The sequence below is a fragment of the Tetranychus urticae genome, chromosome 3 (assembly GCF_039701765.1).
Source record: "Tetranychus urticae isolate SD_2017Ah chromosome 3, NJAU_TeUrti_SD_1.0, whole genome shotgun sequence".
Lineage (NCBI taxonomy): Eukaryota > Metazoa > Arthropoda > Arachnida > Trombidiformes > Tetranychidae > Tetranychus > Tetranychus urticae.
In genome coordinates this window covers 15,023,999-15,236,085 of record NC_142960.1, presented here as the reverse complement: position 1 = coordinate 15,236,085, position 212,087 = coordinate 15,023,999, and the positions used below count along the sequence as shown (strand labels likewise).

Genomic DNA, 212,087 nt, shown 5'->3' with positions numbered 1-212,087 from the left:
CGTCATCATTTTGATCATCAGCCTTTTGACAACTTCATTGAAAATGAATATGATCACGTTTTAATGATGATTCAATTGTATTCATATGCGTTTGTCAATTACCATTTTGGACTAATTGGTAAAGCAATACAAGTAGGTTACTTTCGTAATTAAAGAGTTTAGTGACAATCAACTTAGCGATCATGATTTAAACAATTATCAGCTCACGATTGACCCAACCAATATAACTTATTATCGTTCAAAGCAAATGGCGGAAATAGCAGTTGATTTTAGGATTTATCATGCTTAGTTGATTGACTTTACTCATTAGCTGCCTTTAACCTCCTGTCTCTAATTAATGTAATTGATTTCATCGTTTTAAATATTTGATTGATGTGAATCTTGATTCCAAATATTATAATTGTGATGGATTGTAAAAAAATTAAGCGAAACCTTGAAAATAATCGCAAAAATGTCCATTTTGATTGGTAATTTGCTTTTAGCCAAGAAAAAATGGATATTTTTAAACATGGTTCATCCTTCACACAAACAAAGCCAGAAAGGGAAAAGCAATGTATCGATGATGTTACCTGGTAATTTAAGAGGAAGATTATCAAATTACTTTGTTGAATTGGTTGTAGTAATAATACAATTATGCACCAGCAAGGCCTTCATTAACATGTTTGCTGCAACTTTGAATAAAATCAAGAATGAATTTTGCTTGGCAAAAAAGTAAAATTGAATGTACGGATAAAAGGCAAACTTTGAAGGAAAAATAAATTGATTCTAAAACGTAGGAAAATCAAGGTGAATTCCAGCTTTTGAATTTGGTCCTTTACTCTTTCAATGAGCCATTGACAGCGAGTCTGGTGGAAGCTCTATCATTCAGTCCATCGTTATTATTGTCTTCAGTGAACCATGAAAATGATAACTTTTCTTGGTTTCATAGCATGAAAAGGAAGAAACAAAAAAGCGAAAGTTGAGAGCAAAAAAAAGAGTGAAAAAAAACAAATAGATGAATGAAAAAAATTAGATTGTAATAGGAATATCAATAATAGGCTATTGTATTCAAAACAGATATGTTAACAAAACTGAGTTCAATATTATCGGTAGCTGATGTTCAATGTTAACCAACAATACGAATTACCATCAATATCAACAATTGAATACTAATATTGTCAAGGTTATCGGTTACCTACAGCGTTTCTTGTTTATCGTTGCCTTTTTTTCAGCCATGATTTACTTGGTAAATGATTCTTGAGAAACAGAAACCAGCTTTAGACTTGAGAGCCAAATGAGCTACGGAGTAACAACAAGATACACCAAAGGTAGCAGAGAGATAACTCAAAAGGAGCACAAAGGGTCCAATCTTGTAGGCCTGGTTTGCCTTCAAGGGTCACAAGGTAACAGTTTTTGGCGGGATCAGCATAATTGCGCGATGAAGATGCTCCATATTGGCGGCTCTGGTTATTTGGTCTTTTTCACCTTTACACTTAAAAGCTGTTTTCACCTCTGTTTCAGCTCCAGTAAGACACTTTTTACCATCTAATTTGATTAATTTTGTTTCACTTGAACCACAACCAAAGGATAATATTGTTTAGTTTTTGTGTTATTGCTGTTGCTGGATATCAAAACCACCAAAGTGACAAGGGTAATTAAATTAAAAAACACTGTAATAGGAAGAAAGTAAAAGAAGGATAAATAAAAGGTAGAAAATTTAATTGCTTCACCGTTGAATCGTGGAAACATACTTACTATTTTACACAATTGAAGCTCATCATTATCAATCAGTATTAACCAGCATTACCATCATCAGCGATCATCTGCAGCTATATACATTGTTTCTCATTGTTTCCAGTTAATTCATGATTACTCTTTTCCTGTGTTTATCGGTCATAAGTTTCATCCTTTTTTAATCATCCTAATTATTAATTATTATCTTTTTTCTATTAGTTTCTTTCAACTTCAATCCTTTCTCCTTTCAAATCAGCTACAGCAACAACCTTGTTTAAAACAAAACATTCGTGATAAACGATTGAAACGATTAATCGATTGCAAACAATTATTCGTGTTCGATTGTCGAGAGTAGAAGTTGAATTTGGGTTTAGTTTTCTTTAAAGTAACCAAAACATGCTTAACTTTGTTAACTTTAACTTGCTTTTTTTAATTAATTGTGATCTTAATTATTCTCTTTTATTATTTACTTATATTAATCTAAACAATCAATTACTGATTTGTCAACATTTGTAGTGTTAAAACATCTTGGTTAATGTGATTCATGTGCTTTCTTTTTTCATCAGTTTACATGTTAAGTCAACTTGTGGTTACCATTTCAAGATTGGATTAACGGGTGTTGCTTGTTTATGAGCAACAAATATACATTTACGTTTTTACCTTTACATTTTCAAGCCTTTCTCTTGTACCACACCAACTTTTTTTAAGGATTAACCATGGTTAACCACTAACTCAATGTAAGTTGTACATTTTTTTACTTTTGGTGTGTGTGAGTGGGAAAAAAGCCATTGTGCTAAGTTGATTTTTTTTCTTGAAAAATACATTTTGAACTTTTCTATCTTGTCTATCTATCAAGGCTCGATATTTTTGATGCAAGTTTAGTGAACCAACGTGCCTCACAATTGCTCAAAATGATCACTTGCTTTCTCTCTTTAACTTTTCTCTTCACATTTCCAACTAATTAAAAGTAGACTTGAAATTGTGAGGTTGATAACCCATGATTGATGAGTTACGACAGTTTGATCTAAGCTGTTTCCACTTCATCCACATATTCCTAAAATCGTCATCAAACTGATTATAATATTCTAATTACCATTATTATATATACACTTTTATTATTTATATATTTTCAACAGTATAATATTATTGTTCAATACTACAGTATTGTAATACTTTTATTATTTATTCACAATCATTTAACGTTCATGCTTCTCAATTAACATGTACTTTAGAGCTGTGTTTCTTTTAATTGAGTTAATTAACTGATGGTCACAGTTAGATATTAAATTTTAATAAAAATCAGTTGTTAAGCTTTGAATGTGATGAAGTTTACCATTCAATTTCACTCGTGCGAAGCCTTAAAAAATCAAGCTTCAAAAAATGTATGGATGAGGAAAAGCATATTAACAGTGAAACAGACAAATGAGTAAAAAAAGATGCTAAAGAGGAAAGAGTGAAAAAGTTGAAAAAAGAGAAAGATGAGGAGAAGAAGATGAAAGATATGAAGAGAGGAAGATAAAAAATAGTGAAAGAAGAGGATAAATAGATTTGAATAAACAGCAGAGGGAAAATGAAAGATGAGCCAGAGAAAAGTCTGGCTACGAATCATTCAAGGTCGATGTTCCCAGGTTAGCTTCGATCCTGAGGTGGATTAAGCTTATTGAAAAGATGAGAGGATGGGAGGAGAGGGAGAGAATAGCGTGACACAGAGTAAGTGAGTAAAAGTGAGAGATATAAGCATATTATTGTGTAAGAAGTCGACCCACCCTGATGAGCTGAAAAAACCCTTCGCTTGATCACAGTTATTTATAATGGCATCACTCTGATTCATTTTTGGGTTTAATTTGTTTAACTTTGCTTTCAGCCAACAACCGTAAGTGATGTTGGTGAAAATTTTTCAATCTATTAAAACTGTATTATCTGGGTATTATTAAAATTAAATGATGTGTTCAGGAAGCCAACACGTTACAATCAGAGTTTAACATTTTTTGAATTTAGTTTAATTTCAACTTTTCAACTCTTCTCGCTCAATCAAGATGTAACTGTGCTAATGTAATTGTATGAAATCGATAACACAGAATCACTTTTGACAGTTGCTTTATTTCCTTCTTTCTGTTTCTCTCTCTTAACTTCAATATCTGACTAACCAAGGATCGGGTTTTTGACCTTATTTGTTGATTTTGCAAATGAGCCTTGAAATTGTGTGCTGGTAACCGGATATACTTTTCAAGGGAGCCAATGTTTTCCATCTAATAACCTCACTCAATATCCTAAAACACCAACAAAATAATCAACTTAACAAGTGTCTTGCTTTAACTCAAGTATGACCCTCATTTTCACACACAGGTTTATTTGTTTTTAGTGTAAACTAAAATAACGCCAAAAAAAAGCTCGAGCTTAAACTCAATTGAAATCATTGAAAATTTCCTTCAACTTATCACACTTTCATCTTGTATTTCCAGGATTTCAAGATTACTTACGACTTGAAGGAAACGACAATCGGCGCTTCAACCATCACACACCATGTTGACAGTATAAATATTCACACTAATTGGTAAACATTGTGATTAACATCATTTTGGATAATTATAATCAAACTAAGTAAACCTCATGTCGTCAACAAGAAAGAGTAATCCAAAACATGGTGAGTTACGAAAATTATTTCAAATTTCATCGTCAGACAATACAAAAATAATGTTTCAAGTTTTTCATTTCTTGATTCATGTCAGTTTTCTTGCGTGTAACTTTCAACAATTAATTCCATGTCAGTATAAGTGAAAAAAAATGTCTTCTCAACATTAGTCTCTTCTTTCACTGTTTTCATCTTTAATACTCTGACAAGGCTTCAAATGAATGTCAAGATTAGTTGGTATTAATCCTAAAACATTATCCTTCTTCTCAAGACCATTGCAATTTAAATACATTAGTGGAAACACAGTTTTGTCAGTAATCTAAATTTTCATTTACAAAATTAGGCCATTTTCTCACTGCTCCTTCTCATTATCTTTTAACTCATTCTGTTTTACATCTTCATCCCATTTATCATATTAATTACGTGAAATGAACACAAACTTATACAATTGAAGTAACAAATTAACAATCAACATTTAGTCCTTTCTTTTCTAATTTGTTTTCTCTTCTTTCCTGTAATTGCAGATGACGAACCAAGGAACGATTTTTCTCATCCAAGGGACGAGAAAAGTAAAGAAGAAAGGTTAGCTTCGAAGAAACGATCCCGTAAACGAGCTGAGAAAATTGAAGTTGATCTCTTGAAACGATTACATAAAGGTGATGACAATAATAATACTGCTGTTGGGGAAATGATGGTGGAAGAGGAAGACAATGATGATGAAAGTTATCAAGCTGAGAAGGAAAGTTCACCTTCAATATCCTTGGAAGTTGCCTCCGATTCTTGTAGTTCAGTTGAATTTCAATGGAATAACAAAGAAAATATTAAATTGGAAACTGATTGTCCTGGAGATTTAGTGATTCGCCAAGAAGTTACCGAAGAAACTGATTCTTCTCATGCTAATCCAAGTCGAATCTCGTTTGTCAGCTCAATAAGTTACACTATTAAATCGTACGATCCTTTAGAGGAGGAAAGGTCATTTATTCAGAGAATGTCAACTCGAGAAAAGGAATTAGGAATGATTAAAGACATAAAAGATGATGACGAAGAAGAAGACGACGACGAAGAAGAAGAAGAAATAGAAAAAAGAGAGAAGAAAGGAAATGAGGAAAACAAAGATGTAAGAAGTCCTGGTCTAAGCTTGTTATCAACTGGCTTCCTCAATGATGCCAAAAATAAGCCAATTACTGGAATAGGAGTGAAAAGTAAACGTAAAGCTCGAATAAGAGAATCTCGAAGAGAGTCAATTACTCACTGTAATGCAAATAACTGTTCATCATCATCTTCAGATGACAATGGCAGTGATTGCCTTGTTCGTACTCATAAACCTTTTATGGTTCGTCACCACAGTGATGAAACATTGAACCGAGGCTCATCTCGGATTGACCGGCGAACCAATCGCTATTATCGACGTCGATCTCAAGAATTTATTTTTAAACCATTATCTTCATATATTGTCACTGATCCAAATGTTCATAGCCCAAGTTCATGTAATGTTGATGGTAAAAAGGCAACTACAGCAGATGATGTTACTTCCTCTGATTCAGAGATAAGGGTAACAACGAAACCACCTTTAACCACTATTCAACTTCAATGGGTTAAATCAAATATCTATTCACCTAGACGAAGTTTACGGCGTAATTCGGAAGAATCAATTAGCTGCCATTTAACTCACCCATCCAATGCATCTGAAATACAATCAACTGTTAGCCTGGACAATTTGATTCCATACACTCACAATAAAAGTGATTCACGCCCTGATAACCAAACTAATATTGTTATCACATCGAATAATCAATCTCAATATGAAGTTAACTTTAACAGATCAACAAATGCTTCCGTTGACTCAGTAGATTTCCGTTGCTTAGATGATTTCCTGCCAAAAATATCTTCCAGTGACCCTGTTATTTACAGGAAATATGACCTTACTGGTGAGGATCAAGTAGACAAGGTTTCCCATTATGACTCTATGCTAACAGTGTCAATCAGTCAAAATACCGGCGAATCTCATTCATCGGTTAACCATTTATCGCCAACCAATGATTCTGGTGTTAGTTCACAATCAGTGGCCTCAAGTCCAATTTTAAGCCAAGCTCCTTCGCCACCACCACGAAATCGAATCGGTAAACTAACATCCATTTATGGAAGTATAATTAAACAAAGGTCATCTTCAGCAGCATCCTCGATAACCTCACCTATTCAAAGTCATCATCATCCATCGGTATCATCAAGCTGTAGTGATCTCTATCGTAGGCAATTGGGAGTTTCAAGTAGCCGAAACAATGATAGTCTTTCACAGTCTTATCACGGTGAATCGATTGAATATGATAACAATAATAAATATGATAATAGTAATAATAGTAACAATGCCATTAACGAAGCGTGTTCAAAACACAACGAAGCCTCTCTAATAAAGCCAAAGAATGATGATGATAATTATAATGATGAAGCAATAATAAATGGCTCTTCTGAAATGAAAAAGAGTGTTCGAGATATTATCGCCAACATTGAGTCAAATATAAAATCATCAACTTGTTCGGGCAAAATAATCCCTTCCACTGAAAAGTTCAATAGTGTTGAAAGTGATTTAAAATCAGTTATAAAAATTAATTCAACAAAAGGAGCCCCCAATGACAACAATAACTCTCATTCAAATGAGTTGATTTATCCTGACCAACAAAGAAGAGCAAACATTGTTAAACGTGAACAATTCCGAAAGCAGAGAGAACCATTCATTACTCAAGTGCATCTTCCCAATCGTTACACCCCTGAAAGTCAATTAGAAGAATCATCTTTTTTGAATAGACCAAAGCCTAAACCATCTTCAATAATTAATCTAAACTCCTGGTCGAGACCCAAACCAAATAAATTTATTAATGGGACAAAGTTTCGTAAAATAATATCGAAAAACAGTAAAATTCGTAAATTGGACGAAGCTATTTCCGAGCTTGAAGAAATTTATGCAAATTTAAATCTAGACGATGAGGATCTACTTGATCGCGCTGAAAGACGTGATATGCCTACCAAATTTCAATTAATGCGATTCCAACAGACCTCAAATGATATTAATGATAACTACAAGTCCAATAAATCAACAGAACCAAACAATTCATCACATCCTCCTCCATTGCCTACCAAAAAATCAATTTATCCTCCAGAAACAGGCTGGAAACATCCTCATTGTGAAAGCTTTTGCCAAAATCGTCATCGTCGTCGAAGCTTAGGTTGTGTTGAATCTCTTTTAGCTTCATCTGACCCTCCATACCGTGAAAAAGCTCCTCCAAGGCGTCGATCTGCTATTCCTGATCCCGTTTCTGACGATTTAGCTGCACGAAAAATGGTTAAAAATAAAAGTCAATCAAGGGACAACTTAGTCGAGGACAAAAAAATCCCAAGTTATTTGCTTCTTTCACCAATCTATAGTCCATCTTCTCGAGAAGATGGCGATGAAATGATTGATGATTTTACCTCATTGGAACCTGAGCCAGATATTGAAAAAGATGATCTCTCTTATCGTAAATTTACTCAATCAGAAGCAGCTTCGGTTACACCTCCTCATCCACCTTTCGGTATACCAATTGGGTTTACCGATTTGTCAACCATTAACAATTATGTTCAGGCAACTCTAAGTGAAAAAGACCGGAATTTTTTCTACTACAGAGTTAAACCCTATTATCCTCACCTTATTAAAGATGACATGGCTTTCAGAAATTTTCGTAAAGATCTTGATAAATCGCAAGATGAATTGAGAAAATCTTGGTCAGATGGAATAAAATTACTTCCAATAACAACAAAGCATCTAATTAGTCAACGCAATGAAACTCGAGAACGTCCAACCTCGCTAAATTTACCCTATAACAACAACTCTAATGGTTATTATCATCATCGTTATCACCCTCATCCAACTCGAGTTTCTTTAATTGCAAATGAATTTGAAAATCAAGGATCACTTGTTTAAATTTGTTTTTCTTATTTCTATCTACAGCTGTTTACACATTTTTTTGCAACTTGTGTGTCATATTGATACAGTAACAATGTAACAATTAAGTTCCAACTTCCGTCCATTTAGTCGTTTCAACTCTAGTCAAATTTTGCTTTTAATCTGGAGACATGCTTATTTCGTTGTCTCCGTTTTTAATAATTTTATTGAATAATTTTAACCAATTTATTATATATAAAAATTTGTTCACCACTAAACTTTAAACCAATCTCAAATGATTTTTTTACACGCGTTACATGTTTTTATTAAATCGTCAGATAACCTTGAATTATTCAGTAATCATATTACAAAAAATAAGAAATTTACAAAAATAGCAAAGACAGTGAAACTGACAATTAGTTTCAGTCTAATGGAATAGAAATGTTGAAAGGTAGAAATATCAAAAGTATTGACTACAGAGCAATATCAAGGGTAAGTTTAACTTTCCAAAATGACCGACCAATCCTTAATCACCATTGATAGTTGAAATGTTAAAATAACATTTATAACTGAGACGATTAATGAGAAATACACATTGGTAATCATTTCGCAAACAAACGTAAAAAATGCAATCAAAAGAAGAAAAATTGAGCTTGAGATGTTCAAAGAGGTTTACTGAGAACATGAATAACACCATTTGTAGCTGTTATGTCGGCATAAGCTAAAGGCTTTCCATTTGCGGTTACATAGTCTGAAAAAACAATAAAGACAAATTAATATTTATATTTACAATGTTTGATATCAAAATGGTCGTCTTTAGTACTTACTTGGTTTTCGTTGCAAGATTATCGGTTTGTTATCTATATTTTCAACGGTCATTCCTTTTTTATCATTCATTGGGATGGCACTGGTGAACAAAACACTTCTTAATGTGTGCTTAACTAAGAAATCTGTTGGAAGAGAAAATATGAAGAATTTTGTTAAATAAAATATTAATTATATCAAACAAGATTGATGTGAATATTATTCCTTTACCTCGACTACTTTTAATGTCTCTGGTTACTTTGAGTAATTCATCTTGATCTAAGGAAACAAAGGCTTCATCTGTTGGTGCAAAAAGAGTATATGGACCGGCAGAATCTGAAAACTCTGAAACAAGATTGGCAGTTTTTATGATTTGTGAAATATTTGTTAATATTGGTGAGCTTGAAATAATGTCAAAAATGGTTCCATGAGGTGGATAAAGGACTCTGTCAACGGCTAAATATTTCATCTCTCCTTGTTTATATTCATCAACAACTGGTGCACCAGATAATAATGATTGATTATTATTCAATTTTGTATATTGAATTGGCTTTTCATCCAGGGCCTTCAAAACTTGTCCATCTTTTAATGAATTTAGATTTATTTCCCCTGGAATGACATGATATTGAAGTAAAGATGCAAGATTTTTTGGTTCACTGTCCAATTGATTCAATATTTGAGAAGGTAATTTACCAACTGCTTCATCAGTTGGTATGATCACTGTATAAGGTGTATTATTTTGTTTGAGTTGATCCAAAACTCCTGATTTCTCCAACCATGAAACGAATTTTCGTGCCTTCATTTTGGGTCCTAATTCTTGATTATCTTCATTTGATTTCTCATTTGGATCAGAATAGAGACCTTTGTATTCAAAATTAAAAAGAGAAATTTATTATTATATTCAAATCAAATTTAATCTCGAAAATTACCTCTTCTTGGATGAAATTGATTTGATAAGTCAGTTAATCCTTCATAGGCCCGGCCTCGACCTCGACTCGATTGATTTGTTTTCAGTTCATCGGGTAAAAGTACTCGACTAATTGTGTGAACGACTCCGTTCTGCGCTTCCAAATCAGGTTGTTTAACTGATGCATGATTATTAACAATAACGGCTCCTGAAAATGATAATTTCATTAAAATATTTTTAAATTTTCTGGATGAAAAATGTTACATTATTTGAGACTTGCTTTAAATCAACCAAATAGCAAAACGAAAACAAATTAAATGTTAAATAGTACACGGTTTTTAATTTGATCGAGTCATTGAATAAAATTAGCGAACGTACCTGGAAAAGCTCGAATCTTGAGTGGCTTTTGTCCAACCAATGGTAAAATATTTCTTGCTCGAGATAGTTTTTCCGAGTTGAATGAACCATTAATGATGTGATTACCGACTAATGATTGGATTATTGCTGGATCACTCAGAATTCTACTCCGAGTTTCAGATGGCACCTCAACAAATGCTTCATTATCAGGAACAAGAACAGTCCAAGGTCCGGGTTCTGAGAAAAAATACGAAAAAAATATTCCATATTAAAATAGAAATTGGAAATCATTTCAAACACAAATTGGTAAATTATTAAATAACAAACCTTGAAGTTGAGGAATTAGATTACTTCGCCTTAAAAGACTTGCAAAGATCGAAGCATTTTCTAATTGTTCAATCTCACTAACAATATCCTTCTTGTCCTTATTTTCACGATCTCTAATTACTTTCCCTAAAACATAAACGTAACCGTTAGTTGCTTCAGTTGCAGCCAAAATTGGAGATCCGTTAGCATAAACCTTCTTTGAGATTAAAAGAAATCAAAAATTTATGATTAAAAAATAATTTGAACTGATTACGAGAAATTGATGAAGATTAATTTCACAAAATTATTCTTACCATTCCATCATCAAGAGCTTTGATTGCTATTGGACTGTTGGAAATTGATCTAACTACTAAACCGTCTCGCATTTCACTGGGTTTAAGTGGATAATTAACAAGATGGCGAAGTAAGAAAGTCTGTAAATCAGCTGGGTTTCGGTAAATTTTCTCAAATCCATTGTTTTCTAGCTCTTCAAAAGCGTCATCAGTGGGTAAGAAAACCGTTATTGGCTTTTTGGCTGAGGCCAAGTTGTGAAGTCCTGCTCTTCGAAGAAGATCTTTGAACATGGAGAAAGCGATTGGTCTTTTATCAAGGAATAAACCAGGATCTTCAAGGATTGCGGCAATTGTGTTAGTATCAGAGGTTGGATTATCGCTTAAAGGCTCACGAGGGAAAACGGGTTCATTTGATCGTGGTCGATATCGAGGTTCATTTTGGAAGCCTCGGCTATCAACTGGACGAACGGGAACGTTTCTGTAATTAGGTGATACTGTTGTTGTTGTAGTTGAACGGAAAATTGACCGATCTCTCTGATTGGCACCTCTTTCTGTTCCAGGTCTTTGGGAACCAAATCGACGAACATAATTGGCTGAATCATCTTCATAGTTTGGATTTGCTGTTGATGGTGTTGGTCGCCAAAAATCTTGTGGATTTCTTGATGTTGGTCGCCGAGTTGAATCGAAGAAGGTTGTTGATGGTGTTGTTTGATCATTCAAAAAGTACTCAGTTGTTGGCCTTCGGAATCTATTGTCATTTCTATCTATTGGAGTTCGAGGTGAGGTTGATACAGTGAAGGGATCAGGTTCACGAATAGGACCAAGTTCAGGTTTAAATCGAGGATCATAACGAGGTGGTGAGTTTGATGGGGAACCGTTTGAAGGAGAGATGATATAGTTTGCTGGACTGTTTGCAATAAGACAATTTACATCTTGAGGATGGCAATTTGAAGCGTTTCGATTTATTCCCTGGTCTGGTGATCGATTTGGAACAGGTCGTCGGAAATAGGGTCGGCGTGTTGTTGCATAGTCATTATTATTATTACCATTATTACCATTATTAGGTGAACCTGATTGATCATTTACTGGTGAGTCAGTGAGTAATCGACCACCTTGAGCTCTTCGACGATTATCCAAAGGTGGACTTGTTACTCTGAAGAAAGGACTTGGGGTCGTTGATGTAGCAGGTCTATAAACAAGGGGTGGACTGTAGGTCGGTGAATTATCTCTTGGCGTGGTAACACTTTCTGGTTCTTCAACATAGTAAACTGAAGGTACAAACTGATCATTATTGCCATTGTTGTTATTATTTTCAATAGGCCTTGGTGTTGGCCTGTTTGTATCATTAGGGATCACATCAGCACTATTGTTAGACTCATAAGGTCGTGGTGTAGGTTGAGGTCGAATAACTACTCGACGGCGAAGACCAAATCTTGGAGGTGGAGTGGGTGAACCAGGATTACTGTTGTTGTCATAATAAGTTGGTGATCCTTGGGTTCCTCCATTAACATTTGTCCCTGAAACTGCTTCAACCGGTGATGATGATGGGGACAATGAAGATGATGGATTTACTGATGATTCAGTAGTTACACGACCAGGTATTCGAGTTCGGAAGAACCGTGGTCGTTCTTCCTCAATTTCACGAGTTTTATTAGTATCACCTTGATTACCATTTGTTGTAAGATTATGATTAGCAACTAAATCATCCCAAACATTATAATAAGGAAATGGTGTTGTTGAAGAAGTATTGGCTGCAGGTGAATTGAATATTTCTGGATTAGCTGCTTGAGATCGTCTCAAAAATTTATCTGAACTTGGAAGGTTATAATTTTCTGGTACAACTGTTACAAAATTGGGTTGATCAGAATGTCCGGCGACAATTCGTTCTGGTAAATTACTTGGGTTGATTGGGTTAGTTGTTGTTGATGTTTGCAATTTTGGTTCAACATCGTTAGCCTTTAGTTGACCACATTTACATTCATCAATCAATTTTTGGGGTAAAATTAACCGAGTGATTCCATGGACAACACCATTTGTTGTAATCTGATCAGGTTCAAGAATTGGGATTGAATTAACCAAAACTAGATCACAATCCTTAACTGTTATCGATAAAATTGAAACATATTATTAGTTTGTATTTGTCAACATTACAATGGTTTAAATAAAATCAATCAAATACACAATTTGTCTTATAATTCGATTACTCATGAAAAAGTACTTTTTCGGTGAATAATTAGTGATTTCCTAATAAATAAGATGAAGCGTTACATGAATAAACATAGTCTCGATTAAAGTCAAATTAGTTTTATCAAATATCTTAATGAAGAAGAATATCAAAAGATGGAAATTAATTGAACCTTTTTACAACCAAATCAATCTTAACTGTGTCTTGCATTGTATCTTTCAAAAGAAGATGAGAAATTAAGATTTAATCAATGTAGAGTAGGTAGAATAATTTAATCTAACGCTTAACCATACATTAGTCTATCGAAATTTAACCATTACGATTAGCTTCTTTCATTCCAATTTTAATCTAAATGAACGACTACAATTTCGAGCCATTAAAGATGTAAATTATACGTTACTTGTGTTGAGAAAGCAAAAAATTGAGCCAATAATTCACTCGTAAATTCAATTGAAATGAAAAAGTGCAAGCATATTAGCATTGTAATAGAGAGACTTTAAATTGTCTATATCAAAAAAATGATACAAATTGTGATAAATTTGTGTTGATATTGATTGTAAAATAATTGCTGATAATTACCAGTTTTCTTGGTAAAATTGAGAGGTTCACCGCCAACTGAATAGATTGAATTTCCAGGTAGTATATTTGAAAGAAATGTTCCTGGAATTATATGACTTTCAATAACCACTAAATTATAATGGGAAATAGTAATAATGGTTGAATAATGAAGAAGAAGATAAAAAAGAAAACAAAAACGGAGAAAATTAAAATTAGTTAATGCAAGTTAATATGATAATTCACCAAGAAATTGAATGTAAATTTCAATTTTGAAAGATAAACAATGAGGGAAAATACCAAGCAGATGGTTAAGTTTAATCACAATTCACAAGGGCTAGTTAGATGATCAAGTGATAGATGATTAATGAACATGTCAGTATTAGAAGTTGAATTAACGTAAAATTTCAAGTGCGTTATATCAATAGGATACAATAGCAAGAGAGTAACAGCAAGAGCAACCGGTAAATCAAGGTGAAAATTGTTAGTTGAAAATTGTATTTCTTGGTGAATGTTTAGCTAGGAATGATTGTAGTTAAGATAATAAAGTAATAAACTAATAATGTTTAGACTTACATCTGAGAAATGTGGAATTAACCAACATTTCTTGGGCAATTGACCAAGGTATATCTCTAAAGGCTTCATCAGTTGGTACGAAAAAGGTTAACACATTACCTATTAAAAGAATTGTTTGATGAGGAAGAAAGGGAAAGGTAAAAAAATTAGCAAACAATCAAGATGATAACAATTGATGACCATTAAACAAAAATATAACAAGATGTAAATACGATAAAATATGTCAACACAATCAAAAAGAGTTAAGGATCAAGTCAACATTAAGACGCAATATTTTTAGCCGTTATGATGAGTTTAAAGTTGAGAGTTGCTAATGAAGGGTTTTTTTTCAACAATAGATAGCGTGTAAATCGTCTATAATAATTAAAGCTGTTAACTTAAATGGCGTGTTTAACTTGATTGTTGATCTACTATATTGAGACTTATGAGCTTTGGTAATTATTATTATTATTTCAATATAAAAATATGTATCACCATTATTAATGACGATCATGATAACTATCGTGGTAACATTATTTGCTATCAAAGTGCTATCCTAACAAAGATATAGAGAGATGTTTGAAAATGATTGAGATTCTGATTTAAAAAGTCATCTCAATTAAATGATGATGATAAATCTCATCATTTGTAAGTCTAATTGTTGAAAGGTAACAACAACAATACAAGGAAACAATGTCAACCTAATACAATCAAGCTAATTGTTGGTAAACTAAACCTTCCTCCTTTGCACCCTTTAACATGAGATTTGGTTTGTTATTGAAGCTGTTGATAAAATGCTTGGTTCATAGAGTAAATCATATTCATTGAGTAACCTTTAATTTACCATGTTTTTCCTAACAATTAGATGAAAAAGGTTTACATTAAAATTAAAACTGAAATGCATTTGTATTCATCTCACATGGTAACAAGGCATGTTTTTGTTTCCATTCAACAATCGAAGAGGGAAAACAAGATTAATATTGAAATCAAGGATTGATTATAATCAGTTACATTTGATTAGCCCAACTGATTCTTGAAATATGATCTTAATCCAAGTCAAGGTGAATAATGGCGACTCTTCATTATATCATCAGCATGAGAAACAAAACAAAACAAAAATGTTACATCCACATACAACAGTGAACCAACCACACAAACATAAGGTTATAACCAAATTGTTCAATGATCTAACCCAATTAACCGGAGATGACGATAAAGATGATGATCATAAGTTGACTTGATTGTGACTTAACAACTCCTACGGTAATTTGATTACTCACTAGAAACATCCTTTTCCAGGTCAGCCATTGAAAGTGATTTAGCCATTCGATCGTATTTATCGCCAATCAGTTCAATCATGCTCCGATCTAGATATTTGGGTGGAGAAGAAACAAATTCATTGATTAGTATTATTGTCATAAGAAGAACAAGAAAAAAGGAAAATATTAATCAACAATTTCCGCAATGAGAGTTAATTGTCATCATTGGTATATATCAAGATATCATTGGATGACAGGGAAACAAAATATCTCAAGTAACATATTAACTCTACAATTGTCTCCTTCTGATGACCATTTACATCAGATTATTATATTATATTATAATAATGGACAAATGTGATAAACATTGATACAGGTAAACAACAGGATTGTAAGACTGATAATTATAATGATGATGAGGTGTGTTTACAGCAACAATCAAATGTCGTCAAAACAAACAAGTGAAAGCCAAAAATGAGCAAACAAATTAAAAAGCCAACGTCTTATTTACAACCTTATTAATGTTGATTGTTTGAAAATGAAAGTGAGTGATTTATAAATCAACCAAACCCAAAGTAACAAGAGCTGTTTAACTGTATTGAGAAACTCAGAAACATAATTTACTGATTTGCCAATTAACACACCAACATTGAAACAATTCATTTTCACAATTAACTCTAGTTTTAAGCGTAAGTCATTGTTTCCCTTGTTAACCTTTAATCAAACCCAATTCAACAATAATTTCAATGTAAATTTAAAATCATTTAAGATCTCAATCTCAGCTGATTGTATAGCATTTTAACAATCTTAATTGCAATTACCCTTGAGATGAAATGATTCAAAATTTCATCAATTTTCAAATGAACACATCAAGACAAATTGCAGTCTCAGGCAATCTCAATTAATGATCTTTGATCATTTACAGTTTTTGAAACAAATTAATCAATCGTAATGATTACTATCAATAGATATATAAAATTGTAAGCAAATACAAACAATTAAATCCAAGGAAAGACTAAATTTTCCTTCTAATATTATCAATTCAATATTCATTAAAATGGTCAGCTATCAATTGAAAAGTCCATGTTGATGAAACATTAATAAATGATAATAAACAATCAATCAATGTTAAAAGCATAAGCAACAGGTTAATCATAATATAATAATTATACAAAAAGCAAATGTCCGTCAAAAAGTCAACTTTCAATGTACAGCAAATGATTAGAAAGTACAAGAAATAAGACAAAGAAACGAAACGGAATGAACCTTATTGAATGTGGCCTTCCATTGGCGTACAAATGTCCATGAGATGAAATCTTAATCGATAGTTCATGTTGAATAGGGTGAATTAACAGAATCCTCAGAAGCCATCTTAATGATGAGAAAGGAAGATGAAAAACAACAATAACAAACCCAAACCTGGTCCATTAGACCTTGGTTTGTGTATTATTTTGCTTTCAACTATTGATGGTTTCAATAGAAAAGGTATTTTCTTGTCCACAATTGATGGTTAAGCTACTGTTAATCATGATTAGTAGATAATCATGGGATATTTCCCTGAATAAAGTCAATAAAACCAGAAGATAATTAATTTTACCCAAAAAAGTGAAGCTCAATGAAAGATCATAAAGCATTGGATTTTCAATTTCAACTAAACTGGTTGTTGTTGATCAAGACATGGATAGACAATAAATTGATTGTTATTTGTTTATCAACTTGTAATATACATTAATGAGCACTAATATGCATATTAATATGCATTTAATTTCATTTAATGTTCAAGTTTTGTGTTTGTTTAGGGGAAACTGGCTACTGTCCTCGACTTATATTGGGTTGGCTGAGAATGACCGGTAAAGTTGATAACTTGATGTGAAACAAATGTTATTGTCTTATTTCATTAATTATTATCATTATCATTATCCAGTATCATTCATGGTTATTATTAATGACCATTTGGTCGAGGTGAGATGTTAAAGATGACCCAAGTTTGTTAAATTGTTGGAAAGTGACAAAACGAGTAGAAAGCTCATAGTAGCTAATGTTAAATCAAATGATAAACACAATCTTTTCAAATTATAATCATTTGACGGGAAAAAAATAACAATTAAAAAGCAACTACTTTAAGGTCAAATAATTAAGCTGATCATCATGGTAGTGTGATAATGGTTAACTGAGTAGTTCAGTCTTTTTTTAATATTTTTACCATTTCTTTTATTGTCATCAATTTGCTGTTTTTGTCTTTATTTTGGCGTAATTAAATTTGCTCATTAAATCATGACCATCATTTGATTTGCATATTTTGTCTCTTTACAATTAAATCGACTAATCAAGTTGTAAATAGATTGACATTGAATTTTCTGGTCAACAATCACTTTTGGGTTAGGGAATGAAAAGAGTAACAAAATGTCTGGTTCAACTTACCGGGAACTGATTGACTAGTTGTTGGTGTTTCAGATGAAACATTACTCCAAATGGTTAGAATCACAATTAATAGTTGAAGATTACAATTGAAGATCATTTTGAGGCAGTTTCTTTTGATTAAACTCACTGAGAAACAGAAAAAATATGATTAAAAAAAGATGATTAAACTAGTTGATCAACACTGAATGTCATGAGTATTTTGGGTTGTCAGGTTAATATGCAAGTATAAATGGCTATGTAATGTCTTAGCGGATTAAGCTTTGATGTTGCTATTTCAATTGCAAGTGTTCAACTGAATAAGATGAGTTTGAATCCATGATTCTTAAGATGAACCGTGAAGATGCTGAGTGAGAAAAGGGGAAAAAATTAAAACCATTGAAATGACCCTAAGACCTACTTTTGTGTGAGGCCGAGTGAGAAGAGTGAGATGATGATGAGAGGAAGATGTAAGAGGAAAGATTGAGTAAAAGTGGCTTGTCAACTTTTTTTGGTTAAAAAACAGTAAAAGTGAGAGTAGAGCCTTGAAAGTGAAAGTTGAATTAATATTTAAATCGCTATGAAGATGAAGAATGAGAGAATCTCATCCTTTCATGAAACACCCAATGATGATGATAATAGCAACTACCTTTACGTTAACTGGCCCCAGTTGATTACAATCAGTGTGGGTGGACAAACCATATACTCATCTGGTAATACAATACAACTTGAATCGCAAATTGAACGAGGTTAACCTAAGCCATGTAATGGCTATCCATAACGATTAAACTGTAAACTTTGTTGATCATTGATTTACCTCTCTTTATTGTTCATTTGATGGTGATTTGGTTAATTTAATAATTTCCTTGCTTACATTTATTGACCCTGTAAATCACGGAGATCAGTAAATAAAATCCTTTAACCAATTATAATTAGGAACAACGGGAGAAGAATAATAGTTTCAATCAAATTTTATCATTTAGAGTAATCCAAAACCATTAATAGATGTCCAAGGTTTCACTGGTTATTTGAATAAAAACTGGTATCAATTTGGTAATGTTCAAAACCATTTTGGGTTCCTACTGGTTTCTTTAAACCCATAATCAAAAACCATTTGCATAATAAAATGATTTATTCAGTGATTTTCATAATTATAAGCTTTACAATCTGGACTTTAGTGATCCTAATTTGTTATTGATAGCTGACCAAGAATAGCTTAATCTGTTTAGACGGTAAAGAAACAATCGAAATGGTCTTCGCTTCAATAACTGGTTCATTTGTTGGTTGATTGTTGTAAAGTAATCCATCTTTTTGCAGCACTTAGAGTTGGAAAATAATAAACCACAAAATTATCAGATAAATTGGTTTTTGCATCATAGTAATTACAACCAATCCATTGTTAAAGGTGAGGTTAGCATCAAGAGCATTGCTAAAAATATTGTCTGAATATTGTCCAATTTTCCGAAATTGATTGGTTTTATTTGCATGTCATTTCACCGGCTATTATATCATCGATCAGCGACAGATTATTGGAATGATTTTGCTATTTTAATCTCGATTTCTTGATACCAAAGCTCGCAATAGTTTTGCGTTTTCAAGGCAGTTACAGAGCAATGAAATCATCATGGTTTGGCTCATTTACGAGAAGGTAACACTCGTCATACCATTCACATCATCGTTCTGATTATCATTGATAATTTACCATGAATAACTCCTCCAAACTCAGGCCTTCTTGATAATGATCAAAATATTTAAAACGAGTTGAGAAATTTTCACTCCCAATTATGTTCAATAGACATTATCCATGAGTTTAGCTTTAAATCTTTTCCAAACGCCTCGGCAATCCAAGATATTATAATATTTTTGTCATCATCAGCGCAATTAAATCTGATGATTAAGAGAAGAGAATTATTGAAAAACAAAAAAACCAAAATCATGATCATTATTAAACTTGAACTAATCCAACTTGATTCTTCAAAAATTCCTGAGTTGCCAAACATATTGAAACACTATCTATTTGAAATTATTTTGTAAACAGATGATTGAAGTATTGAAACGATTGATAAAACTTAAATCGTTGATCTTTTCTTCTGGTAATAGTGCTTTTTGATTACATTAAAAACTTATTCAGTACTTAACATTAAATGGATACGTTAAAGAGTATCAAGTTAACCAAGGCTGTATTGATTAAAAAAAAGGATTATATCAGTTGTATTGATCAAAATGAAGTGAATCGATGATCATAAGATATAGAAAAACAATCAGAAATGAAATGATCTCCTAATCATGTAAAATGAGTGAAGAATCTTGAAATTGTCTTTTTTACGCTACGGGTTTATGCAAAGTATAGAGACCTTGAAATAGTACATTTACAAATTGATGGTCGAGGTGAGTATGTACTCAAGATGGACAATCGATCATCACATGGGTCTCAATAAAAGCCAAAAGACAGTAAAGCAAAAAGAAGTTGGAAACTAATAAGTGTTGATGATTAAGGTATATGGGTGAGGTGAACTGTAGATGAAACTGAAATTACGTGAAACCATGCTGACAGGACATGTGAAGACATCAAGTTGAAATCTTTTCTTGAGTTAATTATAAGGGTAACAATTAAAAGGTTGACCTGACAGTCAAACAAAAAAGTGAATGATCCATCCATTCCTGCGAAGCCATCACTTTCACTGAAAAAAAGCCAACATCAATCCTTTTAATCAGCAAACCAAACTCTTTAACCAGGCAAACCGTTCAAGGTTAACATCGTATTATCATGATGATGAGCTGAAAAAAGAAAGAAAAATTTGACTTAGAAAGGCTATTCTCAAGAAAAAGAAGAAACAATTTCAATATATTTCAATGGATGGACTTACAATGTATAAAATGCATGTATTTCAACAGCCATGTAATGTTGTTAATTGCAAAATATTGTTCAATAGCACATGTATCTTGTTAGCAGGATTGAAACAACTTGATTGTATGCTATTTAACATCACTAATTTGGTAATTCCAACAATAAATGTTTTCCAAAAGAAAGGTGAAGAAAAAAATTAATTCATAAATGGAGGTGAATTACTCTTGATGAAAAAAGCTGTTAGCCATGTTGTAAAGGGTTAGCTTGGTAAAACGTATGTTAGCTCTTATTAAGTGGCCATAATTCCTTGGTAATAGCTGTAATCAGCAAACAATTAAAGAGTAATATGTTAACTCATGAATACACTTAGGTAGGTACCACAATTTACCGGCCAGGCCCAGAAATTAGTAAAGATAATCCAAGGTAAATGGTCATAAAATCGGAAATGAAGATTAATTTACTTTGAAGAGCTTGAAGCATGGAAAGCTTGTAGAGAGAAACAAAAGAAGGCAAAGAAAGCAGATTGGCGGCAATGAGACTGGCTGACTCATTTCAGTTTGTTATTAATATTTTTTAGCCATATTTATAATTGTTACAAAAACATTATTAAAGATGATATCATTACAAATGTGTTATTATTTTTCGACTGATTTAATTGTGATGACCTTATCTATGATAATTTATTTCCATCAAAAAGTCAAAATGAAACAAAATTATTGAAAAACAATGAAAGTTTGTCTTCAAGTGACCATCAACAGTTTTAATATAGTGTTTAACATTGGTTTATTGTCCTGTACAAAAAGGTATTCTTGTCTTTCCAGCAAGGTTAATCAACTACTGTGATTTTATTACCAACGGAATTAGACTTTTTCAATCTCCATGGTCATCAAACATAATTATTGTCCTTTTATTTTTGTACGCCTGATCAAGCTTGGACAATTGAACCAACCAACATTTCCCGACCACTCTCTTGAGTTATCATCTCGATCCTTCAGATAAAATAGCAACTGAACTTTCATTATGTTGAGTTGAGTATATTCATAATCAATAGTTATTACAATAACCATTTGTTTACTTTTATAAAATCTCATATATTAAGCGTCCAGTTTAGACTAGAGTCGTTTATCCGCGTAATTTGAAAATGTTTACCTCACTTCCTGCTGTAGTACCTTTATAATTAGCTTTTAATGTTTACCATTTATTTTTCAACAATTAGCTGACTTAAAAACAAAATTAACTTTCAAAAGTAAGTATAATTGCATTATTTTCACTCAATTCTGTTGTTTAACTTATATCTTTACGTCTCATCTGATCATCTACCAAAGCTGATGGATACATTTAATGATATACAGTAAGCAAACAAACCCTTTGACAATTACGTTATTTACTAATTAAATTTATTTACTCAGACAGGCTACAATGGTGATCTCATAATCAGATCAATTGATGGAGGACAAAAATAATCGTAAAACGAAGATACTAATCACTACCAACCACCAACATAATTTTAAGTTTCAAGGCATCATCGTTACGCCGTGTTTACATGATAATATGCTTTAAGAATGCTGTTTATTTACTGGCAATTAGTTATTAACAACCAAAAACAAAACCACCATGGAGATAACGATGAACATGATGATGTTCACCACTGTGATAATAATCAATAGTAGAAGAGATGATCTCATAAAGAACGGCCCTGCCCCGTTAAGTTAATTATAATTTTGTGCGAAAAATTAGATTCCTTGTGAAATGTCACCTTCAATCCTACGCACCAGCTTATTTGTTTTATTATAATTATACATTTACCACTGAAATTGTAAATATTTTCAATGTATAAATCATTTTAGGTTTAGCTTTTCATTTCGTATGAGAAATGTGAAATCCCTGATTCCTAGCTCATGGAAAAAGTTCATGTTTCATTTGAACCTAACAATCCAATCTTACCGTGATAATAGACTTTTTTCCCAATTATTTGCGTGATTGTAGCCGTTGTGGGTAAAAGTAAACTCAATTTCGTTGTTCATCTTTTTTTCATTACAGGTAAAAACTAGTCTCACCTTTTTGATTATATTATAATGCATCAAATGATTATCTCTGGTATTTTTTTCAACTTTCAGACTTTTTAATCTGGTAAAATGAAAAGGTAACAAAATGACACAAAAGAAATTGAATGCAACCAAACAGGTAAAACTTGATTAACCGGCTTCCATTGGACTCACAGGCCAAATAATCATCTATTATCATTCGTAGTTGATTAGAGTATGAATTTGATATAACCTATGAATGGATTAATCAATATTACAAAGGATTACATTCATTTCTTGAATGTTTCATTACAGAGTCTCAGTTGCTGCTGGTTTCTCATGTTGAAAAAGCCTAATACTGATTTTTCAGTGCAAAATTAATTAACCAAAAGTAGCCAACTGTTAGTTAGACATTGATAAGTTGTTGAGAGTAAACAAGATTAATTAACTATAGATGGTCCTACATCTTGTTGGTCGGTTACTTTAAAAATTAAGCTCTTCAATTTACTCCGTATTCTCATGCTCATTAATTTCAAATGTTAATCAACAATTCTGACCACAATCTTTTCCCCATTCATTCAAATTGAATTAAATCCTTAACAGGAAACTTTAATCGTTTAAATAGAAATGCAAAGAGTTAATTAATGTCTCATGGCTAATCAACTCAATCTTTTAAACTGTCAACTTCAGATTTTGATTAACAAAAATAATGTCTTCTGTTTTTGTGAAAAAATTCAGTTTATTGACGAAATATAAATTCATATGTAATTTTTGAATAAGTAGAAACTTGATTTGCTTTGAACAATTTATGAAAAATTTGCAAGATTAAACTTGAGTATCTATTTATGTATCTTTAAAGATCTTTGGATGATTCAGCTTCTCCTGAGAATTGTTGTCTTTCAATTAATCGTAAATATGGTCCTTTATTTGCGACTAATTCGTCGTGAGTTCCGATCTCAGCAATCCTTCCATTTTCAACAACCGCAATTTGATCAGCATTGCGAATTGTTGACAGCCGATGAGCAACAACGATACAGGTTAGTCCTTTTTTAGCTTCATCCAAAGCTTCTTGAACAAGCTAGAAAAAAAGAAAACGAAATTTGAAATATTTAAAAATTTTAAAGATAATCTAATAATATGATTTAAATTTTATAAAAATTACCTTTTCATTAACCGAATCTAATGCAGAGGTTGCTTCATCTAGAAGTAAAATATTAGGCTTACGAACTAGAGCTCTTGCAATGGCAATTCGTTGTTTTTGGCCTCCACTTAGTAGCATTCCTCTTTCGCCAACCATTGTTTCATATTTCAAGGGAAGAGATTTAATGAAATCATGAATTTTGGCCTTCTTGGCAGCAGCTTCAATTTCGCTTTGCTCAATATGACTTTCTAGTCCATAAGTTATATTATACGCTATTGTCCCGCTAAAAAGTACCGGTTCTTGTCCAACAAAACCAATGTGACTTCGTAAATGAGTTATATTGATATCTCTTATATCAATACCATCAACCTCCTAAAGAATTGTATCAAAATATATTTTTATTAAACTTTGTTGCTCTAGAATATGATATACTCACAATTAAACCAGAATCAGGATCATAGAAACGCATTAAAATTTGTATTAATGTACTTTTACCGCAACCACTTTCCCCAACAAGAGCCAGAGTTTGTCCAGCTTTAACGTTAACGGTTAATCCAGCTAAAACAGAAATACTTTTTCGTGTAGGATAACTAAAGTATACATCAGTAACACTAATGTTGCCGAGAATTTTCTGTTTGGAGGCAAGAATGAATGGGTTAGTATGTGATCAATGTGATATTGATATTTAAACTTACAGGTCTTAATCCTTCTTCTGAGAGATTATCGATATTTGAACGAGATTCAATCAATTGGAAAACCAGTCCAGCTGATAATGAGGCTTGTGTATAATCTGGATAAACAGTTGTTAGCACACCAACATATGCTGCACACATTGTCATTGCAAAGAAGACTCTGAAAATAGTGGAAAAATATTAGTAATCTGTACGAGTTTCGCCATTTATCATAACAATTGACTTACTTATAAATATCAGCTGGAGCACTTAAATTCACACTGACCAAGTAAGCTCCAAGACAAAATCCTCCAGCATATACGAAAAATGATAAACTTTGAGTAAAGGCATAGACAAAACTGCTTACAATTGCCGTTTTCTTGTTTTTCCTAAATTGAAATTTGATCATAAGAAGAAGAAATCGATTATTATTGAAATTCTACTCCATTTTTCCAAGTTGTTGAGCAGATAATACTTACGCTACACAAGCATCAAGAATTGTGTTAAACTTTTGACAGAAATACTTTTCTTTGCCAAGTGATTGAACAGTACGAACATTGGCAATGGCTTCAGTTGCTATTCGACCAGCATCAGCCATTTCATCAGCTTGTTTAATATTACGACCTTTGTTAACACGGAACTCTAGTCGAGCGGCAAATAAAAGCAATGGAAGCATACAAGATAAGGCTAAGGCCAGAATCCATCCATAATAAAAGGATATGGCAAGACCAGCAAACACTGTGACAAGACAGCAAAGGAGAAGACCAGATCGCTGACCGGCAGCAGCTCTGATCATTGGAGCATCACGAGCAAGTTTGCTTGATATACGAGCAGGAGCGTGAGTTTCTTGATCATGCCAACTTTGGTCCTGTCGTAAAACATTTTCATATGCAGATACTCGCAATCGACGTACAACATGCTCAGCTAAATTGTCTGAGCAAACAATCTGTTGATAAAAAAGTAAAGGATGAATAATACAGAATTTTATAATGCATGTAAACAAAACTTACCCTGAAAAAGTGGGCAAGGAAATTGAGACCGGCAAGAACGAGAAACATGCCTGCCCAGAAATGAGCGGACGCTAAAACCTTTGCTGGCTCTTGATCGAAAGACTAGAAATTTAGAGAGAAAGAGAAATTGATATTCGTTAGTAAAAATTCATTCAGAACACAGTTAATGTGAATTAAAGTCTAATTACTTCAGCAACACTGGCAAAAATAACTGAAAATAATGGCATGACAAGTCCAAGAGCAGAAGCAGCGACGATATAACCTAAGAGTAACAGTTTATCCCATTTATACCAACACCATTTCAATATTTTGGAAGCTGGTGGCAGTTCAACAATCTCTCCGTCAACCTCTGTCACTTTGGCTTTACCATAAGAGAGGAAAGTTCCCGATGAAACTGAACCGAGTTCCAGTGACTTTCGAGATCCAGGTGGAATCATCGATGCAACAGGCAAATCAGCTAAATGTAATGGTTGAGGTTCTTGATCTTGTTTGAATGTTTGATTACTGATTAAAGAATGGTACAATCCTTTTTTCTCTAACAATTCATTGTGTTTTCCCGATTCTACTATTTTACCAGACTCCATGGCACAGATTAAATTTGCATCAACGATTGTTGATAATCTATGAGCAACAATCAATGTGATTCTTCCTTTACGAGCTTTATCAAGAGCTTTTTGTACAACTTGCTCATTTACTGTATCCAATGCTGATGTAGCTTCATCAAGTAAAAGTAGTTTTGGATTTGCGATGATTGCTCTTGCAATAGCAATTCGTTGTTTCTGTCCACCAGATAATTGAGCTCCTCTTTCACCAACTAATGTATCATAACCAGCTGGAAGTGATTTAATGAAAGCATGAGCATTTGCTTTTTTGGCAGATCTAACGATCTCATCGAAAGCACCAGTTGAAGGATTAGTATCTCCTAGAGCGATATTATCACGAATGCTTCCACTAAACAGGATTGCTTCTTGGCTGACTATTCCAATTTGAGATCTCCACCAATGTAAATTTAGATTGCGAATATCAACACCATTTACAGTAATCTGTTAATTGTGCAAAAATTTATATCAATTAGAAAAAGTTAATCCCAGTAATATCGAAGATAACTTACCCTTCCACTTGTTGGGTCATAAAATCTTTGAAGTAGAGCTACAATGGTTGATTTACCAGAACCACTGCCACCACATAAGGCCACACTTTCTCCAGCTTTCATCGTAAGGTTGAAGTTGAATAATACTTGAATATTGGGTCTCGTTGGATAGAAGAAATTCACTTGTTCGAATTTAATTTCGCTAATAGGTTCTTCTAGAACTATACCAGATTCGGAGTAGGCGTCGATTAATGGATTCTGTTAAAAGATATAAAATAAATCACCATGTCGATGGAAATATTGATAAAAAAGGAAAGCGTCAACCTACTCTTTCAATGACTCCATAAATTGTTCCAGCAGATCCTTTCGCGGTAGCTACATCATTCAGATTGGGCATTGCATTTCCGAGTAACATTGATCCCATGATAACTGACAAAAATATGATGAAAATTGAACCAGCGGTAATCGATCCATTTATAACAAGGTTTGCTCCATACCTTTGAAAAAACAAAAATTTATTCCCTTGTAATGTAAAGCTGAGTTTATTAGAAAAGTTAAGAACCAAAACTTACCAATATGCAATCGCATAGGAAACGTATAAAATCACATTATCCAATCCGAATGTAAGTCCAGAAATAAAATATTTGCGTGCCAACGATTTACTTGCATCGTCTAGCATTTGTTTGTATCTTTCAATTTCATATCTTTGACCACATAGTGACCATACTGTTTTCAAGCTGGATAATATCTCTTCTGCAATGGCTGCAATCGATGCGTATTCCTCTTGCTCTTGTGATGTTGATTTATGAAAATACTGTTGTAATGATAAAAAATATTAGCAATCGAGTGATCAATCAGTAATTTAAAATGGTCAATATGCTTACAGTCCACTTATAATAAGTTGAAAATAGGAGGACAGGAGCAATAACCACAAGAACAAGCGTTAATTGCCAGCTTTCAATGAACCCAATAATGTATCCACCAATAAAACCAGATATTGACACTAAATAGAGACTCAATTTGTTTCCAATTCCATCTCGAATGCGCTCAATATCACTGCAAAAGTTAAAAAGTGAAAATGTTAGAAACGCTTACAAATATTAAAAAGGTCAATAAAGATATTACTCATTCAATTTTGATGTGAATTCACCAGATTTATGGGCGTCAAACCAACCAATATCTTGACGAAGAACTTGCTTCAAGAAAAGCTTCTTGATTTTATGAATCTGTCTTTCACATGTGTATTGCCAACATAAATACTGTAAACATATGAAAATAAATGTGTTACAAGATTTGATTGTACAACGGTATTGAGAATTGAAGTTTACCTGAAGCATGGATGAAACTATGACCAATAATCCAAAATAAATATAATAAACGGAATATTCATACATAATTTGTCCATAAAATCCATTGAAAGTTGAATCAGCTGAAACTTTTGATGATTTTTTGAAATCCTGTTCAGCTGCATCATATTCAAGAAATGAATCGGTCATACGACCAAAAACTATTGCCATCAATGGCCTTGCAAAACCACTAAGCATGGCACCAATGGTGCCGAGAACAATTAATAACCAATCGAGTTGGGTTCCATATTTAAACTGTCGTAAGATATTAAAAGATTAGTATTAATATTGACTGACCGGCAAACAAGACGAAATTAACTTCCAATAACTCTCAATCAGTTTGAGCTTCTGATTGGAAAAAAATAGATTAAGTAAATCATATTACTCACCAATCCTAATATAGATACACTTGGAAATTCCGACTTTGCAGATCGTTCAATAGGAATGGAAGAACCACTTGGTTCACGACTGAAAATTCATAATAAAATAAGAAAGGTATCATTTAAAAATGTATCAATATGATTACAAACAACAGGCAAAGGTAAACAAGTGCAAATAAACTTACCCGCTTAAAATAGCAGATTGGCTGAATGAACCATATTCTGATCCACATTCTGACTTTAAAAGTTTTCTTTCTTCAGCCATTTCATTCAAAAAATATAAACAAAATCACAATATTGGCACAGTTGCATAAAATAATAAAAACACAAAAAATCGAATGGTTTAAGACAACAATCTTAAACCAATTTCACAAGGTTAACTGGCACAGTAATCAATTAATCCTTCAGAAGACTTTGTCTAGTAAAGATGGTCACAATTACAGCTGATCAATAATTGCATAACGGTGATATGATCAAACTACAATCTAATACGATTGATTAAATCAACATATTATCAACAAAATGCATGGACAGAAAAGTGAATTGACTTTTTGGTTAGGAGCTCACTCTCTTTTTCCCACTAGTTGCTCTTGAACAGTACAGGAAAACTGGAAAGACAACCAATCTCTGTAAAATCTTCGTTGGAATCCGGTTTTAAACATAAGTTCATGTGTACGTGAATTTGTCTCAGGTTTAAGGAGCCAGTTTTCTTCTTAGAGTTTACAAGGTAAGTCCAAGTTGAGGTCATTTTTACCTACTTCAAGTCAATAAATTTTTAACTGCTCGACTTAACTAAACCAAAAATCTAAATGAGTTGTAAATTTTGACCTTTGTCTTTGACTACAACAATCAATTTCTTTAAAAATAATGATCTACAAATTTCAGTTTATTCATCAAATGATAGCTAATCTATGAAAAAATTATATTTAAATTTTTGGCGCTATTTTCCTCAATCAGGTAAGCATCAAGTTATGATCTTTACATTGGAATGATTATTTGTTTTTTGATTTGCATCTAAAGGGTGTATTGTTTAAGAGTGAAATTATGGGAGCAAAAAGAGTAACATTTATTTACCTGATTGTGGTGATTATGATGATAAAGATGTTGATAAATATGATGCATTTTTTATCATTGTCCATTTTCACCTTTATCTTCATCTTATCAACATATTTATCGTCATAATCACCACAGTCAGATAAGTAAATGTTACTCTTTTGCTCACATAATTTCACTCTTAAACAATACACCCTTTAATTTAATTTTGACTTTAAATTTGACTATTTTGTCACAGTTATTGACTTCTAAGATTTACTAGTCTCAAAAACTTGTAAAGCCAGAATCAAATCAAATTAAAACTATCAAATTACCTGTAAGAATCATGATGAATAGGTTTGCCTCATTCTAGGCATTTCTTAAAAAATTAATCATTTAATTGGCAGTCATCATGAGTGATTGAAATTACATGATTTTCGGTTTAAGGTTATTAATTGACAAAATTTGTAAAATTGCACAAAACTGAAAAAATTTTTGAATTATTTTATCTAAAAAGCGATGCATTGCACCATTGAGATTCCCTTTAATTGTATGTATAATTTATTGTAAATTTTAAAAAATAGATCAACATTTTCAACTGGCAATTATATCTGATGAGCCTTTAATCCTTTGTCTTTCAGTTAAGGCGAAATAGGATCCTTTATTTTCCATCAACTCATCATGAGTTCCAATTTCCACAACTCGGCCTTTTTCAATAACTGCTATTTTATCTGCATTCCTGATAGTTGACAATCGATGAGCAATGATAATACAAGTTCTTCCTCCTTTGGCACGATCAAGGGCTTCTTGTACCAACTGAATAAAAAAAGATTAAAATGATTGGTCACAAATTGAATGCGATAAAAGATTAGTGAAAAACTTACACTCTCATTGACAGTGTCTAAAGCTGAAGTTGCTTCGTCCAACAATAGAATTGCCGGTCGCCTAATTAATGCTCGAGCAATGGCGATTCGTTGTTTTTGACCTCCACTCAATTGCATACCTCTTTCACCAACTAGTGTATCATATTGATTAGGCAAGTTAACGATGAAACTGTGGATATTGGCTTGTTGTGCAGCTTCAAAAATTTCATCTTGACTAGGAGTTCGGTTAAGTCCATAAGTAATGTTGTACTCGATTGTGCCACTGAAAAGAACTGGTTCTTGACCAACATAACCAATTCTACTTCGCAGATGAATTAAATTAAGATCTCGAATATCGTAGTCGTCAACTTTCTGTGAAAGAAAAAGTATGAATAAACTTGAAATGATATACAAAAGCTATAATTTCAAACTTACAATTGCACCTGACTCTGGATTGTAATATCTCATAATCAATGAAATCACAGTACTTTTACCGCATCCACTTTCACCAACCAAGGCCAATGTTTTACCGGCTTCAACGTCAATCTTTAATCCATTTAAAATTGATGAAGTCTTTCGTGTTGGATAACTGAAGTAAACATCATCAATAGAAAGCTTTCCTTTTATTTCCTGAAATTCAAATAGATAGGTATTAGTGGATTCTCTGTCAAGGAAAATGTCGCTAACTTACCGGTCGGAGACCTTCTTGAGACAAATTATCAATGGGTGATCGACTTTCAATGATTTTGAAAACCAATGCAGCAGAGAGTTTAGCTTGGACATAATCGGGAAGAATTGAGGTTAACTGACCAACCATAATAGCAGACATAGTAATTGAAAAAAATACTCTAAATTTGATAGAAAAATTAATGATTAGTATTGTTGATATGAATAAAAAGTAATCCAAACCAACCTGTAAACATCAGTTGGTGTCATTGTATTGGTGCTAACCAAATAAGCACCAAAACAAAAACCAGCTCCATAAACAAAGAAAGTAAGACTTTGAGTGAACGCATAAGAAAAGCTATAATAAATTGCTTGTCTTCGGCTTTTGCTGTAAATAAAAGTGAAAGGTATGATCAGTATTTTTAATTGAAAGGTAAAGTACAGAATTACTTACCTTGTAGGAAGTTCTAATCGTTCGGAATATCTTTCATAAAATGTATGCTCTCGAGTTAAAGACTGAACTGTTCTGACATTTTCGACTGCTTCAGTGGCTATTCTTCCAGCAAGCTCAATCTCTTCAGCTTCTTGAGCTTGGTCACCTTTACTGATACTCATTTCCAATTTTCCAGCCAACAGAAGAAGAGGAACCATCGCAGTTAACGCTAAAGCTAAAATCCATCCATAATAATAAGCGATTGCCATACCAGTAACCATTGTTACAATAGCAGAAATGACTATTCCTATTCTTGTCCCTGCAGCGGCTCGAATCATTGGAGCATCTCGTGCCAATTTTGTTGATAATCGAGCAGGAGCATGAACTTCTTCATCGTGCCATGACATATCTTGACTAAGGATTGATGTGTAAGCTGCAACTCTGAGTCGACGGGTCATATTTTCACCAGCGATTCCTGATGTTACAGCCTGGTGAAATCAAATATAAATGATTAGATTACTGAAATTGCTTTCAAGATTTATTTATAAATATAATAACTTACCCTGACGAAGTGACATATAAATGTAAGACCAGCAAGGACAAAAAACATCATACTCCAGAAGAAGGCAGAAGAAAGCATTTCTTTCGGTGGCAATGAAAAAGACTGTAAGTAAAAAATCATTAGTAACTTTTATTTTGATACGATTGTACTAGAATTACGTACTTCATAGACACTAGCAAAAAAGACAGCAAATAGAGGCATGACAACACCTAATAGAGACGCAGCTACCACTAAACATGATACCATGCAAATATCCTGTTGGCACCATTTAAGTATTTTCCAAGTGGAAGGAAGTATAACGTCTTCACCATTAACTTGGCACTCTTTGGTTTGCCCAGCGTTTGTCATTGTTGAGTTGGAAACATCTGAGAGAGACAGGGCTTTCGATAGACTCGAACTTGCTTCAGTTTCTTGGCCTTTTTCATTTTCACTTCCAAAGGTTTGCTTATTGATTAGTGTATGGTACAATCCTTTCTTCTCTAACAATTCGTTGTGTTTTCCCGATTCTACTATTTTACCAGACTCCATGGCACAGATTAAATTTGCATCAACGATTGTTGATAATCTATGAGCAACAATCAATGTGATTCTTCCTTTACGAGCTTTATCAAGAGCTTTTTGTACAACTTGCTCATTTACTGTATCCAATGCTGATGTAGCTTCATCTAGTAAAAGTAATTTAGGATCGCCAATAACTGCTCTTGCAATGGCGATTCTTTGTTTCTGTCCACCAGATAGTTGAGCTCCTCTTTCACCAACCAATGTATCATAACCAGCTGGAAGTGATTTAATAAAAGTATGAGCATTTGCTTTTTTGGCAGCTCTGACGATTTCATCGAAAGAAGCATTAGGAGCGCCTAAGGAAATATTATCACGAATAGTTCCACTAAACAGGACTGCTTCTTGACTGACAATTCCAATTTGTGATCGCCACCAATTCAAATTCAGGTCACGAATGTCAACACCGTTCACGGTAATCTAATAATCATACAAAAGTTAAATCAATAAGAAAACTCATTCAAATACTTTTTACAAGATGCAGCTGCAAGTTTCCAAGTTCAAGCTATAAAAAAACTTGCTGCCTATTTTCAATTAAAGCTTATTTACCCTTCCACTTGTTGGGTCATAAAATCTTTGAAGTAAAGCTACAATAGTTGATTTACCAGAGCCGCTTTCACCACATAACGCGATACTTTCACTTTTTTTAATGTCGAGTGTAAAATTGTATAAAACTTGAACTGTTTCTCGGCTTGGATAGAAGAAATTGACATTCTCAAAACGTATCTCTTCGATTGGTCCTTTCAGCACTTGACCTTTTTCGGAGTAACAATCAATTTCAGGAACTCGTTCTATTATTGAATAGATATTGGCTGCCGATCCCTTAGCTGCAGCAATGTCAGTTAATGAAGGCATTGCATTTCCCAGTGATAATGAACCAAGGATCACAGCTAAAAATATAATGAAAATTGATCCTGGAGTAATCGTACCTTGTAAAACTAAATTGGCTCCAAACCTATAATCAAAAGTAAACATTAATCAGTGCCTATTAAATGTGTAATCAAGCAAAATAAACGTACCAATAAGCAATACCATAAGCCGAGTAAAGAATCAGAAAATCCAAACCAATAACAGCACCAAACACAAAATACTTTTTTCTGATTAACTTTTTAGCCTCTTCAAGTAAACTCTGGTACCTTTGAATCTCGTAAAATTGACCACAAAGAGCAAGAACTGTCCTAACACTAGCGAACACTTCCTCAGCGACAGCGGATACTTTTGCATAGTTTTCTTGTTCTCGTATAGTTGCTCTGGTCATATACTGAAAGTAAAAGCTCATCAGTTAATTAGTCTGTACAATGTATATTTATCGTTAATAATTAATATAAATATTTACCACTCCTTTATATGAAGTTGTAATGATCAAAAAAGGGGCAAGAAATACAATAATCAATGTTAATTGCCAAGCTTCAACAAAACCAATCACGAAACCACCAAAAAAGGTTGCCAACGATTGAATGAATAAACCACATTTATAGCCAATACCATCACGTATGCGTTCAATATCACTATTGATTAAAAAAGATTTGATTCAATAATCTTTTCAGTGAAAATTCATATAAATTGATGAACTTACTCATTGAGCTTTGAAGTGAATTCCCCTGACTTGTGAGCATCGAACCAACTTATATCTTGCCTTAGAACTTGATTGAAGAATCGACGACGAATTGTATGAACCTGCCTTTCACATGTCCATTGGAAGCATATAACCTAATTTAATGATGAATACAAGCAAAACTGGTCAATGTTTGAAATAAAATACAAAAGTAGATTATAATTTACCTGAAGCACAGAGGCTACTATGACAAGAAAACCAAAATAAATATAGTAAAGGGAATATGAATACATTGCGGTATAAATTCCAGTGTTTGCTGTATCAACGGTCATAAAATTAGGTTTCAAATTAATATGGTGCTCATCAACTGAATGATTAGCATGATTCACAAGGCTTTGATCTTTATCCATTGTATCAATATCTAGAAATGAGTCGGTCATGCGACCAAAAACTATTGCCATCATCGGACGCGCAAAGCCATTAGCTATAGCTCCAATCGTACCAATAACGATTAAAAACCAATCCAGTTGGGTTCCATATTTAAACTGTCATGAGATATGAAAAGATTAGTATCAATATTGATTGACCGGCAAACAAGACGAAAGTTACTTCCAATAGCTCTAAATTAGTTTGAGCTGCTGATTGGAAAAAATAGATTAATTAAATCATAATACTCACCAATCCTAAAATAGATACACTTGGAGATTTCGACTTGACAGAATGGGACTTTTTAGGAATGGAAGGACCACATGGTTCAGGGCTGAACATTCATAATAAAATAGGAAAGATATCATTTAAAAATGACTCAATATGATTGCAAACAACAGGCAAAGGTAGACAAGTGAAAATAAACTTACCCGCTCAAATTAGCAGATTGGCTGAATGAACCATATTCTGATCCACATTCTGACTTTAAAAGTTTTCTTTCTTCAGCCATTTCATTCAAAAAATATAAAATAAATCACAATTTTGGAACAGTTACACAAAATAATAAAAGCACAAAAACCAAAGGGTTTAAGACAACAACCTTAAACCAATTTCACAAGGTTAACAAGTGCACAGTGACCAGTTAATCCCTTAGAAGACTTTGTCTAGTCTAGTCTAGTAAAGATGTTTCCATTACAGCTGATCAATAATTGCATAACGGTGATATGATAAAACTACAATCTATTAAGATTGATTAAATCAACATATTATCAGCAACAAATTAACAATGCATGGACATAAAAAAAGAGTTTATTTTTCGGCTAAAAGCTCACTCTCTTTTTCCCACTAGTTGCTCTTGAACAGTACAGGAAAACTGGAAAGACAACCAATCTCTGTAAAATCTTCGTTGGAATCCGGTTTTAAACATAAGTTCATGTGTACGTGAATTTGTCTCAAGTTCAAGGAGCCAGTTTTGAGTTTAAGAAAATAAAAATTCTTTGGTCAATCACAGTGGCTCTCCGTTTGAAATGATAAGGGGGGAAGATAATCAGGGAAATGCTGATTTAACCCAAAAAATTAATAATTTAATTGAATATTTATTGATGTCTCTTTTGTGATATGATAGATGGAGTAAGCACGAAAATACAAAAGTATCATTTACTGTAATCAGTGTAATCATATTTTAAGATTTTCTATCAAATTTTAAGATAATTTTGTGAGTTAGTTTTGATGAATATTTTAGATGTAAATAAAATTGAATAAAGTCAGCTGATGACTGAAGAAATCAAAAAATGATGATGAAATTCAGATTAAATTAACTCCTTAATCAGAAATCGTTGATAAATTTATCTCATTATCTGAGGTCAGTTGACCAAAAGGCATTTAAACGAAAGTCAGTGGCGTAAATGATTTTCGTAACCATAGATGGCGATGAGTGCAAAGCTCAATACAGGAAAACTTTTGAATGATTTCAAATTGCTAATTGCTAATGTCTCTTTATTTATGTCTCCTTCTTAATCAAAAAATAAAATTACCAAAGAATAATCATTGTCACAGTTTTATTCGCAGCATATCCAATGCTCAACATTATCATATACTTTCTTTTTTCGAAAGATATAATTATCCTTAACTAATGAGTTTGCATTTCGAGTTTATAAGATGAGTCGAAAATACATAATTTGATATCTAACACAAGCTTAACAAATATATGAAAACAAAATCATTAAAATCACAATTTAAGGCAAGCAAAAAGCAAATCTAGAAGAAAATTTAGCCTTATCTTGCGCTCAAGAGACCTGGCTCCGTTGACAAAAAAATTAGCTTTGAAACTTTCCTTTAGTTCATAGTGAATTTTAATTTTCTGTTAATAAATCCGATCCATGTACATCAGTAAAAAGGTCTTGGTACTCAATCATTGGGCTAACATAATGACATGGTGCTTCGGAACGAGTGGACTCGTTGTGAGTGAGACTTTTAATACCTGACCGTAAGTACTTCATCAATAGCTTTTGGTTTGGAACATCCGCCGGTTGCCGAAAAACAATTTGTTTCGATCACTGCTGTTGATGAATCCCACACATTATTCATACCTTTTCTTAATTGAAACAAGATCATGTGCTTCCCCTAAATCTAACCAACTAATTTGATTGAAATCTTGTCGGTTTCTCGCGAAATTCATTGAAAAATTAGCCTCCTCTTTGCATACTCTGAATAGAGCAAATCTTCAACTCGAGAGTTTTTGTCTTATGAACGCTAGTTTTGTTGTTATGAAAACTCTGTTTCTTTCCAGTCATCCTGTGTTACTGTTGTTGTGTGATAAAGCGATTGAGTCAACAATTAATTGATTTAATAGTAGTGTTGTATTGTTCTTGTTCTCCAGCGCCAGGAACAATTGTTCTTTGTTCTGTTCCGTTGTTTTGTTCCGAAAAATCGGAACTAGGAACAACCTAGGAACAGAACAACCCAAAATCTAGAACAGAACAAAGAACAAAGGTGACGCAATAAAATGCTAAATGAGTGCCTAAAGTAACCCATTAACACCAGAGGGATTCAAGTCAAACCCTATTTTTCCCAAAATCTGTTGATAAATTAAAATTTTCACCAAAATTGTTCTCAGTTTTAGTGTTTTGTTCCGCTAGGTTTTTTTTTTGTTCCGATTTGTACTTTTCTTGTTCTCGATTTTAAGAACTAGGAACAACATTTTTTGTTGTTGTTCCGAAGAAATTGTTCTTCTCGTTGTTCTTGTTCCTTGAAAATATTGGAACAATACAACACTATTTAATAGAAAAAATTGCATTATTATTTAATAAAGTCAAAAAATAATTGTTTTGCAAAATTTCATGTCAACAAGATAATTAGTCGACAATAGTAAATACTAATCCAATTTATAGTAATAGTAATTGGATGTTAACTAGCGTAAATTAGTTGTTGAATAATATGCTGTCAAGAAATTAAAGTACTGTTGAATGTTGCTCGAGCCCAGTCTGGTGTTGTTGATAATCCGAAAATTGGATAACCAAGAAGGTTAAGATTAGCAACGATAACAGCTAAACTGGTGACTTTCATCAATAAACCTGGAATAACCTGGGAAAAGACAAAATTATTCAATAAAAGGATAGCATTAGAATCAATTTTAAATCGCAAAAGTTTATGGGGAAACAAAAAATGAATATGGTTAATCGGATTGGAGTGAAAAAGCATTGATGCATCTCAACAGTAATTCAATGTTTCAGGGATAACTGAATAACTGAATTTATCAAATTATTACTCGACTGGTAACTAAGTTGTTTCAGCTCTTTTAGCATTAATACACAAAAATGATTACTTGATTTAACTGGAAAGGTTCACTTTACCAGCAACTAGTACTTAAATTGTGTATAAATCAAGATTAACATGAACGATTAACCATTGAATATGAATATTCAAGTTTTATTGAAAACGATGATATCAATATTACCATATCAGAAGGTTTTAGACCAGCATGTTCATAGACTAACGCATTGGCTGGAGTTCCTGCTGGTAAAATGAAACACATTGAGCAAGCCATGGTAACAGGAATCAGGAAGACTAATGGATTGATTCCAATTGATGCAGCCTTTAATAAAGAGAAAGACAAATAATTAAGTAATATGTTTAACCAGAATGCAACTTTGGCTGTTAAATTATTTACAAGGAAAGGTATTCAATGTGAACAATCCCATGAATTATCAGTTTATAATTGATCGTTAAATTGAACAAACCAATGGTCAGTAAAGGACAACAACTAGTCTAACCCAATGTTTAAGCAAAAGCAGAAATATTTGTCCTCAATTAACTAGTAAATCCAAGGGATTGAGTAAATGCTTTAATAAAAAGACAAATTACTCAAGATCCAGACGGAAAAAGGTATCAACAATCATTGATTGAAACAGCTATCTTGAAATATTGAATTTCCTCAATAAGATAAATTATATTCCTCTGAATTATGCGAATCTTTCATTTGGCTGTTGCTTCAAAATTTCAAATCAGATTAACAGTTTTTTCAGTGAAAAACAATTCTGGTTGATAAAGTTGAAAATGACAGGCATAATTCATGTCTATCAAGTAAACTGAAACTATGATAATTGGAATGAACAGGAATCTGGGAAATATGATGAATCAAGAGGATAAAATAATGGATGGTGAAACTAAAAGGATGCCTACAACTTGAGCAACAACAGGTAAAACGATTGTAGCGGTTGTTGAATTGCTGGCAAATTCAGTTAAAAATCCAGCAATGATGGCAAAAATGATGATAAGCATGACAACTGGAAGACCGTTAATCTTTGTGAACATGTTTCCAAGGTATGCAGAAAGTCCTGAAGTCTGTAAAAAGAGAAGAATAAAAAAATGTTAATAATCATGAAAAAAAACAACAGAAGCAAAAGAAAATGCAATGAAATGAGAAAATTAAAAAAAATGAAAAAAAGGTGATGAAGTAAAAGATGAAGAATGACGATGATGAAGATGATGGTGATTAGGATGAAATAAAAGACGGCAATGGTGAAAGATGAAAGATGATGAACATAAAAAATCAATATAGAGAGATGAGGAATAACAATGGATGAAGGAAGAGAAGCATGAAAATATAGGTTTGACCATTTCCTTCAGAATTATCAGATTGTTGAAACATCATGTTTAACCTGTTAATAGGTATCTTCTTCTTCTTCTTCCTCTTCATGGTATTTTTCATCTTCTTCTTGTTGTTCCCTTCCGTTGACTAACAGGATCTTTTCATCATCTTAATATTGAACAGCATTTCAAGAGTAGGCAGATGATGAACAAAAAAAAGGACAGAAAGAATGAGTGATAAATAGGATAAACTGGAGTCTTAAAAAAGTCACTGGGAGTTGAAAAACTATTCATTTCATGAATTTCCTGTAATCGATTCACTATTTTTTTGTTCGGCTACAGAAAACACTTTTTTCTTCCTCTCACTGGATAAACATTATAATATCACATTATGTAAGGCTAATAACCCAAGACTCCAATTGAATGCCAAGTGACTGGAAAGCAAAGGCAAAATATGATATTTACTCACAATCTAATTATATTTAGTCTGTTGGTAAACTTAAATTTAATTTTTTATAAGATTTTTCCACTTCTCTTTCACTCTTGATTCACTGAAAATTCAACTTGAATAAAAATAGAGAACCAAAATTGTTCAGATTCATTTCAATCCGTTTCTTACAAGACTTGACTTATGAGAGTTGTGACTAGTTGACTTGCAGTCAAACCCAATTTGACTTCTAGAAAAAATCAAATGGCAAATTAAAATGCAACCATTAATTGCTTCAATTAGTATGATAAGCAGTTGGAGGTGATTGGAGTAATTAAGATTGGATTGAATATCAAATATCAAAGTCCCTTGTTACCATTGAAATGCTTCAAGTACTCTGTTATAACCAATCGAGAGTAACAATAAGTTGAATTGTGAATGAATTGGAATTTTTTGTTTGATAAAATTACTGAAAAACTCATCAATATTCATCAACAATTTACTTTTCCGCTAATTTAATGGCAAACTAAGTTACATTATTTAAGTTTATTCAAAGTTATTCAGTTCTATTAAAATGAAGGACAAAATTCAAGTTAATATTTACTTTTTTTTACTCCTCATTGAGTTGGAAGTTCATTTTTTTCTCAGCCAATTCCCGGAGGCAATTGAAGATAATTTATTTTAAACAATAAATTTTTATACAAGAGATGATAATAATAAATGATATTTCGTTGGTTGATTGAGAAATGAAAAATGCTCATGATTTTTCAATACAAATGATGAGCTAAAAATGGTAAGGTAAGAATCAGTGAATAAACTGAACAACATTTTGTACTCAAGCAATAAAATTGATGAGAAAATCTGATGAGCAAAAAATATTCCAAAATTTCAAATATTCATATTCACAATTCAAACATTATTTCATATTAATAATACAAAACCAAGGTGTGCTTAAGTCTTGAACATTAAAAGGATGAAAAAAAGGTTAAAAATGGAAGCAAAACAATCGATTTGGTGAAGGATAAAAGGCCTTAAATGTTATCATCTTATAACAATGACAGTGAAAATGGATGATGAGAAGTGATTAAACTGATTATTGAAAGTCGGGATGATTTACAGTGTTGGTGATTAAGCTTCTGAGTCCATTAATCTGTTGATTGTTGTTGAAATGGATGCAAAAAATTGGTCCATTTTTCAGAGTAAATATTAAATCAAGTAAAGCAATTTACTTTGATTAGAGATAATGTTGAGCAAATAATATTAACTCCATTAGGAATAAGTAATTCAATGGTGTATTGTAATGGATAATTTTGTAAATAAAATTAAGAGCAAATTAAGAAAACTAATAACAACAAGTTTACTTAAAATAATCAAATTTACCATTTTTTAAGGTAAAAGTGAGTTTATTTCAATGTAATTCATTTCAATTAAAATGCAAAGCATTTTTTGAGAAAAAAACCTTTTTTGCTTTTACTTTACACTTTTACATTAAACTCAAAACTCATGAGCATTCATTTCAATGAGATAATCATGAATTTTATTTTTATGTCATTGTTATCATCAGCTTTTTTCAACAGCGAAAGTGTCTCTACATTCAACCAGTTTTAAATGAACCTGGATAAGCTATTAATTTTCATGATAATGATTAGAGAAATGGTTTTATACTCGACTGAATCATTTGCAATATTCAATGAGTGCAGCAAAAAATAGATAAGTTTTCAGGAGACATTTTTGATCAACAACTCAATATTAATGAACTGATATCAACTGATATTAATTTTTCAAACCAATCCAGGTTCATCAACTTTTCCGTCTTATTTTAGATTAAGATTTCTTGATATCTGAAAATTTTCTGTCCAACCAATTCTCAAAGGTTAATTTACTTTCACTCTATTTTTAGTCAATAATGTATTTCGGTGTAATGGCATTATGAAGGGAAAGGTTCAAAGCTGAGTTCATTTTCACCAAACCAGATTTTTGTTTCTTCTTGATCGATTCTTAGTTCAAATTGCTCTCGATGATTTTCATTGCAAGTTGTGTCAAAATTAAAGGCAATGGTTGGCTCTTTGCCTACCTGAGTGGCTTTAGCAACTGCGTAACCTCCACCACGAAGGAGGATAACACTCCAAACGAGTTTATTTTGTACTTTGGGCCATTCGATTAAACCAGGCGAAGGATAGGGTCCAAAGGGTCTTGAGGGTATAAAAAACAAAACTGCCACCATGAAAATAACGACGGCAGCATCTCTGGGTCGATATCTGAGTTGATTAGAAAAGGGTGTTAATTGTTGACTAGAGTTAACATTACAACTGCATACTTTTCGGGAAAAATTGTGGACCATCCACGAAGGTATTGGGGATCACGGAACATCCATAGAAGCACTAAGGTAACAAATAAAATAACGACTGCAATCTCATGGAATCTGTGAAAGGGAGAAGAAAAGTTTCGCTTTAATTCAATTACTTTTCAATTTAGCTTGTTCATATAAATCACATTATGATAAATTGAATGTAAAAATGAGTGAAAATACCTTAAAGTTCCAAGTTGTTTATACTTTTCTTGTAAGACATTATTTGCTTTTGAATTGGTCTTTGATACTTTATGTTTTCTGTAACAAGAGAGGAAGAAAAAAAAATGTGTCAAAAGCAAAAATTTTCTTGTATAATAAAAGATGGGAAACAATTGAAGAAGATGATAATAAAGGAAAAAGGAGTAAAAGATTGAGATGAAAAGTATCACTTCGTAGAGAAGATGAAAAGTGAAAAGTGAAAAGTAAATGAAAGTTGTACATTGATTTTCATGTTTCCAACCATGTTAAATCAATATACCTTTTGCCTTTTGATGCTGACAGCAGTAAATGGGATAATAACAGCAAAAAAAATAATGATAATGATAGTAATACTATTAAACTTGTAAAGAAGGGAAAAAGAGATCAATCTTGATACAAGGTTGATATTTCATGCTGATAGATTGTTGGAGTTAAAATATTCGTCAAGTCAAAGATTTTAACCATCAATCTCCCTCTTAGGAATCCATCTTTTCTGGTAAATTATTTCTTGCTCCAGAAAAAAATCATTCCCATGAACAAACGTCAACCATATCACGGGATAAACACATGTGTGTTGGATAGTAAAAGGGTAAACTCTGGGTATTAATGATCCTTTGTTTTCAATCTAAACCTTTGTCAACCAAAAGTGTTTCAAAGTCAGGCAATCCTCAGTTTTCCCTCCTCACCTCAGATAGAGATATTTGAATATAATCCAGTTCAACAGGATGGTCAACAATGAACCAGGAGCAGCAAACATTAGCCAGTTCAGATAGTCAACTGAAGTCCTTTCATGATACCACCTAAAGTTAAAAAAAGATACAAAATAATACAATTAGTAAGGTTGAGTAAAAAAGTCTTTCTCTTGTTTCTTTTTCATGAAAAGTCATCTCATGTTGGTCATTAAAATCGAAATAGAGTTTCAATGATAATTCAGTAATGATAATGATGGTGATGATGGTGATGATGATGATAGAGTAAATAATGTGACAAATAAGCTGCTTGGATCAATTAACATTGAAATAGTTTTGCCATTGAATTACATTTTCTTGATCACCTTCTGTCTTTTTGGTTGAAGTTACTTTCTGTTGCCTTTCCTTGGATGAACTTTGTTGACAGATAATATCAAATTTCATGACAGTCTTCAGGTCATTGTAAGGGTGATCCAAGGTTAACATAAGAAATTGATTCCCATTCAATTTCATGGTAACAAAATCACCAACTCTTCTCTCTGAGCATTCTGGATAATCAAAACAAATATCATTTTCCTGCTTCTTATTTCTCTATGAATTCAGAAATAATATGACGAAAATGATCATCTCCAAGAAAGAGAAGAAGATGGAAATAAAGAGAAAACTGATCATCATCATGATGATGATGGAATCGTATAAATATATTTATGCATTTGTACAAGTACATCATACTTGATTATAACATTGGGTGATTATTGAAACCCAAATGATGATCAATAGATGATGAAGGAAATGGACAAAAGATATACGAGAATAGCTTTTTGCTTATGTTTACTCCTATTTCAATCAATTGATTAAGTTTCTTCCTCTAATAGTGTTTGAGGAAAAAAAATGATGACGATGCTAATGACGATCATCATCAAGATGTTGATCATCAACAAAGAAAAAGATGATATCAATGGCAATGAGGATCAACTTGAAAGTTTAATCAATCCAAGAAAATCTTTTGTCTTCCCTGTTTCTTCCTTATAACTCTTTTATCATTCTAATAAAGGTTTTCCCTTCATTATTAACAATAGGCTAACATCTACCTGAATTAAAGATAAAATAGGATTGAAACAAATGATGAGCCAACGGAAAGACAAGACTTCAAGTTATCCTCAAGGAATCTGGAATAACAAGTAATTGTTCAAATGTTAGGAAATGTTGAAAGAGTCAAGTGGATAAGATCCTCCAGGTGAAGATTATATTCATTTAATGATCGTCATAATAATAATAACCATCATGGACTCTGGTTATGAGATAAAAAAGAAACAAGTCCAGTTAAATAATGGAAATGCTAGAACATTTGTTGACTTTTTACTGTGATTATACCCATCATCATGGCTCATAATCATGACAAGTTATAATGAGCATATAAAGCTTGAAATGAAGAAGAAGAAAGCAAATATGAATTTTTCGAGCATCTGATCACCATTGACTATTCAAGTTGATAATGAGCTTTGGATAATTAATAGCAGAAATAAATGAAATGCTCAATTCCTATTCACATTCACACACTTTGAATAGCTTTCACTAATTAGAAAACTCAACATAACAATGGTTAAACTAATCTCATTGTTTATGGGAATCAATGTAATTAAAGAGTTAAACTAATAGAGATTCAGAGCAATAAATGTTTTCAGTTGATATTGAAAAAGAGCGCAAAACAATGGATATTGTTTTATTATGGACTCGACTAAGAGTGTAAAGTTATATCAAATGTGTAAAGGGATGTGTTGATGTAATCAAATATACGCAACAAAAAGTGATTGACAATCAAATATAAGTTTAGGTTAAAGAAACAAGTCGCAAACTTACTCGTCTAGTACATAAGCTAAGACCAAATTGGGTCCGCCACTTGTTAAGGTTGTAGTTGTACCCACATTGGCTGAGGATGATATTGAAATGTACATGATTTTACGCAACTGAGCAATTTTGGATTCACTTGTTGGATTTGAAGAGCTTTGTAATACACTGGAATCGCCATCTTGATTGTCATTTGTTTGCTGATTATTCCATGTTTTGGGTAAACCAGATTTCAAAGTTCGATCTGTGAGAAATGGAAAACAGAAAAGACTAAATAAGTTGAAACTTTTTGGGTTATCGGTTTCTTCACAACTACACTTTTGATATAAAGGCATTAATAGGGACGCGAAGCTTGACCATGGTCAAGCAAAAAAATAATTGCAATTGAAAATTTGGGTTGTTTAGTGCTGAAAAAACTTTGACGAACCCATTGTTACCCAATTTTATAAGACTTTGGTAGCACTTTGATGCTTCAAAAACACAATGATTATTACTGAACAGTTAGCAACAATTCAAGCCTTGTCTTAATGTTAAATCTTGATTCGACAGCTTCGATACTTATAATGGAGTATTTATTCATTCATTGTTCATTTTGGTGTATTTTTCTAAAAAAGGTTCCCGTAAAAGCAGTCTAACCATGATAGAAATATTAAAAAGAGCTTTGGATGTAAACGCAGCCTTTTGAGTTAAGAGTTGAGACGTTTTGGGTTTGAAGAAGCATAAAATTTTCAGTCCATTTGTACTAAAAATACCTTAACGAACCCATTGTTACCCAAATTTGTGAAAGTTTGGTATTGCTACTGTAAATACACAAAATATGGTTGTTATTAGCTAAAACTAGGTTATTAGGTAACTTTGTTTTAATGCTTAAAAGACACATTTGCAACAATTGTAACATTTATGCACAAATTGCAACAAGTACTGAAAGACAAATGGGCATAAACGGATAAAAATAAGTTATTTTCAAATTATGACTAAGTTAGTTTATAGCGATGTGAAAACTGAGTCCTTTAGTACTATTGAATAATTTCTCCGGTCAATATTTCACGAGAAAATCGAGTTCAAAGTTTAAATTTCGATCGCGTTTTGTTCAGCTATGCGACCGGATTTTTTCATGAAACTCTATTTTACTGGTGTAAATTTTGACGGTGCACCAGAAAATGTACTTATTTCTTGAAATAAAATTTTCGATTTTCTGTAAAACGTATGAGTTCGATTTTTATTCAAACCGAATTTTTTCTGTGACCGTAAGAGTTAGAGGACGGAAACTTATTATTTGTTGTTGGAATTTGTTTCTTTGCACCATGTATTGAATACTCTTTTCAAATCATCAACAGTTCTCTTGATTTTGGCCATTGTTTTTGAAACTTTTCGCCTCGATATGTCGAGAATGGCCAAACCTACAGTCATCATTCTTTTACTAGTGCAATCCTTTACTAATTAATAATACAATAATAATTAAAAACATTCCATTAGCGCTTCGGGTTATGATATTTGGGCTTTAAATGGTCGTACAACAACTTATTAAACAAAACAAACTCATATTAACCCATTTCTTGGTAAATAAAGCATTTTTCTGGTTTAGGTTTCAAATGAAATGCAAAAGATACTGCGAAAAGCTCGAACGTTTGAGCTGAGAGTTGAGACTAAGCACGTTTGTAGGGAAATCAAAACTGAGTCCACAGGTACTAATAAATGATTCCTCCGATGGACAGTTTTCGAGAAAATCGACGTTAAAGTTGAAACTTCGAACGCCTTTTGTACAATTATGGAAGCAGATTTTGGCATGAAACTCTATTTAACTTATGTAAATTTTGATGGTGAACAAGAAAATGCATTAATTTTGAGGAATAAAACTTTCGTTTTCCTTTAAAGTATATAAGTTCGATTTGCACTTAAACCGACTTTTTTCTGTAAGCGTATTAGTTAGAGGACTGAAACTCACAATTTGTGAGTAAAAATAGTTTGTCCAAACCATGAATTAAATACTTTTTTCAATTTATCAGTATTTCTCTTGATTTTGGCCATTGGGCTTAAAAACTTCAAGCCCCAATATTTCGAGAATGGCCTAACCCACAGTCATAATTCTTGGACCAAACATTAGATGTTATTAAGAGCTATAATATAATATGACTGAATACCTAATGAAATCTGAAATAATTCATTCAATGATGAATATCCTTCTAACACATAAGATCTGTGTTTGAGTAAAAGTTTAACTTTATAAACCAAGCCTCAATCCTGAAATCCTAAGTAATACAATGCTATATCTTTTTGCACAGACCCTTGAATGATTTAAAATTTGAATACATTACAGCTCTTGATAACATCTAATGTTTCGCCCAAGAATTATGACTATGGGTTAAGCCCTTCCCGAAATATTGGGGCTTGAAGTGTTTAAGCCCAATGGCCAAAATCAAGAGAATTACTGATAAATTCAAAAAAGTATTTAATTCATGGTTTGGACAAACTATTTTTACTCACAAATTGTGAGTTTCAGTCCTCTAACTATTGCGCTTACAGAAAAAAGTCGGTTTAAGTGCAAATCGAACTTATTTGTTTTACAGCAAATCGAAAATTTTATTTCTTGAAATAAGTACATTTTCTGGTTCATCTTCAAAAGCCACTACAGTAAAATAAGTTTCATTGAAAAATCTGCTTCCATAACTGAACAAAACGCGATCGAAATTTAAACTTTGAACTCGATTTTCTCGCGAAATATTGACCGGAGAAATTATTTAATAGTACAAAAGGACTCAGTTTTCAAATCTCAATAAAATAACAGAGTCATAATTGGAAAGAAATCGATTTTTACACGTTTATGCCCATTTGTCTTTCAGTACTTGTTGCAAATTGTGCATAAATGTAACAATTGTTGCAAATGTGTCTTTTAAGCATTAAAACCAAGTTAATAACAGCCATATTTTGTGTTTTTAAAGCATCAATACCAAAGTTTCACAAAATTGGGTAACAATAGGTTCGTTAAGGTATTTTCAGCACTAATGGACTCAAATCTTTTGCATCACAAACCTACAAAGTCTCAATTCTTAACTCAAAGTTTTATCCAAAGTCCTTTCTAATATTTCTATCATGGTCAAGCTGCTTATACGTGAATCTTTTTTACAAAAATACGAACAGAATTACTCTGAGTATCGAAGTAAGATAAATCATTAAGACAAGGCTTAAACATTCAACTGTTAAATACAACTGTACATTAATAGAGTAATTGTTTGAACTTTCAAGTTAGACTCGATCACTTTTCCGCACAAAATAACACTAACTGAGTCTTAAACTTGGTTGAGTGTCATTAAATTGCGGTTGATTGGACAGCCTATCATTCGACAAATTGAATCATGAAACAATTTTACACTACCGTGTCAAAGGTGAAGACAAACACTAACTTCGAGAAAAAACTTCGAGACTTTTTTCATTCGCTTTCAATCCTTCAACTTTTTATAGCAACTAACAGATGAAGTCTGTGAACAATTGAATAATTGAACCAAGTCAAATGACGATTAATTATTCCAAGCGTGTAAACTTTCATTTGATCATTGACTTTCATTATGAGTCAATCCATGAATGGCCAACTTATTGTTGAAAGCAATCTAATTATTCTGTGCTAAACATTTCTCCAAATGAATGGCAACATTTTCATGATAATTGAATCAATTGATTCCAGTTTTTTCCGACTTTTCACTTCTCTTACAAACAAGTAAATATTTACATTTCAACAGAGTAATAACGATGACATTATCAATCCAATTGTGATACCTTTACTTCACTAATCTGCCATTTGAAGGTAAGATCAATCATTTCCTACGTTTCATGATATTTAATTTTACTCACAAGGTAAGACACAAACACCAATCAATTTAACGTAATAACCTATCAACAGATCACAATCTGATAAAGCTGGCAATACATTTAATCGACTCCAAGTGTAAATAATGGACTTTTTACATAAAATAATGTTTTTTTTGCTTCACTCAATATGAACCTCTCAAAGTGACAAACTCAAAGGTTGATTATCAAGGAGTAAATTAACATTCACAATAATCCATTTCTAGGTCAACATCATAATCTATGGATTTTGTTTTTTCTCGTTTGCTTGTATCTTTGACCTTAGACTTTCAACATTGATCATATTTCATCAATGAATTCATCTGATCAAGAGGATTCATCTTTCCATTCTTATACTCTTTAAGGTCTTCTTTCAGGCTTCCCTCCCTTTTTTTCATCAACTTGAAAAGCAATATAAAATGAGATTCTGATTCCAACCGAGTTGAATAAAGATTCTATGGCTTTTTGTTCCCTTTTCAAATGGCCAAAAAGACAAACCATGGTCAAGCTTGATCAGAAAAAAAGATGATGACTGAGGATAAGGTGAAAAATATCAACCAACTTAATGATCAACCTTCCAAAAATATGTAAGAATGCAACTTGTTTTTTGGGTGTTGTGTCAATCTTACTCTTTTTTATCCTTCAATTCCTTAACTTCACAATTTAACACACAATATCAACAATATACAGTGAAAGAAACATAAACAGTCACATAACTATTGAAATGAAACATTTCATCACGTCAAAATCAGCTTCTCTTTTAACACTTATTGTATTTCATCTCTGATAACCTCTAATGGAATGGAGATGTTATGAGAACTGAAAAGTTCTTATACTTTTTCCCCTTTCCTTTTCCTATTCAATGTCTAAGAATTTCTTTCTTCTTCTTCCTTCGTTTCTCCATCGATTCCATCTTTACTCTCAATTTTGTTTACCTTCTAATCGATGATACCTGTAAGATATCGAACGTGATGTTCAATTTCAACAACGATATTGGCCTTTAAATCTAACAGCTTTCTGGCTTTTATTTAGCATCCATTTTAATGGCTACTTTATCCTACAAGGTAACTCCTTATGCTTGTACCTTGACTAAATGGCTTTAGGGAAGAGTCCATTGAGATTCAAGGTAAAATTTGATTGTGAATTAGCTTAATCAGACTTTTCTTTGGGATAAAAAGATGAGTGCTTTATTCATCTTTCATCTTTGGTTTCATCCCCTGAATCTTATCGCATCTTATAAAACAATTTTTCTTGTTCAATCTTTTTCTTTGTTCCTTCCAGATAAAAACCTTTAATGGTAACACTATTGAAAAATAAGGGAAACAACAAGTATTAGAAAAATGGACTTTGATTACCTTAGTTAGACATTGAAAAGATCACTAGTAAACTAGCCATTAGAGAGGATACAATTGATGGACTCGATGGGAAACAATATAAAGCGATTTATGGTGACAATTTAGACCAAACAAAACATTATCTTGCCGCTTATATCTTCATCTATTGTCTTCCATTCACTCCACAACCCTTTCCATAACCATCTAACTAGCTAACTGTTCACCTCTTTTTCATGTGTATGAGTCTTCCAAGATTTATTAGTCTTCTATTGATTTTCCTTTTTCATATTCAGTGTTGGGATGAAAAAAAATTACCTCAAATGTGTTTGATGCAATAGACACCAAATGATCTGTCTTTCATCATTTTTTCGAAGACTGATTAAACATAATCATGATGATGGTTCCTATCCAATTACAACAATTTAACGTTCAAAAATTGATAAATTGTAGCCTTTTTTGTGCCACTTTAATCTGGATGAGAGGATAAAATAGTGAAAAAAAGGTACAAAAAAGTTTCATTCTAATGACATGGAATTGTTGATCAATGAACACTTTTATTTCAAGATTAGTTGGAAAAATCTATTTCTTTCTGGGATCTCGTAATTGGTCAATTTATTTGTCAAATCGATAAATTTTTTCCTCATCAAACTGTTGCTTTTCCAGTGTACTTTGAAACTCATGCAACTTTGAAATTCATGAAGTTCAACTTTTTCCTCGCCTCAAACTGATTCATCTTTCTAATGTTACACTGAACGATATTTTGATAACTCAATGATATTAATCAAAGTAGCAAGTTGGATTGATAATGGAAAATCTTTTTCCAATCAATCAACAGCAAAATTGGATCAATCAACATTACAAAATATCAAAGAACTTTAAAAACTCCATTTTTTCACCTCTCAAACAACTTGCACATTTGAAGAAATTAAAAAATGAATTAAATGAATGTTATTCACCTTTTAAGCCCATCTCATCAGACAATTCAATGCTCTCCTTGTTACCATTAACTGTCACCATGAAATGTCCATTTTGATGGTGGTCAGTGTCATTATTATTGCCATCATTGTTTGTAATGTTATTAGTTTTACCCTTAATACTATTATTTTTATCATTATTATTAGTGTCATTATTATTAATGTTGTCCACTTTCTTTGAGTCTGATTTTTTTAAACAATCATTCCAACTGTCAGTTTCTTTGGGCTGAATCTCATGTAAGACTGCATCCATTATTGGTAACATAAGAGCAGTTGTAGCTGTATTGGTAATCCACCAAGCAATAAACATGGTGATTCCCATAAATCCGAGCATAATCATGTCCAATTGTGAGCCAATATTTTTCAATACAAACAATGCGATTCGTCGATGAAGATTTGAACTCTCAATGGCCGCAGCAAATATAAGGCTTCCCACGAAAACCATGTTGGCCTCTTGAAGATATGGACGACAGGCTTCCTCCGAAGTGGCCAGTTCAAGGATTGGAAGCATAAACACGGGAAACAGTGCAGTAACTCCCATTGGGATTGGTTGTATGGCCCAGTAAATGGTCATTAAAAGTACCACAAAGGCACATCGGCATTTCTAGAAATGAGACAAATAATAATAAATTGTATTAATATATTAATTTTAAGCAATTTAATGATAAAAGGTCAAAGAAATTGATTAAACTGTAAAAGTCAACAGGAGTGAATGACTTCTCTCGATTAATCAAGTGGGAAGAACCGGGTTCATTTCAAATTTATTAATATCAAAGGATTTCAGGTAAAAGTTGCATGGGAATTTGTTTCAAAATAAACTTGATTTACACAATTTTAAGATGAATTTTTTACCATGCTGTTCACCCTGGATTTTTCATGTTTATTCAACACACATTTATCTAACCTTAAGATAGTCTTGGGATTTTTGTGTCGATAAACTCAATATTGGTTGAAATACAAAATCTAATTAAAGATGATTAGTAAAATAGTGAAAAACTGTTGAGTGTAAAGTATCATAAATCTCATATTAACGATACTTTACCATGAAATTGAGCCTATCATTGACACTCGATATTTACTGAATTTGGATAAAATAAGAATCCAAAAATATTATTTGAGAAGGAAAATGTTCATAGCTTCATGTAGGCAAGAAATTAACCTTTGCATTTACATGATAATATTGTTTTGATATTTTTCAACATTTCAACCTTTAATTCAAACATAAATATTGAGTTTAAATTGATAAATGTAAAGAAATTTGAAATACTGTTTTATAATTATGAATTTGATTCATGAATAATGTAAATAAATTCATCTACCATTGTTATCGTGAAGCTTGAGCTTGATGCATTTTCACAGATTTTTTGGGTAAACAATTTTTTCACATGAAAAGCCAAGTAAAAGTTGTCGATTTATGAAACTGGTGAAACATCAATTGAACCATTTCATTGCATTTAATCTTCACCTTTTCCTTCACTTTTTAAATGACTTTTTGAAAGGCAAATATGAAAAGAAGCTGATCAACAGCAAAAATGTAATTCCAGTGAAATGAATAGAGAAAAATATTATCCGAGAAAGTCAACTATGTAAGATATCGAATGTTCTGAATGCAGATGGAAAAATAGTTGAGACTAATGCATGAAATTCTTTCCCATGAAAGTTCTTAGGTATTCAGAGGAGATAACAGAAAATTATGATCAACAAACTCATTCACAGAGTTTATCGTCAACATTAAGTCAGACTTAATCTATTATCTGAATTTGATAATCAACATTAAACGTGGATCCCATTATCATCATCATAAAGTTTCTCAATAATGACATTAACGGAATAAATTCAGAATGGAAAACATGAGAAAAGAAATGATTCAGAGGAAATATCAACATTGAAAGGAACATTTTCATCTCAAATTATTACCGGATTCAGTCAACTGGTCAGTCCAATCAATATCAAATTACTTTCCATTGATATTCAATTCAATTTGAACTTTTTTCAGTCCAATCATTAATAGACTGAAATAGACTTTAATTATATTTATTTTAGAGTTGCCATGAAATACAATCAACAAAGCACAAGTAGACTTGATAGCAAGTAGTAATTAGGATTGTTGATTCACACAAATCAACAGACACGCAAGAAACTCATTTAACAATATTAGTAATTAAATGATGAAAGTCTGTTTACACTTTCGATTTGTCAAATGAATGATTTAAATGGGAAAAAGTATTCAAAGTTGACAGTTAATTGATTCTCTAGTTGATTCAGTTTGCGTTTCGTTTCAATTTTTCATCAACGTAAAAAACTGACAATCAGTTGAACATTACAATTAGACCAACGATGTGAAAAAAAGCAATTTAAGGATTCAATTATAGACACATGAAGTTATTTGGAGTAAAAATGAGGTGAGTGAAGAGAAGAAGAAGAAGAAAAAACTCAATTTTCATGATGAAGATTTATATATTGATAATGATTATATAATTTATAAAGTGTTCCTCTCTTGAGGCTATTCTGAAAGTGAAAGATTGTTCAGTCAAACTGAGGAAACAATAATTATCATGTGATGTTGTTAATTACTAATTACACGGAAACTCATCAGGGTAAACAATGTAACTCACAAAAGAGTCATTTCATTTAAAATATACAATAAAAGAGGGTTTGGTGTTGATTAAAAGTAACCCACTTGTTATAGCAATCAGTTTTCATCAAAAGTGAAAAGGGTTAAAACACAAGCAAATACAGTTAATAGCTTCCAATCAATTCACCTATCAATAGTCAAACGGTAGATTAACTTATAAACCCTAAAGGGTTGACTATATTTAATGAATGACTGATGTTTCTCATTTCAAATGATGAACCATTGCTATTGATAGGAAATTTTCATTAAGAAGCAAATGATTGCTAATTATTAATCATTCAAATTATTCATTTGCTTCAACAAGATTGGCTTTGGAGGGAAACAGATTGATCATTGAATCTTCAGAGTTTAACCCTGAATTGCGACCAAATTTTGATAGAAATGAAGTTTGATAATTCATTTGGTTTCTCATCCATTTTATTTACATTTTATTTCATTAAGTTGAATTGAATTACATTGATTGCTTTTTGTCTGAGGCTAGCTTTGAATGGAAACTGTTAACTCTTGATTGGACTATTAGTGGTTGATCATCATTAGTGTGATAAAATAGACATTCTGTGTTAATCTATTGTTCAGGTTTTGCGAATCAACTTGGTGTGAAGATAATTGTTCAATTTTTAAAATTTTGTGAAAAAATCGAAAAATTAATTCAAATATTGATAACGACTTGTTCCTGAGTTTAACAATCAAGTTGATTGTTGCTAATAGTGTGTTTAAAATTGACTGAAACATTAAAACAAGTTTAACATGAAATACCATGAAGTACTTTGTAGATATAAAATGAAATCTCTGAGTTAACCATGAAACCATTAAGAAAAGGTGTAAAATTTGATGACAGATAATAACCTTAAATATGCATATTCACAGGGATTGGAATGGATCGATTGAAAAAAAATTTCAAGTTAATTCAATGGAAAATCACTTTACAAGAATCACCTTTCCATGACAACATGAAACATGATGTTTCACTTGTTCAGGATGATAATCAATAGGGAGAAAGATTCTAGATAAAAACATGGCAAGAAGATAAAAAATGTCTCCTAAAAAACAGTCGATTTATAAGTTATTCAAATCAAATCTGTACTGGAATCAATTCTTGGTGCTTTTGAAATGGAAGGATGATGAAGATAAAAATGAAGCGAAAAGGATGAAACAACTGAAAGGTCAAGCATAAGATGAAATTAAATAAACACCGAGAAAAGGATTAAGTTAATTGTTTAGAGAAAGGTTTAGATTCAATTTACTTAGCAATGAAAGCTCAGTAAATCACGATAAGTCTGAGAAAGATGGAAATGATGAAAACTATGATTAAAAGAAGCTGATAATTGATGAAAACTGAGGCTCAACTTCAGTTCTTAGTGAATGGATTGAAATCAACTCTAATCATCTGATGTATTTGAAAGGTTTAATCTGACGTTGATTGATGATTCTTACCTTATGATTGTCAAATATTCAAATTTTAAGGTCAAATATTAATAGTTTTTTTATATAATTTAAGCAATTAATGGCAAAGGATTGGATTAACATTGAAACTTGGAAAGTGTTGGAGATTATACAACATTAATCTGATTGCTCAAGGTGGTGTTCATTGAAATTCAGTAAATTAATGAGAAAATCAATTCCAACAGTAAGTTCACATTATCTACATTAGATAAACGTTTAAGAGCACAATTTAATGGTCAGCAACATTTTCTGATGGTGATTCAGTCTAGTAAATTGTGAATTAGCTCACCTGAGTACATCAAAGTAAAATTGCAAAATTTTACTTTCTCAAGAAGCTCAAGTAAATTTTAATGACAATTGTGGCCAGTTAATTGTTAATAGTTAACAAAAAAAGTCTAAAAAGGGTAAAAACGGTAACAATTAATCAGTCCAGTAAACTTCGTACTCTGACAATTCAACTGTGAATTTGATGTTTAAAAGTGTTATGAAAATGTTGATCATTTTGTATATTTTATTACTTGTGATTTCATGTAAATTTCAAGTTGTACACTTTACATTATTTTATGTGTTTTCATTTGATTTTACAAGTGTTAGGGTTAAGTAAACTCAAGTTGAATGAAAAAAAATGCAAAGAGATTTGAACTGAATTTCTTGAAATGAACATCGTTCTGTTGCAACATTCAAATGTCCATTAACAGTCAACTTGACATTAACTATTAAATCATGTTAACATGTAAAACCTTGTAATATGATTTGAGTTTAATCACATCTTCATCACATGTTTATTGGAAAATACATTTCCAATTTAAGAGGAATGAATGAGTACTAATTTTAACTGATGGATTCATGTATTGCTGCAATAGAGATGAATCTCCAGAGTTGAGTTGATTGCGAAAAAAAGGTAAATCAACTGACAGCTAAGAGCTGAATTAAACCGCAGGGTAAGTTGTTCATTTGATTTCAATCTGGTCTAAATTGCTGGTGAAACCCTTTGAGAATTGCTAAGGAACCAATAAAATGTCGCATCTACCTTGAAACATTTTTGGTAATGTTCAAGTGAAGAGGGAAACGTTTCTAACAATTAAAATAGTACTGATCACAAAGCAATCTCATGTTTGATTGTCAAGGTTAATGATTAAACTGTGTGTGTTTGCTAGCATTCATTGATCAAATATTTGATCAGTAAATTGAATAATGTAAAAGTTGGTAACTGAAAAGGGTACTAATTCACTTTAATTACCTTGAAAAGACAAGACTGTAAATCTTTGCCAATTACATTACAAAAAAATCCCATAAATGTCAGGAGAGAAGAAAATTGGGAAAAGTGATATTCGATTTTCGATCAATACAAATTAATGGAAAGTGAATGTGAAGCTTGGACATGATAGTCAAAAGCTATAGTGACCATTATCACTGACAACATGAACCAATAAAAAGGTGATCTCATGTAAAGTTGCTAATTTTAGAAAAGAGGAGAAGGATAAATTCAATTGCAATTTAAATGAAAGATGGAAGGACAATTAATCTTGGTAACTAATCAATGACCGAGCAGTGACATTCGATGGTTATCGTTAACAATTTAACGATGATCTAAATAGGTAAATTGCCAGATTACCAAAAAAAAGGATTAACTTACCGGATCGTTGTAGCCGAAAATGAGAAGAGGTGAAAGAAGTAAGATAACACTTATCGAGAAATAGCCTCTCCAGCAAACTGTGACATGATTAAACCAAGCTTTAATGTCAGTTACCATGATTAAATAAATCCTTGAGGTGGTCAAAAATCAAGGTGTAATGAAAAACGGCAAAAGGATAAATATAAAACAGTACCGGATCACAGTAACATTAACCAACTACAATTGTACATTTGGATGGAGTCTAGATTAAAGTAGTCGAGTTTGTGACGATGAATCAAGAGTTGATAGTCAAAAATGAAGTTGCGGCGAGTTTAAGAGGTTAGGGCAAATAGTTTTATCAAAGAACGAAGAATGAATAGGAACAAAGAATAAAAAAAAGAGAATTGAAATGAAACTATGATTGGTAAAAGTTGATTTAATGGCGTTTATTTTATTTACCTAAGGTTTGAGCAATGGGTTAACAAACAAAAGATAAAGCTAATGTTATTGTAAATGTACAATCAGTTAACTAACAGTGACTAACAATGTAAATGTTGAAAATTCACTTGGGACAATTTGAAATAAAAAAGAGATGAGCGTATGAAATGCATGGTGTAAGGAATGAAAAGGGGGAAAGGGAGAGAGAGCGAGAGAAAGTAAAAAAAGAAAGAAATTCAGAAAGTCAGAAGATATTGAAGGGATGAGAAGCGAAAAAAGTTAATAGTTGTTACAATCAAAATAAATAATAAAGATTGCAGCTTCAATGGTTATTATTTCAAGGAATATGGGAAAATTACTGTAAAAGGTAGAAAATCAAGGTTTACATAATGAAACAGACGGTGCAGAAAAGGGTTAGGAAGGCACTAAAGAAGGCGGTTAAAGTAACAATGGGACCTGAGATGAGGAAAAATTGTCAGGTAAAACGTAATTAGACTTACCCTTTTCACTTTTCAATACATATTAAGTTAAAGTTGACGACAACAGATGATCAGATGTTGAATCAGATTGGAAGCCATGTTTAGATAAGAATGTTGAAAAGCATGATTAAACGTAGACACAGGGAGCGAAGTAAAAAAGACTAGCCTAAGGCATAGTTCAAGTGTTGGGTGTCATGAAAGGTATAAATAAAACAATGAAACTAATGGGTTAACACTGTTATAAAAAAAGGACTAAAAATGTGTACACATATTGGATAAAAAATTGACATTGGTTAACTCGAAAAGAGAGAGAAGAGAAACCCAAAGAAGTCTTTTGTTTACATTATCGTCTTCTTTTCCTCCAAGTAGCTCATTCCAATCATGCAAGTTACTATGGAAACCTTAACCTTTTGTCTTGCATAAATGTTTCATTAAAATGTTATTGACCTTTCATATTGTTCATATCATCATCAGAATTGTCCTGTTCGTCTCCAGAGTTGTTATCATCTTCCATCGACTTCGTCTTAATTAATCATCCATTTTTTTCCCTCCAACTTTTCCCTCCATTTTATAAAGGGATTACAAACTCTGTGTAATGGGTTCATTGTAAAGTTAATGTAGCTGTCTGGTTGAACCAAAAAATTACCAGTAATGATGACAACTTTTACCAAATCTTTATCAAACCATCTTTTCCTTATCAATTTGGCTGATCGCTACACGCAACTGTTTACCAGCTTAACAATTGTTAAACAACAGTTAAACTGGTTAACTCTTTTTTCTGGTAATCTGGTTTAAAGACCTTTACTTAACATGGATCCATTAAATTTTTTGTCAAGTGTTTCTTTTTGGTGCCATTTTTGTTCAACTTATCTGTCATGGTTTCTTGGTGATTAACTCTGGTTAGATATTTTGTTTCATCTATTTGATTGTGATTACATCCCTAAGGCTAAATTGTTGACACTCGAATTGGGATGATTTACTTGGCAAGGAAAAAAGTAAACTCAGTTACAAGGGTAACCTTGGGTGTTGATGTACAGTTGCAACTATCATGATTCAATTTCGTTCAATTTGAAACCGAAAAACAGATTAGATCGACTGGAAAAATGTACAGCTAAATATTGAATTAAAAATGAACAAATCTGTTAATTCGATTAACTTGATTTGATTGATCAACCAATCAAGGTTTATTAAATAAATGGTGAAAAGACAGGCTACAGTCTGAAACGTGAAGTGAAATAAAATCCTATTCAACACACACACAGGATTGTCAACACATGGGATGATATTTTTTTTCAAGGATTTCTTTTATTAATTGTAACAATAAACATTGAAAATCTAATTGATTGTACAGTAAATGTCAGTTAATAGAATGAGAAAAAAATTATAAAAAATAGTTTTACATTTTTCCTGTTGAAACTCATTCACTTTCATTACCTGTGAGTAAAATTGCACTTGGAAACCAGAAAAGAAAAAGTTTCAACTCTTTTATTCAATCATAATAATCAAATTAAATTTAATTTGTTGGTTAATAAAAATGATTTGTATTCACCAGGAATCATCATTATTTATAATAAAATCAACTTACCCATCATGGAAGAGATTAATTGGACAACCTTATCATTAAATCATCTGATTAAAAGCACAATTTATGATGAAATTGGACATAAATAATACATAAAAGTATGAATAAATTTATCCAGAACCCAAAAAAAACTGGTAACATTGTTGATTGTTTCATGTAAACGGTTTCTTGTTGATTGAGTCGTTGATGATTTTGTTACAATCAGCTAATGATTTGATCTCAATTCAGCGATCAATGATCTCAACCTCATCTTTGTATCATCTGAGGAGTAAAAGGATTTATTGATTTAATTTGAAATGACCAAGTTTAACAATTAGATGGTTACAAGTCTATGATCCAATTAATCAAGATATAAAAGTAATTTGATAAAATAAAGGGAATTAAACCAATAAAGAAGAATCGATTGAATTATAACCCACAAAATGGTTAACTTTAACTCTCACCTGAACTCAGATTTGAAGACTTGATCAATAACCATCAGCAAATTGTCCAAAGATGATTATGTTAACAAGCAAAATTGATTAACCAAACTATTAATTAACTTGTTAACTGGTTAACCAGCATCGACCAGAACCATTTGTCTAACCAGAAATGAAACCTAAATTCTGGTTAACTCGCCTTACAACTCGTCTTTAATTATTACAATTAGAGTTGTTTAGTTAAACATTGATTGAAATGTCAATTGGTTTTGCATTTGTTTGACTTGATTCAGCTTTAATCAAAAAATGATTGAACAGATGTTAACCCAAACTGGTTAACTGGTTTACTGGTTCTTGTTTTAATCCTTTCAAGTATAAAATGGGTTTTTTGATTGTTCATGATTTGAAAATTCAATTAACTCTAATTTTTTGAAGTCAATTGTTGATCAACAATGATAACCGGGAATCACCAGATTAATACAGAAGAGTGAAATACCCAACAATGAACCATATTTACTCAGTTGATTCAATATTATTGACTTAACAACGTGATAATTTGTTTATTGTACAAGATTAGGTTTTCATAAATTGTGTTATTAAATGTATCGAATGATTCAACTGAAATTGCAATCTAACTGATCAACATGAACTAATTGAAGGGCAGTTTGTTGGATTTGGGTTTCATGTTAATCCTGGTTTTGGAGTGAGATTAGGTTTGAATCGATTTAAATATTTAGACAAATTATAATTAAGATGATTCTTTAACCAAGTTGAATAACCTTTAAAATTGTTTCAATTGTTGTTTGTTTTGTAATTAGCTAGATAGTCATTTGAATGGTATTTTAACCAGTTTCTTTCTGGTAAACTACAATTAATTGTGTTAATGAAACTCTCATCTATTGTTGATTAACCGAGCGAGTCAAAGTTTACAATAATTTAATAGTCAAATAGATGATGATCATGATTATGGTGATGATGATAGCAATACAGAACAATCAACTTTTCCTTTTATTGTTTTTACTTTTGGTTAACAATCGTAATTAGATTAACAGTAACTTGGATCTGATCATCATTAAGAAATTATTTTCATAATTTTAAATCATTTACAGTCATAATCGGTCAATTTGATGGTTCATTGTTTCATCGATAGGTTAATCATCTTGTTCAAGTTGAAATCAATCAAAGTTCATATTAGTCGCCATAAAAAACATCAACAAATGGTTCTGAAGCTGGTTCATGAAGCTACTGAAATTACAGATTAAATGTACGGATTGAATTAGGTAAAGATTACTTTATTTGTTCATCTTATCATCCCTTTGATTCAGTTCATAATTAGATGTTAACTTTTTCCCATCAATTAAAAATTAAGTCACAATCTTAATCTAACTTGGTCAAGCCATCTTTTGTCCATTTATCCAAGCGCTGAGTCTTGTGCGTAATTTTTTGGGTTATTTTGTTTGTTGAATTGTTAGGATTAACTGTGGATATAAATTGTAATGAACAAATGTATAAATTGTTAATTGATTGGTTAAAAGGTTGATCAAATTGTCTACAATTGTGATTTAAATTATGATTTTGTGAGATGGAAAAATGGTTTAATGTAAAGTTACCAGAAGAAAAGGTTGATGGCTACAGTTACACGAAGCGTAGCTTTTCAAAGTCGGTTATAAGAGAGATTATGCAAAATGATTATAATGTTAACCAAAGTATAACTATTATTATTGTTGTAATTGTAATTATTATGTTGATTTGATGGTGATGATGATCATGATAATGATGATAACTATTTATTTATTTAAAATATAAAAATGACTTTAATTTAGTTTCAATGTTTAGTTTACTTGTTGACAGTCAGACGAGAAACTTGAACTTTGTGTAACACCAAAACCACGTTGCTCTTTTGTTCCATTGTTATAACAATATTTGCGGTTAAATGTGCAACCATGTTTTCTGTGAACAAATTTTTTCTCGTTAACCAGATTTTTGGACTAATTTTAATCATGGGATTATTCAATTATTGTTACGGTGATAGTGTAATTGTCCGTGAACCTGATGGAAAGCGTAAAGGACACATAATAATTGACGATGGAGACAAAGTAATCTTGGAAGAGCCACCAGAAGATTGTGATTCTTCCTCGGAAAATAGTATAACCTCTTCAGGTCCACCGGGCAACTCTCCTTATCGATATTACTTCATACCAATGACAGCCAGTTATCACTCACAACCTCCACCACCTCCTCCACCGCCCATCTATCATAACCACCATGGATCAAGATTTACTAATCAAGCAGCTTCAGGATCATATCAGAATCCAGTTTATGCAAATGTATACCCAATGTCAAGAACTACATTTGATTACCAATCCAACCAATATCATCATTTTTACCCGCCTTCTTACTCATATGGATCTGGTTCATGGGATTACCCGAAAAAAGGCTGGTCTTCGTCTTATTTTACTCAAGATTCCTCATTGCCCACCTCTTCAACTTCATCACCTTCAACCTCAACACCACCACCTTTACCCTCTGATTCCAAAATAAGTGATCACAGGCAAGAACCAGATGATTTAACTACTTCAGCATCAGAATCTCAACCAACCTACTATCTTCCCTGGGATCCTTGGCTTTATGGATCCTCTTATCATCCTTATCATCATCAAACTCAACCCCATCTCCATCCTTTCAAACGTTAACAACTTTTTTATCCTTTTTTTATTCATCAACATTTTTTTGCTCGCCTTCCTTTTCCCTGAATTAACTTGTTTTCTCGTTTAAACATGGTTTTGTTTTTCAGGAATGCTTATTGTATCACAAAGCCTTTTCATCACGGTTAATTATTTCAATTGTTCAAATGAATTGTCCTAATCCTTTCTTCCGTTAGTTATTCCATCAACCCAGTAGATCCAAGATAATTTTTTTTCTAATATTGATAATTGATCAATAACCTTTCCAGCCAAACAATCCATTAACATGATAACAGTTAATAACTCTTAACATTTCAAATTACACCTTTCTCCATCATCCTCTAAATTATTAATATCAAGTTAGTCTTGAGTAATTAATCATCTTCTTTCGCAATGATCTAACCTTGCCGCTGGAATCGACAATTTATTTTAATCAACATCAACCTTCAAACAATTTACAACTTTACCATACAATCAATGTATTTTTTTAAAGGCAAACCAAATACACTCAACATAGACTAACCATAATTAATAATTATCTGTCACCAAGCAAAAAGAACCAAGCGAAATCAAAGAGACACAAAAATGCCATTAATAACCATATAAAAGGGTTCGGATCAAGCAATTTGAAACAATACGGAAAAGACTACTTCCAACACTAAAGTCAAGACTGGATACAAGCGATTGTCATTGGAAAAGATCAATTTAACTTAATAATAGCCGTTGTTTCGAAGAGATTAATCTATTCTCACAATCAGCATCAACATATTGATTAACAGTTCTATGGATCTAAACTGTTCTTCCTAAAATTTGGCAAAAATCAACTATCTTCACATTTCGTACCTTTTCTGGTTCCTTATTCATTTTTATTGTAACTGTTGCTTTAATCTTGAACGGATTAAATATCAACAATGAGAAGTTAATTGAAATTGAAAGGTTCATTTTACCTCTGAAAAGTCGAGTATTGTTAATAATCAAATCCACAGGGAAGCGTGAAGAAGGATCACAATGAACAAAGTCTCAGAGTTGACCTTAATGTTTTATCAAATTAAAACTGAAACCTTGAATTAGCAATTGTAAGAACTGTTCAGATAACTCAGAAGGCAGATGAAAAATGAAGCTTAATGTGAATTAATGTGAATACAATATTTACATTGTAATATTAATGCAAACAAAATGACGAATGTTGATAAATGAAAAATGAGTTTCAATAATGTTCTTACACTTTTCTAGTTAATCGTTTCATTGATTATTTCATTTACTTAACACAATTATTAACAATCTATTAATAGTTACCGTGATCAAATGTATTTAACCAGCTTGAAACGTTTCTTCAACCGTGATTAAAATGCCTAAGTTAATTGTTCAAGGCTTCATCTTTTCAACTGAAAAATACCTTTTTTAATATTGTTTGCATGTTACAATATTATGCCCATTAGTTGATATATTTAACGGTTAAACAATTAATAAATTATTCTCATTATTATCAACAAAATGAGAGCATAAATTGTCCCTATTAAGCCTATTGAGGAGGATTATTGAAAATTGATTAATCAATGGTAACTTTATAATCTCATTAACTGGTAACTTGATTAATCCGTAATACAGTTTATTATCAAGTCAAAAGATTCATAATTATCAATTTGATTGGCTTAAATTGTATTAAAAGATCGTACAGGTTAATTAGTGAAAGATGAATAATTGAATGATCTTAATCAAGATTAATTTGAAGCAGCTTTAGATACACTTTTATAAGTAAATTATGGTAAATACGGTTGAATCGTAATTGAAGAGCTTCTCAAGATTCATTAGCTGTTTAAGTAGTCTATCAAAATAGACTTGATTGTTGTCTTGGAAGATGGTTTTAACCAGGTTTAACCTTTAATTAAACATTTAAAGGTTATCACACAATTCTCATCAGAATTTCATGGATCCATTTTACCTCACAGCCAGAAGTTGAAAATAAATTGCTTTCCGAAAATAAATTGAAAATTTCTCAGAGGTTGGAGCCTTTTGTTCAAAATTAATAATATAATTCCGATTCAAGATGCATTTTCACCGAGCTTTAATTGTTTGGTTTTATTCCTTTTTTGATTGCTTTCTTCCTAACGGTTTTACCTTTTCCTGCCAAATCAAATCTTACAATCAATCTGTTGAACTAGCACTGTCAATTGTAATAACAGTCATCAGTTTAACAACTTGTGAGCTTCATGTTAACTTGTCAAATTGTTTGGATAATGCCAGCAATTTCAACATTGATCAGGCTAACTATAAGCTGGAGAAATTATAATTTAATCAATGTTCTGTTGGCTGTTTGATCGGATATCAAATGTAAAATAATGTTACCTGTTAAGTTATCGTGATCGTCAAGGGAAATCATCATAATCTCAATCAAAGTCATCATAATTTCATTTTTACTGCCACTTTTCATGTAACACTGGGGCTATGGAGGAAATCACATTCACATGGGCCCCAAATCATGGTTAATATTAACAAAAATAGTCAATTTGTCAAATGAAATCAAGGCTTGTATTATTTTTGTATTATGTATAAATGATCATTAGTTACAAAATACAATTCAGTTTGTAAAGAGCATAACAATTAATGTAAACTCTAAATCAGATTGTAATATTCATATGTCTGTTTATATCACGTTTAAATCATGTAATATTTTTCAGGTTACTTTGTTCATGCTCTTACTTCAATCCATCCTTTTTCACCGTTTAATCTTCATTTATGCACATGTTTTCAATCCACTGGTTTGTGTATTAAGATGATCAGAATGGAGATGCTGCATGGTGATGATGTATTCATATGCGAATGGCTTATGTCAAACTGGTGAACCTTTTCCCATCGTTGAATCAATTTGATTGAGGCTACTCAAAGTTACCAATGGAGTTGCATTATTATTTACATTTTCTGGTCCACTGTTTATTGAAACAATAATTGAAGGTGATTTTGTTTTCTGGTTGATAATATGTTGTCGGTTTAATCGCTGGCGACGTTTACGACATCGATGCATGTTGGTTCCAACAACGATTAAGATAATAGCCGCATAAAAAACAACAATTACCTAGGTTAAACAGATAAAAGGGTAACATTCATAAGGTTAGTATAAAGTAAAACAAGAAAAAGATAATGCTTTATAACATATTAGTAAAAAAAAGGTATGAGAAAGTGTTAAACAAAAACATAAAAATGGCGTCGATAAATTATCAACTGTTGACAAGATTGGCGGGAGTAAAGATTAAGAGTAAAGGTTCACAATGTAAAGCTTACCAAAGAGTATATAATGGCTTCAGATCTTTCCACTCTCAGTGATTCAGGATCAGAATGATGAATGTGGTTAAGTGAGAAACAGATGTGAGCCGGAATCCTGTCCAATATAATGATAAAATTAAAATATAAATCACAAAATATACCTAATTAACTGGAACAACAAAAAGTGTCAGACTTGAAGGAGGAAACATTTGAAGAGAGACAAAAAAAGAAAGATGAAAGTTACTCTTTCGGTCAACCTGGGGTTGTTACCTAATTACGATTTACGAACCCTTTTTTCATAAAATCATATTAAATATAAAAAAGTTGTTATTTTTAATAGGAAAATATTAATTTTTTTTATATTTAATCTAAACCCTTTCTGGTAACAAACATTACGCTTTTACCATCATTATGCATTACATATTTACCACTTTCACATCTCACTTTAATTTTGATTTTTTCATTCAAACTTTTGTTGTTCCCATTATACTGTGAGCCCATCAAAATAATAATAAAATAATAATGGTTGAACAAAATTCCCAAGTGAGTAACTGGGAGGGAAAAATGTCAAAAAAAACGAAACATTTGAAAGTATAAATGTTGCTTGAATGGACTGAAATCATACAATTTGAAAGTGATTTCTTTGTAGCTTGAAACTCAAAAACAGGGCTTGAAAAAGCAACCTAAAAAAGGGTTAAAAGCTGATTCAAATGATAAAATCTGTGGTTGAAATGCCTTAAAGCATGAAATCCCAGAAATTGATTTCATTATGTACAGAATGGGAAAAAAACTCAACAATTTAATGCATTTGATTTGCAAAGGAAAGATTCAAATGTTGCTTTAATCTCATCGACCGAATGATATTCATAACAATAAACTGATCTGAGGATAAATATATTTTAGGTTAATGGTTAAACGAAACAAAACCTATTTTATTGACAATTACAATTAGATCAATGGTTGATTGCTGGTTGAAATGATACATTTGGCAGCTTAGGCCTTAACTCACAGACTTGTTGATTGTGAAGATAATTTTCAGTTTGATGAATTGTTCTGCAGAATGTAATTTTGTTTCAAAACTGGATAACAATTGGATCGGAAGAATGATAAACATTGTAAATGATTAACTAATGATAATAAGGATGATCAACCTTTACTCCAAGCTTCTCATATTTACAGATGAAATGTTACTTTTTCAACTGTTATGTCATTGCTTATGAGCAAGTAATCGATTAGGATGAAAAGATGATGATGAAGGTAAGAAAATGAAGTTTCAAGTTATTGCCAGAGAAATCATGGAACCATGCAAATGATCCTGAATTTTGATTCGGTTATGAAACGTTAAACCAATTGGTAAACATTGGACTTTAATGTTTTCAAGCGATTCCTTTCAATTTGCTCAAATCAAACTGATTTTCATTGTTCCAATCTGTTTCTTATTGTTTATCTAACCAACAATTGTAATACAATATTGGATCATTTGATGGCAGAAATGAAATTATTGATATTATTGAATAAATATTGATTGTCCTAAAATGCTGGTAATCATCAAACTAATCAACCATCATAATGTAATCACATCTGGAATGACTTTGTTAAGGCAACTCAGGCCTAATTTGATGAACGTTTAACATTTTAATTTAGCTGTTAATTTCCGAGTATATTTTTGACTAATGTTTGTCTTTGTATCTAATTGTGTTCAGGAAATTAAACTTCCACCAAGCGATATTCATTTTTAATGAATGATAACACTTGAATTTGGTTATACAATGAATAAATTTTTCCTTTCAACTTTACAATTGGAAACCTTTTCATAGTCATTTCATTGATATTTCAATTTTTACAACAATCATAATGATCACTACAATCATCAGTATAATCACACTTTTAAAGCAATCAAAGTGTTCATTTCCTCGATCATTGTCGCTCAGAATAATTGAATATTAAAAATAAATTCAAACGTAATATTTCAATTAAGATGCAGAAAAAGATTGTAAATTCAATCATTTGTAACTTATAATCAAAACAAATCCTAACATTAAGCATTTACATTTAAATTTGATATCAACTCTAAAATGTTACTTGAAAAGGTTTGTTTAATTACAGTTAATATTGAAAGTTAATGGTTAAATAAACCAGTGAAAGTGAACTATCAATTGAAGAACCTAAAGGTTGACAAAACACAAAATTCAGATAAAAGCAAATGCTTTTTAATCAATCTTTTTGCCTAAATAATCGAATAATTAAGCAAAAATAAGAAGCAATATAAATGTTAATTCAATTCCAGGAAAACCTTAGCTATTCATAATCATAATATCATAATTATAACCAGAAATACGATCAAAATTGATGTCATTCACATTCGTTTGACTCTGTCCTTATAACTGTTGATTCTGGTTGAGTTTGACAGACATTATTTACTAATTGTGGTTGAGGCAATTAGGATTTACAATTGAAATGTATTCTTTATTTTGGGTTGAGTTGATTAAATGAAAAATTGATTTACCTTTTCTGTAGACAAAGTTGTTCCCTTGATGAGTGAAGGTAAAAGAATGGCATTTTGTTTCTTGATAATCAGCTAATTGTTGTTACCTGATTGTTGATTTCACTTATGAAGAAAAAGGAAACACTTTTTCAATTTCTGTTGCAGTTTGTTTACCTTATTGTAAGCCTTTTAGAACAGCTTTTAGCTTTTCTTTTGTATTTGATGACTATTTAAGTTACAATTGGCACAAAATTGAACAATTTCAATGTCAATACTAATTGTTTACCATTAAATTGTTGCTTATACATTATTGCCAGTTGATTGTTTCACCTTAATATAAAACATTTAATCTCATCTCAGTCAACTTATAAACTACTCTAAGCCATTGAAAGGCTAACAGTAATATTAACTTTAGATATTTTTACCTCCATAAAAACTCCCAAACTGAACGCATGTTCACTCCTTTTAAACTCCCAATCTTAATATTTATCATTCCCATTGAGAATTACATTCAATGTTGTTGATTTAACAGGTGCAAGTCTATAATTATTGGTAATACAAATTAAATTTCCAAAATTAGATTGTTTTGCTGAATTTAATACTTTAGTGGCGATGTAAGAAAAGGTTATAAACATTAAGTTAAGTCACTATTTTGCTTGAAATTGTTTTTGTCTGAGTTTCAGGGTTTGGATTTGAATTATGTTTGATTTATTTTTATCAATAATTTAGTCGCTTTTAGAGGGATATTTAGTTGAAGCAGAATCTATTGAATTGATTGATTTAACTGCATTTTCCTTAAATTGTACATTAAAAGTTGCAATCGGATTTGAATTTGTTTTGAGTGCATTCTAGTCTCAATCAAAAATGATTATTTTTTGGTCAATACATTTGGACAAAATTTGAGATTGAACTGAAATCCAAATGAGTTGAAAGTTAAGTCGAGTGAAACGTTTGATTGAATTTGGATGGATTTAAACGAGTTGATTTCGTTTGCTCAATTGAATTGAATATTACAATGAAAGATTGCCAGAAGAATTAGTTGTCCAATATCAAAGTAATACTAAACTGGAAGCTCAAATAGATTCTGCAAAAGTTAGGTAAATTTGATCTTTGGTTTAACTTTGATATTCTTTTGCTTTACAAATTGTTATTTCGTTCAATTGTGATTATCTGAATTAGATTTAACATTTTAAAATGAAAATTGAATCATTTTATTAAATTTATGCTTAATTTTAGCAACATTTTTATGTAAAACCATTGGTTAAACATATTGAATAAATAAGATAAATAGATTGATGTACATTTAGCAAAAGGATATTTGACTGGTTTTGATGAGAATTAGTTAACTTAATGATGATCACTTTAAATAAATAGATTGTTATGGTAAAGGTGGGTTTAAAGGCATCTATTTGGTCATTGTGAGATCAACCATTCGTCCGTAGGAAAAATTGTGAATATCATTGCGATAATATGGATGGAAACAGGCTCTTATTGAGTGTTGACTGGCAGTTGAAGGAAAATTTTCATAAATATAGATTTGTTTTTTCAATGCTTGAACTTTAAGGCCCATGAAAATGGCAAAACAAAGGCCAGCTAGGAAAGAACTTGTTAATAATATTAAGCTAATCATTATGGAGGGTGAAGCGAAACAGGAGACAGCTTCATCACCAAAAAATTCATCAAATATTCCAGATTCTTTATAAAAATCTTGTCCATTTTCAGTGACATCCACGGCAGTTGAAATACCAATTTGAGAAAGCAATTTATCTCGAGTTATATTTTTTTCTCGTCTCTCAGTTAATGTCCAATTACCGTTGTGAGGTTTACGTCGAACGATGTTTGGTAAATTAGTGTACTTCTTGCTGATAACTTTAGCAGATCTTTTGACAACATGTTTTATTGGAGTTACTGTAGTTGATTCCGCCGGTTTTTCCTGACATTCAAACTAAAAAATTAAAGAAATTAAATGTCGAATCTCAAGCTGAAAGCTTTCTTGGTAATTGTTTAGAGATTGTGATTTATGATTCTTTACCTTAGGACAAGTTGTATTGCAAACGACAACAGTACATTGAATATGAAGGTTGGAGCGATCTGGAAATTTGAAAGCTGGAAAAGTCGTGAACAAGACTTTTGAGTTTCCTGTTTCATGGACAAACTCCTTGAAATTGGGCATTATAACGGCATCCAGTGTGCATCTAAAAATGATAAAAATCACAATTAAAATGATACCCAAAATACAAGATAACAATAAAGGTAATAGTTAAACTTACCCATCTTCATCGGTTAAATCAAATTTAGTAGTCATGGTTCGGTCGTGAGCAAAACATCTAGATAGTCTTGTGTCTATTCCAACTGAAAATGAGAGTAAAAAGAGCAATAAAAAATATTTAATCAAATGAACAGCAATTATGGAATCATTGGGACGGATAAATAGTAATGAATATTAGTGTCTATGTAACATCATAACTTGACAATGGGGGCAATCATTGACTAGATGAGCCTAAAATGACTATTACTGGATGAAAGCAGCTTTGAAAGGGAGAAAGTAAAAAGAAGACAAAAAATTCAAAGTCAAAGCTCAAGTAACCTTAACAAATTTCAACTGTCAAGGTTCAAGTGATTCTGAATGTTTGCCATTGACAAGAGAAATAAGAATTTCATGAGATTCAGAATTTTGTAGTTTCTTGGAAGCTAGTCAGTTCAACTTGGATATTTTAAAAAGCAAGAAAAAAAGCTAAGGAAAGAAAGAGAATCAAAGTGAGAAATAGTAAATATCTCAACCTGTTTTGCCTGAATTCAGTCAATTGGAAACAAGTGATACAAACAAACAAAAATCATAACAATAACACACAAAAAAACTATAGTTAATAGCATAATTCACAGCATTTCAGAGGCAATGAGGCTAACTGGGAAAAAAGTATGAATCGATAATCTGAGCGAGAAATTTCCAAGCCCAAAAAAAGTTGAATCCAAAATGATAAATGTGATTCCTTGTGATAATCATCATTGGATGAGCAAGCTGGAATGTAAACAAAAACTGTCAGTTTGATGGTGAAATCTGAATTTGTGTGCTCTTCTAATGGTCTTGAGGCAGAACCTGGAGACAAAATTTAAACGACAATCAACGAATGATGACTTCTGTTTCTTTTCGGAAAAATGTCTTCAAATTTCATAAGGTTACTTGGCGATAGATAATGAACAATACAGAGTAAAAAAACAATATGATTAGTGAGCCATGATAAAAGATGAAAAATAGTTGACAGTCCAAAATTTTGTCTTCCTCATTATTCACTAGATGATGTTACACTAATGACAGGACAATCAAGTTGAGTAAACAACAGGATGGGTAAAGAAGGCTATTTAAATTAACAAATTAAGGTGACAATCAATCAACGTACGCATTTTCTTGATTTTAACCAAAACTGTGATGTCTTCACCAATATTAACATGACTGTCTATTGTTTTTAAATGAGGTATTCGACCTCTGAAAATGTCCATGTAACATTCAATTGAAGCAACAGTTGATTCAGCAAAATGATGATTATCCATGGGTTTAACTTGAATCCTGCTGTCTCCATGGAGTGACTTTAAGTTTGGCGATTTGGAAGCAGCTTCATCAGAGCGTCTTCCCATTCCACCGGACAAAAGTATCTCTTGAGGTGCACATCGAACTAAAATCCGGTCATCTTGGGATTGTTGGATGTTCTTGTCGTACTGGACGTAAAGGTGCAATTCAAATTGATACAAACCTTTGTCCTCACTAATCTTGATGCCACATTTGTGAACTGGACTTGAAAATTGAATTACTTTTGTTCCATTGCCGTCGATTTGACATTCCTGACTAAATCCTTTGGCATAAACGATTCCATGAAAAGGTTGTTGAAAGGTGATTGTAGTCATCAAATTGGTCCGACTACAGGCAACATTGCTAGCTATTACAGAGTAAAAAATTGAAAAAGGTCAACAATTAGAATGTATTGTAAATGATTGAATTTGTAAATACAAAACAATGGGAAGGGCGAGTTTCACAATTAAATCATCATTATGCTCATAGTGACTTAACATTGTTAGACTTAGATCTAACCATGACAGGTTGATTCAAAATTTTACAGTTGAATATATTTTCTTGTTGAGAGTGAAATTTGCATTTACTGATGAGTAGATATTTGTTTTGTCAAGTAAAAGTGATTAACAAATAAACAAAAACAATTACTGTAGTACATGTTTTAAGTTTATTGTGTATAACAATTATCAAGTGAAATCAATGGAAGCCTGAATGGTTATATTGGAGATGGAGCAAATCAGTAATCAAGTAAATTGCAAGTTAAGACAAAAAACAAGTCATTTTTGTATCAGATAAGTGGTTATTTTAAGAAATATTTTTCTTTCTTGTTAATAATCATTCAACATATTCATCATACGCATTGACTTGTTTTCATGGCATTTGATCATTTTTTCAAATAGCTTCAAGCTAAACATGTCTTGGTGGTTAATCCTGCATGGACCATGAAGATGACGATCAAGATACAGGATGATGATGATGAGAAAGAGAGTTTTCCCTTTCTTTTTCCTTTTCTTTTTCTTGTCTTCTCAACGTCAATGACCGATTTGAAAGTCAATTCAAGATCAGTGCACTTTTTTAACGTAGTTTTGTACTGATTAGTATTTGCTGCAATTTCAACTAAAAATCTTCCTGATACAGTAAATTAAGAGATGAAGGTAAAGATGATCAGGACATCATGATGAGCTATCAACAATCAAAATAGGCATAAATGCAAGTTAAAATTAACTTGGAAAATTTGATATTCAAAAAGATGAAACTTCCTTTTCCTGACTTTTTTCTGAATCATTTTTTAAATTAAAGATCAATAGTTGATCATCAAATTGATGGGTAACAAGGTAAGATATGATAAATGAAATGAAAAAATCAAAATTCATGATTAAACCGGGTAAAATACATGATGGTTGAATTAGGCAAACAAAAATACTCAAGTATTGAATGTAGCCTTTTTTCCGGGTTAGGAAAACATTTCTTTGAAAAACTCTGGTAAACCATTGTTATTACCCTTACTTAACGTGATTGTATGCGTTTAAATTTAATGTTAATATTAGCTTTTTGATCAACACCATAACCATAACCATCATCATCAGTAACCTTAATATTTGATTTCTTTTTGATAGACTGCGGAAGAAACCAAAGAGATTGGACAAAATAATGATGATAATAATTTTCATCATCCAAATGATTCTGTAACAATTGAAGTAAACGTGTAAACAAGTAAATACGCACACGCATCATCAGTCGGCTGATTGTTGATTGAATGGCGTGAGAGACCAAATCAACAACAATTGACTCTAATTTTGGGTTCACAACCACAGTATTTTTCTCACATTTTCATCTTTTTTCATTTCATTTCTTCTTCCTTGCTGTTCACGCCAATTCAGGAAATTAATGAAATATTTAGTGAAATCAAAGAATCAATGGAACCACAGAGAATCGTAAACTTGAACCCTTTTTGCTCTTTAATCAAACAAGAGCAATTTCGTAAGCATTAAATCATTAAATTGATCATTTGATCATACAATTTTGTTTTTAAATTAACCAGCAAAAACAAAATGCACAAAGTACGAGTTGAATCCAAAACTGGATCAATCCATCTCTAGTCATATTGAGTGCTTTTAAACAGTAAGTACACTTTGTTAAATGATTGAAAACCTTTATTCGGTACAACACAATTGGTTAATAGCTGGATAGGATACAAATTAAAAGTTAATCATGATTGGTATAAGTTGAAATCAGTAAATAGTGTTTCAGACAATGGTTAGAGCATCAAGATGAGACAAGGGCAATTTCAATTTTAGCAAAACAATGCTAATGCAATTGTTTATTGGCCAAAATTGACTTGACAATATAATCAAAGGTTAATCATAATAGTTTGTTGTTGATGTCAAGAGCATAAACGATTATTAATTTAACAATTAAATATTAAGGATTTAGAAGAGTTAAAACCTTATTATGATAAAAGTGAGAAGATAATGTAAGATAAGCAGTAATTGTATTACCTGGGCAGTCCCATGATGTATTTAAAATGCTTACCTGATCGACGAACTGCCAGAGACAGTCTTGCAAAGCATAGTAAAGTGTTTATCAACACAATTATAATTGATTTAACAATCATGATGAAAGTGTTAACAAACAATTGATTGCAATGTTGAGTGTTACAAAAGTTAATTTGTATTTTCTTTCGAGTCTTTGTAAAGTTTAAAAATCCGTATCAATATCAGGAAAACAAATCAGTTCACATGTAAATCAAAGATTGTATCCCAAAAGTTACATAAAGTTGATAGATCAGTTGATTTGAGTGTTTCAATAGAAAGGGTATGAAAATAATTAGGGAATACTCAAGGGGTTAAACTAAATATGGAAAGAAAGGTTAAGTTGAATTTAGTTGATTGGAATCATCATGACAAGGATGAGAATAAAGTCAATGATGATCTTGGATACAGTTTAACGGGTATAAAATATATTATGTAAAAAATAAAAATAGCAAATATTTCAAAATCCTTTGAACATGTAATTGAGAAGATGGTTAAGAGTTGAACTTGAACCAGATGAAGATTGAAACATGTAAAAAGGCAAAATTTTGAAAAGTAAAATGAAGATAAAATAATGACAAGATTTTCAAGTCTCTTCTAGAATCAGTTCACAGGTTTTATTTCAAAATGATTTGGTTTTTAGAAGCAAAATTGCAACTTTCATGCTGAGACACAACTGAATGATTGAGTAAAAATCCCAGGTAACCAGTAGAGTGAGAAAGGTTAAGTTTAGGTGAGAGAAGGAAAGGAGCAAAGAAAGATGGAGGGAGAGAGGAAGAAAGAGGGGCGAGAAAAGATGATCAGGAAAGATGACACTGGTTAAATCTAAAAACGTCTACGCTTATTTTGGCCTTGATTGGGTTTTCTATCAAAGCGTCCGGGAACTCCGTACGGGCCAGGATCCCCTCCCATCGGGCCCATAGGGCCATGGGGACCTAAAGGACCTCCTGGTCCAGTCATTTCTGGGTCAAACTATAATTTGATGTTGACATTCATTTTTTTGTTTTGTCATAAAGTTCAATTGCACAAAAGAGAAACACAAAAGAGAGTGATATTTGAATAAGTATACAGAAGCACAATACCGGCAAGTAATCAAGAAATGATAAAAAATGGATTCTTAAAAATGATACACCTATATACAGAAAACCTTTTCAACGAAAATCAAAGAAAAATCAAAGTTTAAATCTTAAAAAATGACACTTACCCCGAGATTATTCTGGAACGGTCCTGGTCCTGGATGTCCCATTTGATTGCCCATACCTGGACCATGGCCACGATCATTGATTCTACCTCCTGGGAATAAAGGTGGAGGTGGACCAGGTTCAGGACCATTGCCTAAGCCTGAGACAACTCGCAAAGATTGTTCCTGTCTGTCAAGTATATCTTGTAACTGGTTGGCCTTTGATCGAAGTTCATTCTCTTGGTGTCTTAGATGATTGAAATCTTGTTTCCTGCCATGCTGAAGAAGCTCGTCAGTTTGTTGTCGCATTAACATTTCCTGACGATGTCTTTCTTCCTCTCGTCTACGATCATCTTCTAATCTACTGGAGCGAGATTGAGAGAACTGATTAGCACGATCTTCCATGGCTCGTAACTGTTCCCGTAGCATATTGGTCTGATGTTCAACACGACAGTATTCCATCTGTTCTTGAAGTAATTGGCGATCTTCTCGGATTTCTGCTTCTAATCTTTCTCTTTTCTGTTTCTCTATATCAAATAAATGCTTCCATCGCATAGCAAATTCATACTCAAATGTACCTGGCTGAGCAAATCTTGGCCCTACCTCTCGTTCAGTCATAAAATCAGGAGCGTTTCGGTTAACGTGTTTTTCTTGAAAACCGTCGTCTTCATCTTTTTGGTCAAATGGTTCTACATCTACAGGAGTAGGTATAGCGGTCAAGAGGAAACATTCCTGAGAACATTTTTTCAAAGCATTTTGGGCTGATGACTTTCGAGCAAATTCAACTATTCCTTCTCCAGTGCTTCTACCACGGTCATCACTGATCACAACAGCCCTTTCAACTTCACCAAAATAAGCGAATGAGAACTCTAAAAGCTCATTAGTGACCATAGGAGAAAGATTTTTAACTCTTATAGCGGCAGCATGGGCAGCTAATCGAACCCTTAATTGTCTTCCTTCATAGTCATTGAGATCAAGAGCATCCCGGGCAGCTTCAGCATTAGCCCGGGTATCCATCTTGACAAAAGCAAAACTGTTACCTTTACCAAGAAATACTTCCGCCACTTGGCCATATTTTTCAAATAATTTTTTCAATGTTTCCTCAGTAATATTGTTAGGAAGATTGGCAACAAACACTCTACATCGGCCGGTGAATTTTTTGGAATCTTTGTTTTTCTTCTGGACAGGAAGCTCATAGGTCGGAGCACCATTCAATTGAACACCAGACACTTGAGCATGAACATTATTTTGGGATTTATTATGGCCACCACCACCATGCCCTCCACCATGTCCTCCGCCATGGCCTCTATTATGTCCACCACCATGGCCTTCACTATTTTTAGGGCGATTTGGTCTATCAGGTCTATCACCAGGAGTAGCCATTATACGTAATAATTTAGATTGATTAAATTAGCAAAAATTTAGAAACACACAATAAATATAACCTTTAAAAGGTAGTGTCAAAAAAACCAAAGATGAGAGGACAATTATATTTTATGAAACAAAATGTTTATTATAAAGGAAAAAGATGGCTGTTCGCCTCCTTGTTGGCATGCGTGCGACCTACAAGTACAAGAAGAAGAGACTGCGGTTAATGGATTTAATGCGCAAGGGAAATGATTTTTTTCCCCTCACACGAACTTTCTTAACCCGATCCGCAAATCCGATTAGGTGTCGGATAATTGCACAATTGGTGCTAATAATCAGAGACCCTTTCTTTCTCTCTCTTTTACATCAAAAATTTTGATTAAAAATTAACAAATTTAATCATTTAAACAAAATTGTTAATTATTGGAATTACAAAGAGAAAAAGAAAGTCTCTTACTACTAGCACCACTTGTGCAATTATCCGGCAACAAACCGGATTTTTATTAACCGCAGTCTCTTCTTTACTCTTTGAATTTGTATCTAGCTCGTTAGATTTACTAATATGTTATCAATTAACAGATTTTACAATTAACGTTGGAGAGAAGGGCAGTTGAAAGGGTTACAATTTGCAAAGTGTTTCTTGTCCTTATTGATATTAAAAATTAAGTGATGAAAAATTTCATTTGCACATTTCAAGCAGTATTTGACTTGGCAAGCTTCATCATCAAATTGTTTCAATGAATCTAATCTGGAAGCTTGAAAATTGATGAGATTTCATTTGAATATATGCAATATTTTGTGACCGTTCACAACTGTTAACAGTCAAAAGAGGAAGATTTAACTTACTTTTCTATGGAGATGAACCAAAAGTGAAAAGTAAGAGAGAAAGGGGAGGGATCTTACTATTCTAAAACCTCTCGGTTTCGAGTGAAGAGTAAGAAGGAGAGAGGGCAGCACAAGGGATTGAAGAGGCAAAGTTGAAAGTTGAAGTCAAACTTTATTGATAATGTTAGAGAAAAGTTCGGAGTATATATGTCTCCCATGGGACATAGAGATGTCAGGGTACAAATGGTTTAGTTAAATTCAGTATAAAAAATAATCATAATAAACATATAAATATCATGGGTAAAATAAGCGTAGTTAAAAGTACAATATTTCACGTTTACATTTACCGCTAGGGTTACCTGCTTTTGATTGGAAAGATACATTTGTAATGCATTAAGTTATATTGAAAAAGCCCTAGTGGCGAAGGTTGAAAGAGAGAGAGGAACATATGTTTTAAGTTTTTGTGCTTGGTTTGTTTTATTGAAGTTAATCATCATCACATTCGCCCACTGTAATTTGAGTTTGTTGTCTATCAACAAACTGCTTGAGCTGGGATGAATGAGCTTGAATTGGTGTTCCTGAAAGTGATTCCGAGATGATGTATGTTACGTCCGTGATCTTTTTGATGACATAGTATGGACCTGTATACTTAGCTGAAACTTTAGTCTTGGATGGATGGTTGAATGGTACTTCCTTGAGTACTTTGGATCCAATCTCAAAGTTTGCGACGGGATGCTTAGCGTCATGTCTTTGTTTCCTTCTTTCTTGTTCCGTACGTGTCCTGGTCCTGGCTAATTCTCGTGCTTCTTGGAGATTGTTGGTTTCACCGGAGAAAGTCGGAGTTGGATCGGTTCCAAAGAAGAGATATGCAGGGGCATAACCAGTGATATCATGCGGAGTATTGTTGTAGTCAGTGACAATCTTGGGTAAGAGTGTTGTCCATTTACGATGAGGATGATCTTGTAAAGCAGCTCTTACTTTGACCATCAAAGTTCCATTGATACGTTCGACAATACCGTTGGTCTGTGGATGATATGGAGTACTGAAGATGTGCTTTATGTTGTGTCGTTTAAAAGCTTGTTTCAAGACTGTACTTTGGAAGTTCTTGTGACAGTCAGTTAGAATAGCTTTGATGCGAATACCAGATTGAATAAGTTTGTCTAGGAGGGTTACTACTGATGCTGATGTGTTGGTGGTTGTGGGAAAGGCCCAAACATAACGTGAAAAGTGGTCTATGAAGACTTGAATGTACTTATGTCGAGTACTACCAGCTGCAGGTCCCATGACTATAGTATCGAGGCCGACGAGATCACCAGGTTCGAGATCAACTGAAGGGAGGATCATTTGACCAATACTTGGACGATGGGTTTGCTTGACAAGCTGGCATGAACGGCATGAATCGACATAAGCTTTGATGTCTGAGATCATATAGGGCCACCAATAGAAACGAGTAATAAGTTTCACAGTCTTGTTTTTCCCAGGGTGACTGTAATCGTCGTGAAAATGCTGCAAGACTTTATTACGGAGTGATGGTGGAATGATAGCTCGAGTGGAACCACGGGTTTTCACGGTGACAATGCCATCCACTTTGAAAGATTGTTGAATATGAGAGAAGTCAGTGGTAGCTTGATGTTGCTTGATTTCATCAGCATCGATGAGGAAAGTAACTGGGGCTCTTGATAAGGCATCAACGTGTTGTTGAGAGACGCCAGCTCGATGAAATAGCTCATAGGATCGAGTAGAGAGCTTGATACTCCAGCGATAGAGTCTTCCTTTGGGTTTCTTGAGCGTGAGGAGCCATTTCAATGCACTATGATCGGTGATGACTTTGAATGGTAGGCTGAGATAAGCTTCGAAGTGATCCACAGCTTCTACAACTGCGAGGCATTCAAGTTCAAATGCGGTATAGTTGCCTTGGTGTTCGTTGAGTGCTTTGGAAAAATAAGCAATGGGATGTTCAAGACCATGTTTGTCGGTTTGAACTAGCGTAGCTCCAATACCAATCTTTGAAGCGTCAGTGTAAAGGGTACACGGTTCATCTTTGTTATAAATAGCGAGAACTGGTTCATTGATTAACTTGTTTTTGAGAATTTGAAAAGCGGTTTGATGTTCATCTTTCCAGTGGAAAGGGATATTTTTGCAGAGGAGTCTGGTTAATGGTTTAGAGATTGTTGAGAACTTGTCTATGAAGCGACGGTAATAGTTTGCAAGTCCTAAGAATTGACGAACTTCCTTGACATTACTCGGAACAGGAAAATGTTCAACAGCTTTGACCTTTTGTTTGGATGGTCTAACTCCTTCTTCACTGATGATGTATCCAAGATAGTCAACTTCATTTTGCGCGAAGTTGCATTTAGATAGCTTTAGTTTGATGTTGTTGTCCTTGCAAAGGGTGAAGATCTTCTCTAAGAGTTGAAGATGTTCAGAGAAGGTTTTGCTGTAGATGATGATGTCGTCTAAGTAATTTATTGCGCCGTTGTAGAGTAAAGAACCAAGTACTCTTTGAAGAATTCTTTGAAAAGTTGCTGGGGCGTTTTTAAGACCAAATGGCATGACGAGCCATTCATGGTGTCCTTCATGAGTTACGAAAGCAGTTTTCTCGATGCTTTCTGGGTCCATCTCAATATGCCAATATCCCCATTTGACGTCAAGTGTCGAGAAGTACTTACTACCTTGAAGACGATCAATGACATCATTGATCCGTGGCAGCGGCATCTTGTCATCTATGGTGAGGGCATTGAGACGACGGAAATCTATGCACAGTCGTGTACCACCATCTTTCTTTGGTACACATGTGACTGGGAAGGCCCAAGGACTTTCACTATCACGAACCAATCCTTTTTCTTTGTATTCTTTAACTTGACGACTTATTTCATCAAGTTCGGCTTGAGGACGACGATAGGCCCTAAGTTGAATTGGAGGATGGTTAATAGTGGTAATCCGATGTTTGGCAACAGTGATACGGCCAATGTCTGTTTCATTTTGGGCGAAGGCAGATTTATGTTTTTCGATGAGGGCGGCAAGTTGATCTTTCTCATGTGTCTCTCCTAACAGGGTTACTAATTTTTGAGTCTCTGGTGATCGAATGCTGACAGTCTTATCTTCTAGGTTAAGGTGAAGACCGAATTCGATACTGGTGTTGAGACCGATTAAGATTGGATAGCGGAAGTTGGAGATTATGTGATACTTGATCGTCTTGGTTGTTTTGTGGATGGTAGTTGAGGCGAGAGTGTATCCAACACTCTTGGTTGAACCTTCTAGCTGGTTGATGGTTATTTGTTGTTTATTGTTGATGGGAAGGTTGAGTCGTTTACATGTCTTTAGACTCATAATGCTGATTGTACTACCGGTGTCAATGAAGGCTTCGACGGAACTACCTTCGATTGTTAGTGGGATATCGATGAATTTCAGTATTGGAGATATGTTTTTAGCGAAACATACGTCTCCGTGGTCATCTGGATGGAGTTCTTCCTCGGCAGTGTGGGTCGATGGTCGAGGTTGACTGGTTTGAGAACGATTAGGACATTCACGATGCCAATGGTTTTCCTTTTTACCAAGTCTTTCACAGTACCTACAGACTGGAGGACGGCGTTCAGCAGATTGACGAGGGCGGCTATTGTTATGTGAAGGTGCGGCGACCAATGTTTTAGCAGCGGGTTTCTTTGGTTGTTGCTTTGTTAGGAATTTTTCCTTTTGTTTGTAACGCATTTCGGTTTCAGTGGCTATTTCGAGCCAATCAGAGAGTGTACGAGGGCGTCCAGAGCTCATATGGAGAGTCCAAGCAAAGGGTAAACCAGAAGTTAGTTGCGAGATGACTTGATGTTCAGCCAATTTTGCTTCACGAAGGAGTTTTATCTTACGGCGATAATACTCCGTCACTGTCTCTGTACGCTCAAGACGGATACGTTGAGCTTCGAGAAGTGGGTCCTTGAATTCAGAACCGAAGCGAGTGATCATTAAAGATTTGACAGTGTTCCAATCAACATGCTCTTCAGTTGCGATTTCTTCGGCGTACCAACTTAGAGCTTCTTTGTCTAGGCTGTAGACTAAGTCTCTGATAAGGGTGTATGGATCGTTGGTGTTGACATGTCTTTCGTACAGGACTAACCAAGCTTGGATGCGGATACCAGATGGTTCGCCAGTATAACATTTGAGAACCTTCTTCTGTGGTAAGGTTATGTACTGCGTTGGTTGGTCGATAGTCGTGTCTAGTTGTGATGTAGTGGATAAACGGTTCCTATTTTGGTCTTGGAATCGAACTGCTGGTGTAGGCGGGAGGTATGGATTACGGATTAATGTTGGTAGACGAACATTTGTTGGGTTGACCAAGGGTGGATGGGTTGGTTGATTTGGATTTGTGATTGGGTTTGAGTCGAGGTTGTCTCTTTGGGCATCTGGATCTGAGGATATTTGATCAGAGAGGTTAGTATCATCGTGATCATTTGCCATTTTGTTCTCGGCTTTACCAGGTTAAATTGGACCACTAGATGGAGCAGAAGGACCAGCGGGAGTTTCAACAGCTTGAACTTCAGGAGTTACCAAAGGACGGAGGAAGCTGGGTCGGCAAACTGGTTTTAGGGGGTTCGGTTCCACCAAAGGACAATTAGGCTGGAAGAGTTGGCTGATAGATGGAGACAAGAGATACGTCTGTTCAAAACAGGAGAAGAGATCCTGTCGACTGCGCCAAATGTGACCGTTCACAACTGTTAACAGTCAAAAGAGGAAGATTTAACTTACTTTTCTATGGAGATGAACCAAAAGTGAAAAGTAAGAGAGAAAGGGGAGGGATCTTACTATTCTAAAACCTCTCGGTTTCGAGTGAAGAGTAAGAAGGAGAGAGGGCAGCACAAGGGATTGAAGAGGCAAAGTTGAAAGTTGAAGTCAAACTTTATTGATAATGTTAGAGAAAAGTTCGGAGTATATATGTCTCCCATGGGACATAGAGATGTCAGGGTACAAATGGTTTAGTTAAATTCAGTATAAAAAATAATCATAATAAACATATAAATATCATGGGTAAAATAAGCGTAGTTAAAAGTACAATATTTCACGTTTACATTTACCGCTAGGGTTACCTGCTTTTGATTGGAAAGATACATTTGTAATGCATTAAGTTATATTGAAAAAGCCCTAGTGGCGAAGGTTGAAAGAGAGAGAGGAACATATGTTTTAAGTTTTTGTGCTTGGTTTGTTTTATTGAAGTTAATCATCATCACAATTTAAACAGCTGAAAATGAGCCAAATTGTTCAAGTTGATTTAATTAACACCTATGAATACCGGTATTTAAAGGTAATCAATTAATCGAACCGGCATCAAGAGTTGAATCTGAATTTAGTTTATTTCATATGTAACTAATAGAAACAAAACTCCACCTAAACATCGATAGTATTTATCTTGATTGGTTCTCAGAATTAAAATCCTAATTAACGTATTTAAATAAATATTCTTGAAATCAAATTACAAATAAAATAGCAGCCTCTGAATGAAAGTGAAAAGATGAAATAAAAACAAATGACAATCTGGTGGATTAACTAATTGGTTTGTTGGATGTAGGACACAGGCTTATATAATGCAAGAATAAATGCAACGCTGAATTGTTTTAAATGTAGATTAGTTTTTGAGAGTAAACTGAGTTCTGGTTTCGTATTCTAATGATTAATTTAATTGTTGGCTGATGTTTACGGATTAATTTCAATACAAAATGGATTTTAAGCCTTAAAATAAAATTTAAGGCTCAGTTTTCGATTGTATCGATATATCATCGAATGAATCATCGGTTTTATCATATCGTCTATCAATACTATTGAGCCAACTGTATCATTAGTTGCTATTGATGAACATGTAGACATTTATAAATTTTGTTTGATTTTGTTTTCTTACTTCATCATCAAATATGGTTCAACAAATGGTACAACAATTTGGCTCCATGTCGGTCCAGAATAATTGGTCTTCATTATGGGGTCAAGAAGGAGTCAATTTATTAGCAGATCGTAATATTAAAACTAAAACGGTTGATATTGTACCTGGACAGGATACTCGTGATTGTAACAGAAATGTTATGAGATCAACATTACAAAAGGTGCCAGAAACCGCATCTTTATTGCAAAAATCACGATTACCATTTGGTCTTTTAATCCATCCTTTTTGTGATTATGAGGTATGTTTACAAATCAACCGTAAATTTATTAGTAAAATGTATACCGTTGAACCTCTTTCATACACTTCTACCGGCCGTTTTCTCGCGGATCTTTTTTTCTCATCTTCTTTCAGAATATCCCGATTATCCAGGATCGAACTATTGTTCGTTGTCGAAATTGCCGAACTTACTTGAATCCATTTGTTCGTCTGTTGGATCAAAGAAGATGGCAATGTAACATTTGTCACCGTGTTAATGATTGTAAGCCTTTTGTATTTCTTGTCTGTCAAATTGTCTTTTCTCAGTAAATTTATGCTAATTTTTTTTTAATTTTATTCCTTTCAGTGCCCGATGATTTTTTAGTAGATCCGGTTACTCATAAATTAATAAATTATCCTCTAGACCAGCCTGAATTGTCTCATGCTACCGTTGAATTTGTTGCATCTGTTGAATATATGGTTAGACCACCGCAACCTGCAGCCTATTTGTTTGTTTTTGATTGTTCTGCACACGCATTCCATCTTGGATATCTTCCAGTCATGGCAGATACCATATATTCTTGCTTAAATTCGATACCGGGAGACACTAGAACTATGATAGGTTTCATTGGGTTTGACTCTCGAATTCATTTCTTTAATTTAGGAGACAAGAAGCCCCAACATATGATTATGCCGGATATCAAAGGTAATTTAAAACTTATATGATTTTAGAAGATTTAAATTGGATTCTAATCTTGTTTCTTGTTTTAGATGTATTCATACCTTCTCCTGAGAGCCTTTTAGTCAATCTACACTCCAAACGTCCAGTCATTGAACATTTCCTTTATAAAACTTTGAAAGAACTATTTAACCATGATGGTGTCTCTCAACCTGTGGCAGTTGATTCCGGGTCAGCAATGGGTTCTGCTTTGACTGCAGCTTATGAAGTAATCTCTTCAATCGGTGGTCGTATAACGGTAATTCAAGCAACTTTACCTAGTTTAGGACCAGATGGATCCGTATTAGCTAATCGAGAAGATCCTAATAATCGTGCATCTAATAGTAGTAATACAGCTCAATTGACTCCATTATTAAACCCAGCAACCGATTTTTATAAAAAATTAGCTCTAGATTGCTCTGAACATCACGTAGCCGTTGATCTGTTTAACTTGAGTCCGACCTTTTCTGATCTTGCAACAGTCGGACAGGTAGCTAAAGTTAGTGGAGGATCAGTCTTCTATTATGGTGCAACTGGCGCTAATATGGCTACTAATCCTGGACGTGTTTTAGCCCGATTCTCTACTGATTTAGTACATTATTTATGTAGAAACATTGGTTTTGAAGCAGTCATGAGATTACGTTGCACTAAGGGATTGAGTATACATACGTTTCATGGCAACTTCTTTGTGCGATCAACAGATTTAATATCATTACCTAATTGTAACCCAGATAACGGTTATGCCATGCAAATATCAATAGATGAAGATTTTAAAGATTTTAATTCAGTTTGCTTTCAAGCGGCTGTTCTTTACACCAACCCAGCTGGTGAAAGACGAATACGAGTGCACACTCTTAACCTGCCAATAGTTTCTACTCTTAGTGATGTTATCAATTTTGCTGATCAAGAAGCTATCACTGCCATGTTGTGCAAAATGGGTAAGTTAATCAATTATTGTTCATTTCATATGAAAAATATCTTCTGTTATCATTCCAAATATTTTAGAAAATATTTATTTTGCACATTAATTAGTTTCATTGAAAATAACAGTAAATCAAAACAGTATCTCCATTAGGTAAATAATGTTCAGTTTCAAATCATGAACTTGTTCAACACGAGACGTGTCTTTTGTAACTGATTACAAAAGATTTAATGTGAATCTTGCTAATTTTTGGCGCCATCTATTGAAAAATCTATATGCAATGATAAATTGTTATATAAATTTTGGATAAATTAATTTAGGAATAAATTATCTTGATAAGCTTAAAACATGAATATAGAGTTTCCGCCAAGTATGCAAAATCAAATCACAAAAAAACACTTTCCGTATTGACATTTATTGAAACATTTTTTAAAGCAAGCTTTCGTAGAATCTGATTTTGCTTCATTTCCAAATTAATGAATTTTTTCATTTTGATTAGCACAGAATGTGAATAGATAGAGCATGATAAGTCACCATGCTCATAAATATAAATCATTTTACTTGTATTTTAGTATCAATTATTTACTTGTTTTTTATTAATACACTCTGAAGATATGCTCTGACATACGAATTGACAAGTTTCAAAGTTTATCAAACCTAAAATCTAATATCAACTATTTATCTTCTCTTTCAAAGCTGTTGATCGTAGCATGAGCTCAAATATTTCTGACGCTCGAGAAGCAATGATTAACGCGATTTTGGATCTTCTATCAACATATCGAAATGTTGCTCCTTACGAAGCATCTTATGGCCTTACAACATCATATTCAACTCGATTATTACCTCTTTACATTTCAGCTCTTCTAAAACATGTAAGTATCTTATTAATTTTTAATCAACTTGAATTTATGAATCAATATTTTCAAAAATTTAGCGCTAATTTAAAACATTTTATTTTCTAGACGGCCTTCAGAGTAGGTATTTCAACCAAGATTGATGAAAGAGTTTATGCCATGGAAAGGTTGAAATCTTTGCCAATCTGTCATATTACAACGTATATTTATCCAGATCTGTATCCAGTTCATACTGAATTCAATCCATTTGCTGGAGAATACCCTAAACCGGTTCAACTTTCATTTGCCAATGTAGACAGAAACGGAGTTTATTTATTGGATACTTATGAGTGTATTTACCTTTATATTTGTAAATCTGTTAATCATCAATGGTTATCTGATGTTTTTGGTGTTACTCAATGGGCCAAAATACCCGATGATGGAGACTATTACAGTGACGGAGGCGATCCGAAAGTTAGTAAAACATCAAGATATTCAACTCATCACAATCTACACAATGATTCGTCCAATAGACTCCCAGCAACACCAACATCTGTTACACCTTTACCTAGGCTTGATAATCCAACGTCTATGCGACTAAACGCTTTCATAGATTATCTTATGTCCAGCCGACCATTGATGCCTCATTTCTTCCTATTAAGGTACGATCCATCAATTTAGATTTCATTTTTTGTCTTTAAAATGTTCGAATTCTGCTAATCTCTCTTTCTTTTCTTTCTCAATTTTCAACAGGGAGGATAGTCGTTTAAGGTACTCATTCCTTCAGTATATGTACGATGATAGGAGTGAATCAGCGTTTAGTTATTATGAATTCTTACAACATCTACAATCACAATTAAAAGGATAAACGAATTAATAATTAAATCCAATTAATCCATAATTTGATCAAAACTAGAAGAAACAAATAAATAATTGATTTAGTTGAAAAGTTGGATAACAATTGAACCAAATTGGAATTGAAATTGATCACATTTTGGAAAGCTTCACTTTTTTTCCTACTTTGATTGCAATAATTTTTTCTAATTGATTTTTTTCAAAATTTTATTTTAAGTTATATTGATAATTGAAAATCTTGAATGCGAATTTTTAAGGCACAGCGATCTTGTAAAACAATTGAAATGGTATTCAGAGGATAAATATTTATTAATCAACTTGGCTAATCAACATAAACATGACCATTGAAAACAAGTTAATTTTAAAGTCATCAATTTTATCAAATACTGTTAATAACCTTTTTTTAAAGCTCTCTATTTTTGAGCTCTAATTGATAAAGCAAATTGTTCTTATGAAGAGTTATTTAGATTAAAATAATTGAAGAGCTTACAGATGATATGTGTTTAATTAAGTTATGCGTCTTTTACAAATAACATAATTATTGACCATTTGATCATCAATTTGCTGAAACCAATCATTATTTTATCAATCTAATAAACTTTTTCACTTTTGCTGCTCAAAATCTCAATCAATTGTCCAAAAAAATGTCACCTCGTAATTATAATGGTAACAATCAAACTGAAATGAATAGATGATGACCAAAAGAGGCTTAAATTGTGGTCATATAGGATCGCGCTGTTCATTTCCTATTTGAACACTTGGTTGGATTGTAGCCATTAATTTGCATGTTTCAAACTACATTTGAATAGATTTAATAATTACCATTAAAGTATAATGTACTTGAATTTTGAAAAGACCTTAAAAATGAATAGGAATTAATGTTATTGAAAAAAGCAAAAAAGTGAAAGGTTCAGACATACTCTGTATTGCTCGGTGTAAGTGTTTGTATTGGTTTTAACTTGACAGGGAAACTCACAAGAATCAGAAGCAGGAAGAAAACACAACAAAAAATAGACAGACAGAAATGTTGAATAGACAGTGAAAAAGGCAAAAAGATGGAAAAGGTATACACTGAGAGGTTGTTCTTGCGATGAAAGAATAGAGTAACTCACAAGTTACTAGACATCATCATTAGCATCATTCTGATCAGAACACACATTGGATTCCTGTTCTTGCATTTCCTCTTCTTTAACTCCTGCACCTATTCATCCGATGATCATTCTTTCAGTTTCTCTATTACTTTTCTTGAGCTGGTTAAAATAATAATAACAATCATGGTGATAATATCAACGCTGTGGTACAGAATTGCCTCTAGCAGGTAAAAGAAAGGCAAACAAGAACCATATCAAGAAACAGAAAACAAATCTTTCAAGTGAATCCAAATTCAACGTTAATCGACACAATGTTTCTAACCCTGCAACACTTAACTTTCCACATTATAGCATCACTATTATTGTTGATTAATCAGTTAACTTTGTACAATTGTTACATCCATCTTCCTGATCGTCAAATAAACCAACAACAACAAGAACAGCAACAATCAATGCTATCGCCATCTTCTGCATCATCAGCTAATTTCCAATCAACTTCCTATTTTAAAAACAATAACATTGACAACAATAGTACTCATAATACTCATCTTAATGGGACCAGTGCCAATCATGATTATACGAATAAAATTTTGAAACTAATCGGAATTGGTGACCATGTTCAACGACGAACTCGCCATTTAACAACTCCACAATTTATGATTGATTTATATAAAACATTAGCTGATCCAGTGACTGGATCAATAAGACGATCAAAACCTTATCAAGCAACTACTATTTGGGCCTTCCATCATTCAGGTAATTATATATCTTTCACTTTTAACCCGTTGTCTTTTTATTGACAACAGACAATTGAAGATTAATTTATACAATCAATAATGTCAACATGATATCTCTATGCATGTTTAACATTTAATTAACCATTGTACATCAGTTGCTAGCAAAAGCGCTCTATTGAACTTACCTTTTTTGATATTGTATTTTAACAAAACCAATGTCTACAAATTATAATCATGCCATGGTTAGAATAACATTTAGTTAATGAAACAACATTAGCTATGATTATTGATGAGGTAAAGTAGCTATTTAGTTAACCAAAAAGACAGAATCATTGATAACTAAATGAATATCTTAATGACAAAATAACATTACATTAGTTTATGAAAGTGTCATCGTCAGGGCAGACAAAAAGACAATATTAGGCCTCTTCCATTAATACCAACAGTTAACCAGTTTCCATATTTTGGTTAATGGTTATGTTTTACCTACAATTACAGTGTTGCATTTATTCATCGACTAATTATGTTTAGAAGATGCTTTGATTTGATTATCGGGTAAACACAATCAAACATACAATGAATTGAATAACAAGAAGCAGTACAAAGGTAACCAGATTGGTTTACAATACAATTGAATGGTCAACAGTGAAAAGACAGATTTAAGATTATGGAACCGAAAAATAGTTGATATTTGAGAGTTTTTTTAATACAAAATAATAAAACTAGGAAAAAAATGACTCAAAGTGGTTACAATTGTAAATCATTGAAATGGAAACCATCAGAGTTTTCATTTCTCAGTGAATATTGAAACTCATGAGATGTTGAAAATGTATTCAACCAAGCATGTTACATTACACTATACAGGAACCCAAATTCAACCAGAATCAGCTGAACATTACCATCATAATAATCATAATCATCAAGCCAACTGTATTACTTGAAAAAAAATATAGTTAGAGTTGATTTTCATTTGAAATATCAACATTAAAATCTTATGTTTTTATCTGAAACAAAATGCAGCAGAAATACTTGATGACAGGATGATGATGATGTTTCACCAGATTACATTGAATCTCATCTTTTCTTCATGTGTTGATGTTTTCATGATGCCAAATGATTTGATAAAAGTCAATTATCAATCAGCCACATTGATGTAAATGTTTCAGCCTTAGTTACACTCATTATTTTATTTGTCATTTTTTCACCAGATTTTCATCAAAACCATTTACATTTCCATTTTAATGTAACACCAGACAAATTTGTGGGTAAACAGATTCTTGAAGCTGAATTTCATATATTCAAGTTGAAACCCAAACATCGATTGATTAACCAAATACATTCAAAAAGCATCAAAACTCAACTCCTTGAGGTAAGTTTACCTTCAATCAACTTTCCCATCAATCCAATGAAATCAGTCATCAATAGTAACATGAAAATGTTTATATTGGCAAAAATGCTGACAGTCTTTTAGATTTCAATTTTAAAATCAAGTCGACACCAGAAAAATTCAATTTTCTGGTTCAATGTTGAACCCAAAAATGTACTCTTAGTTAATGTCATTATAAAAGGCAGTATTGATGCTCATCATGAAAGTCAACATTATTTTTACTTGCAAACCTTTTAACCATAACTATCATCAACATCAACATCATCAAAATTTAAGCTGATTCAAGCTGAAAACATTTTTTATCAAACAGCAACATTCATATCAATCTACCAATAATGATATAAAGTAAAGCAAAAAGTAATGATAAAGCATAATATAATAACATATAAAACAATATTCAAAAGCCTTAAGGATATGTTGTTGTTGTTTTTCATGTGTTTTTCATTTTCATTGTCTGAATAAAATACAAGAAAAAAAAGTAATGAATGTCATTATCGATTCAGTCCTTTTCAACAAATGAAATAAACATGGAGTTAAACATTTAACTCAATCATAATGATAACACTAATGATTCCATGATGATCAACTTAATTGTCTTTCACATTTTTCACATTAATCTGGTTAAAGGTTTCCCTAAAAAATGGTGTAAATTGGTAGCTTCACTTAACCCAATCGGTCAATTTTACCATAGTCACTATTATTCAACGTCTTAATGTATCTAAAACAATAAAATATCGAAGATACCTAAAAATTGAGATGAGTGAAACCCTTTTTGGGTTAAGAGCAGCCAGTGTATTACAAAATGTTAACCAGAAAAACTGCAAAAAATGGTTCTTTTGTTTTTTCTGGTTACACCTCAACTTTATTGATTACTGCCAGGATTAACGTTAATTAGCTCTTAATTTTAATATTTTAGTTAGACTCTTCAATTAATATTCATTATTCAAAGCAACTCCAAACCTGAATTTTTTTCATTTCAGGTTTTTTTTGGTCAATTTTTCAGTAAATTCATGATTCTAATGAGCTTTTCTTTATAACTTTAAACTCTTGAAATATTGATATCAGGTTGAAATTGATTTCATTCCAACGCTGTTTTGTTAGTCTTAATTTGCTTCTTATTGTTACACTGATTGTCAACATGTGAGTTAATTGATTACTTTAATTGTTCATCATTGAATGTTTTTCCAATTGAATTAACGAGCCAAAATAGATGATCTTCAATAAGTCAACTTGTGATATTAAATTTACGTGATTTATGAAGCACTTGATATTGTAACACTTGAATAGTTAATTTGCATTGTTACTGAGGCACCCAGTGATGTGATTAAAGCACCCAACAATGAATTGTCACTTTGCCAAGCAATTTGTTATAAACATTTGAGAAAAGTTGATTTATAAATGAATGTTTGCAATACATTTTGAACATCAATTTGACTCAAAAATTTGACCATTTAAAGCCTTTCCAAAGGCTTTTAGAGACATTTTGTCCAAATTGTATTGTCCATGATTGAAGGCATTCAATAATATATGATAACTTGTGAACTTGAACATGAAAAAGGTTCAATCATTTTGACAGCAATTCATTGATTGCTTTATTTAATATAGAAAATTTGTTTCCTCAAGAAAATCACTTGGAATCAAGGAATCATTTGTTATCAATTCACAATGAACAACAAAATATCACTGAACATGAACAAAAGTAACTTAACTGTTGAGATGAAAAAAGTGAATTGAAAGCCTAACGAGATAAACAATATGAAAACCCATTAAAGGTTCAATTTCACATTGAGTTGCTTATTTCACGATATTTCATTACATTGAACAATCAAATGATTGATTAAAGTAAATGTTGATCATTTAAGGCATCCAAATAATCAACAATATAAATCAACAATCAAAGCAACTGTGAACATTTGATAAAAAAATGTCATCAAGTTATCATAAAAAAGGATTTGATAACTTGATTTCACTTCAAAAATATGATAATACTGTGAATAATGTTATGCTGATTAAATGTAAACCATATTAGATTTGATTGTAATATAATCTCTCAAATAAAATCATGCAAATGGCAGACTTAGTCAATGTAATTATCGATTATTATTATCATCTTAAGTTATTTTTCCTCATTTTTCTTGCTCTTCATCATTGGATTCTGTCAAATCTGTGTTCCCTGTAAATCACATTTTTCATTCACGTCAAAGCAACTGTGCTGTCAACAGCACCAGTAAACAGATTGAAAGGTACAAAGGAAAAGTGTCTCCAGAAAATGGAGTAAAATTTGATCTCTTATTATTTGATTAAAGGTCTGATTTAGGAATAGTGTTTCCCTGTTTCCAGGTAAACAATATCAACCTTTTTCTTCAAATGTACATCTCAAAAGGTTAACCTCAAAGTGATTCTCAAAGTGAACTTGAAAGTATATTTTCAATGTAAATATTGCTTCAACTGGATATGAAAATAAACACAAAATGAGATTTTGTTTGCTTTTTCAAAAATCAAACATTCTAGTGATAAGGTTGAGATTTACAGATGAATGGATGATTGTTCATTCAATGTTAACAAATGGTTTGCTGGAAAAAGAAATGATGAACAATGTTGAACAAATTATTGTTATTATTGTACTTTTAAATTGTACAATTTACTTGATAAATGGTAAGCAATTCAAGTCTGTAAATCCAGAGAATGTTGAAAAATTGTTGGGATTTAAGTTGAAAAATACTGTCAGTTGGCTTTTACCTTATCTTGAGCATTCCCTGTCTTTCTGGTTGCTCATCATTTCCATCATTTTCATCATTATCATCATACACTAACAAATGCTCAAGACTTGGATCAATGAATAGGAAAGTGTCTAACAGCTTTTTGTTGTTCAATGTGAATTAATATTAAAAATAATGGTCTGACAGGGAAAAATGATGAACATGAAGGATTTGGAATGATGTTGATGACAAACAAACCTCTTTTTAAGTATTCATTTTGAACCTTTCTCTTTACTTGTTATCATATTGACCAGGCAATCTGAGAAATGGTCAACAATGTTTACCTAAAACTTGTTTTTATTTTTCTATTATTATTTGTCAAGTTTATCCATTCCCAGGAAAAGAGAAGAAAAAAACTCCCAATCCTGCAATTCTTATTTTCTTTATAACTTATCCTTTTTCATCTTGAAAAGCTTTTCTTTTTTTTGGTTAAACTTTCAATTGTTGACCACTTTCAAGATGACCAAATTGAGTTCAAATATCTTTCATGTGTAACCTTTTTCCTGGACAAAATAATATCTTTGAAATGTGAGATATTTAAGGTTAAATATCCATTACCAGTCATGAAGGTGAACCCAATTTGATATATTTATTAAGGTTGGACGAAATTCAATTTCTCCTCTTTTCTCGACAAGTTCAACTACAAAAATTTAGACAAATTTCACTAAATTAAATCATTTAATCTTAAGTGATTTACGAATGGTTCACTGAATCTGATGATAGTTTTGTCAGCAAATCCTGGTTTCAATATTTAATAGATTCATCTTCTGGTTTGTTGTTAGTCCAATGAATTGATTAAAATTGTAAACATTTAACCACAATGCTAATTGATGGTTAAAGTTTATTTTGATGAAAAGTTGGGTTTTGCAATTTAAATGAGTCTAAAGGTTCCAGACTGGGTTCACAACCCAAACATTCATCATTGGGTTACTTTGCATTGTTAATAGATGAACAAATTGATAAAGCTTAATAACCTGAACCAGTTGCAATGACAACTGATTTAATTTTATCCCTTATTAACATTTTCATTTTACTTGGAGCAAACTGAAAATGCTGATTTTCCCTGAAAATCAAAAGTTCAATTTGCAGCTTCAAGAAAAGTAATCATCATTTTAGGTTCAAATTTTGTAACACATTGTAAATGGATCGATGGAAAAATTGGAATCATTTCAATGTTTTTAATTCAAATAATCAACACTTTATACTCTTTTTTTACATTGAAATATGGGTTAAACCAGCTGTTGAGTGACAAAAGAGAAACAAATTGTTCAAAGTTAATTAAAATGCTTAAATTATATCAATTTGGCCAGAAAGAAGGTGAAAACCTTTCTGGTTTCATATGAAACAGAAAGGATTGAAGTAAATGTATTTACAAAATCGATAAAGTAAATTGTGTTGATAACTTCATACTTGTCAACTCTTAATAATGTAAACAGCTTCGATAAGGCATGAAACATTGACATTGAGATTGTTTGATGTTGACGTAAAAATATGTTGCCAGCATTTCTGTCTATAATATTAATACCATTTTGGTAATTTCATGTCAACATTTCTCGCTACTCAACTGGTCTATAAAGTGTTAAACGAAAGGTTCTGGCCTGAATGTAGCCGCAAAAATATGCAAATTTTTAGAACCCAACCCTGAAACTCAGGAAAAGCAGATAAAAAAGAGACTGAAATAGACAGTAAAAAAGAGAGATAAAATGATACTTTTGGTTATTCAGGTTAAGGGTCTATTATTGGATCTAGAGTTGTAATATACTAGAGTATGTAAAAATGCCTTTCGAGTAAAAAGTTTCAACTTTGAACCCAATTTTGTCAAAGATTGTCCATCAGAGAAACTTTTTAGTCCAGTAAATCGTATCAATTTTATGCGCCTCAATCAACAAAGGTTCAACTCGCAACTCGAATGAAAATATTTACCTGTGCTTGAAGAAAGACTTCTTATCAAAGTGACAATAGCTAAAGATTTATATTTCTGGTTTTTTATTCTTAAGATGCTTTTTTCATTAGTAATTTGTGTCGTTGCGATGTCGATTGTTTGTATCCTGCCCAGTAAAAAAACTTAATCCTTAATTTTGCATCAAAAAGATTCTAAATTTTCTTTGATCGAGGTTTTTGATCTTTTCTGGTTTTGTCAAACTTCTATTGCAATTTGCTCAGATTTTAATTTATTGTTTGTTTTTCTCATTGACGATGATTTTCATTAAGAATCTGAGTCTTTAAATGTTTTATTGTGCTCATTGGAAAGAAATGTTTGATCATTCATGGTCGCTTCAGCTTCTAGTAAACATTTATTTCTATTTGTTACTAAAATTTAATTTACAATCAGTTTATCACCCGTTCTTACTAATACAATAAATAGTAAAATGTTAATATCATTAGATGAGTACAATAATTTAGGGAAGAAAGGCTGCCTTCAATGTATAATATTGATGTAAATCAGGTACATTTACTCTATGTGTGTTTCAGTCTGCTATTCAACTGCTAAGTCTTTTTGATTTCTCGAACTTTGTCTAATTGTGAATTAAAATTGTATAACTTGTGTTGTCCTCGTAATTGGCTGTCCAACTGTTGTCGTTGTCCACCTAATTTTGTCGTCCAGTTTTAGCAGAAATATTGGTGATCAATAACAAATAAAGACTTGCATTTTCCAAGAAGAACTATAATTAGAGAGAAAAATGAATCAATAAAATGTCTTCACTTAAATCATTTCCATTGATTCAATTGTTAAGTTTAAACATCCAGTTGAAGACAATTTAAGATTACAAAATGCTCAAATTTTATATTAAAATCTCATAAAACTATTAAATCAAAATAATGAATGTAAAATCATTAAGATGATATGAATCACTCCAAATTATGATATATGAAATGAAACTCCTCTTATAATAAGTTATAGTAAGAATCAGTCAATTTTTGTTAAAAGTTTGCTCCAAATCAATACAAAATGTTTCATTTAGAACAAAATTTGTGCATTTTAATGATCGATTCAATCTTATTGTCTTTCAATAACTAATAATGTTTTAATATGTTTCCAAAAAAATCAGTAAATAAAGACTATTTTTACTGAATAACTCATACTTACTATTAAAAAATGAAAATCGTCCATGGGAAACAACTGTCCAACATAAAAAGCCATAGTATTGCAAGATAATCTTTCAAATGTTACGCTAGCCTAAAGTATCAATTGAAAAGTAAATTCAAATTCAATGGCAAGAACGCAAATAAATAAAAGTTTGGGTGAACGAGAACGCTTCAGGTCACTTCATTGTCTTTGCCAGATTCGATTCTCGAGCTGACAAAATCTGGTCCAATAGTCTAAGAAGATTAGTTCGGGTTGAATCAAATTTGATGTCAACTCTTGGAGTTGGAAAAGTGACTTGAAGGGTTCTCGTTTACCCTCATCGTAAGTATTGGAAATTTAAAGGGTTAATTTACCTTAAAATATATTGAATAATTAGAAGGCCAGATTGTCGACAAACGATAATTATTGAGTCCACATCTGACTATCTGGAAGTAGAAAAGGATTTGTTGAATTAACTTACATATCAAAGAATCCTTTTTGCATGAAATATCAGAAGTGTATAAAATGTTGAACCAATAAACTGATTACCTGGCTTTGGGTTCTTGCAGCAAACAAATTAAAAGCAATTAAAACTCCAAAGAAACCAAGGCCCAGGTACAAGAGTAGATTGTCCACAATATTGGATCCAGTTCCCAAGTAGGTTGAACAAAAGAAGATCAATTCGCTCATTAAAGATCCGAAAATGTATCCAGCGAATGTACCCCAAGTCAGTTGTCTATTAACCTCTTCAATCAGATTAAATTGACGCTGTTGACACTGAAAGAAAGCGATGATCTCTTTTGGGTTTGTCTTGACAATTTTGTTGTTTACTCGATGACCAAAGGTTGCTAGCGAATTGAAAACACCAGTTGCATAACTAATGCCAACAATGAGGTGGAAAAAGAACCACCAACTTGCTTGAAGTGATAAAAAGACGGAAATATGAATAGGAATTAACCAGACACATTGACAGATGAACAATGGATAGGTAAAGAAGGGATTTGTCACCATGCTAAACAAGTGAATCATGAGAATGGGTAACCAGACCAGATAAGTAGACATGATTATGAAGTATCCTAACACCAAGATTAGCTTTCGAAATTTAGTCTCATTTTGTGGATCTAGAAGTAACTTATTTCCCCTGAACTTGATGTTCCGTAGTTTATTGAAGAAACAAAGATAGGTTATCGGTGCTTTGAACTCCTGATAGGCCATACTTAGTTTGATGCTAGCAAATACAAAAAAAGCAATGCAAGTTGTCGCGTTTAATATTTCCTTACCAAAGAAGCCAATGAAACAATCACCGAGAATGCCTCTCATTTCATCGTCTTGTAACCAGGCCAGAACACCGAATCTTATAACAATAACAAAATTCAAGAAACAGAGAAAAAAATTTGCAGCCATTTTAAACTTGTTCAACGATCGGTTCTCCTTTTGATTGTAACCATTGATGACAATTAATCGAGATTTACTTTGCTGTTCCATGTAATTGAGTAGATAAATCAGTTGGGAATCAGTTGCATGGCTTTCCACCCATTTGGATAACTTTTCAGGCCAATTTTTCACTTTACTCTTCAACCAAGAAGGCTTTTTCACTTGATCAGAATGTGGATTGTACTTTGATTGGTAGGCTGATTGATACGCTGATTGAGCCGTTATTTGAGCAGCCAACTGTGCTCGGCCACTTCGTTCATTTGACGACAATTTTTTGTATAAGTTACTTGAATTTTGCTCAAAATTCGTAAGCACCATGTTGGTCCAATTCAACCAAAGGTTTAAGTTAGATTTACAATAATACAAAATACATCAGCTAGTGAGTCAAGAAAATTGTGACTTTCAGTATTTTTATGTAGAGACTCATAAATGTTGCTATTGATCAAAGATTGTTAAACTATTTAAATGTTTGAGTTGCAATGATTGACTTGGAGTTATGATTTGAATTTGTCCCTCCTTAATCGATATCTCCTTTAAATTGAACAATTTTCATTTATTGAGTAATGTGATGATTTATTTTGATAAACCATGATTAGACTTGGAAAGAAATGGTTTGCTTTTTGCTTTTTTTGATCAATACATTTTGATTTCTCTCGTGTAAAAATTGTGCTTCAATCATTCATCTTACTTAATTTGCTAATAAACTCATCTCAATCTAAATATTTGGGATTGACTCAATATTAATCATCACCCTAATAGGTATTATAGATTGATGGATAAACTTCATTTTAAACTTTTCAGTCTTTGTCATGATTTTATCAAATGAGAGGTTATTTAATGTCGCCATTCAGTTGCATTTTTAATGTAAAAATCAATGTTTCATTTAAAGACTCGATTTTAATGCACGCAAATTTAATTTCTTAATTTATTTCAAAGTAACTCTATTAATATTATCCATATTTTATGGAAACAAGCTCACAAATCCAAAGTTTCCTGATATATTGCATGATGAATACCAACCTTAATACGTCTCTCAAACAGCTATTAACTCGATAATCACAGAATTCAGTTTAATCAAAGATCATCTCATCTTAAATAATTAATCGTACAATCAGATGCTCTTAAAAAGTCAGTCAACGGTTTTGTAGCACTTAGGCGAAAATCATTTTTCCTAAATCTTTTGGGTGAAAGGTCTTTTGACGAAATTGGACAACTGATTATTGATATTAACTAGTTGGTCAGTCAATTTTATTTGTCAGACTAAATACTGGGATAAGTCAGAGGTGAACAATTTGGGAATAACTTTGCATATTTTTTCATCAAAGAGCAACAATTACTTGATATTAATGAAGCAACAAAAATAATCTTTTAAAAATAATAAGAACAAATTGGTCTCCAGATAAATGCAAGAATATCTGAAGGCATATTCTTGTTATTATCATCTCTTTTAGTTATAATTGTGTCAACAAATATTGAGCTTTCACCCAATCAACATGAACAATGAAAAGGATAACCTTTTGCCTAAGCCTTTTCAAAAGGCCAAACCAACATTGATCAAAACTTCAATCAACTGGAAGACTCTTTCAACCTTTTTTCTCGACTCACATTTTTACCTTTCATTTCCATCATTCCCTTTCCATGATAATATCATGCACATTCCTTCATGCAATTTTTTCCCTCTCATCTCTCTTTTTTTCTTCTTCTACCAATCATGAAATGCTATTCTGGAAAATCACTTTTTCAGTCTCTCAACACTGCTTCTTCCCATGTGTTTACATAAACAATTTCCCATTTTCAGGGTAAATTTCATTGTGAACAATCTTGATGAAACAAATGCGCTATTCCATGAAAATGTTGTCATGCAAATTATTCCCATTTAATCAGCTTTCTGCCAACAACAAATTATTAATAGAAATGCTTTGAATGTACAAAACAAGAAGAAAATATTACAATCAAAATAACAAGGATTCAACTGAAGTAATAATGTTAACAGAAGAAAAAGCATTTGTAATATTCATTCATGATTAATACCATGCAATCTATTAATCATAAGACATGAGATTATCTGATTTTTTACCATGAAAAACAAAAGTTATCAATAAATTAAAATGTAATTTCCAACCTTGTAAACACATTAATGGATTGCAATCTTTTGCTCATCTTTTTTTCTGGTATCTTTTGGGTTTTTCTGGTTAAGTGTTTACAGTTGATTGAAACATTGAAGGTTGAAACAATTGGAGATGAATTAAAATGTAAAAGAGTCTAAAGTTGAAATGATTTGTTGACTGGTGAGTAAATTAAGTTTGATTATAATAATAATGGTTAAAATGAGATTGTCTTTTGTGTTGGCTTGACTTTTATTTGCCCATTAATCTAATGGTAACAATCAAGTTAGATGAAGCGACAATGACAATGAAATATTGTCTATGTTAAGTAAATCAACCAACCAAACCAACAGTCGATTGTATCTTTCAACCCTTCATTATACATTAAAATCACTATAATGTGAAAGAAGATGAAAAATGTCTTCTTTCATCATGAGGATCATTTGTTCATTGTGATTTTTCCATCAGATTGCTGATATGTAAAATGTGTATAAAAATATACATTTGTATTTATGGTAAGCAAAAAAATAAGGTTCATCATGATGAGACAAGCTAAATTGTAATTAACTCGTTAACCAATTGTATATTTCATTGTTGAACGCCCTCCGGAATTTAATTTATTATCATTATCATCCTCACAACCCTGAATTAATAATCACAATAAAAGCCATTTGTTAATGTCTAAATGTACAATTACAACTTAACCAGTTTTTTTGCTTCTTTCCCCATTTCCAGTAATTATAATTGTTATTACAATTAACGTTTCTCCAGTTTTACCCTTTACGCTTAATTTAAATATTTCATTATTCAATCAACATTCCATATGATAATGGCTGTAATTGTAAACATATATTCATACAAATGTATTATCACAATTTATCTGGTTAACCCAACAATTCAATTTTACCCGAAAATACATTTCACGTTTAAGGAATTGTTGAAGCTAAATCAACTGTTTTCAATTGGAGTTGATCATTTGGTCAATCTAAATCAACTTCATATTAATTTCATTGAACAATTTTGAGAAATGTTTTTGTTTTTGTTTTGCTTTTCATCTTATTATTGATATTGATTTATATGATTGGGTTTAAGTATCCATTGACTGAAAAGGGTCAATTGAGGGTCAAGTAGCTGAGTGGCCATAAAATATGAACATTATCATGTTATTGTTATTATAAAATTTGCTTCTCAAGACTGTTGTCTTTATAAAAGAATTTAATACAATTTCTAACATTCCTTTTCCAATTGTTGATTAGGTTGGAATCTATCAATTGTTGAGTTCATCTATTGATGGAAATAAGAAGCTTCTTGATTCAAGGCGAATGAGCTTAAACTCAGTTGGATGGGAAATGTTTTACGTGAAACAAGCTTTAATCAACTGGATTAAGGATAACTCAACAAACCATGGTAAGTTCAATTATCCTTTAACAATTGACTCTGATCAAGTTTCATCTGATCCAATCAAATTGTAGTTGAAATGAAACAAAAATGGTTGCACCAGGAATCAACCTAAACCTGATCAAGCTTATGTTTAATACAACAATCGATACTTACAATACTTTTTATATTTACTTCATTCCCAGAGTTTGTGACTTTTATTTTTACTCCACAATTTCACTCCCAGCCTCGTTATCATTATTGTTATTATTTTTTTCCTCTCTTCTGTTATTCTCAGTGTTACTCTCATGTTTTCCCCTTTTTTCTGGTTGATTATTGGTTTTACAAGATTCAATTTTAAGTCACCAATCCCTTTTCCTAACCTTCAAGTTCAGATAATTTACAAATGAAATTCAGGGTTACTTCGCTTTCCTTTTGCGCCTTGATAACAACAATCTGATGAAACAATTATTTTTGACACTTTATTTGTAACCAAATTGAACTCAAGATAAACACAGTTCCACCCAAACTAATGACGATCATTTAAAGGAATCAAATTGTCACAAAAAACTGTCATAAATCTCAAGTCTTCATTTTACCAGGAAAACTCAATAACATGTAATAGCAAAATATGGTTCCTATTATCATTATAATTTACTTTTGATGCGGAAAAAATATCCTCAAATTGACTCAATTGTTGGTCTTGTTAGCATTTCATGTTGAGCTTCAGTTTAAGCCTAACATTTGTCGAGTCAATGACTTATCTCTTAATCTTGTCAACGGAAATAATTTTCACTCTGAAAACCATGTGAGAATATATTGAATCAATTTAAAGTTGAAACATTTTTTGCCAAAAATCATTCTCTGGTCTGATAATCAATGTATTCAATATTCAGTTTCTGGTTCACCTTCAAATTTACATTTTTAGGTTTTATTTCAAAATTGGTTATTTTACTTTAACCCAAAACCCAGTTGGAATCATTTTACTTTTAATTTTTTGGGTTAATCAATACCCAAAAGTATCTTGAGATTTGAGGATAAAAAATCTAGATTCAAGATGAAATATTGGACATTTTTGTAGCATTTATTTTCAAGATAAAATATCAAAATTCCCTGCAAGGAAAATTTAATATCAACACTTATTTCGGGTTATACCAGCTAATATTAGATATTATTAACTGAATTGTGGCAATTGCTTGTTACAGTCAATATCGACTCAACCCAAATTGGACACTTTTTGCAACCATTTTTCCCACTTTTATCTCAACCTTTATTTTACCTTCATCCTTCCTCCTCCTCTTGATCATTCATCTTCATTTATAATCTTTAATCTTCAATCTTACTGTCTTTTTCCTCCTTTCATTGAAAGTTAATCTCAATAATTAAGATTGATTGTTGCCTTGATAGTATTTTGGAGTTGTAAATCCTTGCAATCAAAAATAGCTTTACTCTAATGCCTTTGCTTTTGCCTTTACTTTTGGCTAATCATTTTAACATTTTCAACCTTTCAACTAATTATTGCCATCTTTTCCTCCCTATAAATGGATCAAATTGTTGACCGATAAATTGTTAATTGTTTGTAATGAGCAACAAACGATGAACAATGATCATTATTATGATTGATATTAATTATAGCATTAATTTTCTATTGGGATTTAAGGTTTACTTTTTCCTCTTCTTCTCCTTTCTCGATCAGATAAATTAGCAACATTACCGATGTAATCATTGTTAATTGTTGTTCACTGGTGCGAGTTAAACATTAATAGGTTTAACAATTAAATCTAACATGAGATTGTTAATCCGGTTAAAGACGATCAATAATTGTTGACTATTAAACATTGCTTTCAATGGAATCAGTATTTTACCAGAAACTGGTTTAAAAGCAAAATTATTTTTCAATATTTTCATATCAATTGTAAGGTTGGAGTTGATATTTGACTTGAAATTATTTCTGGTTTCAACCATTTTCATTTGTATCTAAGATTGTAGTTAATGTTTAACCATTTGTATTAATAGTTAATGTTGATGTTTTGTCCATAATAATGATGATTGTTGATCAAATTAACTAATGAACCTGATGTGATTACCTGAACCGTAAATGAATGATAACGAATGGTTTATTTATTTCATTAAAAGCCTAAAAGCTAAAGGTTTACAGGCTTTAATACACTTTCAGTGTAATGATAATTTTTTTTCACTGTTGCTGCAACCAAATGAGCCAAAGATAATTGTTGTTAATTACAGTCCTGAGAATCAGTTTAATCAACAAAAATGAGTTTAACCAACGAGACACAATTTTACATGAAAAAGGTTGTCAATGATCATAATTTTCATTATAACTCATTGATAATTGATGAACCAACATTCAGCTTACAATCAGCTAATTTATAATGTCAGTATTTGAAACAAAATCAAGTCCTTTTTTTAAATTAACCAATGAATCCTGATTAATTTGGACAATTGACTGTTTAGTTGATAAAATGAACATCTATTTTTATGCCAAGTTCAATACAATTACATGGCAATCCTCATTAATCCGTACCTAGTCTTTTGAATGTAGGGATTGATATTGGTCAAGCTGATAATAATGATGATGGTGATGGTCAAGACTATACTGAGGATGATGAAAATGATGAGAATAATGATGATCATCTATTTTTATTTATTTTTTACTCACTTCTTTTCATCTCCTAATCTTTGTACTTTTTTTGTTTCTTTCATCCCATTGTATTGAATTGAATAGCCTTTTATAAACGGATAATAGTATTATCTAGAATGGCTCTAATATTGATTAATTGTGGACTTTGATAATGATTAAATTGGGTTAATAAAATACTAATCAACATTTGAAACAATTACTCTTGAAATTAGTTATAAATGATTAATAGAGATGGCTGTCTATTCTCGGTATTAATGGATGACGAATAGTTGATCGAGGATAGTTTAATCAGCTGATGGATTGATTTTATGTGTGGTTATTGAATTGTTTTTTGCTTGTTTATTCCATTTCTTGCTGATTTTTCATGGTAATCAAGATTGTCTGGTCATTTGGTGTTGAATCTTTGGCTTTTGTTTTAATGGCTAGATTACAGGGGATCGGATGATTGATGAAGAGTCAGATGAAATTGATTTATAAAATGATGGTGAAAAGTGATTCTCCTTTTTATCCATTATTTTTATTTTTATTATTATTATATTATCATCCTTTTGTTTTATTTCCCATAGGTTTATTGATCACGGTTAAATCACTCTCTGGAGAAGATATGGATAACCATTTGATTCGTTGGTTCAACGGACATCATCATCAAATCAATAAGAGGCCAATCCTTGTTGTTTATACCGCTGAGAAGGGACACAAAAGTGTTATACCTAAAAACAATACAAACCAAGGTACACACAAATGTACATACATTGACAGAATCAATTTTGTGTACAATAGCTTTTAATTTAATTCCTGTGATTGTTTTTGATGGAAAAGGTTAAATTACTATTTACTATTAGGCTTTCAAGGAGTGACAAAATCTCATAGTGAGTTAAGTACAAAATGTAGTGAACGTCAGAACAAAAATAATAGATAAAAATGTCTTTAACAATCCAAAGAAACCAAATTATGCCTTAGAGTCTCATTTTCACATTCAATAATGTACAATTGCATCAATCGATTTCACATTTTGTGGTATAACATGTTAAATGATTTCCAATTTGCACAGTTTTACTTTACTTGTTCATCTTCTACCATTTTCCTATATCTTTCTTGATTCCTTCTTACTAGCATCTTCATCAGCATCATATGGTGAAAAATAATGAAGCCTAGAATCATAATCACCGTTGTAATACTCTTTACAACAGGAATTGAGCTCTATTGAGTTTCCTTTATGGATTTTTGATGCTTAAACATTAAATCGAATCATATTTTTCCCTGTTGATGTTTTCTGCCTTCTTCAATCTTACAAAGCCATTCTGATTTACTTTAAGATATAACTTTATTTTCATGATTTATGGGAATAAAATATGATTGTCAAATGATTATGATAATAGTTACTTAAGTGCCATTTGCTGTTGTTACAAAACTGGTACTTGTATAGCACTATTTGGTATTGTATGGTGAAAAATGTGAAAATTATATTGTTAGTCAAAAAAGATAAAATTGAGTTTAATTGCTTTTGTACATCAAAGACTCATAACACGAAAATGAGTAGCAACAATTCAAATAACTTATATTGAGATAATCTAATAATAATTTAATCAGTATTTGATAGGAAAACCGTTACTTCTTGCTGAACCATCTCAATGACACTCACATCACCTAAGCCATCACACTGATTAATAAAGAGTCCTAAATCATCTTTATCAATTTTAAATACCAAATGGTTTATTGCTTGTCAATAAAACATAATTGTTAGCATGTTAGCATAATTGAATTTTTTCGCAATGCATTTTTAATGGCTGCATAAACGTAAAGATAATGGATGAAGAATGAAAAAACCATTTCTCGAAGCTGAAGATTATTATTTACAATCAACTTGTAATTTTGTGTTGATAATAATCCACTAAGTAATTACTATTAATAGACCAAGTTGCACGTCATTTTGAATATTGAATTCAGAATCTTTCAGCAGAAATTTTTCACTCCTTTTTGAAGAGAGAAACACATCCTTAAAAGATCTCAGAAAATCCAATCCTTTGATAATTAAATTCGTTTGCATAATGAATTAAAAATTCAAATTGGTTTGAAATTATGATGTATTCGTCCGAAAATTGTATATAGTTCACTAATTATGTTAATTATTTTCTTTCTTCTTTTTAGACTTCTCAGCCAAAGTATTCTCGCAATTATTTTTGAAATATGGTCAGCCAAGTGAGTCAGAATCTTCCGAAAATTCCTATGAAGAAAATCAAAATCATCATCATTCCTTGTCTGGCAATACCAATGATCTCATAAATTTAGAGTTGCCAGTAATTAATCATTTATCCTGTACAAGAGTTGGCTACACAGTTGATTTAGATAAATTGGGCTGGACTCGATTCGTTATTTATCCTAAATCATTGGGTCTTTATCGATGCCAAGGTGGTTGTGATCATCTCATTGACTCTATTTCTTCCGGTCTAGATGGTTTTGGAGATTATGAGCTAACCAAAGCTAAATTAAGTAGACATGCCGCTATTCAAAGTTATATCAATCAACAGCAATCACTTGGAGTTAATCCGGTTTCGTGTGTACCAACAGAATTAGAATCACTTGATATGCTTTATTTTGCCACTGATGGTACAGTAATCCTTCAACAAGTCGATGATATTGTTGCTTCACAGTGCGGATGCCAGTAAAGTCGGACAATCAATGGACATTCTACAGATGAAGGATTTAACTATATGCAAGAACAAGAAAGTTTAAATTCAAACGAAAGTATATCAAGGAAGAAATTTTTAATATTGTTCATCATTCAATGTATAATAAAGTTGAACAACCAAAAATCATTTTGATAGTTTACATAAAATTTTTGTCTTTTACGGTATCATCTTTCGTTTCATCGTTACTAAATAAAATATCAATGTTTCTATTAGATCACAATCAAATTGAAATACAGTTGTTTCAGTATTCAAAATTATTCAAAATTATTCAAAAATTCGCTCTCATCTTCATCAAAGATGCATTAATCTATTTCTTAAATGACTTCTTCCTTTGACTTGATTAACGTTTTCTGCAGAAAAAAGAGTAGATAGAAAAACAATTAGAAAAACGAAAACAATTTAAAATAAATTAAAATTTACCTTTTTTGATTCGAAGTTTTCAATTTGGTTGTTGACGATGTTTCCGGAGTTGATTGGTTGGAACGTTTAGCTGAAAGTCGAAGAGCATTACGTTTGTTTTGTGGCCCTTTGGTAGAGCTTACTTCGCCTTTAGAACTTGTATCAGAATTTACTTTGTTTACATTGGGCGTAGAAGATAATTTAACTGATTTAATGGTCACAGTAGGCTTGAGTGTTGGTGATAAAGATGGTGGTGGTGGAGATGGACTCACACGCGATGAAGTACTTTTTACACAAATGTAGTTTGATTCCTCATCCTCAGAGTCTATTAGATTTATGTCTCCACTGAATTCATCCACAGGGATAGGTGAGTCACTATTTACATCTCTAATTTCAGGAACTGGCTCCATATCACGACAGTCTATCAATGCTTCCCCTTCATTGTCACTTAAATCATTTTGCGTAGAAAAGTCGTTGAATGAACCACTCATTTTCCCACTTGATCGATCCCTTATGGAGCTATTAGTTCGATCATTTATAGCACCTGAATGTGACTCATATTGAGAAGATTCGATAGAGCTTTCCTCTCGATTGTCTCTAGCCTCGTCATCGTCATCCTCTCCCATCTCGTGTGCAAATGTCTCAAGATGAAAATCAGCAATGAACGATTTCATTTTCATTTCTGCTTTGTCTAGTTGTTTAGTAAAAATATTTTGAAATCTTTCAATATTGAGCTCAAGCCTCAATAAATCTTGTCTTAAATCTGCACACCTGCTTTCAAAACTGTGAGATGCTGAAGGAAAAAATTTACTCCATTGTTCAGTTTTTCGTCCACTACTTTTAACATAGTGATGCGCTTGATCAAGACTCCTCAACATAGAACCAAGCCATTTAGACACTTGAGGATTGCTAGAATGCTTTTGACTCCAGTGCTCTGAGATATCCAGTGATCCTAGAACTTGATCATCTGATGAACTATTTTGAGGCTGAGAACCATCATCTTCGAGAAAAATAAGACCTTCATTGTTGCGTTCCCCACCAAAGTTAGATGATTGTTGAGGCTGAGGTTGAGCAAGTTTCCTTTTCTTATCTTTGGCTCGTAATTTGTCAAGATGCATGAGAAGCATTTGTTGGCGAATTTTGTGTTGCATTTGAATATGCATTCGGTCTTCCTCCTCTTGTTGTTGACTGTAGTTGGTCTCTTGTTCGTCATTTTGAATAATCATTCCCATTTCAATTAAAACCATAGGATTGACATCAACCACATTTTTGGTTATATCCACAAGGTTGTTATTCATTGAAAAATCCATCTTTCACCAGAGTCGATCTGAGTATTTTAATATGAAGAGAGGCCACCACACTACAATAGAGATAATAAACGTAGAGAGAGATAAAATTAGTTTTATATTAATCACAATTTAATCGTATAATTTTAACATGCTAATTCACAATTTAAAACCAAACAAGAAATCCAGCGATGGCTTAATTTTAAGACCAAATTTCATTTTCACTATCATTTCAGTACCGCCATCTTTTGGATTGCTAGAAAGCAATAGCAAATTAGTGGTTAGCTTCAAAGGCTCAAAGATTTGAATTTACTTCTGTGTATTTACCTGGTTAATATATCTATGGTTAAAACAATCAATTGATTAACAGAGAATCACATTCACCAATCGACAGCTAATAAACACATGGAATAAATTAAATTATTCACTGGGGTTGAGAAGTCAGAGATCCTCTTCTTTGAAAAGATGTTGCTGATGAAGTAGTTCATACCCAACGGAAAAGATATAAAAAGCAATGATTTATTTAATTTGATTTGTACTAAATTGTAAATTTGTTGAAAGTGTAACTTGATGAACATAATTAAATAGCTTACTTGTGCGTATAAAAGCACAAAATTAAATAAACTGAATGACTGGTAGATATTTATATTCCAGTAAACTTACAATTACCAAGAATATTTTCAATCTCAGGGACCAAGATTTAATTTACACTCCGCAAAACTTGCTGTTAGTCGAAAAAAAATACAAAAATAAACGCATTTTTGAGTAAAACTTTATTTTAAATATAATACATTACTTAAAAATTGTTAGAAATAATAAATGAAATTTCATGGGAATTAGGGTTAAATTTGGTATTGAAATATTTAAGGTTGCCTTTTTAGGTTGTCAATGCAAACCGTTTTGGGTAAAAAAATGTACCTTCGAGCAAAATCTACCTTTACATGATTTGAATTGGAATGCCCAGTAACCAATTAAATTAACCAAATATTACCTTTCAAATCTTTCAGTGTTGTAAATAATTTTTAATTAAACTGATTGAGTGGTTGGACATGGACGACAAAAGGTAAGTTATGCTTTTAAGCAGTATTTACATTGATTACTTGATCAGATGTTTGTTCAGTCAAAATAATTTTCTAACTCTTCTAGTTTGATAAATTTCAAGTCTGGTTTGGACAATTCGCTTTCAAATTTTTTCAACTCTTCAGCAAAAAATTCACGAAGCTCATCTACATCATCTTTAGTGTATCCTCTACTTTCCAGTGCTTCTTCAATCGGTGGAAATGAATCTGGATCCAAATGGTATGGCATTTTACACCTTCCACCCATATAGTCAGGTACGTTATCCAACCCAATAAAATCGTCTATTGTATCCTTGTCAATAAATATGATCTTTTCCCTTGTCTTTTTAGGTAACATGGGAGAAACAAGCTTGAAAAGCCATTTAAGAGAGACTGGAAATTCGTAAAAGGCAACATAAGCATACAAGTCTGGATAATTCAAATCTCTTAGCTTAATCACTTCTCTAAACAGCTCAAAATCCAGCATGGATTTGTGGAAAACAAGATTAGAGCAATCGCTTATGAAGCCAAATCGACGTCCATATTGTGATACTTTCCTGGACACTAATTCACCAAAATAAATAACAGAATCCGTGATTAAAGGTTTAAATTTTCTGGGTGGTATAGCACATGGTCTGGAATAGATTGTTGGTGTTCCATTTTTATCTCGGACATAACTGTGGAAGCCTCTGGCCTTAGCAACCTCCTTTGGGATAAACACTGAATACATATTCAACTGGTTAACCCGATTCTCTTTCCGCCATCGTAAGGATTTCCTTAAGGTTTTCAAGGCAGCCTCCAAATGGCCATCATGTTGACTTATAAATCGGAAAATGAAAATGTCATCATTTTCAATTCGCTCAACGTCCTCCAAGGTGATTGATTTTGGATCATTTTTGGCTTCAAATAATATAATCTCTCGAATGGCTGATATCTTGACACGATCATCGGGACCAATTTTATAAAAACACTGCTCTTCGGGAAGAGGTGATGGACTGTGGTTAAAAGATTGAAAAAGGTCTTTAAATTTCATGGTAAACAAACAAATGGATCAAAATACAGGACAGGAAAGGGTAGCAAACACAAGGATACAAGTGATTTCAGTTGACTGATCAATGGATTTCAACCAGAGAAGCTGAAGACTGACCAAACCAGATAAAATGCTAGAGCTTGAATAGATAAAAATTTACATTGTTCACATTTATATGAAAGTTGGTCTTATGCCTTGAAGCAATTTCACAACAACTCAAGTCCTTTTGTACGCTGAATCTTTAATTATAGCTTAATAACAATAGGATTGACGTCTAACCTATCCTGTTTCAATTGCTCTGGTACTAATGATAACGATAATTATGATTAGGAGGCAACAATGTATATAAATTGAACCGAGAAAAGGACGAAGTGGAAAAAAAAGAAACCAGTCTTAGATCTGCCTACCATTAAAAAGGTAATGTTCATCTTTTCCTTTCAATAGTTCATTAATGTGAATACCCATGATTGATGAAAATATGATAAAAAAGAGATTTCCTTCAGCCATCTTCACATTGAAAAATTACCATAAACATTGTGAATAGGAAGATTGAATGAACACGAGACTTAAATGATCACAAATCTAATCACCTTCAGTTGACAACAGCTAACAATGTCAGAGTCTTAATGATTTCAACTTACAAATTAACCAGAATTTCTGAGTCAACTGTTTCGGTAAAAGCATGATAAAAATTATAATCATTTATTTACTAGAAACATTTCAACTGATTCCAGGTTTGCAATTTGATCACTTTGGTCATTGATACCGTTGTCATTAGTAAATTTCAACTCTTCTGTACAGTATCGTTCATTAGTTATATAAGGATCAAATGTTTCAACTAAATTCAGGAGATTAGATTCCTTGGTGGTAAAATAAGGCCATTGGTCAAGTTAACTTCATTGGGATCCAGTTTTGTTTCACGAAAAGATTAATCATCTAAGACTGTCATTACATTGATAAATGGTTGAAATCAATTGTGATTAGATATCAAGTGTCAATTAAAAATTTACACTCTTCGAGAATCTGGTCTAAAGGATGGTCGATGTTGAGTTAAAACGCAATCAAAAGCTTAATGGCATTTCAAGCTAACCTTGATCGTTTTATAATTTATTTGATTTCGTTTTAAAATGTTATTTAATAATCAAAGTTAACCTTTCATTGTTACTCCAACTAACAACATTTCAACTTAAAATGTATTCAAGTGTTTCAAAGCTCAATGTTTGACTTTGAGGAAATACTTGATTTGGCCTCCAAAAATGCTCTTCAAATAGTTGATTGTTTGCCTATTTTATGGTTGGTCAAGTGTATATTGTCTTAAATCAACTTGATTCCTAACCTTCAAAATCAATTACAAAGCGGACAGTTTTGTCCTTCTAGTCCAATCAAGTTACATAGTAAATCACAGGAAAAAAAACAATATTAAACACTTTCCTCAAATTAATCTTCACCTTCATCAACTGTTTGAATACCTAAATTGTTTGCTCATTGAAAATGTACTTTTCTAGTAAAAACAAAATATTTAATCACGAACATCATAATCAGCTGGAATCAACCGAATACAATTTAATGTCTAATTTCATTGGAATGTCAAAGATGGATCATTAACAATCAACTTTCAGCTCATTAGCCGTTGTACATGGTCAATGGAAATGCAATCAATCAATTGTAAATAATAAGAAAGAGATGTCAAATGAATTAATTGCGTTGCCTGAAGAATTAATTATTTCAAGTTAAAATTGGGAATCAGTACTTTAAGCTGTTGGCAACAAATGACAGCTGATTCTGATGAATCTTTCATTGGTTAAAGTTGTATATTTATTCATGTAAAACTATTATTTCAAGGTTGGCTGAATCTTGTTCATTGGAAATATCTTCATCTTCATCTACATCTTCATCCTGATCACCATCTTCATCATCATATTTTGATATCAACTTGACATTTCCATACCAAGGTTAGATGTACTCTATTGGGAGTGAATATACAACAATTTGGTAAAGAAGCTTAAGATTAAGGCAATGGTTGATAATGATATTATCATGTTAGTTAATAATAATGAACTTCAACTGTCACCAGATAACTAGTTTTGGTCAAAACAAACAAAAACACATTATATAAATTGAGGCCAATCATGAACCAGATCGCAACAGAAACAATCTAATCTGGTGAACATCATAATGAATAAATCCCAAACTCTAGCTTTATCATTATTGACCAGACCAGTTTTGTTTATCATTTTGCTCAATCGATTCGCATTGGTAAAACCAGAAAACTTTGATTGACAGTCACAATTGAAATCATTGTCGGTCCAGTAAATCACATCAAGTCCAGTAAGATGCTGGACAAGGCAAACAGAATCAAACTTACCTCGATGAATGAAAGATTTTCTTGATTATTTCCATTGTCAATTAGCTTGTTATTAAGTCACTGCAACAGTTGAATTGTTAGTAAACTTGAGAAACAGTATTTTCTTGAAACCAAGAAATTGAGAGTAAATTTTTGCTAATTTACAAAACAAATTAGCTCGATGAGTGTAAATTAAACACTAATAATAAAGATTGTAATTAGAGTCTACAGATGATCGAGATTTGGAGTCAAAGATATACAATGAGGTTGGACGATTTTCAAATGTTAGACAAAACCGCGTCTCTCATTGTTTTGGTTTTATTCACAGTCACAGTGGTATTGTCATCAAAACTTGCATCGTTTAATAAAATGTTATCACTGTGTATTGAACAGTTAATTAACTGTTAATTATTGAATTAAGTTGGTCAACAATTGGTAAACACAAATGGTAAAAATAGAAACGGTTAAAATTGGATTTATTGAAGAGAGTCAAGTTGATAAGTGTAAAGACTGATGTAAACAAATGAATGGAGCTGATGTCAAATTGATTGTAAATTACAAGTGGAGCCAGTTAATGATACTATCACTGTTGAATGAAAATTGGTATGGATAGAGTTACCACAAACCATGATCATCATGATTATCAACTGAAAATATTGACTGACATGATCAATGAAGTTTCTCTTACTTCTTGGCTTGTCCTTTTACTATCGTCATCATCGTTATCTTCAGCTTTTTTTACAATCAGCTCTGTTTTTACCAAATTTATTTGTTTTTCAATAATTATCAAGCAATCTTCCAGGCTTCAGATCTTTTCCAGCTCCTCTGATAACAAAACTGAACCTTCTTGCTGTTATATAATATAATCAAAGCCGCGGGTGATTCAGATTCAAGCTTCCAACAATTTTGTTTTTAATTTGAGCCTTAATTATTTACAAAATGTTATTATTTATTCTGGGTTTCACTGTTTAAATCAATGATGCCGTGAATTTGTTTCATTAATATCATTTAACACATTCATATGTGCTTCTACCTCAGACTGGCCTTGATTCTGGTACGTGAGCACCTTAAAAGTGATTTTCTGGTTCTCAACACAATTTATTTTTATTAATAAAAGGTATATTAAAGGTTAATTAATCAATAGATTTCGTAATTCAATGCTTTTTACTCATGTAAGCTCCAAACCAGAAATTGAATATTGCGCGTAACCGTTTCTTGTGAAAATTATGTTGCCTTTTCGTTCATCTCAGCTTGTTTACCTTAATCGGTTAATTAAATTGAATCGCATTTTTTAATAACTTGAGGTTCAATAAGTATTTCCCCTGATTTTGATTTAATTAGAGATTTGTCGTTAATTTTAAAATTAGCCATTCTACGACTGACAGATGGCTCTTCATCAAGATTTCTTTTGATATTAATGATTGATCCCTTTATTTACTTCATATGGTACATTATTATTGTTTTTACCCGCTAAAATATTATTTTACAACTGATTTATTTTTAATTTTATAAATGGAGGTCACTTTATCTAATGAATCATTTAAATTTTCATTTTAATCGACCAAACTCTAAAGATTCTGGCGACTTATTAGATTGTGTTGGATTTGATTGGAAAATGGTTCACCGAAAAGTTATAAGCTTTTACTGTTCACAAGGAGTTCGTTACCAAAAATTGTAAGTACTTTTTTATAACTTAACTTTGAGTGATTTATTATTATATTTTAGATATTGATGGCTGAATATTACTTATTATCCAGTGAATTTGAATATTAATCACTAGTTGTAACAATAATGATCAATCTTCAATCAAATGTCTTGTGAAATTACCACAGGTATTGTTAATACAGCATGTAAATTAAGCTTTGTCTCATTTCTATTGAAAGCAACTTTATTTCAAAGACATACAGTCAGTCATAAAAGATTATGAAAGGTGCCATAAAGTAATAGAGAAGAAAAAAGCTCAGATTGTTAATAATCTTGCAATTGTTAGTCAATTTGATTGTAATGTCTTCATAATATTTCATGACTGAATGAATTTCTTGCTTTCAATGAGCAGAGATACCAAAAATTAGGCAAAACTAATTTTCTATACTGTATTGCTACTCAGATTATTAGATTAACACACAACAGTGTGAATTATTAATAGAAACAATCTGTTTAAACAGCTTCAGATTATCTCTTGCCTCATTAAAAATACTATCATGTTGAGGCACGTGCCTAATCAACGTCCTCATGGGTTTGATTGTTAGACTAAATTTACCGTTTGAAACCAGGATAGTTTGCGACATTTTACTAGACTGGAACAGTTGAATCATTAAATCTGACAACGATTCAAACTAGCTTGCTTGAATTGACAAGGCAAGGCACAATCGATTAAAAATCAGGAGAACCTTTGAATCTTTTTTCTTTAGACTGATAATTGTCTGATAATGATGAACTTATCTGTTCGAATTGCTGTCATTTCACAAAAATTATGCGATTTCGCCTAATTTTTAATCGCTTGTGCCTTGATCTGATCACAAATATTTCCTGACCATTGTGAGTACCTTTTGATTTAAAAGTTGACATTTTGTAGGTTTGTAGTGAAACTGAACCCATTCGTCCATACAAACAAATCAAATCTAAATTAACTCGAAGCTTAGTTTTTACTATTATCCAACAATGAAAAACAATTTACTCAAAGATTTCCTCCAAAGACGATGCTACAAAATACGAATGCTGCGTTTTCCCCTGTCGTGTTTAATGGGAATTTCTCAGTAACCTGAATTCTGATCAACCTCTAGCTTTTTTCGAACTTCTCTTCAGGCATGGCTTCCAGTTTGTGTAAAAATTTGACTTTTAGTCATAATTGTCACACAAAATTTGATTAATTTACTTCAGATATATTATTTATAGATTATATAATATAATTAAGCATAACTAATATTATTAACCGAGAAACTAATGATCGTTGAAATTATTATGGCCAGTGGGCTACCAATGATGAAAATCATTGCAATAATTATGACGTCTGGGATATTTATGACTCGAAAGTTCAGTACAGAATAACATATTAAAAATACATTACATTAGAATATAATACAATGCTCTTTTCAAGGTTTCGCGATTTTTCACTGAAAAATGATTGATTTCTAATGAATCTAATTCAGTTTTAATTGCTTGATTTGCTTTATTTTAATCAAATCTTTTTTCTTTTGTTAAAAATAGATTGGTTGGAGTTCCATCAGGTTGGAGTTATATCATTTCCAATTCAATAATAATGATTAATAAATTATGGAAAACATTCAATATGCTTGGCATTATTTTCTTGAAACAATGGGAAAAGTACATGAGAAATCAACAAAATGGTGGCTAATTCAACAATTACTCATTACTATATCATTCAAGTTGCCCCTCAATTTTGCTCCATTTGGTGTTAAATTGTGATCAGAGGCTGATTGCATTTATGCTTGTTTTTGTTCAAGCTTGGACTTGATAGCCTTCTTCGTTATAAACTTGGATTCAAACAAAATTCATCACAATGCTATCACTACTTCTGATTATCCTTCTCAGTCAATGTTATTTAAGCGTTTGTTATGAAAAATTAAATTGCAGTAAGTATAACCTTTTTGGTTCTGAAATGTATAAAATTTATAAATTACTGTGATTGATAATTCTTTTACTTTTGTGCTTAGATTGTGGGATCGAAGGTATTGATACAAAAGTTGTTAATGGCAGGGAAGCCATTCCTAACAATTATCGATGGATGGCTGCGATATCCGATCTCAATTTACAAAATGTCTTCTGTGGTGGAACCTTAATCAATAATCGTTACATTATAACAGCTGGTCATTGTTTTACAGAAATTCTTGATAGATCAACCATCAGGATCATCTTGGGTGCTCATGATTTAACAAAAATGGAAAATGTTACTGTTTACAAGGCGGATAAAGTGATTGTCCATGAGAAATATGAGCCCAATTCATCTCACCAAAGATTTGATATTGCCTTAATTAAATTGAACAAGAATGTCACCTTTACCGATAAGATTGGACCGATTTGCCTGCCTCCACGAAATATGAGACAAAGCTTTGATTCCCTAAAGATAAGTGGTTGGGGCTCGTTGGGAGAGGGACTGGAAACATCGACGCGATTGATGGAGGTTGTTGTCAAGGAACGACCTTTAGCCGTTTGCCAGAAACTTCTTGGATCAGAAAGGGTTACAGTTAATCATATTTGTGCCGGTGATTCTAAGTATGATTCATGTTCTGGTGACTCTGGTGGACCTTTAATGACTAAAATCAGAGGTCGAGTTTACTTAGTTGGAATTGTTTCTTGGGGAATTGAATGTGCCCATAAAAATTATCCTGGAGTTTACACCAGAGTCTCATCGTACGGATTGTGGATCTATCAGAACTCACAAGAAGCTCTCTATTGTAACAACAAAATGCCTTTAAATGAAACAGCTGGTTAATTGATTATCTTAAACTCTTTGATCGAGGAAAAAGAAAATTGATAATCTCTGGAAACAACTTTGCCATAAATCAAACTGAAGTGATTTTTCAAAAGCAACTGTACTAATGTAAAGTTAAATAAAAAGACGAGCACGGTCTAATTCATGGTCTCGATTATATAGTTTGCTGTGTATCAATGATTCAAATTCAATTGTGGAATCAGCTTTATTTGATATATCCGTGGTCTTTCAGCTTTAGTAGAATTACAATCGCGCTTCACGTTCTTTAACATCATTCTCTCCAATTATACAAATCACGGAAGTTATTTACTGTTTGATTTTATTTTTGAGTGTGATTTTTACGTGATTGAGGTTGTTTCATCTTTAAATGCAACAATCGTTAAAACTTCACAATTTCAAATTACGCGTCACTTTCCCTTGGTTACATGTGTTGTGGTTTTCAAGAACCTTGTGTTTCAAATTTAGATTGTTTTTAAGTCTCAAGTTTCTAATGTTTTTTTATTTTTGATACTGTTATGATTGGGGCCTGATTATCGTTGTCCTCCCGTTGCTTTACAAATGAAATTTGTTTAAATGTGATTTCCTTTGATGATTCAGCTTTTCAATCTGTTATTTTTATCAAGAAGTGTGTTATATTATTCACTGGTCATTTATCCATGAAAAGAAAATCAGTGTAAAGATTTACAACCTTATCATGTTCAGATCTATGTTAAACGGTGTTTATAAAATTGTCCATTTGTTATGAGTTCATACAATCCATGATATCGTTGACTTAATTTTTCAAAAATTGACAAACTTCTTGTCGTGTATCACATCAAGGAATCACAGTTAACGGCTTTCTATCTATAGATTGGCGAGAAAACATCTCAAGCTGTTTTATAATCGGTATTAGATGTTTATTGAAACAATTTAAGACTATTTAAACAAATAAACTAAATTAAAGTTATAAACAATGGAGCAAGGATTAATGGTTTCTCTATCTTTATCAAGATACGACTTGGATCACACTCCGTGATTTAGACCTAAAGATTGCTTATTTTAAATTTTCCCTCTCTATTGCATTGAATTAGTCATGTTTTGTTTAATTGTTTAACGGCCGATTTCCATTGATTAGCATGGCTAGGATCAAAGATAAGTCGAAAAATGAACTTGCTGAAAGATGAGAAACGATTACATAACATGGAAGTGTAATTGGCAACTAATTTGTTTTCTATTTATCAACAAACACCTACTTTTCCCATGTCATTTTACTCATGGAACATCAACAATTCAGACAATAAAACAACGTTTATCTTTTTCACATTTGAAAGAAAGAAAAAAACGGATTACTTCAATCATGACGGGTTAATAATATAATTGTTTTTACTTTTTTTTCCTTATTTCACTTCTTCCATCGCAACTTAATGTAAGTTAAATCACGGTTCTGACAACTGTACTAACACAATTAAACCATGAAGTTGGTCATTTCATTATTCACTTATCAACTATAATCTTTAAACTGCAACACACCAACCATCAAGATATATACAACATTTAGTAAGCTACACTATCAACAATTTTCACTATCTCTTTCTTTCTCCCTTTCGGTTTGCTCTGCCTTTCTCTCTCTTTTAAACCAGCCACCAGAAACTACTATTTTTTTTACTGAAGCAACTTTTAATTGCTGTCCCTTGCTCTTATTGAATGTATCTTTTAACCATTTAAGTTGAGGTTTACTTTCTCATCTTCATGTTCATCACCATCGATTTATTTATGTGCCAGTAATCCCATTCAGTACCAATCACAACGTTTTTATAAAACTAGTGTAAACCCCGCTTTTCAAGGCCTTAATTCTCAAGTACCAACATTTTGCCTTGTTTTTTTTCTATCTATTGTGATCTTTTTGCCTTTTTTCCTGTTTTTTAATCGCCTTTAAATCTACTGAATTCAGCTTTATATCATGAATTCGTTCTTAAGTAAATTAAATCCACGGAGTGGTAAAAAAAAAGCATCCACATCTCCGATATCCAGTACTGGACGAGCATCTGATATTGGTCAACCTTTTGAAGTTAAACATCACATTCACTGTAATGTAAATCAACAAACTGGTCAAATTGAAGGTTTACCTCCAGCTTGGGTTAAGTTGTTAGAAGCCAGCAATATTACCAATAGTGAACAGCATGAGAACCCCAAAGTTGTAATTGATGTCCTCAAATACTACACCCATTCAATTAAAAAGAAAGCCAACCAAGGAAAATACATAGCAACCCAAGAGACAATTGATGAAGATATAAGAGAAATTGAAAGAGAAGACAGGGAGTGGGGTCCAAGTGGACCTAAAGGTTACCATGGATCATCTGATGGATCTTTCAAGTCAAGCCAAGAAGACCTCATCCAAGACAGTGATAATCAAAAAATAGAAACATCTAATGATGTAAACAAACATGATGTCTCTTACCCTGATGTTGTGGTCACCGATGTAAACAGTGAGAATTCTAATCAAATCAAAAAGGACAATCAACAAATCATTAATGATATTACTAAAGACTTGGATAAAGTTATCGTGCAAGCGGAAGGACTTCTTTCTGATTTTGAAGCTAAACGAAAAGAAGCTGAAAGAGAAAAGGATGCCAAATCGGGTTCCAGTAAGACTGACAAACAGCAAACTCAAGATCAAACGCCACAAATTCAAACTCAACCACAAGGTCATCATTATCAGCAAATTAATCAAAACCATCAACTACAACACCAACAACTTCACCAGCATAAACAGGTTCAAAAACCTCCAATGCCTCAGTTGAGAAAAAAACGAGGACCCAAGATTGAAATGACCGATGAAGAAGTGATGCAAGCTCTTCGCGCTATTGTCAATCCTGGTGACCCTAAAGAAAGGTATCAACTTCTGAAAAAAATTGGATCCGGTGCATCAGGAACAGTTTACACCGCCAATGACAGAGTTACAAACACAAAAGTTGCAATAAAAACCATGGATTTGACAAAGCAGCAGAAGAAAGAACTTATCATAACAGAAATCAAAGTTATGAGTGAAAATACGTGAGTGAATGATAAAATGATATTTTCACCTTAACAAGCAATGAAAATACTGAAAAAAACTCGTGACTTAATATCTTTTACTTGTTCTGAATCTTCTTTCTCTATCTTTCTCTTTGTATCCATGACACAGGCATCCTAATTTAGTAAATTACTTGGACAGTTATCTAGTCGGTGATGATCTTTGGGTTATTATGGATTATCTCGAGGGTGGGGCACTCACTGATGTTGTCACTGAAACAGAGATGTCGGAAGGACAAATGGCCGCAATTTGTCGTGAAACCCTTCAAGCAGTCGCTTTTCTTCATTCTAAGGTACTCAACTAGTCACTAACAGTTTGTTACATCCGTAAATGTTGATGTCATAACAATGTGAGAATGTTTATTGAGGCGAGGAAATCGGGTGAACAAGAGGTTATCATAATGGTACACACTTTTTGTAGATAAATAGAGAAACATGAGGATAACTTGAATGCTCATTCTTTTTCTTTCTCATTGAGATAATTTATTATCTAACTTGATATAATTTCACCTTTATGTACAATTTACCAGCAATGACACACAACTGATCTACAATTTGTGTCTATGATTCAATGCATCAGGTAGATTCTGATATTCTGATGGATTACCTTTTATGGAGCAATGACAATAATTAACTTTAATGCAAATAACAGTAGTGATTACCTCTATTTTAGAGTGGTTTTTAATCAACGGTGATAATCTGTACAGTTGTATCCTTGTTGTATTCTAATTGATTTGATTTGATTCTCTGATCAAATTAGATAGATGGAAAGAGAGAGGAAAACAATTTAAAATCCTTTTTTAGCTAAATTTTCTACATCAATTTTCTGATTTTGAAATTACCAACTCTTTTTGAAATTGATTTTGCTCTCAGGGAATCATTCACAGGGACATTAAAAGTGATAATGTTTTACTTGGAATGGATGGATCTGTCAAAGTTACCGATTTTGGTTTTTGTGCTCAAGTCTCACCGGATGAAAAACGTCAAACCATGGTTGGTACGCCTTATTGGATGGCTCCTGAAGTAGTCAATCGTAAACAATATGGCAAAAAGATAGACATTTGGAGTTTAGGAATTATGGTCATTGAAATGGTTGAAGGGGAACCACCTTATATCAATGAGAATCCAATTCGTGCCCTTTATTTGATTGCTGTTCATGGTAAACCTGAGATTAGGCATAAAGAAAAATTATCTCCTCAGTTACAAGATTTTCTAGATCGGTTTGTAATTTTATTACTATTAATTCACTAACAGCAACAAAAAAAACTTGTATTAACCTTGAACTAGCTATCAGTTCAAAAATTATAATTTCCTCTGTTCAATTTTCTTTATCTAATTCCAATAGATGTCTAGAGGTGGATATGGATAAGCGAGCTTCCGCTTTGGAACTTTTGAAACATCCTTTTCTGGATAAAGCAGACAACTTGAAAACCCTAGTTCCACTGATTAAAGCAGCGAAAAAGGTTCTAAAAAAATGAAGAAGATACACAAAGACGAAGAAACACAAAAATGTCCAGGCCCAGTGATATTATTATCAACCTAATCGAACTCAAAATCAAAGTTATCACCTGAAAAGAAAAAGAAAACTATTTTTTATTCTTATTTTGACAAAAACTTTTATTGATCAGCATTTTATAACAAAACCTGATACTCTTCACTTCGTGAATATGATGATACCTTAAAAATTGCTGTTGATGAGGATGAAAAAGTTCAAATATGATACCAAAGATGGTTTATTATTACATTATCAAGAATAACTTAATGAAATTATCAATAAGCAGCAAAATTTACGATGAGAAAGTATGGATTTAAAATTAAGATCATTTCCTATGATTTCGTGGTCTTTTAATTAAAATTGCAACGTCTTGGAATTGCAAAAAAATAGAGATTCGCGATTTAGAAAAAGAAGATTAATTAATCAGCATGAAAATCTTTCAATAAAGTCGCTCTCCTCTTCTCTGTAATATCCATTTGATTTTCTAGATCTCCTCGATCTGTTGCTTCAGCTCTTTCCAATTTCCAGGAAAGATTTTCTATTTCAGCTTCCAATTGGGCTTGTTGATACTCGAAAAGTGCTTTTCTTGGTCCTGAGTCCATATAATAGGCATATGGATAAGTGTATTGTAAAGTGTAGCGTGACTTGGCCAGTAGTGCAGCTGCATCCAAGAGGTATTGCCAATCGATCCACGTGCCTTTACCAGACATGACTTCTCGATGGATTCTGTCTTTAATTCGAGTTAGAGCTTCTTTTTCAAGTCTCAAGCTTCTGGCATGATTATCCCATCGTTCAAAATAGAATAGATATTTTTTTAAAGCTTCTCTAGCTGCACTGTGTACTGATTGACCATCTTCATTGGTAGCTTCTTTGTACCTAGAGCATTCATAATATTCACTGCCATGTGCTTTCCAATCACCCAAACATATCCAACAGAAATTAGCTTTGCATGTGGTACACTGCATATGGTTGCATCCACCATTTTTTTCGATGCAAATATGACAATTGGGACAGTCTTTGGTATGGGCTGATATATAATTGGCGGTCTCAGAATCGTCTTCACATTTAGTTAACCATTTTTTGATTATATTGCAATCAGTAGGAGCATGATAATCACCACTACATTTAAAACAGAAGCTCGTTTTACATATTTTACAAATAACTCTTTTGGACTTGTTTTCGCGTGCTCTTACTACTATATTACAGTTGAGGCCAGGACAGAAACGCAATTCCGGATGAGATGTTACGCATTCAGCAAATGCGAATTTCTTATATTTTTCTTTTAAATCGTCTTGTTGAATATGTTCTAAAGCAAACTCTTCTGGTACCAATTCACTGCATTTTTGGGCCATGCATTCAATACCTATTGTTGCACCAGCAGACACTTGAGTTTCTATATGGCATGTCCAACATTCACTACAGAATAGATGACCACACGCGAGTCCTATACAATCCGAACTTTCTGAACAAAGGCAAATTGGACAAGTTTTGGGGTCTTGTGTTCCTTCAAGTTCTTCGTTAGTACCATTAGAATAAAAGTTGGAATCAGTTTCATTGGTTGTTTCATCATCAGATGCACTATTTGATTTTTTCTCCTTGATTTTTTCCAAGTTCCATCTAAAACGATACAATAACACCTGTAATGAAAGAAATGTAAACAAATTAAAAGAAGCAGCATATTATTTCGAGTCTTACAACTATCGAAAATAACATTTAATCAAGATAAAAGATCATCTTACCTTTGCTTTAGACGGGCTAACTTGGAGAGTTTTACAGATATATTCAACAGTTTCATTCCACAATTGATCCACTTCTTGAATGGGCAAACATTCATATTCAAAAAACTCTGGATCTTTGCATTGAGCACCTCCTTGGAGAAAATCTAGTTCATTTTCTAATTCACTCATACGATAATAGTCATCGTAGTCACAGTTTTCATCATTCTCCTCATTTTCATCATTTTCGTCGTTTTCATCTGTATCTGATGCATATGTTTCCATTTCATCAGACCTTGAAGCGTAGATTAGAGGCGATGAAACAGTATCCATAATGTAGGAAACAATTAATTTGGTCAAACAATCAAGGAAGCAAATAGTAGAGTCAACAACCAGATGACTTGAAATGACTTATCTTTACAAACAGGCCTTTATTAGATTTATTTTGGTTTACTTTACAATTCCCCCTTATCTAGTCCGCAGTTGTGCAGACTAGATAAGGCGTGTCTTTAGCCATACAAACAAGTTTTACTTGTAAATAGGAAGTTGAGATATTTAAGATGGAGTTATCTATGAGCGTCATGATTCGACAATTCAAATGACCCAGAAGCGTTAGAAAGCTGAACGGAAGAGTTCGAAAATCTCTCATAGAAAGCTATTGTTTCTTTTGTTGTTCTGGGTAAAACAATTTTAAAGGCTTGGTCAAAGTGAATCATTTCAACTTCTTTGGCATTAATATCTTCAGTCAAAGCTAGAAGAGCGGCTTCTTGGCATAATGCAACTATTTCCGCACCAGAATAACCAGCAGTTTTATCCGCAAGAATCTCAATATTTTCAGTAACCTCAAAAGAAACTGCCATTTTACCAGTCCTTATTAAGAAAATTTCTTTACGAGTTGCTTTATCTGGTAATGGAACGTAAATAATTACATCAAGACGACCAGGGCGACGTAATGCTACATCAATTTTATCTGGTCTATTCGTTGCGGCTACGATAGTAACACCATCCAATTCTTCAATTCCATCGATTTCTGTTAACAATTGAGCTAAAACACGATCACCAACTGAACATGAAGCTGATGCATTACTACCACCTCCTCTCTCTGATGCTAAGGCATCTAACTCGTCAAAGAATAAAATTGAAGGAGAAGCTTGTTTGGCTTTTCTGAAAATTTCTCGCACAGCCTTTTCAGATTCACCGACATATTTATCAAAAAGTTCAGGTCCTTTAATTGCGATAAAATTGAGTTGACTTTCAGTGGCTAGAGCTTTTCCAATCATAGTCTTTGAACATCCTGGTGGACCATACATTAGAATGCCTTTCGACTGTTTATAACCAACCCTTGCAAATGCTTCAGCGTGTTTGAGTGGCCATACAACTGCTTGCAGTAACCTGTTTTTGACTTCTTTCATACCACCAATATCAGACCAATAAACTTTAGGTATTTCTAAAGTAATCTCTTTCATTGCACTGGGACGGACTCGGCGAACAGCTTTCTTAAGATCATTCTCATCGATTGTATCAGATTCTCTTGTTAAACAGCTATACAATGATTCACGGTAAACACGAGCAAGATCAGCTCCAGTATAACTAAAAGTGTTTTCGCCAGTACTTTTTAAGACCTCTGAAGGTATTGAATGTTTAACTTTGCTGAATATCTTATTTAAAATATCGATACGATGGAGAGATGAAGGAACTGGAAATTCAATCTCTTCTTCCAAGCGACCGGGTCTCCTTAATCCTGGATGCACTGAATCAATTTGGTTGGTAGCAGCAATTAGCACGATGCGTTTAGATCTACGATTGTCATCGAAAAAGCCAGACAAAGTTTTGAAAAAATTAACTTCTTTCTCGGTTTGAGTTTTCTTGCTTGAACAATACAAATGAATATCATCGATAAATATAACACTGGGATAACATTCGATAGCACGTTTAAACAGTCGATCTAATTTTGATTTATATGAAACTTCAACAACTCCTTTAGCTCCTTTATCTGGAGTTTCTTTGGCTTCTTTAGTTGGATTGTCTGATAACATATCACCATAAACATTGAGAAAGTTGATTCTCGGAGTCAATGCTTCTGTTAATGCTTTAATAACCATTGTTTTACCAGTTCCTGGAGGTCCATATAGAAGAATACCATTTGTTAGATCGTCAGCGTGAGGATGAGCTCTATCAAGTAGTGGAAATTCGATTAAATTTTTGAGCTTTTCAATCTGAACCTTCAATCCGCCAATATCGTTTAATCCAATTGTGGAAGACTTTTTTGCATTACGTCTAGTCACTAAGAAAGATGGTTATAAGAAAATAAGTCAATGAGTTGTGTACCTGAGATTCAACCATGAAAAACTTACTTTTGATTTTGAAGAAATAAGATTAATTCTCGGATAATTAATCAAAATAATAAATTAATAAAAATTGAACGATGTCACTGTGTCATGATTTTTTAAATGTAAATATTGTTTACTAAAAATTTGCAGCAACAATTTAAAGACGCCATCTGTGGGGATAAATTTTTGATTAACTAATTAAATGATTGTATTTTAATTAACAACTGCTTGCTTATTTTAAAATGTGATTTGATTGAAAGGTTTGTGCCAAAATGAGACAAAAATTAACGTATTAATTTGATAAATCAATTTTAAATGAATGATGTTTTGAAATATCGCGCTCTCAAAAAAACCCAGGTGATGCTAGAAACGAAAAGCATGCTTTTTGGAAACTCTGGGAAACCCAAATCTTGTGTATTTTGATTACAATATTTACAGTTTAAATACTCTATTATTTGCTTTAAAGTTTTACTAAATTAACTGCCATGAGTAAGTATGATTTTGCTATTACGATTACAATAAATCTCTATTTTGTGCTTGTTTATTAACATTTCAATTGTTTGATTTTCTCAGTTAAAAAACGACAGTTGGAAAAAAAGAAGCAGATCAAAACTGATGATTTGGATGATTACAGTGCTTCTGATGAATCGGATGATCATGGAGAGGAGGAAGAAGAAGAAGAAGAGTTAGAGGAAACTCCAGCTCAGAAAAGACTGAGGCTAGCCAAGCAATACCTGCAAGAATTTTCTACTCAAGAGAATGAGAAGACCTTTAAAGTTATCAAAAAAGTAGCCGATACTTTGACCGGACCGGACCTTGATAACGTAAAGTTTCTTAAAAATGGTCATAAACTGACAGTCACTTGTTTAGCTGTTTCCTCTGATGGAAAATTCATCTATTCAGCCAGTAAAGATTGTTCAATAGTTAAATGGGATGCTCAAACATTCAAACGAGTGAAAACTATTCCTGGTGAAAGAAAAGGAACGGAAAATCACGTTGGTCATACAAATATTATTAATGCCATTGCAATTACTAGTGATTCTAAATTTTTAGCTACTGGATGCAAAAATTCAATCATTAATATATGGAACACGAATGACATGACATTTTTACACAAATTTACTGGCCATCGTGGGGAAGTAACTGGCCTCGTTTTCCGTAGATCGGCTCATACTCTTTATAGCTGTGCCGCAGATAAGCAAGTTAAAGTTTGGAATGTTGACGATTTGTGTTATGTAGAAACTTTATTTGGTCATCAAGATAAAGTGACATCAATTGATTGTGGATTAAGAGAAAAGCCGATCACTTCTGGTGGTATTGATCTCACAGTTCGCATTTGGAAAATCGTAGAAGAGTCTCAATTAGTTTTTCATGGGCATGAAGGGTCAATCGATAATGTGAAATATATCAATGAAGATCATTTCATTTCAATAGGCGATGATGGGTAGGTTCAAATCTATTAAATTTGGTTTCTCTTCTCATTTTCAGTTTAATTTTAACATTTTTCCAGAATGATTTGTCTTTGGGGGAACCACAAGAAAAAACCATTATTCTCCAAAAAACTAGCGCATGGTGAAGAAAATTCCACTCCGAATTGGATTGTATCCTTAGCCACAGCTCATAGCACAGATTTATTTGCTACAGGTAAATTAATTTCGTTTAAATTGCGTTACATTTAACTAACCATTTTCCACATTTTCAACAGGATCAAAAGATGGGTTTATTCGTGTCTGGAAATGTTTACCAGGTTTCAAAAAATTCGAAGAAATTTTCACCATTCCTGTGGTAAGTTTCAACATCCAATAAAAATTTATCATCAAATGGCACTAATTTTAAATTTACTTCCCATTTTTTCATGTATTCTTATATTCTATTTCATTATTTTTCACATATGCTCTTACAGAATGGTGTTGTTAATAGTTTACAATTTGTTCAAGATGGAGACTTTTTAGTTGCCGCCATAGGAAGAGAGCATCGACTTGGTCGCTGGTGGAATTTCAAAGAAGTTAAAAACTCGATCATGGTTATACCTATGTTAAAATTAGATAACAATCCTCCTTAATATACAAATAAATTCTTTTGATTGATTCTGTTAATTGTATTCATTATAAATCTCCAGTCAAAATCAATAAAATTTGGCTTTTGATATTAATGCTTCCCGAATTTAAAATTTGAGCTATCTTGATATAAAAATAATCTGAGTTGGCTATGTCCTCGAAATTTTGTCTTATGAATTGAATCTTCTAAATTCCTTACAAATTTTATTGCTCTTATCAACCAAGTTCCCGAATATAGCCACTGAATATAGTTAAAAATTTCGGATAACTTTGAACTAGTTAATATTTCAGTAATGTTCAATAAAAGAGACAATTAACAAAATTGTCACATTTATGCACAAATTTAAACAAACGGGCAAAAACGGGTAAAAATTGATTTCATTCAAATTTAGACTCTGTTGGTTTGTAGGGGAATGAAAACTCTATCCATTTAATCGATTTAAATGTTTCTCTGATCCACAGTTTTCGATAAAATCGAGTTATAACATTGTATTTCTCGAAAACTGTCCATCGGGTCAATTATTTATTAGTATCGCGACTTATGTCCCCACAAACCAGCCTAGTCTCAACTTTTTACTTCAAATGTTCCAGCCTTTGGCAGTACTCTTTGCATTTATTTGGCTATAATGACAGTCAATTGAATATTTAATTGTAAACCAATATGTTAACCATTTTAGAAAACAATTTTAGTGCAACTACAAATGATATTTACTTTCTGAGATCAGTTAATAAACAAAATCTGTTCCTATCAAACAATTAAGTTTCATTTATTCGGGTTCACTATCTTCAATAACAAACAATTCAAATTATTCATAATGTGAAACTAGAAAAAATAAAACTAGTATTGCTCTGAAGCTAAAGGGCCCCTAACTAATACTGAATGAATAATACTAATACATTAAAATGTACCAATAACGATTTTAATAAGGATCTTAAAGAAAATTAAGTTAGAAAATAAAAGCTTGCACTTTTCTGATTGATTTAATTCCATTAGTAGACTGAATTTCGTGCATCAGATATGCTAAATAAGGTTACTTGCTACTAGATTTATTTTATTTTATGGCAAACATAATGCATTAATCCAAGCTGGTCGCAAACGACATCTCGAATTCGTCAGGAAACACGAAAACTGTTCTCCCCAAGCTCGTTCTATGAGAAATTCAGGTCATTATAATATAAAAATGTATACGTCAAGGAAAGAACTCTAGCTTCTAATTTCTCTGGGTTCAAAAAGTTTGGACAAAAATATACTTTAGGACAAAAGGATAAGGATAAAAGTATTTAATAACTTGCGTGGATAAATTATGGGACTTAAAACCATACAGATATATTGCAAAAAGTCCCATAATTTATTCACTCAGGTTAGTCATTCTGGACTTAGTCTGATGAAAGGTGTACCCTCAAATTTGTTGAAAATTGCAAGAAAATGGAGTATTAAGTGTTAAATGCAGATTGAAAATTATATTTATCGATTAAGCGATCGATTTGGACGTGAAACTTGACATGGTATTCGTTCCCAGTATTTCTTAGGGACTTTAATAAGTTTGTAGGCTTCTAATTCTGGCTCTGTATCTATAAGTTTGGCATAGAATACGATTTCCTCTTGAAAAACTTGGTATTTTGTGTTTTTTATAACACTAAAAAGACACAGTTAACACAATTGTCACATTAATGCACAATTTTACACAAATTGAACAAATGCACCAAGAAAAATGTGCATAAACGGATGAAAAATAAGCCTATTAAAATTTAGACTATGTTAGTCTGTAGGCAAATAAAAACTGAGTCCATCGGTACTAATAAATAATTGATCAGATATACAGTTTTCGGGATAATCGAGTTCAAAGTTGAAACTTCGATCGCTTTTATTACGATTATGGAAGCAGATTTTTTGCATGAAACTCTATTTAACTTAAGTAAATTTTGATGGTGAACCAGAAAATGCATTTATTCTGAGCAATAAAACTTTCGTTTTCCTTTAAAGCATATAAGTTCGATTTGCACTTAAACCGACTTTTTTCTGTAAGCGCAATAGTTAGAGGACTGAAACTCACAATTTGTGAGTAGAAATAGTTTGTCCAAACCATGAATTAAATACTTTTTTTAATTTATCAGTAATTCTCTTGATTTTGGCCATTGGACTGAAAGACTTCAAGCCCCAATATTTCGAGAATGGCTTAACCCACAGTCATAATTCTTGGACCAAACATAAGGTGTTATTAAGAGCTATAATATGATATGACTGAATACCTAATGAAATCTGAAATAATTCATTTAATGATGAATATCCTTCTAACACATAAGATCTGTGTTTGAGTAACAGTTTAAGTTTATAAACCAAACCTCAATCCTGAAATCTTAAATAATACAATGCTATATCTTTTATTACAGAACCTTGAATAATTTAAAATTTGCATATACCATAGCTCTTAATAAAATCTAATGGTTGGTTAAAGAATAATGACTGTAGGGTAGAACATTCTCGAAATATTGGGGCTTGAAGTTTTTTAGCCCAATCGCCAAAATCAAGAGAATTACTGGTAAATTGGAAAAATTATTGAATCCATGGTTTGCACAAACTATTTTTACTGACAAATTATGAGTTTCAGTCCTCTAACTAATACGGTCACAGAAAAAAGTCGGTTTAAGTGCAAATCGAACTTATATGCTTTAAAGGAAAAGGAAAATTTTATTGCTCAAAATGAATGCATTTTCTGGTTCACCATCAAAATTTACATCAGTTAAATAGAGTTTCATGCAAAAATCTGCTTCCATAATTGTACAAAAGGCGTTCGAAGTTTCAACTTTAACGTCGATTTTCTCGAGAACTGTCCATCGGAGGAATCATTTATTAGTACCTGTGGACTCAGGTTTTATGTCCCTACAAACGTGCTTAGTCTCAACTCTCAGCTCAAACTTTCGAGCTTTTCGCAGTAACTTTTGCATTTCACTTGCAACCTAAACCAGGAAATTGCTCTATTTACCAAGAAATGGGTTAATATGAGTTTGTTTTGTTTAATAAGTTGTTGTACGCACATTTAAAGCCCAAATATCATAACCCGAAAGCGCTAAGGGAATGTTTTTAATTATTATTGTATTATTAATTAGTAAAGGATTAAACTAGTTAAAGAATGATGACTGTAGGTTTGGCCATTCTCGACATATCGAGGCAAAAAGTTTCAAAAACAATGGCCAAAATCAAGAGAACTGTTGATGATTTGAAAAGAGTATTCAATACATGGAACAAAGAAACAATTTTCAACAACAAATAATAAGTTTCAGTCCTCTAACTCATACGGTCACAGAAAAAAGTCGGTTTAAATGAAAATCGAACTTATATGTTTTGCAATAAACCCAAAATTTTATTTTTCAGAATAAGTGCATTTTCAGGTTAATCATAAATGGTCGAATCAGTAAAATAAGTTTGATAAAAAAATCTGCTTTCATATCTGTACGAAAAGCGATCGAAGTTTCAACTTCGAATTCGATTTTCTCCAAAACTATGGATCAGAGAAAATTTTACATCACACAAATGGATAGAGTTTCATGTCCCTAAAAACCAAAAGAGTTTAAATTTGAATGAAATTAATTTCTATGCGTTTTTGCCCATTTTTGCATAAATGTGATTATTTTGTTTATTGCGTCTTTTTAGTAACACTCTTGTTGAAGGGATGAAGTTTTTCAAGACCAATAAATCATTTGCATCTATTGTATTTAAAAAATTCTCATCATTGAAATTTTGGTTATTAATAAAACTCTATTCGAAGTTAGAACTTCAATTTGTGCTTCTATTAATTTCTTCATTTTGTTCAGTTGCACTTGAATATTTGTTCATTAAACTAATGTTTATAATGTAACTCTTATGGTCACTCAGCTTACATATTGATTTTCAAAGTAAATTTTCAATAGACAATAAATTTTGTGACAATCGATTCTTTTGATTTATTTTATTTTCACAATTGCAATTTGATAAGACAAAAACTGTAATTCACATTAGAATAAAATTGGCTTCCAAAGGGACAATCAAAACTGTACAGGTTATAAATTATGATTCAACTTTTTTGTTTGCCTAATTGTATCCAGTATTAAGGGTGACTTAAATTAAAAAAGTTTGATTCTTTTAAATCCTACTAATTATGACTAGAATAGGATCACAGAAAAAGAAATGCAAAAACAGGTCAAAATAGGATGAAGATGTGGAATCATTTATATCATAGGAATATGACCAGGAAAATGTTGCATAAATTTACAAAATTATTGATGACTAGTCATGTGTCGAGTTAAGTGATGTCGTTCTCTGAAAGATTCACCACAAATATTGCATCTCAGTTTCTCTTCTCGTTTCTTTTTCAATGGATCAGCTGAAACTTCCTTCTTATGATGACTCCTCATGTGGTAAACGAGGTCAGAAGTCATGCGAAAGGTAGCATTACATTTAGCACACCAATTTGTTTGAGGAAAGGATAAAGCTGCTAACGATGGAGGTAAAAAGGGCAACAACGATGCTGGAATCATTGACTTGGAATTGTTATTTGCTGTTGAGTTTGAAGAGGTTGAGGAAGAAGAAGATGTCGGAATTGATGATATTGGTCCGGTTGATACTTCACCTCGCCCTGCTGATGATGGAGAGGGTGATGAAGATGAAGGCGATGATGAGATGGGACCTGGGATTGATGATGAAGCCAGAAAGTGGGCTCCTGATGAGGTTGAAAGAAATGCTGTTGATGATGAAGAGCCTGACGAAGAGGATGAAGATGAAGATGGAGTTGGTGGTTGAGTGGGAGATAAAAGTGGATTTGGTAATCCGGTTGGCACAAAATTAGAATGACCAGAAAAAAGAGTTGATGATAATTCACAGTTTAATCCTCGGCTATAAAGTGATGTTAAAGAAGCAAAATCAAACAAATGATGTGGCGAAGGTTGATGATTGGAAGAAGGTGTTTGCTGATGTTGCGGAAGAAGATTGTGATTAATGGCAAGGTTAATTCCAGTTAGGTGACGATTTGATTTATCAACTTTACGAAAAGCACTCGGTTGACTATTTGGTGATGGAGGTGATATTAATCGATTGGAAGCTGATGTCAGGCTTAAAGGTGATAGGGAATTCATTAGAGGAATCGATTCAGCTGGATGAAAATTGTGAGCATTATTAAATTCAGAGATCATTTCATTGTACAGTCGACTCTTTTTACCAGCATCTTCAATGAATTTATCATCATTTACCAATGAATCAATATCGAAACTCCTTTTTTTGGTAACTACAGTTGATGTAGTTTTGCTTTGATTGTTGTTGGCGATTGAAGGTTGATTGAAAGATGCAGATGGTCCTGATGATGATGAAGAGACAACTTCTCCTTTGATTTCACGATGGTCATTTGCTTTGATATTTGATATTTTCATGTAAGGAACTAGAATTTCATGCCTTTTGGGACATTCAAATAATATATGAATTACAACTGGATTAGGATAGAGCGAAACTTGATTACATAAACTACAATAATATCTTTTGGATCCATTTAGGGTTGCCATTGATGCCATAGGTAATCTTGAATTAAGATCTTCATCAAACCAAGCTAATAGTTTACTGGAATTATTGGATGACGATGAGGAAGATGATGAAAGGGCGTCAATTGAAACAGTTGATCGAAAGTAAAATTGTCCATTGACCAAAATGATTTCCATATTTTGTTCCTTACTGTCTCTGGCAATGTCAATCTTGTTGAAGAGATCGACTGATTTTCGATCAATCGTATTGATATTGGCTGTCGAAGGTTCAGTACATTTAATGGCCAACCATTGCAAGGGATCGGTAAAGGGTCCAAATAATTGTCCACATTTTATTTTCAAATCTTTAGGTAAACGTGATTTAACACAGCAACCAGTTAAATCATTTTTGACATTTTCTGGGTTATCTGATGATCCGTTTTTCCCTTCAGTCATATTGACCAGATTTGTCTTTGATTTTAACTTTAATCCAATTGAGTTGAGTTCCAACAAAATATCTAAAAGGAAAAAGAAAATCTTAATATTAATTACGTTAAGACAAAGCACAGATAAAAAATACGATTTAATAAATTAAGAAGCATTGTAAGACGATCTGATGATCCCACTAGGCAACACTAATTGTCACACGAAACGCAAACGCAACAGCCAATGGGCTAAGAAGAAAGCTGTTTTCGTATAGAAAAGTAAGAACTCTTGGGTTTCAATTCCAAGCTTTTAGCAAGTTGACTTGATTAATCTCGTTGTTTCACCAAGTTGACAATTTCCTTTTACAAATTAAATTGTCTTTCAATCTTACAAATTGTTTAGTTAATCAAATGTCTCTCATTTGTTCAATTGACGGATTAAACTGTGATCACACTCAACTCTAATGCTCTATTAATAGTTAAGCTTTTGTTGTCTCTCACTTTAATTTAAATATGAAGCTTGAAATTAATTTGTTGCCCTCAAAGAATGTGGTTTAACCATTCATTAAACCAAAAATGCCATGAATTCGAGTTGGAATTTTCTGTTCAAATATAAGCTCATGTGTGCTGTCATTCAATCTTGCCCTTTATTTACTATGGATATCAACATTTTTCATCGTAAGTCAACCTTTTGATTTTAATCAGAAGAAAAAGCCATTCAGTATAATCTGAGCTTCTTTCCTTTCTGTGCTCTTTGGAGTAACTTTTATTGATTATTGCTTTAAATTGCAGGGAAGGAAACAAAAAGTTGATCAATGTTGAAAAGTAATTTGATTGGAACTGAATTAACACTAGTCAAAGTGAGGATGAAAAGGATCTAAGATGTTACATTCAATGCTGTTTTTCATCGATCCCATTGGGATTGGACTTTCATGGGATCCAGATAAAGGAGAGACAGACAAACAAGGAATTAATAGTCAAGTAAATTAATTTGAAAGCAACCAACACACAAAAGAATCCATTTGTCTGATCACTTAATTCTGATTAAAGGTTGATAAAGATAGAGAGAAAGTGGCTCTTGTATAACTCCAAGCTCATCGTCTCCATTGTCTTCATCAACTCCATCGTCTTCTTGTTCACCTAATAATACAGTTCCCATAAAAAAAGTATTACAAGGAGTAAACTCAAGGGAACCATTGATAAAGATATTTTATTGGATTTGCTTGGGTTAATCTTGCATGTAGGCTCAGGTTGACTATTTTTATTTATCCAAGGGAGAGTCAAAAGTGTGTATGTTGATTTAAAAAAAGGTTAATAAACCAGGGAAATGACTTGAGATTTGGCTCATTTACTTTATTTAATTCACATCATTTTTGTCATGATAAAAACAATGACCTGTACATGGAGGAAAGAGATGCAAAATCATGATTAAACGCACTAAATTGTAGGCCAAAGGAGTGGAAAGCATTAGAAAGGGCAATAACTATTAACTCGGTACAAACAACTCTAAATGTCACATCTTTTCACATCATTTTCATCCTCATCTCTCAACATCCTTTCACTAAATTGTTTCAAACATCAATTACTTTTCATTATTGTTAAACTAAACTATTGGTTAGCAAAATTTTCAAATTACATGAAACAAAAACAGTTAGATTGTATCATCACCAGAACCCATTTAACCAGATAAAACGTGGAATAATGGATTCGACAATATTTAACTCAAATCAGTAGTTCAAAGGATAAAATATATTTTACGCTTTAAATGTTTCTTACACTGATTGAAGGCAGTTAATTAATCAAGAGTCAATGATTGAAATGAAATTCAGTAAAACCTCGCAAAGGTTGTGAGCGGTTTCGCCGCCTAGTGACACTGTTTATGCAACTCTTTCTTATTAACATTCATTAATGTCAGACAAATGTTCAATAAATATTAAACTAGGAAATTAGCAAATTTTCAATTCTAACATTTCCTTCCTTTTACGTTTGGAATTATAATTATAGCTGAAAAAGGTTGAATTAATGAAAATAATTAGATTAAAAATATGATTGACAAACGATAATTCAATATTTAAAAAAAGAAATGATTGGCGCTCTTTTTTTGTCAGAAGACTTGCATCACATGGCGTCAATTATTGGCTTCAATTACAATGTTATTTTATTTTGTTGCATGTTTCAAAAATTATGTTTATTATTGTAATAATGTTTAATTTAATTATTCAAGAAACGTTTTTTAAAGAGTATCTATTTCATTTTATCTTTTTCCGAAGATAAGAAAGTATGAATTCATAAGGATGAAGACATTTCTTTGGACCAGGAATTGGCTACTATTGTGTACGTTGTGTATCTTGGCAAATGGTATTCCTGGGAATGAATCTTGAACACTTTTGGTACCATTTCCAATTAATTTATGATGAATTCTCCATTAATCAAGCCAATCATCATCCATGGAGTTTATCCATGTTCTGGTTTATCCCTAAACAATCCAATCTCAAGCCATGTTTAACCAAACTTACTCATCTTCCTATGTGATTTTGTTGAGAGAAAACCCTTTTGTATGTTCCATGATGCTTCACTGAACATCCTCTCAACATCTTCATCCTCACTTTCATTCTCAGCATCATCCTTTTTATTCTTTTTTTATACTAGCTGTTGTTATTATTACTCTTCAACCTATTTTCTATTGTCTCATTGATCCTTCCTAAATCACTCGAATAGTGAAAGTTTTCATTTATGTTGCAGATGACGATAATGATGATGATAGTGATGGTGATGGTATTCCATTGAGACCTATTTGACCAAAACCATTTGATGACGATAAAAACTTCTTGGTCAATCAAACATCTTCTTACAAGTAACCTTTTTCATCTTCAATGGAAAGAGCAAAGCAAAAAAAAATGAAAGCCTCACCAAGGGAAAAAAGAAAGGAACCAAATCCAAGAAGGAAAATGATGAAAAAATTTGAAAAATGATGCAAAGAAGACAATTGCTTCTATGGCAAATAAGATGAGGATGCAACTACTGGATGTTGCTTCTGGTGGTGATGATGATGATGCTATTCCTTCTTCAACATGATAATAAAGAAAGGGAAAGAGCAAAAAAAGAGATGTTGGCATAAAAGGAACATTATGGTTAGCAGAAATGGAAATAAGTTCAGGGAAGCGTGAAGAGATGAGTGGATATATCTTATAAACTAGCAACGTAAAGCATCTCTAATAAATCACTCAACTAGTCACCCTAAACAAGAACAGTATCAACCTCATCTTCATCTTCGGACGCCATCTTCTCCATCTAATAACCATATTTCTTTTAACCATTTCTCTTTTGTAACATTCATAATCGACTCAGCATTCCCATTCACAAGAGACTGACAAACCTCCGCCAATGACCAATTCAATCGATATTATGTTATGTTTTTTTGTGTATTTATACTCCTAATATCTCTCTCTCTCTCTCATCCTCATCTTTTTGTCATCATCCTTTAACTTCCTTTTCCTCTTATCCTTACTCTCTCTCTCCCTCCTCCTCCTCCTCTCGTTTCATCTCTTGGTTGAATTTGAATATCAATAGGAATCTTTTTCTTCTTCTTTTTTGCCTTTTCATCTTGAGGTTTGCTTTTTTTCATCTCAACATTTTGATACACTTGAGATGCTCTTGGATGCTGTTGTTGTTTTATCTTGTTCATTCTCATCTTCATATAATAAGGGACGCATGGCCAATGAGATGTAAAACCTTTTCTTCATCATCATCTTTTATTCCTTTCCTTTTTCATTGTAAGTTAACTAGATTATGTTAACAAGCGAACAACATCCTTTTTCATTCCTCTTTATCATCATTATCATCATCATCATCAATGTCTTGCATCTTTTTTCTTTCTTCCCACGGATTTATATATTTATACCATGAAAAGATTGACTTTTGGGTTATTTTGATTGAAACTGACAGTAACTGAAAGTTCTGACCAACAAACAAAATGCAGAACGATTCAAAATGAAAGAGATAATTTTGCGTTATTATCATCATTATCATCATCAATTTGATCATTATCCATATGAAGATAAATATGCTTACATCAACACACGCCCATCAATTGTCACAATCATAATTTAGTTAGCGAAAAAAGTAAAACAAAAAGTGTTAACAATTTATTTGAGCCATGAATTTTGGATATCAATGATAATTCAACAACTAAAATGACACATTTAACCATGGACAATTAATTAACATCATGAGTTCATTGTAAGCTAAATCAATTTACACAAACGTAAATCAACGAAAATGGTGTGAAAACAAGTAGCAATTGTTAAATTGTTGTTAACATGTTGTTGAACAATATTTTGATAGCTGCAATATCAATGTTAAAACAAACTTTGAAATGGGTATTTTCAAATTGAAGCCTGAACATCATGGAAGGCTTACAAATCGATCAAGTCAGTTGAGATGAAATGAAGATGGCGAAGAGGAGAGAAAAAGTAAAATCAATTTTCTTTCAAAGAGAATGTCTTTTCTCTTTCCAAAGATTTTGTTAACTGAATCATCTGAAGCAGAACTTTTTTATTCACTTATTCATTCTGCTTCTTCAGCTTAAGTATTATTACATGTTTTCACCCTGAAAAGAAGTAAAAAAAATAAAAATAAATAAAAACGGATTTTACAGTCAACTTGTCTTCAGATTTACAGCAAGCAACCTTAAGGGTCACTTTGATTTGAAGCAAGAAAATGTGATCATAGGATGATGATGATGAGAAAGAGGATGAAGATAAATAAAGTGTAAAGTTCTTGAACATGATGATAAAAGGTAAACTGAGGATCATAAGGAGTTAAGTGTTAACCTAATGCAGTTGCATGAACACAGCAACTGAACTCACTTGAGAAAGGGAATGAACATTGAAAAGATTGCATTGGATAAATATTGAAGAGCAATTGAAATATCAATTGATAATTGAGTAAAATTGACCAGTGAAGTTGATCAGTAGAGTTAACTACTAATCAAATGTTGAGGAATCAAATTACTGTGAAAGAAATTGATTTTTCACAGTTACTCAGTTTTCACCATTCAACATGTTTAGATGATCAGTTAAGACCAGAGTTGAGTTAAAATTAATGTTAAAACAATCGAGTTAACCGGTTAAAATTAATGGTTAAAGCTAAAGACTATTCAAGACAATTTGTTAACTCTCGTTTAATCCTAAATTTAGTTGCATTAAAATGGTAAATAAGATAAACATTAACAATTAGAAATAAAAATGTCCAACAATTAGAATGGTAATGAGGAAAGATGGAATTACAATGATCATTAAATGATTTATTGTTGTATTATTATGTTCATTATTTGGCCTAAAGCAAGTCTAAATTGGATCGCAATTGGCTTTAATAACAATGAGATGTAACAATGAAATGGAAATTAAATATTTAATAATTTCCAGCAATCAATATAAATATGAAAAAAGGTGAAGATGAGAAAATGAAATGAAGTGATGAAAATGGGAAAAACATTAACAATTGTTAATCTGTAATCCGTTTTATTTTGTTGTTTTGCTTTTACCATCAAATATGTATCTCAATAAGCATCCCTAATCTTTAAAGTAAACATATAAAACCAATAATAATCTTAGCAATTGAGTTGACATAGGGAGAGTTGATGATTAGGATGAAGATGAGGATGAAGATGGAAATGAAAATGATATTAAGAGTTTCCAGAGACATTCCTTGTTTAAGTGTAACCATTGAATTGATTGACGAGAGGAGATTATCAAGATTCTAGTTGGTTTATTTTTTTCTGTGTAAAAACGGATTATCATACAGTTACGATGATGATAGTGAGAAGGATGAAGATGAGCAAGATGAGAGAAGTGGTAAGCTTTAGTTATATTTGGAGGAAACAATCTTGATAAACTGTAATCCAAGTCATTTCATTGATACTTTAAGTTTACAGTGAATATCATTTTAAGTCATTTTATCCTTTTATTGTCATGATTCATCAGAACTTTTTGTTAACCAACTGCCATATTCTCACATTCAATTGAAAAGCGTAATTTTATACAAAAATGTCAATCCAAACAATGAAAATGTTCAAACATTGAATTCACCTGAAATTGTTGAATGAATAGCTTTGAGAGACAAAATTAACTGTGAAAAGCTTACAAAGTGTTGAAGCTCGGAAAGTTGCTTCAATGAATCGAAACTAAATTGCAAGTGAATCTACTGAATTAATGGTTTATATCAGATAAGGTGAATCAGTGAGGAGAAGATGATGAGGATGAAACACGAATGATGAAAATGGTCGACATTAACGATACTTGCGAAGAGCATGTTTGAAAATTGAACGATTAAGATGATTGTGTTGAAATGATTATCAGTTGAGTTTACATTTTTTAAACATTATCATGCTGATGGTGAGGCTGATGATCTTGTTGATGATGATAATGATGATGTAAACCTTTTCTGGGTAACAGTAATCATCCTTAACTAGTGACAAATGAAAAGTGTAACAATTTTTGCCTCTTGAATCAATCAATGGCAACAATTTTGTTTCACTTTTCCTCCTCCTTTGGCAATGATGATCACTTGACCATCAACTGGCAACAAAAGGACTATCATTACAAGATGATAATGACGATCAAGACAATGGTGAAAATGATGAAAAAGAGGCTGAAAGATGATTAAATGTTATCCAAGACAGTGAGGAAAGAGGAAGAGGATAAAAAGGATAAAAGTGAGAAGATGATAGAGAAAGGAATCAAGAAGAGGATGAGAGATGATAGTTTTAATTTAGATTGCTTTTGATCAACATGATGATCCAATGAACAACTAATGGCTTTCATGAAACAACGATGTTGACCATTTACCAAAATCTAAATTGACTCCAGATTTGTTTCCTCCATCAACCTGATCATCTTCATCCCCATCATCTGATCCTCTTCTCACTTTTACTTGCATTTGTGAATCTGTATCAATGATGAAAATGATAACAAAGCGTAACAATCTCACTTTATCTCTCCAGGGAGAATCGGTGACTCTTATCCTGACTCTCTCTTCATAACAACATTGGTCACACAATCTATCAATGTCATCAGTTTTCATCTTCTTGATCCTCATCCTTTTTTCATCATTATTTTTCTCACCTCTTTCCATCTCTCTCTCTTTCTCTCCTCTCAGACACACTCACAATATAATTAGGTTTTCCCATACATTGATATTACTTGGTAAAAGTAAATCTTTTGCTTCTCAAAATGTTTCCCTCTTATCTTGATCATCATGTAACATTGAATCTTAATGCTCATCTTTCACCAGAAAACTCACAGTTATTTATTTATCTTCTTATATTTTCATCAATCACCGTAAACACTAGACAAAAAAGCCATCAAATCATGCAAATCGTACAAATACTGCAATTATTAACAGCATTTATCAAACTAAATTCAAGTTAACAGCCAATTGTTTTTTCTCGGTGTGAATCAACTTGATAATGGTTTATTTATGTTTCCCATTGAATCCAATTCAAATCAGTCACTAATTTAATCAACATATATTCAGCGTCAATCGTTAAAACTAAGAGATTAAGAAATGATATTAACATCAACCATGAAAATGAATATAATGAAATGCGTTTATGAACATTGAAATATGGCTTGGAAAAGGTTGAAAATGTGTGAAATGAAACTGGATAATTTGATTAGATGAAAGTTACAATGTAAGCCTGTAATCCAGTAAAATGTTGGTTAATTGAGGTAAATGAAAAAATATGTAATATTGAACAATTAGGAGAAACAAGAATGGATAAAGTGAATCTCTCAATGGATATAAACTTGCATATGTGTGTTTATCAATTGTTGGTAACATGCAAAGTCCCTGAGGAGAGAGCAACATTTAATTGTAAATAATCAAAAGCAAAGATGAGGAGGAGAAGGGAAAGATGAAGATGATGAGAGAGGAAAAGTGGCGAGATATAAGAGCCTTTCAAAATAATAACATCAATTGAATTAATGGTTAGTGAGCAAGAAATTTAAGCTCATGCTGAGAAGATGAGGTGAAAATTTGGAACCAACATCTGTCAATATCGACAAATATAAATACAGTTGAATTGACATATGAATAAATTAAACAATTTAACTGTTAATACAAGTGATGATTTGTATCATTGAATTGCATTGGGTAAATCAATCACCAGATCGCCAACAAATGATAGATTTTAAAGTTAACCAGAAAAAAAAGATTGATCAAAATTACAATTTACCTGATTTGTTGATGTTTCAATGGACCAGATTTAAATGTTGTTTATTCCTGATGAGATTCACAGCACAAATTGAGAGACAATTCAGGATATAAAAGGTTGGAAACTGAAAAGTGATGAAGGTGAAAAATTTAAATGAAAAAATAGACTGAAATGTTTGGCAAAAAAGTAGATGATGATGATGATGGTTAGGCAAAAAAAAACAACAATAACAAGGAATGATGAGGACAAAAAAGCCTATAGAAAATGCATGTTAACAATGTAACCACAACTTGTTCAGCATCACTGTTATCATCATCAACTGGGATGTAATAATAGTAAATATGACTCCCAGTTAATGTTTATCAACCACGCATGTTTTAGCAGCAAGATAAACACTCATGGACTTGTTCATCTTCTTCCTCTTCCTCATCCTTATTGTAACCTTTTTTTGTGTATCCGCCATTCAGACTACACTTATCTTTTTTCTCACTCTTCATCCTCGGCAATCATCATCATCATCAACTTTCTATCATTGACAATCTTCATTTTGTTTCCTTCTTTTCCTGTCTATTTACCTTTCGATTTTCCCTATTATTACGCCTTTCTTTTTTCCTTGTTTCGCATCTTTCCATCTTTTTTTACTCTTCCCTTCTGTATCTTCTTTGGTAACATCATTGTCATCTTGGCTTTTCTTTGGTAAAATTATGATTGTGAAAATATTTGTATGTTGAAATGGTTTCAATCCTTTAGGGTAAAATCACCAGCAAAATTTGATTTTCAATGCAACATTGTATTTGAAAACGATTGTGCTTTTGGTTGTGGCGATAGAGGTTGACATTGAAAGTGATTTCCACTGAAATTGATTGAATCAAGACTAATTGACAGTTAAAATGTTTGATTATCCAAAGTATTCCATGATTCTGCTAGTTAAATTCATAATTGGCTTCAATTTTGGCTTGCTTCTCGGCCTGACATTTCAATTCTTCCTTCCACTTTGGTTGTCACTTTAACCTGAACACATATTAAAATGAAATGATAAAAAATGAAACAAGACAAAAATAGTTGATTATAACATTTCAAAGTTATGGTACAAATATATTGAGATTCAACTTACATTAACATAATCCTTGGATTTGGGAATTACAGGTAATATTGGATATTTTTTTCTTGTTCCTCTATTGATACAAGGTTGAGACCAATAATATTAACATTTAAAAAAATCTAAACGGTATGAACATAGATAAATGTTAATATCATTTTTTTCACTGAAAAAAGGAAAAGTGAAATAAACTTTCACTTTCAAGTTGGATTGAAATACAAAAGAATGGATGAAATAAAAATTGAACTCAGAAAGGAAAGCCTTTTGAAATATGATTATCATTTTGTTTGCATGGGAAAGGGAGGATAAAAAAGGTAAGATGAAAAAAAGAAGTAAAATTGTTTGTTAAATAGTAAAGGAATTATTGTGACAAAATTATATATTGAATTATCTATTGAGATCTAAAGGAAGGAGTAGAAAAATAGAGTTTTATACACATTTCTATTACAATCCTTATTCAGTTCAACTTTTTTTTCATGCTAAATTTCAATGTTTCATGAAACATTGAATATCTATGTTACTGTGAATATGAATTGAATCAAAGGAAGGATGAAAGAAGAGAAAAAAAGGATGGTGAAGAAGAAGAAGAAATAATGATGTTGATGATGAAGAATGTGTGTTAAGTGAATTGTTGTACATTGGCATGATGAAGAGCAAGATGAAAAGGTAACTTATATTGTTATTAAAATCAGTTGATGGATTCTTTTTCTTCTTTTACTTCATCATTTTCTCTTCTTTTTCATTTCCACTTCTGAAAGTGAGACAGAAAAGGAGAAAGAGAGAAATCTTTCATGGAAAAAAATCTTTCAAGATTGGAAATGCAAGGGATGAAAGAAAGAGGAAAAGGAACTGAGGAGGGTGAAAGGGAATGATGAAGGAACATTTGAAAAGATTTGTAACAAGAAAAGAAAAGAAAAGATTTTGAATGAAAAATGAATTCTAAGAAAAAAAAATGATGCTGATGATGATGATGATGGTGGTTGTGGTGGTGGCGGCAATGATGAAGTTGTGATGAAAAGAAGTTCCGAGATGATGATGATGACAAAACCATTGATCAACTGAATGTTAGTGTAAATTGTATTACAAATGTGTTCAATCGTCTGAGATTTGTTCCCTTGATTTATCCTTATCTAGAGTAAAAATGAAGAAAAATATATTAGTATGGAGTTTTTTTTCTTGAAAAAAGTGTAAAATGTTCATTGTGATTAAATGAGCCGGGAAGATGAGAATGATGAGAAGGCAAAGGAGGAGGAAAAGGAGGTGAGGAAGAGAGATAAAATGGGGAAAAGGATGATAAGAAGGTTATGTTTATTTGTTCTTCTCCTTAATCGAGATGATCCTATTTACGATCCTTTCTTTAACAGCTTAGACTGTCATAATATCAACCCATTATTTAGTATTAATTTAACAAAATGGGTTATCATCATTTTCTTAGTCGCTTTATCGTTCTGGTTGTCATCATCTTTTTTTTCCTGTCGCTCCTCATCGCCATCATCACCATCTAATAAAATGAATAAGCCACAAAAAATGTATACAAATAATAATATTAGTAATAGCAATAATAGAAATGATAATGATAATAAGGTTACTCACTTTGTGTGAATGGATGAATGTAATGAATAATATAAAATTGGAAGCATATATTTCAGTAATATTAATATATGTATTATGTAAAGAAATGATAACTGGGAATATATTTATTCCGTCGACAGATTGATCGATTTTTATAGAGAAGAGAGAACCAAAATGTAACATATATTGGATGATGATGATGATGGAGACGATGAAGACGATCATGATTAGGGGAATATTTTTATTAATATTGTCTCTTCTTTTTTGTTGCCTTGCATGTTGCTTTTGCTACTGCTCCTGTTGTTAACTTGAGTTGATAAACTGATGTTGAAATGAATAATAACATGAAAGTGATGAGGATGAAACTGAAAGTGAAAAAAAGAGAAACAAAAAATTAGACAAAAAAAGCTATCAAAAGTAACATTTTCACGATGATAATAATGATGCTGGTGCTGATGATGATGATATTAACCTTGATGAATTCAGATGAGGTGGTGAAGCAGATTCCTAATGAGATTAGTGAGCAAAGGATGGATCCTTTGGTTAACAAGCCATTTGTTTAATATACATTTGAAGATGATGATGGAAGATACAAGATTTGTGCCTCTTTAAATGTGTTGTTGACAAGCTTAATGATCGCCAACATTATCACAATAATTGTAGTCAACGGTGTTATTATATTATTATGATTATCTGAAAAGAAGAAGAAGAAAGAAAAAGAAGAAATTGTTAGAAAAAGAAGAGAGAAAAAAAGGTTATCATCTTCACTATTATCAACAATAACAACAACAACAAAAGGATGAGATTATGAGAAATGAACACTTGAAAAGATATTATTTTCATGAAAAGTTGAAAATTTTCCTTCTATTTTTTCCTTCATGTTAACTTTTAATGTATAACAAAATGCACTGGTTTGAAAGTTGTTACTGTGTTGGTGCATCATTAATATACAGTTGATTAATTTGAGTTGATCAGGTTTCTTTGTTGAACAATCTTTCAAATGCTTTAAACTCGCATCGATAATTTAAAGGATTTACAATTGTACGCTATTTTCATGATAACCTCTGAATAACAGTGATTATTTTTTGCATGTTACTCGATTGTTCAACTTGAATACTTGAAGCCAAGTAATATGATCAACTCAATTGAATCGGTTTTCATGTTGTTGCCATTGTTGCTGAATGTTACACGTTATCATCTTACTTCAGGGAACGCTTTCTGGATAAGCCAAATTGGATTAACTTGTCTTGTAAATTGTCTTCATGGTAAAACTGGAAAAACAAAAGAAATGGCTAAGATTACTATCAGTGTTAATTGATATTTATTTAGGCAAAAACAATTAGTCTAATAAACATTTAAAGCTGTGTATACAATAGACGAGAGAAAAGGGTAAAACTCATGTGACTCTCTAGGCTCTTGAAAAGTGATTATGTGGTAATAGGGAAAAATTTGAAGGTTCATTTGGTTCGCAATTGGATATTGAGCTTTAGGGCTTTATAAATACATATTAGACTATTATTGTTGTGTTGTTATCATGATTATCATTATTATTATGTTATTGATGAGAAAGAAAAAAGATGCTTCAGGTGATGAAGATGGTAAAACACTCACAAAAAAAAGGATATGTATTTATGATGAAGTGAATTTTAAAAGTGTTTGTATTCCCATGTATCTTATTTCACATTACTTTCTTGTTCGCTTGTTACACACACATTTCTGAATCAACTCATATAATCTTGTTGAAAGAAGATGTTACTTTCAATGTAATAACAAATGGTGAGAAAAATAAATTTACTTTAACAATTTACTAAATCAGTAAATACTTATTAACATAGTATTAGTTTTTGCTTTCCATCTTTTTTCTCGTCTTTCCCTCCTTTTGCGTTTCATTTTCCATGCTTTCACTTCACCACTTTTTCCCCTGTCAAATAATTTGATTGTAAATCTTATTTCATACTCTTCTTTATAATAATGATAATGATAATAATTTATTGTCTGCTGACCTGAAAAATTTTACTTACTTTCAAGTTGAAACCAAACAGGGAAGATGTACTTTCAGGCATAATTTGTAATTTATTCAATATTTATGCCAACAAGACGGAGGAAACCAATTCAACTGTAAATGTATCATCATTGATTTTTAATAAGACTTAAACTCTGTTAATTTGTATAATCGCTTTGTCTATTACTGTCACAATAATCACTAACAAATTTAAAAGGATAAAAGTATAAAAAATGATCCAATTTAACGCTAATATCGATCATAACAACTCTTAGATAATCAAAAAGCTATTATTATTAATAGAGTTAACGTTCGCTAAAAAAACGCTTCCTAAGTGTAAATGGGCAACACTAGAGGGCATAATCATCCCCGATTGCGATTATTTTTGTTAAATTTATTGAAAGTTAATCCAATTGATGAACCAATCTTTAATAGCGATTATCTTATAAATGCAAATGCTGATCTAATTTCAATTGTAAAATGATTTACATGTTAAATTGTTGAATCAATCAGAAGCTGAATGAATATTGAATAATTATTATGTAATAGTGCGCCATCTATTCGAATGTAAGGAAACAAAGAAAAGTTGTTTTTCTAGTTTGACCGCAAACTTGATTTATTTTGTTTTAGTAAGTTTGTGAGATCAGTTCATTTCATTTCACTGTGAATGGTTAATTTACTATGTTGTGTTGTGTTTAAATACATGTAAGTTGCTCATTATTTCCCTATGCCATCACTATTTTGGCCCTCCAACTGAGCTTTGTTTTGAAGTGTTCAAAGTGTGCTTACAAATCGGATTACATTTGAATGTTACTTTTCCTGCCATATGTGTCTGGATTACCGTTTTTAATTTTGAACATGAAATATGGCTTCTCTAAGTGAAAACCGTCCTCGTGAACATGATTTTGACATAAGATGGACTCAACTTTCTGGTAACACTGCTCTTCACGAAGCAGCCTGGAATGGATATAGCCAAGCAATTGAAATGTTAGCTAAAAGCAAAGTCAATCTCAACATCAAAAACAAGGTAAGTTTTAGCCTCATCTTCTCTCTATGGTTATATCTATGTACATCTTAAAGTAATCAGCGACAACAGAAACATCCATTTCCTGAGTCCATCAGTTAAGTAGCCCAATTAATTGAGGGTTAAGAGAAAGGCCACTTTTGGCCATCATCATCTTTTCCAAGCTCTTTTACCTCTTATTTTTCCATTTCGCTTTTTTCTCTTTTGCTTTTTTTCCTTCCTTCTTTTTACCTTTTCAAAAGAAACAAGTTGCGTTTTTAATGTTGCTCTAAAAAAAAGAATATGATGGGAAAATTCTGACAACAATCTGACCGTGATTTTGCCGTAGAATTATTACCAGCTTTAGTAGATGAATTATCATCAAATCATACTGATTTCAATGGCACTTTCATGGATCATGCATGATTCACAAATAAAAATGTTCCCTTTCATTCAGATACATTGTGTTCAATATTTTACACCATATTCTTATTTCTTCCCTTTCCCTCATCCATTGTCTTGCTTATCATCACCATTATCATTTCCTCACATGTAAAATGTATATTATTGTGAATTAAGGAACATCTAATGATGAACGGTTTCTCTCTTCCTTTCTTTTCAACCCAAACTACACCTAAAATATTTACTGTAAACTCTATATTTGTAGATAATATCTGTTAACAAATAGCCGTTAATGATTGGGTTGATTGATTTAAAAACGATTGAAGAAAAAAAAGTCAATTTTTTATTGGTTTTATATTATATTATTATGTTATTGTATTTTCACCTCACCAGTAAAGGAAGGTAAAAAAACACCAAGAAAAACCTGATTTCTTGGGTTATTGTTGTTACTTATTGTTGCTGTTATCTTCTATATACATTACATGTATTTAGATTCTGAGTGTGATGACCGGAAATTGAACTATTACCAATCACGCCCGATTCAGTAAATGATGAGAAACTTTCATGGGCAAAACAAAATTGTTAACAACTCTCATTGTTGCCACAATTTGCCTAGAAACTATAATTTACTAACCGTTAATGAATCCAGACTAACCTTTAATCTGTTAACCTAACCTTTCCTCAACAGTAAACCCAATTAATTAATCATAATGCTACCATTTAACAATGTTTAAACGTTTCAATCAAATTATCAACTTTAATTACTAGTGAATCATTAGCAATTTGCAAAATAATCTCAAATCCATTTGCGTGTTACAGTTAATGGACAACAAAAAGTTAACTCTTTCCAGTTGAAGTTGAATGTGAATGAAAAAAGGACAAAACCCAAATCTTTTTACTCTATCATATTAATCAAGATGACAATTAACCTAAAAATGCTAATTACAATCTCTCCTTCACAATCATTTCTGCATCCAATAAGTTTACAAATTTTTAAATCTTTCGCAAAATACAATTTAGTTTCAATCAATCACTCATTCAGGTGCAATTCAAGTCTAGTCAACATGAACAGGAACATGATGAACAAAATAATTCTGATTAGTGAATAACCTTTAAGGGTAAAACTTATCCCATGTTAGACCCTATTATTATGATGGATTTCATGCTGATAACAAAATGAAAGAGATTCAGTTAGAATCATTTTTTTCTCAGTAAATTTAATGAACAGCAAAAGGTCAAATTGCCTGTGATGATGCCGAAAAAGATTCATTTTTTCAAGAAAATTTTCAATCAACATGATTATTTCTCCCTGCAATTGATAATGGACATCACTCTTTCCATTTAATTGTAATTATCAAGAAAAAGCTTAAACTAAAAACTGTTTAATCTTATAACTGTTACAACGATTCATCTCAATTTTCAATCTTGTTTATACAAATAACTAGGAATCACCTTTAATCAATCATTTCATTAACAGCTATTTTTACCTTAAAAGTAAAGATTAGTTGCATTATGATTGCTCTGGATGACCTTTTTGATATTGTAATTATTCTTATCCATGAAGAGAAATATGAAATTATATTATTAATGTTCCTATGAATCAAAATGATGGAATGTAATGTCATTATTAATACTCTTATTGATATGAAAACTTCAATTAAAAACAAATCATTCTTGATTATATCACAGCTGTTATACTCTCAATATGAATCATTTTACGACTTATTACAATTCAAATCTGATCTAAATTATATTTACCATTTAGACTATTTTTGCCTGTTAAAATTTTCAGTTCCCAAGCTCATCCACATGCTTCCTCTTCATTATCATTGCAACTTGGGATAATATTTCAGAATCAAACTTTTTTCTGGTTTCCATGTAAACAAATGAATACTAATTCTCACACGAACTCAACTTGACTTCTTCATTGTTCCGAAGTGAACAAGGTCACTTATCGTATGAGATGAACATGATTTTATCTTACTTGCTCATTACCCTCAACTGACCAAAAGGGGAACCAACCTGAACTTACAATCCGGTTTAACAGAAAGATTTAACCAGAAAAGCAGAAATGGTAAAAATGGCAAAAAGATTTGCTATTTTTGTATGTTTACATCAACATTTTTTTTGTTTCTTGCTTAACACCTTAAAAAGCATTAATTTTTTACTTTAATCCGTAAATATTCCTGTTAATTTAATCATGTTTTGCTCATTCAATTGTAATTAATGCTTTAGTGAATCAAAGTGTTAATCAAAATACATTTACATGCACCAAAATCAACTTGTACACTTGATCATCATCAAGCAAGTTTTACTTTTATCATGAACATTTGTACTTTCACATAATTTCATATTCGTTCAGAGATTTTACGAATAATTTAAATCATTGAAAAGTTAATTGTCGAGATTAATGAATTAAACAACAATCTGTAATGGTTAAATCAGATCAAGATTAGCCGTGAGAATTAACTTACCATTTAAATTAAATTTCACGAAATTCATTTTCTTTTTTCTTGGTTATCAATTAAATTTCTAGGATTAATTGAGCAATTAATTGTTGAGCTACTAATTACGATTCCTTAAAATTATGATTTGAATTGCAATCCCGTGACTTAAATAGTTAACCTTAACCTTATTTTAAAGTCACCTGATCATCAACTGATTAACAGTTGACTTTTCATATTATAATTGGATATCAAGTTCATTAATCATATTAGATTTTACAATGAATTGAAACAGCGATGAAACAATTTAACCTTTTGTTGATGGTTAGATTGATAATGATTGAAAATTGATTAACAAATTGTTGATGTGAAGTAGCCTGAAAGGTTTTATTAGATTTGTTTAACAATTAAAACTAGAAGACTTTTGACCAAACAGTGAGATCAATTATCGTTAAATTGACTTTGATTAAACATTGATTATAAATTGATGATCAATTTAATTATGAAAATATAATCAACTCATTAATTTATTCATGTTGACCCTTTGCTAACCTTTATTCACCAACCTTAAGGCCAGTATTAATAATAAACATTGAATTTACTGTAAACTCATCGTGAGCTTTAATTCGGTCATTCAGTTTGATTTCTTGTAATTCAGTCAACAATTAAAGTTGATCATTGTTATTCACGACTCCACTTGAGGGTCTTATGACCTGACCTTAATTGCAATCATTTTTAACATTTGACATCAAAAAAATGTATCGATTGGCTCAAATATCATACGATATCAAAAAAAGTATCAAAAATAAATAAGCAAACATTGTAACAATTAATCAGATAGCAATTAAACTCGTCTGACTGTTTCTGATCTTCAAATCGTTGATTCATTGTTTCATCCTTAAAACGCTTGAAATAAGCTTAACCCAAATTGTTACCCAAAACAGTAAAGATCAACTGAACATTCCAACATTCAAAGAGATTCTGTCAACGTTTCACCAGAAATCCTTTCAGACTCTTCAACCACAATTGATCAAAATAATAAGTTGATCAATGGTCATTATCTTGTCTTTCCTCAATCAACTGTCAAATATTCAACTTTCTACTTTCAATAACCATTGCTCTTTGTAAATATGAAACCTTGTTTTTTGGCTCTGACCACTTTGATTAACCTTCATCTGCTGACAAATTTCAATGACCACTGATTGTTGATTTGAACACAAAAAAAACTGAACTTTTATTCCTAGTTTTTTGTCTGTTCATTCATTTCAGCCAAACAAAACATTTCAACAGAATGAAACTTCATTCAATGAATCCTCTTCTTTTTTGTCTCATCACAACAATCAATATATTACAAATATTTTCATCATTATTTGATATTTCATCAACTTGATGAGTTGAAATCGTCAATTGAAATGTTGCATTTTTCATTATTTACAAAATTTTCTATTGATCATGTTGATGCACATTAATAATTGATCACGGTTTACCAATAAAATTCAACTTTTGTCATGTTAACATGGTAAAAGAAATTACTTGAAAGCAATTTTCCATTGACATTAAATCCATTCACCAGTCAATTTACATCCAATCCCAACAATTGTTAACATTAACAATTACCAAAAAAAGCATCATTACCAAACCTCGTCAAATGTCAGTTAAAAGGCAGCAATTTTTTTGTTTACATCAATATTTTTCATTACCTTGTCAAGGTGCTTAAATGCATCTGCACGAGTCAAACACGTATTAAAACACAACATTTGAACCTTAAACATTAACCTTCCAACTGACCATCGACAACTAGGAAGTAATATTAAAAAAATCAATCAGATTATTAATAACTAAAAAGGGCCAACTTAACGATGCAACTCATCCAAAAATAATGATGTATAATGAGTGATTGATAATGATATGCATTGATAATGCAAATCACTTGCAATTTAAATTAAGTGTGAGATGGTAAAAGTGATTGAAATTGTTTACTTACGCCAATAAAAATGAACAATTGTATCGATCATGTCAACAATCAAAATGGACAATTAGGATGATGATGTTAAGAGATACAAATAGTATTGAAAGGGACAAATTGTTGGCCCACCAGGTCGGTATAACCTGAAGGAATGTTGTTTCAAAGATGAACATAAAATTGATACCTTGTGAACTTACAATTTTAAGATTATTTTTAAGCTTTCCTGTTGGTTAAGTATTCAAGACTGGTGATGATGGAAGATGAGTACTTTTTAGAAGTAAAAAGATGATGTTTTTTCATCATTTTAGCATCAAATTTCACTTTTTTAACCTTCTTAATCTTAACTAGATTTTTGGTTTTACCTTTACTTACCTTTTGAATGTTTTAACAACCGCGCCTGTTGATGCTTCAAATGCAACTTTAAGGGTTGTTAGCATTTTTGTTTAGCAACTTTACTTGGCTTATTGTACAATTGAATGGCAAATGAGTGTAAAGATTGTTCAATTACCATAAAGTGAAACAATTTAATAACTTTCACAATTAATATCATGATTATTGGTGCATGTTAAAGGAGTTATTCATATCATCTCTTCTTCCCATGAAATTGTTGGACTTGGGTTGTTGTCTGTTGATCATTCTGATTACTTTTCAATTGCAAGTGATTAACTATTTTGTCTTCAATTTCCATTTGATTGGCTTTTGATTACAATATCATTACAATCATTGAAACCATCAAAAATGAAAAATGAAAATAAAATCAGAACAAGCTGACATTTTGAAATTTACACTTTTTCACCACAAATTGTGAATGCAATGATTGTGAATTATTGGAAATTAAAAGCTGACAAATGTCAAGCTTTTCAGGTAAATTAATTGAAGACATCAATTGCAACCTGTTGGTGATGCAAATGCTGATTTACTTGACTCTAAATCAATTTTAAATTGCCTTTCACTTGCAATCAACTTTGATCCAATTGCAAGCCCATTCTTTTTCCTGTCAATTATAATTGTTGAATATCAATTATCTTTTCAGAGTGGTAATACAGCTCTTCATCTCGCCTGCCAACAAGGTCATAATCAGAGTTGCCGAAATTTACTCATCTATGGAGCCAAAGCTGACATTAAAAATAACGTAAGTCACTTTTTATCATCATTTTCATCTCTTCTCTCTTACCTTCTTCATCTTCATCTTCATCTTATCTTTTCAACTTTCCTAGCGATTTGGGCGTAAAAAACGTCTCACCTTTTGTATTAAACACTAAAAGCTTTCCTATTTCAGGGAGTCTTAAAAGTATCTTTGTTATCGTTATTTCCTATCATCATCTCAAGCAGCTTCCTCATTAATTTGGTTAATTTAAAAGCAATTAGAAAGCTCTTTCATCTGCAATCTTATAAGCAAGCGAAAAGTGCCTTTTTACCTTTACTTTTAAGGGTAGCTAAAGGGTCAAAAGTAAGGGTCACTTATGAGCGTAACCTGAGGGTGACAACTTAAATGAGAGTAAAATGAGTAAAAAAATAATTATCAATCTCATCGTATTTATCACCGAAAACTGGTTTCAATAAGAAACGCGTGTTGGCACAACAACAGTTGTTCACTAGCAATCAAACGAACCCAAAATTATTTTTACTCTCAGAGACATTAGTCATTTATCTTTTTACCTTTCCAATTGATTCGTCAATTTTACTTTTTTTATCATTTTCATCATTTCCATCCTGAACTTTCTCCAGCAATAATCCATTATCAAGTGATGAAAACCTTTCCCGCCAAAAAGGAACCTCAAAAGTTATCTATCCATAATAAGATAATAACATCTCATCATTACCATTACCATTAACAATTTATCCTCTTAATCTTCTTAATTTACCATTTTGAATCATTTTTCAGTGTAATAAACATCATTAGAAAGTAAAAGCAATATCCAGTTTGACCATTTTTTAAATTGAAAAATTTGATATGTCAATAACCTAGCATCGTTTGGATGGTAAAAAATATTATATTTAAACATATTAACAATGATTCTTAAATAACCTTTTAATTAAACCAATTGGTTGGCCATTTAATCATCAATTGCAACCTCTTGAGAGGGTCAAATTTTTACCCAAAAAATACAAACCCAAGGATAATCAAGACGATTATGTTGATCAGTAAAACATTTTAAACAGTTGAAACTTGAATGTAAGGTAAATAAGGGAACTAAAAAGATGAAACTTAAATCAGTTGAAAGATGATTTTCAAGTAATCATGAAAAAAAGATGATAAATGGGATGAAAATTCATTTTTAAGGTTAATTTTTGTTTTCAAATAAATCTTAACCTTTAAAAATGATTCCTCACTCAATAGGCTTAATCGCTTAATGACAACAAAAATTGCATCAATTGTTGAGCTTGAAACAAATCTTAATCATCGACCTTTTAAAGGTTGATTGATTAAATGTTAAACTAATTACGTTTCTATGTAATTGTGTTCATTGCTGTATTACAATTTAATAAATGCAATTTAGCTAATAAAGATATAATAATTATCTTTAAATCTGTAGTTCATTAACTGTCAACTATTCACGATTTTTGATCAATGATTAAAGGTTTTGCCTCTGTCATTACTATTCATCTGGTATTGAGTAAATGACATATTTGAAAAGGTAAAAGCTTTCAAGTTAATGATTGTTACTTGCAGGTTAAACCTGTGAATATTGAGTGTTTTAAGGTGAGTTGATTTGTACAACTAACCATATCAATTAACATTGAAATGCGCAAAAAAACACTTCAGGTAACAGTCATTAGGGAATGTCTTTTCTTGTCTTTGCTCTGTTATTTCATTGAAAGTCTGTTTGTTTGACTGTTTTTTTTGTTTGCTGCTCACTTCAAATTTCATGGAATCCTGATCACAATTTAAAGCACAGTCTTAACTAGAGTGATTAGTAATCAGATTCACTTTCACAGGTAACAATCAAAGTTAAGTCACCTTTTTTGGCTTGAAACCATCATTTTTAAGCTCAACTTGATTCTGTCAAAACAATAAGTTTATACTTGATAATGATGTTGGTAATGATGATGAATCCAGCGAATTACATGTCGTATTGCTTTGTTGATTGTGGGAATAATTTTAATGAATCTCTTCTCAATTCATTCCAACTCAACCGTTACTCTGTTAATTTGTCCAAGTAAATGACCATGTAAACAATGGGATATTAACGGCATAAGAATATTTCTTTCTTCTTATCCAATCTTAATTATTCATGTTAATTGTTGCTATTAAAATCATGTAAATCTCACCGTTGATAATTATAAAGCGATAACATTTTATTGCAACTCATAATTCAAAATCTCATTCATATTGCATTCAAGTAAAAGTTTTGACCTTTTTCAAGTTCAATATTATTCAGAAAATTTCATGTTTCCAGTTTTCCAGTGAAAACCATCAATTTTCAAACCTTTTCATTTGCACCTTTCTTACCTTTTCCAATATGATTTTTTGCAGAAGGTTCAACATTTACATTAATGTTGAAAGTTAATGAGTTTTCAGGTGAAAATTGAGTTGCAATATCATAATGAGAAGTTAAAAAATATTCAAATTTTGAACCAGTAATTTCAATAATAAAATTAAAACTGAGTGTGAGTTGAAAATTAGTGAAAATTGAAAAAGTCATGTTTCTCAATTGTTACAATTACCAGCATTTGATTGTGTTCAGCTTATAAAACTGATAAACCTGATTTTTATGTTAATATTTCACCTTTACCACTCCATCAATTTAGGTGTAATTTGATTAGATGACAGAGTAAATTGCAATCTAAAATGAACATTTCCTTAAATGAAGCTGATGTATCAAATTAATTTACTGAAGACAGAAAATTGTATTACATAGTTAATTGTGAACACTATTAATACTCGGGTGGAGTTATTGAGAGCAATTGCATTCAACCGCCTGGTGTTTTTTGTTCAAATAGTTTACTAATTCATTGGGCGTTCATTTGATTGTGTTCATGACGAGCATTGAATGACACACCAGGGAATAGTAAAGGATATTAATTGTAAACCACCTGAAAGAGTCAGATTAACAGCTATTATTTGATTTCAAACATAGCAATTTCAAGACAATAACAATCCAAATATATTTAAATAGTTGATCTCAATTTTGGTTTTTTTCTGGTTCACAACAATTGCCCATTTCAAGCAAAAAATTCAATTGTTTAATCCTGCCATTTCAATCTTTAATAGTTTACAAACTGGAGCATTGTTAAACCTGAAAAATGTTAAAATGTAAACCTATGTAATTATATTGTCTTTGGTAAATTATTTGCTATTTTTTATAAGGTTAAATTGTTGGAATCTTTTTTGACTTGTTTTACCAGTTTAAGGTTTAAATTGTAAAAGTCTGCGTAAATTGTTGAGCGAATTGCGTTAAAACCAATTTCTTGGGAGGTTAAGTGAAACATGATGATGATGATAATGAATACTTTATAGCCTCGTGAGTTGATCCGTCAAATGAAAATAATAATAATTGACATTTTAATAAAGTTGAAAGTGCTACTGAACATTTTTTACTACCTTTCGGGTCAATCAGGTCAATTCAATTCTTGATCTATTAATGTTTACTTGAAATGTAACTTGATTGAGGCCACCCAATAGATATCAAAGTTGTATACATTTGCCGTTCGTATTTCATCTTTTACCATCTTCTCATCATTATTATCATCATCAGGTTGAACATCAAAATAATAATAGTGATGCTTTGATTTTACTTGATTTCGTGTTATTTTTCATGTTGATTTCCAATCGTGCAAATGTTTAATCAACCTTGAGGCCTTTGAATTAGTAATAATGAAAAGACCAATAATTGAAGATTATTCATCAACTTGTTGCTCTAATTAACTCATTATTCCTGTTCGTCCTGGTTGCTCCTCTGGTTTGATTAATTTGTTATCACATAAATTATTGAAAGGCAACCATCAAAAGGTCAACTGAAAAAAAAGACAAAGATTTCTTATTAATAATTATGATAATTTTCCAGTCAATTTTAACCCTCATCAATGTATCATTTACTTACCTAACTTTCACTAATTATGATTTATGATTTTCAATGATGAGTCTAATTGTAAACTAATTATCATCTTAATTGCTTTATCTTTTTTCTCTTTCAATTAGTATGGTGATACTCCACTTCATACTGCTGCCAGATATGGACATGCTGGTGTAGTCCGCATTTTGATTAGCGCTTTTTGTAATGTCAATGAAGTTAACAAGGTAAGCAATTTCATTTCATTCCGGTATTCAGTATTCCTTTCATTTTGCTGTTCAATTTCAAAATTTTTTTCTGGATAAACTTGACCCGAGTTTCCATGATGAAATGAGCGGTTGAATTTAATTTGAAGCTTGTTTTCTCGTTCAATAGACTTTTTCCTTGAAGCTGTAAATATTTATTCCCATTATTAGATGAAATCTTTTTCCAACTTTCTAATGAAAATGCTTTAGATGATCAATCAAATCAATCATTTAACCCCTTGAAGCGCTTCTTTGTGAAAATTTTTGAGTATGTCCATCTGTATCTGTAAGATTTTAATTGTAAGCCTGCTCTTCCGATGAGTGGGTTTGCTACTTCAAAATCAGACAATCTGGAAGAAAAATTCACTCATTAGAAAAGTAACTAATAATGATGATGATGTTCACAAAAATTGAAGGTAACATAGTAACAAGTGCATAATGGTTTTCTTACCTTTCATTTTGTTGCTGTTTATCGATGATTTTACTTTATCCAAATCCGGCTTATCCTCATCATCTTACCCTTAAGGCTATAAATCATCATTTGGCAACAGAATCTCACCGAATTCGTGAGCAAATTTGCTTTGAAATAAGTATAGTGAAAATAAAGGGAAATGTGAGGAAAAACAAGAACAAGAGATCAGATATTTTAAAGCTCAATGGATAGATGATCAATTGATGATTAGATATTGTTTTTAGGCAATTTGCTACCTCTTTTTACGTGATGACAGGTTTGACCCAAACAACAAACACCATCAACCATTGAAAGGCTAAAATTCATAAATCAGAAGATATAGTTTCAATCAACATCACCACAATTACTATTATAACGTCAGTAACCAGACTTGAGGAATAAAAAACCAAACTTGTAACAAATGAAAAAAAATAGATGAAAACTTACCAGATCTGATGTAACAAACTGTTGCTTTTGTTTAGATTTAACATAAGATCTGTTAAAACTATAATCAACCCTTTCAAATGTATTATTATCACTATTATAATTTCAGAATGGAGACACTGCATTACATATATCATCAGCCATGGGACGGAGAAAATTAACCCGAATACTTTTGGAAACTGGTTGTAACCCAGCTATCAAAAATAAGGTATAAATGTCCAAATATAATTCACCTGTTAATAAAAAGCAAAATTACATAACTGCCATCTTCCGAACAAAAGAGTTAATTGACCCTTTCTTTGCTCTTTGCTTTCTTTATAAGAGAGATTAAAAATTGTCTGTTAAGATGGCGCTAACATTTTTTATTTGAATAACAAATGTTTTTTTGTTTACAACCGGTTAATAATGTTAATTAGTGCTGGGCGATTGTGTGAATTTCCGATTATCGATTATTACGCAATTTTTTCAATGAAAATCGATGATCATCGATAATCGATGTTTAGTGAAAAAGTTCCAGGAAACGTTAAAAGTATGAAAAAAATTCAAGTAACTCAGAAAAAATTCCTCAAAATGAGTTTGTATATCATGGTAAAAAGGGAATTAGAAAACATCGATATTTGCTCATGGTGATCGATGATCGCTGCAACCCGCGATCATCGATAATTATCGATTTTATCGATAAAATCGCCCAGCACTAATGTTAATTTTTATTTATTGTTTGCATTTGATAGCAAGGAGAAACAGCTATGGACATTGCTTTGAGAAAAAATTTCAAAGAAGTTCAAGAAATCATAGCAGCTATTCCTGTTAAGGATCCACCTCAAGTTAAGCGCTCAAAACACAAAAGTGAATCATTACCAAGCCAAGGAAGTCGTCAGAGTCGCGAGAAAAAGCATAAGGTTAGTTTTTGGTTTTGATATTTTCCCATTTTTTCCCTACTTCAGTATAATTTGAATTTCATTGTCGTTTCTTTTTTCTTTTATGCTTTCTTTCAGACTAAATCATCAAAAGAACACCAGAAGATACCTTATCACAGTCCATATGGCTGCCCTATGTTACCTGATGCTAAAGAATTCCCTCAACCTCGCATTAATTCATTACCTACTGAGCCTCTTCGTAAGGGTGAACAATATTATATTGATTTAGCTGGTAATATACGGAAAGGACCGGTTGGTAAAGTGTATAATTGTTATTGTGTTCCGTTGATTGAAAAAGTTGAGAAGAAATTACTTAAAGAAAAGAAGGAATTAAAGGAGGAAATTGAAAATTGCCGGAGCAATTTGAATAATAAAATATCTAGTCTTGAAAGGAAAACCAATTTTCAAATGGTTTCTCTCAATGAAACGGTTAAATCACGGTTATCAACCGAACGGCTTCAATGTATTGAACGCAATCAACGTAGTAACCTTAAGCAGCGATTAGATTATGAAAGAAACCAATTACAGCAAGGTAAGCAACTAAAGCAACATTTTTATGCTGACATTAATCATCATCAATTATATTCTGATTATCTTTTTGCGATATCAATTCAATTGTTACCCGTAATCATTAACCAAAATAGTGACCTCAGTTTACGTTAACTTTTTTCTTAATATTATTATCGTCAATGTTAATCTAGCATTATTATTATTATTGTAATTATAATTATAATCTAGAAAACAAGATATATGAGAATGATAATGTGAAATCATAATCATCATCAAATTTTCGGTGATCTTTGTTTTCTCTCAGATTTTACATTAAGATTGTATTAATAAATGAGTTACTGAAAGAGTTTACTCATTTTCAAGCCAGTTGAGTAAGTTTTTTTCAGGTAAAATGATTCAGGTAAATACGAAAGTGTCTTTGTTTTGCGTTTATACAAATTTTGTTGTGTAATTTGCAATTCAACTAGCATATAAACTTTAGATCGATTTGTTTAACTTACCTTTCAAGCATCATCTATTTAGGTTTGGTATGATAGAAAGCAAAAGCCAAAACCGGCCTCAACTATAAAAATGAAAATTCATCTTCTCTTGTTTTATTCTGGTCGTCTTCCTCTTCACCATCATCATCACTGTATTTCAATGCTTCTCTCTCTTTTCATCTCTTTATTTAATTATAATATGAACGATTCAATAGTTGATTCATTTTTATTCAAGCAACAGTTTATGATTATAAATTATCTGTTCAAATAGAGGCATTACAAATGTTGAATGGGATAATCATGCAAATGAATTACAAACTGTTAAGACTATCCCAATCATTTGTATTTATCTGTTATAACGAATCATTGTTTATTGCTCAGTAGATGGTGTTTTTTTTCTCTCTTAATTAATCTTTTCCTTTTGACATTTACCTTATATTTCATTTTTCCTGTAAATTGTTTTCTTTCAAATCTAATCAATTTTTACATTTATTTTGTTTTTTTTTCATTAGCTGAGCAATTGAAAAATCAAATGAAATGTTGGTTGGAAAGTCGTTTAAATCAGCCAACACCAAGTCCACGTAAATATCAACCAAATCCTGCTCGCCATAGAAACAACAATTACCATGACGGATTAACTTGCCAACGAGTTGAACAATCAAATAATAGGAATGTTGATTATCAGCCAACAACAGCAACAGAGAATGGAAATACTTTGAATGATGCTTATGATAGACCAAAAAGTTGTTTAAGCTACAACAAGGATTTCGTCTCTACTTTAACAACATGTTACAATAATGGGGTTCGCTCCAAATCAGAGACTCATTTAGCGATTGCTCCTGGTGAAACAATAGGAACCTTTGATACTCAACCAGGTTGTAGTGGTCATACAAGAATCAATGGTGTTTGCATTGGAACCACCCAAGCTGAAGTTTATTACGATGGAGTTCATTCATGCTCAGAGGATAGTGATGAAGAAGTTATTACAAGTCATAATAATAGTAGTAATATAAATGATATTAGCAATCAAACTGTTGCTAAAACTAATTGTGATACTCCTAATAATAATATTAAAGATATTTATGATCTACCAGCAAACGGGCGACGGAAGATAACAGCTGAAACAGTAATCAGTCAACCAGTTCAAGCTACTTCTGCTACATCAAATAATACTAATGTAAAAAGTAAACCACCTCAACCATTACCGGCCTCTCAGTCAACATCGTCTCACTGTCCACCTGAAGATGATCACTCCGGAGACTTGATGAAATCTCTCCGGTGCAATGTTGTTCCTAGAGGAGAAACAGATTACCGTAATTCACCTTTCAGTGATTCTGGTTTTAGATCAAAATATTCGCCATCTCCTCGAGAAGGACCATTAACTGATGTCACTCTCGTTTATCCTGAACCCAAACTAACCAGAGAGCTTTATCCGACTCAAAATGATTCCGCAATGGGTTTACAACCTCCATCAATTAAACAATTAAACGAACGACCTCCGTTTAGGAGGGAACCAATACCAACGAGATTAAATATGGCTACACCAGCTTCTAGCCTAGTTTAATGCAACTTTTTTAATTCCAGCACAATCTAAGTCAATTAATGGAAATAATTCCACTGTTTTTTATTGCAAAATATTTAATTCATTTTTGTAAATTTTTTAATATATCTAACAAATGATCAATTGAACTACTCAAATTTATTCCTGGTTTCAGGTTGTTAATGTGTTAAATAAATTTAATAAATATTTTCACCCAATGAATTTTAAAATGTTAACTCTTGATTCCAGATAGAAAGTGTGTTTTGTAACAAGATTTCCAGAGGTTGAATGCATAGATTTTAGCTTTATACCTAATTAGAATTATGTCCTAGTCTAAAATCTAATGAAAAGTCAATAATTAGACACAAAATCTAGAATATTAACTTGCTTCGTCGATACACTCTCTACTTATTGAGTTTTTAAGATCGTTTTATTATACTTTTGTCTAATTTCAATCTTAAATCACATGTTATATCCGAAAATTTGAATACTATTGAATACAACGCTGGGAAGCCTCTTGAATTAACATAAAAACTGGAATCGTTCGTTCGTGGCCTATTCAAATCATATTTTTAATATTGAATTACATTTTATGATTTATAATTTATAACTAATGTCAATCTAGTAGTTCTATGAATACGATTGCTAGCCGTTACTGTAAATAAATGCAACAGCGAATTAAGAAAGTAATTATGGTAAATTTAAAAAATAAATGAAAATGTAACATCAGCATGAAACTTTTAAGTACATTATTGTACAAATTTGTTTAATGAATGAAAAAAATGGTAATTAGAAAGGTTTTACAATGAAATTGTCAAAAATTGTCAGTATAAAAGCTGTTCGGTTTAGTAGTTTTGCGTTTACAGCGTTATACAAATATTGTCTTAGGTTATTGAGATTTGAATTATTGAAAATAGTTTCACAACTTTAAATTACATTCACAAAAATGAAATAAGCAAAAGCGATATTAAAGGTAACAGTCGATTCAATTTTTGGGCAATCAGTGAAGAGGTAAATTTCATTTGAAAAAAATGAACATTCAAAATGGTAAAGAAGATGGATAGAAATCTTAATTTAAATGTGCATGTGTATTCCGTGATCGGTCAACGGTGAAATTTGAATTATCGCATAAGATGTATGTTGACAAGACGGAGACATAACATTACATGAATAAAGTTTTCTTTCTCCGAGAAACCAACCAACCCGTGAATGTAAAGGTCAGTCAAGTATGAAGGGCACAAGTTAGTATAAGGAGCATTGGCACAGGTCAACCAAAGAATGGAAAATAAAGATACAGAACATATGCAGTTTGCAACATAGAGCTGTAAATACGTTGAGATATTTTTAAACTTGATCTACGTTATTTATCTCTTATTTGCGAGAAACTAAATACGAAAATGTATCAGTTACAAATTAATCCAACGTTCGTGGAGCATATTATTTAACAAAACGAGTTCTCAGATGTTGTTGACCAAACAAAAATGATGAGTTTTTTTCTTTTGATAATTGATACTTGGTCCTAGTTGAATTGAACTTTGGATAACATACAATTTGACTTGCTTCCATAACTCTGATTTTTTATTTGCCATTTCATCTTTGGTGGTCACTTGCAATAACGATAATCATTTCCAACAAGATTACATATCCATTTAAATTGACATTGACATTGACATTGCGGATGAGAATCAGGTCAATCATGTCCAAAAAATATAAACTCGAGCATTGTTACCATCAATGATAAATTTTGCTTTTTCATCGGTCTCAATTTAATAATTGATAAATCTAGTAATGGTCAAATTCGGCAGCTCATTACCATTAAACAATTCGTTTTGAATTTAATAACTGTTAAGAAAATGCTCCAACAGGCAAAACTTTAACATTCCTTGGCATTCTCTTGAAATGGTAATGATGAGTTTTTGTAGGCCATTGATGATAATCATTAATAATCAAGTTCCCATCAACTTTGCTGGAAAACCCAGTATCCAGATGCTTGCACTGTAACCAAATATTGCATGTTTCAATAAAACTCTGACATAGTCTATTGATATCAGTGTCATCTTCGTCGTAATCATAATAGCTCTGCATGATTAAAACAAGTTTATGATAATGAATAAGATTCCTTAAGTGACGGCAATATTGGTAAACTTGATTCAATGGTAGACCCAAAATTAGAAGGCAGGAAACGTCATCAACCAAGACAATGGCTTTACTGGAATCATCTTCAGAGGACAACGTTTGCTTGATTTTATCCAAAGTTTTTTGAATGAGAGCGGGCAATGAAATTGAACCATCGCTAGTAACAATACCATCTTTGTAATCAGTGAGGAAGTCCATAACAATCAATTGATTAACATCTTTAAATGACTTTAAATTGAGACCAAAATTCTTCATTTGATATCGACTTATTTCGTTATATGTTTGATTAAACAGGATCATAAATATTTTGAGTGGTTTATCGTCCTTAGTTTGGCTTGTCTTGAGCAATTTAATGGATTGACAAACAAGAGAGTTGAAAAGACATGCTGAGTTGGATAAATCATCACTAGTTATTGAAATTTGTTCAGATTCCACACCTATTTTATCTAGGTCAATTGGGCATAGGCTATCAATAGATAATGACATCTTAAATAACAAAATAAATATAATCAAACCAAAAAAAAGGAAAACAAAAATCACATTAACAACTTTGAATATCAGCTGAAGTAGTCTTTACCAAGTCACATGTTTACAACATTTTTGGTACCAAAAACGTGGACAAGTCAAGAGTTGAGATAATTCATAATCGACAAATCACAGAGATGAAATTTCTGAAATATCGTGGTTGAACCAGAAATAGAGATTATTAATGAAGAGTTTTAATGGATTAACAATTATGGAAACAAATTAGAAACCTAAAACTATAGAAATGCTCACTTTTTGATATTCATTGGTATCTACGGTAACAATCACCTGACTACTGGCAAACAAAATTTCAGGGACTATTCATACTACTATAGCTACTGTACTATACTTCTGGACTATTGTAACCTGCAATGTCATGTTCTCTAGTTTACCGAGTCGGACTAAGCCGCACTGTGATTAAAAGTTATCGTAATTTGTTAAGATTGTCCGATCATTCGTCTTTATTTTCTACCTCAACCAATTCTTCCAATGTTGATAAAAAGGATCAATCAAAACCAGAGTGAGTATATTGATTGAAAGAAGTAAGTTCAATACGTAACGATTATTAATTTCATTCATTTGTCAAATTTCTGTTCTCTTTGCTAGCATCAAGGTTACATTCATAAAAGCAAATGGTCAAAAAATAGTTGGTTATGGGAAAACGAATGAAAATTTGTTAGATGTCGTGATAAACAACCATCTAGACATTGATGGCTTTGGTAAATATATGCAATCCGTGGTTACAGAGAATGATTCTCATTAATTTATGATCTATTCTTAATCCAGGCGCTTGTGAAGGTACCTTAGCATGTTCAACTTGTCACCTGATTTTGAAGAAAGACGATTTTGATAAACTTAAAAACAAACCTACCGATGAAGAATTGGATATGCTGGATTTAGCTTTTGGTCTAACAGAAACGTAAGCTCGATTAAATTTCATTTCTAATATCTGCTTCACAGTGGAAATTATTTCAGAATCCAAGATAATCAGAAATAAACTTGAGCGGTTTATCATTGCCTTGTTTTACTTGCAGCGACTTGATTATAATCAAATTATTTGTTTCCCATTCCTCGTAGATCTCGCCTAGGATGTCAAGTTTACTTAACAAAAGAAATGGATGGATTAGAAGTAGTTGTTCCTGAAACTATCAATGACGCTAGAACCACTTGATATTGTTTTTGAGTAGATACTTGAAATCGGCATTTTTTTAAATTAGACTAAGAAGGAATTTAACATAAAAAATTCGTAAGAATACGAATGCAATCAAGTCAATTGACAAAATTTTGATAAGAGTTTTTGAACTGCTCATGAAATGAAATTAGATAAAAAAGAGTAAAAATAAAACAATTTTTTCAATAAATAATGCTTTAGTTATAAATTGAATATTAAAAACTTTTTTTACCGCATTATTATCTCAAACAGTAATAATATGAATAAATTAAGGTGAAAACTTTGTGATAAATTAAAGTAAAACTTGTCGTAAAAGTTCTTTGTCAGGTTTTACATCAACTTTAGGTGTTTTCGAAGCCGAGTCAAGAGCCCAGCTCAGATCCCATATTTGAACATTTCCATTCTCATGTCCAGTGAAAATGTATCTTTTTGATCGATTAACCATGGAAATAGTATCACATTCATGGACAAAATAAGTTGTAATCGGTGAATCATCCACCGAATGTAAACTGAATTTACGTTCACCATCAGATGCCATCAAAACGTGAATAGAATCAGCTTGAGATCGATACATTTCAATAAAAACAAGTTGCTCTCCGTCACCCTGATCACCGAAAGGTCCAATATCTAAATATCTTTTATTGTAAGATGCTAAGTCTGAAACACTTTTAGACAATCCTCTTGTTCCAGTTGATGTGGAAGATGATGACCCTAATGACTGGCAACAATCTTCTTCCATATGTAAATCATCTATTGATAAAACTCTGAAACTGGCATGAGGAGTTGAACCTGGCTGAGTGGAAATTCTTCCTCTGAATCGAGTCATTGTCCAAGTTCTGACATGTCTTTTTGAACACATACTTATAAGATGACTTTGACTTAACATAATACTAGAAATTCCATGAAGATGAACCTTAAATGTGAGAAACAAAACTGGCCCATGACCTCCAGTTTCTGGATGTTGAATGAGAACTCTTACAGTTCCATCAGCAGTTCCATAAGCAATCTCTACCCAATTTCCGTCATTTTTAGGATCTTGTGTTAGATAACATGATATTGCAGTTATTTCTTCATTTTCTGGGTCTTGGTATAATTCATTGATCAGCAAATCTCCATCTTTCATTCTTAACGGAAATTTCTGCATATCTATCAGATAAAGTGAACCAACTTTTGATCCCAAAAGAAGAAAATTTGTCGCTGCCTTATCATAAGCTGTTATTGATTGTCCTTTATATTCTTTTAATCCTTGAACTAACCAATATTGACTGGTGGCATGATAGACACCAACCAGGCCTTTTCGATGACTCAAGGCAACAAGCTGAGATCCAATAAAGAATAATGTATCAACTGGATGATCATTAAGTGCATATGGTCCTATCTCAGTTCTAATGGCTTCCTGATGCTCTTGGAAGGAGATATTCCAAAGTTTTATATACTTTGATCCATCTTGGCACAAACCAATAACCAGTTTACCAGAAGCAGGTGATGGATGGAAAACCAGGCAATTTTGATAAAGTGCAATATCATCGATATCATTTTCCATCTCTTCAGATTCGAATATTTTTTGAAACCCGATTGAATCCCGGAAATAATAGCAAACAACTAGATTTTTGAAACAAACAACAATAACATTATGCTGCGCCAGCACCTTTATCACTTTACTTGAATCATCACCCATGAGGCCAGCTGGCTTTTGCAAGATACCTTGAAAAAACACATTTCCTCCACAAACATTGGTCTCGGCTAAATCTTGATAAGCCTTGAGTCGTTTAACCAACGGGGTTAACCCATAAAATTCGGCTTCATGAAGAAGTACTTCAATTGGTATATTATCCAAGTGAATCAACTGTCGGGTTCGCAGATAATTCAAGATGACTGTGAATACTTTAGGATCCCGATCAATAAAGAAAGCACCCGTTGCATCTTTCAGAGAATTAATTAATTGTTGATGGTCCGATAATAAAGAGGTAAAAAATGTTTCCGGGATTGAAAGTAGGGTTCGCTTAGATGTAGAAAATCGAGTTCCTCCAACATTCAGATTAACAATTTCATCTGGTTCAGGGTTCATTGTATCTAGATTATCAAAACAAAACAATTATCTATAAAAAAGGAACAATTTACACATAAATACAATAAAAAAAAGACACTAGAATCATGCACAATAATACTTAATTATAGTAATTACAAGAAATGAAGTAAAAATACTGAAGCTTGAAAAGTCTGTTTTGTATTTCTTGTGTTTACATTTTACTGATGGCGCCATCTTTAAAATAGATAACCATTATCAAAGTCTGTTTATCAAATTAATTATTATTATTGATATTTCTAATCAACTTGATTAAAAAAATGTCAAATTTTATGGCAATAACTAAACAACAATAAATCCAAAGCTATAATTAATTCATAAAAATAGCTTGATCCAGGTATATTGATTGATATCCTTCAAAGAGGAAATCACTGTTTATGAAAAATAACGGATTTGAGGGAATGAATTTTTGATTCACAGATTGATTAACAAATTTTATTAACTGTTGTTGCAATTATCAAGCAATGACCATAAATACAGAGGAATTATTGAGCCACCTAAAAATAACAAAAATGATATTATTAAACATGGATAACAGCTTACAGAGTATAACATGTTAGATTTCCCTTTCCGAATAAATATTAATAAATAATGATTATATTTGAGTGTTTCTTTTTATACATACATTGATTACTATTATTATTATTTATAATTCAAATTATTTACTTTAATCGTAATTTGTAAACAAGTAGCTTTTTAAGCAATTGCTAAATAATTTTCAATCAAGTTTCAACGCAAACAAAGCTTATATATTACTGACCTTCAGCTGTGCAGCAAAAAAATGTGAATAAACTACCAACATTGGATGATCAAGTGAGATTGATTAAGCAAAATATAACCCAGGATTATCGGAGGAACTTGTTTTTTTATTCAATTAGCCTGAGGTTTGTTTTGATTACCAGTGTTAACCCATATGTACAGTTGCTCTCTAAATGTATTTTTAACTTGTGGTTATCTCACTAAACCGACTCCCGTCGTCGTCCTGTATTAAAATGACTTAAATATTCAACTTTAATGTTAAATTTTAGTTTCAACTTTCAGTTCATCAATACACCGGTGATTATATTCATTATTGGTAAAGGCACACCATGTTAATCCAGCGTGTTAGGCTTTCCTGTGATCCAACCAACCATCAGTAATGTCCCAGTAAGATATTGGTAACCTATTCACCTTCCTACAATCATATGTTTTTTCAACTGGACTTGATTTATTGACTGTCCATCTAATCTCATCTTTTTTGAATATATTTTGGTTAATGTTGACCGTTTAATCGCTTGACAATGAGCTTACGCTGGTTTAGTTTGTTCATCTTTTATTCCTACTTGGTTTTTGTACACTCAGACTCTAGTGTTATCAGCAATTCAGCTGAAAACAACAAACTCTATTTATGTCTACACAACTGTGCTCTCTGTGTTCGAGTCTGGGAACGTGGTTTGTATAATGGTGAAAAATGTGCTCGAAAGTGTCTCAAGTTCAAAGAGAATCCAAGAATCATCGATCCAGACTGTGAAAGTTTAAAGTTATTCAATCAGAAAGCGTTTCGCATCAAAAAATCATCAGATGATGCTGAATAAAAACACTTTGCTTGTCTCGTAACTTACAATTTGAGCCTTAATGCAATTCAACCAATGATGCCCATTACGTGAATGATGATTACATTTATCGAGTCAATTCGGTTTCATCTAAAATCTGGTTGCTATCATTTGCAGTTGACATTTGCTGGGGTTTTAGGATCATCTAACGGCTCAAAGAAATATTAATCTGTGCCTTAATATAATCTCATCATTGGTTGAAACTGACCACTTATTTATTTCACGATTTTAAGTCTTATTTAATTTATTGTCCGCATCATCAGTTCAACATATATTTATGTAAAAAATGTGAAAAATATTTACTCAATTTGTTTATAAAAGAGTGTAAAAACACTTGTAAATAAAGTTTTGTATCATTTTTGCTTGTAATAATAACTGTTGTATAACTCGTACTTTTTCAACAATAAAGTCGACTTAGCTATTGACAATTGAATTGAGTTAATTAGAATTGGAATCGGTGAATCAAATTTAGATGATAGTTCAGTAATAGCTTTAGTCGATAAATAACTTTGTCTTCGGAAGGAAACTTCAAAGTTCATTGAAAGCTTTAATAATTGTTCAGTTTAATTATAATAAAAGCTGCGAAACAAACAGCATAACCTAATTAATAGTTGATCAGGTAAATTAAATAAATATGCATTGGCATCACTTTCCATTGAAAATTTTAGAAAAACTCTCTTTTAGATCCATGATGGTCAAGATCAATCTTTTCAACCGACATTTGAGACGCATTGAGATCATCTTTGTTGAAATAAACAATTGAAGATGCATTTTGTTTTTTACCGTCAGCTGATGATCTTAATGATGTAACAGGGGGTTGCCTCTTTTTGATGGCTGGCGCTAACAGCAATGAGATGCCAATAATTACGGAAAGACCGCCAAAAGACATAAACATCGAACCAACCGAAGCATTGTAACGCCTCTCATCACTAAGGATCGAGTCAACTGTTTGATGAACAAGATAAGCTTCGTATGTATTTGTTATGCTGCCTGAGTGATTGAATTTTCCAGGATTAAAGCCAATTTCAATGTCTCGAACCGTATAAACCAGAATACCAACAATCATAATGGTAATACCAAAAGAAATTAATGAAGTTGAAATGACAATCCTAGTTGTTTGCGAGATTCGCCGGTTTTCATTAGGATACACGCTTTTAGCTCCAGTTAAACTAAAAACGGGTACAACATCAAAATCACAGCTTTGAGTTGAATAAAGGTGAGATCCTAAATTACTTTCCCTGTTAACACCAGCATTACCATTAACCAGGGTACCAACTGAATGGTGAGCACATTGATTGTCAGTTGTTGTGATCTGATGATGTGATCCAAGACCAGGTGTGACTGTAGTTGGTGTTGTTGATGATGAACCAGGATGACAAAGGTATTCGGTATCAGAAATGGCTTTTGTTTTGGAAAGTGGATGAAGGTGTTGCTGGTAATGATGAGAAGGTTGACTCCGGTTTTGATGAAAATGATGTTGGTGGGTTGATGAAGAGGGACGAGAATGGTCAACTTCAACAGTTAAATCTTCATTTGAATCAAAAGCTAAGTTGGATATTCCTGGTTCTTCCGATATTGGATAGGTTACCATTACAGTTGAAGGTTTAGTTGAGTTAACTGTGTTGGCTGAGTCAAGATTAGGCAAGGAATGTGAACATGTATTTGAACTGTTAACATGTTTATCCATGTCGGTAAATAAACGGGTTAATACTGTCAGGTTAAATTAGGGATTAACAAACAAAAAACCAGACAAGACTAAAGATAAGCTTGAAAACAAATCTTGCAAACAAAATTTTATAAACCATGAGTGTTTAGTTGCACTGTTTACTCATCAATTCAACTCAACTGTAAGTTGCTTCGCCTCTTCATCGGATTGGAGTTAACATACCATAATAATTTACTTATTTATCATTGTTAATCAATCTCTCTTTTAACTCTCTCTTTCTCTCTAATTGTTGGGTATGAATTAACAATTAAAACAGTGTAAGTATATTTTTTTACAGATTTACAGACAGAGAGACACAAATATGTATTAGGATGAAGATGAAATAGTTTTGATTATCATTAGTATTTCTATTTTACTCTCATTGAATGCCAAAAATTAACTAGGTGAAAGTAAATTATATGCGAATCAACGGAATCTATCAATTTATCAACCCAATCTGTTCTTGATTCAAAATGATTCAGCGTATTCCCTGATTATCATTATAATACTTATCCTATTCTGGATTCCTTGTTTTTTTTTGTTGTATGTTAAATGTTATTTTTCCCTTTCTCTCTTTACCCATCTTTACTTTGATTTAATTTACCTCAACAGTTTATTTACTAATAGCCCAACCGAGGTTATCAATGTAATCATTACGGTTATAAATACGTTAGTTAGCTATTTATGATTATGATTGTCTCAACCTTTCAGGCTTCAATCGTTTCAAGCCTAATTATATCAGTTTAAAATGTTTACCACAAATCTGGTAACATTGAGGGAAACTCGGGTTGTTATCACATTAACTTCAATCAAGGAATGTTGACAAGAAAAATCAGTCAATTAATCAAATATTTACCGACACTATTAAAGTAAATTGACATTTGTACATTGAATTGGATTGAACAGATCAATAGATTGACCACGTGAAAGGTTGTTTAATCCCTCAATCAATGTTATTAATACTCAAATCTATACAGATAAACATGCCTTACATTTTAAATTTTACAGTTTCAACTACAATTAACATTGGTTTGTTGGTAAAATTGTTACAGTAAATCGATACAAAATTTTGGGTAAAATTTACATTAAAAATGTTTCAAGTTGAAAAGTGTAAACACAAATCCAATTGAAAATGATCACAGTTTATTTGCTTTGCTGATCAATCAAAAAAAACAAAAGTGCTTATTGATGACTTGAAATTGATTATGATGATGATGTTAAAAGTGACTAAGTATTTTTAATGAGCTTTAATCTTAGCCTTGTCAGGTGAGTTGATCAAATCCAGTTTAGATTGGGATTTAATGAAGTCAGAAGGATCAGTTGCATTGTGATAAGTAACTGAAGCGGTAATTGTAACATCACCAAATCGAGCGCAAGTTGAAGCTCCATCAGGTCCAGATGAGGCCGAAACAGTCAACCCTTTGGAGGTTGAGGTTGAAATTGAAGCTGTGGTAGTTGTTGTTGTGGTCGCAGATGATTTGGATCGTTTATCATAAGATTGTTGGTAGAAAGACCAGAAAAGGTAAAAGAAGAGAACGGCATGGAAAATGTTCATAATAACAAATGAACGAGGAAACTGACAGTCTTGAACTAATGCCCTCAACCCGTGAGCCATGGCCAAAGTAAATTGGGTTAACTGTAATTTGGTTAAATATTTTTTCCACCAAAGGTACTTTTGAACGGAAGGACCAAAGGCAGAGAGTCCATAATAAAAGTACATGATAGTGTGAACTCCTGAGTTGAGGAATGGGAAGAAAGCGTTATTCCCTCCAGGAGCATATTTCATTCCAATCCATATTGTTATTGGTACAACTGAGTGGTGAAAAACATGTAATGCCGAGACTTGATTATGTTTCTTTCGCAAGACAAAAATAATCTGTAAACGAGATAAAAATAAATAATTAGTTGATATTCCGTAAATTCTGGTTTTTTTGTTATTCTCAAAACTTAAGGTTATTTTGATTCTTTCAGGTGTTTGTTTACTTGTTCTGGTTATGATCAACCTGCAGTTGGTGATGAGTGATTTTGTTAAACAATTGCAACTTAAAGTTGAAACTATTGATGAGTACTAGTGCCTTAATAATCAAGTAACTTAATTTTTGATTATCATAATGAACAATATAATTTTTCACTTGAAGGTTGCACTTTAAGGAATCGTTACAGTTTGATAAATGAAAGTGACAGTTGTGACAACGAATGAGGCTTGATTCTTGATAATTGTAAAACAATTGAATTGTTATATTGTATAATCAGCCTTGATTGAAGTAAGAAATGATCATTTATCAACTCAACATTTGTCTCATTTGTGGGCTACATAGATCAGTCGATTTGCCTAAAAAAGTTTAAGACAAGGTTTAGGAGTAGCTTTACCAAAACACAACAAGAATGCGAAGGTAGAAGGGAAATTGTTTGACAAACCCAATTGTTTAAAATCTAGTTAACTACTTTGTTAATCAGTTACTAATATATGAATATGAAATTTAAAATCAAAAAGAAAACCAGAAAAAACCAAAAACCAAAATACCAGAAACCAGAAACCAGAAAGTGAGAGGTTCCTATCAGAATTGAAATGGCTTTGGATAAACAGTGTTTCATAATTGATCTGCACTGTTTCTTGAGAATTACATTATTTAATTGTTTCCGAATAATCTTGAAAGAAAAGAAGGTTGGAATTTCCATGGTTAATCCTTCACTCTTCACCACCTGCAAAACCAATATACCAGAACTTAAGCTGTCTTCACGGAACAGAAAATTCGTTTTTTTGAGTTTTCTCAGCTCATATTGAAAAGGAAACTGATTTTGTTAGTTTACCGATGATCAACTAAATTATAACACAATTAACACAAAAGCCAAATAACCTTGTTGAGATTGAAAACAACAGTAAAACTGAATTGGCAACAATTGTAGTTAAAGGTTCAACGAGCCGAAGCTTGAGGATAGACCGAGGACAAGTTTAGTTGTTGGTCAAAATCCTTTACCTTGGAAGAGACATTTATTGTCTTTTTTCAAGCTAAAATTGTATTATAATTTATAAACGGGAAAACCTTTAATTTTATTAATTATTGTCAAAGTTTTGCTTGTTGTTACCAGGTTAGTTGTGAATCAACTTACCGTATCAATGAACTCAATATGCTTTGACACCAGAAAATACCAGCCAACAATACACATTCTCATTGGTATGGGATCATTTGAATAGTCAACCGATTGACAATGAAAACTGTATTTACCCCATTCAATTAAACGTCCCATCTGTGATTGAAAATGAAGAAAGCAAATGATTAGAATTAATTGATAATATTAATGATGATTGGTAAATCAATAATTTTCATAACAATAGTAATAATTGAATTGAATTCCGTAATAACTAATTTTAACACCATCTTTACATTTACATTGCTTTGTACTTGACTGGTAATGAGCCTAATTTTATTCAACCAATTCAAGGCATATTAACAGTTGTGAATCCTAATTAGCGAATACATTAAATAGCTCTTGACTTTGCTTTCAGTTAATCAACTTATTGTCAACTGTTGCTACACATTCAATGATTTAATTGATTGAAATGGACAATTATAACCAGCAATAGTGTGAATATGGTGCAAACAAGATATCATACTTGTAAATGTACCTCCATTAGCATAAACATTGAGTCAAACATACAATGGCCTTATACAGAGAATCAAGTTCAAGTAAATTGCACTTCTTTTCACACCAAAAAGCAACAAAAATTATCGTCAAATTGTTGAAAATTATGAAAAAATCACTAATATTGATATAAAAGACGAAACTGTTAGCCTTTTCAATAATTTTGTAAAATAATTTTCAAGCTTGCTGCAAATTATTAATACAATGTAAGTCTCTTTGTGCAACCGTAAAAATGTACCTCTTCTTAATTTTCACTGGTGTATTATCAACAATTAACAGCTGAACAATGGCGAGAACAACGATGATTATTCGATTATCATTTAGGATTAATTCATGGACGATCTATTCGGCTAATTAAGTCATCATCTTCAATTAAAAATTTCCACAATTGATGAAGAATAAGCCTGATAAGGAATGTGCAACTTCACATTGTGGACCAAACAAGTCATCTTTACCTTTCAATTTAACGGCTAATTTCCTCTATTTCACAGTAATTATGGGTAATATAGTTAACTGATTGGTGATACTTACCTCAATGAACATAATTCCAGAGGCAAGAACAAGAGCAAAATTGTAAATAATCATGAAGTTACGAAGATCAAAAGGTTGCCTGTCTTTCATCCATCGAGGTCCAGCAATCTTGACAAAATACAAATAACCGGCAGTCATGGTCAGAGTTGGAAATGGACTTGACATTAAAGGCCAATCACTGACTCGTTGGTCTATCACAATTAGAGAAATCAATTGAAATTATTGATGATCTACTCTTGAAATGAAATATGAAACTTACCTCCTTTTTCAATGGTCTCCTTGTACCAGGTGAGGGCATTTTGAAGCCATGTTTTGTAGTCAAAGATCAAGGAAGAGCACAAAACAATTGGAACTACTTTAGCCCACATTCCGTATTTAGAGTTGATCATATTAGAGATCATTTTTATTGATCTTTAGACAGATTTCGTCCAAGAGTTGATGTTACCACTGCTGCTGTTGCCTGGTTGAAGAGTGGTGACAAATTTTGTCAAGTCTAATGTTAACTGGTAACTGGTTAAATTAAACACAATGGAGAGAGACAACAGCTATACTTTTTTCTGGTACAACAAACAAAAATGGCTAATTCGTCGTCTCCATCAAGGTTTAACAAAATGAGCGCCATTTCCGTTACTTTATGTAAACTTATAAGGTTTGCCAGAAAGGAGACAAAATTCATTTCCACTTTTACTTGAACTTACTTTGAACCTCGTTTCTCTCGTCCTTCTCCTTCATTTTTATCTTCCTTCGCTTTCTTTCAACCTTTCTTATTCATCCTTAATTTCACTCTCTATCCAATGTAGCCAAAGGTGTTACCTTACTCTTTGAATATATTTGGAAATACCTTGTCGAACCCATTGTTACCCAATTTTTCAAGACTTTGGTATTGATGCTTTAAAAGCACAAACGAAGCAAAGCAAAAACGAGCAAAATCAATTTCTTTCAAGTTTGGACTCTGCTGGTTTGTAGGCACATAAAAACAGAGTCCATTTCTGTAATTTAAAAAGTTCTCTGATAAACAGTTTTCGAGAAAATCGAAGTCAAAGTTGAAACTTCGAACGGCATTTGTTCAGCTATGAAAGAAGATTTTTTCATAAAACTCTGTTTAACTGATGTAAATTTTGATGATGAACCAGAAAATGCACTTATTTGAATAAATAAAATTTTGGGCTTTCTGCAAAACACTTAAGTTCGATTTTCATTCAAACCGACCTTTTTCTGTGACCGTATGTGTTAGAGGACTGAAACTTATAATTTGTCAATATAAATTGTTTGTTCACACTATGAGTGGATTGCTTTTTTCGAATCACTAACAGTTCTCTTGATTTTGGCCATTGTTTTTGAAACTTTGTACCTCGATATTTCGAGAATGGCCTAGCCTACAGTCATTATTCTTTCACTAATTTAATCCTTTACTAATTGATAATACAATAATAATTAATAACTTTCCATTAGCGCTTTTGGATTATGATATTTGGGCTTTAAATGTGCGTACAACAACTTATTAAACAAAACAAACTCATATTAACACATTTCTTGGTAAATAAAGCAATTTTCTGGTTTAGCTTGCACATGAAATGCAAAAAGTACTGCGAAAGGCTAGAACATTTGAGTTCAGAGTTGAAACTAAGCACGTTTGTAGGTACTTAAAAACTGAGTCCATTGGTACTAATAAATAATTGCTCCAATGGACAGTTTTCGAGATAATCGAGCTCGAATTTGAAACTTCGAACGTCTTTTGCTCAGCCATAGAAGCAGATTTTTTCATGAAACTCTATTTAACTGATGTAAATTTTGATGGTGAACCAGAAAATGCATCAATTTTGAGCAATAAAACTTTCGATTTCCTGTAAAGTATATAAGTTCGATTTGGACTTAAACCGACTTTTTTCTGTGACCGAATTATTTAGAGGACTGAAACTCATAATTTGTAAGTAAAAATAGTTTGTTCATACCATGGATTGAATACTTTTTTCAATTTATCAGTAATTCTCTTGATTTTGGCCATTGGACTGAAAAACTTCAAGCCCCAATATTTCGAGAATGGTCTACTCTACATTCACCATTCCTTGGCCAAACATTAGATTTTATCAAGAGCTGTGGTATATTCAAATTTTAAATTATTTAAGGTTCTGTAATAAAAGATATAGCATTATATTACTCAAGATTTTAGGATTGATGTTTGATTTATGAAGTTAAACTGTTACTCAAACACAGATCTTATGTGGCAGAAGGATATTCATCATTAAATGAATTATTTCAGATTTCATCGGGTATTCAGTAATATCATTTTATAGTTCCTAATAACATGTAATGTTTGGCCAAGGAATGGTGAATGTAGAGTAGACCATTCTCGAAATATTGGGGCTAGAAGTTTTTTAGCCCAATGGCCAAAATCAAGAGAATTACTGATAAATTAAAAAAAGTATTTGATCCATGGTTTGAACAAACTATTTTTAGCAACAAATTATGAGTTTCAGTCCTCTAACTAAAACGGTCACTGAAAAAAGTCGGTTCAAAGCCAAATCGAACTTATATACTTTACAGGAAATCGAAAGTTTTATTGCTCAAAATTGATGCATTTTCTGGTTCACCATCAAAATTTACATAAGTTGCATAGAGTTTCATGAAAAAATCTGCTTCTATGGGTGAGCAAAAGACGTTCGAAGTTTCAAATTGGAGCGCGATTATCTCGAAAACTGTCCATCGGAGCAATTATTTATGAGTACCAATGGACTCAGTTTTTAAGTACCTTCAAACGTGCTTAGTTTCATCTCTCAACTCAAAGGTTCTAGCCTTTCGCAGTATCTTTTGCATTTTATGTGCAAGCTAAACCAGAAAATTGCTTTATTAACCAAGAAATGTGTTAATATGAGTTTGTTTTGTTTAATAAGTTGTTGTACGACCATTTAAAGCCCAAATATCATCATCCAAAAGCGCTAATTGAAAGTTATTGAAACATATTGAGTTAATAATTAGTAAAGGATTGAATTAGTGAAAGAAAGATGCATGTAGGTCAGGCCATTCTCGAAATATCGAGGCACAAAGTTTCAAAAACAATGGCCAAAATCTAGAGAACTGTTGATTATTTTAAAAAAGTATTTGCTACATGGTGTGAACGCACAATTTATATTCACAAATAATAAGTTTCAGTCCTCTAACTCATACGGTCACAGAAAAAGGTCGATTTAAGTGCAAATCGAACTTATATGATTTACAGGAAACCGAAAGTTTCATCGCGCAAAATAAATGCATTTTCTGGTTCAACATGAAAAGTTTGATCTGTAAAATGAGTTTCGTGTAAAAATCTGCTTCAATAATTGTAATAAGGGCAATCGAAGTTTCAACTTCGAATTCGATTATTTCGCAAACTATGCATCAGATCAATTATTTATTAGTACCGAAGGACTCAGTTTTATATGTCCTTGCAAACTAACAGAGTCTAAATTACAATATGCTTATTTTTTACCCTTTTAAGCACATTTTTCTTGGTGTATTTGTTCAATTTGTGCATAAATGTGACAATTGTGTTAACTGTGTCTTTTTAGTGTTGAAACAAACACAGAAAATCACGTTTTTACAGTGAAAATCGTATTTTATGCCAAACTTATTGATACGGAGCCAGAATTGGAAGCCTACGGACTTATTAAAGTCCCTAAGAAATACTGGGAACGAATATAAAGTCAAGTTTTACGTACAGATCGATCGCTTAATCGATAAATATAATTTTCAATCTTCACTTAACACTAAATACTCCATCTTCTTGCAATTTTCAACAACTTCGAGGGTACCCCTTTCATCGGACTAAGTCCAGAATGACTAGCCTGAGTGGATAAATTATGTGACTTTTTGCAATGTATCTGTATGGTTTAAGTCCCATAATTTATCCACGCAGGTTACTTGCTACTTTTGGTAATATTTTTGTCCAAACTTTTTTAACCCAGAGTAATCAGAAGTTAGAGTTCTTTCCTTGACGTGTACCGCTTTATATTATAATTTATAATGAGCCAAAATTTCTCATAGTACGAGTTTGGGGCAAACAATTTTCGTGTTTCCTGACGAATTCGCGATGTCATTTTTGACTAGCTTGGATTATTGCACTATTTTTGCCATAAAATAAAATAAATCTTTCAATATGCATCGCAAGTAACCTTATTTAGCATATTTGATGCACGAAATTTAGTCTACTTATGGAATTAAATCAATCAGAAAAGTGCATTCTTTTATTTTCTATAATAACTCCATTTTCTCTAGCATCCTTATTAAAACCGTTATTTCTACATTTTAATGCATTCCCAGCATTAGTTAGGGGCCCTTTAGCTTCAGATCAATACTAGTTTTATTTTTTCTGGTTTCACATTATAAACAATTTAAATTGTTTGTTATTGAGGATAGAGAATCCGAATAAATGGAACTTAATTTGTTTGATAGGAACAGATTTTGTTTATTAACTGATCTCAGAAAGTAAATATCATTTGTAGTTAAACTAAAATTGTTTTCTAAAATGGTTAACATATTGGTTTACAATTAAATATTCAATTGATTGTCAATATCTTTGCTGGCTCTTAAAATTGTAAAACCCATTTACGGGTTTGAGCCTACAAAATCTCATTGATTTTTTGAAATTTCACAAGGAAAATCAAATGAGTTACAATTATTACAATGATAAACGATTAATATTCAAGCTAATAATTGACAATTAGCTTCATTTGTTATACACATTGAAAAGATATACAGAAAAAGAAAAAAAACAGAGTATCAAAAAGTATAGCAAAAGAATCAATAATAATCGGATTGTTGCGACAAATAATATAAAAAAGTTGATAATAATAATGATGATGATAGAAATGAACAATTTGAATTGTGGATGAAGAATTATAAAAGCTAACAAAATTAAGGTGAGAAGAAAAGAAAAAGAAATTCTTCGTTTGATTTAATTACAAAGCATATTGATCGTGAAGATCAGGAAATTGTTCAAAATGAAATAACAAAATATCGATGGATGCCATCAATGAAAAGGTAAACAGTAAAAGATGTAACTGAAAGGGAAGTGGAAAGGATAACAAATGATTCCAAGGGAAATGAAACAAAACAAACATGATAATAAATAGAAAAATTGATTGAAAAAAGCAAATTGAGATGAATTTGATTAATCTCAATTCTTGTAAGCTAAGTTATCAAATATCGATTGTGAATGTTGGTTTTGTTTTACATAAAAATTGACATAAAAAAGGATGAAACAATTATGATACAATTAACTAAGCATTATAATTAGGATGGCCAATTGAGGATGAATGTGATTTCGTGGCTTTTTTGTTGATTGTTGGCTTAAAAATGATTTATGTAGAGATTGGTTAACGATAATCTTCATTTCTTCCTGAATGCTTTACGAGTGAAGCCAAAAAGATTTTGTTTAAACACTGGAAATGGCCTCAATGGGCTGTGAATAGGATTTAAGATTATTTTCCATGTCGTTTCCATTATCATTTGTTTGATCATCAATTATCAGCGATTTGTTTAATTGGCCGTTTGAGTTTAATGGACGCGAAGTATCAAATATCTTGTTTGCTGACATTGTAAATGCTCCTTTGCCATTGAGATCACGGTTTTCTCGGCCATTTCCAAAAATCGGTAATAATTGACAGTGAACCCTAAAAGATACAAATTAAAACAATTAGAAAACAGATTCAACTCGGAAATTTTCCAAAAATCATGAATGTTTGACTTATGAACAGGTAAATGAAACAAATGTTTGAATAAATCAGATTATGTGATTCCTCTTTCGCCTTCCATTTCAAATTTAACTGTTCTTGAATGATTACTCAATACGTACTTCACATGTAGTGCTGGTTCATTGATTATTTCACCATCACAGTTCCAGACTGAGGCATTGGAAACTTGATATTTGCTTGATGATCCTTCTGGTCTAACGATTGGATTAAATTCAAACTCCTTGACTCGATAGACATCAACAAAATCAAGATCGAACTGTGAATGAAAGAAAGACGATTAGCAAATGGACAATATTAAATTAATAAGGTGATAATGTGTACTTGTGATAATACTTACAGGACTTTTGGCAAGATAGCCTGTTCTCATCATGTAACGAATATAATCGAGTCGTGAACATTTAGATACAATAATGAGATCAGCACAGCCATTACCAAGGTGAGCAGCTGGACTAAGGCCACGTTTAGCTTTTTCACATCGACAGGACATTGTAACAGCATTGATTGCCATGAATCGTCCTCGTATGGCTATGCATGAGCCATCGTTAACTTCCCGGTGTGGATCAATAACCGAATCATAGCGAGATCGAAGTCCTGATTTGGCACATAATGCACAGCTAAAATGATAAAGAAACAGAAAATCAATTAGTTAATAACCATTAGCAAATTGTATCATTGTAACGGAAAGTATAATAAGATCATTAAAAAAAGCTAAACCTGATATAATGACTAAACGAAAGGTAGGCTTATCAATGTTTTTCAAAATCACATTTCGAGTCTCTTTTTCTGTATTTTACACAATTCCCAACCAATCTAATTTAATTTGGTAATTACTGTTCAATCTTTTGAATGGAAAAAGATCGATGGAAGAGAAAATTAAATTAACCATTTCTTCTTCCCTTTATTATTAGATTTCAGGAGTTTTAGAAACAATTGGCGATTCGTTTATTGGATTTTACATTGAGGATGTTTTCAAGGCAACAATGAATCAATATGTTGAAGTAAGTCTGATTATAATTTATTGAAAACAATTGATCTATTGATCTTTCTTAATTCAGTTTGTTTTAGGTGATTGCAGTATAGTACTATTAGTACTATGCATCAAATTAGATGAGATGAAAAGACCAAAACAAGATAAATCTAAGCATTTAATGGTGCTTTGGATCACTGAATCAAACTAAAAGTTAATCGTTTCAATCTTTTATCAGCAATAAGTGAACGGAAAATGGAAAGGCCAAGTAACAAGAGCGAATCAAATGATTAAATTTTTTAAAGACCAATACTCAAAAATCATTATCCTGGTGTCTATAATGAATTATCATCTTTGTTGTATCGCGTTGCACTGGAAAAGGAAAACGTTCATGAATTGAATTAAAAAAGGTTAACTGCTCTTAATGTGACCAAATGTGAGCAAAGAATGAGAAGGAAAAATGTAACAAAATAAATCGACATTGAGTAGTGTATCAGACAAGTAGTCAGGGTTAACAAAATCGGACACTTTTCAGTCAACTTGAAGCTTAATATGCTCGAGATGGCGACACTTAAAAATTAACTCTGACCCTTTCTGTTAACCCTAACCCCTAGTGAATAGCCATACAATGAAGTTATTAATACCAATTGTTTTCCTCTTTTGCTTCACTTTTCAAATATCTTGTCAAACAAGATCATGGCATTACGAGCCCATTTTAAAAATATCGCCGGGATTGATAAAAGGTACATCAGTTGACTTTAGAGGTGTTAAAGTTTACCAGTTTTTGGGTATCCCTTATGCTGAACCACCATTGGATGAGTTACGTTTTAAGAAACCAGTGCCAAAGAAACCATGGAATGGAGTATTGAGTGTAAATAAATGGAGCACCGCTTGTATGCAGCCGGTCATTCCTGGTGTAAACGGGGATGACCTTACCATTAGCGAGGATTGTCTCATTTTGAATGTTTTCACAACACAAGATGCTTTCCAAGATCAAAGAAATGGCAATCAAAATGAATTACGTCCAGTTATGGTTTGGATTCATGGCGGTTCTTTCGTTTTTGGTTCAGCTAGCAAACAAGATTCATATGATGGTACACCATTAGTGGCAATCAAAGATGTAATTGTTGTAGCTTTAAATTATCGTCTGGGTCCTTTGGGTTTCCTTCATTTGCCCGAAGCAGGTGTTCCTGGTAACATGGGTCTTTGGGATCAGCAGTTGGCTTTAAAATGGGTTAAAGATAACATTGAATATTTTGGTGGAGATCCTGATAAAGTAACGATTTTCGGTGAATCTGCCGGTGCAGTGTCAGTTTCAGCTCATCTTATTAGCCCACAATCAAGAGGATTGTTCAAAAACGTCATTTTGCAAAGTGGTTCCATCTATGGTATAAACCTATTTACAATTCCCAATGTAGGACGACAATTCTTGGACAAGATTAATTGTGAATCAAACGATTATAAATCATGTTTATCAAATTATGAATTCGGTCAGTACCCTGAAGCTGATAGATTGGTATTCTGGCCAATAGTTGGTGACAGATTCCTTCCAAATAACCCAGAAGAGCTGGTTGCTAATGGTGTTGATCCAAACATCAACGTCTTATTGGGAACTCTTAGTAATGAAGGAATATTTTTCTTGCTTGTAAAGGACAACATCACTTTTAATCCGTCCAATCCAGTTGACCTGACTATTCCTCATGCTAGGTACATTTTTGGTGAACTGTTTGGTAAAAAATTGATCGATGTCTATTCAGAACTATACTTGGATTCAATACCAGCTGATGACTCTGATGCCATAAGGTTAGCCGTTGCTCAAGCTCATGGAGACGTTGTTATCTCTGGTCCGACTTATGCATTTGGTCGAGATTTGGTGGCTAATGGTGTTTCAAATGTTTATGCTTACATTCAAACGCAAAAGCCTCAGTCTTATGGGTCAGTTAACCAAACTTGGTCTTCAAATATTCCTACTCATACTGACGATGTTCCCATGGTTTTTGGTCGTCCTTTTATTGAACCCGAACAATACAATATTGAAGATGGTTTTCTATCATTTCTCATGATAGACATTTGGACAAAATTTGCCAAAGGAGAGTAAGTTAATTTAAATTCAACATTAACATCATATTTTTTGTACTGTCAACTGTAAATGTAATTTACTTCAACTTTTCTCTTGAAACAGAAAACTTCCAAAAATTTCTTACCAGGAATGGTTAGCCTGGGGTCAAAATAACAACAATCCTTATAACTCTATCGTTCTTGACTCTAAGAAACTTGGCTGGATCGAAACAGAACATGTTGAATTTTGTATCGAAAATTGGCCTTTTCCAGTCGAGAAACCAATCGATTTATATCCTCAAAATTTAACCATGAAGTCTAACTTATTCATTACAATTCCATGACAGTCACACTGAAACTAAAACAAGATCTGGTTCTACAACTGAACAAAATACAAGCCAACTTTGAAAGCGATTTTATCAAAAAACATTCGACCTGAGCAATTTTCAATTTCATATTTTTTTATTTACCTAAAAGGCCACCAAGTCTTAGCTCTTGACTCTAAATACACTCACTAATTAGCCAACAATAAACCAAAACCTAATCAAAATGAACAAAATAATTTTCCACCTTTCACGTTTTCCCTAATAATGAACATGAATTCCTTAGTTACGAGAAAGTTATTTTTCGTAGATGAAATCCAATGTCAATTCAATCGAAAAATTTCCTTCAGAATCCAGTTTTCGATATTCTCTTTATATGAATTAGCAAATGAAATGTTAATAACCATTAGAGAAGGCAAAGGAAAAGGTCAATGAGTCAAGTTGAAGGCTTAAGCTAATGGCATCACATAATGATTATCATTGAGATGACCAATCTCAGTAATGAGAGTCCATTTTGAATACAATTAACTAATAGTCAGAGTAACAATGAATTGACAAAGAAACCTGAATCTCCATGATTAGGTTACTAGGAAGTTGATTACGTCAAGTGATTACATTAACTGTCAATAATCTATAAATACTTGGTTGAAATCCATCTGAATAATTAACTAATTCATTTGTTTAATCGTTTCAATAGACCAAGTGATTAGTAAAATGTTATCCTTAATGCATATACTTATACATTTAGATTGGATTGCTTTTAAACCACGAATAGATTGAATATAAATGACTGAATCAAGGTTAATAGATTTACTTTAATCAAGACAAATCTTTAATAAATCACAATCAATTTTATCGATTAAACTTTTCGTTTAAAGTTTCCTTCATTTTAATAACATGAGGATATTGATTTGATATTAATTTCAATAATTTGCCACTAATGTATTTGAAAAGCATCAAATGAGTGACAATCAAGGAAATTAATTTGTTAAATTGTTGAAAAATTTTAAGCTCAGTATTGGTTCAATTAATCAATTCTGAAAGTTGGTAACAAGAAGAATCTGAAAGGTCAAGAGATTACAATTAACAGTTTTCAGTTGATACCATTGCAATTAGCATTTAATTGTCAACCAAGCTATTAATAGTAAAGGGATGATTATGTAGGAATGACGATTATCGAGGTTCGCTCATCATAAAAGTGTTCAAAAATGGAAAGTAAAAAGAGTTGTTTATTTTCAGAATAAATCAACTCGATAATGACAATTTTTAAATGTATAAATAATTAATTAAACATTGTTTTTAATTGTAATGATAAGCTCAAAGCTGGGATAACTGGAGTGGAATGAGTTGACAAGTGAAAGGCTTCGGAAAATCACACAACCGTTAATTGTTAAACAGTCGAACCGAGAAGAAGATTGAAATTGTAGATAAATCATAATGAATGAATAGTAAAAGTAAAATGAATGAAATTGAATGGTTCCAAAAATTGGGTAAAAATGAAGTTTAATGATAATCACGAGAGTAACGGTGCAAATCAATGCAAAGCTAAACATCATTGATAGGTTCATCAAAACACTAATGAAACGAGTTAGTCAATTTGATAATAATCGTAACAATTGATCGACATCATGATGATATCATAACAACTTGAAATTGAAATACAAGTTTTTAAAAAGGTAAATATTGGTTGACAACAGTCTAGTTGATTTATGATCACAATGCTTTGATCGTACGACAATGTCATTTTCAGTTATGCTTCAACTTGAATATCAAAGCATTCATAATTTGTGAATCAATCAAGGCTATGATTATAATATTTGAATTTGACAATTAATTACTATTGATGTTGAAATAAAAATAACAAAAACTACTCAAGAATCATGAACAGATAACTGAGTCACTGTTTTAACTTTAGCTTGAGGTAAGAAACGGATGAAACTATCATCTAGATGAATGATAAATGTTGTGATAATCATTTTATGGTTAGACCAACACTGATTTTTGCGTCTTTCATGATTGGATAGGTTATCTCAAGGTTACCCTGAACTGAATCAAGGAAAAAGATGAAAAGGTAAGGTAAAATTGACAGAGCAAAAACATCATGAGATGAACAATCTAAATAAATTGCTAAATAAATGTTTTTATGGGGATAATGATGCTAAAGATTAACGCTCTTCATCTAGTACTTGATCTAATTTCCAACGTAAATCAAGCTCAGTGCAAAAGTATTGGAGAAATTCATTTGAATTGTGAATTGCGTAGATTTTACTGATTTATCAGAGTTCTGAGTACAAACAAACTTCACTTTGACACGTTTATTTGAATAGAAATTTTTACATTGAAATTTCTTGATTAGTCTTTACCAAGAAATCGAGTCTAATCTTCAGTAAACCATGAAACTAAATTATGATTGTCGAGTGATCTTTTTATTTCGAAGGTAAAATTGTTGAATGTTCAATTGCCAGTACTTTTGCACTGAGCTTTAATAGTGTCTGAAACGTGGGTTCAATAAGGCGGATAAACGGTTCAATCGAGAGCAAAGAACTCGATTCAATTTCAACTTTTAATCAGTTTCAATTTCAAAAGATATCATTATTGACATCATTGTGTTACTTATGATGATAATGTTATTAAATTGGCATTTCAAGTGCTCAAAGTTTGTTGAAGCAAAAATGATGCCAATTTATTGTTAAACTTTCATTTATTTCATTGAAATTTGAAACTCAATAGTTACTTTCATGGGTTCAATTGAAAATTCATGGGATGAATACCTTTAGGGTTTCATATTTACAGTGAATAAAATGAAGTTTGGTGAAGCAAACAAACAAAAAGGCATCAAGTTTGCTTTCAAATATTGAACATTTTTCTTCTTTTCACCCAAATTTCACTTGAAACCTTATTTTGAATTTTGTATAGACATTGGAACTTCATTTTCTGACCAAAAAATTCAAGGCAAAGAAGCTTTACTCCAATCTTTCAATTCAGTTGATTTGAGTTGGAAAAAAAGTCTTTAAAGGAAAAAAATATCCAAATTATTCAGTTGAACAAATTGAAAGATGAAAGCGAAGAAGATAATTCAGTGTAAAATTAAGATTAAACACATTTTAAAGTCAATCCTCAATGTGACCTTTATCTGTTTGGAATCATCACAATTATCAGTTAAACCGATAAACATGATGATTTCAATACAACCTTCAACTGTTACATTCAATGGATAGACTTAATTAACCAGGAAAGGCAAAAATTAAACCTCAATAATACGATAATTTAATGCATTAAAATTGATGATAAAGTAAATTGCCTTGAATTGATAAACTAAATTCCCTACTGATTGAAGCTGGTTCATTATGTAAAGGCAATAATCAACACAAAATTAAACATGAATGCTGTTAGATAAATAATTGAAGAGGACATCTGAATACAACTGGAAAAATTGACATTGAAAATATTGATTATTTTTCACATGAAATTGAATACAAATTTTGGGATATTGATTGCACAAGGAAATTGATAATCATTGTTGTTAACCATCAACATATCCTTAGTATTTAAGATAATGATAATTGTTAGTTAACAGTTGCGACAAGTTGAAACTAGTTTTGAGCAGTTGAAAATTTTTGGATAACTTGTTGAAAAATAAAATAAAACTCATTGTAAAGTTGATATAATCATTATGATTCCCACTCAAGAGGCATTATGGTGATGATTATATCACACTTTAAAATACTTAGCCAATAATCAATGATATATCAACGGTATGTTGAAATATTTGAACATAAATGAAAAAGAAAACAAAATTCATGGCAATTCAGTGTCTCTGTAACAATGAATAACCATGAATGTTGATAAGATTAGGCAAGTTTAATGACGAGTCTTAATTAATTCATTGAAAATTGCCTTTTGGGTTCAATTTTGATGCAAAAACTAGTTTCACTGATTTTATGAATTCACTTTGCAATTATATTTTACCATTAATCTGTGATAATTTTTAAATTGGGAAAAAGCATTGAACAAATGACTCTAATGATGGTAAATTGATCGACTAGGAAATATTTAAGTTAATTATCAAAGTGTCAACTGATTTGGATGGCGATTTGCCATTGACAGATAATTGACAGTCCAGAATCAAGTTTCAATTGTTTAATTTTGTGGATAACGTTGACCATGAGGATAAACTGATGATGTAATGAAGCTTTTCAAGGATGAATTCATTACAAGACTGGTTAAACAATTTGAAACACCAAAGTTATTTCAATGGTGATCTTAACAGAATGAAGCAACTTTCATTGGAAGCAATTAATATCAAAGCTATACTAGATAATCATTAAAAGGATATTTCAAGATTGAGATGATGAATAGCTGAGTTTCGAAATTTTTCATGATAATATTTCATAATTTAGATAATTTGTTGTCAACAAAGTTCTTATAAATAAAGCTTTTCTTCATTTCAAATGAAAGTTGAGATAATTATAAAAATGCATTCAAATTGAAGAGGAAGATATTAATTAATAGTTGAAATAATTGAATCATTCAAAATCAAAACAATCAACGAAAGGATGAGAGTCGATATCATGAAAATTCTGACCACTAAGCTTGAAATTTACAGATAGAGCTCATCCTAGACTGAAATATTGTCCAAAAAGATATTCATTTATACTGAAAAATGATTGAAATCCCATAGAAAACTAAAGAATTGCTTTTTTCAGATTTCATCCATTTTATCATGAATTTTTCGCAAAAGCACATGTCTTTTGAAAGCTTATATTGATTATAAAATGGTTAATAATTTTATCCAACGTGAACCAAACGGAACCCAATGAATCAATTCAATGTTTGTCATGAGAAAATTTACTCAACGTTTTTTATTGATTGTTGTCAATGTAAAAATTGAATCAAGAATGCAAAAAAAGTTCAATTATAATGGACAATGGTCAGAATTATGTGATTTTCATGAGATATTTGATGACCATCCTTGCAGATAATTATAAATGATACAAAATGGCGTTGTTTAGTATTGAAATAGTTGATTTGGAAAGACAAATTAAAGTCAAGTCTTTGTCTATTTGATAATCAGTTGATTGAAATGAACTGTTGGGTTCAATTGGCGAAACTGTAAACAAATATTGAACATGCTTTTCCGAATCTCGATCAGCAGATCACGAGAAAGGAATTTCATGATAAATTTATGAGAAAATTTCATTGATTTACAAGAGTTCCCTGGTAATACAATTATGATGATTACTGGTTTATCAAGATGAGATGAAGGTCAGTCTCAGGGTACATCCCATGAAATTGAATCAACGAAAAAGAAAGAGAATATTCTATTACGTTTTTATTGAATTTGCTGAGACACGTAAACATGAAGGTTATTCAACGTCACAAACATGATTGATTCTTCATCTTTTTGGGTCTAAATATCAGCTCAATTGGCTACTGAATTTTAAAATCCATTGAACAATTAGGAAACAATTGATATTCAATAAAAATTAATCTTCTAATTGATTTTCATTGATTTTAATCAGAAAGTGAAAAGCTAACAAACAGCTGATAAGTAGTCTTGTTGACCTCGTCATAATAATAATGAAGAGCGGACAAAATAATGTAAAAATAAATTCAAAATTATTCTTGAATATACTTGAATAGTCATGAAATTGCATTGAATTTTGTTTAGCAATTTTAGAGATTTAATATTATCTTTAATTTTGTGGTTTATTGGTTGAAAAATGGGTAAAAATGTAGATTATTTGATTCCTTGAAAGGTTTAACTTTTGAAAAATGAATAAAATTCAATTAAAAGCATAAAATGTAAAGAATAGTCTTGATTGTGTTTTGTTTTATCAAGAATATTCTTTGCCATTCTCTGATAATCATCCACATTATCATCATCTCTTATCTTGAAGCACCCATTTCGTCATGACGGGGCAGCCCTCTCCTTTGCACTCAAAACCCATCAGTTGAAAAAAGACTATATAAACAAGTGAAAGACTGAAACAAGTGTTTAAGATTTACTTGATTGTGATTAGCTACTAACAAGTTTTACCAGACTTTTCATATTAACTAAAGTTTTTTAATCCTTTTACACTAACCAACAAGATGCCTCCAAATAACACTGTATCGGAAAACGGTGGCGACAATCTGTCTCTAGTTTTGTACAAAGCTGGTGACATGAGACTCGAACAGACTCCATTACCTTCAAAACCCGCAAGAAACGGTAAGTAATACAATTTATTCAAAATTATTGTTGAACCTGTGATTTTAATTGTTGTTTTTTCATTATTGTGTGATTGGACAGAGGTGCTTCTTCAAACTCAACAAGTTGGCATTTGTGGATCAGATGTTAGTTACTGGGTTAAGGGGCACATTGGTGGCTTTTGGGTCAAGGATCCAATGATTTTGGGACACGAAACAAGTGCCAAAGTGGTTGAAGTAGGCGAAGGAGTAACTCATCTCAAGCCTGGTGATAGAGTGGCCATTGAGCCTGGTGTTCCTTGTCGTTACTGTGTTGACTGTAAAGAAGGTGCTTACAATTTATGTTCTGGAATATTTTTCTCAGCCACTCCACCGGACAATGGAACCCTCACCAGATACTTTAAACATGCTGCTGATTATTGTTTCAAGTAAGTATTTAAAAATTTTCAACTTAATGTTAAACAACAGCAAAATAAGAGACTAATTGTGAGCCTCAATCAACAAACCAAGTTTCAATCAAGTCATTCACAGGGAAACCTTCAACTTATCTTAAACTTGATTCTATGAATTTCTTTGTTCAAGCTAATCAAATCTGATTATTTCAAGGGTGTTTAACTAAAATTAACATTGGTTAAGTGGTTGCTTTGAAAATTTAAAGATGGCAACACTTTTTAAAGCCAAATCTTTATAAATCAAAATCTGGTTTAATCTGTTTTGCGTTTCTTTTTTGATTCAAGTTTTGTCTGATTTACTAACAATTGATAATCTATTATTTACAGATTACCTGATCATGTTTCATATGCAGAAGGAGCTCTTATGGAACCTTTATCGGTTGCTATTCATGCCTGTTCTCGAGCTAATGTTTCTGGAGGACAAAAGATTCTGATTCTTGGTGCAGGTCCTATTGGATTAATGTGCATTCTGGTTGCTAAAGCTTATGGTGCAACAGACATCTGTATTACTGGTAAGTCTAGCTTAACAATCAATAAACCGTTAAGATTATGATTAATGTTGCAAATAGGATTGAAAAATATCAATTAACTTTTGATAAATTGCCATAACTTGAGTTAATCTCATGAAATGATTTGCTGTAAATCCTTTTCATCACACCTTTAGACAACAATTTAGTCAATTGGATGATTCAAATTGTTTAATCTGCTTTTGTTTTTTAACCTTTAAACTAGATATCAATGCTGAACGTCTTGCATTGGCCAAAAAAATTGGAGCAACATCAACCTTTTTACTATCAAAAGACTTGGGGGAAAACGAAACTGCTGAGGCCATTGAAAAGCTCATGGGATGCCGACCTGAGGCAGTCCTTGAATGTTCAGGAGCATCTCCGTCCATTCGATTAGCCCTGATTGTCTGCAAGTCAGGTGGTTGTGTCGTACTTATCGGTATGGGAGCCGATGAAGTTCAAGTTCCTCTTTTATCAGCTGTATGTCGAGAGGTTGACATTCGAGGTGTATTCAGGTACAAGAATAGCTATCCCAAGGCGGTCAACCTCATTTCCAGCGGAAAAATTGATGTTAAACCGATAATAAGTCATTACTTTAAGCTCGAACAAGCTCATGATGCATTTGAACTTGCTCGAAGTGGTAAAGCCGTTAAGATCATAATTGACTGTAGTCTTGATTAAAATATAACTTTCAGTCAATGATTGTAACTACAACTCGCAACTAACAAATTTACCTGAAAACGAAAAGGTAAATAAGATGATTCATTCAACGTTAATCACCGACAGTTTAGATTATTTAGCAAACTCACATTTATTTTAGCACAAAATGCATGATTTTTAAGCGCAATTTATCCATGAAAATCATTGTATTAATCTCATTTCATGTAACATTTACCATTGGACAATATTTGAAACCATTTTATTAAACAAATACATTTTAAAACAAATCAGAAGCAAACAAACTGAACATGATTTTATTGTCAAACTATTCAATTATTTAAGCATGATCACGAGATGATAAAATTACCTAAAAGTAAACACGTTAACGATTCCATGAGTTCAAAAGTCAACAATCAGTCTCATAGAGAGCTTTATCATAATGATTAAAATTGCTGAATTGAATCTGATGTTGACGTTGAAAAATTTCCTGGTTTACAGCTTGACAACTAACATTGTATCATGTTAGTTGCGATTTAGCAATTTGACAAGACACAAGACAATTACACTGAATGAAAATGATTAGATTTTAATCTCAATTGATATTTTCTCAGCATTGGTATTTAATTGAGTTGTAACTAGCATCATGCTCTCAGACTCTGTTACCTAACTTAATTCAATGAATCATTGTATAATACTTTTATTGTCACCATAATAAAACTGATTAAACGAGAGTCGTGTCAAAGTTCAACTAACTTTTAATAATTACTGAGCATTCTTACAACAAAAACGGAGTAAAATCAAAAAAAACCACCAAAGGTCGACGTTTAGGTTTGAAAGCTTAAAATGAAATTAATGAAAACTGAAAAATGAACACCACTTAAGAGTCATTTACCGCAAGTTCATTTACATTGATTTCAATGGTGAAGAGATTTTAAAATGATCAACTGACTGAGCATTGTTGTTCATAAAATATGAAAATGAAAACGAAATTGATGAAGAGCAAGGCTGGATAACAATCAACAATTATCAACATGATGATACTTCGTTGCAAGCCTGTTAAGTTTAATTGTAAATTTTGTTCATCACATCATTAAGAGATTATAACCTTTTAAAGGAAAGTCAACATGCAAAATGAAAAGGTGTAAAGAAAACATGAAAATGATGAAGATGAATGAAATTGTTGTTGTTTTCTTATGATAATGATGATGAACAAGGGGTAAGTTCAAGTTGATAATTCTGAATAAGTCGACAAGTTGTTTTCAACTCATTATTTCAAGCTGAGATAACCAATGATCCAGAGTAAACCAGAAAAACATGGTGACCAGTCAAGGTAAACAACTACCTTTGGCATCATTTACCATCTTAAAAGGGCAACCATTTTTTTCTAGCTTGACAAACATTGTGGTGAAATGAATTGAACCGATGGATAAATTATGATAACGATGTAATATCATGATAATATTGAGTCAATAAATGAAACTACCGACATTTAATGAAAATGTTATTGACAAAATTGAATGAATCTTCAAATTTTGATAATTATCAATAATAAAGTTTTGTTCAAAAAAGCTTGTTTGTCACCTTTGATATTGAATGAAATGACAAAATCTGAACTTGTTAAATCAACAACTTAATCATTATGCTAATGAGTACAGACAGTTAACTTAATTATTTTCAATTACGATCTAAAATAATCCAATAATCAAGGTAATCTTATTTGACAGCAAAAATAACAGTAAGTGAATGAGGTAAAAATTTAGATATAAATCAAATTAAGGATTGTTTAGGTGAATTAGGAAATAATTTTTTATTCAAATTAATAAAACACTCAAAGTATAATATACTCAGCATCAGACGATTTAACTTGTGATAAACTGATTTCAACTGATTTGGCTTCATCTTGAGTAAACCTATTAAAATTGTTATTCACAGAGAAATGGATTTGCTCATGTATTTGATTTACAATGAAACTGAAGCTCTTTAAACGGCAGATTAAACCTCATTTTGGCTCATCAATTTTGTCAACCAGAACCTCTATCAATTGCCTTGAGATCTTTTCAAGCTTAATTCAGACCCAATTTAATTAAATTAATTAGTTTGATTATTCGTTTATTATTATTTTGTTAATTTCTTGAAACTGCAATTTTGTCTCATTTCAGCTTTATGGTTTATCGACTCAATCCTTCACCTCTTTTACACTCAAGCTTGCCTTTGAGTGACCCCAAGTATAATCATTTGTAATAACTCATGATTGAATAATTGATTAACGTTAACACAATTACCTCTAATTTATGGTTGCCAAATCAGCTCATTTTTTAGCTGACTTAATCAAGCTCACAACACTATTTGACAAATTTGCATAAAAATCGAGATTGATTGGTAGCAGAAATGCAAGTTTGTTCAACAAAATGGTGCTTTATGGTAAATCATCTCACAAATTGATGTCTAAATTTTTAGTTTCAGTATCTCAAGTAAAGCAAAAACAATAAAACGATTGAAAGATGATTTTTAGATTGTAAGTTTACAAAGGTTCGACTATTCTTGGACGAAAAACCAATTGGCATTATTATGAATTTTTCACCAGTTTTTAGACAAGGTTGAAAGTGGTCCCATTAGAGCAACATAATGCATTGAATGTGTAAAACCAGAAAAAGAGCTCAATTGGATTGGAAGAGGTAAAAGTAAAAAATGAAGGTAAAGATAGAGGTAAAGACAATAAGAAGGATAAAAGGAGAGTTTAAAGTATTGACTTACTCAGAGGTACAGATATCCGGATCTTTTGGTGATCCATCGAGTGTGGAAACGTGAAGCTTAATCTCTCCTTGGTAAACTTTGTGAGCTAAAATTTTCTTAAATCCAGCCCAATCGTATCTTTTAGGTCCCATCCAGCGATTTTTTTCACTGTCAGCCATAACATCACCAAAGAATCCATAGCCCAAGATGGTTGTACCATAACGAAGGAGTTTACCCTCATCTCGAGCTGAGTGGATTGCACTCACATCAATGCTGACCTGGTTTCCTAGGATAATGTGCATGGCTGCAGTTACTGGATCATTGTTACCACAAACACCAAAACAAACGGCATCCGTTGAACCAGCGGGAATTACACCGATAATTGCATTGGGAGGTAATAGGGTTGATTGTGGGTTGTTGTGGTCTATTTTGCCATCGGTTTGGGTTCGTATTAAAAGACCGTTGAGTAACTCTGAAAACATTCCGTCGCCACCAACACAAATTAAACCATCGTACGAGTTTATTGGAAACGCTGGGTCTGTGATAACATCGCGAGCATGGTTAACCCGCTGGGTTGTGATTACATTTGTAGAACAGCCGGCAATGGCGAAAAGTGGAGCTATTTTATCTCGATATATTTTAGGGCCTTTCTTTTTACCACCGTAAGGATTGATGAATATCATTAAACTCTTGGGTCGATTAAAGTCTGTGAAAGAGGAAATTTTCAATTAGTATTCAGTTTAATCTAAATTTGTTTTTACATAAAATAGATGAGATTTAACTTATGAATTGATCGAGAACTTGAATATCATCTTTACACATTATCAATAGTTATTATTCAAATGTATTCACTTGATTTAGTGAAAATGTTAATCAGAAGCAGAAGCAGTTTAATTGAATAGGAAGGTTCTGATGTTATATCAAAAGCTATTGAAATTCATTGATATCAAAAATTTTGTTTACTTTTAATATGGTTGAAGCTGTAACCAATTATAAATTCAATGGTAATTTATGGAGAAAATTAATTGAGTTTAATGTCAAGTAAGGTTAATATTGATGATGAGCATCTAGATTATGCTAATTTCATCAATTTTTTCAAGGAAAAATTTCAATCTTTTCTGGGTAAAAGTTCATTTTCATATTAAATTAGTGAAAGTATTAAACTTTAAAGAATAGTTATCAGAAAAAAAGTGGGTAAAATTGTTGGAATAAAAGAGTGAAGAGAAAACTGAGAAGAAAATAAAAAATGTAAAAGTTCAGTTAAATAACTGAGTCGACCTCAATATTTAACAGCTAAACAAGAATTGAAAGAATGAGAAAAAAAAACAAAATTAATCGTTACAAGTATTATCAGTTGTTGATTTCAAGTGAAAGTTTGAATAAATAAGCAAAGCAAATAAGCTAAGCGAAGAAAATAGTCTTTTAAAATGATAAATAATAACTAATGATTAACTTAATTTGATAAGAGATTTGTTATCGGAATAACAATAAAGTAATCAAAGTATTATTGGAAGTAAAATGTGATAGTAATTGTTTGGTACAAGTTTAACATGTTTAATCATGAAATACAAATTGGAAGCAAAAAATTTGTCACTTTTTTCAAATTGTGACATTGATTCAAATATGAAGTGTTAACAAATCAAATGTTAACAGCTAAAAACTGGTTTATTTTTAAACAACAATTTTGTCTAACATAACCAGTTAATGGAAACCAATGGTCTTTGGTTTTTAGGTTTGACAACAACATGGATCCTTTTGGAACATGTTTTGCCACAATTAATGTTCACTCAATGATCTAAGTGCGCTTAATTTGTTTGTTCACTGTCAATTGATTTTCATTAATTTGTATCAAGACACAAATTGAAGATGTTAACCATTGTGAGGTTCACTTAAACGAGAAGGAAAAATTGTTGAAAAAGTGGGTCAGAATTTAGTGAATAAGCCTATTCTAATAGATGATGGTAAGTGCTGATGATTATGATGATGGTGAAGATCAAGAGAAGGGCCCAACTTTTTCGAGGATGATGATGATGATAATGATGGGAAAAGGTTGATTGGGAAGAGTAAAGTGAGTTGTTTAAGTAATAACCAGAAAATTGATGTCTGATAATCCGGAAAAGGTCGAGATGAGTGATTCATATTATTGTGAACAATGAAATGAATTGAAAAGGAAGAATGGCCTAATGATGTAGAGACGGAAAAATCGCTTTGGAAAATTGAGTTTGATTAACCTGGATTCTTTTTAATCATAACCAAGCTAAATTGATATCGTTTAGGAAACTAAACTGTCAACTTGAATAGGAAAAACATAATTTTAATGAGAATGTCAATTTTTTAGGGAAAAACTCTGTAAACATTCAATATTTCCAGGTAAGTGTCAACAAGAAGGAACTGGAAAACTAAATTTCCGATTCAATTTATATCTTTTCAAGGAAGAACATCGAAAAGACTGAAAATTCCATATCATGATGGATATCAACAGTAATTGATTAGCTCTCAAAATTACTAATTTTGGGCATTAAGAAAACTTTTCCTTTTCTCTTTGTATCTTGTTGACTTGAGTAAACAGTTTACCCAGAAAATGGGGAAAGTTCAACGATAACAATAGGAATGGGCAATGTTCATCGTGATAGAAATGAATTTATCAGAGAAATGAGGAACTAGGAAAGAAACATGGAGTGCAATCCTCTACATATTGCTATCTCTTTATGATTTATATTGCATTAAATGTTTGCTTGTTACACCATAAAATTGACAATTCAGTTTCAACTATTAATGGTTTCTTCTTTGATTCAAGTCATGCAATTTTTGACCATTCAGTTAATGTTATCGTCAAGCTTGATAACACTAAATTTTCACACTTTTTTTTGTCTCTGACTTTCTTTTTGACTTTTGGTTCTTATTTTTTTTTGGGGTAAAGATGATATTTCAAGTCTCTGTTAGGCTTTTGATAATCTTTACTTAAGAGCTTCTTAACCGTTGAGTGTGAAGATATTTTGAGTGAACCTTTCATAAGATAAGTCCAATGGGAAATAGCCTCTTACCTTTTAAAAAGCTATTAACTAAAACAATCCATTCAGCTATTTGTTGTTCCGATTGTTCAACTGGATCTAATATCAAGTGATTAAGTTTCCAAGCAAATTTTCCACTCGGAATTCCGTAATAAACACGAACATGGTTCATCTTATTGTGTCCATTTACTGATTCACTAGAGTCTCGATTTGATGAAGGGACAGTTGACGATGATGAGGCTGAAGATGATGAGGTTGATCCAATGTTGCTCGGCAACGAAAGACCACTGTTAAAGCTATTTCCATTGAGATTCACAGAGGACAGTGATGACAATTGATCGCAATTGTTGGAAATTTCGATACATTCACAGAAAAGCTTTTTAACCTTACGACAGGAGCATGAACGAACGGCAACAACCAAATTTAACGGAATGATAGTTCGATCTAACCAGTAAAAAAGGGAGAAAAAAAGAAAAATAAGTAAATCATTTTGATAGTGATTGTGGTTTAAAATTAAGTTGAAAAATTGAACAAGGAAAAGAATGGGTTAAATTGGAAAGTGTCCAAAAATGAATGACTTACAATTAGGTTGAGATTCGGGTTCACAGAGTATACAGTTAGCATTAAAGACGACTCGGCTTTTTTTACCAAAGACTAAAAAATTGTTGGTTACAGATGAAAATTTGGCTGATGGATGGTCCTTCATGTTGCAAGACAATGTGGATGCAATGGGTAATAGGTGAGTTTCGATGAGGTGAGGATGAATGGGATGAACGTGAATGAATACACACTGACCAGGAAAGTTTGAGACAAACAAAAAATTGCGATTGGTTCAAAGACGAGAGAGTGTGCACAAGGGAGAAAGACTATTTGTTAAGTAGAGAAAAAAGACAGCAGAGAGAAGGAGAGAGAATGGGAGAGAGAGAGAGATAGAGAGGGAGAGAAAGAAAGGAAAGGAAAAAGAGAGGAGAGAGGAGAAAAAGAGAGAGAAAATGACTGTTTTCAGCTGAGAAAAAAAGTGGGTTCTGTCTGAGGATCAGGCAATTCAAGTCCAAACTTTCCTTCTCCTTGTTATTCGTATCATGATTCCGAAGTAAACTCTAACAGCGAAATAAAAGAATCATACTTGATTATAACAGGTTTACCTTGATTCTATTCATTAGGAAGACAAGTCTCTTTTTTTCTCTCTCATTATTTTGTATAAATATTTTATAAAATTTTGATTTCTCTCTTCTCCTTCTCTTGGTTTCTCTATCAGTTTCTTTCCTTCGTTTGGATCGTGTTGTTCGAGGCATCCAAAAATTGGCCAGATTTTGATTGAAAAGTTCAATCTAATAGGAAACAGGAGACACACCAACAAAAATATAAAATCAATATGAACAGTTAGTATAAAGAAACACACAATTTTAATCAAACGGTGAGCTAAAAAGATAAATTGAATTACATTGAAGGAATAAAAAATATACTATTTGACAACAATGGGTAACAATCATGCACAAAATTTGATTGTAAACAAAGACTGTGTGCCCTCTATTGAGTGAAAAAACTACTTTTAACCCAATATTGTTTTGTTGACATTTTATAGTAAATTGTATTAACCTGAGATTAATTATGTAAATTTTAGATGTTTATTTAATATTAAATTGTCAAGAGTGTTTGCCCATCTTAACTTGATTATAATGAATTATTAGTCTAATTATTGAAAGTGAATCTAAGCCTGGCTTCCAAGGAGGAATGTTTTTTTAAAAATTGAAACAATGGCTATTGTGATAAACAATGGTAAGTTAATCATGAAATACAATTTATCTGATGGTTGATCAATCATTCATTGAATGACATTTAAATGACTGGACAGTCGTTGATTTGATAAGTAAAATTGGTAAGGCTTTACTTTTACGGACAAAGGCGTTAACACTAGCACAGATGATGAGAACTTTAAATTTTGGTCCAATCAGGGTAATCCTTTTAAAGTTGTTTTCGATGGTCATGAAACTGAATGAACACAATGAATAAAAAGATGAAATACACAAGAAAAAATTAAAAAAACACAAGAAAAAAATAACATGGAGATATGAGGGATTCTAAAGAAATAGCAAAATGCTTTTCTCAAACATTGAAAGCTTTTACACCTCGAACAGATTAGTGTTTTTTCATGATGTGGAATGAAGATTTTTTCAACAGTTTAACTCCTTTTAATTTTAATCAAAAAATTACTTCAGTCGAAGATGAAGAGGAACCAGGAATCAGCTTTGCTAAATATTTCAAGCTGATTCCGAATGGAGATCAATATCATTGTGTTAAAACATTGAACTGTTCTGGTCAGATGAAAAAGATGAAGTGCCAGACGACTAAATTTAAATACATTTATAAATGTAATAAGTGTTTAAAGAAAATGTCACCAAGTAATAATACCTGGTTTGATAGAGGTCATTTGTCGGTGATGGAGAACCTGGCTATTGTTTTTCTCTGGTGTGCTGAGACAAACAACAAAAACACGATCGAGTTTACAACTAAATCTGAAAAAACAATAGTGGCAAAGCGTAAAGCTATCAGGAATGTAGCAGTAAATCACTGGTTGAATAATAGGACTGAGCTTGGAGGATTTGGAAAAGAAGTTGAAATTGATGAATCTTTAGTTTTTAAAAGAAAGAGTAATGTTGGTCGACTGTTATCAAATGAGGAAGCTGGTGTTTGGATAGTTGGTGGAGTGGAAAGGAACTCTAGAAATTGTTTTTTAGAACTAGTTGAAAACCGAAACAAGCAAACATTGAATGAACTGATAAAGTTCTGGGTAAGACCGGAGACACTAATACTTACTGATTGCTGGAAAGGTTATTTGGACTTGGAAAATATTGGTTACCGCCATGGTCAAGTCAATCACTCTCAAAATTTTTTAAATCCAATGGATAGAAACATTAACACACAAAAAATCGAACGCTTTTGGAAAAGTGTTAAGTCAAATCTGCCCAAGGAAACCAATGGTCCTAACAAAAGAAGCTATTTACATGAATTTTGTTTTAAATACAAATATCTTCAACACCTCAAGCTTGGGTTACGGTTCAAGTTCATGATAGAGTTGATCTCTAGTCACTATCAAAGTCCTCTCAACTGTCAAATTAACTAAAGAAATAGAGAAAAAAAGCTTAATGTTTCACGAAAAAAGTAAAAACCATTTATTCTTTGTATTTATTTACTCGATTGTTTACGCTTTTTTCTTAATTTTTTCATTGGTTGCGTAAAGTGTGTTATTTAAGATATCCTTCCATATGTTTAAGTGTTAACGCCTTTGTCCGTAAAAGTAAAGCCTTACCGTAAAATTGTAATATTTGTTGAAATGGTTATAAAGTGTTAAAGATGGAATAACAATAACAATTGTTATTACTGTAATAGGCTTTCTTGGAAGATGTATAATAATGGAATCAGATTGATTCTAATTGATTAGTAACCGGTTGTTCAGTAACCGGAATTTTATTTGATTAACTAATGTCTTGCCTTGAGACAATTTGTTAAGGTTAAAGTTTTCGCTTTTCTATTCATTTTTCGTTACTTCATTTCACTTTTACATGAGTAAACATTTCAGTTCAACTGATAAGGAAAAAAAAGGTTGATGACCATTGGGTAAACATTGAATTATCAGCATGATACCAGGTTTAAATTTTTAATATAAACTTAATAACTTGAACATTAAATTTTATTAACCTTATTAACTATTCGATTAATTTTGATGCTTCAATTTGAATAGTTTTATGTTTGTTTATAATTTGAAATGAGCGCTTTTTTTAAACTTGAACATGTTATTGTTGCCATGGTTAGATAACCTTTTTTTTCAACAGAAAGTGAATTTATCTCTCAGGTTCCAACTTTAATTTTGTGAATATAGTTTTGAGTTAATCATTATCTTGATTCAATGTAGTAATCACATGTTTATTTCTTCCTCCTTACAGCATCTCAAAGACCATTTTTAGACCATGGAAGATGTAGATATGATGGAAGTTGATGAAGATCATTTAGATCATTCGAAGGCCGTTAAACGACTACCAAATGGTCAGTTAATCTCAAATAAACGAGCAAATGAGGCCGTTGATTGTGTTCATGGTCCAAGAAAGAAAATCCGTGCTAAAAGGTTGATCAAACGATCTGGTGGAAAGTTTATCATCGTTCTGGATACAAATATTCTCATTAACCATCTATCTGATCTCAAGACTTTTCTATCAAATACTCATCTTGTGGAAAGTTGTTCACTTATCATTCCTCTTATTGTCATCCAGGAGTTGGATTGTTTAAAGAAGACCAACCAGTCATTTGTTCAAAATTTCAAATTTATCAATGAACAATTACGTGCTGGAAAGGCTTTATTCAGCGATAAAATTTGGTTAAAAAAGTATCCACCTGATAAAGTGGAAGCAGCTCTAGCCAGAATAGATGTGACTGAAATTAACAATGATGACAGAGTATTAAAAGCCTCACTTTTGATTAACGAGATTTCTGCCAAATCTGATAATACTGTAATTTTGGTGACAGATGACTTAAATCTGCGTAATAAAGCCTTAGCCTCAACTTTAAAAGTGACTGATTGGGGTGGATTTTGTGATAAATTTGGAATTGAAAGTACCAGTAAAAGTAAAACAGGGAAAACTGTTGAAAAATTTAGACCTGCCACTAAAAAGATCAACGTGCAAATTAATAAAGACCGAAGAACTGATACTACATCTTCATCAAAGACTGATTTTTTCACCGATACTATGCAATTTGGTGATTGGTTAACACTAAAATATTCTGCTGAGATAAAACTGAAAGCATTTATGGAGAAAATTTTGAGAAAAGAATATGATGATCTATGGGACAAAATCTTTAAAATTAATTTCTCAAATTGTTCGTTGTTTGAAATAATTCGATGTCTTAAACACGGCTGGCTTGGAACATTCAGTGATATTTTTAACCGGGATAAAGAAGTTTATCAGACTATCGAGACAATGTTTGAACTTTTGAAAACTGAAAAGAACACCAATGAATTGACAACCTTAATTCATAATTTCTTACAATTAGTTGATAAAATCGAAGAAAAACTCGACAAATTTTGTGATTCAAGCCTGACAAAGGAGAAAATCTCTCAAAAATCTTGATAATTACTGTTACATTTTGTGCATTATAAATTTCCAAAAATAGTTTATCTGTGGATATTGGAGATAACGAAAATTACTCCCATGTTGTTATTAAGTGGACTTATAAAGATAAACTTATCAAATAAGATATATGTTTTCCATGTTTACCAGTCTTTCAAATATTGTGATATTCTTGAGAAATCAAATGTATTCATGGACAAATGATTAAAATACAGAATTTTTGTATTTTTGTACATGCAAAGATGAACAGTTCACAATCTTTATTTCTCGTATAATTGTAAAGGTTATGGATTTCATTTTGGTCAAGTTACGACAAAATTTTATCATCTAACGATAAAATGAGTCTTAGTTCAGATTTAAGACTTGTTGAGCTTGTAAGGGCATGAGAATGGAGTTCATTTGTGAAATACAAAACTTCTCTTATCAAAGGTTTCCGAGAAAATCGTGTTAAAGCTTGAACTTCGATTGCCTTTGTGCAGTTATGGAGTCAGATTTCTTCATCAAATTCATCCTTCTCATGTACATTAAATGTCATGTATCATGTAAATTTAATGCTTAATAAAGGGAGGTTAGTAATTCTTAGGTCTGAATAAAAAATTTTAGTCATATGAACGCTCAGAATTCATAAGACCTCACGCATAACAGTGTGTATAGTTATGATCACGTAGATTCAAGCAAATGTAATCAATAATACCTTACAGTGGGTTGGGCTTACTGCCGGAATCTGTTTTCTTTTTTCCTGTTTATTTTCAGTTTGAGTTTGCTTGATAAACCCAGTGTTGTGTTTTATACAGTTTCCTTTGATTACATCTATTGTAATATCAACCGGTAAACCAATCTTAAATATTTCGGTGAATTATCATCATGATTAGTGTAATTTAATGATTAAAACTCGTAATTAAATGATTTGAATTAATAAGTTGATGTAATCTATCCATTTAATCTACTGTAATCTTCAGCCATCAACACTGACAACAAGCCTTCTTAATATTAAATCCAAACACTGTGTTAACATCTCTTGCTGGTTATCTTTTTGTCTTTATTTACCATTATGATCAGTTAATAATTAATTTGTGCATTAATTTTAGCTTAATTGTTACCCTTTATTTATAAATTGACCAATATCATCAATATTCATAACTAATTTTCACCAACAACAAACCATCAATCCAACCAAAATGAGGATCTCATTGGCTATGTATAAAGATATTGTAAAATCTCTTGATTACTATTCAAAATTTAACCCCTCACCACTTTCAATTAAACAGCTGCTCGACTTTGGTAAGTAACTTTAATTAACCATTTCCCAAACAATCAGTGATATAGTGTCAAATAATCAAGTTGTAACCTTAAATTGTTCCCAAAACCAGTTAAAATAGATGTATTACTTTTGCCAGGTCAATGTTTCCCTCCTTACTCTTCATGCTATGCTTGGGCCTCTCTACCCCATTACCAGTTTTTTAGACTCTTTTGACTCATCTACTGTTACTCTAAAATCTGTCATCCACATTTCTTGGGTTACGGTGAACTTTGAAGTGAACTTCTGAGGTTTACTCAAACCAACTATTGCCATAAACTATTAGTATTAACAAGATCAACAAATCAAAAGCTGTTTCAATGTCGAAAATAATTAAGGCTGGTAATTTTGTTGCCTTGAAGTGAACCGTTGCTTTTACCATTTCTTTTCCCATTGTGGCAACTTGCTAGAGGTTTATCCCTTCGTTTACCAGTTACTTAGGCTCTACATTAACTTGTTTTTTATTCGTTAGCCATCACCATTATCATCATCACCATCAAAACATTGCCAAGGTTGATACGCGATAGCATTTATTTATTATATTTATATTTATAATAATAACAATTTTCAACTCTTTCACAATTGGTTTCATATTTGCTGAAAAATATGTTTTATATTGACAGTTGATTTTGATATATTTTACGAATTACAGTAACAGTTAATTTAAACTATTAGGTACCTTGGGTAACCCGATTTTCCGTATTTGTCTGCTATCAATATCCAAAGCTGATCAAGAAAATCTGGTAGTTGATAGAAATTTCTGGTTTTTATTTAATATTTACTATTGTTAGTGTTATTAGCATCATTAATTGATATTAACTTGTAATCAAAGTTCAAGAAAACAAACATATTAGATATAAATCTCTTGATTTCAGTTCAGATATCACAGTCCTAATCATATCTTGTTAAATTGACTCAATAAGCCAAGTCTAAAGTACATTGGATTTTGTATCAAAATAGACCCATTAAATAATTTAATGGTAGTCTTATTACCTTAAACAATCGATTCTCCGATCTAATTATTAAGTCAACAATTTTTGGCTGTAAAAATAGTGAAGTAAACTGCTGTTGGTACATTATTTAACCAGGATTTGTACCTCGTAAAAGGTTTAACCTAAAAACCAGAATTAGAAAATTCTATAAACTCAGTTTCTAATCCTTGGGTTGCGTTACTAACGTCAACAAGCTTTTTAAGCATGATTCAAATTCACTGCATTATTTTTTTCCCAACATCAATATGTAATTTAACAATGTTCAATAATTTATCCTTTTATTGATCTGAAGCCACTCGTGATTCTGACAAATGATCATTGATCATTACACAATTTGGGTACAATTGAATGTGTCAACAAGAGGTCATCATAGGAAGTCAATTAAATGAGAAACATTTTACTTTGATTGTAAACAATTGCGTTGACAGCCTTTTCCGGCCTTCAAGCCTGTTAGCTTTTAAGTGTCTCAATTCATTACTCGAAAAGTAATGTTCCTCCCATGATGGTAATGGTGATGATTAAAATAAACTTGTAACTCTTTGAGACTTGTTAATCTTGCATAATCTTCATCTATCTCCTTCCATGTCTCATGTTAACCTCTGAGCTGGTATTTTCCGTGATAGCATCATAACTACGTCATAGATTTTTATTTCAGTATCTAAATCAGATGAGACAATTTTAGTCTCATCCAAAATTTCAACAACAAGAGCATGTAAATAAAATATTCAGTGTTTTTTAGGATTGCCTCTTAAATGATCACAATTTGTTCAGGCAAATGAATTAAATCTAATAGCAATTTTCAATCTAAACAGTTGTTATCAAATTATAGATATCAGCTGCTTGACTTCTCGATAGATTTGTATTTAGGAATTTTCTGTATTGAATAATAAATTCAATAATCTCTTCTATGACATCTCTCGTCTCAATAACGCAGTTGACTTTTTGTTTATGATTAACAATATCACTGATTAACTTATTTTTGAAAATGAAATATGAACTAATAAGCGTTTTGTATTTTCAATATCATTTCAATTGCAGGCCGTCGAAAATGTGAGAAGCGATCATTCGTGTTTCTCCGAAAGGAGTTACCTGTTCGTCTGGCCAACATTATGCAAGAGATTAACTTATTGCCGGACAATTTGCTGCGAATGCCATCGGTTACTTTGGTTCGCAGTTGGTATGAACGAAGTTTCTCTGAAATCCTTGACTTTGAATCAGCCACAGAATCAGACGCCAAAATACTAGAGACTTTCTGTGAAACCTTGATACGAATTCGTAACCGTCACAATACTGTTGTCCAAACAATGGCTCAAGGAGTTTTGGAAATGAAGGAAACCCATTCAGTTGACCAGAAAACGGAATCTTGTGTGCAATATTTTCTCCATCGTTTCTACATGTGTCGAATATCGATTCGTATGTTGATCAATCAGCATACAACCCTGTTTGGTGCCGATAAACCAGGTCATCCACGACATATTGGCTGTGTCGATCCAAACTGTGATGTTCACTCGGTCGTTCTCGATGCTTATGAGAATGCCAAGTTTCTTTGTGATCAATATTATTTAACATCACCTGGTCTAATTGTTGAACAAGTCAACTGTAAGTGTTTACTTTTCAATTCAATCAATTTATCAATTTTGAAATTAATTTTTTCTCTCCTTTTCTTATTCTTCACAGCTGAAGGACCGGACTCACCAATATCCATTGTATATGTACCTTCACATTTGTACACCATTTTATTTGAACTATTTAAAAACGCGATGAGAGCTGTTGTTGAGCATTACACACCCGATGCTGATGTACTTCCTCCAATCCATGTAACACTCTGTAAAGGAAAAGAAGATCTATCGATTAAGGTATCAAAACGATTAATCAATCTTAATTAGACATTTATATTAATCTAAATTTTATGTTTTGCATTAGATGAGTGACCGTGGTGGTGGAATACCCAGATCTTTGAGTGACTGTCTATTTAATTACATGTATTCAACTGCACCTCGTCCATCAGTCTCTGGTTTTGGCTCTGCTCCATTAGCTGGGTTTGGTTATGGATTACCTTTATCGCGGCTTTATGCTCGTTATTTACATGGAGACCTTTTGGTTAATTCATTTGAAGGCTACGGAACGGATGCAATAACCTACCTCAAAGTCCTTTCCAGCGAAGCAAACGAATTACTTCCCATATTCAATAAAACCTCAACGAAACATTATCTATCGGCAATTGGTAATCATGACTGGAGCTCTGGATTTTCATCCAACTCTCACAACAATAATCATCACAATCACTCAAATGATCTATCGAAAAACTCAATCGGTGTGAGGAACCGTTGAGATTAGTATGGATTAAGAAAGTTTTAAGAAAAGCTTAATTAGCTTTACAATAAGTTTAAATATGTATCTTTCCTTTTTTTTCCTGTTATTACCATTCTTTACATTAATTAATGTATCTATTGGTTTGTATCTGGTTATTGCTATAATTGTTGTAAATGCTTATCCTCACAAGTAAAAGGGTGCATCTGCAACACCATGTTGATTGTTACTGATTGAAACAAAGAGTAAAACGAAAAAATAAATTAAAAATGTCTCTTAATACCGTCGTTTTCAGACCATTGACCGATTTCAAATGGCCTATTGATTTAGGTAACGATAGATGTCTAGTGGTTTACTTTGTTTCAACCTTCATTTATTATAAATTTACTTACCAAATATTTATTACGATACATTAATTACTAGCATACATTGATGTAACAATACATTTTGTAATTAAATCTTAGTCATTTATTAATACCTTTCAAGTGCAAAATTTAATTCTGTTGATGTCCAAGCTGTCTTAATATGTACATAATATCTTAAAGCACTTTTCAACAATCAAACTAAATTGTTGATTAAAACGCTCAACAACAAGCATTGGAAAAATATCACCAACGAAAAGCTCCAAGTTCATTTAAACACTTATCAAAATATGAAATTTCAATCATTACCATGACTCCTAACAACCCAATTTATTTTGAATCAGAGTCATGGTTTAAGGCAAAACAGCTTCTCAAATCGGCCTTGTTAATTTGAGCAATTTGTAAACAATTTTCCTGTTTCCAATAGATGATTCATTTTGATTGCTTCAACAATTATCTTCATCTATATCCCAATTGTTGGATTTGAATCCTTGACATCAAGTCTAAGTTGATCGAGGTCAAATTAAGCTCAAAAACTTGTGAGTCCAACAAGTAATTAGATAGTAGATTGAAAAATAAACACTATATTGTCATTAAAATTTAAAAATTGTATCAGTTATTAAAACCATTGTGACCAGTTTTTTGGCAAACCCATCTTCTTTATCTGAGTTGTAGCACAAATTGTAGCCCATAATGATCATAAATTTATTGGCGTTTAATTCATTGATATGGACTGAGTTTGCTAGAGCATTTTATTTTAATAAAGAGTTTTTTACGCTATTGACATTCAAAGTTTTTGTCTTTATTCGTCAATCTTTTTCTTCTAACATCCAAAATTCCCATAACGACGTACAAAAAAATATTTACTAGAAAATATCAATTAACAATCAATTAAGTTGCACTAAATTTGAGTATAACACAATCATCTATATCGTGAGTCCTTAACGTCTACAAGATAACGTATAATTTCAAAAAATATCACAAAGTCAGTGAATGGTAAGCGGAGTGTGGAATGATTCTTGGTGTTTGAACTTAAATTAGTGCAACAGATCAGTGAAAAATCTCCTAAATAAATATGTTTCTTTTATTTCTCTTCTTTATCTTCTTTATTCGCGGCTTCAATGCACCTAGCAACGAATTTTTTGATATCATTGGCAGTAATCTCTGGTTCTTCAAATGCAGCAAAATGACCTCCTTTCGAGAATGTTTCATAATGTATTAAATTTTCAAAAGCAGTCTTAGCAACAAACTTGGGAAACCTGTAGATTTCGTGCTCAAACATAGCAACACCAACAGGAACCTCTTTTTTAACCGGCAACCTAAAGAAAGAAATGAAATAATTTAGTTAAAGTTTGATAAAAATTCAGAGACAAAGATGAAGATTAGATGAATATACCTCAAAATAGCATTTTCAGGGCCAAAAAGCTTAGGCAGAGTTTCTCTGTAAAATCTTTGGCTAGTAACGATTGACTCAGTTGACCAATAAATCATTATATTGGTCAAGAGCTCATCAATTGTGAATTTTTCAAATAAGCCACCTTCAGGTTTATCAATATAATTTGGATTAACCCAAGTCGAGAATTTTTCCAAGATATAGGAAGCTAATCCAGCAGGACTATCGTTCAATCCAGCCCCAACCGTATCTGGTTTGGTTGCATGTAAATGCATGTAACCAGTTTCTTGGATAATAAAAATGAGTTTATCCATAAGTGGAGTTAACATTTTTGATTCAACGGCAGGATTTTCATAAATGAAATTTGGAAAAACGTAACCAATCAAAGTTTTGATGAAAATGCAAGGTGAAGTTGGGATTCCTAGTAAAGTGGTATGGTAACCTAAAATACTAAAGAGAAGAAAAGACATAAATATTATTAGCATTGAATTATTATCGAATGATACGACTAAATAAAAAACACAATAAATGAAAACAAGCGTTAAAATCAATGCCATAGCAATTAATTCATTTCCACAGCTATGAAAGATGCAATCACTGTCCTATGCTAATGATTAAACAAATATAATTTAATTTGATGACGAGTTTAAGATCATCTCAAGATGTAAGGAAAGGTATAACTGACAAGGCTATCAAGTTTAACTGAGAAGTTAAGAGCTTAAACGATAAGAAATACTCTTTCATGATTGTAGCAACTAACTTTACAATGGAAATTCAATAGACTTTCATTGGAATGATAAGGAAATAAACAACATCTAAGAAACCAGACGCAGACAACAACCGCAGACAGACCAAGTATTACAGCAAGCTCAAACAAAAATAAATTGATGGAAGAGAAATTACTTTTCAGGAAAGTATTTTGCAGCTAAATCACCAATAATTGCACCCCAATCACCTCCATGGTAATAGAATTTTTCATGACCCAAGCGTTTCATCAATTTAACAAAAATTCTTGCCGTATGACCGACGTTAAGTCCTTGTTTATGACCACCTTCGGAAAAGCCAAACCCAGGTATTGACGGTATAACAAGTTCAAAAACAATTCCATTCTTGGGTGTTGTTAAAAGTGGAATAATTTTATAAAATTCAACAAAACTTCCAGGCCATCCATGGACAAGCATTAGAGGTAGCACTTTGTTAGATCCTGGGTTTGAAGGTTTGATGTGTAAGAAGTGAATCTTGATTCCTTCAATTTGTGTGGTGAAATGGTCATATTTGTTGAGCCTTTTTTCCTCAGCCCTCCAATCATACTTGTTCATCCAATAGTCGATGACTTTTTTCAATGTTTCACTGTTAGTACCATATGCAAAATTAGTTCCGGCAATTGAATCAACAACTCGAGTCCTATTTAATCTAGCTTTCAGGTCAATCAGGACGGATTCATCGATATTAACAGTGAACTTTTCAATTTTCTTGTCATCTTCTGGAAATTTAGCTCCATCTATGGAAATAAGAAAATAGAAAAGACAACAAAATATGAGAAGCTAGGACAATAAACAAAACGTTAAAAGATAAGCAAAATTAGTTAGCAACGTGGGTCTATTGATTTTCAAAAAACAGCATGTATCAATCTGATGAGCCAGTAACATGAGTTGTAACAGATGAAGTTTACCAGAAGAGAACAGAGAATAACTTATTAATTTCAAAAGTAACATACCTTTAATATTTTGAACGCCAAAATAATTATCATCTCGATAATGTTTTGGCAATTCTGTTTTCCTCCAGTAAAGTGAAATATAAACAGAAATAGAAGCAATCACAATTGCAATCAGAAGACTTGATTTGGTTCCCATATTTAACAAAGGACACGTTTAACTGACACCAAGGAAGACCTGTAAGTGTAAAACAGTGAAGCTTTGGCTGATCAAACTAGTGACATCAACTGGGAGATGAACAAGAATAAATGACGATAATTTGCTCACAAATACTTCTGGTTACAAATTGTAAATCTAAACTTGCTAGATGAATACAATGACTAGACGCCGATTAATAATAAAAATTGGAGTCTTTTCCTTGCTCACTCTCTCTATAAACCTCTAACTCTCACTAGTTGGCAATTTATTGCAAAGATGCTTCAAGTAATAATTTCAAAACCTGTCTTTACCGGGAAAAATGATATCTTAAGAAAATAATATTCAAGGTTTCGTCAGTTTAGACGCTTTAATTATCAAACAAAATTTGGACTCTTAAAGACACATAAAATCCAGAAAGTGACAAAGAGCAGTTAATAGAAGGCATGTTACAGTTGGTTTACTGATCCATTTCACTCAAATTACTTAAAATTAAGACTTTCTGAATAAAAAAGTCAAGTGATAATTTTGAAGTCAAAGTGCGCAACTTTCAGGTATTGTTACCGCACTTTACAATAATATTTTCACGATTATCTATGAAAATAATAAAAAAAGTGGATTATTCATCAAAAAAATCCATTGTGAAGTCCATAAAAATTTTCAAACTATTATTTTGTACGTGTTTTCAAGCTGCAAACCTTAATCTAAAATCCAATTTCTCAAAGCAGGAATCGAAGAAGTCTGTAAAAATGAAATTTCAGATTGACATGAATGAAGAGTTTATTGGTATCGATAGCAATATTAGTACATAATTATTATCATTAACTATTTAAATCTTTAAAACTGGTGATTTTTATGCATATTAAAATAACGTTTGATTATAAAGAAACATTTTTCTCATTTCCAATACACTGATGTGTATTACTGGAAATAACGTACGTTTATTCCTTGTCTTCCTTAGAGCAGATATAAAATCTTAACATTATTGTTAATCAATTATTACAATGGCCTTGGATTTTTCAAACGATAAAGCTAAATACAGTTAGTCTGTGAGCTCAAAATTTGCCGTTGTGTTACCTTGTATCTTCATAGTCATCATTATGTCTCTTAATGGCGAAAAATCTTCGAGCATTTGGGGTCTTTTTACAATGGTTCTGAATTTTTGTAACTAACATTCAATTTGTCATTTTTCCTTTTCTCTTTTTAATATGTTTTATTGGCATTATTTTAAACTGACTAGTAAATAAATTAAGATGATAATAATCTTAATATGCATCTGATCCGTTCAATTATTGACATTTAAGGTAATGGTATCAA

The 212,087-nt window shown here is 31.9% G+C and overlaps 29 protein-coding genes and 7 long non-coding RNA genes across 54 annotated transcripts; 15 read left to right on the top strand and 21 right to left on the bottom strand.

Moving 5' to 3' along the window:
- Positions 1–576: 576 nt before the first annotated feature.
- LOC107364209 (uncharacterized) lies at positions 577–1,969 on the bottom strand. Its single transcript, XR_001569095.3, has 3 exons — positions 1,735–1,969; positions 1,179–1,649; positions 577–915 (listed from the first exon to the last, which is right to left on the bottom strand). It is a non-coding gene; the product is annotated as an uncharacterized LOC107364209 (long non-coding RNA).
- On the top strand, positions 1,489–8,539 carry LOC107364207 (uncharacterized). Its single transcript, XM_015931537.3, has 4 exons — positions 1,489–1,630; positions 2,280–2,450; positions 4,176–4,357; positions 4,870–8,539. Exons 3-4 carry the CDS (start codon positions 4,324–4,326, stop codon positions 8,298–8,300), a joined length of 3,465 nt encoding a protein of 1,154 aa, XP_015787023.2. The 5' UTR covers positions 1,489–1,630; positions 2,280–2,450; positions 4,176–4,323; the 3' UTR covers positions 8,301–8,539.
- Positions 8,540–8,560: 21 nt separating this feature from the next.
- LOC107364166 (uncharacterized) lies at positions 8,561–19,766 on the bottom strand. Of its 2 annotated transcripts, XM_089269449.1 has the most exons (12): positions 18,697–19,766; positions 17,904–18,029; positions 15,504–15,590; positions 14,245–14,343; positions 13,693–13,800; positions 10,950–13,027; positions 10,657–10,852; positions 10,351–10,566; positions 9,995–10,180; positions 9,297–9,926; positions 9,089–9,211; positions 8,561–9,012 (listed from the first exon to the last, which is right to left on the bottom strand). In XM_089269449.1, the coding sequence occupies exons 2-12, from the start codon at positions 17,998–18,000 to the stop codon at positions 8,924–8,926; spliced, it is 3,909 nt and encodes a 1,302-aa protein (XP_089125575.1). In that variant the 5' UTR covers positions 18,001–18,029; positions 18,697–19,766; the 3' UTR covers positions 8,561–8,923. The 2 variants fall into 2 exon arrangements, with proteins under 2 accessions (XP_089125575.1, XP_015786976.2); XM_015931490.3 differs by lacking the exon at positions 18,697–19,766 and having other exon boundaries at positions 10,657–10,849; positions 17,904–18,187.
- A 155-nt stretch (positions 19,767–19,921) lies between these two features.
- On the bottom strand, positions 19,922–21,242 carry LOC107364169 (uncharacterized). The gene is made up of 2 exons (XR_001569085.3): positions 20,747–21,242; positions 19,922–20,657 (listed from the first exon to the last, which is right to left on the bottom strand). It is a non-coding gene; the product is annotated as an uncharacterized LOC107364169 (long non-coding RNA).
- Positions 21,243–21,388: 146 nt separating this feature from the next.
- On the top strand, positions 21,389–22,679 carry LOC149093461 (uncharacterized). 2 transcript variants are annotated; one of them, XR_016199981.1, is made up of 4 exons: positions 21,389–21,530; positions 21,658–21,754; positions 21,944–21,973; positions 22,137–22,679. It is a non-coding gene; the product is annotated as an uncharacterized LOC149093461 (long non-coding RNA). The 2 variants fall into 2 exon arrangements; XR_016199980.1 differs by lacking the exon at positions 21,389–21,530 and having other exon boundaries at positions 21,613–21,754; positions 22,137–22,278.
- Positions 22,680–23,470: 791 nt separating this feature from the next.
- On the bottom strand, positions 23,471–28,991 carry LOC107363853 (ATP-dependent translocase ABCB1). The gene is made up of 16 exons (XM_015931116.3): positions 28,575–28,991; positions 28,399–28,477; positions 27,992–28,264; positions 27,789–27,922; positions 27,548–27,719; positions 27,236–27,477; positions 26,992–27,160; positions 26,685–26,921; positions 25,762–26,616; positions 25,574–25,675; positions 25,043–25,509; positions 24,812–24,952; positions 24,588–24,744; positions 24,329–24,523; positions 23,914–24,264; positions 23,471–23,829 (listed from the first exon to the last, which is right to left on the bottom strand). The coding sequence occupies exons 1-16, from the start codon at positions 28,652–28,654 to the stop codon at positions 23,605–23,607; spliced, it is 3,879 nt and encodes a 1,292-aa protein (XP_015786602.2). The 5' UTR covers positions 28,655–28,991; the 3' UTR covers positions 23,471–23,604.
- Positions 28,992–29,797: 806 nt separating this feature from the next.
- On the bottom strand, positions 29,798–35,154 carry LOC107370707 (ATP-dependent translocase ABCB1). The gene is made up of 15 exons (XM_089269450.1): positions 34,916–35,154; positions 34,737–34,818; positions 34,286–34,603; positions 34,080–34,213; positions 33,840–34,011; positions 33,523–33,764; positions 33,053–33,458; positions 32,108–32,923; positions 31,946–32,047; positions 31,405–31,871; positions 31,198–31,338; positions 30,976–31,132; positions 30,720–30,914; positions 30,306–30,656; positions 29,798–30,237 (listed from the first exon to the last, which is right to left on the bottom strand). The coding sequence occupies exons 1-15, from the start codon at positions 34,993–34,995 to the stop codon at positions 30,016–30,018; spliced, it is 3,885 nt and encodes a 1,294-aa protein (XP_089125576.1). The 5' UTR covers positions 34,996–35,154; the 3' UTR covers positions 29,798–30,015.
- A 2,107-nt stretch (positions 35,155–37,261) lies between these two features.
- LOC107364093 (Na(+)/citrate cotransporter) lies at positions 37,262–57,692 on the bottom strand. Of its 2 annotated transcripts, none has more exons than XM_015931403.3 (11): positions 57,366–57,692; positions 56,449–56,689; positions 50,717–51,338; positions 44,599–44,830; positions 42,736–42,849; positions 42,032–42,109; positions 41,819–41,923; positions 41,576–41,759; positions 38,667–38,828; positions 37,942–38,079; positions 37,262–37,568 (listed from the first exon to the last, which is right to left on the bottom strand). In XM_015931403.3, exons 2-11 carry the CDS (start codon positions 56,563–56,565, stop codon positions 37,428–37,430), a joined length of 1,893 nt encoding a protein of 630 aa, XP_015786889.2. In that variant the 5' UTR covers positions 56,566–56,689; positions 57,366–57,692; the 3' UTR covers positions 37,262–37,427. The 2 variants fall into 2 exon arrangements, with proteins under 2 accessions (XP_015786889.2, XP_015786888.2); XM_015931402.3 differs by lacking the exon at positions 57,366–57,692 and adding an exon at positions 56,887–57,160.
- A 6,843-nt stretch (positions 57,693–64,535) lies between these two features.
- Positions 64,536–68,171, bottom strand: LOC107363946 (uncharacterized). Its single transcript, XM_015931228.3, has 3 exons — positions 67,797–68,171; positions 65,309–65,405; positions 64,536–65,102 (listed from the first exon to the last, which is right to left on the bottom strand). The coding sequence occupies exons 1-3, from the start codon at positions 67,847–67,849 to the stop codon at positions 64,860–64,862; spliced, it is 393 nt and encodes a 130-aa protein (XP_015786714.1). The 5' UTR covers positions 67,850–68,171; the 3' UTR covers positions 64,536–64,859.
- Positions 68,172–68,970: 799 nt separating this feature from the next.
- Positions 68,971–76,530, bottom strand: LOC107364129 (hrp65 protein). Of its 5 annotated transcripts, none has more exons than XR_016199502.1 (5): positions 75,076–76,530; positions 71,174–71,707; positions 70,046–70,127; positions 69,808–69,970; positions 68,971–69,720 (listed from the first exon to the last, which is right to left on the bottom strand). XR_016199502.1 is itself a non-coding variant. In XM_015931448.3 (5 exons), the coding sequence occupies exons 1-5, from the start codon at positions 73,952–73,954 to the stop codon at positions 69,181–69,183; spliced, it is 1,401 nt and encodes a 466-aa protein (XP_015786934.2). In that variant the 5' UTR covers positions 73,955–74,539; the 3' UTR covers positions 68,971–69,180. The 5 variants fall into 5 exon arrangements, 2 of the variants coding, with proteins under 2 accessions (XP_015786934.2, XP_015786933.1); XR_016199503.1 differs by having other exon boundaries at positions 71,174–71,703; XM_015931448.3 differs by lacking the exon at positions 75,076–76,530 and adding an exon at positions 73,873–74,539.
- A 6,546-nt stretch (positions 76,531–83,076) lies between these two features.
- Sec24AB (Protein transport protein Sec24AB) lies at positions 83,077–87,176 on the top strand. Its single transcript, XM_015931295.2, has 7 exons — positions 83,077–83,402; positions 83,516–83,642; positions 83,727–84,065; positions 84,131–85,015; positions 85,696–85,871; positions 85,962–86,494; positions 86,586–87,176. Exons 1-7 carry the CDS (start codon positions 83,139–83,141, stop codon positions 86,698–86,700), a joined length of 2,439 nt encoding a protein of 812 aa, XP_015786781.2. The 5' UTR covers positions 83,077–83,138; the 3' UTR covers positions 86,701–87,176.
- On the bottom strand, positions 86,978–87,745 carry LOC149093460 (uncharacterized). Its single transcript, XR_016199501.1, has 2 exons — positions 87,608–87,745; positions 86,978–87,544 (listed from the first exon to the last, which is right to left on the bottom strand). It is a non-coding gene; the product is annotated as an uncharacterized LOC149093460 (long non-coding RNA).
- Positions 87,746–88,089: 344 nt separating this feature from the next.
- On the top strand, positions 88,090–106,119 carry LOC107364024 (bone morphogenetic protein 2). The gene is made up of 5 exons (XM_015931299.3): positions 88,090–88,534; positions 89,724–89,884; positions 100,524–100,674; positions 103,870–104,034; positions 105,452–106,119. The coding sequence occupies exons 1-5, from the start codon at positions 88,090–88,092 to the stop codon at positions 105,967–105,969; spliced, it is 1,440 nt and encodes a 479-aa protein (XP_015786785.1). The 3' UTR covers positions 105,970–106,119.
- LOC112539026 (uncharacterized) lies at positions 94,937–97,619 on the bottom strand. Its single transcript, XM_025161167.2, has 4 exons — positions 96,278–97,619; positions 96,103–96,174; positions 95,750–95,839; positions 94,937–95,324 (listed from the first exon to the last, which is right to left on the bottom strand). The coding sequence occupies exons 1-4, from the start codon at positions 97,478–97,480 to the stop codon at positions 95,250–95,252; spliced, it is 1,440 nt and encodes a 479-aa protein (XP_025016935.2). The 5' UTR covers positions 97,481–97,619; the 3' UTR covers positions 94,937–95,249.
- Positions 106,054–108,337, bottom strand: LOC107364025 (uncharacterized). 3 transcript variants are annotated; one of them, XM_089268652.1, is made up of 4 exons: positions 108,272–108,337; positions 108,006–108,149; positions 106,414–107,752; positions 106,054–106,343 (listed from the first exon to the last, which is right to left on the bottom strand). In XM_089268652.1, the coding sequence occupies exons 3-4, from the start codon at positions 107,700–107,702 to the stop codon at positions 106,334–106,336; spliced, it is 1,299 nt and encodes a 432-aa protein (XP_089124778.1). In that variant the 5' UTR covers positions 107,703–107,752; positions 108,006–108,149; positions 108,272–108,337; the 3' UTR covers positions 106,054–106,333. The 3 variants fall into 3 exon arrangements, with proteins under 3 accessions (XP_089124778.1, XP_015786787.1, XP_015786786.1); XM_015931301.3 differs by having other exon boundaries at positions 108,006–108,302; XM_015931300.3 differs by lacking the exons at positions 108,006–108,149; positions 108,272–108,337 and having other exon boundaries at positions 106,414–107,846.
- A 99-nt stretch (positions 108,338–108,436) lies between these two features.
- Positions 108,437–112,830, bottom strand: LOC107364027 (motile sperm domain-containing protein 2). The gene is made up of 2 exons (XM_015931304.3): positions 112,132–112,830; positions 108,437–109,731 (listed from the first exon to the last, which is right to left on the bottom strand). Exons 1-2 carry the CDS (start codon positions 112,164–112,166, stop codon positions 108,795–108,797), a joined length of 972 nt encoding a protein of 323 aa, XP_015786790.1. The 5' UTR covers positions 112,167–112,830; the 3' UTR covers positions 108,437–108,794.
- Positions 110,168–116,704, top strand: LOC107364029 (clotting factor G beta subunit). Of its 2 annotated transcripts, XM_089268653.1 has the most exons (4): positions 110,168–110,183; positions 113,685–113,784; positions 115,318–115,703; positions 115,785–116,704. In XM_089268653.1, the coding sequence occupies exons 3-4, from the start codon at positions 115,631–115,633 to the stop codon at positions 116,561–116,563; spliced, it is 852 nt and encodes a 283-aa protein (XP_089124779.1). In that variant the 5' UTR covers positions 110,168–110,183; positions 113,685–113,784; positions 115,318–115,630; the 3' UTR covers positions 116,564–116,704. The 2 variants fall into 2 exon arrangements, with proteins under 2 accessions (XP_089124779.1, XP_015786791.1); XM_015931305.3 differs by lacking the exon at positions 110,168–110,183 and having other exon boundaries at positions 113,363–113,784.
- A 1,513-nt stretch (positions 116,705–118,217) lies between these two features.
- LOC107364021 (serine/threonine-protein kinase PAK 3) lies at positions 118,218–121,216 on the top strand. Its single transcript, XM_015931296.3, has 4 exons — positions 118,218–119,596; positions 119,727–119,907; positions 120,488–120,834; positions 120,960–121,216. The coding sequence occupies exons 1-4, from the start codon at positions 118,503–118,505 to the stop codon at positions 121,090–121,092; spliced, it is 1,755 nt and encodes a 584-aa protein (XP_015786782.1). The 5' UTR covers positions 118,218–118,502; the 3' UTR covers positions 121,093–121,216.
- A 113-nt stretch (positions 121,217–121,329) lies between these two features.
- Positions 121,330–123,223, bottom strand: ari-2 (E3 ubiquitin-protein ligase ari-2). The gene is made up of 2 exons (XM_015931298.3): positions 122,849–123,223; positions 121,330–122,746 (listed from the first exon to the last, which is right to left on the bottom strand). The coding sequence occupies exons 1-2, from the start codon at positions 123,155–123,157 to the stop codon at positions 121,529–121,531; spliced, it is 1,527 nt and encodes a 508-aa protein (XP_015786784.2). The 5' UTR covers positions 123,158–123,223; the 3' UTR covers positions 121,330–121,528.
- Positions 123,224–123,235: 12 nt separating this feature from the next.
- LOC107364022 (ATPase family gene 2 protein homolog A) lies at positions 123,236–125,265 on the bottom strand. Its single transcript, XM_015931297.3, has 2 exons — positions 125,179–125,265; positions 123,236–125,108 (listed from the first exon to the last, which is right to left on the bottom strand). Coding segments are annotated over exons 1-2 (1,719 nt in total). The 5' UTR covers positions 125,180–125,265; the 3' UTR covers positions 123,236–123,390.
- A 286-nt stretch (positions 125,266–125,551) lies between these two features.
- On the top strand, positions 125,552–127,306 carry U3-55K (U3 small nuclear riboprotein factor 55K). Its single transcript, XM_015931302.3, has 5 exons — positions 125,552–125,643; positions 125,728–126,598; positions 126,665–126,798; positions 126,860–126,939; positions 127,058–127,306. The coding sequence occupies exons 1-5, from the start codon at positions 125,640–125,642 to the stop codon at positions 127,214–127,216; spliced, it is 1,248 nt and encodes a 415-aa protein (XP_015786788.1). The 5' UTR covers positions 125,552–125,639; the 3' UTR covers positions 127,217–127,306.
- A 3,822-nt stretch (positions 127,307–131,128) lies between these two features.
- Positions 131,129–146,330, bottom strand: LOC107364232 (uncharacterized). 7 transcript variants are annotated; one of them, XM_025161173.2, is made up of 9 exons: positions 146,028–146,293; positions 145,210–145,277; positions 144,479–144,699; positions 144,028–144,371; positions 143,782–143,935; positions 142,450–143,564; positions 141,911–142,346; positions 141,357–141,459; positions 131,129–133,213 (listed from the first exon to the last, which is right to left on the bottom strand). In XM_025161173.2, the coding sequence occupies exon 9, from the start codon at positions 133,149–133,151 to the stop codon at positions 131,466–131,468; it is 1,686 nt and encodes a 561-aa protein (XP_025016941.2). In that variant the 5' UTR covers positions 133,152–133,213; positions 141,357–141,459; positions 141,911–142,346; positions 142,450–143,564; positions 143,782–143,935; positions 144,028–144,371; positions 144,479–144,699; positions 145,210–145,277; positions 146,028–146,293; the 3' UTR covers positions 131,129–131,465. The 7 variants fall into 7 exon arrangements, 4 of the variants coding, with proteins under 4 accessions (XP_025016941.2, XP_025016939.2, XP_089124794.1 ...); XM_025161171.2 differs by having other exon boundaries at positions 142,450–143,935; positions 146,010–146,315; XM_089268668.1 differs by lacking the exon at positions 146,028–146,293 and adding an exon at positions 145,618–145,822 and having other exon boundaries at positions 142,450–143,935.
- LOC149093459 (uncharacterized) lies at positions 135,277–137,200 on the top strand. Its single transcript, XR_016199514.1, has 2 exons — positions 135,277–135,454; positions 135,863–137,200. It is a non-coding gene; the product is annotated as an uncharacterized LOC149093459 (long non-coding RNA).
- Positions 146,331–146,615: 285 nt separating the features above from the next.
- LOC107364135 (uncharacterized) lies at positions 146,616–161,646 on the top strand. 2 transcript variants are annotated; one of them, XM_015931455.3, is made up of 7 exons: positions 146,616–147,035; positions 152,857–152,955; positions 156,967–157,065; positions 158,088–158,186; positions 158,710–158,877; positions 158,974–159,427; positions 160,397–161,646. In XM_015931455.3, exons 1-7 carry the CDS (start codon positions 146,874–146,876, stop codon positions 161,446–161,448), a joined length of 2,133 nt encoding a protein of 710 aa, XP_015786941.2. In that variant the 5' UTR covers positions 146,616–146,873; the 3' UTR covers positions 161,449–161,646. The 2 variants fall into 2 exon arrangements, with proteins under 2 accessions (XP_015786941.2, XP_089124793.1); XM_089268667.1 differs by lacking the exon at positions 158,088–158,186 and having other exon boundaries at positions 146,643–147,035.
- LOC107364139 (uncharacterized) lies at positions 155,936–158,123 on the bottom strand. 2 transcript variants are annotated; one of them, XR_001569077.3, is made up of 5 exons: positions 157,982–158,123; positions 157,792–157,850; positions 157,535–157,662; positions 156,869–157,433; positions 155,936–156,782 (listed from the first exon to the last, which is right to left on the bottom strand). It is a non-coding gene; the product is annotated as an uncharacterized LOC107364139 (long non-coding RNA). The 2 variants fall into 2 exon arrangements; XR_001569076.3 differs by lacking the exon at positions 157,792–157,850.
- Positions 161,647–163,187: 1,541 nt separating the features above from the next.
- LOC149093458 (elongator complex protein 6-like) lies at positions 163,188–164,184 on the bottom strand. The gene has a single exon (XM_089268665.1). The coding sequence runs from the start codon at positions 164,044–164,046 to the stop codon at positions 163,270–163,272; it is 777 nt and encodes a 258-aa protein (XP_089124791.1). The 5' UTR covers positions 164,047–164,184; the 3' UTR covers positions 163,188–163,269.
- A 236-nt stretch (positions 164,185–164,420) lies between these two features.
- On the top strand, positions 164,421–165,464 carry Fdx2 (Adrenodoxin-like protein 2, mitochondrial Ferredoxin 2). Its single transcript, XM_015931458.3, has 4 exons — positions 164,421–164,605; positions 164,692–164,804; positions 164,872–165,004; positions 165,163–165,464. Exons 1-4 carry the CDS (start codon positions 164,457–164,459, stop codon positions 165,254–165,256), a joined length of 489 nt encoding a protein of 162 aa, XP_015786944.1. The 5' UTR covers positions 164,421–164,456; the 3' UTR covers positions 165,257–165,464.
- Positions 165,465–165,525: 61 nt separating this feature from the next.
- Positions 165,526–167,493, bottom strand: LOC107364136 (BTB/POZ domain-containing protein KCTD3). The gene has a single exon (XM_015931456.3). It carries the CDS (start codon positions 167,322–167,324, stop codon positions 165,549–165,551), a length of 1,776 nt encoding a protein of 591 aa, XP_015786942.2. The 5' UTR covers positions 167,325–167,493; the 3' UTR covers positions 165,526–165,548.
- Positions 167,494–167,916: 423 nt separating this feature from the next.
- LOC149093457 (uncharacterized) lies at positions 167,917–169,358 on the top strand. The gene is made up of 2 exons (XR_016199510.1): positions 167,917–168,226; positions 168,384–169,358. It is a non-coding gene; the product is annotated as an uncharacterized LOC149093457 (long non-coding RNA).
- Positions 169,359–171,554: 2,196 nt separating this feature from the next.
- On the bottom strand, positions 171,555–175,422 carry LOC107364319 (very long chain fatty acid elongase 1). The gene is made up of 4 exons (XM_015931656.3): positions 175,075–175,422; positions 174,816–175,006; positions 173,751–173,888; positions 171,555–172,515 (listed from the first exon to the last, which is right to left on the bottom strand). The coding sequence occupies exons 1-4, from the start codon at positions 175,214–175,216 to the stop codon at positions 171,877–171,879; spliced, it is 1,110 nt and encodes a 369-aa protein (XP_015787142.1). The 5' UTR covers positions 175,217–175,422; the 3' UTR covers positions 171,555–171,876.
- Positions 175,423–179,231: 3,809 nt separating this feature from the next.
- Positions 179,232–198,938, bottom strand: Cerk (Ceramide kinase). Its single transcript, XM_015931273.3, has 6 exons — positions 198,026–198,938; positions 197,477–197,887; positions 194,454–195,138; positions 180,882–181,158; positions 180,646–180,800; positions 179,232–180,463 (listed from the first exon to the last, which is right to left on the bottom strand). Exons 1-6 carry the CDS (start codon positions 198,147–198,149, stop codon positions 180,226–180,228), a joined length of 1,890 nt encoding a protein of 629 aa, XP_015786759.2. The 5' UTR covers positions 198,150–198,938; the 3' UTR covers positions 179,232–180,225.
- LOC107364001 (acetylcholinesterase-1) lies at positions 182,001–184,119 on the top strand. The gene is made up of 2 exons (XM_015931275.3): positions 182,001–183,605; positions 183,694–184,119. The coding sequence occupies exons 1-2, from the start codon at positions 182,140–182,142 to the stop codon at positions 183,911–183,913; spliced, it is 1,686 nt and encodes a 561-aa protein (XP_015786761.2). The 5' UTR covers positions 182,001–182,139; the 3' UTR covers positions 183,914–184,119.
- Positions 189,899–191,986, top strand: LOC107364005 (sorbitol dehydrogenase). Its single transcript, XM_015931279.2, has 4 exons — positions 189,899–190,103; positions 190,185–190,509; positions 190,861–191,045; positions 191,266–191,986. Exons 1-4 carry the CDS (start codon positions 189,986–189,988, stop codon positions 191,718–191,720), a joined length of 1,083 nt encoding a protein of 360 aa, XP_015786765.1. The 5' UTR covers positions 189,899–189,985; the 3' UTR covers positions 191,721–191,986.
- Positions 198,918–202,807, top strand: Swt1 (Swt1 RNA endoribonuclease). The gene is made up of 2 exons (XM_015931278.3): positions 198,918–199,222; positions 201,388–202,807. Exon 2 carries the CDS (start codon positions 201,412–201,414, stop codon positions 202,564–202,566), a length of 1,155 nt encoding a protein of 384 aa, XP_015786764.2. The 5' UTR covers positions 198,918–199,222; positions 201,388–201,411; the 3' UTR covers positions 202,567–202,807.
- Positions 202,808–203,326: 519 nt separating this feature from the next.
- Pdk (pyruvate dehydrogenase kinase) lies at positions 203,327–207,642 on the top strand. The gene is made up of 4 exons (XM_015931277.3): positions 203,327–203,847; positions 205,894–206,454; positions 206,533–206,711; positions 206,779–207,642. The coding sequence occupies exons 1-4, from the start codon at positions 203,745–203,747 to the stop codon at positions 207,184–207,186; spliced, it is 1,251 nt and encodes a 416-aa protein (XP_015786763.1). The 5' UTR covers positions 203,327–203,744; the 3' UTR covers positions 207,187–207,642.
- Positions 207,643–208,307: 665 nt separating this feature from the next.
- On the bottom strand, positions 208,308–210,958 carry LOC107364002 (epoxide hydrolase 1). The gene is made up of 4 exons (XM_015931276.2): positions 210,638–210,958; positions 209,824–210,421; positions 208,924–209,370; positions 208,308–208,846 (listed from the first exon to the last, which is right to left on the bottom strand). Exons 1-4 carry the CDS (start codon positions 210,771–210,773, stop codon positions 208,612–208,614), a joined length of 1,416 nt encoding a protein of 471 aa, XP_015786762.2. The 5' UTR covers positions 210,774–210,958; the 3' UTR covers positions 208,308–208,611.
- Positions 210,959–212,087: the final 1,129 nt, after the last annotated feature.

Excerpts from the sequence above, each read along its gene's own strand:
- LOC107364001 (XM_015931275.3), top strand. The coding sequence starts at position 182,140 with ATGAAGTTATTAATACCAATTGTTTTCCTCTTTTGCTTCACTTTTCAA. Across the intron at positions 183,606-183,693 it reads ACAAAATTTGCCAAAGGAGA|AAAACTTCCAAAAATTTCTT; the intron begins GTAAGTTAATTT and ends CTCTTGAAACAG.
- LOC149093458 (XM_089268665.1), bottom strand. The coding sequence starts at position 164,046 with ATGTCATTATCTATTGATAGCCTATGCCCAATTGACCTAGATAAAATA.
- LOC107364027 (XM_015931304.3), bottom strand. The coding sequence starts at position 112,166 with ATGGAAATAATCAAGAAAATCTTTCATTCATCGAG. Across the intron at positions 109,732-112,131 it reads AAAATCTTTCATTCATCGAG|TCCATCACCTCTTCCCGAAG; the intron begins GTAAGTTTGATT and ends TTTTAACCACAG.
- LOC107364166 (XM_089269449.1), bottom strand. The coding sequence starts at position 18,000 with ATGATCTTCAATTGTAATCTTCAACTATTAATTGTGATTCTAACCATT. Across the intron at positions 13,801-14,244 it reads TAATTCCACATTTCTCAGAT|TGGTTATTGAAAGTCATATA; the intron begins GTAAGTCTAAAC and ends ATTATAATTTAG. Across the intron at positions 10,567-10,656 it reads TCTAATTCCTCAACTTCAAG|AACCCGGACCTTGGACTGTT; the intron begins GTTTGTTATTTA and ends ATTTTTTCTCAG.
- ari-2 (XM_015931298.3), bottom strand. The coding sequence starts at position 123,157 with ATGGATACTGTTTCATCGCCTCTAATCTACGCTTCAAGGTCTGATGAA. Across the intron at positions 122,747-122,848 it reads TTAGCCCGTCTAAAGCAAAG|GTGTTATTGTATCGTTTTAG; the intron begins GTAAGATGATCT and ends CTTTCATTACAG.
- LOC107364135 (XM_015931455.3), top strand. The coding sequence starts at position 146,874 with ATGGCTTCTCTAAGTGAAAACCGTCCTCGTGAACATGATTTTGACATA. Across the intron at positions 147,036-152,856 it reads ATCTCAACATCAAAAACAAG|AGTGGTAATACAGCTCTTCA; the intron begins GTAAGTTTTAGC and ends TTATCTTTTCAG. Across the intron at positions 157,066-158,087 it reads ATGTCAATGAAGTTAACAAG|AATGGAGACACTGCATTACA; the intron begins GTAAGCAATTTC and ends TTATAATTTCAG.
- LOC107364005 (XM_015931279.2), top strand. The coding sequence starts at position 189,986 with ATGCCTCCAAATAACACTGTATCGGAAAACGGTGGCGACAATCTGTCT. Across the intron at positions 190,104-190,184 it reads TTCAAAACCCGCAAGAAACG|AGGTGCTTCTTCAAACTCAA; the intron begins GTAAGTAATACA and ends GTGATTGGACAG. Across the intron at positions 190,510-190,860 it reads GCTGCTGATTATTGTTTCAA|ATTACCTGATCATGTTTCAT; the intron begins GTAAGTATTTAA and ends TATTATTTACAG.
- LOC107363946 (XM_015931228.3), bottom strand. The coding sequence starts at position 67,849 with ATGCCATTCTTTTACCTTCACTCATCAAGGGAACAACTTTGTCTACAG. Across the intron at positions 65,406-67,796 it reads CAACTTTGTCTACAGAAAAG|GATTCCGGCTCACATCTGTT; the intron begins GTAAATCAATTT and ends TATATTGGACAG. Across the intron at positions 65,103-65,308 it reads AAGCCATTATATACTCTTTG|GTAATTGTTGTTTTTTATGC; the intron begins GTAAGCTTTACA and ends TGTTTAACCTAG.
- LOC107364025 (XM_089268652.1), bottom strand. The coding sequence starts at position 107,702 with ATGGATTTTTCAATGAATAACAACCTTGTGGATATAACCAAAAATGTG.
- LOC107364021 (XM_015931296.3), top strand. The coding sequence starts at position 118,503 with ATGAATTCGTTCTTAAGTAAATTAAATCCACGGAGTGGTAAAAAAAAA. Across the intron at positions 119,908-120,487 it reads TCGCTTTTCTTCATTCTAAG|GGAATCATTCACAGGGACAT; the intron begins GTACTCAACTAG and ends TTTTGCTCTCAG. Across the intron at positions 120,835-120,959 it reads TTACAAGATTTTCTAGATCG|ATGTCTAGAGGTGGATATGG; the intron begins GTTTGTAATTTT and ends TAATTCCAATAG.
- LOC107364207 (XM_015931537.3), top strand. The coding sequence starts at position 4,324 with ATGTCGTCAACAAGAAAGAGTAATCCAAAACATG. Across the intron at positions 4,358-4,869 it reads AAAGAGTAATCCAAAACATG|ATGACGAACCAAGGAACGAT; the intron begins GTGAGTTACGAA and ends CTGTAATTGCAG.
- Fdx2 (XM_015931458.3), top strand. The coding sequence starts at position 164,457 with ATGTCATGTTCTCTAGTTTACCGAGTCGGACTAAGCCGCACTGTGATT. Across the intron at positions 164,606-164,691 it reads AAGGATCAATCAAAACCAGA|CATCAAGGTTACATTCATAA; the intron begins GTGAGTATATTG and ends TCTCTTTGCTAG. Across the intron at positions 165,005-165,162 it reads GCTTTTGGTCTAACAGAAAC|ATCTCGCCTAGGATGTCAAG; the intron begins GTAAGCTCGATT and ends CATTCCTCGTAG.
- LOC107363853 (XM_015931116.3), bottom strand. The coding sequence starts at position 28,654 with ATGGCTGAAGAAAGAAAACTTTTAAAGTCAGAATGTGGATCAGAATAT. Across the intron at positions 28,265-28,398 it reads GTGTATCTATATTAGGATTG|TTTAAATATGGAACCCAACT; the intron begins GTGAGTAATATG and ends ATCTTACGACAG. Across the intron at positions 23,830-23,913 it reads TAGATTCGGTTAATGAAAAG|CTTGTTCAAGAAGCTTTGGA; the intron begins GTAATTTTTATA and ends CTTTTTTTCTAG.
- LOC107364093 (XM_015931403.3), bottom strand. The coding sequence starts at position 56,565 with ATGGTAACTGACATTAAAGCTTGGTTTAATCATGTCACAGTTTGCTGG. Across the intron at positions 44,831-50,716 it reads TGATGAGATGGGCTTAAAAG|ATCGAACTTTGAAATCTGGT; the intron begins GTGAATAACATT and ends CATTTCTCACAG. Across the intron at positions 41,760-41,818 it reads TCCACAATTTTTCCCGAAAA|ATATCGACCCAGAGATGCTG; the intron begins GTATGCAGTTGT and ends TAATCAACTCAG.
- LOC107364029 (XM_089268653.1), top strand. The coding sequence starts at position 115,631 with ATGCTATCACTACTTCTGATTATCCTTCTCAGTCAATGTTATTTAAGC. Across the intron at positions 115,704-115,784 it reads TTATGAAAAATTAAATTGCA|ATTGTGGGATCGAAGGTATT; the intron begins GTAAGTATAACC and ends TTTTGTGCTTAG.
- LOC107364129 (XM_015931447.3), bottom strand. The coding sequence starts at position 76,434 with ATGGCTACTCCTGGTGATAGACCTGATAGACCAAATCGCCCTAAAAAT. Across the intron at positions 74,844-75,075 it reads CGTTCCAGAATAATCTCGGG|TTTGACCCAGAAATGACTGG; the intron begins GTAAGTGTCATT and ends ATCAAATTATAG.
- Pdk (XM_015931277.3), top strand. The coding sequence starts at position 203,745 with ATGAGGATCTCATTGGCTATGTATAAAGATATTGTAAAATCTCTTGAT. Across the intron at positions 206,455-206,532 it reads AATTGTTGAACAAGTCAACT|CTGAAGGACCGGACTCACCA; the intron begins GTAAGTGTTTAC and ends TATTCTTCACAG. Across the intron at positions 206,712-206,778 it reads AAGAAGATCTATCGATTAAG|ATGAGTGACCGTGGTGGTGG; the intron begins GTATCAAAACGA and ends GTTTTGCATTAG.
- LOC107364319 (XM_015931656.3), bottom strand. The coding sequence starts at position 175,216 with ATGATCTCTAATATGATCAACTCTAAATACGGAATGTGGGCTAAAGTA. Across the intron at positions 175,007-175,074 it reads GGAGACCATTGAAAAAGGAG|ACCAACGAGTCAGTGATTGG; the intron begins GTAAGTTTCATA and ends TAATTGTGATAG. Across the intron at positions 173,889-174,815 it reads CTGGAATTATGTTCATTGAG|ATGGGACGTTTAATTGAATG; the intron begins GTAAGTATCACC and ends TTTCAATCACAG.
- LOC107370707 (XM_089269450.1), bottom strand. The coding sequence starts at position 34,995 with ATGGCTGAAGAAAGAAAACTTTTAAAGTCAGAATGTGGATCAGAATAT. Across the intron at positions 34,012-34,079 it reads TTCACTTCAAAGCTCAATGA|TGATATTGAACGCATACGTG; the intron begins GTAAGTTCATCA and ends TTTAATCAATAG. Across the intron at positions 30,915-30,975 it reads CTCAAGAAGGTCTCCGACCG|GAAATAAAAGGAAAGCTTTC; the intron begins GTAAGTTAGCGA and ends TTTGAATTTCAG.
- LOC107364232 (XM_025161171.2), bottom strand. The coding sequence starts at position 133,151 with ATGACTGAAGGGAAAAACGGATCATCAGATAACCCAGAAAATGTCAAA.
- Cerk (XM_015931273.3), bottom strand. The coding sequence starts at position 198,149 with ATGAAGGACCATCCATCAGCCAAATTTTCATCTGTAACCAACAATTTT. Across the intron at positions 181,159-194,453 it reads CCGGATATCTGTACCTCTGA|CTGTGCATTATGTGCCAAAT; the intron begins GTAAGTCAATAC and ends TTATCATTTTAG. Across the intron at positions 180,801-180,881 it reads GCTATCTTGCCAAAAGTCCT|TTCGATCTTGATTTTGTTGA; the intron begins GTAAGTATTATC and ends TTTCATTCACAG.
- LOC107364024 (XM_015931299.3), top strand. The coding sequence starts at position 88,090 with ATGTTTCTAACCCTGCAACACTTAACTTTCCACATTATAGCATCACTA. Across the intron at positions 88,535-89,723 it reads TTGGGCCTTCCATCATTCAG|ATTTTCATCAAAACCATTTA; the intron begins GTAATTATATAT and ends TTTTTTCACCAG. Across the intron at positions 89,885-100,523 it reads TCAAAACTCAACTCCTTGAG|GTTGGAATCTATCAATTGTT; the intron begins GTAAGTTTACCT and ends ATTGTTGATTAG.
- Swt1 (XM_015931278.3), top strand. The coding sequence starts at position 201,412 with ATGGAAGATGTAGATATGATGGAAGTTGATGAAGATCATTTAGATCAT.
- LOC112539026 (XM_025161167.2), bottom strand. The coding sequence starts at position 97,480 with ATGGTGCTTACGAATTTTGAGCAAAATTCAAGTAACTTATACAAAAAA. Across the intron at positions 96,175-96,277 it reads CTGCAAGAACCCAAAGCCAG|ATAGTCAGATGTGGACTCAA; the intron begins GTAATCAGTTTA and ends TTCTACTTCCAG. Across the intron at positions 95,325-95,749 it reads ACGATTTTCATTTTTTAATA|TTCTTCTTGGAAAATGCAAG; the intron begins GTAAGTATGAGT and ends CTCTAATTATAG.
- LOC107364136 (XM_015931456.3), bottom strand. The coding sequence starts at position 167,324 with ATGAACCCTGAACCAGATGAAATTGTTAATCTGAATGTTGGAGGAACT.
- Sec24AB (XM_015931295.2), top strand. The coding sequence starts at position 83,139 with ATGGTTCAACAAATGGTACAACAATTTGGCTCCATGTCGGTCCAGAAT. Across the intron at positions 85,872-85,961 it reads TTTCAGCTCTTCTAAAACAT|ACGGCCTTCAGAGTAGGTAT; the intron begins GTAAGTATCTTA and ends TTTATTTTCTAG. Across the intron at positions 86,495-86,585 it reads CCTCATTTCTTCCTATTAAG|GGAGGATAGTCGTTTAAGGT; the intron begins GTACGATCCATC and ends AATTTTCAACAG.
- U3-55K (XM_015931302.3), top strand. Across the intron at positions 126,799-126,859 it reads CACAGATTTATTTGCTACAG|GATCAAAAGATGGGTTTATT; the intron begins GTAAATTAATTT and ends CATTTTCAACAG. Across the intron at positions 126,940-127,057 it reads AAATTTTCACCATTCCTGTG|AATGGTGTTGTTAATAGTTT; the intron begins GTAAGTTTCAAC and ends ATGCTCTTACAG.
- LOC107364002 (XM_015931276.2), bottom strand. The coding sequence starts at position 210,773 with ATGGGAACCAAATCAAGTCTTCTGATTGCAATTGTGATTGCTTCTATT. Across the intron at positions 209,371-209,823 it reads GCAAAATACTTTCCTGAAAA|TATTTTAGGTTACCATACCA; the intron begins GTAATTTCTCTT and ends TCTTCTCTTTAG. Across the intron at positions 208,847-208,923 it reads CCTGAAAATGCTATTTTGAG|GTTGCCGGTTAAAAAAGAGG; the intron begins GTATATTCATCT and ends TTCTTTCTTTAG.